General features: G+C 52.9%; 1 protein-coding gene and 2 long non-coding RNA genes across 11 annotated transcripts; 2 read left to right on the top strand and 1 right to left on the bottom strand.

Annotated features, from left to right (window-relative positions):
* Positions 1-3,737: 3,737 nt before the first annotated feature.
* DAB2I (DAB2 interacting protein) lies at positions 3,738-220,790 on the bottom strand. 9 transcript variants are annotated; one of them, XM_011750494.3, is made up of 17 exons: positions 220,464-220,790; positions 109,309-109,412; positions 88,705-88,838; positions 32,118-32,271; positions 30,291-30,389; positions 28,850-29,404; positions 25,630-25,774; positions 25,401-25,545; positions 22,535-22,771; positions 20,629-20,830; positions 18,528-18,706; positions 15,706-16,594; positions 14,773-14,925; positions 12,790-12,983; positions 7,737-7,824; positions 6,863-6,933; positions 3,738-5,731 (listed from the first exon to the last, which is right to left on the bottom strand). In XM_011750494.3, exons 1-17 carry the CDS (start codon positions 220,501-220,503, stop codon positions 5,722-5,724), a joined length of 3,399 nt encoding a protein of 1,132 aa, XP_011748796.2. In that variant the 5' UTR covers positions 220,504-220,790; the 3' UTR covers positions 3,738-5,721. The 9 variants fall into 9 exon arrangements, with proteins under 9 accessions (XP_011748796.2, XP_011748789.3, XP_011748788.2 ...); XM_011750487.3 differs by lacking the exon at positions 220,464-220,790 and adding an exon at positions 135,998-136,155; XM_011750486.3 differs by having other exon boundaries at positions 3,738-6,933; positions 220,464-220,789.
* Positions 88,833-90,795, top strand: LOC139358212 (uncharacterized). The gene is made up of 4 exons (XR_011612836.1): positions 88,833-89,537; positions 89,691-89,792; positions 90,051-90,238; positions 90,348-90,795. It is a non-coding gene; the product is annotated as an uncharacterized lncRNA (long non-coding RNA).
* Positions 141,094-142,330, top strand: LOC139358213 (uncharacterized). Its single transcript, XR_011612837.1, has 3 exons — positions 141,094-141,184; positions 141,882-142,007; positions 142,218-142,330. It is a non-coding gene; the product is annotated as an uncharacterized lncRNA (long non-coding RNA).
* Positions 220,791-243,793: the final 23,003 nt, after the last annotated feature.

Raw genomic sequence — 243,793 nt, 5'->3', positions numbered from 1 at the left:
GCTGGTCTCAAACTCTTGACCTTAGGTGATCCACCTGCCTCGGCCTCCCAAAGTGCTGGGATTACAGGCGGGAGCCACTGTGTCCTGCTAGTTGTGGATTATTTTTTTAAGGCTCATCTCTTCCCTGCATTGCCTCTGTTTCCTTTTACAGGCTGGTTGAGTTGGCCTCTTCTTTTTACGCTGCAAGCTTTCCTCAACGGTCTGGGGAGTCCTCAACTGTCTGTGTTCTTCGTGTGTGTGTGTGTGTGTGTGTGTGTGCAGGGCATGTTGACTGGTGGGTGCCACCATGGGATGCTCAGACGGTGACTCAGGTGGGGTATATACCTGGGAGCTGGTTTTTCCAAAGAATGTTCCAATCAGCTCCCTGAGGGCTGGACACATGGCCCTGGGCACTTTGGGAGCAGCGATGGGGCTGCGGGGGATGGAGAGGAACATTATTGCTGGCAGCCCCACCCTCACAGAGCCCTCTGCTTTGCCTTGAGTCCCCAGGTCCAGAGTATACCTGGCTCCATTTCTCCAGAGACTAAATGTCCAGTCCCTTACAAGGAGATGAGTGGGAAAGAGTAGTTTCCTGGCTGTGCAGAGGAGCGAGAGGAGGCTGGGCTCTGATCCCCATGTTTCTGGCCTAGTGTACCTCCCCCGACTCCTCCCCTGCCCCCCACCTGGAAACACACCGGGGGACCTCCCACTGCTGAGCCTCTGGGGGTTCCTTGGGACCTGATAAGCTCATTTCCGGTTGGTTTCTCCCTCTGCTCTGCTAAATTTGCCTTCACTCCTTCCTTCCTTCATCCCCTTCCATCTGCCAAAGTTTTCCAAATTCTCTTATCTCCCAAATTAATTTTGTCCTTACAGAGGATAACCCTTTTATTTCTTTTCTGTCAGTATAGTGGTTTGCGGAGGAAAGGAGAGAAATGCATGTGGTCAATGTACCAATACTTCTGGTTCAATTAGAAGACAAATTTCTTTTTGAATCTATTGATTCAATATATATTTTTTAAACTTATTGATGGTAGTTTTTAAAAATTCAACATTTATTACCAATCTCTGGGTTTTGGGATTTTTCTTTGTTTTTGCTTCAAGACACAGAATGTAGCCCGAATTTGTTCTTTGGGTAACTTTCTAAGGTTTTCTTCATACCTCAGTATACAGTCAGCTTCGGGTAGTGTTCCAAATTATAATTGAAAAAAGGGTGTGCTCTCTCTAGGATAAGAGCTTGATGCATCCCAGGTTACTAAACCTTATTAATTATTAAAATCCTCTTGGTTCTTATTTTTTTGCCTCCTTGATCTGTAATAAACTAATACTAGTAGTGTGTTAGTCTCAAATGCAATTGTTTCTGTCAATTTCTTCCTTTGCATTTCCAGCAGTTTGCTTTCTAGTTGATGCTGTTTTATCCACAAATAGAAGTTCATGCCTTTTGTGTCTTCATTATAAATTCCTGCTATCGGAAACAACTCAGAAAGTCAAATATGGCATTTTCTGTCTTATAAATGGAAGCAAAATAATGCGTACACATGGAGTGTGAAATGGTAAGCACTGGAGCCTCAGAAGGGTGGAGAGGTGGAAGGGGGGTGGGTAATGAGAAGTTACTTAATGGGCGAATGTACACTATTTGGGTGATGGATACACTAAAAGTCCAACTTCTGCCTCTATGCAATATATCCATGCAACAAAATTGCACCTGTACCCCTTACATTTATACAAGTATGAGAGTAAAATAAATGCCTCCTATCAACATCAAATGATTTCTTTGTCCCATTCATTGCTGTCTCCTTGAGTTCTGTGTCCTTTATGAGCATCTCCCCAGCAAAGGGATGGCGGTCCCTGAGCCCAGGGACGGGACAGCAGTGCAGAAGCAATGGGGCGGTGGAGGAGCGGGAGGTCAAAGTCAGGTTTTGACGGGCGAGGGGAGAATAAGGGTTGAGGCTGTGGAGATGGCAGGCCGCTGCAGGCAGTATACATTTAAGAAGCTTGGCTGAAGGAGAGAAAAGCAGACAGCCTGGAGCAAGTGGAGACCTAGCACTTTAAAATGCTGTGGGAGAGCAGGGTGTGGGCGGGGCAGGCTGGAGGTTGAGGCCACGGAGGCAGCAAAAGGCAGGGATGCAGGAACTGGCTAGGGGCGGCTTGGGAAGAAACAGGTTGCCTCCTCTCCTGCCGCTGCTGAGGGGTGGGGTAGCTATGCTGGTGGTCGGCCTGGGGAGACGGGGTGGCGGAGGGTCTCCCAGTGTGGGAGGAGGCAGGGCTCAGAGAAGGGCCAGTTGGCTGGCTAGGAGATCTGAAAAGAGGTAGAAGTTTGGATTAATTGGGGTGGAGAATGAGAGGGAGGCCTAGCTGAGAATGGAGATGGGAACGGACCCACAGGGCAGTCAGAACTGGGGTGTTTTTCAGTTTTCTCCTGCAGTGCTTGGTGGCCTGGAGATTGTGGCTGTTGGGTGGACCCAGGGCCGAAGTGGTCAAGGAATATTGTCAAGAGAGGGACTGAGGAGGGAGCCCACAGGGTCTAGGCTTGGTGGGGGAAGGCAGAGAGAACACACGGATTGGCGAGAAAAGGGGCCGGTCTACAGACCGGTGCTGATGTGGGGGATGAGCAGAGGCGGCTTGGCAGCTGTGCCCACTGTGAGCAGCATGGATGACACTTTCCTAGGAGGTCAGAGGTGACAGCAGCCCAGGGTGGGCCCAGGAGTGGCTGGCTCAAGCGGAGGGAAGGGGTCCTCACAGGAGACTAGAGATGGACAGCCTGAGAAGCCAGGGTGCTGGAGGGTGGGAGGTGAGACACAGGGGCCACTGGCGAGGGTGACGGTACAGCCCTGCTCCAGTGTGTGGCTCTGCTCTACTTGCTTCCAGCTGGCTGCAGGGGCAAGAACAGGGACAGCCCGAGGCTTCTCTCTGGGGCCCAATCCCTGAATAGAGCCAGAGGCACCTGTCTAGGTGACAGACCCGGAGCTCCATCTGACTTTTTGACCAGAGGTATCCTTGCCCCCAGCAGAAGTTCGGCCCAGGCAGTGTCTGGTTCTGAGGGGTTTGGGCTAGGGCTGGGACTAGGACCTGTCCCTTGGAGCATCTGGAGTTACCGTGTGAAAGACCAGATCCTGGTATGCTGAAGACGCAGGGCAGGACCCAGGGCTGTAAGGTTCTCTGCACAGGTGCAGCTGAAGGGGCTTGGGGGCTCGTTACTTCCCAACAAGGGCCTGGGTTCAGCCTTTCAGGTGGGCCGTGTTGGGAGAGCCTGAGTCTGACTTTCAAGGTGTTGAAAGCTTGGAAATGTTTAGTTCAGCCCTGCCACGACTTGCTGGGACCTGGGCCAACCTCTTCTCCCTGGTCTCTTCCCTCCCAGAGCCAGATGTCAGTGGATGCGAAAGCACTTAAATGCAGCGCCTGCCAAGAGCCAGTGTGTGCTGCAGTGAAGGTGCTGGGGCCGCCCTATCTCCCAGGAGGTGGTGGGGCCAGCGAAGACTTCTCTTCCAAACATGTCAGAGTCAAGGGAGAGCCTTTAAGAGGACAACTGCTCTACTCCCTGGTGCAGAGACCCCCCAACTCAGAGGAGGAGGGGCGATCCCAGATCACCCAGTGAGCCAAGCTGGCCAGACCACCACCACTGGCTTTAGGGGTATCCCTTGCCCATGACTGCCACCAGAGTGAACCAGATGCTGGGGTCCCCTTGATAAAGGCCAGCGTCCACTCCGGACTCAGGGTCACCCCTGTAACATCACACAGCTGAATGGAGACACGAGTCAGGCTTAAAATAGCTAAATAAATCTTTAATATTTCTAATTGCAAATGTACAGAAATTGCACAGCCACACAGAGTCTTAGAACACCAACAGCTTCCTCTGTACATTATTACATAGTTAAAAGTCGCAGCTGGAGGGAGGAGCTCCAGCCCAAACTCCAATGTTTGCATTTTTTCCTTTTCACATACTTACAAAAGAGGGGAGCTGGGACGCGGTGTGGGGGCTGGGGGGCTTTGTGGCTGAGTGTGTAGAAAAGAGGGGCTGTTTCCCTGGAGAGTCTGGCTCCCGCAGTTGTGCGGGGCGCAACGGGAGGTGTACTTGGGGCAGATGCTCTGGGGGACCGGGGCGTGTGGAGCTGTAGCCTCGGTCCTCCACCCCCACTCTCTGGGCAGTTGGAAAGAGTCCTCACTGACAGGAGGTTTGGCAGTTTCCATCACCCAGAACATGGAAGTTAAGCAAAAAAGTCAGTCAGGCCTCTGTGCTAGCGGGGAGGGCGTGGCTTTTTCCAGCAGAGGCTGAGTCTCAGTGACCAGGGGGCCCCAGGGCTGTGTTTTTCCCCAGCGGGGACTGTCCTTCCCTCCAGGGCCTCTGGCAATCCCATCCCTGGCTGCAGGCAGGGCCCAGCTCCTGGGAACTCAGGTTCTCTGTGGCCCGGGCAGGAGCCCCTGTTGACTGGCCCAGTGAAAGCACCCCAGCAGCCGCTACCCAGACAGCAGCTGCAAAGCCAACACATAAATGCCACAGGTAGGGAAAACAACCCCTGCAGACCTCAAGCCTCTTCCTCCTGCCCAATACTGTTCTCTAGATTCAGAAATAAAATAAAACCCTTGGGAGAGCAGCAGTCCCGGCCAGCCCTCGGCAGCACCAGGACCAAAGGATATGTACAAACATTAGGTGAGATAGTTACATTACAGTCAAACACCAAGAACATTTACAAAATCGGCAGACTTGCAATTAAGATAAAAATCTGTGAAGAGTCTGTACACTTTTACAGTTTTTGCACTAGGTAAATAAGGCTCTCGGCCTGAGAGCTCACCCACCCCTGCAAGGGCAGCTGGCACCGGCCACAGCGGGTGGCCTCCGAGCCCACCTGTCCAGGCCCTGGGAGCCTCCCCATATTGCTAAGGAGGCTCTGTCCGAGGTCACTCTACGAGGCAGCGGTGGGAGGGGGCTGGGGAGAGGAGGGCAGGGCTCGCTGGGCAGTGGGAGGATGAGATCGGAGCCAGGCCCTGCCTGTGTGGTCACCCTGGTCTCAGGCACGAAGGCGCATGGGTGGGGACAAGACAGGAGTGGGGCAGGAAGGGGTGGGGGCAGGGCCTCTGCTCCTGCCTCCCATCTTCCTGTGGTCTGTGACCCCTGGTGGCCCAGCCCTCCCTCCACCAGCATCTGTCTCTAGCCTAACTGAATTGTAGGTTACATCTAAGAGCCCCTTCCCAGAGCAGCTGCTGTCACCTGTCCCTGAGCTCAGGGTGGATGCAGTATGGCTCTGGGCCACCCCTCCAGCACATCCACCCTTCCGGTGGGGCCTCTGTGGCACATTCCAGCTGCAGGGGCAGTGGGGTGGTTCCTGCAGCTCACCCTGCCTTGGTTCTGCTGGCAAAGGCCCCACTTCCACCCTTGTTACCCAGGGCCCTTGCTCGGAATCTGCAGGGGCTGGGAACAGACAGGGGCCGAGAGAGACCCAAGCTCCTGCTCATCTGTCTTGAAAGTGGGGGAGGGGCAGATAAGCTACGGAACAGCCTAGAGCTGAGGAAAACCTGCCCCAGCTGTGGGGTGCGCCCCTCCCCTGTATGCAGCGCCTGGGTCCTTGGCCGGGGGCCGGGAAGGGTGAGGAGGAGGCCGGCTGCACACACGGGGCTGGGTGCAGGCTGCTGCTGTCTTGGAGAGGGAGCAAGTCTAACATCCTCCAGGGCCGCTATTTCCCATGCAGTGCGCACGCTCAACTTAAAAGGCCCCTGTGTTCCAGCAAGCGAGCAAGCGGGCTTTTGTTTCTAATGCATACTGTGAAAGGAAAAAAAATCACAGTTATCCACCTTCTCAGGGCCTGCAGGCGTTAGAATCTTTTTTTAAACCATCACTCAGAGGAAGGATCACCTTTTCTCTCAGGGTGAGCACCAGGTGGCACTCCCTACAGGGCCACTGTGCCCTGGGTGTGCTGGGCCCCAGGAGAAGGCAGATACAGTGCTCAGAGCCATCTGGCCAGATCCACCCAGATCTTTGGCTTCTGGGAGCCCTAGAGCATCAGCCTGGGCCTGTGTGGGAAGTGTGGGAAGCTGTGGGTCCTCCCCACAGGGATAAGAGCTCACAAGAAAAAGCCATGGCCCTCACTGGGTCTATCTGGCAATACAACTAAGGCAGGGAAGAAGGTGGCAGGTGGCGCTCTGGGGACAGGTTCAGAGGGGGTGGGTGGGTAGGAATCCTCAGTTCCTCACAGCCAGGAAGGTCCCAATAGGCCGCATGCAGTGACAGGTGCTTCGGATGGAGACAGGCAGGGGACACTGACCTCCTGCCCTGTGTCCTCCTATCTTCCTGCCTGCCAACCAATCCACCAAGTGCCAGGTCCCGCAGGACAGGGCTTGGCTGCCAGGGAGTCCTGGGCCCCCCAAGGAGGTGAGGGGAAGCCACAGGTATAGGCCCCTAGTCCTTGAATCCCCCCTCCAAGAAGCCCCCTCCCTGGCACGGATGTGGGGAACATGCACTCGGCCAGATCCAGGAGGACAAGGACACGCCACATTCAGGAACCAACAGACATGTTTTTGGCAGGCCCTCTGCCTCACCAGGCTGTCCCCACTCCCCAGCGTGCAGTCTCTTCTGCCCGCACCCCACAGGGAGCGGCTGGTGACCTCGCCTCACGCTGCTTCAGTCTCTGGCGGCTCCCTCTGCGGCCACCTCCTGGACAGCGGCGGGGAGGGGAGGCTCGGCCTCCTGACACCTGCGCTGGGGCTGCAACCGTGGGTGCCTCCCCAGGCCGAGACCCTGCCCTTGGCCACCACAGTCCCCCTCTCCTTGGGTAGCTTCCTCCCTCCTCAGGCAGGTTAACAATTGCTGCTGTTTCTGAACTCGCCGTTCTCAGTAATCTGCAATTTGGTGGGGTTGGTGGGGGAGATGCCGTTACGGGCTTGCATGCTGTACCTCTCTTTCAGCTGGGTCAGGGCACTCATGAGGCGGGCATTGGCGGCATCCAGCGAGGCAATGCGCTTCTCCTGTGGACAATGGGGGTGTGAGCGGGGGTCATGGGACAGGCTCCTTAGGGGCCTCCTTAGGGCCTTGTGTACCTACGACAAGCACTGGGATAGTAAGGAATGGGGTGGCCTAGAGATGAGGGGGGCAGGCAGGCTCCAGGCTGCGAGCAGTTGGCAAGAGAAGGCGGGCAGAGGCCTCTGCAGCATCATGGATGCAGCCTCGCTGCCTGCTTACCATCCCAAATGGAGCAGCTCTGGTGCTATCTATGGGCTGCCTGAGGCCCCTGGAGCCGGCACCCTTGCTCACATGTGTCTGCGTGACACACTAGAGGTCACCGCTCCTGGTCTATGCAGTTTACAGTCTGAGCAAGGCCCAGCCTACTCCTGGGCGAGTAAAGGAAAGCAGTGCAGCCCTGAGTAAAGGAGGCTGGAGCCAGAGAGCCTTTCATGTCTCCCCTCAATGCAGCCTGGATGCCACAGCTGTGAACAAGAGTCCCTCTGCTCCCTCTGACCAGTCTGCCATCACTCCTAACCCCACCTCCCTCCTGGTAGCTTCCACTCTTTGGTCAGCAGTCCTGGTGAAAGACAATACCCACCAACAGCCCCGGCAGGGGAGGAGCTGACTCCCTCCTTTCACAGCCTGTCCCAGTGAGCTTATGGCCCACTAAGACCACAGGTCTGACTTCTCAGGGCAGAGATTCTGGTTTCTTATTCCCCTCAGTGTCTGCAGTGAGGTATGACTGAGGATGGAGAGGCTCAAGTCACCCCCTCCTAATCCCAGGCCCTTTAACTCTTGTGGCTGACCAAAGGGCCAGAGCCCCCACCTGGGCATCAATGATCTTCTGTTTGGAGTCCACAGCTGCTTGCATCTCTGCATGGTCCTTCTTCAGTTCTTCCTCCACAGACATCAACCTATAGCCAGAGACAGGGACAGTCAGGCTGGCCCTGGAGGCAACAGAGGTGGGGAGGGTGTGGGAACAAGCCCATCAACCCCACGCAGAGCAGGGACACACTAGGAGACCCCCTCCTTGGGTCACAGACTTGCCTCCCATACTTGCCTGGGACAGAGGCCTTCCAGCCGACTCCCAGCAACTGACACTGCTGGGCCTCCTTCCTTACCTCCACATCCCACACTTGCTGCTCCTAAAGCCCCAGAGGCCCCTGGGCTGCCCCCTTCCCGATGTTCTTCTAGGAGCCAAGATGGGTGGGAATGGGTGTTAGATCTTCAAAACCCCTAGAGCTAGGCAGGTGCTGGAACGATGAAGGCCCTGAAAGGCTCTAGAACTTTTTCCGCCCTGCCCCTGCCATCTTCACAAAGTTGTGCAGACTCTGCACTGGGCACTCGAGGTACCAAGATGAATGAACTCTAGTCCTTTCCCTCAAGGAATTCACAGGGCAGGAGGCACGAGTAACTAACTACACCCTGCATGGAGCAGCTGCTCTAGTGGAAAGCTCAGGTCCCTGGAACAAAGAGCAGAAAGCAGTGACTTTTCCTGGAGGGTGGGCTGGGAGGTGGCACATCGGTAGGAGACATCTGAAGGACCGGTGTGCAGGTAGGACAATGAGCAGAGGCTGGGGGACACCATCTGCAGAAGCTCAGTGGGCAGGAGGCTGGCTCTGTCCTGCTGCTCCCTCCCTGGGAGCCCCCCCGGCCCCACCTGGCTGGCTCCTGAGACACTCTCACTGCTGGGCACTCCCACCTTCCCACTCTCCTTTGGCTTTGGGATTCCACACTCTCTGGGTCTGCCTGTCTCAGATGCCTTGTCCTGTCTGCCCCTGGACATGGGGGTTCCACAGGGCTTTGGCCTCAGCATCCATTCTCCTTGTTCCGCACACTCTTCTCAGATGAGCCCTCCACTCCCAAGGCTTCTCTCCATCCCTGCCCTCTTGACTCCTCCAGCCCAGAGTAGCCACCGCACCCTGGGCAAGCCCTTGGCCCACTCACAGCAGACACACAGGGAGCCACAGTGCCGGGCATGGGACTGTAATGGGGGCAGCAGGGCAGCAGTTCAGGGAGCACTAACCAGGAGGAGTGGTGGCAGGGGGGGACCCTCGGGGCAGGTTCCCCAATATAGGAAGGTACCACTCTGAGGAAAGCTTGTGCTGGGTGTGGGGTGTGGGGAGGGTATTAGTTTTGTTAAGGAAAATTAGATTGGAAGGAGACTGTATTTACCCTCATCTTAAAAACAAATAGGGCCAGGCACATTGGCTCACGCCTATAATCTCAGCACTTTGGGAGGCCAAGGAGGGTGGATCACTTGAGGCTAGGAATTCAAGACCAGCCTGGGTAACATGGCGAGACCCCATCTCTTTATTAAAAACCAAACAAACAAACCAGAAATCTGGACATAATATAGGCAATGCAGTACAATAATTTCTAGGAGAACGGAAACCAACAAGGTGAGCCCAGTGAACGGCCTGGAAGCAGAGGGAAGGCAGAGTCAGCAGCCTCACTGAGCTGAGGAGACAGGCAGGTCAGGAAGGTCAAAGTGTGGGACTTGCAGGGCAGACAGCTAGAGAGGAGCAAGAGGCAGAGATAAACTCCACACAGCTCCCAAGTGGGGGTTCCCCTTGTGTCTCTGACTGAATAATATCTGCACGCAGATGAGAAAATTACCAGGCTAGGCAAGAACCATCAGAAAGGAGAACACAAAACAATCCCAGAAGCAGTTCATGTTGTACCAGCAAGAGTGGAGTGACGCACTAACACTGGGAATCACAGAGGACCGTGGAAGGAAACCCCCTCAGCAGCAGGGCCACGTTAGGCCAAGACTAAAGGCTCTGCAGGACGCAGCCTAACAAAACTTAAAAGGAAACCCCGAGAGGATTGAACAGATTCCAAGTAACCTCACTGTCTCCCAGAACAAAGCCCCTAGAAAGGATTTAAAGGGACACAAAAACATTCAGCACCTAACTGTAAGATTCACAATGCCTGGCATCCAACCAAAAATTACTAAGTATACAGAGAGAAGTAGAAAAACTCGTAAGCAGGTGGAAAATAAATCAGTAAAAACAGACTCAGATGTCACAGATGATAGAATTAGACAAGGACATGAAAACAACAAGGTATTATAAATACATTCTACATGTTTCAGAAAATAGAAGTAAAAGCACAATGAGAATTAAAACTGATGGAATTTAAAGCAAAATGGAAATTCTAAGAGGTGAAAAATATAATTATCTGCAGTGAAAAAATACTGGATCAGATTAATAGCAGGTTACACACTGAAGAAGAAATAATTAGCAAACTTGAAGACATAGTCATAGAAACTATCAAAGACAAAAAACAGAAGAAAAATGAAGAAGATAACACAGCATCAGTGATATACAGGACAATATGAGTCAGCCTAATGCACGTGTGCTAGGAATCCCAGAGAAAGAAATGCGGGGAGGTGGGACTGCAGACATACAACCCAAGACCCAAGAAACTAGAAGAAAACCACACCAATGAACATCACAATCAAACTACTGACAACCAGTGATTTAAAAAAAAAGAAAAAAGTATCTTACAAACAGCCAGGGAAAACAGATACATAAAGTACAGAGGAACAAAGACAATGACAGACTCCCTGTCATTACAGCCTCAGGGTGAGGGCCAAATCTGGACCATTGCCTGTTTTTGTAAACAGCCATCTCACACAGATAGTTCTGCTACAACAGCAGAGCTGAACAGTTGCAATAGAGCCATATGGCCTACAAAGCCTAAAATACTTTTGATCTGCTCCTTTGTAGAAAGTTTGCCAATCCCTGCCCTAGAGCAAAAAAGAGATAGAGCTAATAAGTCAATAGGAGACAAAATGGAATCATAAAAAAATGCTCAGTCCAAAAGAAGGCAGGAAAAAAAGAATAGATGGTACAAATAGGAAACAAGGCAACAGATTTAAATATATCAGTAATTACAATAAATGTAAATGGTCAAAACAATCCAATTAAAAGGCAGAAACATTTAGACAAAAGCAAGACCCAACAGTATGGTGCCTGTAAAACAAACTCACTTCATATATAGATGAGTGTTATGCTCTGAATGTTTGTGTCACCCTCTAAATTCATACGTTGACACCTAACCCCCAAGGTGATTATCTTAATAGGTAGGGTTTTTGAGAGGTGATTACATCATATGGGCTTTGCCTTCAAAAATGGGATTAGTGCTTTTATATTATACAAGAAGCCCAAGGGAGCTTGTTCACACCCCCGACAATGTGAGAACACAGCAACAGGGCACTATAATATGAAGCAGAGAGTCCTCATTATACCCTGAATCTGCTGGCATTTTGATGTTAGACTTCAGAACTGGGGACAATACATTTTCTGTTGTTTATAAATTACCCAGTCTAAGGTATCTTGTTATAGCAGCCTGAATGAACTAAGACAATGAGTTAAAGGCACGAGGATGAAAAAAGCTATACCATACTAACACAAATCAAAAGGAAGTTGGGGTGGCTACATTAATAGCAGACAAGGCAGATTTCATAGCAAAGAATATTCCAAGGGATAAAGAAGGTGATTTTATAATGACAGAGGTTAATTCAACAATAGTACATAAATAGCCTAAATGTGTATGCACCTAAGAATAGTTTCAGTGTATATAAAGCAAACACCAGTTGGAATGAAGGGAGAAATAGAAAAGCCAGTAAGGATATGGAATACTTGAACACTATCTACCTAATTGGCACTTACATTAAGGAGGAAATATTCCAGGACTGGTTAGTAGAAACGAACGTGTTAAGCAAGTCTCTGAATTCAGAACATGCAAGTATCAGAGAATACAAACAATGTGGAGAAGGCAGTTAAATTGAAAAGCATTTCCATTCTTGGAAACACACACAAGGTGAGCCAAGAGCAGAGCTGGAGATCAAGTGAACAGCAGGTTTCTAATCACCCTGGTTTCACTCATGTTAACTATTTTATAATGAACAAAACTACAAGTAAATGAAACAAACAACAGTCAGGAACAGAGAAACAGGTCGTCTAAATAGGAGGAATCCGGGAAGGCCTTATGCCATGGACAAAGCATGGAGTGGAGGCCTTCCTGGCTCTTGCACACCTGCTTGGTCTGTCCAGCTGATGGGGTCTTAGACCAGGCCAATGCAAACAAGACACACTGTCTGTCCTCCCATGCTTGGTATTAGAAGGAAGTAAACTCCACAACTGGGACCCTGGGGTTGACTGCACTCCCTGCCTGACACCAAGGTAGACATGCCCTACCCACAGGCAGAGACAGAGATGGAGGCGTCACCATGGAGCCTGACATAAGCCTTCAAAAAGATGAGAGTCAGCATTAAAACTTGCTGTTCCTCTGAAGCCCTTTCCCAGATAACCCAGGCTTAAAACTCAGGATATCAGACTGGTACCATCCCCCTCTCCCTCCCCACCCAAACCACTCCTCTTAACAGTTCCCAGCTCAGTAACTGGCACCCTGATACGCCCACACCCAGACACTCTTGGTAGGAATCTGGGGGCTATGCTGTGTCTTCCACCTTCACCTACTGTACGTAACTGATGCTCATTCCCACTTTTCTTACCCTGTATTTGGTTCTCACTGTCTTTCCTGGCACCCCCCAATCCAGCTTCTCAACGTCCCTGAGAGCGCTAAGATGGCATGGCTCCTTGTAGGGGCTCAGGCCCATCGGGAGCCAGCTGTCACTGGTCCAGCCTCATCCCCAGCTTTGTATTCTGCGTGGGCTGCCCACCTTCTAGGCCACCTTCTGCCTCCAGGCCTGTGCTCACGCTGTTCCCACTGTCCAGCCACTCTCTTCCCTCCTCCTCTCCACACTCAGCTCATCCTTTGAGGAGGCTCTCCCACCAGGGGCCTCCTTGAAGGCAGCGATGGCTGCCCTGCCTGTGCCTGTGGCCGGGCCAGACAGGTGTGGGCCCCACCTGCTGATGATGCCCTTCATCTGGATGTCCTTGTCCTCCTGCTGCCGCCGTAGCCGCTCCTCTCCCTCCTCCAGCCGTGCCTGGTACTCCAGCACCAGCTTCTGCGTCGTCTCCTCCTGGCACTTGAACAGGGTCTCATACTCCTCCAGCTTCTTGGTGGAGATTCGCAGCTTGTCCTGCAGTACCGCCAGGTCCTACCAGGAGAGCAGCATCCACGGGCACAGCACCCAGGACACAGAGAGCACAGCTTCGTCAGCCCGAGTGGGAGGAAGGGTAGGAGGAGCCCCACTTGGAAGGCCCCAGTGGCTGTGACCTGCCCACTTCACATAGCAAAGAGATGCCCAAGGAGCCCAGCTGGTGGGGGCTGCAGCCAGACGTGTGCCTGTTCCCCACCAGGGGGTCTCCACTCCAAGCTCCCAGCCTGACCTGTATGGCTATGGCGGGGATGAAGACTCAAACCCAAATCCCAGGGGTAAGGGTGTAACTAGGGCTTTGAACTTTTTATGACAAAGGTTAAAGAACCCTTGGATATATGAAGGACGTGTGACAGCACCCTGAGAGGTGGGAGCTCTGCAGGAGGGGAAACTGAGGCCCAGACAAGGAGACCATGTCACATGAAGAGCGACTGACTAGCAGGGTAAGATCCCAGCTTCCCAGCCTCTGTTTGAATCTAAAGCCAGAGGGTGGCAGTGGCATGAGGAAATGGAGAGAGAGAGAATTGAAAGGCAGGTGGTCCAGGCTCTGGATCTGCCTCAGTCCAGCACAGACCCCAAGCATCAGGGAGGAACAGGGATGTGGACGAGGCTGGGAAGCGGCGTGGCTGCACAGAGGAGCCAGGTGCTCTGTGCTGGGCAAGGAAAGGCCAACGCCGGGATCGAGAGGGGCCAGACGCCATGAGGACACAGGGATGCAAAGAGCCTGGAGTGAGGCCAGGCCTCCTCGCTCCCCAGCCAAACTCTGGCTCTGGGAGCACTGTGTCCCCTGTCCTCTGGTCCCCTTCACGTAACTATGGTGAAAGCAGGTGGATGTAGTGGACCAGGGATGGTGGTGGCGGCAGGATGCAGCATGGAGATGGGCCTCGCCTGAGGCCAGGGAGAAGTTCTGCCATTCTGACCCCAATACCCTTGCTCGAGAGGCTGCCACAGGCTTTCCTGGGGCCCGGAGGGGCGAGAGCATCCAGAGGGGAGTGGAGAAGCGCCTGCCGATCTGGGGCCTGCGCTGGTTCCTCCGTCTACATGGACTGAAGCTGGCAGTAGGAGACAAAAACTACCCCCCGATCCAGAGCAGCTGCCACAGCCGGAAGGCTTGGGAGACCAACAAAGCATCCCCCTGCCCCAGCAGATGCTAGATGTGTGTGGCAGAGTGAGATTTTGATTTTCAGAATAGGTTCTTTTCCCAGGAGTGAGGAAGAAAACATCTCAATGGTAGCCTGACCCCACCCCTAATGCTGGTAACTGCTGTTTCTTTCCCAGGCCCTGGTGGAGACCAGAGTGGTGAAGAGCCAGGCCGTGGGCAGGCACAAGCCCCGGAGGCCAGGCTGGGGTGGCTCTCCCAGTCATCCTGGGGACCCATGCCTCTGCCTCCTCAGGTACTAGGCTCCCTCAGGGGGGCTCTATATGTCTCTTGGGCACCCTCAGCCCCTCAGCCCCTCAACCCCCAGGTCCTCAGGAAGCTCAGCTGCCTCAGTTGCCCCAGGCTAAGGAGCCTTCCCAGAGGTCCCAGGAGTCTGTATCTAAGACAATTCCCTTGTGATTCCAATCTGTAGATGGGAAGCCTCAGGTCTAAGCTGCTAATCCATCCCTCTTGTTACTTTTCTTCCAGACCCTACTGACTGCTATCCTCACAGGGAACAGGGGCTCAGAGGGGACAAGCCCTTCACAAGGACACAAGCACCCACTGCTGGGGGACCTGGGGGAGAGACTCCTACCAGCTGCTCCAGGAGGCAGCCCCGCCCTGCCCCGAGCTGCCAGGGTCCAGCTTTACCTTTTCTGCTTGGCTGAGCTCGTCCTTACTCCTTAGCCTATCCCTGTGGGGGGGGTCTGGGCCCAGGCCCTCGTCTTCTAACAACTGCGCGTTCATGGTCAAGAGCCAAGCAGCTGTGCGGTCCAGGGCATTGGGGCTCACGGGTGAAGGGCCCTACAATGAAACACAGCTGTGAGGGGCTGGAGGGAGGAGGAGGGCAAGCAGGAAGGGCATTAGTGGCCCAGGTGAGCCACAAGGACAAGCAGCTCTGGGACATGGTGGGGAGGGAAGGGTCCTCCAGCTGACTGAGCGCCTACAGAGGCAGTCCCCACCCAGGAACTCTGTCTCTCAGACGGTAGCTGAAGGCAGAGCCGATAGGTGCCAGGTGGCCTCCTGAGCAGCACCCTCTGCTGCCAAGGGGACAGAGAGTGACCCTGCCACTGGGGGCACCAGGGCAGGCTGAGCTGAGAGGAGGACAGGGCCAGGCTGGGCTGTCAGCCCAAGGCACCTCCACTCCAGACACCGCCTGCAGCCTTTGGGTGACAGGGCCATCCATGCTCCAGGTGGTTGTGCCTGGAGGTCTGTCCAGCCTGTGAAAACATTTTGGGAGGGGAGTGTGGGGCCAGAGTAGGGCAGGATGACTCCTACTTTGGGTGAGGGCTTCGACAGGCTTGGAACTGAAGATGAATGCACTCTTTCTCTCTGACCCCAGCCTGCCCCTAGGGGCACTGACAGAAAGGCCTGGAGTTCCCCAAGGCTACAGTGTCCCTGGTTCACAGGATTCAGGAAGAAGCCAGGGGGAGGGGGTGGTGGTGCATGTGGCAGGCTGGTGGGATGGGATGGCAGCTGGGTGAGGGAGGAGGTGAAATGACTGAGAGGAGGAGGATGGTATGGGGTATGACAGCCCAGCTGGGCCCAAGTGCCCAGCCCTGCCCTCTGACTAGTGGCACTGACCTGCTTGTGCACTGACCGTGGCTTCAGTTCTGGGCTGTCCCCCTTGGAGGAAGAGGACTGTTGCCTCAGGCGGGTACTGGGGCCTGCCCAATCAGGTGAGGCCGATGCCAGGGTTCCGCTTGAGGGTCTTGGGTACTGCAGGGTGCCCAGCAGGTTGGGGGGCGTCCGGCCGCGGGGGGCAGGAGGTGGCGGCGGGGGTGGGGGCGGAGGCTGGTCGATCCTCCTCTGGGGGCCAACGCTGTTCTGCCGTGGCACCGTGGGCTGCCCGCCTTTTTCAGTCAGTGACATCTGTCGCCGTGCCAGCTCACCGGGCCGCCGAGCCAGCTCCTCCGCGGCAGTGCTGAAACTTCCCAGCTTGGCAGCGGCCGCCAATTCCTCGCTGTTGCTGTGTGAGCTCAGGGAGCTGTGGCCCTCAGAGCCTGAGTCGCCAAGGCCGCGGGGTGACAGCGGCAGGCCAGCCGCCATCTGGTACACAGGGTTCTGGAAGGAGAGCGGTGCCAACAGCTGGGGCCGGCCTGGCGCGCCCTCGGAGGTGCCTGGTGTGGTTGGTGTCTGGCCTGCCCGCCGCACCGTGGCCAGCCCTGCCAGGCTCACTGGGGTTGCCCGGGCTGGCCACCCAGCCACCAGCTGAGCTGCAGGGGCCTGCCCATCTGTGGGGAGGACATCGGGGCCCGCTGGGGAGCCTGCCTCCCCATCCAGCGCACGGGCATCCTGGAGGTCCACCATGGAGAGGCTCTTGCCACCGTTGGCCATCTGAAGATCAGGCTCGTTGGCTTCCGAGTAACTCGAGCTGCGGGCAGGTGAGGGCTGGACCCCGGAGGACCTTGTGACAAAAAACAAGTCCTTGTTTTCGGGGGTTGGAGACGGTAACCGGGTGAAATCTATCAGACTGCAGGGAGACAAGCACACACAGGGAAAGAAGGGGAAAAGAAGAACTGTGAGTGCAGCCAAGGCGGGTCCAAACCGACAGCACCCACCAACCTGCCGGGGCCTGGCAGCCCAAGCCAGCGCTGGGGAGATGGATGCGCTCGGGTAACAGGAGTGGGAGAATCCGGGGACCAGAGGCTGAGGCGGCTGCTCCTGCACAGAACCTCTTCTTTAGGGGCCAGCACTGCACATTTCAGGCCGCGCTGCCTGGAAGACCCCTTCCCTGTTCAGCTGCATCTTGGGACAATGGGTACTGGGGCCTGGCTTGCTCTGGAAAACTCCTCCTTAGCTAAGCCCTAAGCCACAACTCAGTGGCTCTCTGCTATCCACGGATCCTGCATTGAGAACTCCAACTTCAGAGTCACTGGGTTCCCTCTGCCTCTTCCCTCTTGTTCCTAATCAGACTGGTAACTGAAGTGGGGGCCCGGTGAAACCTCCTCTTGCCCAGCCTCCTGCTGCCGCTCCCTTGTTTGACTGGCAGGCGGGGGCTGGAGTTCCTGGCAAAAACAAGGAATGAGAGCAGGCTCCATGGAGAGCATGACTCGGTGGGAGGGCTGCACTTGCCCTGGCCTCCTCCTCACTCTACGCTTTTCTCTGGCCTCTCCCTGGCCCCTCCCCAGAAGCTAGCTCCTTTGGAAGAAAGCATAACTGTGGTGGGGGCCGGGGGGGCTTTGGAGAGAAGAACGTGGGTGGGGGGAACTGAAGGCAGCAAGGACTTGGGGGGGTTGATATGGCTTGGAATGCGGAATGGGTTGGCTTAGCCTCAGATGGCAAGGAAGCGCCACTCCCTGAGATGGGCAGCAGCAGCCACTCGGGGCTGCAATGCTCATGGGCCTGGGAGAGCTGGCTAGAGCAGCAGATGAGCCAGGAAAGATGGAGAGCAGTGGGAACCTGGCTGCCCAGGCCACACGCCAGGTCAGTCTTTTCAGAACTCACGGGCCCGGCTGCCTCTCAGCCGCTCAAGGGCTGTCCACCGCACCCCCCACTTCAAACTCTTGGCCTGGGACTCTGCTTGGCTTCGCTTGGCACATTCACCGAACAGATCCAATGCAAGACTCAGCAGACCTGCATCTCTGGCCCCTCCTAGGCTCCCCTAACCCCAGGTTCTTGATCTCAGCAGGTTCTTGATCTCAGCACCCTCCTCTGCTTAAAAGCCTGCCTTGCCACTGCCTCAGGGAGACCATACTCCCAACTCTGCTGCTGCAGCCACGGCCTCACATGCTGGGATAAGAGGGATCCCCGGTGGGAGAGGGGAGAGTAGGGGTGGAGCAGAAATGCTTCACCATGAACTGAAAGAAATGTCCCTATTTTGACTTAAACAAGAACGTTTTGCCTTCCAATCTGCCTTGTGTGTGTCTTACTTAGGCAAAGCAGACCCCAGGACTGGGTCTCAGCAACACTTTATGTTTTCTGGGGTTCCCAGCCTCCAAGCCTGGCAGAGTCACCGAACTCCTATTGAAAACACCTCCAGGTAAACACCACTTCTGAAGATTCTGACTCAGGCTCAGGAAATACCAGGAACATGTGTATTTTTAACAAATATCAGGGGATCTGGAAATGCTGGGGGTTATTTGAGACAATTATTCTTTGACACATCATGTCTTTGTCCCTCTACCTAGAATGCCTTTTCCACCAATGGAAATGATACTTTTCTTAAAACATTAAAAAAGAAAAGAAAAGAAAAGAAAAAAACTATAGCATCATCTCCTCTAGGAAGGCTTCCCTGATTATTCCCAAATGGAGGTTCACCACTTAGGACCTGTACAACTCAAGTCTTGCCAGGTTTGTTTTATAAACACTAGGCAGGCATTCTCTTTCCTCATCTGAGATTACAGGTGGGCTGTGCCTAGTCTGCACACGCACCCACCACACCCAACATGCCTGGCAGCTCTTACCCGGAAAGATCGTTCTCGATCACCATCTTCTGCAGCCCAGCTGAGATGCTGCTGCTGCCAGAGCCTGGTGTGGAGGCCAGGTCGTTGGTCCCTGGCAGCTGCCCACTACCTGGGGTGCTCAGCGCTGTGTGGACGTCCCTCAGGATCCGAGGCAGGGGTCCCAGTTTGGACACTATGCTCTGCAAAGGCACAGCAAGAGGCAGGTGTGACCTCCTGGGACCACACAGGTAGGCTATATGTGCTGCAGCCACTGTGGCTGAAAACCACCGCGGAGCCTGTCAGAAGTGCAGATCCCCACCTGCCGAGGGGTCTGCGAGGGGGGTGAGCCCAGGAATCGGTAAATCTACGTTTTTAACCAGCTCCCAGATATTTCTGGGGCAGGAGTAGGAGGCCCACAGGGGGAGATGCTGACCTAGTGCAAGCCTCTCCTTCAGTTTGCCCTGCCCTGGTGCCTCCGCAGAGAGGAAAGCACACATGGAATCCCAGCATTTCCACACCTCCACCTCTCCATCCAGAGGCTTCTGTGACAGCCCCTCTCACATCACCTACTCCATGGGATGGGCTGGGGCCTGACCCACTTTGGCACCTGAGCACCAGTGGAGATGGTCCAGGCACCCCCAGGTGCTGGTCAGGCAGAAGGCAGAGCCTGAACCCATCTGAACCTTGCTGGCACGCTTTAGAGGACTTGAGGGGCAGAGGATTCTAGGCTATGGGGACACTGCCTTCACCTGTTTATGCACAAGCTTCCACAGAGGTCTCTGTGAGAAAACAAAGTGTGAAAACTCATGCAGGCAATAGAGCACACAATTGAGAGGCAAACAGTTGTGTTTCAAATCCCTGTTGCACCCTATCACCAGTGTGACAATACCAATCACCTTCCATTCTTCCCGCCTGGTTGTGCAGATACGTGGACAGCACAGGGGGAAGGTAAGTGGTGGCAGTGACAGTGACTGGTGTTGGCTGCAGTGCAGGGACCGGAACCAGTGGAAAGGAGGGTCTCGGCCCTCATTTCCATTTCTCCCTCCTGTGTCTCTCACAGCCAAAGGCAAGTGGATACAAATGAGCAAAAATGATGGCCTTTGATTGCAACAGCACCTATTTCTAGTGAAAAGTCAGGACTAACCTAAGTGTCCATCAACAGGGGACTGGTGAAATAAACAGCATTCATATGATGCAGTCATTAAAAAGCCCCTGGCGATGGTGCAGATTGCACTGACAAGCAAAGAGGCCCACAATAGAGTGGTAAGAAACGCACACAGCAGCATACACAGTACGTTCTCGCTTTAAAACAAACAGAAAAAGGGAAAGAGCTCTATGTGTGCGCGCCTGCATGTTTGTGCGTGCTTACACATGCACAGATCGCGTCCAGGAGGCTGCATACCAGTGCTCTGAGCGGTCACCTCTAGGGAATGGGACCAGGAGGCATGAAGGGCCTTCCAGGCCAGTTTCAGCACCTTACAAAAGTAAGGTGGTCCCTTGGAGCCCTAGAAAGCAACAGATATTTGGGAAGAAGTTCCTGGTAGACCCAGCCCTTAAGTCCAAGAACTAATTGCTCACTATGTGGGCTGAGGCTGGGGGTCAGTGAAGTCTCAGGCTAGGGAGGGCTCACTTCAGGTGACTGCAGCAGTGTCAGAGGTGTCTAGGGAGTAACCTTGTCAACAGATGGTCAAGGGCAATCCTAGAAAGGTTTCCAACTTCCTGGTGGACAAGTGGAGGTACAGGGTCTTGAGTCATCTTCTTCATACAGGTGAATTCACGATCCAATTTTATTTCTCACATGCTCTGGCAGGCAGCACAGTGGCACTTGTCCACTAAAGCCTGAGTGCATGCGGAACACCCCAGCCCTAGTACCCAGAGTGGGGCTGCCTTGGCAGATACTGCCGAGTGAACACAGCATTTGCCCACAGAGAAAATGGGGCCCACAGATCCCCAGTGTGTTCTGGCAGGACCTGGCCTGGAGCCCTGGGCTCCTGGTACGCAGTTAGCTCCTGATCATGCCACACGGGCAAATTCTCTGCCCTCCATAGTTACTCTGGAAGGGGGAACACTAAAAGACCGATGGTAGCTTTTGGCCCCACCTCCGCCCCACAGCCACAGGCACCTGCTCCAGCTGGCTGATGGCCTCCCAGAGCAGTGAGTGCAGGCTGGAGAGCTCGCGGCCCAAGTCGATGTAGCCCTCGAAGCCAGCTGTGTTGGAGAGGGTCTCGGGGTTGGAGATCTCCAACAGGAAGCGCTGCATGTTGGTCCACTCATGCTCTAGGAACTGGTTCATGAAGGACATGTACTCCTCCTTGCTGCCGAATCTGGAGAGAGGGTAGCTGGGTGAGCACTCTGGGCCCAGGCAGGCCCCGCCCAGGAACTCCCTCCACTGGGACACCACCACCCGCTTTCCCCACTGTGGCCGGCTTCCACCCCACTCACTCCCCAAGTCAGCTGAATATGCTCTGACTGAGGTCACCAGGGCCCTCCTTGCTCATGGTAACAGTGACCCTTTTCTGAACCTTTTATCTCAGGACCTGGAATGTTCTGTGTCCCCCATACACCGCCTGTTAACAGTGTCCTTCTGCTTTTCCTCCAAGTTTCACTGTCCTGGTATACAGATGATGCTCAATCCATGCTCAACCCAGGTCTCCCAATGAGCTTTCAGACATGTATTAATATATGCGCAGGCACCTCCCCTGGGAGTCCCTCCTACTTAGCCTGGCCACGCGTGAAGTCATCACCATCACCCAAACCCATGCCCTCCTCCTGAGTTCCCTACCCTAAGTGGAGACCCCACTACCCATACAGATAACTGAGCCAGAACCTCTGGCAGTTGTCAAGTCCTCCCTCTTCCTCGTTCCCAAATGGCATGGCCCGCTGATTTTGCCTACTAATAACCCCTAACCTTGTCCCTTGTAGCCACTGCCTCCTGAACCCCTCCCCTCCCTGCCAATTTTCTGCTATTGTTGCTAGAACCACAGCTATGCTCTCCTTTCAGGTCTTCTGGCTACCATCCTGCTCCCTGCAACCCATCTGCCCACTGCTGTCAGGGTGAGCTTTTCAGGGTCCAGAACAGAGGAAGGCCATCCTCTCTCTTGTTTAAAACTCTCTGGTGGCTCCCACAGCCCTGTCTGGCCTTCAGGTCCTTGCTGTCCTCTTAGGTCTCATTGCCAGCTTCTCCTGACCTGGCATAGCACATGGCCCTCCTTGGGATGTCCGGCCTCTGCTCCTCTTCCTTGAGATAATGAACGCCTCACCCTGACATGCAGTTGGGGGATCTTGTCACCCTGGAGGCTTTCCTGTCTCCTCTCCCAACAAGCTGAGGGCCCTTCTAAGAGGCTCATGTGTGTCTGTCACTGCTCCCCTGCTTATTCCACACATCTCCCTGGCTGAAGTACTGAGCGCTACCAGGGCTGATTCATCTTGATACCGTCAGAGCCCAGTACATAGAGAGCCCCAGGATGGGGCTCAATCCATGCTTTGAGAATGAACAGCAGTGAGATGACCCAGCCCTTCTACTTCTGCCCGCGTGCTCTAAGGATGCAGCCGAAAACACCAATAGTGCTTTATCAGCAAAGAAAGACATCCTGAGAGCATGACACCAGGATAGTGGTGCCCAACCCGAGTGTCCAAGCACAGGGAATGGGTTAAGGAAATACGGGCCAGTTCCCCTTGGAGGAATATTAGTCATTTATTTCAAAACAGGGCTTAATGAATGCTAAGGGATATGTGAGAATCCTTATAATAATACATTAATTCAAAAAAGCAAAAGGAAAAAAAAAAGTCTCATGTTGCCACCTTTAAAAATCAAGAAACATATCAAAATGACATATACCTTGAGTAGAAGGATAGAGTGTGGAGATTTTATTTTTTAAAAAGTGGGAAGGAGAAGGACTGAGGATGACAGGGACAAAACCAGGGCCTGTTTATGGTCTCTGCCCAGCTTGGGGGCAGAAACACCCCCAGGGCTTGCCCTGTGGATGCCAGCCCCACCCACTCTGCCTGGTGAGGGAGGAGGCACTCACTTGGCAAAGTTGGCCAGGTTCTGGGTGACCTTGGCGATGAGGGTGAGGGTGCGGGCAGTGCGGTCATCGGGGTACTCCTGCAGCAGGTTGAAGAGTGAGGGCGACATGATGGCTGGGCAGAGGAAGCGCAGGAAGAGGGAGGCGCTGATGAGCCGCTCACTGATGTCCGGCCGGCCGCGGCTGCTGCACTCCTGCCTCCACGAGGCAAACACCTCTTTCAACTCCCGTGGGAAGACGCTGTGCAGGGACAGACAAGGGTGGGCTTGGCCATCAAGCAGGGGCCCAGGACAGGAGTGCACACAGCAGGAACCTGCATTCCAGCCTTGGCTCTACCCCACCAGCTGCATGAGGTCAGCCCCACTGTCTGAGCTCTGAGGACACAGCTGTCTGGGGAGAGCAGTCAGTACAGGGCGGCTGAAACAAGTGCCCAGGCAGTAGGAGGAGTGGGGAGACCAGGTTCCCATCGGGCAGTGGGTTCTCAGCGAAGGGCCAGGCCGGTGGGATGGGAGGAGGCCTGAGGAGCTGGCTCTCCATCCTAACCGGAATTAACTGCCAAGGGCCAGTGCTGAACTGCCTATCCAGCTTCTGGTCTGGGCCCTCCCCACCTCTCCCCCAGTCTCTACTTCATTTTTCAACCCTAACAGCAGGCATCTGGGTCTAGGGGGAAGTGAGGAAAACAGGAATAGACCACTATTCCTTGGGTTCCCATCACTGGCTTTGAGACTCATTTCCTTTGCTTGAATGATGTCATAGGAATCTGGGATTTCCTACAAGCTCAGAAAGATCAACAAGATGGGACTACCCCTGAACACAGTGGGAGAACACAGCTCTCCATTCTCTAGATGGTGAGGGAAAGGGAGGTAGTGACTGCCCCAGGGTAATGGAGCAAGTGGGCAGAGATGGCCCTAGACAATGGGGCTCCTGGTTCTACTGGGCATCTTGGCCTGCTATGGTCAGGCCCACCTGGCCAACCTTTAAGTGGTTTTCCTATTTTTTTTCCCTAAAAGATACATCTCCCAGCCTGGGGCAGGCCAGGCCCCAGTGGTCCCTGAACTCAGTTTACACTTGGCTCTGCCATGACCTCAGGGTGATGTGACCAAGGCCCTAACCCTCCTGGAAGAATTCGGTTTTCTCTCCCTTAAACTGAGAAAAAGACCTGCCCTGCCAAGCTCACAGAGCCATCGTAAGGCTAAAACCCCAAGGCTACAATAGGCTTGAAGAACTTGAAATTTCTTCCCCCACAGGCCCAGCAGCCTGCTCAGCAGGCTCTCCCACAATGCATGCTGGCTGACCCATCAAGGGCACGCCTAGCGGGGAATGAAGGTGAGCCACCTTTAGCCGTGGCTCTCACAGTGCCTGGCACAGAACTGGACAGGGGGCAGGTGTTGAGTGGTGACATCTATCAATGGCCTTGTCCAGAATGGAGAGGTGTCTCTGACAAATGCCAGAAAGAGGAAATGGAAAATCACTGTCCACAAATGTTTTCCCTGAGTCACATGCCCAGCCCCCATGGGAAGAGGGGGGAGCGGGGAGGGGGAAAGCATGGCCCAGCTGGGAATGGGAAGTGTGTTCCCAGAGTTCAAGGCCCTATAGTTGCTCTCCACCCCAAGCCCAAGGGTGTGGAAAGCTGCGCATTTGTGGCCCATCTTGAGGTGCCCATTTGGCCCAGGTAAGCACCTTGTATAGCCCATGGGCTAAGGCCCTGGGTGCCCACCCTCCTGGCCTTGCCCATTCACCCCACCTTTTCTTGTCCTTGGGGAGCAGCAAACACGTCCCTGGCCCTCCTGTGTGCCCAGTCCTGAGCTGGTGGGCTCACCTGCCCCCAGGGTGCCCCAGCATTTGGAGGAAATGTTTCAGGCACAGGCACAACCCTATCCTGATGGGATCAGGGCTGCGACGGAGGGTACCCAGGTGTGTGGCCTTGGAGCAGGAAAGGCAGGAGTGTATGCAGGTCAAGGTGCAGGTGAGTGAGAGGCACACCTAACAAGGAGTGGGGTACGGCCAGGGAGGGAGCGGTGTCAGAAGAGGCTGCGGACAGAGGCTTGGGTGGGTGGGGGCTGTAAGCCCTGAGCTGGAGGGGAACACAGGTTAAACCTGGGCAGCTCCTCTGGGGTGAAAATGACCCCACTGCTTGGAATGACAGCAAGGCCCTCCCGGACAGTCCCGTGTGCCACCACAGGAGGAGGCTGTACTCCACAGGAGGAGCCAGCACCAGGCTGGCTGGCCACTACACACATATACCACAGGAGCAAGCCGGTGGCTGTGAAGTCGGCCTTACCATAAGTTTCTCCGGGACTGATTCTGGCCCTGCTGAGGGGCCTGTCTGAGTAGCCCACCACTGCATGCCCTGCTGCTTTCTGGGGATGGCAGAGCCTGCAGACCCCGCTGTACTTCAGTCTAGTCCTTTCTCTTTATTCTCCAGTCCCAGCAAAAGGCCTGCCTGGGGTGCTCAGGCCCCCGGTGTGGCGCTGCTGGACCCCATCACAAGACTGTGACATGAGCACCTTAGCTCCCAGGGACAGGTGAGGAGCCTCAGATGAAGCCATCCACCCACCCCAACTGGGGGCCCGTACAGGGCCTGTCAGTCTCACTCCCGCTGCAGCCCAAGCACCTACAACAGCCCCCAGCACATGAAGGGTGCTCCCTTATCACCAGAAACGGCGGACTGGTATGTCCAGGTTCTTTTCACCACAAAGCCACAGCAATGTGCTAAATGCTGCCTCACCTGAGAGCTCAAAAGGGACTAGGCCAGGGGACTGGCAAGTCAGTACAACTCAGGGGCCAGGCAACACCGGGCACACTGTGGGTGCCAGACACTGAAGGATGGGGAAGGTGACAGGGTGGGAGGCCTGGGCGCTGCACTGACCAGTAGGAGTTGATGATCTTGCAGAAGGCCAGCTCGCAGCACATCTTGAGGTTGCCCTGGTGCTCTGGGAGGTCAGCGGCCGAGCACTTGCTGGGATCCACCTCGCAGTTCTCATCTGACTCGTACAGTGCTTTGATGAACTCACCTATGGCCAAGTGGGCAGGGAGTGGGGAGTGAGGACCTGGCGGGCCCTGCCCACCCTCTGCCCCGCTGCTGGCCCACTTCCTACCTAGGGCGTCCTGCAGGTACTTCTGGCCCACTAGCTTGAGGTACTCCTCGATGGCCTTGGTGGCCAGTGTGTTCTCCCGGAAGATGAGGTGCTCGTTGTCCCCACAGCGGTCCACCTCTGACATCATCAGGTCTGTCAGGAAGTCCTGAGGAGGCAGGAGGTGGGGAGAGCAGGACCTGAGCTGGCCTGGCATGGAGGGTCCTAGGATTCCAGACCTAGCCAGAGAAGCCCTGGCATTTTGAGGCCGCTCCATCACCAAGCTGCAGGGGTCCCCAGGAGGAACAGTGTGCCCACCTTTAGGGGCTGCTGGGGAGTGTGGGCAGGGCAGGGGCCCCCAGCCAAGGTAGGAGCCTAGAACTGGTGACAGTAGAGCCGGGTCTACGGATGGAGGCAGCCTGAACAAGTGCATGCCACATGGAGCCACAATCCCCCACAAAATGAGAACAGACTCATTTCCACGTATAGCCCTAATCAGGCCTGGCCTGGTGACCACAGCAGGACTCACCTCTCCCCCCAGCATCAGTGCAAAGAGGACAAATGAGGCTGCCCTGTCTCATGGTCAAAATGGTCACCAGTATCCACCTGTGACTCGGGTGGGGGCTCCCACACCGGACACAGATGCCTTCTGTGCAGTCCCACTGCCCGGGGAGGTCATGAGCCACCATGCTCAGGCAGGTGAGAGCAGGAACTGATGTGCAACTGGCTGGAGAGGGAAGGTGGAGGCGCCACTGCCCACCTGGCAATCCGGGGTAGCAGCCCCTGGCCCATCAGGTCCCACACAAAGTGTTGTGGGAAAACTCCAGCATAGGAGCCCGAACCCACACCTTCCCCCGACTCTAGCAACCATGCGGATACCAACTATCTCCCGCAGGAGTCCCTACCTCCTTGTACTTACAACCAACCTGTGGCTTGGGGGAGGGGAAGAAGATAGGAAAAACTGTCAGAGTTTCAAGGGAGGGTGACAGTCAGGGCAGGGGGCCACCTAGCACAGAGCCTGCAAGGCGCTCAGCGGGGGTGGACCCAGGCATCTGTGCTCAAGAAATACCTCACTCTGACATGCACGAGTGGGGTCCTTTAAAACAGAACTGAGATCTAGACACAGGAACCCAGGCTGCACAGCAGAGGCACAGAGAGACAGCAGGGGCCAAGGGGAAGCTGTCGTTGGCTTCCTGGGGATCATGTGGCCTGAGGACCCCTTCCTGACCAACAGGCGACCTCCAGGGTCGCATTCTCTGAATACACTGAAGCAGGGGTCAGAGCTGCATCTCCCCTGGGGCTCCCACTCAGGACCACAGCTTTCCTGAACTCCTGCAATGAGAGTCGGGCCCCAGTGCTGGGATGAGAACCTCCTGAGAGCCAGGACCCAGTAAGGGGGAAACCAGTGCACACACAGCAGGAAAATGACTTGTCCATAGCCACACAGCCACCTGGGGCCAGATTTGGTCCAAGTCCCTTGCTTTCCAGACCCCATTACTCCTCTAGTCATGGAGAGGGAAGAGGGGCTAGTTCCCAAGTATTCCAGAGCTGGGGGCTCAGGTGCCTGTCACCCCAGGAGCACAAGTTGCTTTCCATCTTTCTATCTACTCCTCCGCAACCCCACTGAGGGCCTCTGGGGTTGGCTGCGGCCCTGGCTTCATCTCCCTCCACAATGAGCACCTGGACGCACCTATCATCTCAGGCTGCTTCAGGGAGGAATCCGCTTCCCAGAACAGGCCAGCCCCAGCCCAGCCCTGGGGACCAGGTACTGAAACATCAGACACAACTGCAGAAAAGGCTCCAGCCTCTGCAGCTGTCCTCACTCCCTCTCTGGTGCCCATGGGTCCTTGATTCATTCCATTTCCCAGCATACGTCTCCTGTGTTGACCAGCACATTAAGGACGGGGCAGCCAGAGCTGGCCCAACGTGCAGCCTAGCCAGTCAAGTCTGAAGGCTGGAGGAGAAGGTGAGGGAGGAGGTAGTCGAGCACTATAGAGGAAAACTGCTCCCTATCGCAGGTCCATGGGGAGGAGGTCCCCGCCCCAGCCCTGCACTTGCAGCATACAGCAAGTCCAAGAGGGAGGGGTGCTGCAGAGGGTTCCCACTGCAGAGGCTGCTGAGGCTTCCAGCCATGGCCTCCCCTTCCAGAACCTCTAGGAACAGGTGAGAGGGTGAGGGACCTCCACGAGTCTTGTGCCCTGGACTCTGCCCTGGGGTACCTGGGGCATGGCTCCCAACTGTGCCTCCCCGACCCAGGGCTAAGAGCCTAGGACTTTGACACAGGGCGCCCCTCAGCCACCTGTCACTTGGCTTACAACACGCCACTGTCCAGAGGGCAGAGGCCCTAGTCCTTAGCCCAGCACCAGAGTCCATCCACGCTGCAGAGGCCTCAAGTCCAGCCCGTTTCCCACCCTCTCTGGGCAGCTTCCTGAATGGCAGGTGGCAAATGTAAAGAAAGAAGGTTGCCTTCGAGGCCCACAGACCATGCTCTACTGCCTTCCTAGGGGCATCCTGGTCCAGGAGCCCATTTGTCCCCAAACCAGGTAGGTGGGGCTGAGGCATGGCTTGCATGGTGGGCTGCTGGGCCCATCTTTGAGAGCAAAAGGTGAAAGGAGTTATGGGGATGGACACTGGGCACCTCTGGCCCTGAACTATGGCTTGCCTGGGTGGGTCTCAGATTCCCGCTTCTGTGAGGTTCTGGGGTGGGGCTGGCTAACCCTGAAATGGTACAATTTTGACTGCGTCTATCTGTGTGAGAATCTGTGTGTCTGGATGAGAGTGTGGGGTGAGGTGGAGCTGTGATGGAGACTCATCTGTGCATCCTGCTGGGGAGGTCTGCCGAACTCCATACCTCACAGGGGATGTGTGTTTGGCTCACTGGGGCTGGTGGCATTGTGGGACCTGTATGCTGGGACAGCCAGCCACCCGGCCTGTTCCCCTGGAGCCTCAGGGGGTCAGTCCTCTGCAGTAGTGGTAGAAGGCACCTCAACCCAAGCCCACTACCTCACTACCAGCTGCAATCCCATCCGCTGGTTCCACACAGGCCTCAGTGATCAGCTCCAGCCACAGACAGGAGTACAAAACACCCAGCCCAAAACAGAACTCCTGGGTTTAGGGAACCCATCTGGTAGTGACTGGTGCCTCCAAGGCCTTCGTTAGGCCTGAAATGTACGGATGTGGGGAAGGGCAGGTAACCCAGCACTGTCGCCCAGCCTGTGTCAGGAGCTGAGGGGCCTGCACGCACCTTCACCTTGCCCGTGCTCTGCAGGATGTGCACCAGGGCAGATGCCATCTCCTCCTTGGTCTTGGCACTGAGGATGGGCTCGAGGGCTGCACACAGCCCCAGGTAGTGGTTGGTGATGTGCTCAGCGAACTCTTTGTACATCTCCATGGGCAGGATGGTGATGGTTTGGTAGCGCGCCTTGATGCGGATCATGGGCCCAGGACCCTTGCCGCCCTTGGGGTTGGGCGTCACCACCGGGTACCACTTCTCCACGAACTGCCGCCCGGCCACCGAGGCAGCGGGCAGGCTCACCAAGCCCAAGTAACTGTTGCGCTCCTTCTTCTTCTTCTTGTCGGTCTCCCGGTACAGGTGGACAGTGACTGTGCGCAGGGGTGGCAGGTTGTGGAACTCGAAGTGCTCGCCCCAGAAAACATTGTCCGTCTTGAGCTTGCCCGTGGTGCGGGCGTAGAGCACATCATCCAGGCACAGCTCACACAGGTACTTCTTCTTGGCCGGCAGGTCCTTGGCCTCAATCACCCACAGCTTCAGGATGTGTTCCACACGCCGGCTGTTGTCCTGTATGTGCACGGGAGTCCGGGGTGGTCAGCTGGGGGTGCCACATGTAACCCCCAACCAGCCCAGAGCCTGAGAGAGCCTCAGACCCAGGAGGAGCTCTGAAGGTGGAGGCGGCAGTGGGCGCCTAGACCCTGAGTCAGGATGAGGCGGGGCTGATGGACAAGGGCTGGATCTCTGGTCGACCTCACATAAGCTCACTCACCTTGGGCAAGTGACTTAACTGGAGCCTTGGGTTGCTTGTGTATAAAACAGGACTAAGGTAAACCCTCATCTCATAGAGGGCGAGACTGAGAGAGGCCAGCACAACGCCTGGCACAACACAGGCTACGCCATTATTAACTCTTCCTTAATTTGCTGGTCTGTACTGTAACTTAAGAGATGGCTATGGTGACCAGGACTTGGTCAGGCCCTCAAGTCGGCTAGGAAGACAGATACAGAAGCAGGGATTACAGTGGGGGCTCCCAGGACCTCACGGGGGAGCCCAGGGGCAGTGGGAACACAGACGACACCAGCCTGGTAGAGGGGTCCTCACCTGGAGGTGGGGCAGACACCTAAGCTGGAATGGGAAGATGAGCAGAAGTCGGCCAGGGGCTGGGGAGTAGGGACAAGGGATCCCAGCACAAGGACCCCAGGGTCCAGCACTCACTTCCCCAGCCCAGACTCAATGTGTAGTTTAGAAAACAGAGGCACACAGCACCTGTCTCAACCTGGCAAACTCAAACATCTCTTTCAGAGTCCACCAATATTGTCCACTCGGGTCCTGCCTCCATGCAGGCTGACCGCCCCCAATCCCAGCCCACGTCACAGAGATTGTCTCTCTCTTGCTTCCTCATATCTGAGCCTACCTTCAATCCCCCATGCTTTGGTGAGAGGGGTGCAGGCTTACCTTGTTGGGGTGCACTGCTCGCCGCAGGTTCTCCATCCACTTATCCCGCTCAGCTGCAGAACGGCAGGAAAAGCACTTGCTTCCTGATGACGTCGTCACCTGTGGGGAGCAGGCAAGACAGTGTTACGAGGGAAGGGACCACAGCAAGGGCAGGCAGTGATGGAAGAAGACCTTGGAGGCTCAGGGGACTCTGGCCATCAGGTCTGCATCACAGCTACAGGAAGCAGCCAGGACAAGGCTCACATGACCCTTCTACTTCATGTTTTGCAGGTGGTACACTGAGACCCACTGTCCCAGGGCAAGTCAGCAGCCATAGAGTGGCCCTGTCCTGCACCAGTGGGCTCCTCACTCATCCCTCAGTGCCCTCTGTCCAATAGGAAAACATCTTCCTAACTCTGACCTCCCTCTCCCTGAGATGGAAAGAGGGAAGGAACGAAGACCTCGCCCAGGTCAGAGGGCAATGCTTAACACGAGCGCACTTTCCCTAAAGGTGGAACCACAAGAACCAAGGAGACAACCAAAGATAGGTACCAGAATCCCCTCAGTCCTCAGCTGACAACTCTGAGGGTTCTCTTCCATCAAGCAACAGTGACAACAATGGTAATATAAATCTGGTATTTTTCATGCCAGACCAGAGAAATGAGATTTGGACTGTTTGGATGTGCCAGGCCCTAGGGTCCCCGGTCCCTGACCCTTCTCCTCCCCTCCCTGTCTGACTCTCACTCCTCCTCTGGTCCAGCTTAGACATCTATTCCAGGTAAGGGAGCCAGTACGGGCAATTCCTGCTATGTGTTCCCACTGCGCCCAGCAGCAGACCCAGGGCTCCGCAGGGGAAGCACGCTCTTCACTCGGCATTTGAGGGCCTGCACCTTCCGCAGCACCCCCTGCTGTGAACCAGCAGACAGGGCCATCTTCACCCTATCCCTGGCAAGGATGTCAGAGCCCAGATCAAGCCCGGCTTGGCCAGGAGTCCTGAACCAGAAATGGGCCCTAGTGGGCACAGGGTATGGGGCAGGTGCCAGGCACCACTCTGTTTTTTCCCCCAGGCTGGGGGTGCCAGGAGATTGTCACATTAGTCCCCAAGTGGCTGCTTTTCATTACCAGGCTCATCCGTCTACCAGAGAGCTCTCCTAGTTATACATGATTATTGGAGGTAGGAATCTTCCCAGAAACTGGTAGGAAGCAATATGAATAACTGGAGAAGTAATTAGGAACTCCCAGGAACACCTGCAACAATAGTAACCCTGCTCCCGGCTTGGTCTCAGTCTTGCTGTGTGACCTCTGATGTCTTCATGCCTCCTCTGGGCCTCAGATCCCCCATTTCCTATGAGGGACTAGACAGGTCATCCCCAGGTAGGTCACTGCCTCTCTGCATTGAAACCTCAGGTCGCAGAATGCCAGGGCAGGAAAGATTTGGGCTCTCATTGTTCACAAGCGGGAAACAGGCCCATACAAGAGGAGACTCTCTGCTATCCACACTGCATTTGGGATGTGAGCAGGCTCTAAGACATGGGCTCTGGTGCTTAAGAAATTCAGGCTTTTCCCCTACTCCCTGTCACCCACTAGGGGCCCCAGCAGCTTCATGCTAGCATGGAGAACAGGTGCTGGCCCATTTCCAGAGAGCTCAGAGAGCAGGAAGGACAGCCCCTGCCCCAGCTCCACCTGGTCTCTTAGGAGCTGAAAGCTATCGGTAAATACAAGCCACTCTCCCCAAGACCCTGGCCCCTGCTGAGGCCACAGCAGACTGGACTCTAGGAGGATGTAGAGGAGACCAGACAGGCCAGGAGAGGATGGGGTGTCCAACCCAAGCCCTGCGATGGGACCCACCTCGAAGCAGTAGTCCTGGCCAAGGATGCTGCTGTGCACGGGTTTGATGACCACCTCTTCCTCCATGCTGAGGTCCAGCGCCTCCACCGCACTGCTGGGGCTGAGCAGGGACTCGTGGGAGCGAGACTCCTTCAGCCTTGGCATCAGATGGGACCTGGGGTGGCAGTAGGTGTGTCAGGCTGGGCCCCCGCAGCCCGGGTCAAGCTGGTTGCCACGTCCCGCCCATCTGCCCCGGCCCTGCCCCTTCCAGCAGGCAGCCACTCCTCTCCACTCTCTCTCCTTTCTGTCTTAAGACAGATTTGGGGGCAGGGCTGTCACAGAGACCGGTGGGAACCTCCTCCCCACTGCAGGAGTCTGGCTGGGGGCTCAGCCTCTCAGAGAGCAAGAAGGTGAGATCAAGGGGCCACTCCGGGGTTAATATTAGCAAGTGAGCCTGCGGGGTAAGGGCCAGCTTGGCTCCTGAGCAGTCTCAGAGACCAAGGAAAGCCCACCTGATCCAGGCAGCTGTTTGCAGTTCTGGGCCCTTTCCCGTTTCCCCTCTCTTTTGCACTGGTCCCTGTCCAAGACTGAGCAGTCACTCTGTGCCAACATTTATCCAGTATACCACTGCCAACAGCCCTTCCTCATAAACTGTCCCACACCACCAGCCCCACACAAGCGAGAGCCACAGGGACCCTGCTGCTCCCATATTACAGATGAGGAGAGCAAGGCGAGGCGAGTCTTGAAGCAGAAGAGATGCAGTACTCTCTGCACAGTACCCAAGACACACACTCCATTGGGGTCCACATACTCAGGGCCCGGGTCAGTAGCTCCGACAGGCACAAAGAGCACAGGACTGATGCCACCTGGCACCCAAATGCAGACCAGACCTGGGCCCACTACTCCCCTGCTGTGTGGCCCTGGGGAAATCGTTCCCCTGCGCCTGTTTCCTCAGTGCATCACATGGAAAGCACCACAGACGATACCTGCTCCAGGGTTAGGTAAAATCTCTCCAAAGTCAGCAGCACAGAGCAGTGTCCTCCTACAGCCCCCAACCCCCACAGTGGGGCAGAGGAAAAGCGGGAGGATAGGCTGGGCCTGCTAAGACCACCTCCGGTGCAGAAGCTGAACCCTGCTTGTGTCCAGGGCTCAAACCCTGGGGTTGGTGAAAAACCTACTCCAGGCTTAGCCCACACAGACCTCCTACCCCCAACGCCCTATGCCCTTTGGCTCCTGGCTCCAATGGTCCAAGTGCTCAGTCCATCATTCTCTCCCTGCCTCACCAAACCAAGACCCCTACGTTGGGACATGCTGAGACTTGGCCCCTGACCTTGAGGGGCTCACAACTGGGCAGAGCCATGAGACACTTCCCTGTAGGGTATATACCCTGTATACTCATTTCTGCAACTGCCCTGGGTCAGTGGGCTGAGCCTACTCCATGGGCACTTGAGAACCCAGAGGTGAGCAGGAAGAGCCCTGCTCAGAGGGACTCAGGCTGACAGTGGCCACCCTCCCACCCCAAGCTCCACACCTCCATGGCAACAGCCCTCTGAGCATAAGAGCCCTCCCCAACATGGAGTCCCATGCTAGATGCCATAAGGAGTCAGAGTTGAGGGAATCCTAATCCTCAGATTCCCCCACAGAGGCCAGCCCAGGAGCCCCAGTCAACCGGCTCCCTTTGACTCTTCACGCCCAGCATGAAGCTGGCCTCTGAAAGCAGAGGGAATGGGCAGAGCCAGAGGAAAACTGTGAGACAAGTTCAAGACAGGGGGAGCCCTCCCCAATTCCTACGACGACTCCCACCTGGGGCTTTCCTGTTGTGGCCTAAGCCCGTGGGCAAGCCCAGCATGTGCCTCTACTCCTCTGAGGCGCTCTCCCTGCGAGGCCCAGTTCACAAAGGGGCACTGTGGCCTACCTGCCACGCCACACCGCCACACCACTGTGTTGGAACAGGCCTCTTCTCCTGATAATCCCTCAAGGCCTTGCTCAAGCAGCCTGGCCTCCTCCCCATCATGGCAACGACCAATGCCGTGGGTGGGCCTGCCCTCCCTGGGCTGAGATTCCACCTGAGTCACCCACCTCCGAGGGCGAACTCCAGGCCTCCCTCCCACATGGGGCTTCATACCTCAGTGGAAGAGATGCTCTGCCTGATAGTAGGGAAGTCACCCTGGCTGGGAACGGCTGGGACCCATAGCCCCATAGGCCTGACGTCTGGAACCCAAAACCCAGCCCACAGGTTGGGATTGGGCTGCTTTCTGGCCCAGATTGGAAAATCTCTGCCAGGTAAGGATGCTGGAAGCTAGGGAGGGTGAGGTAGGGACCAAGGAAGTACAGAGCGGGGAGCTGGTGAGCTGAAGCCGCCTCCTGCCTGGGGCGCATGGATGAGCTGGCTGTGAAGAGGAAAGGCGAGGCATGCTTCAGCAGGCTGGACCTGCCCAGGGAAACCCAAGGAGACCCTGGTCCTGTAACCCCAGGAGCCCAGCAGGCCCAGGCCAGACCCCAAAACAGCCAGATCCTGGAGTCTGTGGTTGCAGAGCCCTCCTCTTCCTTCCCCACCATCCTGTCCCACAAGCATGCTCTGGCTGACGTGGAAAGGATCCTGGCAGAAGAGAGGGCTGGGGGGAAGCTCAAGGCCCTTAAGACACCTTGGACTGGCCCAGCCTACCTGGGCAGCCCTGACCCTCCCCACTTCCCTGGGGGCTTCTCCACGAGGTGGGATGTAGAGCAGAGGCTGCATCCATCCCTGCAGCCCAAGCTCTCTGGGGGGAAGAGGAATAGGGGCAGGGTAGGCCCAGGGAGGCCCAAGTGGTTCCCACAAGGTCTCCCAGGCTACTCTTTCCTGGATAGTACAGCAAGCGGGTGGTGGAGGCAGGGCCAGTGGACCTGTACCTCTCTCACTCACGTTCCTATGTATTTCCTTCCTGACCAGCTTAGAGTCTACAGGCCCTGACACACAGTATCCTCGGTCCCTCCCTCATCTGGGCCCAGAGGGAGCTGGTCTGCTGTGACCCTGCCAGGGTGTGCCCATGGTGGTAGCTGATAAGATGAGGGGGCTCAGGAAGGAAAAATGGCCATTTGGTCACTTCCTGAACCCAGCAGGACCAATTCAAGGCCCAAGAACCGCCTCTCTGCGAAGCCAGCCCTGTCCTGTGTCTGCAGCAGTGCCTGGCCACTTCACGGCCCCATCAGCCACCCAAGGCAGGCTTTTCCCCTCCCCTGGCTTCATCCCATGCTGGCATTGTTGGGCCACTTCCTTTTTCACCTCCAGCCTCTGCCCTGCCAGGCTCGGGAAGCAGCACATCAGAGACAGGCAGAAGATGGGTAGTAAAGACTGCCCAGGCTCCAAAGGGGCAGGGGTAGGCGCAGCCTCCCTACCTGGGATGCTCAGGTGAAAGGAGGTGAGCAGGCACTGGTCTCTACCTTGCTCCCATTCTACTCCCAGGAAGGGATGCTTGTAGGCACCCACCTCTAGTCAGCACACGGTGAGCGCCCTGGCTGGTCACCTGCACATCCCTTTTTTCATATTTCAACTACGCACAGCTCTGCCAGGAGTATTCATCTACCCATTTTACAGAAAGGTATGACAGGGTCAGAGAGGAGCAGTTACTTGAGCCGCCCAAGGCCCCCTGCTGGGATGGGAACCAGGTCAGTCCAGGAGTCATGCCCACAGCTGCCCTATGTGGTGTGGTATCTGGGGGCTGATGCCCCTGTATTCAGGGCTGGGTCCCCCAGCCCTGGGTCCAGTCCCTCTCTGCTGCTCAAGGCTGGGGGTGGAAGAGAAAGTGGCCCAATTGCATGGCCCATGGCATCCTTCCGACCCTGTGCCCAGCTCATTCTCATGATGTCTTTCCCCTCTGACCTCCTGTGGTCCTTGGAGGCTAGAGCTTTGGTCCCGTAGGCGAGGTGGCACCAAGGAAGGCAAAAGGCCTTCACATGGGGATTCCACCCCTGCAAATCACTTCCATGGCCCAGGTCTGAGCTACTTCTTACAACAACCCTGCCAGGATGTTGCATGTCCACTACATACAGAAGCAGGTCTCAAACGAGGGCGTGGGCTGCACACTGCCTGCCTCTCACCAGGGCAGAGCTGGCATCCCCAGGCCAGGCTTACTCTGGGCCATGCGTCACATGAACCACCGTACAAGTCACCTCACAGAATCTCCACGAGCCCAAGAGGCAGATGTTGACCTCACCCTGCTTTACAGGGGAGAAACTGAGGGCTGCCATGGAGGGCAAGAGATGTGCCCAGCATCCCATCTTTGCTCTAGTGTTGCTGCCACACCCAAACCTTTTGGGTCCATTTCCTCATCTGAAAAAGGAGGAAGGAGGCTTGCTTCACCCAGAAAACACTGGCAGCCAGCACACACTGAAAGTGCTGTGAAGACAGCGCCTTCAGGGGGAGGTATTTCCCAGTCCTTTGAGTTGAGGGGGTGAAGGGATCCCCTCTTGAGACCACACGGGATTCAATGCCAGCCCCAGAACTTGGCACTCTGAGCCACTGGCTGGCATCTACCTGCCTGCCCCACCTGACCAGGCCCACTCTTGCAAGCGGCCTGCCTGCTGGGACCCTCCATTCCAGGAAGCGGGAGTTTCAGGCAGGGCCCCAGGCATATGCTGTCCTTCCCCTTTTCTATCCAACCTTCAACACCTAGCTTCAGTGCCCCTTCTTCCCTGAAGCCTTCCTGGACTCCCTGGGCAGACAGCCATATCCAGGCTGTGCTGGGAAGGTCTGTCACAGAACCATCTCCTTGTCAGGCAGTGGGTTCCTGGTGGGTAGGGTTGGGTCTGGCTGGCTCCAAGGTCCAGAGCCTTAGAGTTCCTGGACCAAAACCCCAATACGCCAGTAGCCAAGGTCAGCTAAGCTCAGAGGGAACGGGAGGTCAGCGGGGATAAGGACAGTCCTCCCTCAGCCTGCAAACCCTGGTGACGTGGTTGTTCCCTTGGAGGAGGGACAAAGAAGGCCTGAGGGTGGGTCGTCAGGGCAGCTGCCTGTCCAAGGCCAAGTCCCAAGAGCAGCATTCCAATGTTCATTCCAGAGTCTCCAGGAAATGCCCCTGCCCTCGCTCTGTCCAATTATGGGCCGCTTCCCCCATCCCTCTCAAGGTTAGGAGGCTCATCCTACCCTCTGTGGCTACACCCTGCCCCCTACGGCTCCAGCCCTGAGACCCTTCTAAACATAGCAGATCACTAGCCCCATGATAGCGCTCCAGGGACCAGAAGCCCTTTACCTGTCCTCCATGGTGTGGAATCCTTACTGCTCCCAGGAAGGAGGTAGCACCATGACACCCAGGTCACACACGGGATAGCCAAGGCCATGGCTAGGGTGACCTGCCCTGGACTCCACTGCTACAGAGGAGCTTGGCCAGGGCATGGGAGGGCAGAGGGGAATGGGAGTTCCACTGGCTTTCTCCTGTGACCACAGCAGCACCCACCACTGGACAAGCCACTCCACCTGGCAGGGCCTCACGCCTGTCCCTCCTCTCTCGCCTCATGACCTGTAAGATAATCAAGTCCCAGATGCTTCAAGCTGGTGTCCCAGCCCTCCTGAAAGGCCCCTTGCACTACACCTTGGCCAAGTGACCTGAACTCTCCCCCACTCAGCTACTTCCTGACAAAGCTGCATACTCTTACCCTCCAGGCGTCCATGTCCAAGCAGTCTCCTGAGCCTGTCCATTCTGCCTCTCCCTCCACTTCTTTGCCAAACAAAGTCCTTCCTCAGTTTTCAAGGGACAGCCCAATGTCACCACCACAAAGCGGTCTCTGGTCTCTCCAGACAGCTCATACTATGCTACCTAAGCCCGCTCAGGGCCACAATCTCCCACCTGTCCCACTTAATTCTCGTGACAATCCTGTCAGGACTAAAAAGGTGCACCTAGAAAGTTGAGGTGACCTGCCCAAGATCACATGCATAGCAAGTGGCCAAGTCAAAAGCGAAACCAGTTCAGCGGAGTCCAAGACCAACTGCACCAGCCTTGGCCTGGCCTTTCCATCGTCCAGGGGTGGCCCACAGCAGCTGGGCAGCGGGGAAGGTCCACAGCAGCCAGGCAGCGGGGAAAGGCCCACAGCAGCCGGGCAGGGGGGAAAGGCCCACAGCAGCTGGGCACGGGGGAAAGGCCCACAGCAGCCGGGCACAGGGGAAAGGTCCACAGCAGCTAACCCACTAGCTGTGACCCACTCACTTCAGGTCGGGAAGGAAGAACCGGGGGATACAGGGATGGGGGCAGACCTTGCCCAGGGCCCAGGAAACGTGGGCACAAGGCACAGGGAGCTGCTGTGGGAGACAGCGCCAGGGCCCAACAGCAGCTCATTGTGAGGGCTGGCAGCAGAACAACAGGGACACTGTCTTGGCTCCTGGGGCCTAGGCTTATCTGATAGCCTTCCAGCCAACCCACAAGCTGTTTTTCAACTCTGATCCTTTTTTCTCTTAAAAGGTCGGTGACACAGAAGCTCAGCAAACTCATTCCAAGGAGGAAAAGGACCCCAAACCAAAACTTACAGTAATTAAAAATCCCTACTTGGTACAGCAAGGGTGTTCCCAGCTGTTGGGTGGGGGGAACTGAGAGTGGGATTGTTTGGCCGGAAAAGTAAGGGGCTCAGGATCACCCTCCAAATCTCGAAAGCTCAGAGGGAGCTGCCCTGTGTGGCCCCAAAGGGCAAGACTGGGACCAGGAGAGGCCACTTCCAGCTCAGTCACAACTGTCCTTGAATGGGCCAGGCTCGTCTGGTTTTAGAGAGAGTGGGATCCCTGTCTCTGAAAGTGTGCAAGCAGGAGCTGGGAGGCCCCTTTAAGACATGTTGCATGGTTAGGGCTGCCAGGGTAATGGGCTAGGCAGTACACACAGGCAGGCAGTGAAGTGGGCCGTGGGATTAAACACACACACACACACACACACACACACACACACACACACGTACACAAGTGAATGCTACAAAACTGCACCTGTAGCTGCAAGCAGGCAGGAGGACAGAGAGCCTAGTGTCAAGGGTGCCTGGCTGTAGAGTAAACCTAGTCTCTATTCCTTATGAAACATACAACCTTGAACACTTTAAGTCATTTGACTCTCTAGGACTCAGTTTCCCCATCCATAGTGAGGATAATGACACACCTTCCTCATGGGTTGCTCTAAGGATCAAATGAGACCATGCAGGTGAGAGGCTCAGGAGGGCAGGGGTGTCAGTGACTCCCATCCATTGCTCGTAACTGTTCATGCCTCCTTGGTCTGTTCCATTCGCCCACCTCATTGCCAGCCACAATGTCAGGAGCTGGAGACACAGCCATGAACAACACTGGTGAACAATGCACACGCTGCTATCAAGGCTGACACTTCTGGGATAGGTCATACATTTGACAATTTGGAGTGACAAGATATGGACTTCCCAGGCTGTTTCCTGTTCCCATCCCCTGACGACTCAAACTCTTTACGTTCTCCATGTCTCAGTTTTCCCCATCTGCAAAGTGGGGATCAATTGCATCTGCCCAAATGCTCTGGGATGCCTCAAATTTCTTTAAAAGCCCTTACTTTCCTGAGGCGAAATGAAAGGAGAAGAAAGTGTGCCTAGCAGTGGGCAGTAGACCCCCATGAGGGGGCCCTTTTGGCCCCTCTGCCTGTGACTCCCAAGCACAGCCATCCCCAGACCCAGTCTCTAGCCCACCAGCCTGTGTGGTCCCAAGCCACTGTCCACTACCCCAGCCAGGTCTGGAAGGAAGAGAAATCCCAGACAAGGTTTGTCTCCACAGAGTGGGTGCCCAACTGAAGGCTGGCAGGACCTGATGGTTCTGCAGTCAGGACTTCAGCAGACTCTCTAGGTCAGAACATGCCAATTATGCTTCTGCCTGTCACAGCCAGGCAGGTCCAGGGGCTGTGCTAGAAATCTCTGCCCACACTGGAAGGAGAGAGAGTCTGGACATGGTCAGAATGAATGCACTGACCTGCTGGGAATCAAGCGGTAGGACCTAAACAGGGCAGCGCCCTGCCTGGCATGTCCAGCAGAGCTCTCTCCCCAAGCCCAGCTTTGCCCTGCTGGTGTGGGAACTGGCTGCTCAGAAGGCCAGTGCTCACTCCTGACCCAGCTAGGATCCCAGGGGAGAGGAGAGGAATGTAGCCGCCTGGTGGCTCCCAGGCCCCTGGGGAGACAGAGCCTGTCCTAAAAAGGCAGAGAGGTTGGCTGCCCTGCCTGGGAAGTCTTCCAGGGATGACAGGGACCAGAGGCACGGTCCCTCTCAGCCCAGGGTTCCCTCAGGTCAAGGTAAGGGGCAGGTCCTAGCAGTCACCAAGACCTAGCTGTGACACCCCCATACACACAGAGAGACCTGGGCTGGGAGACAGGGAGGCACCTGGGAGCCTGTGCTTTCCCCCCACATCACAGGGCTGAGCTGGCAGAGGAGGGTCCACACTCTGCAACCAAAACAGGAGGACGGGGCAGCTCATTGCTTGCTGTGAGGCCTGATGTCCTGTGGTGCCCAATACAGGCTGACTGAATGAATGACACTGTGGCAGCCTGGACCTAACAGCTACTTACTAAGCACCTACTCTGTGCCAGCTGCAGGTGTTCTTACCAAAGTACACACATCATCTCATGGCCTTCTCCCAACAACTCTGCACAAAAGGCAGCACTGACCCAGAAGAAAGGGAGAACAGGTATTCAAGCTCAGGTCCCATGAGCCCTGGCTCATGGGGCAACTTTTCCTGTACACAGAGTTAATCCAAAAGGTTCACTGGAAGCTTTAGGATGTTCTCTTAAGAGGAAACTGAGGCTTGGAGAGAGGGAGTGGCTTGGCTAGGTCACATGGTCCAGAAGTGACAGCTGGGGTTCTAACGGCCTGGTCAGCCTCTGTGGGACACTCCTGGCACCGACCGCACAGTGGGTCAGGCCTGGAGGCCAGGCCTCCAATCAGCCCAGCACCCCAGCAAGGGCCTGTTCCTCTCCCTGCAGGAGTCTTTGGTCTCTATCCCAGCTGTATCTAAGGTCTATCACAGACCCTAAACAAGTTTCCTCCCCTTTCTAGGTGCCATTTCCTCACATGCTGACCTACTTCAGAGAAAGCCACAAAAACCCTATGTCAACTGCCTAGAACATAAGGGACCATAAAGTATCACAACTGCTACCAACACCGCCACCATCACCTGCAGTAACAGTAACATCTCACTGCTGCCTGGGGTGACTTGGGCCAAAGTTCAGGAGACCAGGGATTCCAGAGGGCGCTGGTACTGGCTCCTGAATGAGAGGCAGCCTTCAGCATTCTCTCCCCGTATAAACTGTGCAGTCCTAAAAAAACATTCAGGAACACATTTACCTTTCCACGTCTTCTTTTTTTATTTTTTTGCAGGGCGGCGGGGCGGCGGGTGGGGGGGCGGTGCAGAGAGAGAAGAAACAAAAAACTTTCTATCTAATCCCCCAAGTCATCCTGCAGCCTGAATAATTTCGGGTTTTTAATCAATAGCTGTCAGACTTGTCAAATTACTTTGGGGACTGCGAAGCAGTTTTTAAACATTCATAAACCTCAGTAGAACAGCGAAGTGCCCTGAATTTTAAAAGAAGAGCATCCAAGGAACACTCATTGACGAGGGTGAGTGGTGGGCAAATTGAAAGTGAGCTGCGGGCTAGCTGCCCCTGCCCCTCTTGCTTCTGAGCAGGGACAACCCTCCAGCCCTCCTTGGCCTGTAGGAAAAACTACCAGGCTTGGCCTGGCCGCTCAGAAAGTTTAGGGAGGGTGACGGTCCCCCTACCCCCAGCATCAGGAAAAAAGCCCAACTCCCCTGCACAGCACCTGGGGCTCCAAGCCCAGGCACAACTGCAGCAATCCTGAAGCTCCCAAGCTGTAGAGCCCACCACAAAAGTGCTAGCCCGCTGGCCTCCCCCAGTCTCTCCGCTGGGGGCCACTCCTGAGAATGTTTCAAGGCCCTGACCCTGGCGTTCCCTCTCCTTGAGCTCAGTCTGTGTCTGGCTCCTCCTCACACGTGAACACACCCATGCATCACGGCCTGAGTAGGACTGGTTTCTAACTGGTCCCTGAACCCCACCCGGGACCATAAATACTTACAACAGCCACTCAGGGCCCTGGGGATGCAAGACTCAAGTGGAAAATGATCATGAAACAGAAGAATAAATGAGCTGAAAAGTGAAGATTTCCATTCTCCAGGAAGTGCTTCCCCTCTGGCTTATCTAATTCCTCCCAGCTCTCCACATCCAGGAAGTCCTCCTTAGCTCATGCTGGGCCCCCCCACAGAATGCGGGGGCAGAGGCAGCATCTTCTTCCGTCTCATTTCCTCCACCCAAGACCTGGGCGCCATGCCACGTTACTTCCTGGGACCATGTGGGCCATTCATGTTGGGGTGATCTAGGGATGGCCTCCTTCCCTCATCCTTGAGGGCCAGGTTTCCTGCCTCAACCAAGGACCAGCCATTTGTCCGCAGAGCCCCAGCTCCTGGCATTATGCTGGTTGAAGGTGGTAAGCAGGCATGGTTCCTTAAAAACACACACACAAGACTCTGTGACTTTGGTCAAATTAATTAACCTGTGTGCCTCAGTTTTCTCATCTGGAACACAGGGACACCACCACCTTTGGCTGTAGGGCTCACCTGACCTGCAGCGAGCTCTCCATACACAGCCCCAGTAATCAGCCCTGGCTGCCCCCATGGCCATCCAGGCTGGGCTGAGACTGCCTTCCGGGGGCATTCTGTCCCTTTCTGCACGCCCTTCCTGCCAGCACTTCTCTGGATGCTCCTGGTTTCTTCCCGGGCCCAGGACATTTCCAAGATCTGTCTCTCATTCTGCCCAGCAGATCCTTCCTGACTCTCCCCACAGCTGAGCTCTCAAAAAGCCTCTCTGCCAACTGACCCCAGACCACCTCACTTGCTCCACCCCCTCACCTTGAGAGCAAGCTCTAGAGTACAGGCAGTTTTAAGCACGAATCTGAAAGACCCCCATTTAAGAAGAGATGGACAAATCTATGAACAAATGCTGGCACCCTAGACTCCAGCCCCAGTGGTCACTCCAGCACAGCTATTTCTTCAATTCCAGCCACCATTTGGGACAGAGGCTCCCTCCTTCTTAGCAGCCTGAGCTCAGAGAGACACAAGAGGTGAAGATCTGAAAGGAAGGAGCACTGGGCCAAAGGAGTGTGCACCTCGGGTGGGCCTCTCCTGCACCTTAGCTTCCTCCCATGTCAAGTGGGTTGCCCCTGCCTCCTGGCAGAGTTTGGGAAGATACATCATACTAAGGCACCCCACCCCATCCCAATCCTGGGCAGAGTTGATCCAGCCACCAGCACAGCCACTGAGCACCTCCACTACATCAGCAGGAGCATATGAGGCTATGGGCCTAGGGATGTCAGCTGCCCATTCCTCCCAAAGCCTGAGGTCTGGAAGTCTGCATGGGGCACCAGAGCAGCTGCTTCTCAGACTGTAACTAGCAGGAGACAGCCAGGAGTGTTCAGCAGCAGCAAGACAGCAGGAAAGCGGCTGTCAGTAAGCCACAGGGTTCCAGGCCACTGGCACGGGCAGAAACTCAGAGAAACCATGTCAAAGAAAACCAGGAGTGTGGCTGCTGAGTTCCTCCTGCTGCTAGTGACCATGCACCAAAGCCACCTGTGGCTCTCAAGTACCTGCTCAACCACCACACCACAGTGAGCCCACACACCTGGGAAGGGCACAAAGGGCACTGGCTCTGCACCTCTGACCCTCACACAGCTAACTGCAGCAAAGTGTGAGGCTCTGACACCTCCAGGGGCTTCCCAAGGCCAGTGTGTCAGACTTCATGTTCTGCCCCTTTCCCCCACATTCCACACTGGCTGACTCCAGGCTAAGCTAGCCCTGTCATTTGCCACCTGACCCACAGGATTCCAACTGATAAAGCAACATATTTAAAATCCAGCTTTCCAAGGTACGTTTCCAGGTCCCAATCCAGTCATGCCAGCCCTGCTTGGCCCTATCTGGCTCATCATGCTAAACTGCATGCCTCTGCTCAAGGGGTTGCACTACAGCAGCCTATGCCCAGCTCAAAGGCCACCACCTCCACGAAGCCTCCCCCAGAAATGACAACTCCCTCCAGGGTTTGCGCCTATGCACGCGCCCTCTGCTCTGAAGCAGAGGCTCAGAGAGGTCAAGCAGTTTGCCTAAGGTCATGATTCACAGGCACAAGGGAGGAGCAGGACACCTGGCACTCGGGCTCTAACTCCAAATTCTCTTCACTGCCCGTCAATGCCTCAGGTTTTCACCAAACCTACAAAAATCCTATGACCAAATGCACCAACTTTTAAGGAACTACAGGAACCCTGGGTCACCAGAAATATACTGAGCCCTGCCTTTGTCACCTCCTGGGTGGCTGTCTGTAAAACAGTGAGGACACCTACTGGCAGGCAGTCTCATCTGCCCCCAGCTGTGGTAATAAAGGTGGTTCAGACCAACCTGCACTGAGACTTGGCTGTAACAAGCCCAATCCTTCCCCTGACTTTTCCAGAAATGGGTACTTGCCCAGTAAAGATGCTACCACACCAAAGTGATCTGGCTTCTGACAACTGTTTCAAATATTCAAGCAGAGCCAAAACACACTCCTGGCCCAGACACAGTCTTCCCAGTCTCCCACCCGCCTCCACCCCACCCAGCAGGCCTGGGCCCCATGGACTAGGGAGTGGAAGCAGGAAGGGAGAAGAAAAAAGAAAGTTCTGCTGAGGAGCTGGGGCGGAGATACCATGGCCCCCAAGCCCCAGTGCAGCCCCACCCAGCCAGCCAAGGGTTCGGCCACTCAGAGCAAAGGCCAAGCTCCTCAGCTCAGAAAACTTGTCAGCAGTCCCTGGCATTTCCCGGTTCTCAACGGAGCACACCATAGGGGCCACTGCGCCTGGCGGACGGAGCGACTCACACTGGGCTTCCTCTCATTTTAAAAACTAAAAACAGCAACAGTGCTCTTCTTGGTGTACCGCTTTTTCGCAGGGCCATCCTAACTGCTTCTACATTCTGGGCCGGCAGTGGATGTCTGCGTAGAGGGGCAGAGACGGCATCCCAGGGTGCTCCAGAGACCCTCCTGGGACCAGCTCCCGTGACAGTCGCTCACTGAAGGTGTCTGCTGCCACCCAGCTCATTCAGGTCTCCCTGGGCCCTGAGACTGCCTCCCTCCTGGCTTTCCCAGCTCCACTCAAGCCACTCACCATCCCTCAGCACGGCCACCAGGCTCGGGAAGCTGAGTGGCCGGGTGAGCCTTCCCGCTGTCTGCTGCTCCTGGCTGGCCCCAGCCAGCCCAGCCCCGCCCAGCTCCCAGACACGCCACTCCAGCCCTGTCCGCTGGGACTAATCATGGCCAGTTCAACAAAGGCTATGTTCCAACTCTCTGTAATGTGCTTTTAAAGGGCCAGTGTACTACTTGGGCCTGCTGGGGTCTTAAAGGTACAGGTCCCCTTTTCCTGTACAGGAAACAGGAAAGCAGAAAAAAAAAAAAATCCAAAACTCATGATCAGGTTAGAGGCCCTCGGCTTCTGAGGAAGATTTTAGACACAATAAACAACAGAAAAAATTCAAATTCCAAGAAAGTCCTAAAGAGCTCAAAAACAAAACAAGGAAGCTAAACCTCAAGAATAAGAGACAGGATAGTGGCCCTCTTTGGGCACTATGTGCTGGGCACAGCACTGGGTACTTTATGGCCCAGTCTCATTTATTCCTCACCACTCCACAGACAGGCATTACCATTGCCCCATCTTTCAGATGAGGAAGCTGAGGGTGCAGGGACTCCCCAGCTCGCCAGAACTTCACGCAAGTCAGTGGCAAAGCTGGGCCACACCCCGTGAGGTCCATCATAGCCAGAGTATTCCTCCCACCTGCTCCCTCCACGAGGCCCTGACTGCTCCCTCCCACCTGGACCACAGGCCCCAGCTGCTCCACATCCTCCAGTGTCTCTCCTTCATGAGGAAGAAAGAAGGGGGCAAGATGAGGAGTCTCACCTGTCACAGGTGCCCCACCACCAGGCTTTCAGTTTGAGCCTCAGAACCCTGTGAGGTCGGGTCTATCTTTTCCTCCATCTTCCAGATGAGAAGACTGGAAATCATGGCTTCTGACACAACACGAAAGAAGAAGAACACTAGGGGAAGGTGAAAGCAGAGAAAAGCGGGGAGTCAGAGGGAGCACGCGGGGAAGAAAAGGCAGGTGCAGGGAACCAAGGCAGATGGGGGCAACCGTCCTTCCAAGCCCAGGACTCAGGCAAGCTGGCTGAGGCCCTTCCACTGTCCACAGGAGTGGGGCTTCTCCTGGGGCAAGGGTGGGCAGGGCCTGCCTAGTTACTGGAATAGGAGTGGGCTGGGGAGAGGAAGGGAAGAGAGACTTGACTGTCTGGGTCTCAGCACCTGGTCTATGGTACCCTCAGAGAAGCATGGGCCATTCTGGCACCTGGAGTGGCTGGGCCCACAGTAGGTTCTGTGTGGCTATCTTCTTTTTTTGAGACGGAGTTTCACACTTGTTGCCCAGGCTGGAGTGTAACTGCAATCTCGGCTCACTGCAACCTCTGCCTCCCGGTTTCAAGTGATTCTCCTGCCTCAGCCCCCCAAGTAGCTGGGATTACAGGCATGGGCCACCACACCTGGCTAATTTTGTATATTTTTTTAGTAGAGACGGATCACCATGTTGGTCAGGCTGGTTTCGAACTCCTGACCTCAGGTGATCCACCCACCTTGGCCTCCCCCAAAGTGCTGGGATTAAAGGTGTGAGCCACCATGCCCTGCCCAGTGTGGCTATCTTCGGTCAGAAAAGCCAAGGCCAGGAGGCTGCTTTAGGCCTAACTCCACAGGGGCCAAGTCATTCAAAGATGTAGTGCCCTCACTCTGTTTCTATGATGCCTGGAAGTCAAATAAGTTTCAGGACGTGCAGCCTGATGGTAAAGAAGATGAGCTCTGAAGCCATGCTGTGTTCAAACCTGGACTCTGCCACTTGTAACCTGTGTGGTATTGGACAGGTTAAGTCACCTCTCTGGGCTCTCTCAGTTTCCTCCTCTGGAAAATGGACATAATAGCATTTACCTCATAGGATTGCTGAGAGGATACAGAGCAAAGCCTGGCTGAGAGTGAGTGCGTAACAAACGCCTGCTTTCAGCTGGCGTGAAGGAAGCAGCCCCAGGATAGGTGAAGGCACAAATAGGAAACTAGCCTCTTGGGCAGTAACTGTGGCTGAGTCATTTCTTTCTCTCAGCCTGTTTCTGACCCTCAGTGATTTCCAGGCAGGACCCCCCATCTGCTACCTCCCAGATCCCTGCTCCTTCCCACAAGAAGACAAGGACAGAAGGTGAGAAATACTGAGAAAGGCTGGGCTGTGGCCCAAATCCTTTGAGGCCTGAAAACAGCCTGCCTTGGCTGCCCAGGCCCAGGCTAAGCAAGTCTGCTGGGTAGGAGGGGCAGAGCAAGAGGGAAGCGAGAACCCAAAGCCACACAGGCTGTCAGGAGGTAGCATAAGCACAAGGCTTCGCCTCTCCAGTGGGGCCCCGCCTCCAGACCTCTCTGGGTTTGTCTTCCACTGCTCACATGTGGTCATGGCATGTGATCCTGCTGAGCTCACCTTACCTATGGGGAGTTCTGCATCAGCCATAGGGCCACCCTACATGCCTGCTGCAGAAACAGCCTCCACAGAAGCTAGAGGCTTTGCCGAAAGCATCCCCAAGACTTGACAAGGTTCAAGGCTCATCCTATCTTCCTGGAGCCAAATGCATCTGGTGTGCATGTGGGGAGAGGAGTAGGTGTCCAGCATCAGAGGAAATGGGTGGGTGGGAGGCAGGAGGAATGCCTTGGAGCCCTGGCAGAACATCTGGCCACTATTCCTGAGAGGCAGTAGGAGACCTGGGTGCCTTAACCTCCCTGCTTACGGTGTACCTCACCCCCAGGATTAGTCAGTAAGGAGAGGCCCGATTTGGGTATTTGGCAGGCCCAGGCTGCAATTCTGGTCGTGTCATTTAGCAACTGTGGAACCCTGGACAAGTCCTTTTACTTTCCTGAGTCTCAGTTTCCTCATGTATAAAATGAGGTAATACACTATTCCCTGCAGATAACAGATGTAAAAACATTGGTTAACCAGGAAAAGCATTTAACAAAGCAATTGGGAACCCAAAACTCAAATATCTGCGTGCCATTCATTCAACAGACACTGAAACCCACCAGGGGTCCAGCAGACATTAGGTTATCTCCAGCTATGTGTGCCAACCTTGCACCCTCAAGCCGATGCATTCTAAACCCTCCCCAGAGCCAGCAAAGTCCTGGGGCAGGGTTGTTGGGGGTGAGAGTTAGTGTTCCTGGCCACCAAAATATTGTGAAAAAAATCTCAAACTTCTCCAGAAGCCAAACACATAAAGAAGCCTTCCAGAGAAATGCCCTTGGTGTAAAGGAAGTCTAGCTCTGCTCTGGGAAAGACACTTGAGGTAAGGCAGGTTCCAGGATACTCTGCGTGGACCCACAGAGACTGGGGTAAGGAAAGGGGTTGACAGGGGAACCAGGGTCAACAGACTCAGTGTTGAGTCCAAAAATGTGACACGGCACAGTCAGCGAGCTTTCCAGAGTAGGTGGAGAGGGCTGAGGGAGCTGGGAAAGATCACTGGGGGGAGCCTATCAGTGCTCCGGAATCAGAATCACCAGGCTGAGATGCCCTGGGTCAGCTGCTGGTAAACCCACGCCGTGGACAGAGAACACTCGGGCCCCTCTCCAGCCCTCCCCTCCTCAGCATCCTGGGCTGGCTGGGTCCTCACGCACTTCTCTGCTCACTGCTGCCCCCGCCACCTTCTCAACTCCTTTTCCTACTCAACACACCTGTCTGTTCCGACACCACTGGGTCTCCTTGAGGACACCAAAGGCCTCCAGGTTGCCAAAGTTAACCAGTTTCTGTGCCTTACTATCCCCTGAACCCAGGCCACCGTGCTCCAGGTTTCCTCTGTTCTCACAGTCTAGCACCTCACCTCCTTTCCTCCGGGTGCTGGAGTTCCTCAGGCCTGTTTCGGAGACACTCTTCCTTAGCACAACACTTTCCTTTGGTGATTGTATCCACTCCCATAGCTCTAAATACCTCCAGCATGCTCATGACTCCGAAGTGTATTCCCAGCCCTCCCCTCCTGAGCTCCGGACCCATGCATCTCCATGCCGGCCTGACAGCACCTCCAGGGCATCTCACGGAATCTCACATCTGAAATGTCCAGCGTGGAGCCTCAGTAGCAAAGCCAGGAGCCCTTCCTTTCCCTGGCCTTCAGAATCCAATCCAACACAAATCCTCCTGCTACCTCCTCTGAAATCCCACATCCCTGTTTACTCCTCTCCATCTTCCCCAGGCAGCCTGTTGTCCAGGCAGCCTCCCAAACCACTGGGCTTCCCCCTACCCCTACCAGGGGTCAGAGGGACCTTTCAGAAATGCAAATCAGATTACTGAACTCCTCACCTTAAAAGCCTTCAATTATTCCCCACTGCACTGAATAAATGTGAACTGCTCCCCAGGTGAAAGACGTTGGCAATCGTGACCTACCTACTTTCTGACCTCATCCAGCAACACCCAACGCCCCCCACCACACACACCAAAGTCTGTTTCCTGCTCAAGGGCTGTACTTCCTGCTCCCTAGGCTAGGAGTTCTTGCCCCAACACACTCAAACAGCAAATTGGCGGGCTTCTGGCATCTTCTGCAACTCAATCCTTCCCTGACTGCTCCATCTACACAGGTCCTGCCCTGCCACCGTTACTCCCCGGTGGAACACTTGGTTTGTTTCCTTCATAGCATCTTGCTCATGAGGCTAGCAAATATTTAAGTGCAAACGATGTGCCAAGCACTATTTAGGCACTGGGAAGACAGGTGCTGAACAAAGCAGACAGAAATCCCTGACTCACATTTCAGTAGGGAAACTTCACTCAATCGGGAATCACTTTTTTTCTCCGCTTATTTATTATCTGCCTCTCCTGTCACAAGGTAAGCTGTGTGTAGCCAAGCTCTATGTGTTGTATTTCTGTGTCTTAAGAGAGGGTCTGACACGGTGCAAAAGCTCAGTAAGTCCTGATGAAATCAAGATGCAAAAACAAAGACCAGGGCAGCCAAAGAACCAAACTCCAAACCCTGAGAGACATACATGAAATCAAGAGCCTGGTCCTGAATGCCTCCCATGGCGTCTCTCCCTACCCCTGGGGGCCTCAGGTGGGAAGGAAAGCTTCTGTGACACCCCAGCCTTCTGGGGTCAGACAGAGGCACATGTGGCAGTTTCGTTTAACTGCTGGGGAACAGGTGGATGACTGCAGGCCTGAGGAGTTAGGGAGGCTTCTTGAAGAGGCTAGATCTGAACAAGGCCAACCTACACCTCCCTCCCAGATCTAGGGAGGAGGAAAACAAATTTGTCTTTTAGGGCTCTGATATTCTTTGCTCTAGCAGAAAAGAAGAAAAAAAAAAAACCTTTACTTTTTATTAGTGTCTGGATCAATAAAAGTTTCAGAAGTAAAGCTTCTCTCCTGCAATACTAACTGCGAGAGAGAGAGAGAGAGACAGACAGACGTGGATTGTTAAATCTGTCTTGGAGAGGCAGGGCTGGGAGAGTGCGAGGGCACAGGGGCACCGGCAGTTTCCCCCTCACCTGTGCTGGCAGCTTCTGGCTAAAGGCCCTCATTAGCCCCGCAGCCTAGGGTCAAGGCCCATTCCTCATAGCCCACCTAACCAAATGCTGGTTCCCTGAGCCTAGGTCAACAGCCAGGCTGCTGGACGCCCACCATTCAGGTGCCCCACAACCTTGCCTGCTTGGCCTTCTCTGAGCTGCACCCTAAAGCTTCTCCCCAGCCCACCTCCCCACCTAAAGGCTGGAAGCTCCAGGAGGGCAGGGCTTGCTTCCCTGGAGGAGCCAGTTTAGCAACCCCAGTCCCCACCTTCACTCTTCTTCCCATGTCCGAGGGAGTCCCCCATTCAGTCCCCCAAGCCTTGCACTTGCACAGCACACCAACAAGCCCTGTCCACTGAGGACTCAGTTCTGGGACCAGGCCTTGTTGGAGAAACAGCTCCTCACCCTCCAGCCCAACCCACCCCCATCCAAAGCCTGTCTGACCCCATACCAGGCTGGAGACCCACCTACCCGGGAGGAAGTTTCCTTGTGGTGTCTGTCCTCCCTCCCACAGAACTTCAAACAGACCTTTGTGGTGGGAGCGCAGGCCTCTCTGCTGACCTGGTTCTGGGCACTTGCAACCCCTGAGGCTCTGGAGCCAGATCTGGCTTCCGAAGATGGCCAGGTCTCCAGTGAGCAGGCCCTCCGGCCCGGCCCAGGATCTTACCGAAGTTGTCACTAAGAAGTCCAAGGCCACAGAGGCCCATTCCCAAGGGTGGTGCTCACCCAGGCACCTATTCTAGACAGATTAGGAGGACTCTCGGCCGGGCCGGCATCTAAGAGGTGAGCCTAGGAGGGCTTGCCCTTCCCGAAAGGCACGTGCTGAATCTGTGTCTTCCAAGCTGAACTTTCAAAAATGACTTAAATAAACACAGTGATGACAACATCTAAAGGTTTCCGTGTCCTTCAGGAAACAAAGTGGAAAATTACAGTCTTCCATACAGGTAACCACACGGCACAACCTCCAGGTCCAAGAAGACGAGAAACACTCCGGAAAGCAAACTATGGCTTCCAGCCACGGCAAGTCTCCCTCCAAGGGCCTCTGGGCAGGGTGCAGGCCTGAGCACAGAGCTCTGGGTCAGGAAAGAGGGAGGAGCCGTCCCGACAGGCTCCTCCCCTAAAATGCTGACTCCGCCCAAGGTCATCTCCTGCCCCAAGCCCCGCCTCTGGGCCTTTGTATTTGCCATTCCCTGGGCAACGCTGGTTCCTCCTTTTGGTCTCAGACCCAAAGTCCCGTCCCAGGAAGAGGCCTTCCCTGATCTCTTAACTAAAGGGGCAACTACCATCTCCCAAGTTACCACCCTGCTTCATTTTCTCCACAGAACTAGCCTTAAGTCATCTTGTTTGTTTCTGTCTTTTACCCACCATGAAAATGTCCGGTCCACGAGAACAGGGACCTGCACGCCCAGGTAAGCCCAGCACACCTCGAACCAGAGCCTGGCACAAAGTAGGCACCTGACAGATGTACTGAATGAATGCATTTTTCAAGCTGGTCTGAGCCAGGTCAGCCAGAGCGGTGGAAGGCAGGAGCAGGGGAACCAAAAGATTTGGGGGCGCGCCAAGGTAACCTCACCCGAGCACCGCTCGAAGAGCATTCCGGACTAATGTCGGGCTGCGCCACGCCCCAAACCCTGTCCAGCCCGGAAGCGGCCGGCCCCGGCCCCAGCCCCAGCCCCAGCCCCAGCCCCAGCCCCAGCCCAGGCCCGCCCACCCACCCCGCAGCAGCAGGCCCAGCCCTTCCCAGCATTCCGCGGCCAGCTGCCCCCAGCTGCAGAAACTTCCCGCTAGCGACCTGCCGCTGCGCATTGGGCACGCGGCGGGGGGAGGCGGATGCGCAGGCCCCGGTGCGGGGATTCGCGGGCCTCTGCCTTGCAACCCCTTCCCCACCTTCGTGCGAGTCTGGGTCCCCACCGGCCCCGCCAGTCCCTCACTCACCCGCGGCCTGGCTCCGGCGGCGCATTCCAATTCGGTCCCGCTGGCCCTACCCTGGATTCGCTGGGCTTAGACCAGCACAGCCCAGAGACCCAAACAAGGCAAAGGCTCTCCCTTCCCCACATTTCCATTCAAACATTTTAACAAGTGAACACAACTGAGGTCCAGACAAGGCCAGGGGTTTGCCTACCATGATCCCCTAACCCGACTCCCCACCCCGACTTGGGACTAGACAGCCTAAGATGGGAAGGGCACTGGGTTCCCAGGAAGCAGTCCCGGGTTTTCTCTTCTGGAAAGCACCCGGCTAGTCCAGCAGGACAGAAGGGAAAGGTCGAGTGCAGCGAAGGAGATGACAGGCTGGTGAGCTGTGTAAGCTGCCCAGGTTCCTGAGTGCGCCCAGAAGCCTGTGGGCAGACAAACCCCTGCCCCACCTGCTGGCCTGGAGATTCATCCTTGGGTCACTTACCAGGCCCTCACCGAAACAAAAACCCCTAGGGGAAGGGCACACCCAGCCAACCAGGTATTTTTGCCTGGGGTGACCCTTTTTCCCACCCCACTAGAGAAGCCACTGCAATGGTATCCACTTACTGAGTCTCTACCACAAGCAGGGTATCATACCGTCACACCTCCTTCACTTACAGCCACCAGCTAGAAGTGCTAATCCAGCTGAGGCCAGGAACCCAAGGCTGCACAGCCTCCTGATGTAAATATGAACAGAAGCCAGTGGAAGAACAAGAGCCACCCCTTGGTGTCCTACCTAGGTCCTGCCCAGCTCCTCCCATCCTCCACCCTAAGGCATCACAGACCCCAGGCCAGTCCTTGGCAGTTGCAACCTGCTCCGGTGTTTCAGCAAACAACTACCCAGCTCCTACTAAGCTGCAGGCTGTGTCAGGCACCTACTGTGTACAGGCAGGCAGGATACCATCTGGGGTTATTGCAGGACTGGTGAAGAGGTTTTACTGTGACCCCATCAGCAGCCTCCAGCCTGAAAGGTCCCTGACTCATTCCATCCCCTGCTGGGCCCTAGGCTCCAGGCTCAGCTCTGCTGTGCACACAGGCCAGGCGATCCAACACCACCAGTCTGCCCATATTTGCATCTGTCCACACCTCCAAAGCCAAAAGAGCTATCCAGCTCCCCCTACTGCCTAAAAGCCTCCCAGCCAGAAGAGCACTTACAGTGTCCTGTCCCCTTCCTTCTGAGTTTTCCCTCAGAGCTGTCATCTGTTTATCCAATGTCTTAATAAAATTTCCTAGCAGGGGAAAGGTGAAGATAGAGTCTCAGAGAGGTCCTGCGGCCAGAGAAGCCCACTTTGGCTCCAGAGCAGCCAAGCCAACAAGGAAGGCAAAAGCAGAGTGCATCCTCTGAGCATCACCTCCCTCCAGGGTGCAGGCTCCAAGCCAGGTCTGCTCCCACTGATTTCATAATCATGGCAACAAACAGGCAAGGCAGATACTGCGACCACTTTATAGATGAAATCAAGTCTGGAATAGCTAAGTCATTTGCTCAAGTTCACCCAACTACATCTGAAAGTGTGCCTCACGCCTAGACAACTGTTTTTGCACTTTTTACTAGTCCCCTCTTGTTTCCCTCCTTAATCTGAATACTCTTTCCTCCTGGAAGCCCTCCTAGATTTCCCTCAGGCAAGAAGCCATCCCCTGATGATTCATCCACACTGTTAAAACATCTTGTTATAAGAAAACAGGGCCCTGTAACAGGGCCTTTGCCTCTGCATGACAGCTCTCACAGGAAGAAGTCACGCGCTAACAAGAAATGAGCCTGCATCTGAGGGTCAGGATATGTCCATCTCCAGTGGGTCTCCTACCCTCACCAGCTGTCTGCCATCACTTCCTCTGTGCCCTCCTTCCTAGCCCCTGCTCAGAGGTCTGCATAACCGCTTGCAGGCTCCTTTCAGCAACATCTTGAGTAACACATAAAAGTACAGAGTACACAGTGACCATTCCTGGCCATGTGTAGTTGGGGGAATTTCAGAGGCTGCCCTGATCCAGTCACTCCTGGTTTCAGCATCTCCCGCGGCCACAGAAGAAGCCCAGAGCCTTGGGCCTCGCCCGTCAGTAGGTCCTACCTGTCCCTGCACACTCCTCACCTTTATACCTGAAGCTTATCACAGGGAATAGTCACAAGGCCTGCCTCCTTTTTTAACCCTTCCCCGTGCATGCCCTGCCTTTCTCACAGTCACACCCTTGCTTCCACGAGGTTCCCCTCTTGCCCCCATTTCTAATTTTCATTCACCTTTCAAGGCCCAGCTCAACTGCCCCCACCTGAGGGAAGCCTGCCCAGTGGCCCCAGGCACAGGAAAGTGCACAATCTCTCCCTCTCTCTGCCTGAATTCCTGGTCTGACTCCCCTCTCCTGGCTACTACTGCCTACCCTGCCAGGCCTTCCTTGGGGTCTGTTCATCTCTGGTTCTCAGGGCCTAGGGGACTCCATACATGAGTGATGGAGACACACACACTGCAGGCAGTCTTCTCTAAAGAGCTCAGGATGCTCCTGTCTTACCTTCTTTCAGATCTGAAGATGTCCTCAGCAACTGGGCTAGGCTCTCTGGGGAAGTCTGGAACCCTTACCCCTCAAAAAGCTTTCCATTTCTTTGAGTGACAAGAGTTTGGGCCACGACTGTCAAAGAATACCTCCAGGCAATGCCTGTACGTCCCGTGGGGAGAGATGTATAAATCCTGGGAGAGGAAACATCTTTTCTTTCTAGAGGCTGAGCAGACGACAGAGGCTCTTTCTGAAGGAGGGTGCTGCTAAAACCCACCAACTGCCTCAGGATCCGTCTGTAGGACAGAAACAGGTACAAGGCCGGAGAGGGATGCCCGCCCTGTAGCAAAGTCAGCCCAGGGCCTGGCTGTTCATGAACAAGGGCTTTTGAAGAGACCACAGTTGTACCACAAAGTACAAGAGACCACAAGGGCTTCTGAAGGGACCAGTTGTACTTAGCTGAATGTGAGAAAACAAACTTGGTATTAGATTGAGGGCCAACTCAGGAAGTAGTTTCAGTACACCAGCTGTTAATTTATGTGAGCACATCTATACTTGCGTGGCTTTATCATCACTAACAAAGAGCAAATGTGTCCTGGCACCTGCTATGTGTTTTATAGACATTATCTCCTTTAATTCTCCAAAGAGCCATAAGCTGTGGGTATCCATGCTACCTTTTGGTAAAAATGAAGCAGAAGCACAGAAAGCTTGGAAAAATTGCCCAAGCTCACACCGCTAATTACTGGTGGGAGCTGGGATTCTAGGACCCTCAACAATCTGGCCCCAGACTGTCCCTCGGGTCTGAGTTACCAGTGTTCAACACTTCAGAGCCTCTGCTCGCTGTTCCTGCCCCTCAAGCTCCCCATTCACCTAGTTTTGAGCTGTGTGGGTGGTTAATTTACATCGTCAGCCCACAGCCTCCCCACTCCCTTCCTCCTCACCACCTATTCAGTTCCCCTAGCTCAGACCCCCTTCTCCCTCCAGACCAGCCAGCTGGACTCCCGCCGTCTGGCTACCTCTGCCCCACTACCAGCCCGGTCACATCATCTCCACCTGCCAGGCCCCCAACCAGTGTCTTATGGCGATGACTCCGGCTGGCAGAGAATCCTGGAACCTTTTCCCCACAGTGATGTTGACACATGTTCACTCCAAAAATGTAATGTTTCCATCAAAACATTTAGTGGGAGTAAATTCCCACCCATGCAACATCTCTAAAAAATATAGAGTAAATTTACTCGAACAAGCAGTGAGACATGGTCAGCATTTTTCTTTCTTGGTTGTCACAGTGCCAAGTGCTAGGCAACACCCAGCACAGTGTGCCAGGGGTTGAATGCTACCAAGAGGCAACGGAAAGAGGACGGTTACAGTTTATGAGCCTGTGACTGCTGGTTCTACTGTACAAGACGCCGGGATCAACCTGGGCAGTGCCCTCAGCCCTGGCCCCCAGAGAGTCCAGTGCCACTAGCTGGGCTCCCACCAGAGCCATTTCTGTGTCTGTGGCTAGGTCATTTGCTGCTTAGTCCCCAAGTCCTGCTCCCACCCCACCAGAGTAGGGCCCAGCCATCACCACACCATGTCTACACCAGGTCCAATGCCTATGTTCACATGCATGCTTCCTGAAAGGTCAGGGAACTCAAGTCTCCCTAAACACTCCCCAACCCTGAGACCAGCAATAATATTGTGGGGTAATGCAGGGAGATCCTGCTGTACACCCAGACCCCATGGCTGCCAAAAGAAGAGATCTAATGCCAGGTACTGCAATCCAGGTGCCTGGAGGTCAGTGGTTGTGGGTAGGTTCCAACCAGCCCCAGCCCCAGCAATCTGAGATTACTGTGAAGCCAGAACAGTCCATTCTTGGGGCAAGTCCAGCCCTCTACAGCAAGAAGCTGGAGAAGACAAGGAGAGGCCCATTGGCCACCACTCTGTTCCCACTTCCCCATGTAACCAGACAGCAATTCTGTAACAAGACAGCATTTATAACCATTATGCCCCACTCCCTTAGATATTCCCTACTTCAAGGATGGCAGAGGGGCAGCCTCTGCTTTGGTTTCCTCCCAATGTTTCTCTCGACTCCATTCCGTACAGCCATCTGGCACAATACTGCCACGTGTGGTATTAACCTCCTCACCATGACATGTGCCAGAGGGAGAGATCAATGTTCCCATTTTACAGATGTGAAAACATGCGCACCAGGGTTAAACAACCAGTCCAAGGCCACCCAGCTGGGAAGGGAGTGTCACCAGGAACCAAACAGGTGAACAAGGTCTGTCCTCAGGAAACTGGTAGTTTAGTAGAGAAGGGAAGGTACACAAATATTAAGACCAAACAAAAATCATATATAACAGGCTGTGGGCCCAGAAGACGTGGTGAAACGTGTCCAGGGCAGGGCCTGGCCCAACAGGGGGCCTAGAGAGACTGCAGGAGCATTTCCAGTTTGGGAGCAGGGAATCAGGAAAGGTATCTGGAGAGGAGGATGTCCAAGCATATCCTTCTTCAGAGATCTGTGTCCCCACCAACTTCTGTGCCTGGCACATCGTGCATACTTCTCATTGCCAGGAGGGTTAACCCTGGGCAGGCTGCTGGCATATACACTGCAACCCATCTACAACCGGACAGCCCGGCCCTGTGAGGTATGTCAAATTATGCCTCCTTTACACAGGTGGGATCAGAGGAGCAAGGCAGTCAGGTTCTTTGCTCCCAGTCACACAGCTAGAAAGGCAATTGTGTCTGACTCTAAGGTCTGCCTCTCCAACAAGCACTTCATTTCTCTAAGCCTTAGTTTCCTCATCTGCAGAAACTCTGCTGCAGACGTACCTCCCCTACAGACGGGTGTTGGACATTAAATGTCTAATACCTGAAGCCTAGGTCCCTGGAGGTGGTGACCAGAGCCTGGACCTACATTGGCCCAGGGACCCTGCTCCTGCAGCCTGTTGGGTGAAAAAGGAGAGGGTGATAGGTTCCATTCACTGGCTCCTCTCTTCCTAAGCCAAGGTTGCCAAGGAATGGCTACCAATATGGAGCTATAATTGGTGAGCCTAGCAGTGCAGGGCCCAGCAACAGACCCGGTGGGTGATGCTGTTGCAGGAAAACAGCTGAGCACAGCAAATATAGCCGCTGACCCAATTCAGTTCTGTTCTGTCTTTGAGAAAATAATTGAGTTTAAATGAATAGGTTTCCCATGTCCCCTCCGGCCTCAGGAAGGGTGGAAAGGGAGAGCAGGGAGATAGGAACAGTTCTTCAGGCTTACTGTTGTTTATTTTTGAGTCATTAGGCCTGTGAAAAGTTTTTCTTTCTTTCTTTGGTGGCCGTGGGGGTTGGACATGGCTGGGAGGCAGCAAGGTGGAGTGAGAACCACACAGCGTGGAGATGAGGATGGAGGTTCAAGTCCTGACCTTACCAACAGCTTTTTGGAGTGGCCCAGCCGGTCTCCTCTGGGCCCCAGGCTCCTTATCTGTAGAAGGGGAACACTACAACCCCACACACACCCACACACCTCCCAGGGTTGCTGGGAGGAGACTTCCAGGGAGAAAAGGAGTCTGAGGTGAACTGAAGAAACCAATTCTTTGCCCTATAGGAATGTAGGCCCACTGAGGCCACATCTGTTTTAAAAGAAGCCAGAAATCTAGATTTTCAGGTGAATATTTAAGGTAAATGTTTTAGTGTTGGTAACTGATTTTAAACCAACAAAACAATAGAATCTTTCCACCCCATCGGGTCAAATGAAACCTGTCTGTGGGATACATCTGGCCACCAGCCATCCACATACTACCTCTGATTTAATGACAACGTATGTAAAGCAATTAATGACATGCTAGAGTCCTCCCACCTGTTTACTGACTTATAATTTCTTTGATGGAGAGGCCAGGCCTACCCCACTTGATAGCAGAGGTGAGGGGCACCCTCCTCCTCAAGGCTGGACTCCTTCAAAACTTCAGAGGAGAACGTGGAGGGGCTGCTGCCCCCACATCCCTTACTGCAGGAAGGCAGGTGGGTATGCTGGGGCTGGTTTTGTCCTAAAAGTTAAGGGGACCTGGGCTCACCTCCTGCCCAGCCCCAAATTCTCCCCTAGGGTCTCAGCTTCCTCTTCAGCAAAATGGGGATTTCTGAGAGGACCAAATGAGAAAGAGAAGACTTAGAGATAAAGGGTGAGAACACACGTCAAGTGTCCCCAGAGAAGTAGTGCCACCCGGTGGAAAGAGCCTGTGAGCTGGCATTTCCTCCTTGGCTCTTGGCTGTGTGAGCCCAGGAAGGTTACCTAACCTCTCTGTACTTCAGTTTCATCCTCTGTACACAAGAGATAAGAATCTTTGGGATACAGAGGTGTTGTGAAGATTAAATGAGCTGATGACTGTCAAGTACCTGGGAGGAAGCCTGGCACAGAGCAAAGGACTAAAAAATGACAGGCATTGTTACTATTGTTGTTGTTATCTTTAGTGAAAAGCATGCCAGAGAATTATGATTGGGTGATTACAATAATGTAACACAACCAGGCAAACTTGTTGTTAACAGATGAGGCCACCTATAATTAGCACAATTATTACATATGCAAATGCTGCTGCTTAAATACTGGAATAGGGTGTTCTTTGAAGTGTGTTTAAATAACCCTTTCCTCTGGCTGTCCCCACTCCCCAAATCTCATTTACACTATCAATATCATTAACAAACATTTTCTTCATAAAGCAAGAGAGAATTCCACACTAGTGCATGTTGAAATCAAGGAGCCCCTTCCCAGCCCATCTAGAGTCATTCTAGAGCTCCAGCTGCAGTCCTCCCCACCCTCACTGGCTCCTCTGAAGTTGGGCACTAATGCCCCTCTCTGATACAAGGAGCTCTGGAGGGTTGGAGATGTGTTCTTGGCATGGAGCAGGCCCTGTATCTAAGAGGATCTCAGTAACACTAATATGACCCGTGAGTTCCCTATTTGTCGGCATATCACAATGCCTACCTCACATCTGAGGAAACCCAGTCTTTGAGTTAAGGAACAGGCCCAAATTCACACAACTAGCAAGCTGCAGTGGAATGGGACTCAAACTTCGATCAGACTCCTCCCTCTGGGGTCTGCTGTTCTCACTACGGCCTGAAACTGGAGTTCGCAGAGACCTCTCTAACTGATGAGCCCACAGGGTAAGTTACTCCAAAACTTATCACAGCATGCGTCTTAGAACCAGGGGCATCAACAGACTGACCTGGGTTTTGAGTTGAAGAAACTGAGATTCAGAGAGGTACCATAAATTGTCCAAGGTCCCACGGGAAGAAAGGAGAACAAGGGCCTAGAACCCAGGGCCTCGTGCCCTGGGATCGCTGCTTTTGCACTCAGATCTTTCAAAACAATTCCCTAATATTCTCCCCTGTGATAGTTGGGTTGATACTTTAACCATCCCCTGTATGCCCTGAGCCCAAAAAAGACCCAGGCAGACAACAGGTGCTTATGAAATGTTTGCTGAACTGGACTGTTTTCTTACAAAAAAAGACAACACTGAGCAGCTGGAACAGTTAAAGCATGCAAAGGATGATGGGTGGTGGCTCAGGGACAAGGGAGAAGGCAGACAGCCCTGTGTGGGAGAAGGAGATGGAGGTGGGAGAGCCTGGCTACCCTCAGCTTGGGAAGGCTCCCTTCAAAGCATTTCCCTGCTGGATGCCTGCCCAAGAGCAGCTGATTCTCAGCTGTGAGGGAAAAGGAAATACACAAGTGTTAACAGATACATTAGCTCCTCACCTGCCCCTGCAATGGGGGCCCCCAACATTCCTTTTCTCGCCATTTCTTTGGGCCCAGAAAGATGAGGTCATAAAGTGGTGGAGAGGAGGGCCCAGTCTCTTTCTTGCTCCGCCAATCAAGCTCTTCTGCTGGGCCCCCCATCACACCTCCTCACTCCCCTGATCCCTGGCTTTTTGAATCCTAAGGGAGCCTTGGCAATTATGGTGAAGACAGTTGCCCTCACCCTTGCCACACCCCCACTGCCATGCTAAGGCATGCTGGCACCTCTATGTGTAGGCACTCTGCTAAGCCTCCCTCTTAAAACACGTTAATCCTCACAAGTATCCTAGGAAATGGTTACACTTTTTGTCCCCATCTGACAGAAAGGGAAACTAAAATTCATGACAGAGCAAGTCACCTGCTAGAGGCCACAACGCTGGGAAGCAGATGCACCGCAGCCAGAGCAGCTCAGGAGCCTGAACTGTTACATCAGTGTCTCTGTTCCAAGGTGGGTCCCGAGGGATCCCCAGATGGGGAATGGAGGTGAGGGGATAATGAGCATCCAGGCCAAGAGCAGGACACAAGTTACCACCCCTCAGAGCGCTTTATCCTGCTGGCACTCATTCAACTGTCCCCCTGCCTCCAGGCAAAGCTATACATAAGCCTGCAGTTTAAGTGCAGCAAAATATTTTTGAGACCACCCCACATCCCTACTCCTCTCCACCTCCTGTCCCCAGCCCACCAGCATTCCAGGGTGGGGACCTGAGCTCCTAGCAGTTGGTTGAGCTTGGCTGGCCTTGGCACCAGTTCCTGAAGTACAGTATGACGGAGTAGGGTGGGGAAAGAGATCCTTCCCCTTGAAGATAAAGGGGAATACAGGGCTGAGCCCTCAGTCGCCAGCTTCTTCCTCCAGTCCCAGATACGTTCTGTAGAAAAAACCCAACTAAGTTTCTCCTCGCTCCTTTCACACTCTCACAAAGCAGAACACTTCCAACATCAGATGTGGTGCGGGCAGGAGGGGTGGTCCCCACACACCAAGCAGGCGATCAGTTGAGCAGCAGACACCAGCCAGATGTCTTCTAATTTTGTTCCATTCTGACACCATCTACCTGGAGATAGTATCAGATCCACAGGTTGAGGACTCAGTCCCCAAGACTATCCCTCCATCTTTCAGATGCCAATTGCAAGCCCAGCGTTGGTTTACCAGTGCTTCCCATCGACTGGCTGTAAACTGGGTTTCCCATAACCCTCTCTTTGGGTTTGATCAATTTGTTGCAACAGCTTACAGAACTCAGGGAAACATTTACTTCTGTTTGCCAGTTTATTATAAAGGGATACAGATGAAAAGGTGCACAGGTAGAGGTCCGTGGGCAGGGGCGTGGAGCTTCCAAGCCCTCCCTAGGCACCCTCCAGGAACCTCCAAGCATTCAGCTATCTGAAAGCTCCCCAAGTCTTGTCCTTTTGGGTTTTTATAAATCTTCGTTTCATAGGCATGATTGATTAAAGCACTGGCCATTGGCGACTAACTTACCCTTCAGCCTCTCTCCCTGTCCCAGGGGCTATGGGGCGGGCTGAAAGTTCCAACCCTTCAATCCTGCCTTGGTCTTTTCTGTGACCCCTTTCTGAAGCCACCTAGGGGCTGCCAGCTATCAGTCAACTCATTAGCATATAAGTAGACGTCACTTTAGAGAATCTAAGGATTTCAGGAGTTGTGTGCCAAGAAATCAAATACTGTACATATTTCCCAATGTCATACCCTTCCATATTTACCCTTACACATGGCCAAGGACTTGCTTCTAAAATCACTGATCTATCTAGGTCCCATCTCTTCTTAAAATCCTTCCCAGCTATCTTCAGGATCAAGTCCACACCCTGCTGCCTTCCTGCTACCTTCCCCTCTATTCCTTGTACTCTCCAGGCCCAACACACAGCCGCCCCATGCCCGCGCCCAGTGATACCCAACTATCTGGCGTGCCCACAGCCCTTTCCCTCCCTCAAGGGAAACTTCACCTTCACCCTGTGGCGCAACCAACTCAGTGGTGCCTTCCTTGAGCCCTGGTGGAGTCCTCACTCCCTTCTCTGTTCAAGCACAGACCCTCTAAGGTGAGGTCTGTTGACCCATCTGTATTCTCAGCCAGCAGGAGCCCCTGAAAGCAGGGATTGGTATGACTGTCCCCTGCTCCCTGCCCACAGCAGAGCATACACAGAGGAAGCACACAGGAAACAATGGCTGGAATCTGCTGCATTGGGTACCCCAGGGTCAGAGGCCAAATCTAAGGGTGACCCTGGGCAGTGGAGTCTCCTGGAGACAGACCTGACCATAAGCCCCCGAGCCAGGTCAGACCAGGACCCGCCAACTGGCTCTCCTAACCTGGCTCGTTAGGGGAATATGGACACTGCCAGGCCCAATCTTTCCATGGATGCCTGACAATGGCTGTGTCGAGAATCACAGGAGATGAAGTCATCGCTCCCAGAAATAGGCTGATTAAGAAGACGTGACGGCAACGCAAACAGCAAGGCTGGACACACACACACACATACACACATGCACACACACATACTCACTCACCATGTGTTTCTCCACCCTGGGAAGCTGGGCCAGGCCTGAGCTCCTCTGGGAAACAGAAATCGTGCCAGGAACCAGAGCCAGCACAAGAAGCCTGGAGGCAGCTGGTCTTTGGGAGTGGCTGGTGCCGGAGGTGCTCTCCTCAGAGACTGTCTTGCAAGGGTTCCCCGTCCTGACCCTCACTGAAGTCCCTGACCTGCCCCTCGCCCTCTCAGACCCCCATGGTTCATCCCCTCCTTGGCCTCACCCCTCAACTCCAGGGTAAAATCCTACCCACCTTTTTGGGCCCCCTCCCATTCCTGTCCATCCTAGATTCTGGGACGGTGGGACCGTCTAACTGGCTGAGACAGGGCTCAGAAGCCACAGACACTGGGTTAAAATCCTGGTTCTGTCCCGCTGCAGCTGTATGACCTTGGGCTAGTAAATCCACATCTTCTCTGAGCCTAGTTTCCCCATCTGTAAAATGTAGACGGCAATGTGTCCACATTATGGGGTACGATTAAATGTTTGTTTGTTTACCAACTTTCTGTCAGGCCCTATTCTAGGTGCCAGAGACACATCAGGGTACAAGACATAAATGTTCTACTCGCATGTGGCGTGCAGTCTAGTGTGGGAAAAGTACACGATGTATGTAATAACATCAAATGAATTCAAGAGCTGGGGACAAATGCAGAGCCGGGTCCAGACTGGAGGGTGGGAGGGGGCTGTGTCTGACCGGGTGGTTGGATTAACACTTGAATGAAGTGGGGGAGCAAGCCACACAGGTATCTGGACAAAGTGTTCCAGGAAGACAGGAAGAGGGAACAAGGACACAGATGTGTGCTGGAGCTCTCCTGGGGCAGGGAATGGGGAGGGGTGCGGGAAGTGCAACTGGAAAGGTAGTCAGGTGCTGCCCACTCAGGGTCCACAGGAAGGAACCTGAGTCATAACAAGTGAGTCCTGGGCAGAGAACAGACTGAAAGGGGAGCAAGGGTGAATACGGAGAGACAAGTCTAGGGCTCAGTGCAGGGTCCAGTAAGGAGCCGTGAAGGCAGGACACAAAGCACATAGCAAGGGTGTGTCATCTCAAGCGCCAGCACAAGGGAATCCTCAGTAAACAATCCCCCGTGTTGTCCCTGTCACTATCCTCGTTACCATCAACATCCTCATCATCCCCAACATGGGCCCAGGCTCTGCTGCTCCCAAGGCAGAAAGACTGTCAGGCAGACCTGCAGAGAAGCCCTGGGAAGTGGGCAGGGCTCCCTGCCCCATTTGACTGATGATGAAGTACCTTGATCAAGGTCCCCCAGCCACAATGGGCAGGGCCAAAGTGCCTTAAGCCAGTGCTCCACCTCGAGTGGGCTCCCCAGCCTAAGCAGACAGATCTTCACCATGCGCCCTCCTCTCCGCCCTGCCCCCGGGCCCAATCCTCAACCAGCTCTGTGTCTTCATCCACACAGGGCCTCTATGGGGAAAACACTGTACTCTAAATGAAACAACAGCTCCAAGTGTCTGCACTGCACAGGTGTCAGTTCTTTCCCACCCAGTTCCTTGCTTGCTGAGCAGGAGGTGCTGCAAGCCCCATCAGGTGAAACCAGGGTGGGGAGACTTCCTCCCAATCTTAGCTTACAACCCGCTTCCTCCAGGGCTCCCCTGAGCCCAGGCCACACTCCTCCTTGGACCTGGCTCCTGGCTGTCCCCTGTTCTGAGCAGCAGGGAGAACCGTAGGTAGAGACAGTCTCATCAGGGGTGGCAGGCACCTCTCCCACCCCTGACTGGGAGCTCCTCCAGGGAGGCAGGGACTGCAGCTGATTCCTGTCTCTGTCCCCAGGGCCAGGCACGGGTGAGCAAGAACAGAAATAACTCAATCCCGAGGGTCCCTTGGGGGAGCCCTGTATGCACTCGAAGCCCTCAGCCAGCCAGCCTGCTTGTTGCCTCCCCCTCTGCTGGCTGAGGCAGCCCATGGCCTGAGTCTGTGTGGCACTGCTGGGAAAAGACCATGCCCTCTTCCTTTCACAGCCACAGACTCAGTCTATGGAGGGCCACCCAGCCCCACTGCTATGGGACTAAAGGCTGTGGGTGCTGGGAGAGAGGGCTCTGGGCCGTGGCAGCTAGGCTCCCTCAGCCCTTCTGCTGGCCAAGGAAGCAGGAGTATGCTGGGTGGCCTGTTCCAGGCACAGGGACATAGATAAGATCATTTCATTGGCCACAGAAAAGTCTGTAGAAAAAGTCCCCTACAAACAGTCCACCGTGGCTTTTGGTGGGGTAAGAGATTCCATGGTGGCAGTGGCACAGAAGTTTTGTTACTTTTTGCTTACTTAGTGCCTGGAATTTGGTATTCTATACTTGCAATTTTTTTAACTTATCTTTTTTTGAGACATAGTCTCATTATATTGCCCAGGCTAGACTTGAACTCCTGGGCTCAAAAGATCCTCCTGCCTCAGTCTCCCAGGTAGGCCTATAGTCATAACTTCCCTTTTTCTGTTTCTTCCCCCTGTCTGCCACTCCCCCCATGATTCACACGAGTTTCTTCTTCAGACCTACCGGCTGTCTGTGTGGCTGTCTACTCCACCAGTCGGTGGGAGCCCTGGGCTTCAGTCACCTCTCTGGCCCAAGACCCTACGTACAGCAGGGGCTCAATGAAAGTTTCCTGGACAAATCTCTGGGACAATCTGAAGGACCATTTCTGCAGGTGATCATTTAGAAGAAACTCAAAGGTGGATCAAGGGGGGAGTGGCAGATAGGGGGAGAAACTGAGAAAAAGGGAGAAGTCATAACTGCAGGCCCCGAACAGGAAGACACCCAGACAGGCTTTGGCCAGAGCCATTCAAACCCTCTGAAGAATGCAAGACCCCTGCAGGGGAGGAACAGGAAGAGGAGGAGGAGGGAAGAACCCCTTTCAAGGGTTTAGGTGTTCCTGCGAAGGCCCTCCTGGCCCAGCCCAGAACCTGAAGGAGCTGCTGGCCGGCAGGAGAGCAAACGCAAATGGCAGGGGAGGTCACATGCACGTGTGGACACTGGAGAGATCGACAGCCCCCATTCCATAGCTTTCCTAGAGATCAGGATCATGTGTCCTGGAGGTTTCTCTTAAATACTCATGACCCTTCTTCCCTGAGCTCTTGCCTGGCCAAAGCCTCATTTATGTGACGTTGGGTAAACACTGCTGGAGGGGTGGACACAGCTGGAGGCTCTCAGGGCAGCCTGGGTCAGGCCTGCAGCATATCTGCATGTCCAGGGCGTGCAAGGCTTTCATGACTGGGCGGGGCCCCATCAGTTCCGCCCATGGCTTCCCAGTCCCCAACTGCCCTGAAAATGCTCAGGCAGATTCCCACCACCACTCCTCTGTCCAGGTGCCCCCTCCCCAGGAAGGCCTTGCCTATTGCCCTCTGCCCATCTGGGTTTTATCCAACCTTTAAGATAAAGGTCTTTAACTAAAGAGTATGAGCTGTATTTGGTCAACATTCATGTTTTGTTTAGCCCACACAGTGTTGACATTTTTAAGTTTTGAATCAAATGCCAACATTTAAAGATGTGAAATTTTAAAATGTCACAAAAAAACCTCTAGATTTTTGGCTTCTCTTATAAATCCAAAGGCCTGCCACCAAATGCCCAGTGCCATGGTGCAATGGCTGCTGCCCCCCTTAGCAGAACGTGTACTCTCTAGATGGCCACAGGTGCCACTACAGTGGTGGACTGTCACAGCAGGCAGGACATGGCAGGACCCACAACACATCAGACCTCCTCCCAGGATCCCACTCAGTGGCTGGCACACAGCAGGGACTTGCTTATTGTTTGTGGAATAAAGAATAAATACACAGTCCTTCACAGTGCCCAGGATTTCCTGAGCGCTATGCTGCTTCCCTGAGAGACTCCCACAGCAGAGATGGAACAATGCCCTTCACTCCCGGGGTCTTGGTCCCACAGCTGGGCACACCTGCAGCAAGACACTGGGGTGAGCCTTCAGGCTGCATCCAGATCTCCCCATTGTTATTTCATCTTTACATCAAAAGTTGTGCCACCTAGAGCCCAGTCAAAGTAAGAGCAGTGATCCTGGCACCTTCCTGCCTTCTAAAAAAGGTGGCCGGATTTCTCCCCAGCCCGTGGACAGTGATCCCCAGGACTTTTGTTAAACTGAAAAGCAGAAATTTGGCAGCAATAACTCACAAAGCCAAGGTTTCCTCAATGCCCGCCTGCAGGAGGTCTGCCCCTCTTTGAAGCTAGTAACCAACTCTTCCCTTTTTCTTTCGAGTAAATGAAACCCCACAGGGTTTTCAAGGTCAGAGTCACATTGGCAGGAAGGGTTCTCTTTGTTCTCCTGCCTCTGACTTACCCCAGACACAGACAATTGTCCCCAACCACCAGGTCCTTGGTAGTGGAAGAGGAGGCCCCTGCTCCTGCAGGGTGGAGCCCTGAGGATGAGCCAGGTGCCTACTGCAGCCCCCAGGAGCCCTGCTTCCTGGGATATGGATTCTCTATTGGCCTGGCTTCCCTGCCAGCCAGGGTGCTCTCTCTCTCACTCACAGGGGTTGGAAAGAAATAGCTGTCAGCCTCCAGGGTGTGCTTATGGCCCAGGGAGCAGGAAGTGGGCAGTGGCTGGGCCTGGTTCTGCCCCTCCCTGTCTGACAGATGTGACCTGAGGCTACAGCCCTCCTCTCCCTGAGCTTCAGTTTCCTGGTTTGGAAAATGGGGAAATAAATACCTGATCTGAGACAATCAGACTCCTGAGGGGACTGGGAGGAGCTTTGTGCATCATAAAGTGCCATGCCAAAGTTAATTATTCCAGGGCCTGGTACAGTACCTGGCATGCAGTAGGTGCTCAATGTATCGTTCATGGTACAAACATCTACGGGGCACCTGTGCTGGGCCAGGCTGTATGCTAGGTGCCAGAGGCGCCTGCGCCGGGTCCACAGGAGATCTGCCATTCAACGAGGCACACAGACAACTGCCACACCCTGAGAACTGCAAGGAAGTAAGGACCGAAATGCTATGGGACCCAGACACGGGGGCGAGGCGCTCAGGTCTTACAAGAGCCCCACCTTTTGCCTTCTGGGCAACAGAGGCCAGAGTTGGAGCTGCCTAGCTGTAGGCTGCCTGGCATTCTACCCATTTTACGACAGGGCCTAGTTGGAGAGAGTTGCCAGGCTTGGTGAACAATCAGGTTCACTGAAGGTATCCATGTGCACCTGGACACATACCCAGGACCTAACAATGAACCTGTTTTGAGACATAGTCTTATTATATTGCCCAGGCTATACACTCTCTTAATGGCCCCCACACCTGCTTGGCGAGTAGACTACAGGGTCCCTGCCCTGAGAGGAGCTGCCACCCCATCCCAAACAGGTGGTGGCCACCAGAGGACTTGAGAATTATGTTGCTGGTGGTTCATATTCTGTCTCTGCCTCTTACTAGCCCATGAGACCTTGGTCAAGCTACCAAACCTCTCTGCATCTGGTTTTCCCATCTCTAAAACAAGCACACCTCTCAGGTCACTGTAAGCACTAAGACACGAAGCACCTGGCACAGAGGGATGCTTATCCTTGGGCCTTCCCTCCCCTACTCCAATCTGGCACACACACGGGTCTGGGTCAAGCCTCTGACCAGCTCACCTTCTCTATCTCTGCCTCTCCTTAGTGCTGGCTCCTGCCCTTCCCAATGATTCCTCACCTTCCCAATGCTCCAGGCCCTTTCCCACCTCTCACTGTAGTCTCAATAACTGTTCCAGGAAGAGAGTAAGGTTTTCATCCTCTGAGCACTAGACTCATGGGGTTCCCTCTGCCTAAATGCCCTTCCCTGCCTTGGTTATGTGATGAACCCATGCTCGTTCAAGTCTCAACTCCTGTCACTTCTTCTATGAAGTCCTCCTGGATTCCTTGAGAGATGGCCTGACTCCTCCCCCAACCCCCAGCAGAGAGGCACAGAAGCAGCAGGCCAGGGTCTCCAACTCCTTACATGTCCTTGGGTACGTCCCCTCCTCATTCCTGGCCTCAGTTGCCCATCTGTAAAGGGATCACTATGACTTCTCATCCTAAGGCCCTGGGAATGGGCTTGGTCATGTGGTCTACTTTTGGGGGAGTAAGAGGACCACAGCCAGGTTTGCCCGGAGGTTCTGGGGAGGTAGGAAGGAGCTGGATTCTTGCTTTGTTCTATCAGTGAGGGCAGGACATGTATATATCAAGAGATCCCATCCAGTGTCCTCATGAAGCCCCCCCTTGCTACCAGGTGGAGAGAACCCAAAAGTGAAGCACAGAAATCAGGCACAAAAGATGGGGAGCAAAGTGAAGGCCTTGAAGTCTGCCTGGGACTGGGGGAGGGGGAGCAGAGCCAGCTTTAAGGCTTTAAGCAGAAGAAGCTAGGATCTGAAAGATAGGTATGATCAAAGTAGGAATCACAGGGGAAAGAGAAGGCGGCATGCCAGAGAGGACACAACACGAGCCAGGGAACTCCATGACACAATCCTGGCTAACTCATCTCCTGCACTTGCTCTTCACCAGGTGCTGCTAAGCATTTAGCTGCAGATCCCATTTACTCCTCTTGACAATGCTATGAACTGATACTCTCCCCCATTTTGCAGAGTTAGCTAAGTTCTCTAAAGTCACAGCTGACAAGTGGCAGAGCTGGAATTTCAACCCAGCATTTGCCTGCAGTGTTCTGTGGGTCAACAGAGGAGACCAAGGCCTGGTGGCTCAGGGTGACGCAGGGTAAGGACTCAAGTCTGGAGACTCCCAAGGGACTTGTTAAGTCCTCGAAGTCGGGTTTTGTTGTCCCTGCAGATAGATCTTGAATGGCACCCAGCCCATCCCAGCGTATGTTGATGACATCCCTTGGGGGTGACCTCACCCACACATGGGGATATGCAAGCAGAGTCCAAGGACCCCCACCCACGCCTCCTTTGCACCATCTGCCTGAGTGCTGCCTGAGCTGCTGCGAGCAGCCAGCGAGTGAGTGAGTGAGCAAGCACCTTGGAGGGCGTGAGGGAGCTGGGAGAAGGCAGCCAGTCAGGAGCCGCGGCTGCCGGCAGCCACACAGACGGGCTGACGCAGAGCTGTTGCCAGGGCAGGCAGGAGAGTCTGCCTTCACAGGGAGAGGGACTGAGGATAGGTCACTCTCTCCTGGGCCACCAGCATGTCCATCCAGGGCCTCCCCACCAAGAGCCTGGCCATTCTGAAACCTCAACACATAAGGACAGCGGCCCTGCAGGGAGACCACCAGCAAGGAAAGCCATTGAGACAGAAGGCATGGTCACACCTGACATGCCAGAAACAAGAATGTCACAATGCGGCCCAAACAGGGACCCTGGCTGGGGGCTAGAGGCTTCTGGGCCAGGAGTTTCAACAACCCAGGCTCAGCTTGCAGGACACCCATCACTGTGTGGTACCTGCCCTCCCCCTGTACCAGGAACAGCAGGGAGTCCAGGACTGGAGAGGGAGGGGAAGAGAAAAAGAAGGGAGAGGTGGTGCTCAAAGGAGAATGGTCCCAAGAAGGCAGGACCCTGACTGGACTCTCACCTGGGCCTCTTCTCAGTGCCCGGCACGTGGCTGCCATGTGGCAGGGTGGGGCACGGAAGCCAGAACTGTGGGTAACGAGGAGTAAACATGCCAGGAGGGGCAAGGGGGGCAGGTCAGGATGCCCAGGGCACTGCTAAGTGGTGTGCTGTCCATTTTGCACACGTACTAAGGTCAATTACACACGGTATGATAAACACACGTGTGTGACCCAAGTGAATCTACCCAGGGGTGGATTATCAGGATCCACATGCCAGGGGTAGCTACAGCAAGCCCATTAAATCGTTTTCTGTAAAACTGCACCAAAAAGTATGCAGTGTTTCCTTTCATGTGTAGAAATGTGCTTCTGCTAGTACAATGACTGGCTTTTAGCTAGCTGGATAAAAAGGCCTTGTGAGCACCACCATCCTGTCTGTACCTGCCCTAAGATTCAGGCTAAGCAGCAGGCCAACTCTTAGGAAGTCACTCAGAGTCCAGAATTCTGCTTGCCCCAAAGTCCCACCACTTAGAAGATCCTGGCCCTTGAGTCGATGTGGAAGTTGGTAATTCGTACCATGAGGACTGTGTAGCATCACCTAGGGATGAATCCATGGTGCAAAGTGCTTCTCTGAGGAGTTCTCTGAGGGCAAGATCCCCCCAGGGCTGCCCCAGGCTCACAAGAGACCCCGGCCCATCTTCATGAGTGCTTGCTATGACACATACATGCACAAGGCCCAGCTCCGTATGAGACTTGCCTTCACTGAAACAGTCTTCCTGATAGATGCTAGGAGCAAAAGAGACAGAGTTCCAACTCACCACTCATCATTAGAGGCTACAGAAATTCACCAAATAACCTGACAACAGCAAAGCTGCCCCTTTGACTTAGCGGGGAGAGAGACTACAGGGTTGACCATGGGAAACATGTGGCACTGAATTACCACACCTACCTTGGCCCCATGGCTCCCATCTTGGTCTTTGGCCAACCTGGGAAACTTGTTTCCCCATCACATTCCTGGGCCTCAGGAATGTGGCTCCTGGCCTCCTAACAGAAGAAAGCAGAGCTCTGGGTACCACCCACAGGATGCCCACTGGTGTCTCCTGAGAGCACACTGGGGTGCTGGGATGGGGATGGATCCCCTCTATACTCTCAGGGCCAGTCCCTCAGGGCTCTGCTGTTTATGTGAAGAACTAAGCAGAATTATTTTGGAAATGGAATCTGAGCAGGATAAAGAGTTGGGCTCTGCAACCAGCCCACATAAACACTTAGCCTCTCGCCAGGAAGGGCTGCAGTTCATATTTCGCAAGGGACAGGGCACAGCCAGTCAGACCTGAGTTTGGGATGAAACTCAGCTTCCGGCCAGTAGCAGCAGCGAAGCATCCCAGGCAGTTCCTGCCTCACCTGGGGTTCAGCTGAGCACCAGGCTCTGCCCTACAAGTGGCCCTAGGGGCACAGTGTGGCCTGGCTCCCCAAGCTGGCAGCAGGCAGTGTTACATCCAGCCCAGGAAGATAAAAGCATTCCCCACTACCACCATCCCTTGGAGGCCTATGACCCTCTCAGAGAGGGGAGAATCCAGAGCTGCTAACTGGGGATCTCAATACTTGAGTGGGTCTCAGAATCACCTGGGGCTTATCAGGAATACAGATTCCAGAGCCCCCCTTAGACCTGTGACCCTGACCCTCCCAGGGTGGGGCTCCGGAATCTTTTTACCAGGTTCTCATGGCACTGTGATGCTCAGCTACAACCAGGCAAAGTGGGATGCCTCTGGTGCTCCTTCACAATGCCCACAGGAAATGCCTGGACTCTTCTTATCTGCTGCTGCCATTCCTGAAACCTTGGGAAGTTTACAAGGACTCACAAGCACTGTCCTTACAAGCACCTTCAGGTGACCATACCTCCACCCACCTCTGCAGACAACTGATAGGCCCCGCCTGATGACAGGCCAGCTGGGATTAGAGGCAGAGAATAAACCGACCCATTTCATGGGGAGAGAAGTGTGTTATTTACAGAGCCTTTTGAAAGAGGAGTCATTAGTTGACTTGGCATTTTGATCATCAGAAAACTACCCGAGTCACATTGTCATTAAAAGGAAGCAAAGACCTGAGAAAGCAAAGAGGCCTGGCTGTGGCTGTTGAGGGTGCCCCCTTTCTAGAGTCCTATAACCCTCTCGCTCAGAAGGCTCTCAGGCAACCACCATGCAGCCCCCTGCCCTGCAGGAGCAAGGTCCTCAACCCTAGCTAAAGAGACACTCTCAGGGCAGCAAGTGCCAAGGCCAGCTCCCTGGAGCGGGGGGGGGGCATGCCCCTTGGCATGGGTTCCCCACGTTCAAATCTGGACTCCGCCATTTAAGGGTTCTATGACCTCCCGCAAGTCTCTTAACCATCTTCAATCCTGGTTTCCTCGCTTGTGAAATGAGAAATATCCATTTCTTAGGATGGTCGGAGGGTTAGGGCCATAGAAGTCCACTGGCAGCCCCTCCTAGAAGACCCACTGGGTCTGCACGAGTTCTCCCACTGCCCAGAAGGTTCTTCCCTGAGAGCTCAGCTTACTCCTTTTGTCGTTGGGGAGGCCACTGCCACCACCTCCACCAGATGAAACCCTTCAGATCTGGGCTCTCACTGCCTTCAGGACACACATCTTAATTGCAATTACACAGTTACCTGTAAGACAATTGCACTTCAGCCTGTGTCCTCCACTAGGGGAGGAGCTGGGGCTGGTTTTGCTCATTTGCATCCCCCAGCTTAGCACTATGCCTGGCACGTAACGGGCTCTAACTGAAGAGTATCCTCTCCTTTGAGACCAGGCTGTCAGAGCGCCTATCCCACTGTTGGCTCCTGACTTCATCACTCAGCAACTCCTGAGTCCAGCCTCTATAATACTTGAATTGGTGCCCCACCCTAAAAGGGAGGCTCACAGCACCAATAGCTGCCTGCCTGTCTCCCTGCTGCTTGGGACTCGGCCTTGCGTGGCTCTCCAGATTTCACGTAGTAACACCTTCTCAGAGTTTCGGAAGCAAACCAAAGTCATTTGTCAACTATTTTCTCCCATTAATCTCACAATGCATTTGCTATTTTCCCTCCATAATGACTCATTTAGCAGCAACAGAGCAATTAGGCAGACCACAGAATATTGATTTTCTAAGTAGGAGAAATGTCAGCACAAACATCACTTCATGTCTGCCTTTGGCCATCTCTTGCTTATATGATGAGGTGGACCCTGGGAAGACTGGGTTGGATGTGCTGACAGGTTGTGGGATCTCAAACAGAAAAGCAAAAGCACGGTGTGTGAGAATGTGAGTATGTGTGTGTGACGACAGAATGACATGATCAAATTACCACGTAACACGATCCCACATAGACCTCAAAACCCTGGGAGTTAGGCGCCACAATCTTGGTGCCCATTTGAAAATGAGGAGACAGAGGGTCAGAGATTAGGTGACTCGTCCCAGATCACGGAGGAAGTTGGGGCATCGGATCTGGACTGGGTACATGTGTCAGCAGAGCAGGATTCTGTTCATCAGAGAGCCCCCATGTGGCTTGCTTTAGGACCAGAATGGAACTGTTGGGTGTGGCAATGCAGTACCTTTCATGGTGTATGGTATAACCCAAGGAGATTTTTGAGATATAAAACAGTTGGCCCGAGTCCTGAAGTCACATCTTAGCCCTGGTGCAGCTTCTAAGCCCAGCTGCTGTGAACAAGTTCACCCCAGGCTCCCCTAGTCATCCACCAGCCTTGTCCAAGAACTCTCAGAAAGGCCTGGAGAAAGACAAGCCAGCTGGACCCCCCTGTCCCACTCCATCACCCCTGCACCACCACTACTGGCCCAAGTCGAGTGCATACCCAGTTCCTGGGGTACCTCAAATATCCTCACCCTATAACAAGAGGGCAGGAGAAGGAAAAGGGTGAGAGTTGGAAGTGGTGTGATAAGCAGGCATCTGGCGGTTTTAGGCCCCTATCTATGAATGGCTCTAAAGCCAGGCCCCACAGCTTGGAAACCCTGAAGGAAGGCTTCGCTCACTCCTGCCTCCACCCCCCAGACACTCCAAGCAAGCTAGGAAGGGTGCTTTCAGAGCAACAGGTCCGAAGGCCCCACCCCAGCCAATATACTGACATTTATCCAGGGAGCAAATGGTTTCTTGGTGGCCAAGAGGAAAGAGCTGAAAGCCCAGCTGGCAGATGTGGGTTTAAATATCAACTCTATGTGCCTGTGGGTGAGACAATTACCCTCTCTGGGCCTCAGTTACCATATCTATAAAATGGAATAATCCCTGCCCTGCCACCTTCCCAGCTGGTGTGAGGGCCATGTGGGGAATGACAGGGTGACCCATAAATGCTGGCTGGGGAAGCTCCTCAAAGGGGGACATTTCCAAGAGTTGGCACTGTCCTCCAAGGGAAGGGGCCGCTCCAGATGGAAAGAGCTCCCCATTGCTGGAGATGTGCCAACACTGGAGTGCCGGTGTGGATGGGAAGCAGAGCATCCTGTACCCCCTCCCATGGGCTCAGACACACACTGGCACATTAAAGCCTCTAAGGAACCATGCATCAAAGAAACTGACTGACTTGGTTCACTGGACGTTGCCCTGACCTGTTTGGACTGTGGAATTCCCTCATTCCAAGCACCCATTAACATCTGTAAGAATATGTTCAGTGGAACCCATTTAAGAAATACTCCTATAGAAGGTTTGGAGCAAGGCCTTTCAACAGTACTCGTGGTGTGGTGAGACTCTAGGACTTTCCCCAATATCAACTACATGGTGGGGGCAGGCCTACCCCTTACTCTCCTTTCTAGCATGATAGGGAGACAAGGCCATGTGTCAGAGGGAAAACCCACATCAATGAAACACCATCAAAAGGGATTTAGAAATCTCAAATAGGAATCACTCCCAGGCTACCTCCGACTTTAACAAGCCCAGAAACTGGGAGGGATTGAAGAAGGCCCCCAAACAGAAATACCTTCCCCGCCCCTACTTGTCTGAAAATTGGCCCTCATTGCTCTTACCCACTGCATAAGCAGTGATCCCTTTGGGCTGCCAGAAAAGAGGGCTAAGTCCCCAAAACAGCTGATCACGCTTCAGAGAAAAAGGGTTAGTGGGACCACAGAAAGCAGAAAGAATAAGAATACTAAACCATCTGTGTGCTAGAAAACCCATGTGTGGATCGTGGAAGAAAGCACGCACTACCCCCACCTGCCCTTTATCATGCTATGGGAGCCATATGGACACACCAGAGCTGGCCCCCAACCCAGGGCCCTCTCCTCTCTCTGGAGGCTCCATGCCAGGAAAGGCAGAGGAGTCCGGGAACCATCGGCTCCCCTGGAAGAGCTCCGGCAAACCCATCCATGGCAAACCCATCCATAATGGTGCAGACTTTGCTCCCAGCAAGGGCAGAGCTTTATTAATTATTCAGGGGACATTGCAATTATGCAAATCTGTGGGCAGCCTCTGCCCGACCACTGCCTTCTGCAGAGGGAGTCTAGAGGGGAATGGGGAGGCCCAGAGCTCAAGCTGCCAGGTACACGGGAGCCACCCAGCCTGCAAAAAGGGGAATAAACCCCCACACCCTAGGCCTAGGCTCGTCCCAGACAAACCACCTCCCCACAGAGGGCTCTCTGACCAGAGCCAGGCTCCATCCCACACACAGGAGGGCTGGTAGCTGCTTTGAGGAATGATATTGAGAACCTGGGATGCCTTTTTCCAAATACATATGACCCACTACCTGTTGCTGAGCCAGCAATGCCATCATTCAGGGCTTATTCCTGCAGATATGGCAGGGAACACTTCCAGAGTTTCCTCCAAAACATGCTTCTGAGGAGACATAACACCTCAAAAGAATGTTTACCAAATAATGTTCTGCAAAATACAACTGCTCCACAGATGTTAACAGCTGCTCCTGGGGTTGGGGGACAGGAAACCCTGGATTAAACAAAGCAAAACTGACTTGTTTATTGTAGGACCTCTCAGGGCCTTTAATCTCCTGGGTCACAAATGATTTCCCAAGAATGAGGAAGCAAAATTTGAGGACGGAAAATGCATTTGAGCACACAATCACCCCACTGGAGTCTCACCTCCAAGAACCTCTGGAACTGAGTTTGAGAAACTCTGGACAGACTGCTCCCCAGTCCTATTTGGACTATGGAATTCTTTCATCCCAAACACCCATTAACATCTCTAAGAACAGGTGTTCCATGGAACCCAGCTCGGGAAAACACTCGTGTGGGTGCTCTGAATAATAAGCAGCAGAGGTACGAAAGGCAACAAGGCCTTTCAAGTGCACCCCTGGCTTGCAGAGACTCTCAGACTTACTAAGTTCTCTGCCAGCTCCATTATTCCTTAATTCTGAAATTCTCTGGAGTAGGTTTTCCCTATCCTCAAACAACCATCAAATTCGTGGACTTTATGATCGTAGGGCAACTGAACAAGACCACCTCAGGCAGGCTGGATGGGCTCCAGGCAGAATATCTGGCCCTAGCACTACCACCTCCCCACGTCACGTTCAGTCCACAGAAGGCAGTTGACACCAGGGCAGTGTGGCCTGCAGCACAATAGGCAACCCCCTTGGTGAGTCTGCTGTAGTACTGCCTGGGGTGGCTGGGGGTTTCGGCACCAGCTTCACCCGTCTTCCCACAGATCCTGAGCAGAGGCTGGTGGGGGAGTCGCTGGCCACGATCATCATCACCCTGTTTGCCTTCACCCTCCTGGGTAGTGATGAAAGCCACCTCCATGTTCTGACCTTGGAGGAAGAGAAGTGCTATGGAAGGTCACTTAGCCTAGCCACAATCCCTTCTTCTACCTGCCCCACCTCACCCGGCATTGTAAGTCAACAGATCCAAATGCAGCCATAGCTCATCAGCTCTGCCCAGATGAAAAGAGGTATGGGAGCCCAGAACCCTAAGGGAGCCACAGAAAAAGATGCTTAAGAATAAGTGATAAGTTGCAAATAGGAGGGGAAGTCACTGATCCAAGCCTGCCCTTGCATCCTGATGACCCCATCTTAAGGCCTGCCTCCACCGCCACCCCTACCACCTCAGGACTTGGGCACCCACAGCAGCCCCCTGCAGAGCCCCTGGTGCCCTTGGGACACACTTCCAAACCGCCTGGCAGCAGCCACATTCTCTCACCTGTGGGAGACAGAAAAACATTCTAGAAAGAACTGGATGCAAATCCTGTCTATGCCACTCACCTGCTGTCCGACTCAGGGCAAGTGACTTTTACTTCTCAGAACCTCAAATTCCTCACCTATAAGATAGGGAGAGGGCAGTACTGTGGGGTGGTTAAAAACACTGATGTGGGAGCCAGACAGCTTGGGTTTAATCCCAGCTCTGCCATTTCCGGCCACACAACTCACGCCTCTTTGGCTGTGAACCAGGGACGGCAACAGTATATATCTCATGGGCTGCTGTGAGGGTGAAGCGAGTTCAACTCAGTGAAGTGCAGGGAGCAGGGCCTGGCACATAAGATGTGCTCAGCCATGTCAGCTAATACACTATAGAGGGCCCTGGCTGTGGATACAAAGAGATCTAGATTCTAAAGGCAACCTGAGACTAATCCTGGCTACATGATTTTATACTCTGAGGCCAGTTTCCTCACCTATAAAATGGGGGGAGGATAAAATGAGGGTAGTCAAGAAAATCAGAGACGATGCATATACAATGCATAATGCCTACCACACAGGTGCTTCTTAAGTGACCAAGTGGTTTATCAATCTGATCATTGACAGAACATGTAATGTGAAACAGAGCACACGAGCACAGGCCACGTAGAATGCTGCCTGATAGAGGCCTTACATAATGAAGCCAACCGCCTGGGTTTGAAACCCAGCTCTGCCACTTATGAGCTGTAGGACTTGAACAAGCTGCTCAGTCTCTCTGTGACTCTATTTTCTTCTCTGTAAAATGGGGATAGTAATAGCACCTACCCTTCAAAGTGCTACAGTAAGAATGAGCTGAACAAATGCACAAGTAAGCACCAGGCACAGAGCCTGGCGCATCCTGAGTGGCCACTCAAGGGCAGTGGGTGGGGCTATCACAGTGTCAGAAGCAGTTTGCCATGAACGGAGCAGGATGAAAGGCATCTCCGTCCCGCCCCACTACGATGGCTCCATTCTCCAACAGCTCCAGGGGCTTCATGACCTGAATGCAGTAAACCAAAGCCCAGGAAAGACTGGGCCAGCCCTGTGCCAGGAATCCTGGGCCCCGAGACATTAGTTTCCATTTTTGTTTTTGCTTTACTGAAATAGAGAATCTGAAGCTCAGAGGGAAGCAGTTGGTGGAGCTGAGCCTTGGGCCAGCTCTGGGAGACTGACTCAGGCACGCCTGCTATTAACCTCCACGGCAACTGGCGGTGTGGGGGACAGGATTTCAGAGTAAGGCAGCCCTAGGTTCAGATTCCAGCTGCCCGCCTCACAGGCCCAGATTCCCCATCACCTCCCACAACCCTAGCAGGTGCCGGGCCTCCTTAGTTGGGAGTGCAGCCCACCCCACCTGGCCTAGTCTCTCCAAAGACAGTTATTCTCTTCCCTGAGCCGAGATCTTCCAAGGGGTCTAGAAGACTTCCACTCTCAGGTGGGAGCTAAGGGTATCTGGTCCAGTCCTAAAATGCTGACTAGTCCTGTCCTGTGGAATTTGACTTGGCGGACCTTGAATTGCATTACTGCGGCTCGCTTGATCCTAAGCAAGTGGGTACACTTCCCTGAACCTCAGTTTCCCCACCTGCAACCAGGAAGTTAGTGAGAAGAGCGGGCCTTGGTGGCAAAGGTGGGATGAGCACTGGACCTAGAGTTAGGAGACAAGTTCCAGCTCCCCTTGCCTCTGCCCCTTCACCTCTCTGAGCCTCACCTACCTCAGGTGCAAAATGCAGATCAGTCACAAATGCCCTGACTGTTCCAAGCACCCTCAGGAGACCCAGGGCACTGGTGTGGAGGAGCTTTTCATAATGGGAGCCCAGTGCAAGCACCGAAGGGGGCTACTGATACTCCTGTGAGGAGGCAGAGGGTTTATTTCAAAAGGCGTCACAGCCTTAAGGAGAAAGGATATGACATGCTACTGGTGGGATCTTGACATCAACCAGGGAATGGACTTGCCTGGTTACTGGGTTTCCTCCAATGTGTGATTCTGGGCCACTCACACATCAGGTTTCAGTTTCTACAACTGTGAAATGGGAAACAAAAAGCCCTCTTGCTATGAGAAATCACTAAGAGTACAGCATAGGAAGTGCTTAGGCAAGTCACCAGCACACAGCTGGGGCACAATGCCTGCCCCTCTGCAAAAGGAGCAAACTTTGGGGAAGCAAGACCACCCCACCCAGAGAGTCTAATTCAGAAGATCCGGGGTAGTGTCCAAGAATCTGCATTTTATCAGGTGTCCTAAGCAATTCCTCGTCATACAGGTCCTCCTCTGCCCTGGGTTTCCAGTACAAGAGTAGGGATTTAGTCATAGCCACTTAGTTTACTGATGAAATGTGGCGAAGTTGGAAAGAGGGAAAGAAAGCACAGAGGAGAGTAAGGAGCAGAGGGGGTGGGGCTGAGAACAATCTATTAATCAATCTCCTCCCCAGCCAGAAATGGTAATTGTTGAGGCTCACACATCCTTCACCTGCTAACAATCTGCAGCTGCAATACCACGTTCTGATTATGAATGTCAAAAAGGCAGAGCATGAAATTAACTTCCCCTTAGTCAGTGGGCACAGGGAGACACTACACTAATTCACTGCCCTCGGTATGAAAACTCCCCATGACAACGTCGAATCAAATTAGGGCCCATGCTACCCTGGTGCCATCTCTATCTCTCCCCAGTGCACTCTTTTACAATCAGGCCCAGCCTGAAAACAAGGGCCCTGGTTTGTTCCAGAAAGGTCAGGGCGACAGGCAGGAGGTGATGGTTACCTGGGACAGTAGGGAGAAGGGCTCCTCTGCTCCCCCATGGGGGCTGCCCACTGAAAAGTGGAGATGGGATATCATTGTGCCAAGGAGTAACTCACTCCGCAGAGCATCTGATGCAGTAGTGTACCACTAGCCCCACCTGAGAGATGGGAAAACTGAGGGGGGCGGCAGAAGGGTGGAGGTGGCAAAAACCTGCTCAGGCTGCCTTTTGGGGAACCCCTAAAAAGTACAGTCTGAGGCTACCCACTGGTCCGTCTCTCTTAAAAAATTTAAGCACATTCAGTTATTCACTGGCCAACTCTAAATGCCTCCGGCACAGGGCACAAAGTGCTCTGTTAGTGCTTCCAAGCAGCCTATCGCCAAGGCAGTCATCAGCTGAGGTCTACAAGGGGATGACCCTACAGGTCTGCAGAACGAGGGCCTCCTAAGCCGACACAGGGAGGGGGGAAGGGAGGACTTATTCCTTGGCCTGCCCTCAAGATGGGGCCTGACCTCCAGCCTTGGAGTCACTTCTTACCCCTCCCCCAAGGAATTCTCAGGCAGGGTGCCAGGAACCTTTGTGGGTGGGGATGGACGTTGTTTCCCTCTCCCTCCCATAGGTTTTCACCCCATCGCCCATGTGGCCCACAGGAGACATCTGCTGCACGCTGGTGGCTTCCACAAGGACATGCATGTGTGCCAGGTGGCAGGTGGCATGGCCTGTATACACAAGGGAGGACAGCCATATGCCCACAGAGGCCAGAGATGCCCTCTATCTCAGGAGGGGATGGTAACACAGGCACACCCCAGCTGGGAGGGGAAACTTCCCTACCATTTCCATCACTATAATCTCCTGTGAGTTTCCAACCAGTCCTTTGAGATAGGTGGGTGGGCACAATCACTCCTCTTGATGGATGAGTGGAAGGAGGGGCAGAGAGGAACCATGGCTTGCCCATAGTCACACATAGGCAGGGCCTGACCAAGAGCCCAAGGAAGGGGTATGCAAGCAATCTCTCACGTCACACATGGGCCACAGAGAGCTCAGAGAGAAGCAGAGGGGAGGGAGCTGGGGCCTTGGTGGAGATTTGGCTGTGGGAAGCTGCCTCAGGTTCCCAGGCTCTGACTTGGGGGCAGCTTCCCTGCAGCGGTAGCCCAGAGGCCCCTGGAGGGGTGGGAAAGCAGAGTGGCTAGTGACTGTCCCTCCCATAGCCCAGGCCTTGGGCATGTCACCTGGCTGCTCCGAGGTTGGTACAGCCCCACCTCAGCCCAGGCTTGCTATCCACACCTTCTCACCCCATCCCCAGGCAGATGCTGCCCTGGACACAACTCACAGATGGATGCACTGATGGCCAAGAGACTAGAACCACCAGAGGTTCTTCGTGCAAACGGAGCTTTCACTCACCTACAGCCAATCACCACAAGGGAGCAGGCTGGCTGCTCAGAGCAGAGAGAAGCTAAGCACACCCTGCTACCCTGGAAGGAGTCACCAAGCCGACTGGGGGAGCTGGATGCTTTTCCCTCTTGCCTCTTTGGTCTCTTACGATCTCCTCCAGTTTTGTTATGTGGCCTTCTAAAACAGCCATCAATTAGAGCCTGGTAATTAACTTTCTGGTTCAAGTAATATTTTGCAAAGGAATTGCATTAAAGAGTCCATTTGCATATTCTAATACAGGGCCTGGAAATAGGCAGGGCTACCTGGAGGAGAATGGAAGCGGTCCCAAAGCACCCCTCAGGCCTGGCACCTGGGCCTGAGCTCTGCCTGGTAACTGAAGGTGAAAGTGGAGGCAAAGAGTTGCTGTCCGAGAAATTCTCCCCAAGAAGGTGGGGTGCTTATTCACACAACGGCCGGCTCAGTGTCCATGCATCCAGACAGAAAGTGCACACATGCACACAGGGATGCACGCAAGTGCTCAGAGAATATACTATACACACAGATACAACAGGGTATACGTACACAGACATGTACAAACAACTGGTAGATGTATACCCAAGAAGAAAACACACGATAATAACAATAGTAGACAACACTTATAATGAACACACAGATTGAATCGTATATGCAATTGCCTGTATTTGGCCTCCAAAAACAGCTACTTTACACAGTCTCACCCCATATGATGTGACCCAGGCACTGTTCCAAATACTTCACCTGTATTAACTCAATTAAATGCACAGACATGTACAAGGACATTAACATATAATATACACACCACTTCATGAGGACAGGTGCACACTTGCAACACATACAAAAAACGTACACATACATTTGCTTGTGCAGAGAAAGGCTTCTCCAGCCTTTCTTTGAGGTTTTGAAACCTCAGCCTTGCTGATCCCACTCTCACTAGCTAATTTCCACCGTTCCTAAAAATATTGCCCAGCTCGGATCTTGGGAAGGTACACAAGGGAGCTGCAGATCTAAAAGGAAGGCTATAAAAATGAGAAAGCAAAAAATAAATTGATTCTTCTATACGTCCAGGTCGTATTCTGTGGCTTTCCCCTTCCTCTCTAGAGATGAGACTCAGAATCATGTGCTCCTGTGCTGGTCAGCCCTGCCCCCAAAGGTGCCCATGGGGCTCAAGTACAATGCTGCAGTAGAGAGGGGATCTGGTTCCAATGCCTGGCTTCTGCATAGGCCCCACCTCCATGCCTTTGACTGTATGCCTCAGTTTTCCTGGCCATAGAACAACCCTTTCACTGCTTACCTACCCTACAGGGCAGAAGACCTCTTAAAGTGCTGTGTAAATACAGGGCCTCCTTATGAATGATGGGATTAGGAATTAAACCTGATTTACTTATGGAGCGGAGAGGAGGGGAGGAGAGGATGAAAGAAAAAGGGAGAGGGAGGAGGAGGGGAGAGCCAGGTGAGCCTTCCTTGCAGGTAATTAATGAGTTCCCTGTCATATCTCTTGGAAGGCAGAGGCTCATTTAACATACAGGATCCACCTACATGGGACCTCTCCAAGCTGAGGAAGACCAAACAGGGCAACCAAGAATCCTGCAAGAGGCTTGTCAGAACACTCAGGCAAAGGACAGGAACAGACAAGTCTCAAAAGAAGCACTGCCACTGGCCATGAAACTCAGGAAAGCACTATTCAATCACCAACAAGCAAATGAATGCAAATAATTAAATTAAAAAAATGCCCTTTTTCTGCCTATCCAAATGACAAAGACTTTTATTGATGACATCCAACATTTTGAAGGGTGTGAGGAAACAGGTAAATACTCTCAAAAATCACTGGGGAGGGGTATGAATTATTACAGGTTTTCGGTGGGTGACATTTTTCTAAGAAAAACCTCTAACTATTCATATTTTTTGACCTAGTAATTCTGTTTCCTAAGACTTTATCCTTTGGGAAAAATCGGAAACATAGGCAAAGATATTCAAGGATTTAAATCCCAGTGTCATTTTTAATCAAGAAAAACTAGACATAACCTAAATGCCTAAGTGATTAAAAACAAGTATGACCCAAACAGAAGATGGAACAATGAACTTTTAAAACTGATTATTAAAACACACGAGGGCTTTGCTTTCCCAGGTGTAGGCAGCAATCCCTAGGAAAATGTCTTGTGCCCTAGGTAATAATGGCTGTTTCTTATGTTTAAGGCAATAGCGATCCTTCTTACAGCTCGATTCACCTTACCAGGCACAGCAACATCTATTATCTCTTGAACCTCAGGATGAGGCCACATGATTGCTGATTATTCCCACACTGTGGATGAGAAAACTGAGGCTTACCAAGATGAGGTGACTTAAACTTACCAATATTAACTGAAAACCTATGACATATTAATCTAACCTCTTTCACGCATTAATTAAATTTTAGAAACATTTAAGAAATGTGCAAGACCCAGTGTTAAATGCTAAGGAAACAGCACTGAACCGGACAATTTCTATGAAAAGTATGCTAAATTTATTAATGTTAATGTCTTCAACGACATGATTATCATCATGCCCATTCTGCAGATGAGCAAACTGAGGCTTCGAAAGGTTACGTGACTTGCCCCAGGAATGCCTGGCTTCAAATCCAAAGATCACATGCATCCCATTACTCCTGGAAATTGTCTAAACTGCACTATCATCTTGACATCACCACATTAGACAGACTAGTCCCCAGAAAAAGGACCAGGCCCTCCCTGTCTATAGTAGGGGAGGGAACAAGGGCAAGAAACACCAGACATGGATGCCCAGCCCTGCCTGCACCTCCTGTCAGCAACCAAAGCAGGAAAATAGACCCTAACTTCCATTTCCCCTGTTTCTCATCAACCTTCTTCACGCTCCCTCCTCCAGGGACTGTCTCACCACAAGGGGCAGAATTGATTCCTGCCTACTCAGGTCCAGGTGAGGGTCCCTGGAAGCTGCCATCCCCAACATCCAAGTACTGTATCTCCCTCCCTAGTCCCATATCATTTGGAATTCCACCATTAGCAACTTTCAGGTGTGGGAACGCCAGCCAGCACACACATACTCTGGAAGGGGGAATCGATCCCTAACTCCACACAGAGCAGCCTTGCCTTCCTGCACCAAAGCTGCCTGCGTTTATGAGCTAAGCCCTGCACCAGGATGACTGGGAAGAGTTTGATGGGGGTACAGATGATTTAGAGTAACTACTGTGTAAGTTTAGACAGGTAGCATGCCAAAGGAGACACATTCCCAGCAGGTGTGGAGGGCTAGAGTCACCCAGAAACAGCGTCAGGAAAGACAAGGAATGAGGAAAGCATAATATTGCCAGCTGACCCTCCTAGATCCTCAGTAACATTAATAAATAAATGAATGACTTGGAAATTATCCTCTGGGCTGGCAGAACCACATCCTCTATATCACTTTTACCAACATTAAAACAGCCCCGTAAATGAAGCGGCAGCATTTCCAGTCTGCAAAATGAAGATGCTTTTGCCAGCGCACCTTTCACCTGGAAAGCGCTCCAAGAAGCATGTATTTCTGTTATCCAGGAGAAATGATCACCTGTCCTTGGTGCTTATTGCCAAAGCCTCTGAAGAAGAAATGAGTGTCTGAGGGACCCAGAGACTGTGGAGACCAGCTGGCAACCACCCCTGAGGCTGTTTCAGAAGAGTAAGTCCGAAGGCTTAAGCTTGTCCTACAGCCCCCAACCCCCAGAGCCCAGCTGTGCCCACCAAGCCCTGCCTGGCCTGACCCCAGCCTCACAACCAGATAGCAACCCTTAATCCCAACCAGCCAGGTTTGGCATCCCCACCCCTGAAACCAACTCCTTTTCCAGGGAGCCAAAAAAATCCCAGCACAGAACCAACTGGTTTCCAACCTCCAGATGAGAGAATTCCAGCGCAAAAAAACCACCTCCCCAACACAGCAGCTTTCGGAGCACACAGACAGCATTCAACAAAGCCTCTTCAGCAGCCATATAAACCAGATTCATCCAAAGTCAGAACTCAAGTGGCCACCCCAGAGTGCCCCGTGCCACTCATCTACATGGGAAGGCCATGGGGACCAGGGCTCCGGCTTGACCACCTAGAAGCCTGCACCCTCCCTCCCACTCCTGTCCCCACCCATTCACTGAGGCTAGCGTCTTGGCACTTACCCTCTCCCCAACCAGAGGCATGGCAGCCAGTGGGGGTCCCATGGAGCCAGGACACAACCCTTCCTCGCTGCTAAGCCAAGCCAGAGGCAGCCTGTCCTGCCCTCCCAGCCTTCAACAGCACAACCACACCACATCAGAGCAGGGAGAGGTACCGCTCCACTCATCCAGGTTTGGCCATGAGCTGGAGGGGCGGGCGGGGTCACCATAGCTGTTTTTACTCACTGAACTCCAAATAGGATGACTCCAGGGACAGCCCCAGAGAAATTTCTGCCCATCCATCCCAGCAGCAGCCGACGAATCTATTCCTAAGCAAAGCAGCAAATCAGGAGACCCCAGTCCTGGGAAAGCCTATTTCAGCTCCAAGGCTGGGTAGAGGGATTTCAAACCCAGTCTTTCTGCCTGTCCGTGGGAAATCTAGGCTCCCTTCCTGTGCCAGAGAAGCCACCAAGCCAGATTTTGTTTATAGAAAATTAAAAAGACAATTCCACACCGCTGCCAGTGACATTCTGCTCCAACCGCTACTGTTTCCTACCGTTTCCAGAAACAGGCTTGTAGTTTCACTCCCAACCCCCACTCTGCGCCCCTTCAGCATGTGGCAAGGCTGACCTGAGGCCAAGCAGGGCAGGACCTGCAGGAGGTCGTCTCGACCATGCCCTGACCTCTGGCTAGGGTGGCCAGCCAGCACTTGGCGGGGTACAGGCTTCCCGCTGTAAGGAGGTAAACATGACATGCATGCCGCCTGCTCCCGGGAGAGCAGACACTCTGAGGCCGGACTGCCTGCTGTCTCTCCTGTTCCCCGGACAACCACGACATGCACACAAAAGGGGGTACGTACACAAGCCCCCGCATGCGGGTGCAGAGGGTCCTGACCCCCGCCAAGGAAAGCGCGGAGAAGGGCATGTTCCTGGGGAAGAGAGCCGAAGGCAGGGGCCGGGCGGAGGGAGGAAGGCAGCAAACCGGGTGGCCTGCCGCCCAGACAATAACAAAGATGGGAAGCGAGATTTTCAAAGACGCAGTGACTGCACCCAGCGTTGAGCTCTGGCCTGGCTGCATCTTCCTGCCAGGGCACGCCTGGTCCCCTGGGGCACCAGAGCCATCAGAGAAAGGCTGAGGGTCCCGCCTCAGGCTGGGCTTGGCAGCTGGGGTAGGAAATCAGCTGCAGGCAGTGGTGAGGATGCACTGGAGAGCGCTGCTCTGGGCCGATGGAAATTAAAGGTCTAGCCATTCTACCGGGAGGTGGGAGTGTTACTCTCCAGGAAGATGCTAGGGGTCAGTTAAACAGTCACTCAACCTTGGGCAGGAGTTGGGCTATAACTTGTACTCCTCTGCCTGCTAGAACCAAGGAGGAGGGGAGAGATATTTTCATGCTACCTATGCCTCCCCTACAGGGAGTGCCAACACGGATACAGCCCTACGAAGGCAGATGCCAGTGGTCTGAGATGTTCGGGCTAAATGCTGAAAAGACTCCTCGGTGCTTGCCCGTACTTTCACCTCCACAGGCTGGGCAGGGACACGTTCTAACTGGCACCAGAATCCATCACCATGCCTGTGCCTAAGTGGAAAGGTGCCTGTGGCTGGCACCGCTCGAGGAGGACCTGGGCCCTGAGAGGCTGTGTCCGCCCAGTGCCCCCTGGAGGACAGGATGGCTTGCCCTTGCGAGCTGAAGCCCGCTCCATTGCCAGCGTCTCCCCGGCAGGTTGAACCACCTCCTCCTCCTCCCTCTCCCCTTCTGCCCCATCAGCCACCTCCCCGCGGAATTTCCACACCTGCTCCCGGCTGGCCCAGGAGAAGGAAACAGAAAGCAGGAGACACCCCTGAGAGCGGAGAGGTGAGGAAGGGAGGGAAGAAGCTGCCTAGGCTGGAGAGGAGGCGGCCCTGGCTCCCCAGCCTCAGGCTGTGCCCCCAGCTCAGGGCCTGGGCACTGCCCGCTCTGCTAGCCCCGGCCCCCAGCGGACGGAGCACGCGCCCTACTTAGAGCAGATGTGCCCCCTAAGTGGCCCAGCCCCCTGCTCCTCCCCTCCAGATGTTCACCCTTCCCCTCACCACGAGCAGCGCCCGGTCTCGGCCAAACCTGGCTGAAAATGCCTTTTGTATCTGAAACCCAGAGGCTCCTGAGGCAGGGGGATGGGTCCTGGGGGCGGAGGCGCCACTTCCGTCCCCGGTTCGGGCACCGCACGGCCCGGGAAACAATGCCCACCTCGGACAGGCGAGGCAGGACTTCTCCGCGAGGGCACTTCGCGCCCGGGCACCCTCTGCTCTCCTCTCTTCACCCCGGAGGGAGGCGCAGGGTCCTCCCCTCGGGCCCCCCAGTCCGGCCCAGGTGGCCCCACAAGTTCCCAGCAGGCGGCGTGGGGTCCCCTCCCCCATGTGGCTCGTCCCGGGCCGGGCTCGCGCTTTGTCCCCGCGCCCTCAGGGGCGCAGCCCGGGGCGGCGGCGCGGGGGGACCCGGCGGCGGCGGCGGGCTCACCTCTCATTGTCCGCGGCGGCGGCGGCGGCGCTCCGGAACCCCGGCAGGATGTGGCGGAAGCTGTGGTTGCGGTCCAGCTTGGGCTGGCTCTTGGTGCGCTTGATGGAGCCCTTGAGGCGGCGGCTGAGGAAGCCCTGCGCACGGGGCGACAAGAAGGGGAAGGGGAGGCGGGGTTAGCGCGGCGGCGGCGGGCCGGGACCCGCGCGGGACCCGCACCCTTGCTGGGCGGCCGCGCGGCCGAGGGCGGGCCGGGCTCGGGCTCGGCCCCAGCAGCTCGCGGCCCGCGCCGCCCGCCCGCCCGCCGACCGAGCGCCGACGGCCCGGCCCGCGCAGCGCGGCCCAGCCCACCCCGCCCGCCACGTCGCCCCCGCCCCCTAAGCCGCTGTTGCCATGGCGACGCCGAGCCGAGCCGCGCCGACCGCTGCCGAGGCTGCCCGAGCCCCCCGGGCGTCCCGGCGAGGGGGAGTACCGGGACGAGGGGGCGGGGCTGCGGAGGGGCGGAGACCCCCGGGGAACGCCAGGGCCGGCCGCCCCACTCACCTCCCCGCCGCCTCCAAGCTCGTCCTCCCTGAGCGAGGTCACACCCCCCACCACCCACCAGGAGGAATCCACGCCCCCTACCCCGTCGGGGATTGACAAAGCACCTTCCTCCGCTGCGAGGTCGCTGCTCTCAGCCCCCGGTGGTACCGATGAGAGCGGGCGCGTGGTCGGCTGAGGCGCCGGCTGGCCTGCGCCTGGCAGTGCCCTGGCCACCTAGACCCCGATCCCGGGCGACATTCCCTCCCAGAGCGGCAGTCGCTTGATGTCAGTGTGGGGCCCCTGCCCGGAACGTTGTATGTACCCCAGCAAGGACAACCATCTTGGGGAAAGGATCCTTAGCGCCCAGCTCAGGGAGGGGCCCGATGAGCTGAAGGGTTTGCTGAGTATCCCCATTAAAAGCTTCAAGATTTGGGGAACCTTATTCAGGCCATTTATCCACCTACCAGGTTGCACCGACTGAGAACAGAGCTTAATCCCCCACCTCCCCCATCCCAAGAGCTCCTGGTCTGATGGAAGAGACAGAGGAGACAGGCGTTCAATACACACAGGTCGAACCAATCTTCCCTTTACAGGTGACGGGAGAGATGTGGGGGCCCCAGGGGACACAGCCTGGGTCCTGCCAGGCTTGGAACCTACAGGAAGCTTGAGGGAGAGGAAAACTGGAGGAGGGGGAGCCCTCTAAGGAGGGGGGGGTTCTGGGGGCCACCCACCTCAGTCTCAACTCCAGGTTGCAAGTGGGATATTAATTTAATTTGAGGTTAATGTATATAATCCAAATACCACATTCCATCCATCCCAAAATAAAGTGTCAGTTTGGCAGCCCTCTCTGTGTCCAAGAGGAGCAGTGGATGTTTGCCACAGGCCCTGGGCTGCATCTGTCCATCTTCAACATGAGAAGGTCAAACATGTGCTGTACAAGTCATCTCATGTCACCCGCACAGAGAGAAAATGACAGAAAAACATTCTCTGCAAATGAAGAGGCTTGCTCAGACAGGTAAAATGACTCATCCAAGGACACCCAGCTTCTGGGCCTGGCTAATTCGAGAGCTTTCAAGATTTCCCTTTTCCTATCTTTCTCCCTCTGCCTTTTCCTTCTTCCTCAGCCTTTCGTATCCACAGGAGAACTACCCCTGTGGCCACCTGTTGGGATTCTGCATGTCCTTAAAGGCCCAGCTGAAATACTACCTCACCAGAAGGCCATCCCAGGCAGTGGAGTCCAAATGCCCCTGACCTCTGCAGCCTGGAATTATCGATCAGGGTATTCTAATCAGCTGCCACAAATATCTCTTAGGTATTAGGGGCTGCAGGAGGGATCCTTCTCCAGAGGTGTGACCCATAGACAAGGCAAGGCTTAATGCAGAGGGACCGCAAATGGTGGCAGGTCAGGGGAGCACTAGGCTCTCTGGGACACACGGCATGGAGGCAGAGGCCTGCACCTCTTCGTGAGCTCTGAGCTCTCCCAACCTCCACCTCTTGCCAGGTATAGGGGAGGGGGCTGCACCTGGTTAATTTGGATGGGTTCTCTTCTCCCAGGGGTTGTGGTCAAGCAAGTTATACCAATGGGCTTGTACTTTTTCTTGGTTTTTATTTTCTACACTGATGAAAATTTCATAGTTTTTGCAATCTTGAGGTACGAAGAACAAAGAAGCATGTTTCACAATTTATGTAGCTCATTCTAGAGCAATATTGATGGCTTTATCCTATTTCTGAGTTAAAAAAAAAAGTTTTCCCCCCTCTAGGAGGTTTGAGGCACATGTGCTACTTCCTCTTCCCCACTCCACCCCCTGTGACTCTACTTAATGTTCCTCTGACAAGCAGCCTCCTCCTTAAAGCCTACTCAGAATGGTACCTCCCCCACCCAAACTGACAATGACCTTGGGGACTCCTAATACCCTGTCATATTCACTCTTTCACCTTAATGAGAGCCATTATGTGCTAGACACAGTAGCAAAGATAGCCATGAACATTATGGAGTGAGCAGTGTATGGATATTCAAGAGGTCAGGGAGCTCAGATCATGAGAAAAGAGATTCTTCCAGGGAACAGAGAGTGTTCCCATTGACCCACCCACCCATCATATCACACATCCACCTAGAGACCTGTGTCCCTCAGATAACTCAGCTCAGGACCCTGCATATGACAGGCTTAACAAATACTCATCATCTTGGAAAGCCACTACCAAAAGGGGACTCAGATGCAAAGGCTGCATTACAGGGTGACTGGGGACCAGAGTAGGGAAGGGACTTCCCCAAGGTCACAAAGCAAGGTTAATCAAGGACCACGGACTCCAGTCCTCTGCTCTGCCCAGCCAGACAGCTTGTTGCTCTCCTTCATGGGGGTGGAGGGCCAAGGGCGTCCTCTCCCTCATCGCCAGATGAAGGGAGGCAAACCTTTTCTGCTGTCCCTTCAGAGGCAGCTCCTGGGACTTGATTTCTGGAGGCAGCTATAGCCCCGAACTTGGGAAGAGGGGTTGACTGGTCTTCAGGTCAGAAACTCTTATTCTAGACTCAAGACAACCTTTAATTGAGGGGCAGTTGGCAAATCATTCAGTCAAACAGGGTTCTTGATACCCACTTTCCGGGACCGCAGTGGAGCCCGCTGACAGCCCAGTGGCTAAGAACCAAGTCAAACCCAGCTCCACACACCCCTCACTGCAACAGAAGACAGTTAAGGCCCCTTGCCTCTCTGTGAAATGGATGGGGGGCTGCAGTGAGGATTAAACTGGCAGATAAAAGCTGATAAAGCTGCCAGGCACAGTGGCTCACGCCTGTCATCCCAGCACTTTGGGAGGCAGAGGCAGGTAGATCACCTGAGGTCAGGAGTTCAAGACCAGCCTGGCCAAAATGGCAAAACCCCATCTCTACTAAAAATACAAAAATTTGCCAGGTGTGGTGGCACGAGCGTGTATCCCAGCAACTCGGGAGGCTGAGGCAGGAGAATCGCGTGAACCCGGGAGGTGGAGGTTGTAGTGAGCCAAGATTGCGTCACTGCATTTCAGCCTGGGTGACAAAACAAGATTCCATCTTGGGAAAAAAAAAAAAAAATGATAAAGCTGTAGGCTCAGAGTGTAGCAGACAGTAAGTGCTCAACAAAAGCTACGTGGAATTCCCATATACATGTACAGGACTATTAAAACACTCCATTTGTAGTGACATGTATTGGGCCTAGCTCATCTGCAAGGATTATAGGTGGTCCCCATGATCACTCCCTTGCCCACTGACAGACTCTGACCCCCTAGCCACACCCCCTAAGGCCTGGCTGTATCCCACTTCTCCTGCAGATGGCCCTGGACCACAGGAGCCCATCCTTGCTGACCATTCTCACTGGACAGCTCTAGCCCTCTCACATCGCTTGGCCTCAAATCTTCATTCAGACAAGCTGTGGGCCGATTACTGGCCCTCTCTGAGCCTCAGTGTCCCTATGTGTAAAATCAACTGATGATGATACCTACTTTATGAGACCCTGGGAAGGATGAAGTACGATGTCACCAGAAAGACAGTAACTATTAAGCAACTACACACAGTAGTAGGTTTATTGCAACCAATACTGATGTTGGCTGAGCACCATCACCTCTTTTTGCCCCAATGGGTAAATGACCACCAAGGGTGGGAGTCTGTCTGGGCTTTCCAGACAGGAGCCTGCGGGCTGTCCAGCAGGGGGGATGGAGACATGAATGAACATGCTTGCAAAATGATTCTGGAGCCACAGAATGTCATCCAGTTTGGTAGTTTTGAACTCTTTTAAACAAGAACTTTTTTTTGTTTTCCTAAAGCAACCTCACAGAGACTCCCGATGTCCAAAGTGCACAGGCAGGCAGGGCTGCTCAGGTGGAGGCCTCAGCTTTCATTCACTGGAGCAAGGACTGATGTCTAAAGCTCAGCAAGCAGCCTACACAGTCCGCGGGGACCCGAGGCTCCCTCCCCAGATGCGGCACTCTGCCTCTATTAAGGCAGCCCATGTCCCCGTCTACTTGTCAGGCAGCTGTGCCATGGTGCTGAGGTCAACTAAGGCCTCAGGGCTTTTGCACAAGGCTGCTGCCTGGTGCCACCTCCCCAGCTCATTCCCTGATGGCTGGGCATGGATAGCTATGTAGCCCTCACCCCTCTCTGTGGATGGCCCACTGCCCATCTGGACATCCTTCCTATGCCAGCTGATCCTTTAGGCCCTAGGCTTCCATCATATCACTGACCAAAGCACAGGGCAGTTTGAGTGGGGGTCAGAGGCCTGGGGGTCTCTGGCTGGAAGGACCCAAGTTCTTAAGCCACTCTCCTACCCCAGTTCCTGCCACTTCACCACCATCCTGACATCTGGCCCACAACCCTGTTCCTTCTCCAGAAGGTCCTGAACGACTTTTTCAAAGCCCTTTCAGAATTCAAGATACGTGATTTCTTCATTTACTCATTTCAATGAATTCCACGTGATGATGATGATATATTACCAGCAATCAAGCTTCTGTTCTGACGAGTCACTCCCACCCTAGGAGAGGACGCCTAGGAGCTCCCAACGCCTCTTATCAGGAATCCCTGGGAGAATAAGGGCTTCAGAATTCAGGATGTTTTGGATTTCCGGGTGGGGAAATGGAAGCTCAGAGAAGTTAAGTCACCTGCTGAAAGTGGCAGAGCTGGGACTATAACCAAGAGAGTTCTGGCCCCTGGGATGGGCAGCGTGGGGACTCCTCCATAGAGGGAAACAGAATGGACAGCTCTGATCATCCTCCCCACACTCAGCCCCAGGCACTGTACTAGGCCTCAGGGACCAAAGCCAAGGTGGGAGGGAAGAAAGGGAGGCCCGCTCACTCCCTGAGTGCAGAGCTGTCACACAGGGGCTCCCAGTGAATACCTGGAGGCTCCCCACCCCCAGGGAGGAGAACCTTGCCCAGTGCTGTCCTTGTCTGTGCCTCACTCCCAGCCGAGGAGGCAGTCCCTAGGGAACCAGGGATCTGCATTTCAGCGCCGTCACCTAGACACCCGGGAGCCCCTTGTCACCAATGGTCTCAAAGAAACTGCTTCTCACCTGAATACCAAGCACTGACTGAGCAACATGCCTAGCACAAAGTAGGTGCTCAATCAAAGGCGGGTTCCTTCCCCCAAGCCCAACATCTATTTGTCCTTGCATTCTTCCTCCAGGCCTGTCTTCATCACTCTCTCCCCTTTCAACAGACAGACCTGGGCTGCTGCAGATGGGTAGGTGGGCCTGGCAGAATTTTGTCGCCCGTTGAGCCCTCAGCTGCCCACTGGGGAACCCCAAGACAGTACTCAGGATGGAGGCAGAACCCTGTGGATCCTCCCTCCGCCCAGGCCCGGCTCCTCCCATAGCTGTTTCTAAGGCCCATCCCCAAAGAGAGAGCCTTGGAGAAGGGAGACTATTTTGACAGGCATGTCTCTCAGTATCTTTCTGGGGCTTTGCCCGAATGCCAAAAGCACATCTAAATAAACAGGAAGGGGAGAAGATCCCATCCAGATCCTGCCACCTCTCTTAGCTCCAGGAGGGGAGAAATGCTGAGTGCACGGGCTGGCGGGCTGACCCGACACTGCAGCAGGCTGGTGGGGGCACTAGAAAAGGGCTGGGGTGGTGGGGGTCCTGCTTCCAGAGTCACAGGGTGAGAGCCAGGAGGGCCCACAGAGGGCAGCCAGGCTGGTGATACTGAGGAGAAATCTGAGGCCCAGAGGGCAGTGGGACCTGCCCAGCATCACCAGTCGGGGCCATTAGAACCTGGGTCCCCTGCTCCTTGCCCAGTGCTCTTTGTATCTTCAGCATCCACGCTTCAAGAACCTCACAGGCTGCCCTCACTTCCTCTTTCTGGGCCACAGTCTTCCCATCTGCAACACGAGGGGCTGGACTGGGTGATCACCAAGCTCCTTTCCAGTGCTGATATTTGATGATCCTATAAAGTCAGAGCAGCTGCCAGGGCCAGGCTGCCTGGCCCGCCCCAGGCTTGGCACCAACGGCATCAGGGAATTCTCTGGCTTTGCCCGAATCCTTCAGATGTGCCATTCCTCCTGCCCTCGCCTTCCCTGTTCCCGGGTCTCTACCCACGGCAGGCTGCCCAGCTTCTCTGGCCTCCTCCCCTCAAGGGTATGCACCATCAAAGAGGGTCCCAGCTGGAGAATGACTCACTAATGGTGGAATGTCAGACACTGTGACAGGCAAAAGACGGGAGGCATCTTAAACTGGGATTAGGTTAGTGCCTTCCTGGTGGCCACCTATTCACAGGCCACCCTATGCCCACAGACTCCTCCACAATCTCATACCAGTGAGATCGCCACATATTCCGCCTGGAGAAGGTAGCCAGACTACTTAAGTCATACAAAGAAAACCAATTCATAGGCCCTGAGAGCCTTCGGGGAAGCCCCAGGAAGGGGCTGGACCCTGACACTCCAGGGTCACTGTTGTGTTAAAATACTGCCTGGAAAAACACACTTAAACATGTTCACTTAGAGAAATATACAGGGCCAGAAACATACGCAAGTGCTAGGACAGGCATGCATACAAATACACACAAGAAAGGCATCCCACAAAGAAATGCATGTGTAAGCGTACAAGTACCCCGGTACCACTACACATACAGACACACACAAACACAAACACATTGATCAGCACACACACGAATACACACATACACAGCCATGAAACATACAAGCCAAAATACAAATACACTGAAACAAGCCCATAAATATACATATGTACTCAGCTTTCATCAGGCACCCGCAGAATTGTGCAGACACACAAAACTAAACACACTGGCCCACATGTGCTCAAATTCACAACCAGGAAAGGAAGGGCAAGTGGCCCAGGAAGCTCCAGAGTTGGGAGCCCAGATCTCAGGACCAAGGCAAGAAAACAGCTCTTAACGGCTTCCAAGATAACCCCCTCTGCTTTTCTCGCAGGGCTTCACTTTCTGGCAGTCTTTGAGGACAACTTGTTTGCTCCTCTCACACTCAAAAAGCTTGTCTTTACAGCTCCCTGAACATGTGGCTTTTGCAGTTCTGTTCCCTGGCAAGAGCTGAAGGTCCCTGCCCTAAACATTTCTCCTTCTGCCCATTAGCACAGCTAAAACTCCACCGTTTGACACACCTCTTTAGGTCCTAAGGGTAATTCAATCTCTAGGAATCCCCAGGTAAAATGTAAATAATTTTCATACTTCCCCTGGAAGAGGGTGAAAGCAGGGGATTCCACCACTTAATGGCTACGGGGCTTTGGGCTCATGACTTAACCTTCTATGCCTGTGTCCTCTTCAGTAAAATGAGGACAAAGTGGTTGTGGAGATGCAATGAGATCATGCATGGAAGAAACTTAGCCCATTTCCCTGCATACAATAAATACGAACTGCTGGCATTGCTGTCACGATCACTTTCATTTATCACTTCCTTTGACCACCAGAGACCAGCCCAGCCATTAGCCAGAAGGGCCTGGGCTGTTCCTCCTGCCTGGGAAGGAAGACCCTCCACACCCTTAAGGTACCTCCTCAGTCTTTCCCTTAGAGGCGTCCCCCGATGTCCCCACCCTAGGCCAGGTCTCCCTGTAGACTTACGACAGTTGTAATTATAAGTGTGTTTATTTAGTGCCTCCCCACCCATACTGGACTGTAAAGCCTCCAGAGCAGGGGCCATGGCAACCTGGGTCTCCAGTGCTGGACACCTGGCAGCTATTCTCTCAATATTTCCTGAATGAATTCACAAATATTTAATGACATAAAAGGAAACAAAGAAAGTGCTCTGCGGGGCTTTTTGAAAGGATTTCACTTGGAAGCAATCTGGGCAGACTTGCTAGAGGAGGCAGCTTTTGACAGCATTTTGGATACACTGAAGGTGGGACAGCAGGTGGGCTTGCGGAGATTAGCTGGGACAGGATAGCCACATACAGGCATTCTAGGCAGACTCACAGCATAAGCAGAGGTGTAGAGGTAGGACAGTGGGGAGTCTGGCTGTCCAGGGAGGCCCCTAGAGTTATCACAGGTCCCTCCAGCCTCCCAGTTACACACCACCACCTGAGCCTGGGCTTATAATCCCCTCCCCAGTGCAGAGGACACCCAAGTAAAGGGGAACCCTAAGGAACACTGAGAGTCTAGTGGAGGAAAAAGAGGGGAGCCCAGATTTGAAGAGGGTGAAGGTGAAGTTGGGAGGGGAGCTGAGGATGTCGGCAGGGCCCTCCTGGTATCTGCCAGTGCCCAGGATTGGGCAGGCATCAGTGAACAGAAACCAGTTACGCATTCCCAAGATCTCAGCTTGGGATGTGACAACCCAGAGCAGCCAGGGAGTGACTCATTGTCCCATAAATCCTCCAGCTGGCACCTGCCTTAGCATAATAAGCCTGTCCCAGAGGTCTGGATGGCTACAAACACCTCATCACCTCTTTAAGCTCTCAGTCAGCCCTGGCCGTGGGATGGGGTGGGGAGTTGGACACCCAGGGCCACGTGGCTGCAAGGAAGCCAATTCCACCAGGCGGTTACACCCCTGCAGCAGGGTCTATACTTTCTCCGCCTGCCCCCACGCCCTATCACTGAGGTCCCAGCCAGTCCTCCCGGGGCCACTTGCTGACTTTAGTGCTCATTCCCCAGCAAAACTCCCCTATCCTGTGCTCTGTGCACTGCATGAGTGGCAAGAAAACCACATTTGGAGTCTACAACTCTGGGGTCAAAACCCAGCTCTGCTATTAATACTAATGAAGGCTCTTCCAACATGCTGCTGAGAATTAGTCAGATGTATTTAGTAAGCCCTGACTAAGCTTCAGGCACTGTATTAGAGCTTCCCATGACTTCTCTTGTTTAATTCTCACAACCTAGTGTGCAGATGGGAGAACAGAAGTTCAGAAAGGGCAACTAATTTGCACAGCACCGCACAGCCAGGAAGCGGTAGAGCTGGGTTCAACACAGACAGGCTGCTCCAGAGCTAAAGCTCTCATGTAATCCCATTTTCGGACTGAGGCGCTGAGCCAGCACCTAAGCCGCTCTGTGACTCAGTTTCCCTGCTGTACAATGCAGGGATTAGTCTAGCTGATCTCTAAATTCTTTCCAGCTTGGGTGTGCCTCCCTGGTGACCCATTTGCAGGTGACAACACACGGGGGGGAATCTTCTGGGGACAAAGGGGCACTAATGGTGGGACTTACAGACTTGCGCTGGGCCACAGGGAGCTTCAGTTGGATAGGATTCCCCTGCACTTCCAGGCACCCAGCTGGCCTGGGTGGCCCCAGGGCAGCAAGGCAGGAAAGAGGTGCTATCTTGTTTCTCTCCCTGGACCAAGAACCACCAAGGAAACAACCGGACCCCAGGGAGCTCCAGGCCTGAGGACCAGTAACCACTAGTGGGAGGGAGGGGCGGGGGAAACTCCATAAATCCACCCGAGTAAGCAGTGCTCTGAAAAGCCCTTTTCACTACAGAATACAAAATGCACCGTTTTGGGAGAGGATTTTATAGGCTATATCTCCTCCTGGGTGATTTACCATCTGCGGGCCAAGGTTCACCTGGGAGTCCTGGCCTCAGAAGGCCCTTGGGTATGGGATAGAGTATGGGGTGGAGTCAAGGTCAGTTTCTTTTTTTCTTTAAAGGTCAGTTACTTTTTTTTTTTTTTTTTGGACGGAGTTTCACTCTGCCACCCAGGCTGCAGTGCACTGGTGTGATCTCGGCTCGCTGCAACCTCCAGCCTCCCGGGTTCAAGCTATTCTCCTGCCTCAGCCTCCATAGTAGCTGGGGTTACAGGCATGCGCCACCACGCCTGGCTAATTTTTTGTGTTTTTAATAGAGATGTGGTTTCACCATGTTGACCATGCTGGTCTAGAACTCCTGACTTCAGGTGATCCACCTGCCTCAACCTCCCAAAGTGCTGGGATTACAGGCATGAGCCACCACGCCTGGCACTTTTCAAGGCAAGGGCTGGTGTCCTTGCTGGCCTCTGGTGGCCTGGGTCACTTGTCTTGACCTGTCCTCCCATGGCAGGGGGCCACTCTGACCTCAGACACACAGTGCAGGGGCTGGCAGAAGTGGAGAGATCACTGCTCACCTTCCCTGCTCGCCCTGCAATTACTCCATTTAATTTGTTTACTCCCTGTCTCTTTCTGTCTCGTGCAGCTTCATTCCACAAGCCCCTCATGAATCTGCCACGGGTGAGTCCTTGCTCCAGTGCTGGGAGTTCAGACAAATCAGAAACAGTCCCTGTCCTTGAGAAAGTGACCACCGTCTGGTGGGAGAGACAGAAGTGATGGATCATGAAGTCACAGAGTCTGTGAGGGAGCGTGGACAGGTCGGGTGTTCTACAGCCTGGACACAGCCCTCGATGGCACCAGTGAGCTCTGGAGACAGAGAAATGGGGAGGAATTCTGGGTAGAAGGACCTGCCCACACAAAGGCATGGAAGCTGGGACAGCCTGGGGGACTTGAAGGCCAGGCTGGGGAGCTGGATCCCCCACCCTGCTGGGAGCCATCTAAGGTGCTGGAGCAGGGGAGTAACAAGCTCAGCTCGTTTTAGACGTTCTTTAAGCAATTCCACAGGAGAAGTTACTCATCTCGATGCAGAGCCTTGTGTTGGAAACAGATGTCACTACTGCCACCTCCACAGAGGGCCTCCTGGCTTTGGAAACAATTCCCGCCTGACAACTCAGATATAATTATGTCTGCAATCCCACCAAAATGCCACTTGATCGTTTCATTTTCGTAGCATGAGGAGGTGGGAAAATGAAGGCATCTGAGCCTGGCCCCTGACATGCAGCCCACCCCACCACCTCCCAGGAGAGGGGTGGACCTGCAGGGCCACAGAGCAGGATGGCAAGAGGAGAACAGTTCTCTCCTATCCCAGGGGTGTCTGACTCCTGGGGCCAGGCCTGCTCAAAGCAGGGGCAGGACAAGATAAGGCAGAGAGATGGGGAGGCCTGGGTCCAAATCTCAGCTCTGTCCCTGCAAGCTGTGTGGCCCAGGACAATGCACCTCCCCTCTCTGGGCTTCAACATCCTCAACTGTAAGATGGAGAGAAAAACAGCACTGGCTAGCAAAGACTGGGCTGCGTGCTGTGGGCCGGGCGCTGTGAGAACTTCAAGATCCAGGCCCGTGAGCGGAGCCATCCTAGCTAGCTCTTCACTCCCCATCTGCCTTGATTTTGTCACCTTCTGAGAGTGAGATTTGTGTTATCTGAGCCTCGGGTTGTAAGGATTAAATGAGATAATACTTAGAAAGTGCTCAGCACAGGGCCTGACCCAGAGTACTGTGCAGAACAGGATTCAAAATCCCCCATCGTAAAGATAGCAGAGGTGGTAGAGCTGGGATTCGAACTCAGGCCAATGGGACTTGGAGTGCAAGCTCTGACCACCACCATGCCTCTCCCACAATGCCTGCCTTACCTCCTCTCAAAGCAGTGGTAGGTGGAACAGGTGCCTATAACCCATCAAAGGGTGGCAGTGACTGGTGTCTGTCAGTCCCAGCCTGGTGACCAGTGCAGCAGCCCTGCCTGACAGATCACATACTGGTCCACCTCACCCTGTGCCCTTCCTCTTGGTGGACAGCTGTCTCGGCCCCAGACCTTGTTCCATCCAGTGTCCCTGACCAGGGTCCCCTTTCAGAACCCCTGGCTTTCTGATCGACCCAGGCCCAGCTGGCACAGCCAGTCATGCCAGGCCCGGCCACTGACAGGTGCTCCCAGATCTAAGCTGCTCCCAGCCCCCAGCAGTGGGCTCTACAGCTTATTTAGCACAGTGGGCTGCCTCCCTGTGGCCCTGGACACACAAACCCCTGGGAGTTCAACACTCACTGGGAGGAGCCACCCAGAAGTCCACTTGCTACCCTCTGCTGCCCCCAACTGGCGGGAAACTGCCCTGCGCAGACACCTCCATCTCTATCTGAATTCACCACCTGACAACTTGGTCTCTGGTCCCCGAGGAACCCCTCCAGCCCCTCTCCACCTTCTACTGCCAGGGCTGAGCCCTAGAAGTTCAGTCAGGGGTGATGTTGCTTTGGGGCCGTGATGGAGGGGTATGGAAGGGGGAGGGGTCTGCCCAGTTACCTGGGGCTCTGGAGGAAATGTGGGGTGGAAGGGCACCCCACACACAAGCAAGGGGAACAGGTGTGAACACTGGGGAATGTTCCCTTGTGCCAGGCACTGAGCCCGCACAGCCACCCTGTGGGGAGGGGTTCCTGCCCGTTTACAGACAGGGAAAGAGAGTGGGGCAACTTGCCTGAGCCATCCCACAGAAGGGAGCAGTGGCCAAGATTTTAATCCCACTCCATCCCTGGGTTTGGGGGACTATCCCTGGGAGAGGCCAGCACTGTACCCCCAGGACCCTGAGTGGGTGTGAAGAGAGGAAGAAAGGCCCCCACAAAGCATTCCACCTGCCAGTTACTGAACCTGGCAGGAATTGGGGTGGTGGCCTTTACACCTTAATGGGAACCAGTTCATCTGATTCTGTGCTGCCCAACAGGCTTAAGTGCAGGGCTGGGGAAATGAAGTTTGCAGGGATGGCCTACGGATGCATTTGGAAGACCCCAGGGCAGGGAGAGGAGGGGGTACTAAGGCTGGCTTGTTCCCTTCACTTCCATCCTTCCCACTCACACTGCCCAAGCCAAGCTGCCACTTGCCAAGGTAAGGCAGGGGATTCCAGGGATCCTTGAAATGGGCTCTTCCCTCTACTCCTGCACAAGGGCATTCTGAGCACAGATGTTTGGGGGTTGGAACAGGCTCCTGAGAACCTACTTAAGCAATTTGCTTGTCCCCCCCAACCCCATGCTGGATCCCCACCCAGTCTTGCTCTCTGCCCACTGAAGGAGCTCCAGACTCTCCTAGCCTATTCAAGTATGCTGCACTCCATGTCTGCTCTGGCCTACTCTGGCCCACCTCACCTCCCTTGATGAGGACCTCATACTCCTGTTAATATGGCCTTAGATCCCATCTGCTCTGTTCACTGCCATGGATCTCTTGTCACTTCCATTCCAGCCACTTCCTCACATTTCAGCCCCCAAACTGCTCTCATTTCCTGCTGTCATTTGCCCATGCTGTTTCCCATGTCCTGGCCTTTGCCTGGAATGTCCTTTCCCCTTCACCTGCCTGGAAATTACTTCACCAAGTCCCGGCTGACCCTTCTGTATTTCTGCAGGTAGCAACTACGTTTTCATCCTCTTTGTGTCCTCAGTGACTGGCATAGGCCCTGACACATAATTGGTAGTGATGACAAATGTATTGCAAGAAAGAATAAAGAAAGGCAAAAGGAGAGAAGAAAGTAAGTTCGTTCACACCACGGCAAGACTCACAGACCAGAGCTGGGCTCCCACCCCTGCCACCCACCAGCTGTAGACCTGCTGAGGCCAGGCCCTTCTCCTCCCTGAGCCTGGGTTCCTCAACTGCAAAACGGAGCTAATGAAACCGCCTTCCTGTGTATTAATGGGGTGGGGAGACAGCCTCCCAACCCTACCAATACTGCAGCACTCCCACCTCTGTCCCAGGCCTCAGTCTGGCCTGGTATTGGACTCAGGAGGCTCCAAGACCCCCTGTCCCTAGACTCCTGCCCTGAAGACCATCCCTGCCCCACCCTGGCCACCCTGGACAACTCCTGAGTCCCACCTTCCAACACTCCCTCTGCAGAAAAGGGGGACGCCCCCCGCGGAAGGCAGACACAGACCAAAATGACAGTAATACCTTTTGGGTTTGAATAGCTTAATACCAATCAGGCTCCATGAAGGTCAGGGATGGAGGGGGTGAAGGTGGAGGGGGTGGAGGGGGCAGGGTTTGCTCTCCCACCACCCCGCCCATCTGCTGAATACACGCCAGGTGCTGGGTCAGGAGACTGACTCACAGAGCGGAACTAAGCAAATTCCTCATAATTCAAGGAGAAAACTGGGGAGTCCATGGTGGGACCCCACCCAGGAGTCCAGCACTACCGCCCTGTTACAGCCAGGGCTGCATGGCTGACATCCCTCCGCTGGTTGATGGGCCACAAACATAAACATGTCCCAAGTGAATGACCATCTGAGATGGACCCGCAGCAGCCTGGGCCAGTGGAGGGAGCCCCAGCAAGTATCCTGGGCAAGCCGCTCTTCTGCAGGCCTCAGTTTCCCCATATACCCTGGGACAGATCTGGATCGTCTCATCTGTGAGCCTGGCTGGCTTTTCTGTTCCCCACCCCAACAGCCACTCGGAGCCTCCGTAGCTTGGAAGGGGCACAAATGGGGGGTAGCGAGGCCAACTCTGCAGGGAGCAGAGAATGCCCCCTCCTGGACCTTAAGTCATGCATTCCTCCTTCAGGCAGCCCCCAGCCCAAACTTCAGGTGCCTCTGCAGTTGGGGCTGGGGCCTGGCGGCCAGGAGGGGGCAGTGTGTAGATGAGCAGGAGGGAGCTGTCGGGGGCTCCAAAGGCAGTTGGACCAAAGAACACCCATTCCCCCCAGGAAATGTGATGGGGGCTGGGAGAAGGGCTCAGCTCAGATGGGGTGGCTGATGTCCAGGTGCTGGGAGGAAAGGACGGGAAGGAGTAAGGGGTGAGGACTACTGGATGTGGGGGAGAAGGACAGAGACCTGGGCTCAACTCCAGGCCCTACCCTAGACATGCTGTGTGACCTCAGGAAAGGACCCTCCCTTCTATGATTCTCAGTCCCTCCTCTGTATAGGGAAGGGTTGAACCAGTTAATTTCCAGTAGCCTTTCCATGGTGACATAGGCGGGAGGGTCACCCACTAGCTTGCATGTTTGTGTTCACATGCCTGTTTCTTGTGTTTGTGTGACAGAAAGACAGTTGAAACACGGCAAGGATGCGGGGAGGCTACAGGAGTGGGAAGAGGGGTGAGCAGCTGGGAAACCTGAGGTCCACAGCCCAGAGGTCTACTGCTACCTCCACTCACGGCCATCATCCACTGTGGTTCTTGTGTCCTGCAGGAGAAAGTCCAAAGGCTTTAGCTCACCCACCAAGGTCTCTCACTCTTCTCTCCAGGCCCTGAACTCATCCAGCACTCTAATCACACAGGGTCATTAGTTTGTTTCTATTCACTTCACTAACTGAAATACTCTTCTCCCTTGGTTCCTGATGAACTCCTATACACCCCTCAAAGCCCAGCCCCAAAAGTCCCTCCTCTAAGAATTCCCTGTCCTTCCTGGCCAGAGATAACTGCTCCTTGTTCTGTCACAGGGTGTGCACAACCAAGCACCCAATAAAAGTGAGTTGTTGAAAGAAACCAAAGACCTGCTCCTAGAAGCATCCGCAATCAACCCAATATTGAGTCTATCTGCAGTTTGTGCCAGCCCCCTGGGCCTTCCCCTCCCTGACACTTCTCCTTCTCCATCTCGCAAAAAATATCCCTGAGACCTAATTTCAGCTAAACCTTCAAACACGAGTCTCCACTTTCAACTTCTCAAGGAGGAATCAATTGGCTGTCAAGTTTCCCAGAGCCTCTGCCACCTCCCACACCCTGGGTCTGCCAGCCATCCTCAAGGTTGATGGGAGGGGTGGGGGCAGAGGAAGGAGGGAGGGAGGAAGGAGAGAGGGAGGAAGGACCCAGCCCGCAACAGGGAAGGTTGGGGCTGGGGAAGGGGTCAGGCTGAGGAGCTAGTGGGGAGACCAGGAAGAGTCATCAGTTCTTTGCCTCCCAAATCAAACCACAGCTCCTCTGCCATGGAGTGGCAGGAGAGACAGAACAGCACACTGTTGCTGCTAAGGAGCCCAGGGCCTGGGGAAGCTGGGTGGGCACATGCAAAGCCCCCAGACCCAGCCTGACCATTGGTCTATGTGGATCCAGCGCCCCAGCATGCTGCCTGCCACCCTTCCCTCCTTCCCTTCCAGGAGATGCTACTGGCACAGAGCAGACAGATCTGGGTTTGAATCTCAGGAATCTGAGAGCTGATGGCCACAGACGCACAGGAAGCCTCTCTAGTCATCTACTCCCAGGCCCCTTCTCCCATCCTCATTCAAGGGCCCCTATAACCTGCAGAGCACATGCCAGCCTTGTAGCACTGTGTCATCCTGGAGAGTCACTCCCCTACCCTCCAACTCTCCCTAAAGGAGGGAGGGAGTTGTCACAGGTGGGCAGAAAAGTTCCATTCCTGGCCAAGCCACAAAGCTGGTATGAGGCTGTGCAGGGCCTGAAACCCGGGCCAGGGAACTCTCTAGAGCCCATTATCTTAGCTACTGCACCAGAACATTTAAGCACCTATTTATGCCCAAACTGTACGCTACCTTACAAAGTCCATCCCCCACATTTCACAAAAGGGGAAACTGAGGCTCTCCCAGGGTCACAAGGTCTCCAAGAGCCATGGGCGGGACTAGCACTGAGCCTTCAATGTCCTGCAGAGTGGCTGCAGGTCCTTGGCTGACTCACAAAATGAGGAGGCGTGGCATGTGAGGGTGTAAACAATCCAGGCTCCTGAACCGCTGTCAGCTGCGTGGTGACCTCTGACAAGCCCTTCCCAGGCCTCAGTTTCCATGGAGAAAGTGGACAGGATGAGCCTTGTAGACTTTACATACACCCTGACTCATTGATTCTCCCAAAGAAGCACCCCTGTAAGAAATGCTGACATCCTACCATCTGGGTTTGAAATGGCAGTGAAGGTGGCAGTTATTCCAGTACATCCTGTAGCATCTCCCCTGCCTCCCCGAGGCAAAACCATGTTTCCCGGGTTCCCTCGAGGGTCTACACAGAGCAAAAGTCAGCTGAGCACGTGAGGACGTAGCTTTTGGGAGCCTGTAAGTGAACAAGTGTGTGCTACGGGCTAGGGGAGGGAGGCGGGTGCTTCTGGCCCTGCACAGGGTCTGTGTGAGGGTCTGTCTCCAAGGCCCAGGCCAGGCTCACCTTTGACCTTCCCCCAAACACCTTGTCCTCTGCCTGTACTCCAACCCTCCTAGATCTTTACTGATGTTTTACAGCCAAAAATGGAAACCCGATTCAGATGGTAATGATGGATTTCATCCATGAAGCACCCACCATGGATCAGACCTGGGCGACCACATTCACCAAGTCCACAGTCCAAGCAAAGTCTGTCATTCCACATTTTACTGTCAAGAACACGAGGCTCGGAGAGGCTGAGTGGCTACTGAGATCACATGGATCATGGAAGAGCTGGGATTTGAACCCAGATCCCCACCTCTGAGTTCTCCAGTCCCCCCGCCAGCTCCCAGCACCCAGCCCAGAAGAGAATCTCGAATCACACCCCTTAAAGACCAACGTGCCCAGAAAAGGACACAAAACATAAATGTCTGGCAGTCCTGACTCAGCAGCTGAGTGACACCAGCTAAAGAATTTCACCTCTGAACCTCAGTTTCCTCACCTGTGAAATGGGCACACTAATAGTGCCTCCCCTAGAGGGTTGCCATGAGAAGTGGGCAAAGTGACCACCTTGAACATGCTCTTCATACTGCAGACCCTAACAGGGCAGGTGGGACTGTGAGTTGAGTCCCAGGTAGCTCGAGGTTCCCCAGGCTGGCTCTGACTCTGACTCTGACTCTGACTGAAGGTGGTTTCTACCCTGAGAGACAGAGCAGAGACACCACTACAGGGAAAATACCAGTCCTAGCTGTCAACTGGAGCTGCAAATTATAACAACTTTAAGGTGTGATCATACCCCTATTAGAGCAACTCAGGAAAGGGAAACAGGTGGAAAAATGATGCTGATGGGGTTGTGGGAGGGTGTGGGGCAATGGATCCTCCTCCTAGCCTGAGGATGGGTGTGCTTCATGCCCTGGGGTTAGAGAGACCTGGGTTCGAATCTTGGTTCCGCCACTTAGTAGCAGTTGGAGCTTGGGCAGCAAGTGACTTTCTCTCTCGGAACCTGTTTCCTCACCTGGGAAATGGGGTAACCAATGTTTCCGCTGTACGTCTGTCTCCTGGATGAAGAGAGATCAGGTAGGCTGGGAGTGGTGGCTCACACCTGTAATCCCAGCACTTTGGGAGGCCAAGGTGGGAGGATCACCTGAGGTCAGAAGTTCGAGACCAGCCTGGCCAACACGGGGAAACCCCATCTCTACTAAAAAATACAAAAATAGATGGGTGTGGTGGCGTACTCCTGTAATCCCAGCTACTCGGGGGCTGAGGTAGGAGAACAGCTTGAACCTGGGAGGCAGAGGTTGCAGCGAGCCAAGATCACACCACTGCACTCCAGCCTAGGCGACAGAGCAAGATTCTGTCTCAAAAAAAACCAAAAACAAACAAACAAAAACAAAACAAAACAAAACAAACAGATCAGGGATGTAGGACAGTGAGCCCAGTGCCTGGCACACAGTAGGCACTTCATCAATGGAGGCAGCTACTATTACTAATTATTATTAGTCATCGTTCCCTAGGCCCCCCTTGAAGGCCCACCCTGCCTGCTGTGGCCCCAGGGATCCACAGAGATCAGAACTTGGCCTTCGCTCTAGCTGATAGGAGTGGGGGTCACCCTGGCCCCAGCATCCAGGCGCTCCCTGCAGGCTGGAGACCAGCTTCCTGGGAACCCCTGGCCAAACCCAGGGCCACGACCCTCACTCCTCTCAGTGCAGGCTTCCTCCTCATTGCCCACAGGGTCAACCCCCAGCTGGGGACTCAGAATCACCTCCTGGGGGAAGCTTGTCAAAATGCAGATTGCCAGGCCCTGCCCTGGCCCAATGGACTGAAATCTTAAAGAAGGACAATAAGCTAGTTTTTAAGGCATTGTTATAACATATCGACAGTGGGGAGAATCAATGGCCCTGGGGAAAGCCCCATCCTTTTGGCCTGGTACTGGAGGTTCCATGTGACCTCCACTCAGCCAGGCTTCCCAGTCTCACCCACCCTGTCCTCCAGATCCCCTCAACTCCAGCTCCGCCAAGCATTTCTGCATGCCACAAACACATCAGCCCTCGACCTTATGAGCTCACATTCTCACGCTGACATTAAGTACTAGGAAAGAGAAGAGCAGGCTGCTGTGATGGGGAAAACCAAGAGGGCTTCCTGGAGGTGTGTGGTCAGGAGCTGATATCTAAGCTGATGCCCAAGGGATGAGGCGCCAGACCTATGGCAAGCAGAGGAAATTTCTAGGGTGCCTCCATACCTTTGCAACTGCTGTTCCCCCTCTCTGGAAGTCTCTCTCCCTCTCTGTCCTTGCCTAGCCATTTTCTATGGATCCTTCAAGATGCAGCTCAAAAGCCAGCTCCCGTGGGACCCCCTCGGGAACTGCCAGTCATTTCCAGCTCCCCTGGAGCCCCTATATGATGCTATCCGGTGACAGCCAGGCCTGCACACTCCCTGTTCTCGCCACCGAGAACCCTCTTTCCTCTGCTCGCACACAGCAGGCATGACAGAAAAACTAATGAGCGAATGAATGGATGAACAACCCATCCAACGTCCACCTGCCCTACAGACCTGAGCTCCCTGGAGAAAGGAATGTGTCTATGTCATCGCTGCGTTTCTGGTGCCTGGGACAGCCTTAGAGAGAAGTACACACAGTAATGCTCCTGAATGAGGGAGCGGAGGGACCCAAAACTCTGGGGGGGTGGTGTGTGTGTGTGTGTGTGTGTGTGTGTACACACAGCAATGCAGAAGGGCGTGAACAGTCAGCCGTTGAGGGTCACTGGGGTCTGTTTCCATAAAGCTGTTTAGATTTGTAATTTTTTAAAAGTCTGTGTGCTGGTGGGGAGGACTCAGTTCAATAGCTACGATATACAGTCTGTGTGTTGTCGGTTCTAAGCCATCGTCAATTGTAAGATACAGCATCATTTTATGTACCGCCAAGAAAGATTTACATTATGGTATGCCATGAGAGGTGTTAAAATACATGGAAACAAAAACAGTGTATCTTTTCAGGGTTGCAGAAGCACAGTGTGTGTGCGCCCTCAAGGGTACATTTATCCAAACTAACAAGAGCCTCTTCTCTTCCTGGGCCAGCTCAGCGCTGGGCCCCATAGCTTTCAGTGCTGTCTGTCCTCCACCTGCCCCCTCCCTCTCAGGATGGGACCCCCCATGTGGCCCCTGGGGCCAGGGCTGAGCCACGGAGATGGGAGCAGCTGAGGGATCGGATACCTAGAGCAAGGGAGGCCGGATGCTCTCCGGGTCCATGAGGCTCCAGGAAGGGGGGGCCGTGGGGTCGCAGAGCAGCACCCCGGGCGAGGTGGTGATGGTGGTGGCAGTGGCGGTGGTGGTGACGCAGAGATAGTTACCGTGACCCGGAACGGCGTGGCGGCCGAGGGCTCCATGCTGGGGCTCTTCTCGGAGAGGCTGCCGGGCAGGCTGCGCCGAGAGCCCGGCCTTTCTTGAGGCGACTCTGCCAACAGAGGAGAAGAGAGAGGTTGAACAAGAACAGCCAAGGCCACACAGCTAGGACCTCCTGCCACTCCCATCGCAGCCAGGACAACAGACAAACTGACCCCTAGAAAATGATCCAGGCACTATGGAAAAGTCTGGCAGTTTCTCCAAAAAATTAAAAATACAAGTGCCACATGACCCAGCAATTCCACTCCTGGGTATAACCCAAAATAACTGAAAACAAGTACTCAAATACCTGTATGCAAATGTTCATAGCAGCCAAATGATGGAAACCCAAGTGTCCATCAGCAGAAGAATGAACACACACACAGTATTGACATGCAAGGGAACACCATTCTGCTCTAAAAAGGAACGAAGTTCTGATGCAAGCTGTAACATGATGGGACCTTGAAAACATTACGCTGAGAAACCCAAGAGGACATATTTTGTATTATCCCATTTATATGAAATATCTAGAAGAGGCCAATTCGTAGAGACAGAAAGTAGATTTGAAGTTAGCAGAGGCTGAAGAGAGAGGGGATCAGGAGTTATGGCTTAATGGTACAGAGTTTCTGTGAAGGGTGATGAAGAGTTTTAGGAATTGGATAGTGGTGATGGTTGCAGAACATTACAAATGGATTTCATGCCACTGACTTGTACACTTAAAACTAGTTAAAATGATAACTTTTATGTTTTATATATTTTATCATACCTTTTTAAAAAGGGGGAAAAAAGGCCTAGCGCTGTGGCTCACTCCTATAATCCCAGCACTTTGGGAGGTTGAGACGGGAGGATCACCTGAGGTCAGGAGTTTGAGACCAGCCTGGCCAACATGGTGAAACCCTGTCTCTACTAAAAATACAAAAATTAGCCAGGTGTGGTGTCATGCACCTGTAATCCCAGCTACTAAGGAGGCTGAGGTGGGAGAATCACTTGAATCTGGGAGGCGAAAGTTGCAGTGACCCGAAATCATACCACTGCACTCCAGCCTGGGCAACAGAGTGAGACTCTGTCTCAAAAAAAAAAAAAAAGCGGGGGAAAGATTCCCCTAAACCCCTACTCCTTGTAATGTGGTGGGCTCCCTGTCACTGGAGGCATACAAGCAGACAGATAACAGCCATTTCCTGGGATGCCACACTTGGGGAGCTTGATGACTTCTCAAGTTTTCTGTTTGTTTTACAGACAAGGTCTCACTCTTTCACTCAGGCTGGAGCGCAGTGATGCAATCATAGCTCACCCAGCCTAGAACTCCTAGGCTCAAGCAATCCTACTGCCTCAGCCTCCTACCAAGTAGCTGGGACCACAGGTGCACCCCACCACACCTACCTAATTTTTTTAAAAAAATTGTAGAGATGGGGTCTTCCTTTGTTGCCCAAGCTGGTCTCAAACTCCTGGCCTCAAGCACTCCTCCCACCTTGGCCTCCCAAAGTGCTGGGATTACAGGGCTCAGTCACTGTGTCAGCCCCCATGTTTTTTCAAACATGAGAATCTGTGACTTCTGGCTTCCAGTTCAGACCTTATTTTCCAGAGGCTGTAAACTTCGGAGGCCTACAGAGGCCAGCAGGAAATCCAGAATCCAGGAAAGCAGCCAGCCACTCAGCACTAACTGGTTAACTGCTACATCACAAGGAGGGGCTCAGGGTAGCCATCGCTTCCATGGTTCAACAGAGGCTGATAATCTGGGTTTTTCAAACTATGAAGTATTCTGATTCTTAAATGGTGACAGCTCATTGAAAACTTTTAGCCACGGCCTGCGCACACCTACATAAAACCTCCTGAGTCTGTCCAACCTGCCAACATGGCCACTTTCCTCACTGGTTCCCCCACAACAGTGTGGCACCAGCTGCCTCTTTGCCATTGCTCCAGAGGTGGCCCCCAACAGAGGACTCTCTTCCTACTACCCTTCCCCAGCCTGGTCCATCCTGCAGTCCCTGGAGGAGGTGCTGAGTGACCCCCTCTACCTCCAGCTCTTGCCTCCCTTTTGGCTCCTATAGCAATAACTAGATCTGAGTCTCCTATCAACGCTCTCATTTGCAGTATGTGTGCGTGTGTGAGTGTGTGTGTATGTGTGTGTCTGCAGAACTCCTAACGCCCACGCCTAAGCTGGCTGCCTCTCCACCTCCCAGCACCCTGCATGGAGCCTGGTGCGTGGGGGGTGCCTGGGAAAGACCTGTTGACTCACAAGGGAAAAAAAGGACAGGGCAGAGGTTTCCCTGGTAGGTGTGAACACACAGGGGTGTGGAATGAGACAGGAATGCCCAGACAAACACACTTGCATGTTTATATTCATGCAGATTCTCCAATGTGTACACTCCCAGACCCACCCCAGGTACACATTGAGCAGGGGATGTGTGCACACACACAGGCCAGGTGACGTGGGGTTCACACAAGGAGCAGACTTTCCAGAAGGCAGAACAGGATGCTGGGGCTCTGTGTGCTTTCCAGGTCATTCCCTCCACACAGTCACATGGACAGGAGTCCACAAAAGCACAGGCTCCATCCTGAGCCTTGGCCCATGGCCAAGAAGGCAAAGCCATCCTGAGACTGGTTCAGGCCCACTGACCTCCAGGCAGGCCTGGGGCAGGCATTGACACCAGGTCCAGACCATCCAGCCCCAGGCGCCTCTTCCAGAAAAGCTCCCTTCCCACATGGCTTATCCTCAGCCTGGCGCCATCCGTCTCTTAAGGCCCTTGCTCTTCCCGCACGGTGCTTCCTACTTAGAACTTTCCTTGGACCTCCTCCTCCACAATCTCTCTAGTCACACTCAAGGGTTAACCACTCTTTCTGGAGGTTTTGCTAGGAAAATTCTTCCCATGCTTTCCTGTGTGCCTTCATCTCTCACCCCTTCGCACCACCCACCTGGAGCACCCTCCTGTGCTCTGTGACAGCACATGCCACCTCCCTCTGGGAGGCTGTCACCCATAACCTATGTCCTACCTGCTACACTCAGCCAAGCTGCCAATGACTAGAGCAGAAGCTAGGCTCAGGGTGCAGTCACCAGCCCAAGGTCACAGGGCTACTGAGCACTAGAGCAAGAATGAGGGTCTAGTGTGTCTGGACGGAGTCCATGGCTCCTTCAGCCCTGAGTCCCATGGGTCCCAACACCCAGCCAAGGGGCCAACACATAGGAGGTACTCAGGACTTAGTCTCGGGATGCAAACCTTAGCCAGAGGCAGACCCCTGGGTTCAGCAACCTCTCCTAGGGAAAGTGGTAGAAGCGGGAGATGGGCAGTGCCAGGCACAGTCAGGACCCTGAGCCCGAGTGCTTCTAATGCCCTCAACACCCTCAGAAAGAAGGGACTCCTCACCCTGGTACCCAAGGTCATTCTACCTTACACAACTCTCTGGCTTTTCTTGCTAACCCTCTTCGCTGTACCTGCCACGATGTAGGAATGTCCCACCTCCACACCTTTGCCCATGCTCTCCCCTCTCCCTAGCATTCTCTTCCCTGGAATGGCTTCCTGTGGGAACTGTCATCCTTTGAGCTCTGGGGCAATGCTGGGGGCGCCCAGATCACTTTAGGCAGAATGACTCACAACCCCGCACATCAGTCAGCCTTGCAGACTTGCTCCTTGGCGTCTCGGCAGGAAGATGGGTTGTCTGTTTCCCACCCCCACCCAGAGCCAGGCACCCTGCAGTGCTCAAAGTTCCTCCATCAAACCAACAAACACGGGGTACCCACTGCAGTTATGGAACCTGGCTGGCAGAGTCAGGCTGCCCCACAGGGGTCTTGGGATCACCAGGACAACAGGAGCTGGAGCTTCCAGGAACTACCCTCCCTCACCTGACACACACACACACACACACACACACACCCCACACCCCTGGCCACAGCTTTACACTTTCCTGGGTAGGTGGGCCCTCACCACTATAGGCAAGAGGCACATGGAGTCCCCTGGTAGAACGCTGGGTGCCCAGTGAGGATGTCTTTCCACTGAGACCAACACCGATGCCCAGAATCCTGCCTCTTGCCTCCTGGGTCTGAGCAGGAAGCTCTCAGAGGCTGCTTGGTCCAACCTCCCATCTGATAGATGATGAAGCTAAGACCAGAAGGAAAGAAACATGTGCATGATCCCCTCAACAACAGGTCTATAGAAAAGAGTGCTTTCGGCCAGGTGCAGTGGCTCACGCCTGATATCCCAGCACTTTGGGAGGCCGAGGCGGGCGGATCACGAGGTCAGGAGATCGAGACCATCCTGGCTAACACGGTGAAACCCCGTCTCTACTAAAAATACAAAAAAATTAGCCGGGCGAGGTGGCGGGCGCCTGTAGTCCCAGCTACTCGGGAGGCTGAGGCAGGAGAATGGCGTGAACCTGGGAGGTGGAGCTTGCAGTGAGCCGAGATCTGGCCACTGCACTCCAGCCTGGGAGACAGAGCGAGACTCTGTCTCAAAAAAAAAAAAAAAAGAAAAAAGAAACGAAAAGAGTGCTCCCAAAATAGTCTAAAACGTCCATTCAGAAGCCCTGGCTACACCCCTCCACCTGAGAAGATAGGAAGGCAAGCAAGGAGCCCAGGGGGGCGGAGGATAGGCACCCACTCTCCCTCCTGCACAGGGTGGCTGGCTCTCCCCCCTGACCTCCCCACTCTCCCAGCCCACACCAGGGCAAGGCCTGCACTCCATACAAAGCTGGAGGGGAACCTGGGGCACCTTCCCAGGTGTCTCCTGTGTGGCCCCTAGTTCCATTCTCCACCTCTCTGCACACTGCCTTCTGCTCCAGGGCACTGGCCTGTACAGACTCTATTATCTGAGCTTCTAGACCCTCAGCTTCCATGTGGTTTGGCCAAAGAGGAGCCCTGGCAAGAGATGAGGGGAGGGAGGAGAGTCGTCTGGGCTGCCTGCCTCCTCCACGGAAGGTCCAGCCACCATCAGGATGACCTTCTCTTCTGGACCTTTTCTTCCCAGCAACCACGCTCTCCCCTCCTCCGCAGGGCCTCAGGGAAGCAGCCCCTGCTGTCCCTAGCTTTGGGGTCCTGTACTGCCCCTGTGTTCCCGAGGCCTGCCCACACCTTCGTAAGCAGCCCCTCTATTAAACGCTCCTCTAATCACCATAGTCTGAGGCACCACCTGCTTTTCTCCAAACCCCGAACTGATCCGCCAGGTGGGAGCTCAACTGCCTGGGAGTCACCCATGGAGCTGATGGGACCTCCTTTATCCACAGATGGGGAAATCAGGCCCTGAGAGGAGCTGTGGTGTGCCCGTGGTCACACTGAACATCAAGGGCAGAGTCTGGGCCAGGCCAGGCTCTCTCCTGACCCGACACCCCAAACACCTTCCCCAAGGAGCCAGCCGCCTGCCGTAAGCTCTAAACACAAAGTTAACAAACACATGGATCGCTGGGTTTCTCAATGTTTTTTCATTGTCGCTCTCCCTTAAAAGTCTTCTTAGACACTTTTTTCCTAATTTCCCCTCCATAAAATTTTAATATCACAGACATACAGCATCTTTTATGCGCTAAATGTATATACTGGGCTTTGTACAGAAAGGTTTTTTTTTTTCATCTTCCAGTCCAAGAACCAACTTTTTGCCCACTTGGGGGCAATCTCACCTCCGCTGAGAATGCATGTTCTGGACCCTTTCAGATGTAATCCCACAGGACAACCTGGGCAGCTCTGTAGTGAGTCCACTTTCCAGATGGGGAAACTAAGTTCCTAGAAGCAAAAGTGACTTCCTCTAAAAGTCCTCCAGGGAAGAAGCAAGAGTATATGCTGAGAGTCCCTTAAACGGCCCCCAAACCCCCACTTCCAGCCCCAGAGAAGGTGGAGGAGACATGGAGCATGGGGTCGGATGAGGGGCCAAGCTGACACCAGGAGCGGGGATTCAACCCTCACTCTGCTGTGTGACTCCATGGCTGCCCCTTTCCCTCTCTGAGCTGATTTCATCAATCTAATGGTCAGGGAGTAAGAGCAATGGTCATCTCCAGTCCTTGGCACCAAGTAAAAACACACACACCCTCTATTTTAAACAGGAAAAGAAGGCAGGGAACCGACCCTGAGTCCTAATTCTGGACCCTGGGAGTTCAGCCTTGGGGTCCTAGGCCCCAGCATGCTGCCTTTGGCCTTTGATTTTGTAGAAAATCTTTTCTAATTTGGGCAAACAGACACTGGGAGGCCTGGCCTCATGGTCCCATAGGTCTAGCACCACAGCTGGTGCCAGTAGAAACCCAGAGAGGTTAAGTGAATCTGTTAAGATCACACAGTATGAAGGTGGCATTCCTAGGGCTAGATCATGGGAAGGGAGACCCAGCCGATCTCTTAAGAGCCCGCCCCAGACCTCTGAGCTTGATCCAGGAGTCTTTCCTCCTCGGCCCAGACTCATTGTGTGACTTCTGTCACACAATGTGACCTCTCAGTCACCTAGTCTGCAAAATTAGGCATGGGACCAGCTGATCCTGGATCCCCTTTCCACTAGGAGGCTGTCCTCCTATTGGAGGACATTTACCAGGCTGTCTTCCTATTTACCAGGCTGTCTTCCTATTCTTGGAAGCCACAGCCGGAGAAATGCATTTTAACCTTCATATGTTTGCAAAAAATAAATAAAATCAGTTTCATTCAAATGCTGCTGGCTTGGTTACCATGGATACCACCTAATCATGAAGGATGACTGTTACTTGTTCCCATGGAAACATGGCGGCCTGAGGAACATCCTGTAATTTCAGACAAGACACCAAATTTCAGTTGTCGGGTTGCACTGCCCAGATCTTAATGCTTAAAAGCAGGTAGAGGCAGCAACCTCTAACGCTAGTGTCAGGAGAAAAGAAGTTGGCAAGGGTGTAGAACGAGGAGGTGTTGGACAGGGGTGTCCCTGTGTCCTCGGCAGTGATCGGGAAAATGCAAATTAAAACTCTCAGATGCTATTTCATACCTTTTGGAAAGGTCCTAGGCCAGTCCATAATTTAAAAGAAATTAATTAAAAGAAATGAAAAAGAAACCAGTCTAGAAATTAAAAAGAACTGACTCCAAATGTTGGCAGAGATGCACATTACACTTTCATCACTGCTGGTGGAGTGAAAAGGGCTTGAAGAACAATTACACAATAGCCAGTAGAAACCGACAACACATATGTGCTAGGGCCAGAACCTTCCTTCCTACACATCCAGTCTAGAAAACTGCTTCATCCTGCACACGTGGAGATCTGCACAAAGATACTGACCGCAGCACTCTTTGTAGCAGAGAAAAGTTAGAAGTAACCTAAATGTCCACCAATAGGGGAACAGTCATTCAGTAGAACATCACACAGCAAGCAAGGGGGGGATAGTATTCACATGGAACACAATGGCACTACAAAGGGCCTAGAGCTATAGAGATCAACATGAATAAAACTCAGAAATATGACGTTCAGTAAAAAAAATCAGTTGCAAAAGGAAACACTGTGCAATCCACTTATACACCTTTTTTTTAACAAGAATGTTCATAGCAGCTTTATTTTTAATAGCCCCAAAACTGGAAACAACCAAACCTCCTTCTACAGGTGAATGGTTAAACTGTGCTGCATCCAGGATGAGTAAGGCAGAATGACGGTACCCCAAAGAAGTCCACACTCTAATTCCCAGAACCTGTGAATGTTGCCTTACGTGGCAAAAGGACCTTGGCAGATGTGGCTGAGGTTAAGGATTTTGAGATGGGAGATTATCCTGAATTATCGAGGTGAGAATAATCTAATGATATGAGTTTGTTGTTGTTGTTGTTTTGAGATGTATTCTAGGTCGGTCACCCAGGCTAGAGTGCAGTGCTGCAATCTCAGCTCACTGCAACCTTCACCTCCCGGGTTCAAGGAATTCTCTTGCCTCAGTCTCCTGAACAGCTGGGATTACAGGCATGCACCACCATGCCTGGCTAATTTTTGTATTTTTGGTTTCTTTTTTTTTTTTTTTTTTTGAGACGGAGTTTCGCTCTGTTGCCAGGCTGGAGTGGAGTGGCATGATCTCGGCTCACTGCAACCACCACCTCCTGGGTTCAAGTGATTCTCCTGCCTCAGCATCCCATGTAGCTGGGACTACAGGTGTCCGCCACCATGCCCAGCTAATTTTTGTATTTTTAGTAGAGACGGGGTTTCATCATGTTGGCCAGGATGGTCTCGATCTCTTGACCTCGTGATCCTCCCACCTCAGCCTCCCAAAGTGCTTGGATTACAGGCCTGAGCCACTGCGCCCGGCCTAATTTCTGTATTTTTAGTAGAGACAGGGTTTCACCATATTGGCTAGGCTGGCCCCGAACTCCTGATGTCAAGTGATCCACCAGCCTGGGTCTACCAAAGTGCTTGGATTACAGGCGTGACCCACTGTGCCTGGCCAAATGATATGCATTCTTAAATGTGGAAGAGGGAAGCAAGAAGGTGAGTCAGAGAAATGTGATTAGGAAAGAGGCAGGAGAAACTCTAAGCCTGAGAGGAATTCCATCTGCTGTTGCCAGCTTTGACATAGACAGAGGTGGTCACAAGCCAAGGAATGTGGGTGGCCTCGATCTAGAAACTGGGAACAGCCCTCAGCTGATAGCCAGCAAGAAAACAGAAACCTTAGTCTTACAACCACTTGGAATTGAATTCCCCTAGCAAGGAATTAGCAATAAAATGGGTTTTTCCCTACAGCCTTTGGAAAAGAACGCAGCCTACTGACACCTTGATTTTGGTCTGGCAAGATCCATGCCAGAGTTCTGACTTACAGAGCTGTAAGATTAAAAACCTGTGTTGTTTAAGCCACTAAGTTTTAACTCGTTACAGCAGTCATAGAAAACGAATACACACACTATGGAACACTACTTAGCCCTAAAAAAGAAACACACTATTGATACACAGGACATCTTGGATGGATCTCCTGGGCATTATGCTGAGCAAGGAAAGTCAGTATCAAAAGGTTACATAGTGTATGATTCCGTGTACACGGCATTTTCAAAGGAATAAAGCAATAGAGATGGAAAACGGATTAGTGGTTGCCAGGCGTTAGGGATGGTGGGGTTAGGGTAGGCAGGTGGATATGATGTTAAAGGGGCCGCACGAGCGAAGTCTTCGTGGTGGATGATGACTGCAGTGGTAGTTACTCAAATCTACATACATGATGAAATGGCAGAGAACTATACGTATGCATGGTACCAATGTCCATGAAAGATCAGAAATAAAAGCCCCTGACATCGGGAAGCTGGCTTGGCATGCACAGCTATGCCATGTTATTCTCCATTTAGACATAATCACACAAGATACAACCTCAGACAAGGTTACTCTGAGGCTATGATAAAGTGAGACAAAACAAGGTCACTTCATAATTTTTAAGTAACCCATAAAGACAAGGTCACGGTGCCACCCACAAAATACCGACCATCACCCTCTCTTGGCTGAAATCAGTGACTGCTGCTGCTTCACCAATCATAGCTTTAGCCCCCAACGCTAGTCTCCTCTTCCTAGTGATAGGACTCAAGCTGCGCAATTACAGACTTGCTTCTGCCTTCTGACAGCAGACGCAATTCATCTAGTGTGAAACCTACTCCCTTCAACCTCCCCCAAATCACCCAACCAAAACCCAAATTCTACACTAGGTTCTTCCTAACACACTCCTAACACCTAACACATCTCTTACCGAGATGCCCCATGGTGTGTGCTCTCCCTCACTGCAGTGAGTAATAAATGCAATTTACTCAGCTAGAGGTGCGTTCTCGGTGGGTCTTTGGCTAGAAGGAACTGCAGCTGGAGGATCTCTCCTATAGTTATGTAAGATGCAACCATCAGAGAAAACTGGGTTCTTGGGACTTCTCCATACTGGTTTTGCAATTGCTTGTAAATCTATAATTATTTCAAAATAAAAAGTAAGGCTGGCTGGGCGCGGTAGCTCACGTCTGTAATCCCAGCACTTTGGGAGGCCAAGGCGGGCAGATTGCTTGAGGACAGGAGTTCGAGATCAGCCTAGCCAACACTCAGCCTGGCCAACATGGCAAAACCACGTCTCTACTAAAAATACAAAAATTAGCTGGGCCTGGTGGTGGATGCCTGTAAACCTAGCTACTTGGGAGGCTGAGGCATGAGAATTGCTTGAACCCAGGAGGTGGAGGTTGCAGTGAGCCAAGATCACACCACTGAACTCCAGCCTGGGTGACAAAGCAAGACTCTGTCTCCAAAAAAAAAAAAAGTAAGGCTTTCTATGTGATTAATATGATGTTTTACTTTGTTTACATGTGCATGCACTTACATAGAAAAATATCATATTACACAGTAGCCAGAAACTTGTTATCAGACGTTCTCTTTGGAGAAGGGGATGGGCTATGAATGGAAACAGATGACTGTACCATTTCCTGAATGAAAAATAATTAAGACTTCCAAAAACTAATAGTAAAATTAAAATACAAATAGGTGATATGACTCAGCACAAACTGCACTCGCTGAATACATCTGAAGAGAAAAGAATAGAAGGAAGAGAAAAAACAAAATCAGAAAACAAAACAAATTAAAATCAACAACAGCCTGGGCGTGGTGGCTCACACCTGTAATCCCAGCACTTTGGGAGGCCGAGGCAGGAAGGCTGCTTGAGGCCAGGAGTTCAAAACCAGCCCGGGTAGCACAGCGAGACCACCATCTCTAAGAAAAGTTAAAAATTTAGCCAAGTGTGGTAATACATGCATGTCATCCTAACTGCTTGGGAGGCTGAGGCAGGAGAATCGCTTGAACCCGGGAGGCGGGGGGTTGTAGTGAGCCGAGATCGCACCATTGCACTACAGCCTGGAGACAGAGCAAGACACTGTCTCAAAAAATAATAATAATAAAAAATAAAATAAAAATCAACAACAGCTCAAATGGTGATATGATTTGGCTCTGTGTCCCCACTCAAATGTCATCTTGAATTATACTCCCATAATTCCCACATGTTGTGGGAGGAACCCAGTGAGAGATAATTTAGATCATGGGGGCGGTTTCCCCATACTGTTCTGGAGGTGGTGAATAAGTCTCATGAGTTCTGATGGGTTTATCAGGGGTTTCCGGTTTTGCATCTTTCTCATTTTCTCTTGCCACCACCATGTAAGAAGTACCTTTCACCTCCTGCCATGATTCTGAGTCCTCTCCAGCCATGTGGAACTGTAAATCCAATTACACCTCTTTTTCTTCCCAGTCTCAGGTATGTCTTTATCAGCAGCGTGAAAACATACTAATACAAATGGCCAGTTAGAAAAAAGTGGATCTGGCCGGGCATGGTGGCTCACGCCTGTAATCCCAACACTTTGAGAGGCTGAGGCGGGCGGATCACTTGAGGTCAGGAGTTCAAGACCAGCCTCGCCAACATGGCGAAACTGAATCTGTATTAAAACAACAACAACAACAACAAAACGAAAAATTAGCTGGGTGTGGTGACATACACCTGTAATCCCAACTACTCAGAAGGCTGAGGCAGGAGAATCATTTGAACCTGGGAAGCAGAGGTTGCAGTAAGTCGAGACCCCGTCACTGCTCTCCAGCCTGGGCAACAAGAGTGAAACTCCATCCAAATAAAAGAAAAAGAAAAAAAAAAAAAAGGAAGAAAGAAAAAGTGGATCAGAGAAGTCCAAAGATCAGGAATCAGAAACATACCTGTGGGTGGGGAAACAGCTCGCAAGTGGAAAGTGAACTGGCTAGTGCTCCCCGAGGGAGGAGCCAGGTGAACTGAGCAGGAAGCCAAAGGTAAAAAACACCATGCAGGCCGGGCGTGGTGGCTCACGCCTATAATCCCAGCACTTTGGGAGGCCGAGGTAGGTGGATCATTTGAGGTCAGGAGTTGGAGACCAGCCTGGCCAACACGGTCTCTACTAAAAAGACAAAAAGTTAGTTGGGCATGGTGGCGCACACCTGTAATCCCAGGTACTCAGGAGGCTGAGGCAGGAAAATCGCTTGAACCAGGGAGGCAGAGGTTGCGGTGAGCCAAGATGGCACCACTACACTCCAGCCTGGGTGACAGAGCGAGACTCTGTCTCAAAAACAAACAAAAAACACCATGCAACAAGTCATGGAATCTTGAGATTGTTGGAACTTTCCAGACGAAGAGCTGTCCAGCTTATGCCTCTGCGTACGTCTCTTTTGAGAGTGCGTGTGTGTGTGTGTGTGTGTGTGTGTGTGTGTGTGTGTGTGTGTTTTGGAGCTTGGGATGGGGGATGAAGCCAGATAAAGAATTTGCTGAAATAATGCACTGATAAATTGGCAGCTCTCCTGGCTCCCACTGCACACTTTTTCTTTCTTTTTTTTTTAATTTTACTTTTAGTTCTGGGACACATGTGCAGTACGTGCAGGTTTGTTACATAGGTATACATGTGCCATGGTGGTTTGCTGCACCCATCAACCTGTCATCTAGGTTTTAAGCCCTGCATGCATTAGGTATCGGTCCTCATGCTCTCCCTCCCCTTAGCCCCCTACCCCCGACAGGCCCTGGTGTGTGATGTTCCCCTCCCTGTGTCCATGTGTTCTCATTGTTCAACTCCCACTTATGATTGAGAACATGTCACTGCACACTTTTTCTAGCTCAGTCTTTAGGCACCCCTCTCTGGGACAGGGAGGAAAGGTGTTGCTTGGAGGTTACTAAACCTTACCCACCTGTGCTACGCAGAATAATGGCCCTCAAAGAACCATGTGTCCTAATCCCTAGAACCTGTGATATGTCACCATATATGGCAAAAGGGACTTTGCAGATATGATTCAATTAAGGAGATGAGGAGATTATCTTAGATTACCTGGGTGGGCCTAAAATAATCACAGGGGTCTTTACAAGAAGAAGATAGGCAGGTCAGAGAAAGCGATGTGATGATGGAAGCAGAGGTGGGAGTGACACGGGGCTATGAGACAAGGAACCAGGCAACTTCCAGAGGCTGGCAAAAGCAAGGAAATGGATTCTTCCCCAGAGCCTCAAGGAGTGCAGCCCTGCTGACACCTTGCTTTTAGCCCAGCTAAAATGATTTCAGACTTCTGTCCCCCAGAACTGTAAGATAATAACTTCCTGCTGCTTCAAGTTACAAGTTTCTGGTAATTTGTTACAGCAGTCACAGGCACTAATACATCCATGGATCGAGGCGCAACATATTCTAGTTACATTAAAGTAAAGATAGAGGGATAGAGGTTCAGATCATCAGCTGATTCAGGACTGTGGACTTTCAAGGGCTCCCATCTCTCCTCCTTCAAATCTGCAACTGCCTTAATGAAAGAGAAGAGCTTCCTTTTAGAAATATCACACTTATTCCCATGTAAGGTAAGCTTTATTCTTTCTCCATAATGCACTTGTTATCAAAAGACATATGTGATAGAGCTTGAAAACCACAAAAATATAGGGTACCTTGGTTGCTTATTTCATAATATAGCTTGGAGATGTTTTCACATCTGTATACATGTTATCCTTTCATACAGTCACTCCACACTCTGTGTATTTTACCTTTAGTATAGGTACTAATTACATCAATAATACTTCTTTAGGGTATATAAGTTCTAATTATAGCACTCCAGAGGGAACCATGATTATCAAAACCTAAATATCCACATGTATTATTAAATTCATCTTATTTTTCATTTCATTCATTAACTGTAAACTATTTTCCCCAAAAATTTCCACCTTAGTAATGTTCTGCACTTTTGTTCTTTTCTTTATTTATTTTCATTAGAGATGGGGGTCTCACTCTGTTGGCCAGGGTGGCCTCCGACTCCTGGCCTCTGGCAATCCTCCCTCCGGCCTTGGCCTCCCAAAGTGCTGGGATTACAAGCATGAGCCACCATGTCCAACCCATGTTTATTTGAAATCTATATTATTAAATTAGGACAACATGACTATATGAAATAATAGGCTTATTTTTTCTAACAAATATAAACAGGCATAAAGTTTTAAGTATGTACGTGTTGGTTTTTCCACATAATTTTGAAACTTTCTTTACCTTTCTGTATATGGCAACTTGGAAGTCAATTTTTAACTTATCTCCAAGGTTCTAATTTAATGACTTGATACTAAAACAAAACTGAATTTCAGTCTTTTGTGTAATTTTTAGCCTCCAGAACAGTTGACTCAGACTGTGTATCAGATCCTGTAAGGGACATGAGGTTATAATTTGGGAAAGCTACAGAGAAGATCATTTTATGTTCTAGAATAGATCATGATTTTATGTTCTAGCATAGATGATTTTATGTTCTACAACAGCCCTAGGAAGTTAGCAGGAAAGGGAACTGATATAAACCTGAAGCTTATGCTGCCTGCTACGCCATGAATCATAGAGTCCTTTGTCTCTGACCCAGGTGTCTCATATCTTCCGCCGGCACTCATGAAACTACCTGTTTAACTTGTTAGCTGCAAGTAGAGTAAAATCTCAGCTGCTTCAGTGATTAGCCAAGAGCACCAAAATCTACTTAATAAATTTAACACATAACAGGCTAATAACTCAGAAACTCCGCTGAGAGACACTAAGGATCTAAATAAAGAGACATACTACATTCAAGGGTTGGAAGACTCACTACTGCTTAGTTGGCATTTCTCCGCAAACTGATCCATAGAGTCAACGTAATCCTAATCAAAATCCAAAATAAAAATTTTGAGGACACTGACAAGATGAATTTTAAGTTTAGATGGCAAACCAAAGGACCTAGACAGCCAAACAAACTTGAGAAAGAAGAAACAGGTTGGGGGACTATATTACCCGGTCTCAAGAAGTACTTTGGTCTTGAAATATAGCTAATTTACAAAACAGTGTAGTATTAGCATAAGGGTAGACATACAGATCAATGGAACAGAATAGAGTCTAGAAATAGACCCATACATACATGGGGCAATTGATTTTCAAAAACAGTGCTGAGGTAAATTGATGCTGGAAAAGATATGTTTTTCAACAAATAGTTCTAAAACAACTAGCTCTCTAAGTAATATAAATGGATCACCAGGAAATGTGGGGAAACAGATCTAAGAGAGATAATAACTGTGCCATGTATTTGTATTTTTATCCTAAAACTGACTCCTGAATTAAGAAACATCAGCTCCCCTTTAATCTGAGGAAACTAAAGTTCAAAACATGACCTTACAGCTAGGAAACATTGAAAACAGGATTCAAGCCTGGATATCTCTGAATCTAAGGGTTTCCCTAATGTGGGGAAGGAATGGCACTATGCAGAGATGAGTGAGAAGACAGCGTTCCCAAGTCACTCGGGAAGCTGAGTTCGCGCCCAGCCCTTGGCCTCTCTCTACATCCCCAGGGCCCAGCTCAGTCCCAGCTACCCGGCAGAAAAAGATGAGGGATGTTGATTTCACATTTTGTTTTCAAGATGTTGAGTTTGGAGGTGGTACAGGTACAGTGTCCCAAGGCCATGGAACTGTGATACCCTGCTGTCTCCTTAAGGGAGCTGGGATCCGAGTTCCAATGGTCCCTAAGCTCAGGAGGTGGTTCAGAGTCAGAGGATGTTGCCCACTGTTGCTGGGGGATGCCGTCTGGTGGGAGAGGGACATGGGGACAACTGTGGAGGGCTCAGCATCCAGGCCACCGTTCAAGCCCAGAGGATCCTCAACATAGAGCACTCAGGGGCAGGGCACAGCAGCTCCTCAGAGGGGACCTGTTTGTCTTGGAGCTGGTACTCCAGAAGTGGGGCAGAGGAGCTAATGAGACGCGTCCTTCCCAGTTACATCCCAGGATGCTGGGTAGGGCCCTTCCGCAAGGACAGTGCAAGGGTTTGCGCGCTCATTGGCCTCTGGTTGGCCGCGTTAAGAGTCTAGTATAGCCTAGCATAAATCCTACAAGGTTTTCAGCATCTGTCAACCTCCCCAGCTTTTCCTTTTGCTTCTCTACTTGAGCCCCCTAACAATTGCTTTTGACAGTCCATGCTTCCTATTCCTTATCTCCAGACACGCCTCACTTCCAAAGAATTCTCAGCCTTCCAAAAATCTCTGGATTTCCTGAACACTCCAAGGATGAATTCATCGGCCCAAAGTCTTCTCTCAACCTTGAGTTTCTTTTTCCTTCTTTACTTTCTGAGGATTTCTAGTAATTTGAGTCAGCAGTGTCACTTTCCCCATTTTTTATTCTGGAGTTTTCTTCCCACGATTCTTTTCTCTGCAGCTGCAGGGCCTATTCCAGGGCTGGCAGAGAGCTGGCATTTATTCCGTGCTGCTGGAGTTCAGGAAACTAACGAGGTCTCAGGGTGTCCATATGTGTTTGCTCCTCTCTGCCACGTGCAATTTCACCATATCCATTTTTAAACACACAATGCAATTCGACACACTTGGAAGCATACACATAGGCTTCAATGTAAAAGCAGAAAGCACATGTAGTCAGGATACCCACCACCTTTAGGTGACCAGTTATCCCTGGAGAGAGAGTAGGTGGCTTTAGCTATATCTCGGGCATCATCAAACTTTCCATAAAAGGCCAGATAGCAAATATTTCAGGCTTACAAGTCCATATGGTCTCTGTCTCAGCTATTCAACTCTGCCATTGTAGCGTGAAAGCAGCTATAGACAATACATAAATGAATGAACATGGCTGTGTTCCAATAAAACTTTATTTATGGGCATTGAAATTTGAATTTCATATAATTCCCTACGTTCTTCTTCTTCTGACTTTTTGTTCCAACCTTTAAAAATGTAAAAACTATTCTTGGCTTCACAAGTCATACAGAAACAGATGAGGGGCTGGGTTTGGCCAGTAGACCACACTGTGCTGATTCCTGGACCTGAATCATTTCTATTTCTAAGAAAGACAAAAAAGAGAAGAGAGGCAGGTATGGCTATGTTAAGGTTTGTTCAACCTGAGAGGTGACTGTCTGCAATATTATTTTCTATGCTTTTCTCTACTACTTTCAAATATTTTAGAATTTTTTAAAACTTAGAGAAAAGAAGGGGAAGGGATGGAAATAACCCCTCAATGATCCCAGAGCTTATTGGTGGGTGCCAGATTAAAGGTGATTTTTATTTTTCTTCTGTTCTGTAATAGATATTTACTGTTTTTTGTAATCTTAGGAGTTGGGTGTTTTGGTTTTTTTTTTTTTTTTTTTTTCCCGAAACAGGGTCTCACTCTGTTGCCCAGGGTGGAGTGCAGTGGTGCAATCATAGATCATCACAGCTTGGAATTCCCAGGCCCAGGCAATCTTCCAACCTCAACCTTTTAAGTAGATAACATCACAGGCCCGTGCCACCGCAACTGGCTAATTTTAACATTTTTTGTAGAGATGGGGTCTCACTATGTTGCCCAGGCTGGTTTCAAACTTCTGGCCTCAAGTGATCCTCCCGCCTTGGCCTCCCAAAGTGCTGGGATTACAGGCATAAACCATGGTTCCTGGCCATAAACATTATTGTTGTTGTTGTTGTTGTTGTTTAATGTAGATGGAGGGGTTTGGCCCAAACTGGTGGTCTGTCTCCTGGGGACCTTCCATAACTTAGGAGCCTCTTCCAGAATGTTCCCCGACACACAGGAGCCGGAGCACTCCCTGTGCTAGTAAAACCGGCCCGTGCCACTGCAGACGGCATTGCCAAAGTTGGGGGAGGGGAGGAGGACCACAGCCTGGGTTCTCTGAAGCTCAGGGTCCCAGGAGAGTTCAGAGGCTGCTACTGATGGGGAGAGACACTCATCCCACCCTGTTTGCTGCTAAACCTACAATTGTGAACAGGTTTCTAGATACCAGGTGGAACCATGACTGTATCGACAGTTAATGGGAAATCCAAGCTTTTCTTGCACCTCCATTTTCACCAAACTTCTCCAATGCTTTCCTATTCTGCACCCCACACCTGCTCTCCCCCAAATAATCGATCCCCTGCAGCCTCCAGCACCTTTCTCGCCTTCTCCTGAAGCTGCTCCCTAAAGACCCCCCTTGCCCAGTCTGATGCCACGACCCCCGCAGCATCAGCATCCAAGGCAGGCCCATCAGCCATGTCCACAGCCTGCCGGGCCCCCACCCCACCCCAGCCCTCATTGACCCTCATCCTCCCCCTTCTTAACACCTTTCCAAGGGGCTTATCTCACCACCATCTCCCACTCTTCTCGCTGTAAGGACAACGCCTGGACTTCTCCTTTGTGGGTGTCAGCCTACCATCCTGTGGGAATTCCAGGAACTAGTTCAATGTTTACAAATGAAACCTATGAAGTAACATAATACAAGGGTGGGCCACATAGAACCACTGACTTCTTTTCTTGCCAAATACAGATGTTTTTAAAAAATGAACACAATTTAGTATGGTGCATACTAGACATTTATGCATTACATAAAAGGAATGTTCTAACCTCAAAGAATCCAAAGACCATCATCTCAGAAAAAAAAGAGGCACCAAAATGGGTTACTGAAGTGAAATGGATGTTATGGGAAACTCGCTGTAATGCCCTTACAGTCCTCATTTCACCGCAGGCCAGGGGGAGATCACGGCAGGAGGCCAGCACTGGCCCTCGGATGGCGGCAGCCTCTCTCCTGTGTCAGCCCTTCCAAACTTCCCAGCTCCTCTCCACCAGCCCTCTGCCTTCCCCCATCCTGCACCTGCTGGCCTCCTTCAAGACTCCCCAGGAAGCGGACTGGCCTCCCTGCTCCCTCTTCCCACTTTCTTCTCCCTGCACCATACCAGTCTAGCTTGTGGGTCGCTAAGAGTTCTTTTCCTAAATCACAGCTCTGGTAAGTATAGTGAGGGTTAAACATCCTGGACTCTGCCACTCAGTAGCTAGGTGATGCTGAGCAGGTCACTTAATCAGTCTGAGCCTCAGTTTTCTCATCTACAAAATGGAGCTGATAACGCTACCTGGGAGAATGACGATTTAAGGCAGGATGCATGTAAAGGACTTAGGAGAACCCCTGGCACTGTGTAAGTGCTCAAGACATGGAGATCACTGTTACCATTCCTGCTATTTTCAAAATACTTCCTTTGATTCCCAGTAGCCTGCCAGGGGCTGTTCTCCCCTCTTTGCTCATCGCTCAAGGCCCTGCCTACCTTTCTAGTCACACCATCTGCTAACCTTATGCTAAGACTACCTTCCCCTTGGCCTCTGAGCTCCCAAGGGCGGGGGCCGGCTATATCTGCCATGGCAGCCCCTGGCACACAGGTTGCACATACTAGGTGGTGCGCTAAAGCTCTGCTGCTCTGAACAAGTACCAGTGAGACCCATGGCAGCCTCTTAGGGGAGGGATGCCAAGAAACCACCAAGGTGGGTCCAATCCCCACTGGCATCACGTTTTCTTTCTAGATCAGCCCTAACTGATTTGCAAGCAACCCCTCAGACTTTGGATGAACAGCTAATAATGACAATTCTCCCAGCCTATAATGACATCCTATGCTGTGTCATATCTATCTGTTACATGTGCTTCTGAGTCCAGAGATGTTCAGTGACTTGTCTGCAGTCACACAGCATTTATGACCTAGTCAGGACTCTGTACACACTCCCAGGCCAAACTCTGTGTCCCCAGAATAGAGGTATACATGGATAGAAAACCAAGCTTATTCCAGATTGCCAATTTTTTGGTTTCCAATCTCCAAACCAAAGTCCACAAATCCCCATGCCAACCAGGAAGGAGTCATCTCCAACTGCCCAGCACCCTTGGGCCCCACTCTCTCCTCTTCTCCCCTCTCTGCCTCATCAGCCAGGGGCTTGGGCGAGGGAGACAGAGCCTCATGGCTCCCACATCTCCCTCCCTGTGCTCTGCCTTGTTCATTTCACAGCTATGTTGGCACATTGCCTCCAAAGGCCAAGGAAAAAGAAACAGCACAGCCCAGATGCCGACAGTACTCTCCTATCTGTCACAGAGAAGAGAAGAGGGAAATAAAAGCTAACAAGACTTCCAAAAGCAAAATCCCCAAACCACCTCTCAGGTACCCAGCAGCTGTCAAAGTCAACACAGGAACCTGGCGAAGGGAGGAAAACCCATCCCCAATAAAACCCAGGCAGTTGTGGATCTGAGATTCGGAGACTGAGCACTGCCGCATTTCCAAGGGCGTGATGGGCATCCTCGGTGGCACTTCTCTGCTAACATACAGGTGGTCTGTCTAGACCGATGAACCAAGCCTGTCTTTGCTGAGTACCGAGTCTACCTTTTTTTTCCATTATTATTATTTGGAGGGCTATTGAGATTCCCCTAGCTTCCTTATTTATGCAACTGGGAAATCACAGCACAGAGAGCTGCTTCCAAACTGAAGGCCACATGGGCCAATTTCAGATGGATAATTAAATATTGAACAAACGCTGAAATGCCTCTACTGAATCGGGATGGCTAAAAATAGCCACCCCGCCACTCCTAGAGCGGGCACACGATACATGGGCATCTCGGCTGCTCATTCTCAAACCCCTCCTCCCTGCAACTGTCAAGCGCAACCTTCCCGGGAAACAGCAGTGGAGGCGGAGGGAAATAGACTCCCTGAATACCTACTTAATGGAAAACAAAACTTCAGCTCCCAGCAAGCTCTGAATGTTCCTGACCAGGAAATACTCTCCCTTTCCTGACATTTAACCAAGTGGCCCCGAGAGGGAGGTGCAGGGGAAATATCACAGCCATTGCCTTTCTCTTTAAAATAGTCACAAGGCTTCATGTCATTTCTAAAGCAAAACACGTATGCAACCTGGTATGTGAACGTGTGTGTGTCAAGTTCAACAGTACACGGGAGTTGAATCACCATTCTCTCCCCCAAGAAGACCCAGTGAGGAGCCCGGGCACTTCAGTTTCCCTATCTGGACTCATCTTAGGGAAAGCAACCAACTATGCCAACACCAAAACAGGACACAAAGGGATCTGAGCTCCAGGTCTGGATTTCTCATGAACGTCTTTAGGTAACCACGGGCAAGTGGTCTTGGCTCTGTGGGCCTCAGTTTCCCCAGTTGTCAAGGGGAACAGTTGGCTCCTGGTACTGGAACCACAAGTACCCATCTCTCCAACCTCCCCATTCAGTAGCTGGGCAAATAGGCTCCAAGCCCCCCACCCCGTGCCCCCAGGTCTTAGTAAGTATGGAATTAAACAGAAGGATGGAGATAGAAGAACCAAAACCTGAACCACTGAGATGAGGAGCATGACCTGGGTCCATTCCAGCGCTCTCTGAGTTGCAGCAACCAAGAAAGTTAGAGGGAGCCCTGGGGCTTCTGAGCATGAGCTTTTGAGTCCAGTGGCCTGGGTTCAAACCAGTTATTTCACCACCCTGAGAGGAAAATGCAGGGGAAATATCACACCCAGAGCTTGGTTTCCTCAGTTTCCTCACCTGGCAAAGGAAAGTAACAACAATAACCCCTACCAGCTAGGAGGACTAGAGAGCTGAGATGCGACATGAGGTAATCAGGGGAAGCTCTTGGCATGGGGCTGGGCACACATTCAGCTTGGTGAAAGGGAGCTATTCTCTTCCTGATTATTAAAGGTGATGAGGGTGGGTCAGGAAGGACAAAGGCAAGAGGCTGACATTCCAGCAGATTCACTGGGGCCTGTGGCTTCCTTCAAGGACCTAGAAAGCTCTGGGGATTAGACCTCAGCTATCTCCCCAGACTCCAGGGAACTCACACCAGGGGACTCTGAACCCTCAGCACTAAGGGCTTTGGTGGAGAAACATGGCTGAGGCCCTGAGACCTGTCACATGCCCTAGGAAAGGGCATGGTTGGCAGCACATGAGTGACAGCAGGATCCAGGGGGCAGGGGCAGGCCAGGGAGGTCCCACCTGAGCTATCCCAGGCAGGTGGAGGAGGCAACCAGATGCCAGCAGGGCCACTCCCCTGCCTCCCTCCCAAGCTTTGACCAAGATTGTGAGAGACGATTGCCATGAACACCCAGTGGAGTCACTAGCTGTGAAGGGAGGTGGCCTTCTCAAAGTCAGGGCCTGACCTCAGAAAGGTCTGCCTGCCCATGGATATCGCAAGGTGAATCTGAGGACCTGGAGGTGGGCAGAGCTGGGCTCCACCATTTCTGAGCTGTGTGGCTTTGAGCAAGGCTTTCATTCTCTGGGCTACAGTTTCCTCACCTATGAAATGAGGGTATTATCAGTATCCATCTCACAGTGTTGTTCTGAACACTGCATAAGACAAGGCAAGTTCAGAGTTGAGCTCATTGCCAGGCACAGAGCAGGCATGCGGCACACAGGAGTCATAACAAAAAGGAGCCATTTTTACCCACATTACACGACCTGAGAGGGAGTGAGCTCCCCAATCCTTGAGGTATGTAAGGAAGAGGAGGTACTGGAAAGGCTAGGGCCAAGCCCCAAATGAGAGATTGTGTCTCAGCAGAAAAAGAAGAAGAAACAAGGCAGAAAAGGGCATAATGATGATTTCACAGGTCTCATCCAAGGTGCAGGCAGAGAGCCAGGCCTAGGGCCCTTTCAGGGAACATCTGAAAACTGGGGAACCACAAAACACAACATCTGAAAACTGGGAAACCACAAACCCCCCACCTCAGGGCTGTTCTCAGGCTCGCCCCACTCATGGAGTCCAAGCTGTTGCCCCAGAGGCCTCTTGCAGACCTTATCAAAGCCAGGGTCCCGGCCAGGCGCCGTGGCTCATGCCTGAAATTCCAGCACTTTGGGAGGCCAAGGCAGGTGGATCACCTGAGGCTGGGAGTTCAAGACCAGCCTGACCAACATGGAGAAACCCCATCTCTCCTGAAAATACAAAATTAGCCAGGCGTGGTGGCGCATGCCTGTAATCCCAGCTACTCAGGAGGCTGAGGCAGGAGAATCGTTTGAACCCAGGAGGCGGAGGTTGTGGTGAGCCAAGATCACACCATTGCACTCCAGCCTGGGCAACAAGAGCGAAACTCCGTCTCGTTAAAAAAAAAAAAAAGCCAGGGTCCTCCGAGAAGTTACCCACCCCCCATGGTGGCACACAGGTCCTTACCTAACTGTTCTCTTGGTTAGGAACCAGCTGTGTGAAACCATCCTCCTCTACCATGCAGGCAAGATACAGAGGCATGCAAGAGGGTTGCCTACAGGCACGGAGGAGGACCTGACCATCTCAAGAAAAAAACATCTGCAAAATCCCCAGCTCCCAACCAGGGCCTGGCAGGTGGCTGGACCCCTAGAAAAACTCAGATGAAAATATGAATAACATAATCAAAACCCCTCATGGCTATGGGTATAGGCATTCCAAGGGGCAGCAGAGCAGGATTAACCCCCCTCGACAGATGGGGAAACTGAGGTCCTATGATGTGTCCAGTCATACAACCAGTCCGAGGCTGAGCTGGAAATAGAGCCCCTGCCTCCCACTAACCACTGCTCTGTCCCCTAGAAAGAGCCCTGTGCCCTCGTGCACCCCAACAAGCTGGCCTCCCCTACAGACTGGGGGCTTGGCGAGGGCTGGGAGCACATGTGATTCATCTCCATGTGCCCCTGCACCCAAGCTGAAGACCAGCACATAGTAAGTGCTTAAGAGCTGCTGGCTGGCTGAATGAAAGGATCAGAACTTTATCCAGGGCTACAGGAAAATTTCTGTTTCTCCTAGCAGCCCTGGGGAAACATGGGTCAGAGACAAAACTTTTCTTGATGTGACTAGGTGGGGAGGCACCTTGCTTATGACACCCTTTGGGGGACAGGATCCCCCCAGATCCATAGGGCATGCCCAGCCTTCAGGTGGAGTCAGGGATACAGTGGGAAATGGCAAATGGCCCTCGCCCTCTGAAGGTCAGTGTTTCTAACCCACTTCCAGCTACCCTCCAGCTTCGTGCTCTACCCCCTACCACAGCAGGTCTCACTCTGCCTGTTCTTCAGACGGGGAAACGGAAGCCCAGAAAAGGGTAGAGCCTAAGCCCCTTATTGGGTCAAACTAGGGAGACTGCAGACACTGTCCCTCACTCACAGCCCTACCAGGGACAAAGCCCTGGTCCCTTCCCCCAACCTGGCCAGTTGCAGAACCTGGCAGCTACCAACTCTTCCTTGCACTTTTCTGTTTCTGAACAAATACGCAGCCTGAGTTCTTGGTCATTTTCCTTCCATACTAGTGCCAGAGGCCAGAAAGGGTGTGGGGGCAAGAGTCTGATCCAAGCTGAGATGCTAGGCACCACCCATTCCTCTGAGGTCTGATGCTACCATACGATGGGACCAAGTCCCCAGATGGATAGGGAGACTGAAGTTCAAGGTCAGAAGGGACTGGCTCAAAGGCCACGGGGTAGCTTCCTCAGCCTGAGTTTCTCCCTGGGTGGGGCCCTGCCCTCAGCAGGTGGTTGTGGCTCTGGGGCAGAGTCAGGTGTCTGAGGCTTTAGTGGAGAGAGGGCAATGGCTGCCCCAGCTGCCTCCCACCAAGGAGGACAGGGTGCCTCCAGCCTCCACCCCACACCCTGGCTGCAGCTCTAACTCACTCCTCATCACTCAATGCCTTTATTAAAAAAAAACAAAAACAAAAACAAAAATATTGAGACCGGGTCTTGCTATGTTGCCCAGCCTGGTCTTGAACTCCTGCACTCAGGGATTCCTCCTGCCTTGGCCTCCCAAAGTTCAAAGCCCTTTATCAAATCCAAACTACTGTTGCCTGCCCTTCCCCACCCACCGACCCAGCCCCTTTCCCAATCCACCCTCCTCCCCAACCCCGGTAGGAACTCTATCCTCAACACCCAAGTCGTTTTCCTTCTCCCTGACTGCACAGTCTGTTCATTCTGTCCAGAGAGAGGACAGTAGCTCACCCTCAGCTTCAGCCTTAGTCCCGGGCACTGGCTTCTGGCCCTCACATGACCCTGTCACTGCTAGCCCCACTGACAACACGAGGTCACTGAGGCTTGGAGAGGTAACTGGCTGAAGAATAGTTGTGTGCACAGCTGAGGCTTGAACTCAGATCTGACTCAATGACTCCCTCTGCCAAGGGAAATCCTATCCATTTTGTGAGATCCCATCCAAACGTCACCTCCTCTGTGAAGCTCTCCCTGGTTTCCCCAGATATAACTTCTGTTCAGAGACAGTCTCCTCCCCACTCTCTGCAGGCTGTGAGCTCCTTTAAGGCGGGGACACAAAGCAGTGATCCTGTGCATGTGGGGTCTGGGAGCTGGGGCTCAGGTGACAGCCCCTGACACATTGATTATCCCCTGCCCGGTCAGCTGAGCAGGAGTGGGACTCCTGTTACAGTCAGGGATGGAACTGGGCTGAGCTGAGAAGAGGGAAAGGTCATGCAGGGCACTTCTGAGGCAAGGGGGGGCGGGCGGAGGGGGTGAGGTGACGTGAGGTGGGTGCAGAAGGAGAGGCCCCAGGATGGTCTAAACAGTACTGGGCATTTTCACAGCTCCCATTTCTCAGTTTCTTCACTGAATCCTCCGCATATGGCAGGTCCATTTCACAACCAGGAAAACTAAGCTCAGAAAGGGGTGAAATGACTTGCCCAAAGTCACAAAGCTTGAGCTCAGATTCCCAGTCTCCCAGACCAAGTCCAGGGGGAGGTAGTAAGTACAGAATTGATAGTACAAGCCTTTCCCCAGGTCTTAGAAAGTACAGAATTAAATTGAAGGACAGAGATAGAAGAATCAAAACCTGAACCTCTGAGACAAAGCCTTTCCCCAGGTCTTTAGTACTCCCTCCAGGGGGAGGGAGTACTAAAGGCTTAGTACTGTTAATTCTGTACTTACTAAGACTTCAGGAAAGGCAGGAGCTGGGGGATCACAGGCTTTGAGAGACCCTTGAGGACTGAACTACCAGCACACACCTGTGCATACCCTTAACCTCAGCTTGAACCCTTCTGTGCACGGGGAACTCACCACTTTCTGAGGAAGCCCTGGACTGCTGCTCAGTCCTGACTGTGGGAATGGGGAAGCAAACGAACACTGCCTGCCTGCTTCATTTACCCTCACACTGACAAGAAAACTGAAGTTCTGAGGCAGCTCAGCCCAGGTCACACATCGGCAGCGTGCAGGGTGGGAATGCGGCCCCTGCATGGCATTTGTTGGCACAGGGCCCGGCTTCCCACTTTCAAGATGACCTGATGGTGTCAACTCGGCCCAGGTCCTGGCTAAGGCGCCGTCTTTTCTCCTCCCTTCCACCCCACGGGCACCCTCGGTGGGCCTGAACCTCTGCCCAGGACTCCAGCCTCCCCAGAGCCCCTTTGAAGGCCTCCTCCTCCCAGGGGGCTTCCCTCCCTCCCACTCCGCCAGGGAAGGAAGTCCCGGCCCCCACCCGCCCAAACGCAGCCCCCTGGATCACACGCATTTCCAGCCGAGGATCCTGTTACTGGAAAAAGAAAATGCTGCTCGCACCTCCCCCTCCGTCTCGTCCTGCCTCATGAGCTTGATGGAGAGAAACTTTGCAAAGGAGTTGGCGCCCACCCGCTCGAGGGGTCCCGGTTCCTTCCCTGAGGTCCACCCACTTGTCCAAGCACCCAAGAGTGGGGAGCCCCTTAAGTTCCTGGAAATGGAAGAAAGAAGTCCGCGGCCAGGGCTGGGAAGGCAAGGTGTGGGAAAGCCAAGATCCACCCTAGGTTACTTTATTGCCCGGCTGCTGAGTCAACTGAGGCACAGTGGGGTAGGAGGTCTCATCTGAGGTGCGGAGAAAGATTCCAGGCTCCCCTCTCCCTGCCCGTGGCTTAAAAGAAGACCCTAGAGCCTCAGGTTCCCCCGGAGAGAGGAGGACTAGGCAGAAGCGGGAGGAGTGGGGGGTCCGGAGACTCAGGAAGGGGCGGATGAGAAAAACCCCCGGCAAATGGCTGGAAGGAAGATGCCGGTCCCTAGCATCCCAGGGCATCAGGTGGCTTAGTGGCCTTGGGAGGGTCTAGGGGTCAGGGGTCGGGGTGGCGCCTACCCCTGGCAGGCCGGGTCCGGCTGCGGGAGCGGCTCCTCTGTCGCTGCAGCCGGGGCCGCCTCAGCAGCCGGTAGTAGTAGGAGGACCTCCCGGTGCTCTTCCTGGCGCTGCCGCCCGCGGACATGCTGCCGCCCGCCGGGCACCGGGCCGGGCCTGGGCGCGCTCACACGGGCCCCATCGGCCGCTCCGGACCGCCCGGCGGGCGCCCCCGCGTTCTCCCGCGCTCGCCCGAGCGGCCGCCAAGGCCCAGGCTGCCCCACAAAGTCGCTCAAACTCCTCCTCCGCCTCCTGCCCACTCCCGCTCCTAGAGCAGCCGGCCCCGCGGCGGGGGCTGGGGACCGGGAGGCCGGGCTGGCACCGGCCCGGAAAGTCAGTGCGGGAGAAATCCCGGCCTGGAGTTAGCGGGACGAGGCGGCCCGGAGTTTCCCCGGGACCCCAGATGGGTTCCCCCGAGGGTCCTGGCTCCTACCCCCGCGCCCGAGGGTTCGACCGTCGACCTGAGGGCGCACCAGGCACCCAATCCCGCCAGCGCGGGTAGACGGTGCACACCTGCTTGTGCGCCCTCCGGAGCCCAGGGCAGGATGCACGCGTGGGGACCGTCACCTTCAATTAGTGTGCGTTCCTGCCCCAGGCTCGCTGGGCTGAGAAAGGACCCTGACTGCTCCGCAGGCCCGGGCCCAGCCAGGTTGAAAGACTTCCCTGTGATGCAGGATACTTGCCTCTTCTTTACATTTTAAAGGTTGCCCCGTCTGATACACATGTCATTTTTATATAATTAAAATTATGGTGTGTGTTTCAAGCACTCAAAGCACTGAAGGCGGGGCAGAATAATCCCTACCCTACTGTAGGGACCAGAAACTCAGGGTGGCATAAGGAAAGGTGCCAACTCCCTCCATTGGATTGGCTGAAAAGCTTTCTCCAAGTCACTCCTCAGCTGAAGAACCTTCCATGGCTCCCCAGAGCACAATGGCAATACGTCTAAACATCCTTCCTTGTTATTTGGACCCCAAATAATCTTGCCCCAACCAAAGTCCCCTCCAGCCTCACCTCCGCTCTCCCTAATTCTCACTTCTCTTTGCTGTGCTGCCAGCAGGGACTGCCTTCTTGGCTATTTTCTCCACCTGATCAAAGTCCACCCTTTCAGGGCCCAGCTCCTCCACCCTTCCCTGACCATGGCCCACAGTGATCTCTCCCTCTCCCCGCCCCTTATCCCTTTAGCAACATTCGTCGTTTAAATTATTAAGACACCTGCCTGAGCTGCACCCTTTGAAGTACAGAGGGGGAAACTGAGGCCTTGGCAAGGAGGTCTTGCCTCAGCCACATGGAAAGTGGCAGAGGCAAGTGGTCTTAGCCTGGGGCTCTCAACATTCAAACTTAGGGGTGGGGGTGAGTGTGAGTCACCGCAGGTGCTTGAAGCCGTCTTGGGGGTCTTCTTCCAGAACAGTGGGAGAAAGGTGGGTCCCTGGAGGGCGCCGGGCCGTCTCGGCAGAAATCCAGGCCGGGTTTTGCACGTCACAGAGGAAGCCCCCTCCCTAGCTCTCTCAGCCAGCGGGGAGGGCCCCTAGTCCGGAGGAGCCCGTCTCACAGCTGGAAGCCAGGCGCCTTCCCTGACCAGGGGGGAGGGGCAGGAGGGGTGTTACTCCACCAAATCCAGTCTGGGAAGTCCGGAGCCGTCAGCTGCCCTGGTCCCCTCTTCCAATCCCACGGGGAAGATGGAAAACCAGGGTGCCCAAGAGGACACCCTTAGCTTCCTTCAGGTTAGGCCAGGGGTGCCCAATCTTTTGGCTTCCCTGGGCCACATTGGAAGAAGAATTGTCAGGCCACATATAAAATACACTCACACTAACCACAGCTGATGATAAAACAAAAACAAAAACAAAAAAACCTCATAATGTTTTAAGAACATGTATGAATCTGTGTTGGGCAGCACTGAAAGCCATCTTGGGCCACATGCAGCCTGTAGAGGTTGCAGGTTGGATAAGCTTGGAGGCATTGCCCTATCTCCTTTCCACAGCAGACATGGTGCAGGAACGTCTTTAAAAAGAAGCCCATGGACAGAGCCCACACGCAGTCACTCAGTCCCCAGGCAAGCTGGGGGGACCTTCTTAGCATGCATCCTCCTCTGGCCAAACCACCAGAACCCAGTTCAGCGCCTCTTCACACAGGTGGGGCTCCGAGCGCCACCTGTCCACACCGTGGCACTTCCAGGGATGACTAACCTCCACAGCCAGGTCCACGGGTTCTGGGGGTGAGGGACTCCCACCCAGGAAGTCCTGCTTAGGGCCGGGGCAACGCTCCTGCTCCCAGGGCCTGAGTTCATCTGGCCCATTTTGTTTCCCAAAGCAGGAACCCTCTGATCAGCCAGGTACTAGTCCCCCCTGGAGGGGACAGGAGGCTCACAGTCAACTCACTGTTATCAGTGGTGTGGGCAAGTGGTCTTGGCCTGGGCCCTCAGATGTCTGAGGAGTATGTGTGGAGGGGAGAGGGAGCAGTGACTTGGAACTCAGGACCTCATCTGTAAACACAGTTGGGCTCCAAAGGTCTGGCATGGTCTCCCCGTTTCAGCTTTTCAAGTTCTTCTCTGTGCCTTAGTTTCCCTACCTACAGGGAGAAGCTATGGACCCCCAATCCATCTGCCTTGTGGAGGAAGGAGGGTCAGCTAGTGAAATGGAGGAAGCTTGTGCATTTCTGCCCTTGGGACGGGAATGGGCATCGCCAACCAGCCCAGCCGAGCATCTCCACGGGCCTGGGGCAGGTACTCGCCAGGTACTGAGTGGGAAGGGGGCAGGGCCAGAGCTAGAAGAGAAAGGGCCCAAGCTCCGTGTCCCTCCTCCTGGCCCAAGACCAGAGCAGATAAAGGCTGCTCCCTGCACAGCCCAGCAGGGGACCTGGAATCAATCTTGCTCAGGAACTAGCTCCCCATCTGCTGCTCCCACCTCCCGCCAGCGCCCCTGTGGTTTCCTCCCTCTGATCAGGAGAAGCCCACTTCCAGTGCCCATCACCACCATTACTACCACTGCTTCCTGTGACAGACCAACAGATCGGGCTTTCCAGCCCTGCCGATGTGAGAGCCTCAGTACCTACAAGGCTAAATGTCTGTCTGGTCTTATTCTGCCACTCCAGAGGGGCTCCTGAATAGGCCCAGCTCCCACCTCTCCCATGTGCTGCTTTATGGGGGACAGGGCTACAGCCCCCAAATCACCCTCGCTCAGTGAACAGACATATTTCTAGGTTTCCCTCAAGACACTCAGTTCAGTGGGTCTGGATGGGGCCTGGAAACATGCGTGTTTAGTGAGTAGGGGCGTGGGTACTGGGGCTGGCTAAATCAGATCTGATGCAACCCCACCAACAGCACCTTCACCCTCCCCTCAAAAGCCTCCCCAGGCAAACTCTCAGAGACCAAGCTGTGCCACAAAGCGACCATCTCCCGCTTGTACCCCAACCCATTCCAGAGCCCTTGGTCATCCTCCAAACACTCTTTCCCACTACCAGTCTTCGCCCTGTTGGTGGGACCTGGACGGCTGCCACCAAGCTCTTCCCTCTGCACCCACCTGGTGAATTCCTGCTTACCCTTCAGGACCCAGCTCAAGCATCCCCTCCTTTATTTTTATTTTTATTTTTTAAATTTTTTATTTCCATAGGTTTTTGGGGAACAGTTGGTATTTGGTTACGTGAGTAAGTTCTTTAGTGGTGATTTGTGAGATTTTGGTGCACCCATATCCCAAGCAGTATACACTAAACCCAATTTGTAGTCTTTTATCCCTCACCCCCTTTCCACCTATTCCCCAAGTTCCTAAAGTCCACTGTGTCATTTTTCTGCCTTTGCATCCTCATAACTTAGCTCCCACTTATGAGTGAAAATATACAATGTTTGGTGTTCCTTTCCTGAGTTACTTCACTTAGAGTAATATTCTCCAATTCTCATCCAGGTTGCTGGGAATGCCATTAATTCACTCCTTTTTATGGCAGAGTAGTATTCCATCATATATATATGCACATACATATATATGTCTGTATATACATATATATGTGTATATATATACATGATGGAATAAATAAAGGTCTGGTCTTATTCTGCCACCTCCAGAGGGGCTCCTCAATAGGCCCAGCTCCCACCCCTCCCATGTGCTTCTTTAGGGGGGACAGGGCTGCAGTCCCCAAATCACCCTCACTCAGTACCCTATAGGTATTGAGGCTTTCACATCAGCAGGGCTGGAAAGCTCAATCTGTATGTATATGTGTGTGTATATATATATTTTATATATATTTCATATATATCTCTCTCTCACAGTTTCTTTATCCACTCATTGATTGATGGGCATTTGACTTGGTTCCACATTTTTGCAATTGCAAATTGAAGCACCCCCTCCTTTAAAAAGTCTACTCTGACTCCAAGGACAGACACCCTCCTCCTGGCTCCTGGTATACCCCACTAGTCAGTTTGAATAATGGGGACACAGGAGGCTACTTGTGACGACCAGGGAGGGATGGACCCAAAAAATTCCCCTCTGGGCAGAAAACCATCAGCATCCCTGCTGGAAAAGCAGCAGTGGGTGGCATCAGGGCTGGGCTGAAAGTCCAGGTACATCATGGGCCAGGCCAGGGCTGGGTCAGCAGGGTCACCAGATGCAGGGGAGGGAGGCTAGCCCAAGGCAGTCTTGAATCCCTCTGGGGTGTCAGGGTTGACTGAGGTCAATGAGAAAAGATAAAAAGATTTTTAAAAAGCGTATTGCCAAAATTACCTTTGAAAAGCCTTAAACTGCCCATAAAGCATAGTTTTTCCTCCAGTCTTAAGACAGATCACCCATTTCTGCAGCTGAGCATAAAACAGAAGAGCACAGCCTTCATCGACAGGCCATTCTGTACAGAGGGGATGATAACAGCAACCACAACCAGTTATCTTCAAACACCAGCCTCCCCCAGGGGAAGAGAGATGGTCATGCATGGGGCACTACAGAAACCCAAGGCTTCTTAACAGAGGAGGGTTACAAGTTTGACCTCGAGAGGTTTGAGGGTGGAGTTTAGGTTTAATCCTAATCATGGTAGCTGAGCTGCATCTAGCATGCACTATGTCCCAGGTCCTATTCTCGGCATTTTACCCACATCATCTCATTTAATTTCAGAATAATCCTAAGAAGCAGATGGTTATTTCTTTCTCCAAAAGAAATGTCAAGAGGCAGAACGAGGGTAGGTGAGTTCCCTAAAGTCACAGGGCTTGCACTAGGAGGCAAGATTTGAACCCAGGGGGCTGAAAGGAGCAAAGATCATAAGGTTGAGCAGTACTGAATGCAGAGACAGGGAGTGGAAACAGTCTGGAACTTTCTTTAACAGCTAGCTTTGTCAAGGGACAGGAGGAGGCTAGGGGCGACAGGAGTCCTGACAGGGGAAGCATCGGAGCCCACACCAGTCCCCACACAATGGGTGTCTGGAAGGCTCAGAGCTGTCAGGTTTCCTGTTGGGACGAGGGTGGGTGGTGGTGACCGGTGAAGTCCCCAGCCAGGCAGTCCTGCACACATCCGCCTCCAAGGACAGTGTCAACCTTTCAGTCTCTGGATCTCTGGGCAGGGGTGGGGGTGGGGGAACAGGGGACACTCATGGTTAAGGTCATGGCCTCTGCCCCAGGAGGTGGCCTGTCTGGCAGGCAATGACGACTTCCTGCATCCACTGTTCCTCCAGGAATAAGGCTGGACCAGGAGCAGGATCTTCACTAGGAAGAAGGGGGAGACTGGGGCCAGGTCACCCCATTCGGGGAAAAGCATAGACAAGCTCCGTGAGGTCACGCTAAAGCACTCCAGGCTGGCCAGGCGACCACCGCTGCCACCGCCCCCCGCAGACTTCCTCCCAAAGGCCACCGATATATTTAATGACATGACATCCTTTGCAGAAAACGGTGCAGTCAGGGACAAGATGACCCCAGGCTTGGATGGCTCTGCCCCTCTCAACACAGGCGGAAGCTGGGGACCAGTCAAGCGTGGACATCTGAACACACACAGACAGCGCCTCAGGGAGTGTGAGTGCTTTTCCAATCAAGTCACCCAGGGCTGGGCCGAGGGCAGAGCCCTCGGGAGAGGCCAGGGCTCTAAGAGGGGGTCACCATGTGATATCTCTGGGTCTCAGGTTTCCACGTGTTAAATGGAGATGTGACAGCTCTGCTCAGCTCACCTCCAGATATTCCATCAGGATCTAAAAATCTCCCCATTCCCCAAACCACCACCTACAGGTCCCCTCCAGTCCTCCGGAAGCCCAGAGAAGAGGACACGCACATCTCCCTCGTACATGTCGGCAGCCTGTCATAAAGCCCCGGAATGTCCGAGGTAGAAGGAACCTTGAGAGAAACTGATGAACTGGGGAAGCTGAGGCCCTCAAAATCAGCTGCTTGCCCAGAGGACCCTCCCTAACCCATGGCAAAGCAGAATCTGGCATCAACTCTGCAACCAACGAGGGTCTGGCTGACTCTCTCACCCCAGCACAGAGCAGTCAGGGTGGGGCAGCATCTCTCCCTGAAGATGGGAAAGTGAGGCCAAGGGAAGGAGCGACTCACCCAGGGTCACACATGGGGCTGGGGATTAGGGTGGGCTCCACCTTGGAACCTAAATACAGCTGCCAAGACCACCTCTCCCAGAATGCCTGCTGCCTTCTGCCCACAGGAGCCCTGGGCTTCCACTCCACACTGGCTGCCCTGAAGTTGAGGGCTCCAATCCTGTGGCCCAGGGGAGACTAATCCACTCTCCAGGCCCCAGCCCCAGCCCTCTTTCCTCACCCCAACCCTAGCAGCCAGCATTTCAGCCCAGATGGCCAAGCCTGGAGCCACTCTCTCTGTGTACTTCCTCTCCCTGCCCTGACCCAGAAACGCTGCCAAGCTCCAGGTGGGCCCCGGGCCCCAGTGAGGCCCACACTCCCTCCTTTCTCCCTGGCCCAGGCCTGGGGCTGAGGTTCCAGGTCTCTGGGCTTCCTCCTCCCCCTTCAGTATGGGCCCAGACAGCTCCGCACCCACTGGGAAACCAGAGGGGGTGGCATATGATCCCAGTGTGAGGTCACTGAGCCCCCTCCCTTCTCAAGCAGGCCTGCCTGGTCATCTGTGAACCATTTCGTAGCTGGCACTGGCCTAGGTTCCAGGGGAGGGCCTTACTCAACTCCTGCAGAGCCCACAGAGGAGGATAGCTGAATGGGCCACCGTAGTCAGCTCTTAGGAAGCCCCCATCCAGGTGCGGCATTTGGAGTGATGAGCCTTGCCCTCTTTGCTGTGTGACCCCATATCAGTGCCTCACCTCTCTGTGCCTCCATTTCCTAAGGTGTAAAGGGGTATACAAATGTTTTGTGAGGTTGTGGAAGAGTCAAATAACATAGTGGATCAAAGCCTTGTGTATAAACTGACAAGCTTCCCCTCCTGGCTCTTTTCTTTTCTTTTCTCTTTCTCTCTCTTTTTTTTTTTTTTTTTTTTTTTTTTGAGACAGAGTCTTGCTCTTGTTGCCCAGGCTGAAGTGCAATGGCGCGATCGTGGCTCACTGCAACCTCCACCTCCCAGGTTCAAACAATTCTCCTGCCTCAGCCTCCTGAGTAACTGCGATTACAGGCATGTGCCACCATGCCCGGCTAATTTTTGTAGAGACAGGGTTTCGCCATATTGGCCAGACTGGTCTGGAACGCCTGACCTCAGGTGATCCACCTGCCTCAGCCTCCCAAAGTGCTGGGATTACAGGTGTGAGCCACTGCGCCCAGCCTTTCTTTACTTCTTTCTCTTTCTTTCCTTCCCTTCTTTCTTCTTCCTTCCTTCTTTGCTTCCTCTTTTTTTTCTTTTTTTTTTTTTTGACAAGGCCTCTCTCTGTTGCCCAGGCTGAAATGCAGTGGTGGGATTATAGCTCACTGCGACCTCGAGTGCCTGGGCTCATGTGACCCTCCTGCCTCAGCCTACCGAGCAGCTAGGACTATAGACGTGTGTGCCACCATGCCTGGCTAATTTTTTAACTTTTTGGTAGATACAGGGTCTTGCCATGATGCTGAGACTGGTCTTGAACTCCTGGCCTTAAGTGATTCTCCCACCTTATTGTCCCAAAGCACTGGGATTATAGGTTTGAGCCACCACGCCTAGCCTTGGCTATTTCTTTTCTCACTAATTTGTGGATTCATTGAGAGGACAGTTCAGAGCTGATCAGTATAGCTCCCAGTCCAGAGCAGGCTCTTAGCAACACTGGGAGAGATGATGGCAACGTTCGAAAAAAGTGGTTGGGCCTATCTGACCTGGAGTCAGCACTGAGAGAATCTGGAAGAGGGAGAAGTCCTGGAAGACTGCCTGGAGGAGGAGACACTGGCATGGAGCTAGACGACCGAGTAGGAGTTGACTGGGTAGAGAGCAGAAGAGTATATTCTTGGAGGGAGAGACAGCATGAGAAAAGCCCCAGAGATGGAAATGAGCAAAGCATGTACTGGAGACAGTGGGTAAAATGGTGAGGCTGGAGCAGAGGATACAGTGGGGACTGGGGAGCAGGCTATGTGAGGGGTGAGATCAGGGAGAAGAGACAGGGAGATAGATCCAAGTTGGGGTGAGGCCCAGGCAGCTTCTCCAGAAGGCAAGAAGAGATGTGGTAAGGACAGAACTCTGGTGGGAGATCTGGGCTTGAGGCTTAGATTTGTCACTGTGTGGCTGTGCAACCTTGAATAAGTCACAGTGCCTCTCTGATCCTCCCTCTGCAACCATGAAAGAAGGGGCTGGCTCTTTATGGCAGGCTTACAGGTGTGAGGCTGGACTGCATGCCATTAACTACATTGGGAGCATTCAGAAACAGATTCCAGGGCGCCCCTCCCAGCATGCCTGAATCCAGATTTTGATGGGTAGGACCAAGGAATCTGTATTCTTAAAAGAGCTTTCTAGTGGCTTTCTTGGGGAGCCACTGGCTAAGATAGTTCTAGACTCAGCTTGATACCTTTTCAATCTCTGAATGTGCCAAACGTGGTCCCTCCTCAGGGCCTTTGCATCTCTGGTTCCTGCTACCTCATTCCCACAAACCCTAGATCTTCAGATGGGCAGCCCCTTCCTGTCATTCAGGCCTCAGCTCAAATGTCACACCCTCAGAGACCTTCCCTAGACATCTTATCTCAAGTGCCTTTGCCCCAGTCTCTCCATGATATCCCACGGCCCTGTTTTATTTTCTTCCACTTATCGCTTCCTGAAACTATCTAATCTGTGTATTCAGATGTTCATTAATTTGTCTCCCCAAACGTTAATGAGGACAGGATCCCTGTGAGTCCAGTTCACAGCCATATGCCCAGTGCATAGAATAGCACTCAATAAATGTGTGATGAACGAGGTGAATGAAGGAAGCTGGGCTCAAAGTTCCTGATCTTTTTTTTTTTTTTTTTTTTAAGAAAACAAGCTGTGGTTCCAGCACTTTGGAAGGCCAAGAGAGGAAGATCACTTGAGCCCAGGAGTTTGAGACCAGCCCTGGCAACATAGTGAGACCCCTGTCTGTACAAAAAAAAAAAAAGCCAGGTGCGGTGGATCACGCCTATAATCGCAGCACTTTGGGAGGCCGAGGCAGGCAGATCACCTGAGGTCAGGAGTTCAAGACCAGCCTGGCCAGCAATGGTGAAATCCCATCTGGAAGCTGAGGCACGAGAATTGTTTGAGCCCAGGAAGCAGAGGTTGCAGTGAGCTGAGACTGCACCACTGCACTCCAGCCTGGGCGACAGAGTGAGACTGTCTCAATAATAATAATTTTAAAAATTAGCCAGGCATGGTGGTGTGTGCCTGTAGTCCCAGTTACTAGGGAGGCTGAGGTGAGAGGATTGCTTGAGCCAGGGAGGTTGAGGCTACAGTGAGCTATGATCGTGTCACTCTACTCCAGCCTGGGCATCAAAGGAAGACCCTGTCAAAAAAAAAGAAAGAGAAAGAAAGAAAGAGAGAGGGGAAGGAAGGAAGGAAGGGAGGGAGGGAGGGAGGGAGGGAGGGAGGGAGGGAGGAAGGAAGGAAGGAAGGAAGGAAGGAAGGAAGGAAGGAAGGAAGGAAGGAAGGAAGGAAGGAAGGAAGGAAGGCTGGCTGGTTGTGGGACCAGGAACAACTGATCTACCTCATGGAGCCTGGTGTGACACATGGATGGCAGGCTGGAAAGTTTATTTTTGAGTGGCAGCTGAGGATGGTCAGGAGGCCAGGGTGCAAATCCTGACCATGAAGGAGCTGGCACAGAGTTTGCACTCGGTGAATAAATGAATGGATGAATAAATGCCTTCACTTTGCTATGTGCTTTTGAACAAGGCTCCTCTGGCTCACAGCCCCAGCCTCCCCTCCTACAAAATGGGGTTGGCCTGGGTGGCTGTTCAAGGCCATTGGGTATTGACACTCAGAGCCTCTGTGTCCAGTCTGGAACATAAATGGGAGCCATAGCTGGTGTTAGAGGAGAGGCAAGCACTGCCGGAGCCACGGTTCTCACCTTTACTGGCCCTTCCTGAGGATCCCACCTGGCCCATAGCTGGCATCCTAAGGCCGTGTAGGTGGGAATTACATGGACCTTCTGCCATCCTCATTCCTCAAATCCCCTTGGGAGTGAGAACAGTCCTGCTCCCATCCTGGGAAGAGCATTTTGTCTGAAAATTCCACCAGGGAAACGAGGAAGGGTTGGGCCCCTATAATTTATGCACCTGCTCAAACAGGAAGTAGCAGAAAGTTTGGGGCCAAGAAAAACAAGCTCAATGTCATCCTGGAAATCAGCATCCCCCATAGCTAGGGACTCACCCCATCCCAGGAGGAGCTCTCTTGGCAATTAACGATTAACATAGACAGATGGAGTATAAAGAGGGGATGGCCCAGGACCCACCCTTTAGCCTGTCACCAAAGGCTTAAGAGGAAGCAAAATTCATCTAGTCTTGTCTGGCATACCTTTGGTGACAGGGAGCTCACTACCAAACCAGCCCCCCATTGCCCTGAGACAGTATGAAAGTGAAGCTGCCTTCCCACAACTGGGACCTGCAGAAGGGCCTCAAGAGAGCTAGTGGTCAGCCCACTCTCAAGTCAGAGGCCAAGAGGCTCAGGACGGGCCCCACCCCACACCGTAGGCCTGCCCACAGGTTCCCAGCAACTGAGGAAGCTGTAGCAGGCAAAGTAAGGAAGGGCCAATTGGAGAGTTGGGGTTGGAGTTTAGCCTGCAGCCCAACCCCTAGTCCCTCCTGACTCTGATGCTGGACTTGGGGAGGGGCCGACCTCTGACTGATCCTTATTTAAAAGCCCAGAGGACATGGTGTGGGGGGAGGCGGGGAGGCCTGAATTCACCCTAATCCCACTGAGAGTCCTGGGGAGGCAGCCTGGGTGACAGAGCCTTCTGTCCTCTTCCCCTGCAGCCTCTGCCCCTGGGAAGCCGTAAGGAAGTTTCACAATGTTCTGGGCCTGCTTTCTCTGACATCGCATTTCTTGTGTCCTCCTGGTGCTCCCTCTCTCATTGTCGCCCCCCTGACACAGGCTCCCATGCACGAACAGGCTCGCCTTCCCACCCAAGCCCACACCTGCCTCTCCCCAACGGTGGGCTCTTTGTAGATCCCCGCTGCCCCGCCCAGGCCCACACAGCAGCGGAGAGCCCTCAGCAGATGCTGATCCGCACTGCTCCCTGCTGGGCTATGGAGCCCTAGGATAAAGTCCCCCTTGCCCCAGGCATCACCCAGGACTCCCAGGGATCCTGGGACTATGTCCAGGGTAGACCCCTGAGTGGTATGGCATAGGGTTCCAGTCTCCTAGGCAACGTGGGCCAGCCTACCCCATGCCCTCTGGGCCCCTGTTCTCCTGGTACAAAGAAGGGGATGCCCAGAACCTCAGATCTCGGACTTTAAGACGCTTCAGTCCCCTGGGATGTGGGTCAAAGTGCAGACACTTGGGCCCACCCGGCAGAGTCTAGGTTAGCCAGTCTGCGGAACAGCCCAGGAGTCTGCATTTTTCATCAGCGGGCAGTGGGCCCACAGGTGATTCCGAAGCAAGTCATCTGTGGGCCGCACTGAGCCTCACTCGCCCACCTGTTGCTCTCTCTCAGGCTTTGAGACCACAGCCCCCAATAAAGACCTGAATCTGCTTTGTCCAAACTGCAGCCTGTTCCTTTTTTTCAGCACCCCATGTCCTGCAGGCAGGGAGGGGTTATTAACCTCATGGTACAGATGGGCAAACTGAGGCCCAAAATGGAGAACACCCAGTTTGCACAGTCCCTGACCCACAGTGAAGCCCCTAGCTTCTACCTCCCTCTGCAGGCTCCCCATGTGGTCTGGATTCTGGGGCCCAGCAGGTCATCTAGGGCCAGGCAGCAGCCGTGACTGGCACCCTTTGTCCTGGTCCCTGTGTCCTCTGACCTCAGCAGGTCCTGGGCTGATTAAAATATCCCCTTACAGCTCTGATAGGCATGGTATCCCCTTACAGGGCAGAGAGGGACACGGTCCCATCTGAGGCAATACAGCTAGCTTGCTGCTGTGCTCTGACCACCCTCCGGAGCTGCACACTGCTAGCACAGGGAGATTAGAGGACTTTGGCCTGAAGGGTTTGCAGAGACCTGCTAGGAGAAAGCAAAGCTCAGAGAGGGGAGAGTTGCCCAAGGTCACTCAGTGCATACTTATTAATCCCAATTCAGTGCTTCCCCTTTGTCAGACAGTGTCAATTCAGTGAGTCCTTCTAATGACCCAAAGCAGTGAATCCTGTTACTCTCCCATTTTACAGGCACAAGAGTTGATTAGCGGCAGAGACAGGATTCAATCCCACACAGCCTTGACTCTAGTCCTAGCCTAGAGTAGTGGTCGGTGGATATGGCCCCAGCCCTACTCCTATCTCCCCTCTTACCACACCCTACTCCTGTCCCTTCCCCAGTCACCCTGGCCCCCAGCCCTCCACTGCTTCTTTCCTTTGTGTCTTTGCTCCCGTGATTTCCACCTCCTAGGATACAGGACACGGGGCTGACTTTGTAGACTCGGAGCCTGCTCTGTGAAATGGGCTCTTTTGAGCTCCAAATTCCAGCATGAGGCTGTCCACCTCATCACCTTCACTGACATCTCCCAGAACCAGGGCATCGCCATTTCTACCTTTGGGGACCTCCATCCCCCCAAACTGTCCCCCCAAATCCTCCGCTGCCTCTTCAGTGTAGTTCTCCATAAAACAGCCAGAGTGAAATCTGAAACACAGCCCCTGCCCTGGCTGCCCTGGCCCTGCTGGCCTTTGGCCACTCTTTCTGGCTCACCTCCCCTGCCACAGCTCTCTTGAGCCACCTGGCTGACTCCCATTCACTCTTCCTTTCCAGAAAAACCACCACTCCCCTCTCCCAATTCACCGCCTCCTCCACAGCCCTCCTGCAACACTCTCCCTGAACTCCGTGCGCCTTTCCTCCAGGGAGTCCACTGCTTTGTGCAATGCCATACAGGCTTCCCTCAGTATCCCAGGGGTATTGGATCCAGGATACCAAAATCCAGTCAGATACCAAAATCCAAGCATGCACAAGTCCCTGACAGTAAAATATAGCATATGCATACCCTCTTGTATATTTTAAATCATCTCTAGATTACTTATAGCTAATACCATGTAAATGCTATGGAGATCATTGCATTGTTTAGGTAATGATGACACGAAAGAGTCTCTACATGTCCAGTACAGGTGCAATTTTTTCTATCTTCAATCCTCGGTTGGTTGAATCCACAGATGCAGAACCCGTAGATTCTGAGGGCCTACTGCATATTTTTTGATGATTCATCTCACATCTGTCTCTCCTGGCGTACTGCTCTCCCTGAGGGTCATAACCCAGTGCCCAGCTTGGCACTGTCACACAGCAGCTGCCAATGGGGGAGGGGGGGTGTCACCATTGAGTACATAGGAAGTGTGCACATCAGAGCCCCTCGGACCCCTGGGCCTCGTGCATCGTGAACCTGCCAGGCTCACAGCAAAACATGGTCAAATGCCTTCCGCCCCCACCCCAAACAAGTCACTGCTCAGGACTTCTTAATTTTCCTCCCCACAGGTTGCAGGGCTTCTCATTCTGTGATTTATAGCCCATCAAATAAATTCCCCTATTATCTTCACATGCAGCGCTCGGCCTCTCTGCCATTTAATAATACATTTGGCTCGCTGGGCCTCTCCCGGGAGAAATCTAAGGCTTGGCTGCAATTCCGGGGCAGGCAACGTGGAATTCCAAGGGCTCATTTCAGAACCAAACCTTCAGCAGGTCTGAGCCTCCTACTCAGGGGCTAACTGGGCAGGGTCCCAATCCCTCTCCCCTCCCTTCCTCCAACAGAGAGACCATTGGCGGAGTGAGACGTCTCAATGTCCACTGGAGCTGTAGTGCCCTGTTTTAGAGCAGGAGAGACCCTGCTTCTTCCCCCACTAGACTCGGTGGTTTACTCCACAGCCATGATCTCAATCTGCCTTTCCAATTCCCCGAGCAAGGCAGGAACCCATCGGAACCGTTTCACAGACGAAGTAGCTTCTCTGAAATACAGGGAGGTTGCCCCAGCCCTGCACATTCCACAGGTGCATGCTAGGTTCAGATGCAGCCAGCAGAGAGTTCAAGGGTATCCTCTATGCCAGGCACTGCACCCAGCACTTGACTTGAATCGTCTCATTGCATCCTCACAAAAGCCTTCAGAGAGAAAAGGTGCTATTATGCCCATTTTACAGATGGGGAAATTAAGCCTCAGAGACAACAAATTTCCCTAGGCTCCTCCAGGAAGCAAAGAGCAGCTCCCTGGGGGAAAGTCTTACTGAAATGAAGCGTGAGAAGGGAGAAGGGGCTGGAGGTTACAGAGAACTCATGGCTTCATGCAGAGCCCTGCATTACAAAACAAAGTGTCTAGAAGGAAAGGAGAGCTCAAGGCTTTAGGATCTGACAGTCCAGGGCATAAATCCTACCCCTGGGGGTTCTCAGTTCTGTGACCTAGGGCAAGTTCCCTAATCTCTCTGCGTCTAAACTCCCCACTCTGTAGAATCTGAATACTATCCTCCCAGAACTGTCACAAGACTTGAATGAGACTGCACTCAGGAAGCTGCCTGGTAAACTGCCCGGTCCTGCACCGTGTCATTTTGGCTTGTTAGAACAGAGGAATCAAGACATGGTGTAAAGACATGCAAAGACTCCTCCAGACAGACATGGGACTGGCGGCTCAGAACCATGTGGGGATCTGGGCAGAAGACAAGGGCTCCTCCTCAGCCCCATGTACCCACAGGCCAAGCTGCTTACCTCACTCTGGTACCAGCCACCTCCTGCCCAGGCTGGGGAGAAACAAGACGGCCCTCCTGCTCCCGAGAGCACAGGTCCCAGCGTTGCTCAGCTGGGGAGGGCGGCGAGGACTGGGCGTAGGGGCATTCCAGGCTAGCCCAGGCCAGGCCTCCCGCCTCTCCTCCCACCCAGCCACCAGGTCTGCTTCCCTCCTCCCTCCTGCTCCTGAAAGTTTCTGCTTCCACTTTATAGTTTCCGTGGCAACCACTTCTCTTCCTTTGATTGTTTCCTCCTTCTCAGTCACTTTGCCATCTTATGCTAAAAGGAGAATAAAAGCAGGCCAGAGCAGGAGGTCTGGCCAGGAGGAAGAGGATGGAGAGTGACAGGGCCAGGGGTGGGGGGTGACCTCTGCAGTGCAGCCCTGGTTCCACCCTCAAAAGACATCTGAGGCTGGGCGCTGTGGCTCACGCCTGTAATCCTAGCACTTTAGGAGGCCGAGGCAGGTGGATTGCCTGAGCTCAGGAGCTCAAAACCAGCCTGGGCAACATGGCGAAACCTCTTCTCTACTAAAAAAAAAATACAAAAAATTAGGTGGGCACAGTGGCACATACCTGTAGTCCCAGCTACTCAGGAGGCTGAGACACAAGAATCGCTTGAACCTGGGAGGCAGAGGTTGCAGTGAGCCAAGATCATGCGACTGCACTCCAGCCTGGGAGGACAGAGCAAGACTCCGTCCCCCCATCACCCCCCAAAAAAAGACATCTGAACAGGAGACTGTCCCTTGGGAAGGTCCTCCACAGCAGGGTCCCTCAAATGTGACTCTCCTGGGCGGACTGCCTGCCAGGCCCTGCAGGGGATGCCCACGGCTGCATCTTTAAGGCTCTGCGTGGGGCTGGGCCTAAGTCTGCTTACCACTGTCTTGTATTCACCCAGCGTGCTTTGTGTTTGAATGGCCTCCACCCTCAAGCCCCACCCTCTCTAGCTCTGGATATCCTTTACTACCCACGGCCTCGCTCCCATCTCAGTTCCCCTCCTTCCTGTGGTTGCCCTGGTGCGTCCTAACCTCTCTTTCTCAGGTGGCCTTCTTCCCTGCAGACAGGCCATGCTGGCAGCAAAGCCAGTGCCTCCTTCACTCCGTTTCCATGCCCAGGCCCCTGCATGGGGCTAAGCACACAGTAGGTCCATAGGAGGTGGCCCTGAACCTACAGCCAGAGAGACCAGGGTTCCAATTTCAGCTCTACCACTAGCTAACTGTGAGCCCTTCACAGATTTACTCTAGAACTTGGTGCTCCTGGTGGTAAAATAAGGATGGAATTAATGTCCTCACAGGACGTTGGAGATTGAAATGAGTTTGGGAGGGTCTGAAAGAGCCTGGAAATTTTCGAAGTGCTGTACGAAGTCCGAGGTTATTTTTAGGCACTGAATTAGTGCTGTCCACTGAACGGCCCCAGGGTCTCCTTGACCCCACACATGGCTCTCTTTCTCCACCTGCTGACCTCCTGAGGCATTGACCGGTCACACAGAGGCCTGGCCTCTCCAGCCCCGTCCATGCCATAGTCACCCTCTGCCAAGCTTCCCCTTCGCACACACACGTACACACACATACACGCGTGCACACACACACACATATGCAGGTCTGAGGCTGGGTGGGCCGCACTGACACACAGGGCCCCATGGCATCAGGCATCAAACCTGCCTGGTGTTGGCTGTTCTGGCTGAGGGGGCTGGGGGTACACACTCACAAGTCAGCAGGGAGCAGCCAAGCCCATGGGGTGAGGGTGGGAGTAGAAGAGCAGCTTCCTCCCAGCCTAGCCACAGGTAGTGGCTGGGGCACTTGCAGGACCGATGGGGCAGTTCACTGCCTTCTCCTATTGCCACCATCTGCTTCCTTTAGAGGCTGGACCACCAAGGCCGGGGGTCTGGGTAGGCTACCCAGTTACATCTCCTGGAAGTGCTCTCCCCAGAGAAAGGTGTTCCTCTTCCATACTCTCACGAGGGCCTCCCCGCTTCCTCTTTGGCGCTGACAGTGAACTCCACCCCCACTGCCCACCCATTCTCAGACCTGCGCATCACCCCTTCCAAACTGCGCACCGAGGCTGCACCTGCCCAGGCTTGTACTGGAGTGAGGCTGCTTTCTAGGCACAAGGGGACGCCTGGGGCCACACTGGCTCAGGGTGGGGCTCCTGTGTACACTGGGGGTGGCCATTTCACCCTGCTCCAAAGACCTGCAGGATTGAAGGACTTTGAGCAGATTCAGAAAAAAATGAAGACTTGTGAAATGTCAGAACCAAGAGAGTAAAGGGAGGGCCCACTGTGGCGGGCTGGGGCCTCTGCCTCCTCCACCTCTCCTCTTTCTGGCCCTACTCCTGTCTTAAAAGCACAGGATTCCCACATTGTCACTGGGAAGCCAGGCCATTCAGCTTCCACCCCGGGGTGCATAGGGGACCCTTCCTAGGAGTTGGCATGTGAAAACCAATGCAAGCCATGGCATGGTCCCTGGAGGACCCTTCAAGAACTGTGTCCCTCTGTGTCCTAAGAGGGTTCTGACACAGTCCCTGTCCTCAGAGAGCTGACAGTCTGGTGGGACACATAGGCTTCCACAGAGACTCTCAAGGGCCCAAGGCAGAGGAAGCACAAGGGAGGAAGCAACTAATTTTGACTGACAGGGCAGGGAGAAATCAAGGAAAGCTTCACAGAGGAGGTGGCATCTGGGCCAAGCCTTTGAATAGGACTCCAAGAGGCTGAGGGTGTTGAGGAAGGGAGCAGCAGCCCCAGACCCATGGCAGAGACCTAACTTGACCTCCCTTATCCAAATGCCATGTACTTAGACCATGGTGAGGGTTTGGGCCTGGAGGATGCTGTCCTGACATCCCCTTAACTGAGCCTTAAATCTCCCACCATGGTCCAGAATGAGGCACATCCAGGCTAGCTCCTGTGGCCAAACCCTGGGGCAATGTCTGTCCTGGTCACTGTTGTCTCTGGGCAATGGCCTGAGAGCACCAAGGGGGACAGAGCCTGCCAGGTCTTAAAAGCCTAATGAAAAGAGTCTCCTCGAGTTCCCAGAGCAGCCCATTCCAGGATTTCACACCGCCCCACAGTCGGCCAGGAAGTTCTTCCCCTATCTAACCTACATCTCCCTTGCCGAAACGTACACCCACCTTGCTTTGGAGACACAGGAATAACAAAGCACAGACGCTGAACGGCCTCACCAGGCGCTCTGTTTGCAGCAGAGGTGGTTTGCTGGGGGGGGTCAGTGGGCAAAGACACAATCCCCTGCTCTGACAAGAGAGAACAAGGCCCTCTTTGTGCACATGATTAATTTATAGGCCTGGGGAGGGTCAAGCGGGAATGTCCTCTCTCTGGGCCTCGAAGGCTTCCCTGACCCAATTTAGAAGCTGCGTTTATTGTATTGTTCATGTCAAACCTTGCCGATGAGGTCTCTATTCCCAGCGTGCTCATGAATTGTCTGGGAGTTTAATAGTGTACAATCTGAGAACAATTTATTAAGAAGATTAAATCCCCCAAATATGCCTCCACATGTCTACAAAACAGCAAATTTATTCTCCAGCATCAGTGGGCTCCCACTGCCCGGAGCAGCTGGAACCCCTCCACCTGGGAGAGAGGGAAGCTGAGCAGGGGTGGGGAGCCCCCCGAAAGGGTCTGGGGGAAATGCATGTGGCATTCCAGGACCCCAGGTATCAGCCCCAGAATGAGCAGGGCCCAGAGGTGAAGCTAGTCCTGCAAAATCCCACGTTCGAAGACCCCACCTTTGTCACGCCATCTCGCCCACGGCATCCCTCTTCAGGGAGGCTCCAGCGCTCACTCACAGCGGGACGCTGGTCTAGACACTTCCTGCTCTGAGACTTGGAAACCAAGTGGAGCTCCCAGCATCACTCTCTGAGGCCTGTCTCATTCACTGCACCTTCCTGACCCTGGGAACTCCTGGAGGAAAAGAACAGGGTTAGACAGCACGAGGTGTTGGAATGAGATGGAGCTTCTATTTGACCCTTCCTGGGGGGTGGGAGTCTATACTGGAGGGATCAGAGGAGGCCTTGCTAAGGGAAAGCTGGGTAGAAGAGGTGAGGGCAGGGGAGGAGGTGTCCCTGCCCCAGCCCTTAGGGTCAGCAGGGAAGAGAGCACCTGGAGACCTAGTCTGTGCTCAGATACCAGCTGCAGAGACCCAGGCTTTGGTGCTGATCTGAAACTTCAGGCTTGGCCTCATTTGTCCCTGCATCTCCTCCAGTCCACTGGGTCACCAGGACCCATCTGTTTTATCACTGGTAATAAACACAACCATAGCCATGGCGTGTCCAGGGCTTACTTTGTGCCAGGCACTGTGCTGAGCTTCAAATGCCTTGTCACATTTTAAGCTCGCAGCAACTCTGAGAGACAGGTGCTGCTATCACCGTGCATCTTATATGAGCAAATAAATTCACAAGCGTAACAAACATGCCTGAGGCCTCGCAGCTAGTAACCCGCAGAGGCCAGGATTCAAACCCAGGCGGTCAGTCCCAGCCTCAGACATCTGAGCCTCCTGACCTTCCACCTCATTCCGTAGCTGGGATGGCCCCTGTCTGTCCCCACGAGGACCCTGGGCTCAGTTCAGCCCTCCACATTCCCCATCAGACGACTGCAAGGTCTCAACAATGGCCACCCTCCTACCCATCCTCTCCCATCGTCTCTCCACACGACAACCAGGGGGTCTGTCCTCAAACCCAAACCTGCCCTGCTCCCTGCTGAAAGCCCTGCCACAGCTCCCTGGGCCAACAGCAGAGTGCAAGCTTCTTTCTTTCTTTTTTTTTTTTTTTTTTGAGATGGAGTCTCACTCTGTCACCAGGCTGGAGTGCAGTGGCACGATCTTGGCTCACTGCAACTTCCACCTCCCGGGTTCAAGACATTCTCCTGCCTCAGCCTCCCAACTAGCTGGGGCTATAGGCACGCGCCACCACGCCCAGCTGATTGTTGTATTCTTAGTAGAGACGGGGTTTCACCATGTTGGCCAGGATGGTCTCGATCTCTTGACCTCGTGATCTACCTGCCTCAGCCTCCTAAAGTGCTAGGATTACAGGCGTGAGCCCCCGTGTCCGGCCGCAAACTTCTTTGCCTTGCATTCAGGACTTCCATTCCCACCTCCCTGTGGTCTCTCTCCCATACCCTCTAGTTGAACCCTGCTCTTCCCTGGGCACCACTCATGCCCCAGCCTTCTGGTCTCCATTTCTTTGCTTAGTCTGGTCCCTCTTGGCCTGACCTGCTTTCCCCCATCTCTTACATCAAAATTTTCAAGGCCCAAATCCAATGCCACCTCCTCCACGAAGCCTTCCCAGGATGGCCAGTCAGGTCCCAGTAGTGGAAGTGACTTCTCTCTCCTCCGAACTCCTGACAGTGCAGAGAACTGTTCAGCTGTTTGTGTGCCTTGCCCCCTCCCGCAACCAGGCCAGGAGCTCCTGGAGGGCAAGGTCCTCTCTCACCAGAAGCTGCTGTCCCCCAAAGGCCAGCACAGAGCTGGGTACAAAGAGTAGCCTTGCCCAGTGCAGACTTCAGTCCATTAGACGGTCAGACACCTCATCCGTGTCAGTGTGGGGTAGCCCCCAGACTGTGAGGGCCCCTCCCTGGGCCTCAGCAGGAGTCCTTTACCTTTCTTTAGTGCCATGGGCCCTTTGGGCTCTGGTAAGGTCTAAGGACCCCCTCTCAGAAAAGTGTTTTTAAATACATAAAACAGGCCAGGTGCGGTGGCTCATGCTTGTAATCCCAGCACTTTGGGAGGCCAAGCCGAGTGGATCACCCGAGGTCAGGAGCTCAAGACCAGCCGGGCCAACATGGTGAAACCCTGTCTCTACTAAAAATACCAAAATTAGCTGGGTGTAGTGGTGCACACCTGTAATCCCAGCGACTTGGGAGGTTGAGGCAGGAGAATTGCTTGAACCCGGAAGGCGGAGGTTGTAGTGAGCCAAGATCACATCACTGCACTCCAGCCTGGGCAACAGAGCAAGACTCCATTCAAAAATATATATAAAAATTAAAAATTAATAAATAAAAGTACAAAAATAAGCTGGGTGTGGTGGCGCATGCCTGGTTATCAAAAAAAAAAAATTTTTTTTTTTGAGATAGAGTCTCGCTCTGTTGGCCAGGCTGGAGTGCAGTGGCACAGTCTTGGCTCACTATAACCTCCACCTCCCAGGTTCAAGCAATTCTCCTGCAGGTGCCTGCCACCACCCCTGGCTAATTTTTTGTGTTTTTAGTAGAGACAGGGTTTCACCATGTTGGCCATGCCGGTCTCGAACTCCTGACCTCGTGATCTGCCTGCCTCCACATATTTTTAATGCTATAGCAATATAGGTGCTTCTTTATTAATGCCTTAGAGAACAAGATCTGGGGCTAATAACTACTGTAATTTTGAAGTATGGTGAACAAAAATGTTATTTTAGGATAACCATGTCAGCTGGGGATCTCATGTCCTATTATCATGTCCACGATAATAGGACATGAGAATTTCTGCAATTCCTATGATTTCCGCAACATCATAGAATGGCTAATGCCAGTGTGGTTGATCATCTACATTTATAATTGCAGGAATTATCATTTGTCATTGTAATTAGTGGTTATTGAAAATAACACTGGGATTCTTTTTTTCCTATTCCAGTTCTTGGACACTCTGCTTTCCATCCTGAGACTCACTGGGTCCTGGAAGCCCTGGTAAAGAAGCCCTGGCTGAGACGGGGGCGTTTAAGGGAAAAGAGAAGGATTTGTCTCGGAACCCAAGTTCTGGCCTCTAGCTGACTGCCAAGGCCTTGACCTTCTCCAGTCCTGCATCTCCATCCGCCTGCCTCAGTCACATCACAGAGGAACCCAGCCTGTGCCCACAGCCTGGTTGTCCCAGCTTATCTGAAGCCCCTCAGTGGGGTGAGCTTAGCAGAAGCCTCCAGAGAATGACTCCCTGGAGCCAGTGTGCCCCAGACAGCCCAGCTTGGGGCTTCAAGGGCTCTGGCCGCCTCCCAGGCACTTATTTTATGTCCTGAAAGAGCAAAGCTGACAGGTAATAAATGGCTGAGGAGGGCTGGAGTGGGCTCTGACTGCCTGCCTGGCGCCTGCCCAGCCAGCCCGCCATACCCAGCACCGCCCTCTCAGGGGGATGAGAGGACCATTAATTACCCAGGAAGAAAGGGCGCCATGAGGACGCACCCAATGCTGCTTGGGGACATCATCTCTGGACACATTTTCTGAGAGAAGCACCAGGCCTGAAGCTTAGCTGTCGCCCCTACCGCCCTCTGCCATCAGCCAGCCAGGCTTTCCTCCTCCCCGGGTACCCCAGGGTGCCTTCCAACCTGGGTCCTGCCTTCAAAGCCTCTTCACCTGTCCAGTGTCCCTGAGGGATTGCTCTTTGCAGATGGGGCCCCGAGGTGGGCCCCTGGGGTGGGACCCAAGGGCGGAAGGGAGTCTATCCCATCATTTCTGTCGCATTTGCCAGCACTTTGGGTCCATCACTGAGTCCGGGGGGTTCTACTAGGGAAGTAGCTCTGTCCTCGCCCAGACACCATGGCCAGTTCTAGCCATCACTCCAGGCCCAAGTGATTGGGTCACCTTCAGGTGTGACCACACCTGTCACCTTTTGCAGATCGGTGCCAACCATTCTTCAAACAGGAGCTCAAGCAACCATCCCACTTGCCCTGTGAAGAAGGAACTGTTATCATCACATTTTACAGACCAGGTAACTGAGGCTCAGAGAGGGTAAGTGACTGGCACAGCTGGTAACAACAGAGGCAGGGTTTGAGCCCAGTCTGCCCAGCTCCAAAGCTCCCCTTTAGTAGCTTTCTCGACATCAAGTGGTCATCCTGCAACCACAGGTAGCCACAGAGTCCCTCTAAAGAAAGTTCACCAGGTCCTCTGCATGCCCCTTTCCCTCCCTGCCCCTGTGCAGGGGCTCCCTTGGAGCCCAGAGACCCTGCCTCTTCATTCTAAAACCCTCACTGGGCCCAGTCCCACCTCTTCCGGGAAGCCTTCCCTGATTGCCCACACTCTGCAGATTCAAAAGTCTTCCAGTGCCTCCCACCCTTAGCAGAAGCTGTCAGCACTGGCCACCAGCAGCACCTAAGTTCTTTCCTTATCACCTCCAACCACCACACCCATAGCCAGGTCCAAGTGCCCTACAGGGTCTCTTTTAGGCCTGGAGGAAGATCTTGCTAGAATAAGATAAATAGGTGACCCCATGGCTTGTGCCAACCTTCCACCAGAGGCAGAGTCTGTTCACACCTGGGCAGGGGGCATCTGCCTCAGAATCACTAGGAAGGGGGGGGCCCACCTAATCCAGTCTGATAGGATGACTAAGGGGGGCTAGGAATCACATCACAGCCACTCTCTGAGCTAGAAGAAGCCCTGAGCCAGCATCTCCACCCAGCTCCAGGAACAAAGTCAGCAGATTCACTGCATCCTCATGGAGCTTGAGAAAACTCAGAGAAGGGCCAGGGCCAGGGCCAAGGTCAAGGCCAAGGCAAGAACCACAACCTCTGCTCCAGGTGCATGGCAGGAATAACATCAGTGTCGTTTACAGCAATGACCACTTTCCTAATAAATGTGCTTCCTACAGACAGAGGGATGCTGGCACCCGAGCCTGATGAGGCCCACAGAGGATGTTCCCTGAAGCAGAACCTTCACAGAGGGGTGGCTGAGTCAACCTCATACTGCAGATAATTCCATGCAGCAGATAGAAACAGTGAGACGGAATTCCACAGCTGAACTAGAAAAATGGCTCCAAATATCTTACTGAACGAAAAAGCAAGTTGCAGAACGATATGTGACTTCAAAAAAGAAATTTAAACAGAATCATATTATGCTATGGATATATACATGTGCATGAAAGTGCAAGGCAGCACTGAGAAAAACACCCTCCAAATGCCTCCCACGCATTGGCTAGGCTTTGCTGCCAGGGGCCCACCCCAACTCTGCCCCAGCCCTAGCCCAGCCCCACTCTTGATACGCAGGAAGATCATGACCCACCGATTCTCACATCCTGCTGCCAGGAGAGTACACAGCCACAATCTTTGCAGAGGGTGAGTGGGCAACATGGATCAAAAGTTAAAAATCCATAAACGTGCATTTTAAACTCATACATTCTCCTTCTACATGCTATCCCTCAGATAAATTCTCACAAGCGTGTAAGAACAGATGTACAAGGATGTTTATGCACTCCTGTTTAAAGCAGGAAAAAAAAAAAAAAACACGCACCAAAACTGTAAACAATGTCTGTGTCCATCACCGGGGACCTGGTTGAATAAATTATAGTATCTCCTGAAAATGGAATCCTGTGTGACCGTTCTGCAGCACGAGCTGGAAATGTGTGTACTGACACCGTGGACCTCGAGGTGAAGACGCACGGGATACTTCAGGATATGTGGGATGATCTCCTGGGTGGATAGACTCTTTTTTTTTTTTTTTTTTTTTTTTTTTTGAGACAGAGTCTCGCTCTGTCGCCCAGGCTGGAGTGCAGTGGTGCTATCTCGGCTCACTGCAAGCTCCGCCTCCCGGGTTCATGCCATTCTCCTGCCTCAGCCTCCTGAGTAGCTGGGACTACAGGTGCCCACCACCACGCCCCGCTAATTTTTTGTATTTTTAGTAGAGACGGGGTTTCACCGTGTTCGCCAGGATGGTCTCGATCTCCTGACCTTGTGATCCGCTTGCCTCGGCCTCCCAAAGTGCTGGGATTACAGGCGTGAGCCACCGTGCCCGGCCAGTAGATTCTTACATATACTTCTGTGTGTGTGTGTGTGTGTGTGTGTGTGTGTGTGTGTGTGTGTGTGTGTTGAGTGGGGGTCAAGAAAAAAGGCTTAGTTTTCAGTCTATAATGTTTGATTTTCTTTTTAGTAAACAAAATCATGACATGCCATTTCTATAGACTAAGAAGCAGATTTTGGTGCAGAATGTTAATGGTGGAGGAGACTGTGCTTGTGCAGGGGCAGAGAGTAGATGGGATCTCGTACTTTCTGCTCAATTTTGCTGTGAACCTAAAACTGATCTAAAAAATAAAGACTATTTTTTAAAAAATAGATCAAAAGTCTTTAGAGGCCGGGCGCGGTGGCTCAAGCCTGTAATCCCAGCACTTTGGGAGGCCGAGGCGGGTGGATCACGAGGTCAGGAGATCGAGACTATCCTGGCTAACACGGTGAAACCCTGTCTCTACTAAAAATACAAAAAACTAGCCGGGCGTGGTGGCGGGCGCCTGTAGTCTCAGCTACTCGGGAGGCTGAGGCGGGAGAATGGCATGAACCCGGGAGGCGGAGCTTGCAGTGAGCCGAGATCACGCCACTGCACTCCAGCCTGGGAGACACAGCGAGACTCCGTCTCAAAAAAAAAAAAAAAGTCTTTAGAAATTCAAAACACAGGAGAACTTTTCCTCCAAGTCAGTGCTTCTCCAGGTTGAATCTCCCTGTGCCTTCATCATTCTTGAGCAAGTGCCACTCTCCGAAAGCTCAAACCAGGGTGTGCTGTCAAGGTTTCTCTTCTGGCCGGGCACAGTGGCTCACACCTGTAATCTCAGCACTTTGGGAGGCTAAGGCAGGCAGATCACCTGAGATCAGGAGTTTGAGACCAGCCTAGCCAACATGGTGAAACCCTGTCTCTACTAAAACTCAAAAATTAGCTGGGCGTGGTGGCAGGTGCCTGTAATCCCAGCTACTCAGGAGGCTGAGGCAAGAGAATCACTTGAACCCAGGAGGTGGAGGTTGCAGTGAGCCGAGATCCCACCACTGAACTCCAGGCTGGGCAACAGAGTGAAACCCCATCTCAAAAAAAAAAAAAAAAAGGTTTCCCTTCTGAAGTTTTGCCTATACCATCTCGTCTGCCCAGAGTGCCTCACATCTTCATTTTTACCAATACAAATATCCTTCTCCATGAAAGCCCATTTTGGATGCCCTAGCCCCCTGAAACACAGGCTCTCTGAGGACAGTCTGTGTCCTGAATATATCTCTGCAGCCTCCAGGGATGCCCAGTGCCAGGCACAAGGCAAGAGCTCATTAAATGTGTGCCAAGTCACTGGATGCCCTCCTCTGAACACATTAACATTTCTGAAAGCCCCAAGCACTGTCTAGACATCTCTCTGGGGCCACTCATCTTGCCTTGAATCATAATTCTGCCTGCCCTTGTTAACAGGGAGCTTCTCAGAGAGGGCTCCCAGGACCCACATCGCACGTGTGCCCCAGCCCTATAGCTCACTCGGCTCAGGAATCACAAACGCAAATGCCAGTGTGAGCCAGGAGGGAAAGGAAAGGAGAGAAGCAGGACTGGCCAGGCTAAATGGGGAACACAATCCAGCCCACATTGTCCTATTAGAATGTGGGCCCACGATGGCCAGAGGATCAAGTTTACAAGAAGCTACCAGATTTGGATATAAAATCCTGACTGTTCAATGGAGACAACTAGATCACATATTAAAATAAACACACACCATACAAGTCATAGCAAAATACAAGTCATCACAGACTGGCCCAGACTCCCTGCCTGTGGTGCCTCAGGAAGCAACAGTTCAGAATTGGCATCATTGGGAAAAAAAAAAAAAAAGCAAAAAGCCCTCCTGATCCTGCCATCCCATCAGCCCAAACTCCAAAACCTACTCACTGCAGAGCCCAAACCTCACTGCCAAAGGGAGATTCGAAGCCCAACTATTGACCAGGCATGGTGGCTTACGCCTATAATCCCAGCACTCTGGGAGGCCGGGGCATGCAGATCACTTGAGGTCGGAGGTTTGAGACCAGCCTGGCTAACATAGCAAAACCCCGTCCCTACTAAAAAAATTTAAATTTAAAAAAAGAGTTCACCAGGTATGATGGTGCGCACCTGTAGTCTCAGCTACTCGGGAGGCTGAGGCACAAGAATCGCTTAAACCTAGGAGGTGGAGGCGCAGTGAGACGAGATCACACCACTGCACTCCAGCCTGGGCAACAGAGTGACTCTGTCTCAAAAAAAAAAAAAAAAAAAAAAAAGCCCAGTCACTTTGGTAGCATCTGTGTTGGCTCTGCAGCTCCCAGTTGTGTGACAGGGGTGAATGACTTCACCTCTCTGAGCCTCTCTCTCCTCTGAGCCTCTACTTCCTCCTCTGTAAAATATGGGGGAAAAACAATAACTTCCTATGGATGTTATATGGACTCATCACGGAGGAGCTGACTGCCAAAGCAGGACCCCTCCCTCCCCAGCTCAGCCCCTCATCCATGTCCTGGATGGGGCAGGGAATGCCAGTGCTTAGCCTCCGAGATCCTGGCCCAGGAAGGCCTGTTTATAGCAGCATGCTCCTCTTGCAGCCCCCTAAATCCTCACAACAGAAATGAATACTTATTGAGACTTACGTGCATGGCACCGTGTTAAATGCTTCACGTAAGTTCCTGTCTTTTAACTTTCTCAGTAATTCCAGAAGGTAGATACAGTTGTGTGTGTGTTGCATAATGATGGAGATATGTTCTGAGAAATGCATCGTTAGGTGATTTTGTTGTTGTGTGAACATCATAGAGTATACTTGCCCAAACCTAGATGGTGTAGCCTACTACATGCCTAGGCTATATGGTGGGTTGCCTGCTGCTCCCAGGATACAAACCTGTGCAGAATGTTACTGTACTGAATACTGTAGGTGATTGTAATACAATCGTAAATATTCATGTATGTAAACGTAGAAAAATACAGTAAAAATATGGTATTAAATCTTATGGGACCACGAACATATATGCAGTCTGTCCTTGACTGAAATATCATTAAGTGGCACATCACTGTATTTTTACCTCCCCGTTTTACAGATGAGCAAACTGAGCCTCAGAGAAGTGATCTGACTTGTCCAAGGCTGGTTTGTAAGTGGCACAGGCTGGATTTGGCCGTACACTATTTCAGCAATCTCAGTCACCACTCCAGCCTGCTCCTCAGGTGCCTGCCTTCCTCCTTGCCACACACCTCTGTGATTCCTACAAGCTGCCAGGTGCTAACCTGGTCAGCCTGGGGACACCAGGAATAACACCAACTCCTGCCTCTGGGCAGCCCCGCTGGGTCCGTGGCACAGACAACCATAGACTCTGCCTGGAAAAGTTGCTTCATGGAGAAGTTGACACCTGAGCCAGGGCCAACAGGTGCACAGGTAGGTTGTGAGCTGGTGGCACCAGGAGTGAACCCAAGGTACCTCCAAGCCTGAGGGCTGAAGGGTGGGAACTGCAGTCCAGACAGAACCAACCTGGCTGGGCCCAAGGCAAGTGAGAGAACAAATGGATGGTTTCTCTCTTGAGAAAATGTACAAACGTGGAGGCAAAGGAAGGAGAGAAGCAGATCACTGATGTGAAGGAAACTCAAAACTTTAACCCGCCTGGCCAATATGGCAAAATTCCATCTCTACTAAAAACACAAAAATTAGCCAGGCATGGTGGCGTGCACCTGTAATCCCAGCTACTAAAATGCTGAGGCAGGAGAATCACTTGAACCCAAGAGGTGGAGGTGGCAGTGAGCCAAGATCACACCACTGCACTCCAGCCTGGGCAACACAGCAAGACTCCATCTCAAAAACAAAACAAAACAACCTTAACCCTGGCCAGGCATGGTGGCTCAAGCTTGTAATCCCAGTACTTTGGGAGGCCAGGTGGGTAGACCACTTGAGGCCCAGCAGTTCAAGACCAGCCTGGGCAACATAGCCAGACCCCTATCTGCACAAAAAATACCAAAATTAGCCAGGTGTGATGGTGCATGCTTGCAGTCCCAGCTACTCTGGAGGCTGAGGTGGGAGGATCACTTGAACCCAGGAGGTCAAGGTTGCAGTGAGCAGTGAACATGCCATTGCACTCCAGCCTGGGCAAAAGGGCAAGACCCTATTCCCCCCACCAAAAGAACAACAACAACAACAAAACTGAACTCTTAAACCTGAAAGCTTAAAAGCCCTGCCTCAAAGAGGAGGCCTCTCAAGCTAGGTAAAGTTCCCACTGGCCCTGCACCACCCCTGGATGTTAAATCTGGTGGGGCTGCCACCTGGGTCTAGGGTAGGGACTGGCCATACGGTGTCACAGTGAGGACCCTGGCTTGGCAATCTGGGGCTGACCTCAGGCATGTCAAGCCAATGTCATCTGCAAAACTGAGGTGAGAAAGAGAGCAAAATTACTCTCCTAAGCAAGCATCTCACTTGCTTAAGAGAGATGGTGCGACTGGGCGCGGTGGCTCACGCCTGTAATCCCAACACTTTGAGAGGCCGAGGTGGGTGGATCACGAGGTCAGGAGATTGAAACCATCCCGGCTAACACGGTGAAACCCTGTCTCTGTTTAAAAAAAAAATACAAAAAATTAGCCAGGCATGGCAGCGGGCGCCTATAGTCCCAGCTACTCAGGAGGCTGAGGCAGGAGAATGGCGTGAATCCGGGAGGTGGAGCTTGCAGTGAGCCAAGATTGTGCCACTGCACTCCAGCTTGGGCGACAGAGCGAGACTCCGTCTCAAAAAAAAAAAAAAAAAAAAGAGAGAGAGAGATGGCGCAAGGCTCAGATTCGGCAGATAGGACCCAGGGTGCCTCATGTGCACAGCCCCAGGCACCCACATGCTCATTCTCAGGAATGCCTCCGCCCTTGACTCTTAAGGCGATGGGCATTAAACAAGGGAATCGAAGTAAGTCAAAGCCCGGTGGCCCTGGCAATGGCACTATTCCCATCCCCCTTGCCCATATACCCCACAGTACTTGTCACTCCCTCGGCCAAACCTGCCCCAAGCTGGCTGTGAAATGATCTCCTCCAAGGGGTCAGGTGATCATTTGCTCTCCTCCCTCCTGGGGGTAGGGGGTAGGGTGATGGTGGTATTTTTCAGCTATTAACAATTGACATCTGTTAATTTTTAGTTTGTGTACTTCTGTTTTGCTTTTACGCACACCATTGCTCAATCCACCCGGCAGCCCCAGCCCTGAGAAGTGGAAATCTTACCTCCTGACAGAGAGATAGGGACGCAGAGCCCCGACACGAGGGCAGTGGAGGGCTCCCGGCCATGGAGGCCAGCGTATCTGACAAAACCCACATAACCTCCGAGACAGTGAGTCACAAGGAATAGAGTTCTGCCCTGTGTCAGGTATCAGAGGTTCCCATCCTGGCCTCCTCAAAGCCCACACTTCTGGAGGCAGCCATCTTGCCCCTGAGAGGTGGTTTTCCTAGAAGGCAAGATCCCTCTCTTGTAGACCCCAGAGATTTCCAGGCTGCAAAGAGCATTGCTTCTATGGAAGGAGCCAAAGGGAGGGTAACAAACATGAACAGGGCTGGGCATGGTGGCTCACGCCTGTAATCTCAACACTTTGGGAGGCCGAGGCAGGCAGATCATGAGGTCAGGAGATCGAGACCATCCTCGCCAACATGGTGAAACTCTGTCTCTACTAAAAATACAAAAAATAGCCAGGTGTGGTGGCGGGTGCCTATAGTCCCAGCTACTCGGGAGGCTGAGGCAGGAGAATCGTTTGAGCCCGGGAGGCGGAGGTTGCAGTGAGCTGAGATTGCACCACTGCACTCCAGCTTGGGTGACAGAGCAAGACTTGGTCTCAGAAAAAAAAAAGAAGAAAAAAATAAAAGAAACACAAACAGGGCCGAGCATGGTGGCTCACATCTGTAATCCCAACACTTTGAGAGGCCAAGGCAGGCAGATCACTTGAGGTCAGGAGTTCAAGACCAACCTGACCAGTATGGTGAAACCGCATGTCTACTAAAAATACCAAAAAAAAAAAAAAATAGCCAGGCGTAGTGGCGGGTGCCTGTAGTCCCAGCTACTTGGGAGGCTGAGGCAGGAGAATTACTTAAACCTGGGAGGTGTAGGTTGCAGTGAGCTAAGATTGTGCCATTGCTCTCCAGCCTGGGTAACGGAATGAGATTGGTCTCAAAAAAAAAAAAAAAAAAAAAAAAACTGCCGTGCTATTCTGATGGGAAACAGGGGACTGGGCTGCATGAGAACCTGCGTCCCTTGCAGGCTTTGTGAATGTGATCAGATCCACAGGCAGGCACAGGGCTGAGGGGAAGGCACACCAGGCAGGGGAACTTTGAGAAACACAGGCAAGGCAGTCGAACAGGTAGAGGCCATGGCGAGGGCTGTTCAGCCAGCTGAGCTCCTGGGCACATAGGAAGGAACTGTTGGCAAGGAGGCTCCTACTGAAATTTGGTAGAAGGGCCCTGAAAACTGAGCTGAGAAGTCTGGATTATACCTCAGGGAAAACAGGGAGTCCCTCAAGGTCCTTGAGCAGGGGAGGGACCCCTCAGACCAAGGTCCAGAGGCTCTCCCTGGGGGCAGCGTGGAGGAAACAGGAAGCCGCACCAGAAGGGGCTGTGGCTGGGCTGTCCCCTAATGGGTAGTGAGGGCAGGGATGGGGTGCGGGAGATGGTGCCCAAGGGGAACCACCAGTCTTGCAGGTAGGAAAAAGGGAAGAGAAGGAGGGAAACACCTGGGTGTGGTTCCCTGTCCCAGGGGCTGGCCAGTGTGGTCTTCTCCTCAAAGAGGAAAGTTGGGGCCTAGGGCAGCAGGTGAACGCGAGAGAGTAAGTGGTTGTTAGGGGAAAGGAAGGGCCTTTCATGTTGGACCGGTTGGTGTGCTTTTAGAGCAGCCAGTGAAAAGCACTTCTCTCCATCTGGAGCTCAGGAGAGGTTTACAGTCTGGGTTGGGAGTATCCCAGGTTCAGGGGTTGTTAATGCCCTGGGCTTGTGTGGGGCTCCCAGATGAGAGCTGGTAAGTGAGAAGAGGGGGGTACCCAGGGTAGGACCTCAGAGGGTCAGGCGGTGTCAACAGCGAAGTCTCAGTAGAGAAACATCTGAGACACCGGAAGAGCACAGTGTCTGGGAAGGCAAGAGAGGGCAGCTGGAGGGGCAGGACCGCCCCCAGGGTGGCTGGCCAAGGCTCCAAGCAATAACATAACATCAAAGTTTACATATATTGAGCTCCTTTTACATACAAGGTCTTTAACCAGGGACCTGATAGGTATTAGCTACCTCACTGATACTTCCAAGAACCTACTGGGGTTAGCACTGTTATCCCATTTGACAGATGGGAATGTCAGCAAAGAGCAGCTCAGTTACTCAGCAAGTCAAGCCTCATCCTAAATCCATTCAGACTCCAGAGCTCACACACATCTTTAACTACTGTATGTGGAGCAGGGGGATGGTCGGCGTTTGTAGACCAGTCAGTGGCTGGCATTTTCAGTGCGGAAGGAGCTGCTAGAAGCCAGAAGGTAAACAGGTGGAAACAGACAGCCACACCTCTAGCTGGGAAGGGTGGGAGGGCAGGGAGGCCTGGCCAGGGCTCCAGCAACTTCCTCCAGCAGCTGGCCCAGGCAGCAGGAGTTGGAGCCGCCCATTTGAGCGGCTGGATCCGGAAGGCTGCAGCAGGGGGTCAGAGCCGGGAAGAACCTTTAGTTCTTGTTCTGCCTTCAGGATCCAAACTTGGAAAACAATGACCACTAAAAGTGATTCCATGATGACAATTTTTGACTGTTGCTAAGTTTAGCACTCTGGGTGGGGCAGCCACCACGTCTTACAATGCACATACTTTGGCTTCCACCACCAACCCAATGTTGTATCCCAGTTTAACTCCATTTCTACTTCCACCCAAATGGGGTTCTCTTCTTAGGGCCCTGTCATAGGAGAGAAAACAAAGAATAACTTCCTACCCAAGGAGGTCTTAGCGATGAATGAGATCCCTATTTAGTATCCCATTAGTACCTAATACCTAAGCTATTAATAGAAACAGCAATACTTACCCCAAAGGAATGAATCACTAATGGTGGAATTTCAGACACCAGAGGTGGTTTACAAGAGCTCCCGGAAATCATTACTGGGATCACAACATACTCCACCCAAGTGTAAGGACATTTTCAAGTCTTACCAAGGCCCTGCTAGAAAAAAATCTTAAGAGCTACCTCCTTTTCCAACGTCTCCTCTTTCAGAAGTTTGACATATAATCCGGGATAGATTTCTCTCAATCTGCCCCAAAACTGTGCCTGATATATGGTAGGCACTGAATAAATACATGTTGACACCGTTAGCACAGGCAGGGGCCATGCAGCTCACTCTTGTCACAGTTAAAGGATATGAAGGCCAGGCGTAGTAGATCATGCCTGTAATCCTAGTACTTTGGGAGGCAGAGACGGGAGGATCACTCAAGGCCAGGAGTTCAAGACCAGCCTAGGCAACATGGTAAAACCCCATCTCTACAAAAATTACAAAAATTAGCAGGGCGTGGTGGCACGTACCTGTAGTCCCAGCTACTCAGGAGGCTGAGGCATGATAATTGCTTGAACCTGGGAGACTGAGGTTGCAGTGAGCTGAGATCGCGCCACTGCACTCCAGCCTGGGCGACAGAGTGAGACCTTGTCTCAAAACAAAGAACATGAAGCTCTCCCTGGAGCCATCAGAGTGCCCAGAGCCACAGCTTCCAACAATCACCCTTCATCATGGCCTCCACATTATAATTTATCTGTCGGTCCTTAGGATGGAATCACAGCCGGTCAGAAAGGGCTCCCAACCACATATATTTGGCTCTTTAAAGTTTGGGGAAATCTTGCAACATTATTTAGGTTCAATCCAATTGTTTTCAACTCTTAAAAGTACTTCTATAACACCAAAATTGGGACCAGATTAGGGATGCCATACACACAGCCCCTGCCCCACCACCCCCACCACCAAGGCAAAGGCACAAATCATTAAACCGATTATGATGCTCTTTTTTGCTGAACCAAGAGGTGGTTTCAGAATCTTTCTCAATGCACAGGGCTTGCTCTGTTTAGTTATAGGAGCTGATGTGCACCTGGATGTCACGCTTCCAGTGTGAATTCCTTTTGGGAGGAAAAAAAAATGTTTCTACAAAAATCCATTGAATTTGGCCAAACACGGTGACTCAGCCTGTAATCCCAGCACCCTGGAAGGACCGCCTGAGGTCAGGAGTTCGAGACCAGCATGGCCAACATGGCGAAACCCCGTCTCTACCAAAAATACAAAAATTAGCCGGACATTATGATGGATGCCTGTAATCCCAGCTACTCAGGAGGCTGAGGCAGGAGAATTGCTTAAACCTGGGAGGTGGAGGTTGCAGTGAGCTGAGATTGTGCCACCGTGCTCCAGCCTGGACAACAGAGTGAGACTCTGTCTCAAAAAAAAAAATCCATTGAATTTACCATTCATGATATACACTTTGTGTGTTTGTGAGGCTTTTGTTGTTTTTGCCTCTGTCTGCTCCCTCCTCCTTCTGGGGCCAACACCCCAGTTTCCCTTGGGGACTCCCCTTTCCCCATTCCCAGCTCAGTGGAGAAACTGAACCCAGAACTTGGGGGAAATGGGAAGAGAGAGACAGACAGACAGATAATCCCATCCTAATTCATTTGGGCCTCCTTGGGTTTTTAGATAGGTGAGCCCATAAAATCGCTTTCACTCTGGCCAGCTTGAGGGTGGCCTTCTGTCTTATACCTAAAGCGCCCTGGCTGACCTCATGCAAGCACTGAGTTGGCCACAAAAGGTGATCCCAATGTGACAAAGGGTCCCTGTCCTTCAGGGGCTTCTCGGTCTAGCAGGCGATTAAACATAGACTCAAGTAACCAGTCATGGAGCTGAGAATCCAGCTAAGAGCTACGATGGAACCAGAGAAACCAGCTTCCCTCCCACGTGAGTATGCACCCCACTCCTCCACTGGGCATCTGATGAGCTCCCGACCCTCCATTCAGGCTCACAGGAATCCTGGACCAGCTATCAGGAGACTGGGTATGAGGCCTTGCCCCACTGTTAACTCACGGTGTGAACCAATCACCCTGGGCCTCGATTTCCTTATCTATAAAATAGGAATGAAAACACCAGGTAACACCAGGCCGAAGGCCATGAAATAGAGCTGCAGTGTCCAGACCTCATGGGGAGGGTGGTCACTATGACAAAGGACAGGCTGCCTCTGGGACTGGACCCAAACCAGTGCCCCACAGGTTCCTTTCCCTTGGGTGAGATGCAGAGAAGAAAGAGGGACTCCACGGAAACCGCTGTATTGGGCTGTCCTTCCCACAGAACCCTTGAGATGAGAGAGCCTGAGGAAGCTTCTAGTCCAAGCTCTTCCTCCCACATCCAGAATATTCACTCATTTGAAATTGGGGCATTAGCTAGGAGGGCATTCCTAGGAGGAAATTTACCCGCTACTTCTTCCCACCCTTTTTTTTTTTTTTTTTTTTGAGATGGAGTCTTGCTCTGTTGCTCAGGCTGGAGTGCAGTGGCCCAATCTTGGCTCACTGCAACCTCCACCTCCTGGGTTCAAGCCATTCTCCCACCTCAGCTTCCTGAGTAGCTGGGACTACAGGTGTGCGCCACCATGCCCGGCTAATTTTTGTACTTTTAATAGAGATGGGGTTTTGCCATGTTGGCCAGACTGGTCTCGACCTCCTGACCTCAGGTGATCCACTTACCTCGGCCTCCCAAAGTGCTGGGATTACAGGCATGAGCCACCATGCCTGGCCCCCCTACTCCCTTTTTATTCACTGAGCAGATAAACCTCTCCAGTCACCCAGGCCCCTCACACTGAGGTCCACCCTTCATGATCTTCTCTGCCCCCCATTAAGCCAGGTGCCCTGGTCAGCGCCCTCCTCCCAGGGGACAGCAGTGCCTGGGGCAGCAGGGCCAGGAGCCAGTACCTCAGTCTGCCCAGCAGAAAGGTCAAGCCAATTGGGAGCCACTGCTCTCTTTAAAGGCTCTCCAAGGAGTTTCTGCCACCTCCCAAGGCCCCTGGCAGACCAAAGGGTGAGGGTCAGGGCCAGGGTCGGGCCAAGGCTGGTACTTAGGACTGACCTGCCTGTGGCGAAGGGTGACCAAGCCCATCAGACCTGACAACTTGCCTTTCAACTCCTTACTTCCCTTCAGCAAACCTGCCCCAGTTCCACAGTCAGGAGCACTCCCATGCAACCCACACACCTTCCATATAAGTGGGGAAAAATTCAAAGCTAAAAAATACATTTTCTTTAGTCACTGTTCCATCCCTGTCACCAACCACCACCAGCAGAGCCGCTAGCCGCCAACGCCTTTAAAAACGCCTTTGTGGGTATCCCCCTGCCTCGGCACCCACACCCTCTCCTAAGAAACGTTCAGAAGCTCTGAATTACCAAAATCAATTACTCCAAGAGGGAGCTCAGGCAGACAGGCACTAGAATAAAGACAGCAGATAATTCCCATCGTCAGGTAATTGCTCCCCAGAGAATTTCAGATAAAAAAGAGAACTCCAAAAGGAGCATTTTCCCCCAGAAAGGCAAGAAAAGGCTGTGCCTCGATAAACAGCAGGCTCTTCTCTTCCCTGCAGCCTTCCCGCCCCTCCCTCGCCTACATCCTGCAGGAGGCATCCACAGTAGGGCCACAGGAATCCCCAGGGATCAGGGTGGGAGGCAAGTGGGGTCAAATTCTGGGGTCCCAGGCCCAGAAACAGGGCTGGGATCTCAAAGGACATTTGACTCTCGTGTCCCTCCTTGGGCAGGGACACAACAGGGTCCCAGGGCTCCTGTTACATGTGGGCCCAGGGACACAAAATTAGCAGTTAATCTGTCTCTATTCCATATGCCCATCTCGCCACCTCAACAAGACCAAAAGTTCTTTAAGGCCAGGCACAGTGGCTCACACCTGTAATCCCAGCACTTTGGGAGGCCAAAGGAGGTGGATCACTTGAGACCAGGAGTTCGAGACCAGCCTGGCCAATGTGGTGAGACCCTGTCTCTACGAAAAATATAAAATTAGCTGGGCATGGTGTTGAGCACCTGTAATCCAGCTACTTGGGAGGCTGAGGCAGGAGAATTGCTTGAACCAGGGAGGCCAAGGTTACAGTGAGCTGAGATTGTGCCATTGCACTCTAGCCTGGGCAACAAGACTCTGTCTCAAAAAAAAAAAAAGAGAAAGTTATTTGAGAGCAGGTCCTTGGCTGCCGTGTCCTACACTAAGGCAGTTAAGGTTGAGGGGCCATAGGAAACTTCACGGACAGCACAGTGCTTGAGATAAGTTCTGAAAGGAAAAGAGGCCAGGCACGGTGGCTCACGCCTGTAATCCCAGCACTTTGGGAGGCCGAGGCTCGTGGATCACCTGAGGTCAAGAGTTCAAGACCATCCTGGCCAACATGACGAAACCCCGTCTCTACTGAAAATACAAAAATTAGCTGGGCGCGGTGGCACACCCCTATAGTCCCAGCTACTCAGAAGGCTGAGGCAGGAGAACCACTTGAACCCGGGAGGCAGAGGTTGCAGTGAGCCAAGATCACACCACTGCACTCCAGCCTGGACAATAGAGCAAGACTCCATCTCAAAAAAAAAGAAAGAAAAAGAAAGGATTCTATGGGCAGAGACCAAGTAGGGGATGTTCCAAATAGTAGAAACTGCGTAACAGAAGTGCAGAGGTGGGGCCAGATGTGGTGGCTCACGCCTGTAATCCCAGTACTTTGGGAAGGCGAGACAGGTGGATCACGAGATCAAGAGTTTGAGACCAGCATGGCCAACACAGTGAAACCCCATCTCTACTGAAAATACAAAAATTAGGCCGGGCGCGGTGGCTCAAGCCTGTAATCCCAGCACTTTGGGAGGCCGAGGTGGGCGGATCACAAGGTCAGGAGATCGAGACCACAGTGAAACCCCGTCTCTACTAAAAATACAAAAAATTAGCCGGGCACAGTGGCGGGCGTCTGTAGTCCCAGCTACTCAGGAGGCTGAGGCAGGAGAATGGCGTGAACCCAGGAGGCGGAGCTTGCAGTGAGCCGAGATCGCGCCACTGCACTCCAGCCTGGGCAACAGCGTGAGACTCCGTCTCAAAAAAAAAAAAAAGAAAAAAAGAAAATACAAAAATTAGCCGGGCGTGGTGGCACATGCCTGTAATCCCAGCTACTTGGGAGGCTGAGGCAGGAGAACTGCTTGAACCTAAGAGGCAGAGGTTGCAGTGAGCGGAGACCATGCCATTGCACTCCAGTCTGGGCAACAGAGTGAGACTCCATCTCAAAAAAAAAAGAAAGAAAGAAAGAAAAAAAAGAAGTGCAGAGGTGGCAGAGTCCTGGACACATTGAGTCCTGGTTATCATCTTGCAAGAAGGAGGTCAAGGCTAGAAAGGTAGGATGGGAAGGGTCTTTGGGTAAAGAACATGATGAGGATCCGTGAGTTAAAAGTAATGGCTTACTTACCAGTGCTTATCATGTGCCAGGCATTGTGTGAAGCAAAACTCTTACAACATAGACCTATGAAACCAGTTATCTTGTATCCCTTGTTTTAGAACCCAGGGAAAGTTAAGTGGCCGCAATTAATTCCCGTAGCTACTAAGTGGCAGGGCAGGGATCTGAAGTCCCCCAACACATCAGTTTCAACCCCATATCTTTATCCAATCTGCTTCACCACCCTGGAGCCACAAGGGACAGGGCAAAAGCCAACACTTATCAATACTGTCAAGGTGTGGAGAAGAGCCACTGATTTCTTGCCATCTGAAGCCTTCTCCCTGTGCCTTGATTTTTAATTTGTATGCCATTGGACAGCACTTCTCCAATAAGCACATAGGTCATTTGTTCTGAATATTTAAAGGGAGTCCGACTATCCCTCCGCGAGTTTTCGAGTTGCCCAAACACCAAAAACCACACGTGGTCAAAGCATCAACATCCTCAACAAGATTTATGTTCCAAGCACATGGCTGCTACTTGATTTATGGGGCCAGTGGAGCTGATCTAAGAGGAAGCGACCCTTTCAAGGGAAGGAGACATCATTATCATCAAATATCTCAATAATCATCTCAATCACAGTAAAAAAGGCACCGGGCCACTTCCTGCCCTAGCACTGGAAAGGAAGCGAAATTATTTGCTGTAATTTAATTTGGTAATTAACTAAACAATGCGAAGAGAAATTCCAGCAAGGATATAAATACTTTAAAAATCCCTGCATTAGTTGGTGAGGAGGATGTCAAAAACAAACAGGAACTCCGGGGAAGGCAAGAGGAGAGGGCGGTCAGGTCGGGGTGAGGTGGGTCCCAAGCTAAAAACAACAGTGGCCAAGGTGGTTTCTAATTACAGGCACTACCTCAGGCCAGCTCTGTGCTAAGCACTTTACACACGTTACCTCACTGAAGCCTCAAAACACTGAGGAGCGGAGGCAGCTGGAGAAGGAAGGACCTGCCTGAGGGCACACAGTGGGAAGTGACACACTCAACTCTTATCCCAAACCCGCATCTTCTCCTTCCACATCTCTCTGATTCCTGTCCAAAAGCATGACCTAGATAAACGGGGCTCTAGGAATAGCCAGGACAAATGGGGAAACTGAGGCAGGATTTGACATCCTCCCCTCCCCCACCTCCCCAAGTGTCCTAACTGCCAAGCTTGGGGGCTCCCAGCTGACCTGCCTGCAAGACTCCGATGGAGAACCGGGTAAGCTCGTGAAAAGTGATTTTGCAATCCTGTTTGCAGAAACCTGAGCAGTTGTCCTCCTGGGCCTGGCTCTAGCCTTTCTTCCTCTGGGAAACCCCCTAGACCTCTCACCTCCCCCAACAACACATACACACAACACACAAACACACACACACTGCTGTCTACACCAACTTCACCAATTTGTGGCTTCCCCAAAGGCTGAGCAGGCTGTCTCTCTAAGGGGGACCTTGGCGGTTCTCGGGAGGGAGGGAGGGAGGAGCAGCAGCTGAGACTTGTTGGAGTTCCGCCCTGCCCCACCTTAACCCAGCATGCCTGCTTCAACAAACACTCACCCCGTGACTTACACAGCAGAAACAGGCTCACAGGGGAAAATACCGTGCAAAAGATACATTTTAAGCACCTTAAAGAAATCTTTTTCTCTATTATCCCCTTTCTCTATTCATCAAAGCAGCTTCCTTAAAAACCCATGTTCAGACACCTTTTTTTCTGGCTGATATGAGACCCTGTGTATCTCCAAGAGAAAAATCATTCACATTAAAAATAATAATTTTTTTTCAAGGCAGGGTCTCATTCTGTCACCAAAGTGGGAGTGCAGTGGCACGATCATGGCTCCAACTCACTGCAGCCTCAACCTCCCGGACTTAAGCAATCCTCCCACCTCGGCCTCAAGAGTAGCTGGGACTACAAGCACACACCACCAGTCCCAGGTATTTATTATTATTTTTTTTTTTTGTAGAGATAGGGTTTTCCTATGTTTCCTAGACTGACTCTTTAATTCAGACCTTCCCCTACTCAGAACTACCTTCACCAAAGGCAGTAAGTTCTGGAAAGGGGTATGGCCAGAGGATCCCAAGACTGCTGCAAAGTGCATTAAGAAGACCATCAGTAGTAATAATGCAAATAATAAGTAAAAGCAAAACTGTAGCATTTATTAAATGTTTATGATGTGCAGACACTGTACTGTGTTCTTTCTCTGCATGTATAATTTTAATCTAGGCCGGGCGCGGTGGCTCATGCCTATAATCCCAGCAATTTGGGAGGCCAAGGAAGGTGGATCACTTGAGGCCAGGAGTTCGAGACCACCCTGGCAAACATGGTGAAATCCCGTGTCTACTAAAAATACAAAAATCAGATGGGTGTGGTGACACACACCTGTAATCGCAACTACTCGGGAGGTTGAGGCAGGAGAATTTCTTGAACCAGGAGGCAGAGGTTACAGTGAGCCGAGATCGCACCACTGCTCTCCAGCCTGGCCAACAGAGTGAGACCCTGTCTCAAAAAAAATTTTTTTTTAATTAATCTAATAACAGCCCTAAAAATAGGCATTATTATCCCCAATTTATAGTTAAGAATACTGAGGATCAGAGAAATAAGATAACTTTGTCCAAGGTCAAACAGCTGGTAGGTAGAGCAGCCAGAACTCAAAGCCAGGTCTGTTTGATGAACCTTAGACCACACACACCTCCTTACCCTGTCTGCTGTACTTAGCTTCCTTGGGATGGGAACGAGTTACTTGGTGCTTTCCCTAGCTCCTACCCCAAGCCCAGGATTCAGTGGCCATCAACAGATTTCTGTTCCAAATCTGAATCAAAACGCTATGGTCAAGGCCGGGCACGATGGCTCACACCTGTAATCCCAACACATTGGGAGGCTGAGGCAGGCCTCAGGAGTTGAGGTCAGGAGTTCGAGACCAGCCTGGCCAACATGGCAAAATCTAGTCTCTACCAAAAATTACAATAATTAGCCAGGCGTGGTGGCAGGCGCCCATAATCCCAGCTACTCGGGAGGCTCAGGCAGGAGAATTGCTTGAACTCAGGAAGCAGAGGTTCCAGCGAGCCAAGATTGCACCACTCATTCCAGCATGGGTGATGGAGTGAGACTGTCTCAAAAACAAACAAACAAACAAACAAACAAACAACCTTATGGTTACTCTGCTCAAAATGAAGTCCCTTAGCAAGCCCCTGCCTTGAAGGTACCTTCTAGGGGAGGATGGGAAAGGAATTACAATCAACATCCAAAAAGCCAGTGACCTATAGGGGGTGGAAAGAGATAGGCCCAGGACTGGCAGTCCATGAAATCATGTCTTCAAATGTGCCCTTCCTCTCATGGAGCCTGGATACCGCTGTACCTGCTCTCTTCTGTGCCCACCTCTGACTATTCTTGGACAGTGGGAAGATGGAGAATGATATCAGTGTAGAAGACCCTTCATTCATCACCTTCCCACCCCTCACCTGCTTAATTACACCTGCTTTCTCCATACTTCCACAATCCCTCAGGAGGTAGCCCTGCAGCTAGAGGGCAGGGCAGCAGAGTGCCTGACACCATAGGCTTTGGAGTTGGGAAGACCTGTATTCAAACCCTGGCTCTGCCCTTCCCAGCTGGGTGACCTTAGGCAAGTCACTCCTCCTCTCTGGAACTCAGTTTCCTCATCTGCAAAACAGAGATGAAAACAGGACTTCACGGGTCTACTGTGAGAACTAAATGGGCTGATGCTTGGAAAGCCTTAAGCCGAGTGACTGACCCATGGAAAGCACTCAGAAAGTGTGAGCTGCTAGATATTATCATTACAGCCCAGAGAGGTCATGCACCATGCTCAGGGTCACACAGCCAATGTGAGGCAGAGCAAATGCTAACACCAGGTTCTGGGCCTGGGCCAGGCTCCTTCCTGACACAGAGCTACTGTCCGGGGAAGCTGTGAGATGGCATAGTACAAGTGCTTATCATGCCCCAGCAGCTTCCCCAAGCCCACAGTTCATGAGCCAAGTACAAAGTCCCAACCAACAGGTTTGTTTTTCTTACACACACACACACAAAATCAAGTGCATCAGAGTGAAAGTTCCTAAACCTTGGCATCCTCCCCTATCCAGAGGTGAGTAGTGATCTCATCCCTGTGACTAAGCCACACCGACGCCAGGAGCCCTCTCTGGGAACCTGCAGGCTTGGCGTTGCTGGCTCCCAGGCCTAGGAGGAGCCAAGGCTGCAAAACTGTGATTCTTGCAGAGCTGGGAATTCTTGGTTCTTGGGGCTGAGAAGCAGGGTGGCTCTGAGAAGTGGGTGATGTTGCAGCCAAGGACCAAGATAGCCCTGGAGATCCAGGTTTGAATCCCAGCTCTGCCAGGAACTTGTCAGGAAGTTTTAGGCAAACCCAGGCCTCTATCTCCCTAATTCTAAAATGGATGGATTACACCAGAAGATTTCCAATGGTCTGTCCAGCTCAGATCTTTCTTAGCTCCTGTCCTGCCCACCAGGGGCCTTGGCCTAGCTAGGGAAGGAGCAAAGAAGGTACAAGTTAGCGGGCCATGGGCACTAAAACGTGCAGAAAAGGCCAGTGTTGCTGAAACAATTGGTGCGGCTCCCTGGAGAAGTTGGGAGCCGAATGGGGGTCCCAAAGCAGGAGGGGTGGAACTGGGAAGAAGAGAAAAATGATCCTGGTGGTCTGGGAGCTTGTCAGTAGCAGGGGGTCAGATGCACCAGACATCCTATAAAAGTTTCAATGAGTCAGGTCAGGAGAGAGGAAAAGCCTTCCTCCAGTACTTCAGCCACTACCTCCTCCCTCTCACTTAATTCCTCCCACCATGGGAAAGACAGACAGACGGACAACCAGGAGCACCTAGATTAAAAACTAGAAGACTGGGCGCAGTGGCTCACACCTGTAATCGCAGCACTTTGGGAGGTCAAGGCGGACGGATCACCTGGGGTCAGGAGTTCAAGACCAGCCCGGCCAACATGGCAAAACCCCATCTCTACTAAAAATACAAAGAAATTAGCCAGGCGTAGTGGCACACACCTGTAGTCCCAGCTACCGGGGAGGCTAAGACAGGGGAATCGCTTGAACTCGGGAGGCAGAGGTTACAGTGAGCTGAGATCACGCCACTGCACTCTAGCCTGGGCGACAGAGTGAGATGCCATCTCAAAAACAAACAAACAAACAAACAAAAACTAGAAAAAGCCAAGAAACCTAGTTACAGACTTTGCCCCAGAGTGGGCTCCTCCCAAAACCAAAAGGCAGCAGAAAATGGGGTGCTCCCCACAGCATGATGCAAGGTTCCATAAGGAGAGGTCAGGATGGACAGGTGTCTTCTGAGAGTTTAAAAAATATATATTCTGTCAAACACCATAAAGTAATACCTATAGCAAAGTCACCGCGTCATTGCAATGCATGGTTGTTACAGCAGGAAGCTACTGTGCTCTGTAATCCTCAATGGCTCCCTATTGCCTACATCTTTACGTTCACTCTGCTTATCATGGCATTCTAGGTCCTCGATTTGGGGTCCTGATGGTACTTTTCTGCTTTATTCCCATCACTACCTTACCCGCCCCCCAACTCCTGCTTCAACTCAATTACAGTCCTTAGCTGCTCCCCAAGCCCATCCTGAGCCTTTGCTCCCTGGGACTTCGATTCATTCTTAGTCTCCCTGCCATCCTTGCTGCTTTGCTTAAAAATCTACACCTATTGTTTCCACCAACCCGCTTCCCTCCTGGAGCCTGTTGACTCTCATCTGGCTTCTCCTAAGAATATAAAACACAGACCCCAGGGGCTGGGGATCAGACAGGTTCTGCCACTGAATTTGGGGTACAGTCTCAAGTGAGAAATTGGGTGCACACCTCCACACGCTCGTTTATAAAGCGGGCAGCGCAACCTCTCCCCACGTCAAAGGCTGCCGAGCCACTCAAGTGAGATAATGGAGCCATAGGGCTCTGCACAGCGTCAAGTGTGACACGAACTCAAGGGATTAGGGTGTCTATTTTTAACTCCCCACATCCTGGCTGAAAAACAAATCTCTCACACACCCTGCAGATCCCTATCAGAGGGGCTGACAGAGCCTTTTGGGAATTCTCTCCTCCCGGAAGCAGCACCAGCTTTGACGGCGTTCCCTCTGCCGGGAAAGGCTCTGAGGTCCTTGCTCCGGCCAGCGCCTGCTTCCATTATGTCTGGCTGGGTCCTGCTGCCCCTGGCAAATAGCCATTGTCTGGTGGACTCAGTTGTCACACATTCTACAGCCAGTGATAGTCAGACAAGGTCACCAAAGATGCTGAGAAGAGTCCCTCATTCATCTGCTTATTTATTTACTTATTCACATTCCCTCCCCTCCCCTCTTAAGAGGTGAGTCTTGCTCTAGGGTCACCCAGAGGGGAAAACCATGAGGCACCTGTGCTAGGATGCTCTGTCTAGGGACAGGGGTAGGGGCAGAGACAGATAAACTGATAAGGCAACAGTAAGTAGGACAGGAAGTAACAAAGGAACGATGAAGTGGTGACTCATGTCTGTAATCTCAGCACTTTGGGAGGCCGAAGTGGGAGGATTGCTTAAGTGGGAGGATTGCTTGAGGCCAGGAGTTCACTAGCCTGGACAGTACAGCAAGACCCCATCTCTACAAAAAAATTTTTAAAAAAATAGCTGGCCATGGTGGTGCTTGCCTGCAGTACCAGCTACTTGGGAGGCTGAGATGGGAGGATTGGTTCAGCCCAGGAGTTCAAGCTACAGTGAGCCATGATTGTGGCACTGCACTTCAGCCTAGGTGACAGAGCAAGACCCCATCTCAAAAAAATAAGAAAAACCCAAAGGAATGATAGGAGTATCTGAACATAAAACCAGCCTATCATCAATCTCTCTCCTCTCCCTCCAGTATCCTAGCATCCATCAGACCTCACTCCAAGATGAGTCTTTACTAGGTATCAGCCACTGTCACCTACAAGGAGAGAGGGCTTCCTACTTCAGGACAGAGATCTCTGACCTGGTCACCTGGCCCATCTGCACAGGCGTTCGCTACATTCTTAAGAACACTGCCGGCCAGGCGTGGTGGCTCATGCCTGTAATCCCAGCACTTTGGAAGGCCCAGGCAGGTGGATCACTTAAGGTCAGGAGTTTGAGACCAGCCTGACCAATATGGTGAAACCCCGTTTCTACTAAAAATATGAAAATCAGCCAGGCGTGGTGGCATGCACCTGTAGTCCCAACTACTCAGGAGGCTGAGACAGGAGAACTGCTTGAACCCAGGAGGCAGAGGTTGCAGTGAGCTGAGATCGTGTTACTGCACTCCAGCCTGGGCAACAGAGCGACACTCCATCTCAAGAAAAAAAAAAAAGAAGGATGCTGCCATTCTCCCTGGTCCCACCCCCCTCACCCCCTACTGCCTGAGTTCACGCTTATCCAATGATAGTAACAGGGAAAGTGATTCCAACACAAGAATGTCAAAGAAAAAAAAAATCCTTACTCTGAATTGGGAGCCGTCAATAAGGACACCCTGCTTCCAGCACCCACTCTGAGCCCTGCCCGTGAGCACTGGACCTGGAGTGAGGGGAGTCAGGGAAGTCCTGAGCTGGGTCCCTCCAGCCACGGGAGCTGAGCTGTGTTTCCTCAGAGCCTTGGTTTCCTCAGCAGAAAGTTACAGGGGGACTGGGAGGGGACCCTCTGAAGAAAGCACCTTGCACACCAGAAAGTGTGGTATAAATGCTTTGTGTTTTAGCATACTTTTTTTTTTTTTTTTTTGAGACAGAGTTTCACTCTGTCACCCAGGCTGGAGTGCAGTGGTGCCATCTCAGCTTACTGCAGCCTCCGCCTCCTGGGTTCAAGCAATTCTCCTGCCTCAGCCTCCTGAGTAGCTGGGATTACAGGCATGCACCACCACACCTGGCTAATTTCTTTTTTGTTTGTTTGTTTTCCTTTTTTGTATTTTTATTAAAGACGGGGTTTCACAATGTTGGCCAGGCTGGTCTTGAACTCCTGACCTCAGGTGACCTGCTGCCTTGGCTTCCTAAAGTGCTGGGATCACAGGCATGAGCTAGCACACCCAGCGTTCATATGTATTCTTGGTCCTCATTTTTTTCTCTCCCTTTTGGCCTCTGAGGCTCAACAGTCCCCTCTGAACTCAGGGACAGATGTTTCTGTGAACTTTCTGGCCACAAATAATGGTGCAACCCTAGAAAAGCCATGTGACTCCTCGATGTCCATGTCTGTGGGGACCATGTCTGTGGGCCCCCCACACAATCCCAATGACCCCCACAGGCCCTTCACAAGTACTTTATAAACACTCTTTTTTTTTTTTTTTTTTTTTTTTTTGAGACGGAGTCTCGCTCTGTGCCCAGGCTGGAGTGCAATGGCCGGATCTCAGCTCACTACAAGCTCCGCCTCCCGGGTTTACGCCATTCTCCTGCCTCAGCCTCCCGAGTAGCTGGGACTACAGGCGCTCGCCACCTCGCCCGGCTAGTTTTTTGTATTTTTTAGTAGAGAGGGGGTTTCACCGTGTTAGCCAGGATGGTCTCGATCTCCTGACCTCGTGATCCGCCCGTCTCGGCCTCCCAAAATGCTGGGATTACAGGCTTAAGCCACCGCGCCCGGCCCTAAACACTCTTAAGAATTCTAAAGAAGCCGGGTGCGGTGGCTCATGCATACAATCCCAGCACTTTGGGAGGTCAAGGTGGGAGGATTGCTTGAGCCTAGGAGTTCAAGACCAGCCTGGGTAATATAGTGAGACCTCATCTCTACAAGAAGAACAATTTTTAAATTAGCCAGGCATGACGGCACGCGCCTGTAGTCCCAGATACTCTAGGGAGGCTAAGATGGGAGGATCACTTGAGCCCAGGAGGTGGAGGTTGCAGTCAGCCAAGATCACGCCACTGCACTCCAGCCTGAGTGACAGAGTGAGATCCTGTCTCAAAAAAACCAATAATAATTCTAAAGAACAGGTGAATTTGGCTATTCTCATTTGAGACCTGAAATTCAGCCCGTAGCTGGGGACGGACACTGACAGGTGGCTTTCCCCAACCTGCTTCTAGGCCCGTCCCACTTGATGCCACACAGCCAGAATAAAGTTTTTTTTTAAGAAGCAGGTCAATAACAATCCAAATGATGGGGCCGGGCATGGTAGCTCATGCCTGTAATCCTAACACTTTGGGAGCCTGAGGTGGGTAGATCACTTAAGCTCAGGAGTTCGAGACCAGCTTGGGCAACATGGGGAAACCCTGTCTCTACAAAAAATACAAAAATTAGCTGGGCATGGTGGCGAGCACCTGTAGTCCAAACTACTCGAGAGGCTGAGGTGGGAGGATCGTTTGAGCCTGGGAGGCGGAGGTTGCAGTGAGTCAAGATCATGCCACTGCACTCCAGCCTGGGCAACAGAAGGAGACCCTGTCTCAAAAAAAAGAAAGAAAAGAAAAGAAAAGAAAGAACAATCCAAACGAAGCAGATAAGTCCTCTGCAAACCATAGGCATCTCTCCATCTGTTACTTGTCGCTTGCTAGAGCCAGCCCTGCCCAGAGCTGACTGCGAGGCTCCCCCACTTGACTGTGTTGAGGAGCAGGGTGCAGGCACAGCAGTTGGAGCAGGAGTGGAAAAATCATGCCTGATTCAAAGCTAGTCCAACTCTACAAAGCTTTCCAAGCATTCACTAGGGCATTTACTAGAGCAATTTCTAGAGCCCAGAGCCCATCACAGGGGACAGGCAAGCAGACAATGCCAGTCAAAGCAGGGCAGTTAGTAAGAAAGAGCTGCAAGCCAGGACCTCAGTGGGGAACGGCTCACCCTTAGAGGGGCAATGAGACCAAATGGAGGTGAAATTGGTGCTACACCCAGAGGGGCAGGAAGAATTTGGGCAGTAAGCAGTGGCAGAGAGAAAAGGGCATTCTGGAAGTCACAGGCAAAGTCCAGGCAACATAAAACCTGAAGAGCAGAGAAAGAAGAGGCAGGGAGGAAAACTGGAGCCAGCCATGGGGCTGTGTTTGCCAGGCTAGGGAGCTTGGCTTTGATCTCGTGGTTAACAGGAAGCCACTCACATGACAGTAAGTGGCCAGCAGAGGCTGCGGTTACCAAGGGTTACTTCAGGAAGCTGTGCTGCTGGAGGCTCACCTGGGATGGGAAACGGGCAGCTGGACCCCCTCAGCCAGCTGCTCGCTCCAGGGAGAGGTTAGAATCATTCAGGTCAGATTCAGGAAAGGCTGAGGAAGCCCAGAGGAGAGATATATGATGGCTTGGAAGGGAGACAAGGTCCTTATGTGTCCCCCTTGTCTCCTGGTCAAGACTACCCAGGGCTGAGAGAGGCTGCAGTGGGGTAGGCCCTAGTGCCCCCACACTCCCCCTTGGCTCCTGCCCTTGACCCCCCGTCATTCCCACCGTCACCTTCTTGCAAGGATCAGGGTGCAAAATACTGTGTAATTCTAAGGTAAGTGATCTCCCCCTCCCCTGGGCTTCCTCCACTACCTGTCCCCCACTGGACTGCCCCTAGGTGTCCCGGCCCCACTGGCCACCATTCCCATAAGAGCCTTTCTGGCCCCTTTCATAGTAATTCCCATGGAGCACTCTGCCCTCCAGCCCAACTCAACCCTTCACCCATGCCCTGAGCCCATAACCTCTCCCTAGAAATGCAGAGAGGAAATGCAGACAGAGTCCAACTTGTGAACGTCAAGGTGGGAAAGAACCTCAGAGATCTGGCCAAAAAGCCCCACCTCCAGCCCCTTTACAGAAGAGAAACCTAACATTGTAAGAGATGACCAGCCCTGCCCAGGATCACACAGCCCGATCATGGCCCAGGTCTTCAAGCTTCCAGGTGAGGGCTCTGGCACCAAAGCCACAACCAGGTAGGGCAGAAAAATAGTAAGGCATAAAATAGACTGCAAAAAAGGCCATTGTCAAGGCACCTGGATTCAGGTCCTGACTTTTATCACCATGCCATCCCCTGCCCACATACACACACTGGGGCTTTGGAAATGTCACTGTAGTTTCCTGGACTCCAGTGACCTCTTTCATAAAATGAGGTGTTTAATAATTTTGTGCTTTCAGCAGGATCAAACAGGTCCAAGGCAGAACAAGCACCCTGTCTACAGCACAGCTGGTAGGCCAGAATTGTGACACAGTGGGGGTCTATGTGATTCCTTACCCTGTATCTCCTGAGTCAGCCCAGGCCAGGCAACCTCACATTTTCCCCAGACATTTCTCCAGAGCTGCCCAATGGCCCACAGAGCAATCCTCCAAGGGAAAGGATGGCGATAAAAAACACAGATGGGCACACAACAGAACCACCCCACTCCTCTCCCCCCGAGATGAAGGCCCAACACCTTCTCCTAGAGGGCCAGAGGCCACCATAGGAGGATGGAGGAAGAAGGTGTAGAGGCGAGGGAGAGGTTTCCGCCAGCCTCTCCAGGGTCCCCACCACTGCGGGTGAAAAACCTGAGCAGAGGCTGGGTACGGTGGCTCACACCTACAATCCCAGCACTTTGGGAGGCTGAGGCAGGAGCATCAGGAACTCAGGAGATCGAGACCATCCTGAGCAACATAGCAAGACTTCATCTCTACTAAAAATTTAAAAATTAGCAAAGCATGGTGGCATGTGCCTGTAGTCCCAGCTACTAAGGAGGCTGAGGTGGGAGGATCACTGGAGCACAGGAGTTTGAGAGACCTCAGTGAGCTATGATAGTACCACTACACTCCAGCCTGGGCGACAGAGTGAGTCCCTGTCTCCAAAATAAAATAACCTGAGCACGAGGGCCTCATCTAAGGCACACCAATCCTAGAAAGCAGAGGCCAGTGATCTTGGGGGTGCCACGGGTCTGCCCGCAAGCACATCCACTTGTGGCAGGAGAAGCTTTGCCAGGGCTCCCATCAGCCAAGGGCCTGCTCCATTCCACCCACCAGTGGATGGAAGAGCATGCCCATCTTAACTTGGGAGAAAGCCCTAGAAAGGAAAAGTGATCAGCTCCAGAGAGTGAAGCCAAGACTAAATTCAGATCTGTTGAAACCTATATTCCACATCCTCTTCCTAAGAGTACCTTAGTGCTATGGCCCTCAAACTGTGACCTGCAGGGAAATGGCCTGGGCTGGGTGGGGGTGGGGGTGGGGGGTGGTTTAAAGTGCAGATCCGAGGGCCTGGAGTAGAGATGAGGAATCTGCATTTTAACAGGTGATCCAGGTGCTTGTGATAAAAGCATTGCTGTCACACACTAGTCCCAGGCACACAGTCATGCACGTGCACACGCACGCGGGCACACACATACACACACACACAGAGGCATGTATGCAAGCAAAGGTCAAAAGCGAAGCATGTGCTCTAAAGACAGATACAGAGGCTGAGTTTGGTGCACAGCCCAGCCAGCCTCTTGCCAGTTGTAGGATCTTGGGTAAGTCCCTTAACCTCTCTAAACCAGTTTCTTTATGCAAAATGAAGGTAAGAAAATAATCAACCTCATGGGTTTGTTTTATGGGTGCAAGAAAATAATATGTGTAAAGTCCTCAGGGCAGGGTCTGACATATAATAAACACTCAATAAACAGTGCTATGATCATTACCAACCTCAGTGCCTGTGTGTTGAATACTGAAGGGACGGAACAGAATGCCAGGCACCAGGGGACCACAGTGAATAATTGAGACAGTAAGAGATGCCCCAAGGGTTGTTCCAGAGCCAGTGGATAGAAGTCATAGAGACACAGATTTCTGTCCCAAACAGGAAGAATGTTGCTCAATCATGAAACCAAGAGTTTCCCAATCATGAAACCAACTCTCTAGTGAATTCACTGTTACTATAGGACCCTAGCAAAAAAAGACTAGATGTTCACCAAGTAGGGACACAGCACCAGGGAAGGAAGAATGGGGGGATAGGGGGGCAAGGTGATCTTGAAGGTGACTTTGGGCCAGGTTCTGCAGGTCAGCCCTTTTCCCCATCATGCTGGTTATTTAGTTCATTTGCTCTTCCTTGCCATTTACAATAGTTACCTCCAGGTGTCTAAAAGGGGGTGGGGAAAGGGGGAGAGATCAGGATAGACAGAAGCCTTGTACATTCTGAATAGTTCATTGCAGGGATAAGAACATGTGAGGCTGTTTAAATCCAAGCCTACAAACCCACTGAAATTGTGGGTGTGTGCACTGTGCACTTTTCTCAAAAGGACTGATTAAGAGGGGCTGGTCCTTACCAACTTTCTAGAAGAGGGGAAACTGAGGCACGAGGATGCTGGCTCTCTCAGACAGCAAGAGGGCACAAGCTCCAGGGTATAGATTGGCTGCACAAGACGGCTGTCCTATGAGCCAGGCGCCTTCAACGCCTCACCTTGAAAAAGCCTCCCTATATCCCCCTTGGACGGGACCCTTGAGCTCTGAGAGGTTAGGAAACCTGCCCACAGATACACAGCTAGTGAGCCGCAGGGCTCGATGTTGGAACCCAGGTTCCCTGGGCTCAAGAGGTAGGTGTTTGGTTCCATTTTTTTACTCTTAGGTGTTCTGTCCTGGGTCAATAAAACACGGAAAGGAGTTAACATTAAGAAGGAATAATGTTAAAGATTGGTCCTTATTGGTGACAAGCTACCTACTCACCCACTCACTATCAAAATTAAAGTAAAATTTCCCTCCTTAACAGCAGAAGGGGCCAGAGCGAGAGGAGTTTCCATATGGCTCACACTAGATAGCTCAAGAGTGGACCATCCTGAGACCAGAACACCCTGCAGTCATTCCCACCAGGCTGAGCATTGGAACCAGGTGGCGTTGGTCCCTGTTCCCACTCTGCTGAGCCCAAGCTGTTTTCACGGAAGATGGGGTCCAGAGCAGCCCAGGAAAAGGAAAAGAGACCTCACTTCAACGACCCAGCCCTGTCGCCTCCCTGATAATTTAGGATTGGCTAGGATTGAACAAAAACACCCAAAACTTGGGTGCCCCAGGGGGTGCCTGGCTCTGGGTGGAGAGGTTTGGTTGGCTGCCCCATCACCAATCCCCAGGGTGAGCTGAGGAAGGTCTGAAGTTTGGCAGAGCGCTGGAAGCCTTGGGGATCGGTAGGCTGGCACCCCCCATCCCCAACTCCCGCCGCCCGCGGGCCCCAGCTGGGGACGCCTTCCTCGTGATCCCCTATGTTGTACTCTCCCGAGAAAACAGCGCCAGCCCTGGGTCCCAGCGGTCGAGATCTGGGCAGGGCACACAGGAAAGTTTAAAGGGTCAATGTATCGCGCAGATTTCCCTACGGGAGAGGGGACTGTAGGGTAACAGCGGGGTAAATAAAGCAAAGTCGCCGCCCATTCCTCAGTCCCCTACCCCAACACCTCGCATCGGACCCCCGGATCCTCCCGAACCCGGGATGCTGCTCGGTTCCCGGCAACCACCCAGGCCCCCTCCACCTGAGCCGCGGCCACCAGCTTTTACCTCTACGCGCGGGCCGGGCCGCTGGGCGCTGCCATCCCAAAGGCTCCGGAGCCCGAACGGCCCAGGGCCAGGGTTGCGAAGCGGCGGAGTCGCGGAGTCGCCGGGTGGCTGCAGGAAAGTTTCCGTCGCGCCAGCTGAGCCGAGTGGAGCTGGGCGGGCGGAGTAGGCGGCTGGCCAGGCAGGAGCGCGCTCCGGCGGGCTCCGCGCCTCCCCCGGCGCCGCCGCTCTCTGGCTCCCGGGCTCCCGCGGCCACCCGGCCTGCCCAGCCCTGCCAATCGCAGGCCCAGCCCCCCACGGCTCCGCCCGCAGGCCGGGGACCCAGCGAGGGCGGGGAGCGGAGGGGCGGGGGCGCACCTGTTTGGTCAATCGACCTCCCCACCACCGCCCCGCCCAGGCCGGACTGGGCAGAGCCCAGGCCCTCAGCTCAGAGCACACACTCCCCAGCCTAGTGCTGGCCCAAGATGCCGGCGGGACCACACGCCCCCTCCCCTCCCGGAGTCCGCAGGCCTTCAGGAGTCCAGAGATAAGCTCTGCTTCCGTTTCGGTGCTATGAGGGTACGGGACCCGGGAGAGGGCCGCGACTTTGCTTTACTTATCCCTCTTCCACCCTACAGCTCCCCTTCCCGCTAGAATCTTCCCGCATCCGCTGACCCCTTAAACTTTTCTGTGCGCCCTGCGTGGATCTCCAACCTCAGGAGCCGAGGACTGATGGGGGAACTAGAGCTTTGGAAGGGGACAGTGCGGGATGTCACAGGGAAGGCACCCTAGCACTCCCACCAACAGAAACTCCCGAGGACTCTGGCTGGCTGGAGGGAACTTCCCGCGAACGTCTGCGACCCGCTTCAGCAAGCCCCCAAACTTCTCTTCGGGCCACAACAAATATTAAAACGTGACTATAATATTGACCCATTTCCCAGATAGGCACACTGAGGCCAGAGCAGGGCAAACACTTTTCGGACCGTGGTGGCGAGGGACAGCGACGTTTTCCAGCTAAAGGTGGGTTTGCTGAGAGCTCCTGCCTCCTTTTCCCAGCCCTATGCGGATGCCTGTGTTCATCCTCACCTTGCCCCCAGCCGCGGATCTGGGGCCGAGGAGGAGAAACAGGCCCCGGGCAAGTGCATGGATAGGGCGAGGGCGCGCCCGCAGGCGCCCGGCCTTACCTCCGCAGCAGAGCGTGTCGTCGCAGAGCGCGCAGGCCGGAGGCCCCAGCAGGGGCAGGGAGGCCCAGGCTAGGGGGCGGAAGGAGGCACCGCCGGCTCCCATCCCTGACGGCCTCGGCAGTGCCTCGGCCAGGGGGCCTGCCACCCTCCGCGGCACCTGTAGGGCCAGCGCGGTGCCCGCGGCCTCCGCCTCCGGGGTCGGTCCCCGGCCAGGCCCGGGGTGAGGGGTGCGCAGGGCTCCCGGGCTCCTCAAGCTGTCCCGGCTCGGAATCTCACGGCGGCGCGCAGGTCGAGCTGGGCAGGGCGCTATTTTTAGCGAGAGCTGCTCTCCCAGTCGGACAGACCGAACAAGTTAATTCGGCCGCTGGGGACGGGCCTGCACGGTGAACTCCCCGAACGGCAGCCGCAGCTCTACTGAAAGCTGATCCTTCGCATTCCTGCCTCTCGAGGCGGGAGGGCGGGAGGACGCCTGTAATTCCAGGGGGAAGCCAGCGTCCTCTCCGAAGACAGCGCCTGGGCCCAACTGCACGCCAAAAATGGGGCTCTTTAAATTGGCTCTGAAACCTGGCGGGACTTGATGCTGATCCCAAGCCGCAGACGATGTCCCATAAAAAGTCCATCTACTGTCTCACCCTTCTCACCGGTCTCCAGTACTGGGAAGAGCCTCCTAGAAATGGGGTCTCAGCCCCAGCACCCGACAGAAGCTGGCGCAGTCATCACTCAGGAGCTACTTGTTGAATGAAGGCAGGAAGCAGTGAAATCCGATACCAGGGTCAGTAGAAGTCTTCAGAGCATATGCGATGGATGCACAGGATGGCTTTGAAATCTGATAGAACCCCTAATCCAACACTTTCTAGCTGTGCGACCTTGGCAAATCATCTCACCTCTGTGCCTCAGTTTTATCTTCTGCAAAAAGGGAGTTTTAGAACTCCAAGAGACAGTATGCAAGAAATCCTTTTGTAAACAAAAGGGTTATGTGAATGTTCGTGCAAAACGTGATGAGAGAGCCGCAAAGGTGAACACAAGTTTCTACTCTCAGGAAGTCACTAGCACTCTTCTAATTCGAGAGAGGAGGTGCTAAGGACCCCAAAATGTACAATCACAGCATCTGGTATTAGCCTAAGGATAGATAAATTGGTCAGTGGACTAGAATAGAGGCTGCAAAAATAGACCCATACAGGTATGGAAACTTGATATGTAGCGGAGATGGCCCCGCAGGTCAGTGGGAGAAGGGTAGACTTTTCTATAAAGGGTGCTAGAGCGATCTAATGTCCGTATTAGAAAAAGATTAGCTGAATCCCTACATCACACCATGCATAAAATTTCAGTTCCAGGTGTACTGAAAACTTACACACACACAAAACTCATAATAGTCAAGGATGTCTTAAAGAAGATCTCAAAAGCATAAATCATCAAGAAAAACATCAATACATTTAATTAAAATTCAAAACTTCTGTTTATAAAAAGATACTTGCAACATGATATCCAAAATATGCAAAGGCTTTCTACAAACCAATTTGCAAAAGAAACAATGGGAGATTGGGCAAAATATATGAACAGGCAGTCCACAGAAAAAGAAACGTGAATGGCCAATAAACATAGGCAAAGATGGTCAGTCTCACTAGTAATCAGAAAAATAGTAAACAAAACCACAGTAAAGTGCCACTTCACACCTGTCAGATGGGCGCAAAAACAAAGAAGTGGGACAGCAGGAGTCTGGAGAACTGTCCCATGCTGCAGGCAGGAGGGGAAATGGGTACAGCCACTCTGGGAAACAATTTGGCAGCATCTAGAATTGTTGAAGTGCACATACCCCAGTGACTCAGAGTCTTGACATGGAGACCCTCTTGCTCATTGCTCATTTTTTTTGAGATAGCATCTCACTCTTTCAACCAGGCTGGAGTGCAGTAGCATGATGTGATAATACCTCACTGCAACCTCAACCTCCCAGGATCAAGGGATTGTCCCACCTTAGCATCCTGAGTAGCTGGGACTACAGGCACACACCACCATGACGGGCTAATTTTGTTTGTTTGTTGTAGAGATAAGGTCTCACTATTTTGTCCAGACTGGTCTCAAACTCCTGGGCGCAAGCGATCCTCCTGCTTTGGCCTCCTAAAGTGCTGGGACTACAGGTGTGAGCCACTGTGCTCATCCTAGGTTTTATTTCTTGACCAGGATAGGAGACACACAGTGTTTGTCTTATTCTTCATCACTTTTTTTTTTCAGGTGCAGAGCAGCATGGTGGGGGGCCACATAAAACCCGGTCCTACTCTGAACTTCAGTTTCCTTATGTTAATAACATGGTCATCCTTTCTGGGAAAAACCTAGCACAAAGCCTGGCTCATGAGGAAGTGCTCAGCAAATCTTAAGAACATGAATAGCCCAGTCTGCAGTCTTCACTGGGGTCCTTCACACCCTAGTCCTAGTCAGCTGAGACTGCCCCCACCCAACCACCAGCAAACAACCAGGTCTCCCAAGTCCCCCAAGCTCTACCATGCCCCAGGAATTTGCACACACTGTTTACTCTTCCTAGAATGCCTGTCCTCCCTATCTCTACCCAGTCAGTGCCTACTTCTCCTATTACAATGCAGCTCAGGCATTCCAGCCCATGGGAAGCAGAGGGTTCCCACCATACCCACCCACTCCACCATCTATATTTATCACATTGTAGATTGTTGCGCCTAGCTATGGGTCTCTCTCCTGGAGCAGACTGTGAGCTCTTCCAAGTCACAAACCTTGCAGCCCCACCACCTGCATGGGGCCTGGCCTCAGGAAAGTTTATTGAATGAAGAAAAGGACTGAGTGACCCAAAGACTCAGAAACCAAAAGGGATCATTCCAAACTGTCAAAAGGAAAAAGCAACCCCACCACCTGCTGGACTGACTGACTGGTCTTCATTGAGTGTTCTTGATGGGAATGTGAACTTCAAAGTCAAAGAGTGCCTATAATCCCAGCACTTTGGGAGGCCGGGGCAGGTAGATCACCTGAGGTCAGGAGTTCGAGACCAGCCTGGCCAACATGGTGAAACCCCATCTCTACTAAAATACAAAAATTAGCTGGACATGGTGGTGCACACCTGTAATCCCAGCTACTAGGGAGACAGACAGGAGAACTGCTTGAACCTGGGAGGGGAATGTTGCAGTGAGCCAAGATTGCACCATTTGCACTCCAGCCTGGGTGACAGAGCAAGACTCCATCTCCAAAAAAAAAGAGTGCTGCATTCATATCCAGGCTGACCCGCTTGTCAGTTGTGTGACCTAGACTATGCTACTACATCGCTGTGAGCCTGTTGCTGGGTTTACACAGCCAACATTGACTAGAGATTATCACAAGGGGTTATTACAAAGATTCAGTGAGATCATAGTGGCAAAATGTGTGGCTCCGTTCTCGGTACAGGTAGCAATTATATGACTATGGTCAAGAGGAAAATGTTTGCAGGGGAGGATGGAAGGAACTTGATCAGATTACTGTGAAAGTGGGAGGGCCGGGCATGGCGGCTCACATCTGTAAATCCAGCACTTTGAGAGGCTGAGGCGGGCAGATCACCTGAGGTCAGGAGTTTAAGACCAGCCTGGTCAAAATAGTGAAACCCCATCTCTACTAAATATACAAAAATTAGCTGGTGTGGTGGTGCATGCCTGTAGTCCCAGCTACTCGGGAGGCTGAGGCAGGAGAATCGCTTGAACCTGGAAGGTGGAGGTTGCAGTGAGCCGAGATTACGTCTCTGCACTCCAGCCTGGGCAACAGAGTAAGACTCTGTCTCAAAAAAAAAAAAAAAAAAAGAAAAGAAAAGAAAAGAAAAGAAAAGAAAACTAATAAAGAAAGAAAGAAAGCGGGCAGCAGATCAAAAATTCCAGGGGGCCGAGCACAGTGGCTCATGTCTGTAATCCCAGCACTTTGGGAGGCCAAGACAGGAGGATCGCTTGAGCCCAAGAGTTCAAGACCAGCCTGGGCAACATGGCAAGACCCCATACCTACAAAAAAAATGAAAAGACAATTAACCGGGCATGTTGGCATGCATCTGTGATCCCAGCTTCTTGGGAGGCTGAGTTGGGAGAATCACCTGAGCCCAGGAGGTCAAGGTTATAGTGAGCCATGTTCACGCCATTGCACTCTAGCCTGGACAACAAAGAGAGACTCTGTCTCAAAAAATACAACAACAACAACAACAACAACAACAAAATTCCAAGAGGAGCCAAGCACAGTGGTGAGCATGCCTACAGTCCCAACTACTTGGAAGGCTGAGGCAGGACGATCCCTTGAGCCCAGGAGTTTGATGCTGCAATAAGCTACAATCACGCCACTGCACCCCAGCCTGGGCAGCAGATGAGACTCTGTCTCAATTATTTAAAAAATTCAGGGGTGTTCTCCAGTTCTGAACAAAAACACACCCATGGAGGCTGGCCCAGGAGATGAGAAGGTCAAAAACATGCGTGAAGTTAGTGCTTCTGGTGCTCTTTCCTCCTGTCCTTTGTCCCACCCCCTGGGTGAGGCGCTGTACAACACTTCAGAACTATAGACCCTCTTCTCTGTCTCCCCATCCGCTCTGGCTCCCTGCAGTCTGTTCTCACATGTAGCCCGGGGATTCCAATCTGGACCCGTCTTTGCCTTGCCAGCTTCCATCTGTAGGGGCGACAGAGCCTGCAGCACCTTCCCCAAGGGATGCCTCTGAAGTGATTTACCAAACACATCGTCTGCACTATATCTGCAAAATCCACATGTGTCCACTTGTCAAGTTCTTCCATCAAGGCAACATACAGGATAGCAAATTGCTTATGGTTCAGGCTCTAGATGATGAATTGGCTAATGTTACATGTTGTACAAGCAAACAAATGTATAAAGTTGACAGGGCTATATGGTCACTGGAAAAGAACAACGTGTACTTCAAGGAGCTAATGTGCCAATCCTCTTTGGTTCAGATCTCTCTGAACAATGTAATATTATCCTGGTGACATGGACATTAGCCACTGGGGCACTTTGTCCCATGCAAACGGCCATGCCAGGCAGGAAGCTGACCCAGTTTAAGATCTGCCATCTTTCTCTCTTTTTTTTTTTTTTTTTTTTTTTGAGACAGAGTCTTGCTCTGTCACCTAGGCTAGAGTGCAGTGGTGCAATCTTGGCTCACTGCAGCCTCCACCTCCTGAGTTCAAGTGATTCTCCTGCCTCAGCTTCCCAAGTAACTGGGGCTACAGGTACACACCACCATGCCCAGATAATTTTTGTATTCAGTAGAGACGGGGTTTCACCATGTTGGCCATGCTGGTCTCAAACTCCTGATCTCAAGTGATCTGCCTACCTCAGCCTCCCAAAGTGCTAGGATTATAGACGTGAGCCACTGGCACCTGGCCAGATCTGCAATCTTTCCTAATGGCTCTCAGGAAGGTCACCAATTACCTCCTTGTTGGTAATGCCATAGGATACATTTCCAACTCCATCTCACCTGATCTCTTTCTTGGCAATACTTAACCCCACAGAAACTTCTGTTCCCTTCCATCTTACCATACTCTCCCAGTTTGTCCCCTAGTTCCTTGGTCACTTCTCCTCCTTGGCTACCTCATCTGACTCCACTGGGCTGTAAAAGTTGGAGTTGGACACGGTCTGAGTCCCTCTTATTTTTCGAGACTCTCTCCACAGGCAAACTGAACTACACCCAGGCCGTGGCTTCAACCACTGTCCTTATGCAGATGATTCCCAAATGTTTATCTCCAGCCCAGTCCAGACACTGTGGTCTCCTGCCTGGACTTCACTAAGAACTGAGCCAGTTCCCTGCATCCACCTGGCCCCTCTCCATGTGGGTCCCCATCTACTAGCTCTCTTCATCAGGTTTTCAAAGCACAGATCTGGTCATATTACCCTCACTTCTGTTCAAAGCTTTCAATGATTTATTGTTGCCATCATGTGGCCTCCCAGATCCTGGCTGGTCAGGTCCTACCCACCTCCCCAGCCTCATTTCTTTTTTGGGTGTGGGGGAACAGAGTCTCACTATGTTGCCCAAGGCTGGAATGCGGTGGCACGATCTCAGATCACTGCAACCTCCACCTCCTGGCTTTAAGTGACTCTTGTGCCTGGCCTCCTGAGTAGCTGGAATTACAGACACGCATCACCGCAACCAACTAATTTTTATATTTTGGGTAAAGACAGGGTTTCACTATGTTGGCCAGGCTGGTATTGAACTCCTGGCCTCAAGTGATCCACCTGCCTCAGCCTCTCAGAGTGCTGGTATTACAGGTGTGAGCTACCATGCCTGGCCCCAGCCTCATTTCTTGCCATCTGCCCCCTCCCTCTCTGCCTTTAGCCACTCCAGCCAACTTCCAGATCCTCAAATATGCAACCCTTCCTCCCACGACACAGCCTTTGCATACCAGGTTCCCCTCTTCAGAACACGTTTTTCCCTTCCTTGGCCCAGTTAACTTCTCCCAGTGGAAGCCTAATGTCATTTCCTCAGGTAAGGCTTCCCTGGCCTCCCACATGACACACCCATGGCTCAAGTCACTTTCCTTCATGGTGTTCGTTGCAGTTGGTGATGGCACCTTCATCGTGTGGTCACTGAGTGGATGTGTCATGCTCCCGGGCTGGCATGCCTGGCTTTCCTCATTGTTATATCTCCTCCTACCCTCAGCAAGGGCATGTAGTAGGTGCTCAATGAATGTTTGTTGAATATTGATGGAGGTGGGCAAGGACGTCTGCTTGCCCACCTCCATCAATAGGCTCTGTTTATCTTTGTTGGACATTTCTGCCCATTGCTGTGAATGTAAGTTTGAATGTTTTGCCAGATGCTCTCTCATTTAATTCTTACGACTGCCTCTGAAAAGGCTCTAGTATCTATTCCTATTTGACAGATGAGGAAACTAAGGCTCAGAGTTTAAGCAATTTGCACAAGATCACACAGCATGTAGATGACAGAGCCTGTTCTCAAACCCCATCTATTTGATTCCAGATCATGGGTTTTGTAACCACAACACCCTTTTCACAGATAAGCTAGGGGTGGTGGGTCCTTACCTGATGATGGAAGTGAAACTCAAAACCACAGTGACTGAAGCATCATAGGATGAAGACCCAGGCCCACAAGACCCTGGAGCAGGGATGGCGTGAATGACAGGGGAGGAGTGGGAAGGAGGGGCCAGGAGGAGAGAGCATCTCCGATTTGTGTTGTGGGGGGGCATGACGGTCACGGAGCATAAACAGTAGAAATGCACAGACCTCACTTCTGCCTCTGAGGCATTGAGAATTCAATACCCAGAGAGAATGAGATGATGTCAGATACCATGCATGGAGGAAGGAACGGGTGATACTGAACAGGAAAACAGCTGTTTCCAGGGAAGACCTGTTCTGAGGGGGCACATCCCTGTCTGAGTCTAATCATTCTCAAATGCTTCGATTCCAACTCCACAGTTTCTCTCATACCCCAGGAAGGGAAGGGAAGGGAAGGGAGCAGGACTGGGCAGAAGGAGGAACTGAGCTTCCACGCAGTCAGTGCAAGCCTCAGCCCACCCTATACCTGGAGCTGGGATGGCCCTTCAGAGTCATCCTGAGCAGTGCCAAGCTTTTATGACCCTGAGTTGGTGAGTCATTGGATGTAGGACACCCCAGGAAGGAGGTGTCACCTCTGGGGAGGTGGTTGTCCATGGATTCTCCACATGCCTAAGTCAATGTCATTGGGCTCCTTTTGTGCCAGGCTCTGGGCTAGGTGCTGGAGACACAGATGCAGGGGGAAAAGACAGGTAACAATGTCATCAGGTTGTCCCCAAGCAGGACACTCCCATATGCTACTGAGCACTGCTGGTAATGGCTGAAACAGAGGTGGCAGCTATGGGGCTCTGCTACCAGCCTTGGGAGCGGGGCAGGAATGGCTCTAGGAAAGGCTTCCAAGGAGATGACCTGAGTGTGTCTTTAAGGAAGCAAGAAAGAAAAGTTAGCCAGGCAAAGAGGAAACAGCCCATGAAAAAGCATGGCACCATGAAACAGCCAGCATGCTCGGGGAATTGCAGTCAAGTATTATTGGAGCCTCAAGTGAGGGGAGCAGCCCTGAGAGGGGGCAGGAGAAGAGGCAGGGCTGCTCCATGAGGGGCCCTACATGCCATGCACAGGAGCTTGGCCTTTAGGAGGCTACTGAGAGACCTTAAGGGAGCTATTGGGTGACCTTACTGGCCCCCTCCATGTGGATCCCCATCTACCAGTTCTCCTCATCAGGTTTTCAAAGCACAGACTCGATCATATCACCCCAGGGGAGGGATAGAGCCAACTCTTGAGTTTTACAAAAATCTGAGGAGTGAGTAGGAGGCAGGGAAGGGAGGACAGGAAGGGTTAGGTCAGAAGGAAGATAAGAGATTGGATGGTTGCTGGAGGGGAATGCCTTGGGTTTGGTGCAGGGTAGGGGGTGTGATGTGCCCCCGGGATCTCCTCTTCAGGAGTGAAGGTCTCACTCCCCTAGGTATGGGGAGGCTGCTAGAAGTAGTGCTTCAGTGCTTAGCTCTTTGGAGGTTGCCTCTGCTGAAGACAGCCACCTCCCCGGAGGCAACACCTCCTTCCTGGGGTGTCCTACATCCAGTGACTAACCAACCCAGGGTCATAAAAGCTTGGCACTGCTCAGGATGACTCTGAAGGGCCATCCCAGCTCCAGGTGTAGGGTGGGCTGAGGCTTGCACTGACTGCGTGGAAGCTCAATTCCTTCTTCTGCCCAGTCCTGCTCCCTTCCCTCCCCTTTCCCTCCCTCCCCTCCCCTCCCCTCCCCTCCCCTCCCTTTCCCTCCCCTCCCCTCACCCTCCCCTCCCCTCCCCTCCCTTCCCCTCCCTTCCCCTCCCTTCCCCTCCCTTTCCTTCCCTTTCCCTCCCCTCCCCTCCCCTCCCCTCCCCTCCCCTCACCCTCCCCTCCCCTCCCCTCCCTTCCCCTCCCTTCCCCTCCCCTCCCCTCCCTTTCCCTCCCCTCCCCTCCCTTTCCCTCCCCTCCCCTCCCCTCCCCTCCCCTTCCCTTCCCTTCCCTTCCCTTCCCTTCTCTTCCACAGGTGTTGAGCCTGAGAGCAGTCCCTGATGGATCTCCTATGCATGAATACCTCTCAGAGTCTGCTCCTGGGGAACCCCACTGGGGATAAGGAGGACCGGAAACACTTGCTAGGTGCCCAGCTGATGGGAATGACCCAGCAGAATGTCTGATTTGGGGGCTGCCAGGGAGAGACGTGTACAGTACTCAAGGGATCACGCAAGGTCGCAGGAGGGATGGACAGGCCGTCTCGTCTTGAGACAGAAGCAGAAGCTGAAAGCAACTTGGGGTGGCGAGGAGGTCAGGAAATGGAGGGACTCACAGTCTTGACATTATTTCCCCTGTGCAGCCAGAAGTAAGGTTGGCTGCTGAGGGGATGGGTAGATAGTAAAACAATCACCTATGAAAGTAATCACCGTAGTGCATGATAATTATTGCCACAGCAGTGGTAAGGCGTGCAGGGCTTCAATGCATGGATAGGAGTTTACCAGGCTGTGTGCCCACAGGGGAAAGTCATCATGGGCAGAGAATCCAGCTGGGCACTGATGTGAGGAGATGGGGGTAGAATTGCCAGATGAAATACAAGATGGCAGGTGAACATAAATCATATATAAACAATCAATTTTTTCTTTTTAGTATAAGTATATCCTGTGCAATATTTGGGACACACTTATACTGAAAAAACTATCCATTTTTTATCCCCTTCTGGCCCCGTCCCTGCAAGGAGCCTTATCTACCAGTGGGTCCCCCACACTTCCGCCCAGGTATTCTCAGGTTCCATCTTATTCCTCCTTTACTCAGCCACCTCTGGTGGCTCCCCATCGTCCAAACCCTCAATTAGTCATTTGAGGCCCTCTGTTTCCGGACCTTCAGCTACCTTCTCAACCCCATTCTTTTTTTTTTTTTTTTTTTTTTTTTTCCTTTTTGAGACAGGATCTCACTTTGGTTGCCCAGACTGGAGTACAGTGGTGAGATCTCAGCGCACTACAACCTCAACCTCCCAGGCTCAAGTGATTCTCTCACTTCAGCCTCCCAAATAGCTGGGACTATAGGCATGCGCCACAACGCCTGGCTAATTTCTGTCTTTTCAGTAGAGTCAGGATTTCATCATGTTGGTCAGGCTGGTCTTGAACTCCTGGGCTCAAGCAATCTGCCCGCCTCGGCCTCCCAGAGTGCTGGGATTACAGGCATGAGCGACCGTGCCTGGCCTCAACCCCATTCTTGAACCTCTACTTTAATCCCCTGCCTCCGGGTTTTTTCCTCAAGCTGTTTCCTCTGCCTACTCTGCACTCTCCCAAATCCACTCTTTCAGGAAGTCTCCTAGATCTAGATTCCCTGTGGGTGGATAGAAGTAGTCATTTCCACTGATTAGCAGCAGTAGCACTATTTCGCTTCTCTGAGCCTTCATTTCCTTGTCTCTAAAATGGGCACAATACTGTCTCTCTCATCAGGTTACTGAGGGGACAAGAGACTGTTTAGAAAGCATCAAGTACACTCTTGAAAGCTGGCACCCTCCCTGACTGTGCCTAGATCACTGCCTGGCACACAGTGGGCACAGAGGCATGTTTGCTGAATCAAATCAACTCAGAGGTCCCAAGCTTTTACAGTTTTTTTTTTTTTTTTTTTTTTTTGAGACAGAGTCTCGCTCTGTCGCCCAGGCTGGAGTGCAGTGGCCGGATCTCAGCTCACTGCAAGCTCCGCCGCCCGAGTTTACGCCATTCTCCTGCCTCAGCCTCCCAAGTAGCTGGGACTACAGGTGCCCGCCACCTCGCCCGGCTAGTTTTTTGTATTTCTTAGTAGAGACGGGGTTTCACCGTGTTAGCCAGGATGGTCTTGATCTCCTGACCTCGTGATCCTCCCGTCTCGGCCTCCCAAAGTGCTGGGATTACAGGCTTGAGCCACCGCGCCCGGCCTGCTTTTACAGTTTTTAACTTGCTTCTTGGAATTACCATACCCAACAGTGGAACTTGGAAAAACTCAGTTTCCTGTATTAAGATGATCTTAAAAGGGACGCTTAATGAGGCCACCGTAATTTTTTGTTTGTTTGTTTTTGCTTTGTCACCCAGGCTGGAGTGCAGTGGTGCAATCGTGGCTCACTACAGCCTCCACCTCAAGCAATCCTCCCACCTCAGCCTCCCAAGTAGCTGGGACTGAAGGTATACACTACCTTGCCTGGCTAAATTTTGTATTTTTTTTGTAAAGAAGGGAGTCTTGCTATGCTGCCCAAGCTGGTCTCGAACTCCTGGGCTCAAGTAATCTGCCTGCCTCAGCCTCCCGAAGTGCCAGGCCACTGCAATTCAGGCTGCATAACAGATTTCTCCCCTGTAGACAGGGGCCAAACCAGCTCCCTGCAAGGGCCCATTTAGGACCCAAACATGGCGCCCAGTCTCTCCAGCTCGAAGCAGGTAATATCTGCCACTCACGTGTCTGTCTCAAGCCCTCCCGATCCCAGACCACAAAGGATGTTTTCTTATAACTATTACCACAATTACCCAACTGCAACACTATAGAGAAGCGATTCGATGAGCCTGTGATTTTCGCAGTTACTTGTCTCAAATAAGTCACCTGAAGTTCATCTGCCATCAGGATTCATGGCTGTATTCGGTAATCATAGGGAATTATTTTGCTAGTAACAGAGGTATCTTGATCTAATTTAGTTTTAATGCCAGGAGGTGCCCTCCCAAAATAATCAGCTTCAGGGCAATTCCAATTTCCAGGTTTGTTACACGTTCTGGATAGAAGATTCAATTCAAGGAGGCTGAAGTTACTTCTTTATCACTCAAAGTCATCTAGAGGTGACATGGTATCCTACCTCTACGTGTGTGTAGAAGAATGCAGGGAGAGGCCCAGCGACAGCAAGCCAGGGTGGGCTCCCAGCCAGAGGAATGACTGGAAGACACTGATGGGTTAGGACCATGTCAAGTTAGATCCATAACTAGGGTTCCTGGAAGAACCTTAATTTTTCTTACACCCATTCATTAACCCGTTCTATTAAAAAACAAAACAAAACAAAAACAAAAAAAAAACACTAACCCTCACCCAGGCTGGAGTCCAGTGGCATGATCTCAGCTCACTGCAACCTGTTTCCTGGGTCCATGCGATCCTCCAGCCTCAGTTTCCTGAGTAGCTGAGACATCAGGTATGCACCATGTGCCTGGCTAATTTTTGTATTTTTTGTAGAGACGGGGAGCTTGCTGCCCTGGCTGGTCTCGAACTCCTGAGCTCAAAGCAATCTGTCTGCCTTGGCCTCCCAAAGTGCTGGGATTATAGGCGTGAGTCACTGCTCCCAGCCAATTATCTGCATTATTTTATTCCATTTTGACCATCTCTCCTTGGCAAGACCTAATCTTTGCAGTTATTAATAGAGTCTAAATAATGATAACAAACCCTCGTGCAGCTCTGTTTTAAGCGCTTTAATCCATATCAACTCATTACATCCTGTGAGGGAGGTGAATGCTACTATTATCCTCATTTTGCAGATGAGGTTAGGAAACTTGCCTCAAATCACATGTCTAGTAAGGGGCAGAACTGGGATTTGAACCTTCCCCAAGTTCCTATGCAAGGAAGAATCCTGAACCCACGAGGAATTGTTCAGCCTTGACTCTGTGCTCTCACTGACCCCTCGACACTCTGGGATAGAGGTGTTGTTAGCCGCATTTTACTGAGGAAGAAACTGATTCTCAAGAGGTCATTGATTTGGCCAAGGTCAATGCAGTGAGTAGATAAATGCAGGAGTTGGGACTTGAACTCTGAGATTCTGATTCTAAACCTAGTGCTGCTGGGCACAGTGGCACGCGCCTGTAGTCCAAGCTACTCAGCAGGCTGAGGCAGGAGGACAGTTTGAGGCCAGGAGTCGAAGGCTGCAGTTGGCTAGGATGGCACCTATGAATAGCTACTGCACTCCAGCTGGGGAAATGCAGAAAGACCCCACCTCTAAAAATAAGTAAAAATAAATAAAAATAAACCTACGGCTGCCTTGTCCAAAGCTGGGAAATTTATGACGTGTTTTTGAATGGCTTTGCCAGCAGGCTAGCTATCATTAATTAACTAAGTGCACGGTGATCGTCCTCCCACAAACCCCTCTCCAGCCACTCTGTGCCCCACTTCCCACTTTGGTCCTCTTTTCTACTTCCCACCCCTTGCTCCAGAAACCAAGTGTCCTTTGTTGCTATTCCCTGTTACCCAACAAAACCTACTTTCAGATTCCTGATCTTTCCCTCATATGTTTATACTTTCAACAGAGGGCTGTGTGGTCCAGCAGGAGAGGCCAGGAGCTAGAGGTAGCTCTGTCACTCTATCCTCCCTGGGCACTTAGGATGAAACCTATTTGTCTCTAGGCCTTGTCTTCCAATCTTTACAAGGGGAAGAGGTTAGACCAGTGTTCTTTAAACTACTTAAGCCATGGAGCTCTCATTTTATTTATTTATTTATTTATTTTTTAGAGACAGGGTCTTGCTCTATTGCCCTGTCTAGAGTGCAGTGGTGTGATCACATTATAATTCACTGCAGCCTCAAATTCCTGGGTTCAAGTGACCCAGAACCCTCATTTAAATGAAAATGTTCAGGCAAGCCCAACATTTGTATTACTATTATTATTATTATTGTTATTGTTATTGTTATTATTTTGAGGCTGGGCATGGTGGCTTACACCTGTAATCTATCTCAAAAAAGAATTCATTTATTTGTTTGTTTTGAAGCAGAGTCTCACTCTGTCGCCCAGGCTGGAGTGCAGTGGCAGGATCTCAGCTCACTGCAACCTCTGCAGGACCAGGTTCAAGCGATTCTGCTGCCTCAGCCTCCCCAGTAGCTGGGATTACAGGCATGCACCACTAGGCCTGGCTATTTTTTGTATTTTTAGTAGAGACGGGGTTTCACCATGTTGGCCAGGCTGGTCTCAAACTCTTGACCTTGTGATCCGCCCGCCTTGGCCTCCCAAAGTGCTGGGATTACAGGCATGAACCACCAGGCCCAGCATCAATGTTTATATTGTATCAGATGCCAGTGAGCTGCTCTAGTCCAAGTTGGGTTCAAGGAAGAAAGTGTCTCCTACATGCCAACTTCTGAGCTTCTCCTTGGACATGACAGGAAAACCACTGGCCTAGACAGAGCCTATAGGCTCTTGGGGCTCTTAGAGACAGGAATCTAGGATCCACGGATGGCAGGTGATGCCCAAAGTGCTATGTGGGCAGCTAAATGCCCACCTGGGACCCCCCCACCATCCCCCCAACACCTGTCCTGCCTTGTTGGCTAAACTGTAGAGGGGCCTGCCAGCAAAGCCAGCCTGTGCCCAGGACCCTGCCTCTGGGGCACTGAGCTGTCCAGGGGTCTTGCCACAGAGAAATGGTATCTGCTCTGATGCTCAGGGTGTGCCGTCTGTTTGTTCTGGCATGTTCCTCAGTGGCCAGAAGAGTTGGCTACTCCCCTACCCCTGTTACCCTTTTGTTTTCTCTTTCTTGGCCTCTCCCTTTTCCTTTTTGTTTTTTAAACAGAGTCTCACTCAGTTGCCCAGGCTGGAGTGCAGCAGTGTGATCTCAGCTCACTGCAAACTCCACCTCCCAGGTCCAAGCAATTCTCTTGCCTCAGCCTCCCAAGTCGCTGGGACACTACAGACACCTGCCACCATGCTTAACTAATTTTTTTTTATTTTGTGTAAAGACGGAGTTTCGCCATGTTGGCCAGGCTAGTCTTGAACTGCTGACCTCAAGTGATCCACCCACCTTGGCCTCCCAAAGTGTTGGGATAAGGGATGAGCCACTGCAGCTGGCCAGCTTCTCCCTTTTCTAAAAATACGTGTTTTGTTTTGTTCTGTTTTCATTGCTCCTTCCCCTTCCCCTTCATCTTTCAACAAATGCTGGCTGGTTGCTGGTCTCAAGCTTTCTGTCCCAAACCTCAGGCTACAGGGGAATGAGATAAACATGAGGGCTGCCCCCAGGGCAGAGCCTTCACCTGGAGACAGCTGCATCCTGCAGTGACTGTGGCCACCACTGCACTAAGAACTCAGTCACAGGGGCTGGGAAGGCTTCTGGAGGCAGTGGTGAGCAAAGGGGCACCAGCAGGTGAATAGGAGTTTGTCCCGTTTGTGGGGTGGGAATGAATGCAGGTAGGGAGGAGTTAGGTGTTTCCGGCTCAGAAGAGAGGCATGGAAACCGCGGAGGCTTAGCCAGCCCAAGCGTTTGAGGAGCTGTCAACTGCTAGATTTGGCTGAAGCATAAAGTGGTCATTGGGGGGCTCTCAGGAGTGGGACATGGTAAGTTGCCCAGGGGACCGGTGGCCAGGGGTCTGGAGAGGCTATTCCAGAGCTGGGAATAGATCCTGAGGGTCGCGGGGGCGCCAGTGGAGGTTTGCAGCAGGGCATGTGGGGCCAGAACTGTATTGTAGAAGTGCACCTGGCTGCCCACAGTTGGGGGTGGGGAGACAGTGAAAATGGGGCTTCCCTTCCCTTCTCACCCCCCACAGCCTGCACCCTCCTCTGAATGCTCTGAGCAGCCCTGGTTCCCTCTGAGACTCAGCATGGGGATAGAAGGAAGGGGGCTTTGGGCTGCCGGCTGCTCATCCTACCCTGGCCTGGCCCCCACCTCAAGGCAGTCCCTAAGCTCTTCACCCCCAGGACCATGAGTCAGGAAAAGTTCAAAGCTTGCTCTCCCCCAGCTGGGATGTTTTGATTTCTGGGCCCTCTGAAAATGGCCCGTTTGTGCTGAGATGCTCAGGCAGATTAGCTTCCAACCCCTTTTCAGCCCTTTCTATCTGAATCCTGGCTCTGACAAGCCCCTTCCCCAGCCCTGCAGCCCCTCTTGGCCCCAGATGACTGTCCTCACTTCCCCCCACAGCCCCCCACTGTGGTGAAGGAGGGGGAGGTCCTATCCCCAAACACAAGCTCTTTTGTTCCAACTGGCAGCTTGGCCCTCAGCCCTGCACCCGCTGCTGGTGGGGTTTCCTAGCACTTAATGAGCCCGGGGTCAGCTGAAGGATGGGGAGTTGGCATTGAGGGGCTGGGGACGGGGGCTGGAGCACAGGCGATTTCTGGCTGCAGCTTTGGACCTGTCCCTCCTCTGCTCAAATCTCTCCCATGGTTCCTGCCTACTCTACTGGGACTGCTGAGGTGAGCAGAGACCCCAGGCTCCTTGCAGCTCTCACACAGCCTCGTCTGCCTCTCCCTGGAGCAGGACTAGGCACTTGGGCTGCTCAGTGCAGACTCAGAGCAGGGATGCACACAGTGGGAAGCATGCAGGCTTTGAAGCCAGCAGGACCAGAGTTCAAATCCTGACTCTGCCACTTCCTGGTAGTACGACCAGGGGCAAATCACAAATCTCTGTGTGCCTCAGTTTCCTCCCCGTAAAATGGGGCTACATTTTCCAACCAGAGTTCTATGAGCTCCAGCACAAAATGCTCATGCACTTTCCCTTCCCTTTCTCTTGTTCCTTAAGAGTCTGGCTGGCTCCCCTCCTGAAGGTACAAGGTACAAAGAAGATAGTCAGAGCTGTCTTCCTCCTCCTCCCCCACAAGTTGAGCGTGCACTGGGCTGCCAAGGACAGTGGGGCATGGAGACCTTTAATGCCACTAGATAGAGAACTGGAGGCTGAGCAGGCCTGGGGTCGGGGGTAGCCAGTCCAGGAACCCACTGCCCCCTTGGCTCTGGGTCTTCTTGGCCTCCCTCCTTGGGCTAGGCTTCTCCTGCTGGGATTGTGAGCTCCCAGAGGTAGGCAGCCACCCAGCCTCACCTGAGCTGGCTCAGGGGTGGTTTGGGTCTTAGGAATTCCAGGGAGACGCAGCACAACCCTGTTCCTCCCTGCCTGAAACTATTCAGGGCTCCTCCAGGTGCAAGATAAAGCCCAATCTCCTGATCCCAGTATTTGAGGCCACTACCCCAGCCCGGCCGACCTCTCCAGCCCTGCCCACCTGGATTTTGGGGGGCAGCCTCACTGAATCACTCAAAGTTCTTAGATGGGCTGCCGGACGCGGTAGCTCACGCCTGTAATTCCAGCACTTTGGGAGGCCGAGGCGGGCGGATCACGAGGTCAGGAGATCGAGACCACCCTGGCTAGCACGGTGAAACTCCGTCTCTACTAAAAATACAAAAAAATTAGCTGGGCGTGGTGGCGGGCGCCTGTAGTCCCAGCTACTCGGGAGGTTAAGGCAGGAGAATGGTGTGAACTCGGGAGGCAGAGCTTGCAGTGAGCCGAGATCCCGCCACGGGACTCCAGCCTGGGCGACAGAGCGAGACTGTCTCAAAATAAATAAATAAATAAATAAATAAATAAATAAATAAATAAATAAAAGTTCTTAGATGGGCTACTCTGTAGTTCTCAACTCCAGGCCTTTCCTCTGTGGTTCCCTCTGCCTGTTCACTACCTCCATCCACCAAGCCAAACTCTGGAGTTTTGTTTTGCTTTGTTTTTAGAGATGGGCTCTCCCTATGTTGCCCAGGCTGGTCTCCTAGCCTCAAGCGATCCTCCTCCTTTGGCCTCTCAAAAGTGCTAGAATAGCAGGCACGAGCCACTGTACCTGGCCTTAGGTCTCTGGTTATCTTAAAGGTCAGCATCTTCTCCTTCCCACCTACCCCCAGAGGCCTCCCCACCATGGGATGTCACTGTAGCCTTGAGTGCCTATTCTAAGCGATTCCTTAAGGCAGAGACCCAGCCTCATGCTTTCCTGGGTGCATGCTTCCCCTCTAGCACCCAGCATGGAGCTGGCACAGAGAAGGCACAAATTAAAAGAAGTGAACCTGGGCAGTGAACAAAGACCAGGGCTCCAACAGTCCTCCTCCAATTCCAGCAGCTGCCCCTTAGAGTCACCTGGTGGGGCAAGGGAGAAGGCAAAAAAGAAGGAGGGTTGTAGACATTCCAATATCCAGGCCCCTTCTAGACTAAACTGAATCCAAATCTCTAGGGTAAGGCTGGGCATTGTTCCTACCCAGAATGATCCTGAGGCATATCAAGGATTAGAACTTTCTGGAAGATTCAGGTCTCCCTCCCCCCACCCAGGTGCAGTGGGCAAGGTGAGGCCAAGTCCTGCGGGAGGCTTTGAGTGCTCCTTAATACGCCACTGTGTGTTGCATTGATTGGAGAAGCGCTTTATAGCTTGCAAAGTACTTTCACTTGCATCGAGTCATTCATTCATTCATTATTCATTGAACAAATATGCAGCAGAAAGTGCTGGGGCCACAAAGATGAAGCTCCAAGGTGTGTGGCAGAGACAGGTTCGTGGACTGACAGATTGATGAACAAGGCCATAAGGTGTAACAGGGCTGCCCCCAGAGCCCTTAGCAGAACCGGTCAGGGGCACAGAGGAGGAGGGTATTGAGCCTATGTTAGGGAGGCCCCCTGGTCTGGGTGGTACTGGCAAGGCAGAAGGTCCAGGTAGGGGCTGGCAAAGGTGCAGGTGGCAGAGGTGGACTTGGTCCTGCCATGGGCAGGGGTATGAGGACACACAGATGTGAGGAGGGACGGTGGGGACTGCAGAGGGCCTGGCCTGGGTACCTGGTGGCTTAGCTGGGAGCCTGCAGGAAAGACCGAGAAGGGATGAAGAGAGAGGCGAGAGGAATGCCAGGAGAGGAGACGGTGGGGTCCTCGTTGCGGGGGTGGGTTGGTGAGAGATTCAAGCAATGGTAAACACAAATGATTATAACAACAGCCAGGATCAACTGAGGCCTCATTCTCTGCTAGAACAGTTCTCATAATTTTTAAAATAAGCATGAACACTGTTACTCCTCTCAGTAACCTGTGAGAGGAGTACCAGGGTAACCATCCCATCTCACACGTGGGAAAACCGAGATTCAGAGAACATCATTTCCGCTGGTGAGGGGCAGAGATCTGATGGTGTGGGGTTCCAGGCACCCTGCCCTGACCTACCCCCCATCAGAGCCTCCGCAGAGAGGACTGTAAGATGACTCTCCGAGAGAAAACCCTGGATTCTGCAGCTGGTATTCCATTGGTGGGCCCGGTCAGAGCAGCTTTGAGGCAGGGAGTGGTGTCGAGTTGCACGATGCCAGTGGGGAAGCAGAGATCAGGAGAACATGGGCTGGTAATCCCAGCTACTCGAGAGGCTGAGGCAGGAGAATAGCTTGAACCTGGGAGGCGGAGGTTGCAGTGAGCCAAGATCGTGCCTCTGCACTCCACCCTGGGTGACAGAGCAAGACTTCGTCTCAGAAAAAAAAAAAAAAAAAAAAAAAAAAAAGAAAGAAGAAGGACATGGGCCAGAGAGGATGAGGCAGTGAGGATGGGATGGGATGGGAGAGACTTGGGCTCTTTGCAGGGCTGGAGAAAGAGCCAGCAAGGGGGTCCTCATATAGGCAGGAGGGTGGGCAGGAGATGCAGAGCCCAGGGAGCAAGGTTGGCCTCAGCTGGGGAATTGACGGAGGGAGAGGAGAACTGAAGCAAAAATCCCATGGAGCTTGGCAGGGCCCCGGAGAAGCTGTCGGGGGCTTGAGCCTCACTTCTCTCTTGCTGCCGGGCACAGTAGGCCCTCGGCTAAGTCTTTGTGGACCCCATTCTGCTGGGGAGGGGGAGGTTTGCAGGAGTCACTAGCGGGAGAGGAGGGGAAGCGGGGAGCAGGGAGAACCCAGCAGGAGGGAGAAAGAGAGAGAGAGGCAGAGAGAGAGAGAGAGAGATATAGAGATGATTGAGACAGAAAGACAGAGAGATAGGAACAGAGACGGAGAAACAGAAAGACAGAGACAAAACGAGACAGAGATAGACCTAGAGAGAGTCTCTGAAAGGACTGCCCAACCCCTCCCTGCTGTCAGGGACCAAGTCTGAAAGAAGAGGCTCAGAAGGGGTTGGGGGACAGCCACCCCTACCCCACCCACCACAGAACTGGCAAATGAGAGACTAAAGGGTCTTCTGAGCAGGGAACCCACCCCCCAGATTCCCTGGTGCCTTGGCTTCAGGGCCATAGAGAGCTTAGCTTCTTAGCCAAGGACAGGCCTTCCCAGGAGGGAGGGATCTCCACCTCTACCCCCGCCTGGGGGCAGGAGAATCCCGACCTGGGACAGTCCCTGAGGACCCCTGAGTGACGCTCTGACCTCGGGCTGCAGGGCCTAGAGTCCGGTGCCTGCTCCCTCTGCTGAACCACCTGCCCTATTGACCTCTGGCTGCCGTCTGGCTCCCTCGGGCTGTGGTTTGAGGACCCTGCCCTCCACCACCACCTAAGAGCTGTGTCCTCCATTTTCCATGCCTAACACCCCACCATCAGCAAAGGGCAGTGTGAGGCCATTTGTCACAGAGACAGCATGGGAGGAGAGAAAGAGGGTCTTGGGCAGGGCTGCAGGTGGCACAGGCACCCCTAGCCATGTCTGTTCTTGCAGTCCCTGGCGCTGGCTTTTCTGGGGCACGGACCGACTCTTTCTGGTGCAGTGTCTGTGGAACCCCAGAGCGGGAGTGTGGGCCCCACGCTCTCACGTGCTCACTCACGGGCTCCTGAGGAGACAGCCTGCCGAGACAGAGGCCCACTGGCAGGCACACCGTGGAGCTCCTGCACTCACGCACGCCTGCCCGTGTGGGCAACACAGAGGCGCCCTGGGAATGTAGGTCACCGGCTGGAATGCTTCGAGCCTGGGGTGCTGGTGATCCGGCCATCCAGCACATGCTTCCAGATTGGACAGAAATCCACCCCCCTTCCACCCGCCTCTTTCCCCGCTCTCCCGAGACAATCTGACCCAAAGCTCCTCAGGCTTGTGTTTTCTCTCCTCGGGAATCCCACTGGCTGGGGCTCTGTCCAGGGGAGGGGGCGGGGCTCCTTGTCCATGCAGCTTCTTCTCTGTGTCTGTCCCTGTGCTGGGCGATGCGGAGTCTACAAGACATAGAGGGATGTGGCTCCCACTTTGAAGAGGACATCTCTGAGGCAGAGTCCAAGAGATGTCCTCAGACCAGAGGCAAGTAATGGTCAAGGGGAGAACAGAGCACTGCTTTGTCAGGGCCAGGCTGGCTTCCTGGGGGAGGTGACAGGACCCTGTTTGGGCAGTTGAATAAGGGCTTCTGCAAGCCTAGGAAAGGGAGTGGTTCTGACACACACCGGGAAGGCCCCAGCAGCTTCTCTCCCTCCCCTCTGGAATCCAGGCCTCTCTCAAAGGTGACTGTCACCAACTCCTCTAGAGATAGCCACTGGAGGGCCCTGCAGGCCCTTCAGACACAGCAAGCCCAGAACATCGATCCCCCTTCCACCCCAGAATCTGCCCTTCCACCCAGGTTCCCCTGTCAGTGTGGACACCAACATCTCCTGCCACACAGGCCAGAGATCAGGGTTATCCTGACTTCTTTCTTTATCCACCCAGCCTCCCCTCCAGGTTTTCACTGTGGCTCACCAAGCAGCTCACAGCTCAGAGATGCAAATGGACTTTAGTCATCAAAGTGCAGTGGGGTAGCAGAAAACCCAGGGAGCCTAGTCAGCTCAAATAAGCTAGTCAGGGAAGGCTTCCTGGAGGAGGTGACCTGAGCTGAGACTTCAGGATGGGCAGGATTGACCAGGTTGGAGGGGTAGTAGGGAAGGCTAAGATGAAAGAGTGTTTTAGGCAGGGGTAACAGCAAGTACAAAGGTGAGGGAGAGAGAGAGGCATATTCAAGGCAGAAATTAATTCATGATGGTAAGAGTGGCAAGAAAGAGGGGTGTGGCTTGGAGATGAGAGCAGAAATGTATCTGCAGGGTCAGACCATGAACTGCGTTAAGCCCTGTTAATGAGTTTGGATTTTATCCTGCTGCAGTGGTGGGCCTTGTGAAGTTTTTTGAATGCCTATGTGTGGCCCCTTCTGGCTACACATGAAGGATGAGTTGGGGGGACAGGTAGAGATGGAGAGCCCCAGGAAGAGGCAAAGCAGCTGTGCAGGTGTCCAAGGTGAAGCCTGGCCTGAAGTGAGGGCTGGGAGATGGAGAGTCGGAGTGGATCTCTGGACCTCTTAGGAGGTAGCATGGACTGTAAGCAGGCCTGGTTTCATCTTCTCTGACCTCCATCTTCCCATGATGTAACAGGGAATGGACACGAGGACCTCAGGAGAACCTTCCCCTGGGGTCTCCCCACACCTTGGCCATTTGCTATTTGTTCCAGCTTCCCTGGGCTTCCAGAGGTGAGACCTTGGGAGGAATCCCAGCTGGGAGGACCACAGCTCTGGCTTTGGAAGACCCAGGGTGGGCTCAGTGGCCCAGGGCATTCCACCCAGCAGAAGGAATGGACTGGACAGTGGGAGCAGAGGGCTGGACTCTGGATATCCTGCAGTCAGCCTTGGGAGGCCAGTGAGGGGAAGCTGGGGACACACTGGGCCTGATGCGTGGGGTCCACCTGCCTCTTTGGAATAGGGAGGGCTGCGGCAGCCATCCAGCAACCTGAGCATGAGTCAGGCCCTGTTACTTGAAGGACTGATACTCAAGCGAGTGTGTCAGTTTCTTCCTCTATAAAATGGGAATTGAACAATATGCCAAGAAACACATTCGGTGGTAGGAAAGCTTAGGGGACACGGATCATGCTACTGATTGACTTAAAGATCTGCGACACTGCACCAGGTCCCATGGCGGAGGAGCCAGCCTGAGGCAGTGGCTGTCCAGGACCACAGAAGAAGGAAGGATCTATCCTGCTTAGTCCTCAAGAGAGGAGCCCTGCGCGATAGCTGCTGTGGTCCCCATCCCTCTGAGGCTCTGAGAATCAACGGGCCTGGCTCACAGGTCACATGGAGGCACAGTAGATAGAAGCCCAGGCCTGGGGGTGTTAAGTGCAGTTCAGGAGGGGCTCTCCAGGAGCCTATGGGAAGTGAAATGTCCGCGACCTATGCACACAGGCACTCCCTCCCTTTCCCTGTCCCTCTCTCTGGGGACACCAACTCTTCTCTCTTGAGCTTTATCCTGGCTCTTCCCCGCCCAGCTCCAGGCACAGGGGCTCCCTCCTCACCTGCCACCCCTCACTGCAGCCTCAGCCCCTTACCTTGTTATGAGGCCAGCTGCTCAGGCTTGTGTGCAGAAATGACCGGAGCCTCTCCTGAGCTGGCCTCTTTGTTCTTTATTGTCTGTTCTTCCTGATTGAGCCTCTTCCCAGAGTCTCAGGGCAAGGGGAGGGGGCATGTGGCTCTACCACTCATCCACCTGCCCAGCTGGGCAAGTTCAGAAGCCCCCCGCATGGCTGGCCAGCAGAACTGAGGCTCCCCTGGGCATGGGAAAGGGCCCTGGATTGGGGACCAGGAGACCCAGGGGGGTGGTGGGAGCAGCCCAAAGTGGAGAAAGCGCACAGGAGTCTGGGAGTCCTGGGTTTGAATCACAAGTGTTCCTCAGTCGCTGTGTGGCAGGGCCCTTCTAAGCCTGGATTGTCTCATTTGAGCTGTGGGGTTGTTCCTTCCTCTGTGAGGAGTCAATGGAGAATATTTAGCAGGGAGCCAGGCACACAGTAAATGCTCATAAACGGGACCCCAGCTCTGCCTCCTTGGCCTAATTTTTTCACTTATAGAAGGGCTCCAGGTATGAATGTGGCATCTCTTCCTTGATTTTTCTGAGACCCAGGCAGCCTGGTCTAGGACAGAGCCCTTGAACAAGATGGAAGGAATCTAGATTCTGGCATCCCTTCCCCATTCCAGACAGGCTAGGCTGGTGTCAGTTTCACAGATGGGGTAACGGAGGCTCAACAAGAGCCCAGGTCTTTGGCTGGCACCTGTTGAGTGAGACGAGTGGCAGAGCCAGGAGGAGGCCTCAGAGGAAGGGCAGGCCTAAGCAGGAGAAGCGAGATGATGAATGGGAGGCCAGTGGCCAGACACATAGCTATTACTTTTTACGATTATTATCTGTCACCAGTTGAAGCTAATCCCTTTGCCTCTCAAAGGAAGGCCCAAGGAGTCATGACGTCAGGCCCCCTGATGACATCAGGCTATTGTGGCCTCAAATTGTCCTCTCTTTAGACCATCACAGGCCCACAGCTGAGTCTGCCTCTCGCCTTGCCCAGCCAAGCTGACATGGCTCCTGCCACATCTGAGCTGCTTCAGTGAACGCTCCCCAGGAGAGAGGATTTTCCACCGGCACAGAGAGGGGCCTCCAGGTGCCAGCTTTGGCACACAATGGCTCTCAGGACTGCAGCAAAATAAAGATATCAGGCTTTGTAGCTGGAGCGAGCTGAGTTCAAATCAGTGCCCTCACTATGTGATCAGGGCCAGTCATGTAACCTCCCTGGGCCTCAATTTTCTCATCTGGAAAATGAGGCTAACGGCAACCCACCAAGTGTATCACAAGGATTCAGAAGACAATGTAGGCCAGATGTGGTGGCTCACACCTGTAATCCCAGCACTTCGGGAGGCCGAGGTGGGCAGATCACCTGAGGTCAGGAGTTCGAGACCAGCCTGGCTCACACGGCAAAACCCCATCTCTACAAAAATAGAAAAATTAGCTGTGCATGGTGTTGCATGCCTGTAGTCCCAGCTACTCAGGAGGCTGAGGCAGGAGAACCTCTTGAATCCAGGAGGTGGAGGTTGCAGTGAGCTGAGATCATGCCACAGTACTCTAACCTGGGTGACAGAGTGAGACTCTATCTCAAAAATAAAACAAAACAAAACAAAACAATGCTGGGCACGGTGGCTCACTCCTGTAATCCTAGCACTTTGGGAGGCCAAGGCGGGTGGATCACCTGAGGTCAGGAGTTTGAGACCAGCCTGACGAACATGGCAAAACCCTACCTCTACCAAAAAAATCAAAATTAGCTGGGCTTGGTGACACATGCCTGTAATCCCAGCTACCTGGGAGGCTGAGGCAGGAGAATCGCTTAAACCTAGGAGGTAGAGGTTGCAGTAAGCCGAGATTGTGACATTGCACTCCAGCCTGGGCAACAAGAGCGAAACTCTGTCTCTAAAACAAACAAACAAACAAACAAAAACAGAAGACAGTGTAGATAAAGTGCCTTCGGATCCTGGCATGGAGCAGGTGCTTACCGAATGATACTGGTTATTACAGCAGCAGCACTTGGAAGTTTACAAGCTCACATCCACCTGCTTCTCTGCTGGGATCTCCCAACAACCCTGGGGTAGATGCCCATGCTGGTTGTCATCAGGAAGAAATGGAAAGTTCTGAGCTGTTGAGCTGCCTGCTCCACCTCCATGATATCCAAAGCAACCATCCCCTTCTGGAGGGTTTATCCCAGCAGGCTATCTGAGCCCAATCCCCTCCTGTAAGAGTCACAGACTCCCCTGACAGGTGTCCAACCTCACACTCTTTTGTCTCCTTACCCCTCCAGAGCTCCAAGACCACCAGGAAAACAGGCAAGACAGGGCTGAGTCTGCCCATTTGTCAGATGAGGAAGCTGAGGCTAAGTCAGGGCAGGGACTTTGTCCAGGCCACCCAATAACAGAGAGAACTGGGACGAGATGCAGGCCTGCTCTCTTGGGGCATGGGGCCCAGTGCCCTCAGCTGACAGCTAAGGAACCAGAAGTCCAGAGTCGGGGAGGATGCCTAAGGTTGCGGAGCAAGTTAAGGGCAGGATCCAGCTCATGCTACTCATTAATTCACTCACTCTCGCTCACTTATTCATTCATTCATTCACTCATCCACTGAGTATGTATTGAGCGCCTTCTCAGGACCAGTGCTGTGCAACACCCTGGGAACCCAGTGGCGGACAAGATACAGCTCCTGTCCTCAAGGGCCTTATAGCCTCCTGTGGGAGTCAGGCCGGTGAGCAGGCAATGAAAATACACCCTGGCAGAGGAAGCACCAGGAGCTGTCGGCAGGGTACAGGTAGGAGGTGGTACCCATGAAGTGGGAGAAATAGCAGGACTCCAACAGAACCTGAAGAAAGTATATTTTGCAGGGCAGAGCCTTTTCTTTTATGCTGGCCACTGCCAGGCCTCCCTTTTGCCCCCTTCTTTGGAAATCACAAGGCAGACAGAAAGGACATGCTTCTCTGAGCTGGACTTTTCACACAGCTCCAAGGGGCTGGCACCAGAGGGGAACAGTCACATCTTGTCTGGCCGTTACCCCAATTTACACCTGGGGAAACTAAGGCCAATCACAAGGGCTCTGCAGGGGTTAGTGCTGAGTTTCCAAGCTCTCTTCTTCTCCTCACCTTCCTGCCTCTGACTGTCCTGTAAAACAAACCTCTGCACCTGTGTCTGCTCCTCTCTGCAGCCGTGTCTGAGCCCTTCTTGGCCTTGCTCTAAGGGGCTCCCACTGCCAGACCACCCAATAGGGCTCTGCTCAGTCCTGCCTGCTAAGAGGCTTAGGCCTCTGGAACTTCAGTGCCAGTGGCTGCGGATTCCCCACCATGCCATGGCCAAACCCTTTCGGCCTCTGAACACCTGATAGATGCAATCGGAGCTGGGATCTTCACCAGAAGGGTGCTTTGCTCAGCTTGAAGCAAGGAGAGGTGTCCAGAGCCTCACCCCCAGATTTGCAGCTCCCAACCCTTCCCCATCCCCATCAATGTTCCCTAGCTCCCTAAAGGAGCTCAACTTGCCAACCCCTGGCTGAGATTGTAAGTATCAGAGAATGCGCTAAAGCATCACCAGTCTCCATGCCTTTTCACCCGCTGTTCCTTCTGCCCTGGATTGCCTTTCCTCGCCTCCTTGCCTGAACCAACTGCATTTGTTCACTCACTCTTTCAACAAGCATTTGTTGGATGCTTACTCCTGACAGGTGGAGAACTATGCTCTGGGGATCCAGAGAGCTTAGAGACTCGTGGGAGACGCAGGTGAAACATATCAGCATGCAATAATGTGTAGCGCACACATGAACACGTCCGTAAAGGAAAAGTAGGGCAGTAGGGCTGTGAAAGTGAGTCTCATTTGATGCATTGGGGGAACACGGTTTAAGGAGGGCTTCTCTGAGGAGGTGACTTTTCAGTTGATACTGGGAAGAGGAGGAGGAGTTAGCTTAGGGAAGAGAAAGAGGAAGGGTGCCCAAAGGCCCTGAGGGGAGACTCAGCTTGGGGACATGAGGAAGGTCAGATCCAATGGCTGGAAGCGAGGGAGTGAGCGGTGAGGGAGGAATAGTTCAATCATGAAGGAGCAGAGGAGGCAGGCCCTGGCGAAGAGACCCTGTGGGCAGCAGCGGGAAAGAGAGCCCCAGGAGAAGGGGCCAGCCAGAGAGAATGGGAGGAAACTTCGAGAGCACCCTGTCCCAGAAGCCAGGCCAGCACTGTGGCTCATGCCTGTAATCCCAGCACTTTGGGAGGCTGACGTGGGCAGATTGCGAGATCCCAGGAGTTTGAGACCAGCCTGGGCAACATGGGCAAACCCTGTCTCTACAAAGACTACAAAAATTAGCCAGGCATGGTGGTACACGCCTGTAGTCCAGCTACTCTGAAGGCTGAAGCAGGAGGATTGCTTACACCCAGGAGGTTGAAGCTGCAGTAAGCTGTGATCATGCCACTGCACTCCAGCCTGGGTGACAGAGAGAGACCCTGTCTCAATAAAAAAAGGAGAGTGTGGTGGACTGAACATGTGTATCCCTCCTACCCTCAAGTCATATGTTGAACTCCCAATGTGGCTCTGTTTGGAAATGGGGCCTCTAATGAGTAATTAAGGTTAAATGAGGTCATAAGGATGGGTCCCTAGTAGGATTAGTGTCCTTATAAGAAGAGACAAAAGGATCACAGCACTTTGGGAGGCTGAGGCAGGTGGATCACTTGAGCTCAGGAGTTTGAGACCAGCCTGGGCAACATGGCGAAAACCTGTCTCTACCAAAAATACAAAAAATTAGCTGGGCATGGTGATGTGCACCTGTGGCCCCAGCTACTCGGAAGGCTGAGGTGGGAGGATGGATTGAGCCTGGGAAGTGGAGGTTGCAGCTGAGCCGAGATTGCACCACTGCACTCCAGCCTGGGTGACAGAATAAGACCCCATTTCAAAAAGAAAAGAAAAAGAGAGAGAGAGAGAGAGAGAGAGAGAGAGAGAAAAGGGCTGACTGCTTTGGCTCACGCCTATAATCCCAGCACTTGGGACCCTGAGGCATTGGGATTGCTTGAGCCCAACAGTTCTAGACCAGCCTGGGCAACATATCAAGACCCCATCTCCACACAAAAAAATTAATTAGTGGGGTGTGGTGGCATGCATCTGTAGTCACAGCTACTCAGGAGGCTAAGACAGAAGGATCCCTTGAGCCTAGGAGTTCAAGGCTACAGTGACATTTGATCACATCATTGCAAAATGTTGTTATTATTTTTGAGACCGAGTCTTGCTCTCTGTCGTCCAGGCTGGAGTGCTGCGGCATGATCTTGGCTCACTGTAGCTTCTGCCTCTCGAGCTCAAGTGGTTCTCATGCCTCAGCCTCCCGAGTAGCTGAGATTACAGGCATGCACCACCACGCCTGGTTAATTTTTTGTATTTTTAGTAGAGATGGGGTTTCACCGTATTGGCCAGGCTGGCCTCACGCTCCTGACTTCAAGTGATCCACCTTCCTCAGCCTCCCAAAGTGCTGGGATTTCAGGCGTGAGCCACTGCGCCCAGGCTCCTGCTTTAATTTCTGTTTCTGAAAACTTTGTTGTGTGAGTCACTTTGTCTATTTTGTTACAGCAGCCTGAGCTGACCAATATAGAGGGAATCATTGACTTCTTCAGTGGCGGAGTCACCTCTGCCAGGAAGTCTTTCTGGAATCCAAGTATGGGGTTAGGACTTCCACGTGCCTTGACTTCCCCCATCAGAGCACCTGCCTCTCTCTCAGATTAGCCTAGGAATGTCACAAGGTTTGATTTGTTCTTGAACCCCAAAGCCCAGTCCAGAACCTGAAAGTAATTGTTAAATGAACGAATGTAGAACCAGGGCTCAGACTGGGGAGGTGACTCACTAAGACCACAGTTTTCCTGTGCTGCCCTGACCCAGGATGGCCTCCTTCAGCCCTGGACCCCTGAGACTGGCTGGGTGGGAGACCTTGGCTGGAAAAGCCGGACTCCTCTCCAGCTGGGCCTGGGATTGCTCCCAGAGAGAGCCTGGGCTCCACTCCATGCCTGCTGGTCCCTTTCCTAAGGCCCCCTCTGTCCCTTTCCTCTTCCTCTTGAATCCCTTACCTCCCTGCCTGGCTAGCTTCCAGGAGATCAGCAACCGGCCTCGTGACAGGCCACGACAAGGAGTTGATTGTGCACAGGGTCTTTCTGTGAGGGTGGAGGCAGCCTCAGTTTCCAGCCTTGCCCAGCCCAGAGGCTGCTACTAGCAAATCTGGAGGACAGCAAGTGGGGGCTGTGGGCTCCTGAGATATCCCTGGCTGGGGCTGGTCTTCCCCACCCCCTCGCCTGCCTCTTCAAAGGTCAATGCCCTCCCTAGGGGAGCATCCATACATCCAATGAGCCAATACCCATCCCTATGCCATGCTTCCAGTGAATAGCTCTGGAGGCAGGCAGGCCTGTCCCACACCCTCAGGCTGTCTGCCCCTCGCCTCCCCAAGGACCGCATCACTCTGAATTTAGTCTGGGATTGTTTGTCTGTCTCCCATTCCATACTGGGAGCTCTTCCAGGCCAAGGGCTGCTCTCCCTATTTTTTCCCACTCTCCTCCCTTTCTCTTCTCCTCCTTCCATTCACTAAGCACCAATTATTTGTTAGGACTGAGTTCCTCATTCCTACACACCCCTGACCCTGACACGGGGTTTGGCGCACGGAGGTCACTCTGCATGCATCAACTGCCCCCCACCACCGAGTGCCCAAAGATGCCAGGTCTGTGGGCTAGGCCTTGCCAAGCTTCCCTGAGGGCTGCAGCTCCAAACGTGGCAAAGGGCCCCTCTCCTTGGAAAGGGCTGAGCTCCTGCAGGAGGAAGGAAATTTGGCCTTGGATCTGTGCCAGGCAGCCAGGCCTGGAGGTGGTCGGGGAATGTCCAGAGAAACAAGAGCTTGGTTTTCTTAGTAGAACTGTGGTCTCAGGAGGACCTGAGCCCCTGGAAGGCTGACCTGACCCAAGCTGGGATGAGGTCGCCCTGCAATTACCACCTCTTCCGAGGCCAACAGGCCTTCTCCCCGCTGAGTCCTAAAACCTGCTGCCCCACCCCCCTCCCCATGCCCAGCCTTGGTCCCTCGGCCACACTTTTGCACTCCTGCATCCCTCCTTGATTGTCCAGAGACAGCCAGGCTGTGCTGGGCATCCCAGCCAAAAGTGAGCTCTCTGGCCAGGCTGAGCAGTGCAGGAGCTGAGTTACTGCATCCCTGGAGCCCCAGGCCCGCAGAAACCGCCACGAAGGAACCCTTCCAAGTCTTATAAATCCCTGTTCCATACTCTGCATGGTCTCTGTCCCAAGCAACTTTTCCCCAATAATGCATGCAGGGCTTCCAGTGGCCTGGGCAGCTGCACAGGGGCAGCTCCCCGGTGGCAGCCACTGGGGCCCTGTCACACGGGGAGTGCTTTCAGCATGAGCCCCGGCCTTTAATTACAAGGTATGTTCCTGTTGCCTCTTCCATCTATATTTATCTGTAGGATCGCACTAATTGAATTCCCCACAGCACAGGGCAGGCCTGGCGAACAGCGAGGCAGGCAGACAGGCAGGGGGGCTGCAAAACTTCCTTCGTTTCCTTCTTGGCCAAGAGCAAAACAGAAGCAGCTGAGAAACTCTCTCTCCCTCCCCTGGACCTTGTCAATGCCTGGAGTCTGAGGGGCTGCCCACTCCAGGGACCCTCCAGCCCTGAGCCTCATAACCCAAGGCACCCATGCCCACCCATGGGTCCCAAGACCAGACAGTGCCCAGATGCCTGACTGCCTCCCTGCTTCAACTCAGATTCCTATAGCAGAGAACAGTCCGTTGAGCAGAGAGGCTGAAACCCCCAACTCTGCACTTTGCCGGCACCGTCTTACCGTAGGAGTCGTCTTGGTCCAGGAGGGAGTCGGGCTCCATGGCATGTGGGCCCCCAGCCCCTGGCCCCACCTGATTTATGAACCGAGGCTGTCTCCATGAGCGTCTGGGTTCCTCCTTTTGTATTCCATCTGGCGGCTTTTCCAACTAGATGACTGGGTATTCCTGCAAGCAGGCCCCTTTCCAGCCCTCGCCTTCGTACAGTACATTTAAAGTAGCAGTAACCTCTTTTTCCTCCCCCCGCAGCCTGACTGGAAACATTAGAAGGGACTGAGGCAGTGAGATGTCTAAAATAGGAAGACGCCGGGACGGTTGGCCTGGCTGCCCGTGATGCTGGCTGCGGGGATCTGGCCCGGCTGTGCAGATGGAAAAGCTAAGAGGTGAGGCTGAGATGGGCTTAGCATCTGGAAGCCGCCTCTGGGGCCCAGGGGGTTTGCAGGACGCGGGGAGCCCAGCCCTCCAGGGGAGGGGTTGGGGGGTCTGCTCTGTTTACCCCCAGTGCCCAAACCCCAGGGGCTTCTCCCAGGCCCTGCTGGAACCTCCCACTCAAATCTGTTCTACAGACATTTCCCGCAGTGTGGGGGATGCAGAAATTGACTCATCCATCCATTCAGTTAGTCACTAAATATTTTTTGAGCATCTAGTCGGCACCAGACACCGTGCCCGGTGCTGAGTTTGCAGCAGGGAGCGAGGCACAGTGCCTGGCTTCTTGGAGCTCACAGGAAAACAGGTCATTGCAGCACAGTGTGTGATGCAAGAGCTGCAGGAACACACAGAAGGGGCACCTCACCAGGATGGACGAGGTGGTCAGGGAAGGCTTCCTGGAGGAATGGGCACGTAAGCTGGGGCCTAAAGGATGAGCAGGAGTTAGCCAGGTACAGAAGGAGAGAGTGACCTGTGTAATAGCCCTGAGGTGAAAGGGTGCATGGGGCGTTCAGTGCCCCCCTAATAAGTTCCAGGTGGTTGGTGAGAGATGGGATCGGAGAGCCAGGGAGAGAGTCAGGAATGGGTTGGACAGGGCCTTTGGGAATGGCTCCAGGCCTGCCCAGAGGAGGGTCCATGAGAATGACATGATCCGGACTGTCCTCTGGGAAGGCCTCCCTGGTGACCTTGTAAAAGAGGGGAAGCCGCCAAGCCACCAGGGCAGAGGGAGATGCAGGCTCCACAGCCACAGCTGTAGGATCCCTGGGTGCTATTTATTAAGCAGACGCCAGAGGTGGGCACGGTTTCGAGTACTGCCCACATTGTCTCATACACTCCTTACTCTGGTCCCGTCCAGGAGAAACTGTGGTTCTCCTATTTTACAGATGGGGACAATGCAGTTTAGAGAGGTGATGTGACTTGACCAAGGCCACAGTTGTGAGTGACCTCCAGGGCAGGCATGGACCCCAGAGAGGGCGTAGCCTTGGTGCTGGGATGGTAGAGAGGACAAAGATGCATCTCAATCAGTCTGCATTCAATCTGCATCTCCTGGCTGGGCACGGTGGCTCACACCTGTAATCCCGGCACTTCGGGAGGCCAAGGCAGGTGGATCACCTGAGGTCAGGAGTTCGAGACCAGCCTGGCCAACATGGAGAAACCCCCGTCTCTACTAAAAATACAAAACATTAGCCTAGGGTGGTGGTGTGTGCCTGTAATTCCAGCCACTTAGGAGGCTGAGGCTGGAGAATCACTTGAATCTGGGAGGTGGAGGTTGCAGTGAGCAGAGATCAGGCCACTGCACTCCAACCTGGGCGACAGAGTGAGACTCCATCTCAAAAAAAGTCTTTATCTGCCTCTCCCACAAGCCCACCCAGACCACAGGGCAGTACCGTGGGCTTATGGGAGACAGCTTCATTTGGGCTCAATCAGGGAAGGCTGCTGAGAGGAGGAGGTGTTTGAACTGGGCAGACAAAGAAGAGCAGAATTTGATGGGCCAAGCGGGGTAAAATGAGTGTCCCAGTTAGAAGGAATGGCACAAGCAAAGGCATGGAGGCAGGAAGGTAACACACAATGGAAATGACAGGTGACTGGGAGGACGTCAGGGTTGATAAGCAGGTTTGGGCTAGATCAAGAAAGGGCCTGGAGTGCCAGCCTGGGGGTGTGGGCGGGTTCCAGAGGGTGATACACAGCCCCAGCAGGCATTTGTTCCAGGGAAATGACCTCCTTCTCAATGGCTGCCTGGGAGCTCCTGTAAGCAGCTCCTTGCAGCCTTCTTAACGCTCTGCTCTGAAAGCAGGAGAAATCCTCTGTCCCCACAGCATGGCTGGAACACTAGAAGCCAAACCTTGGTGACCTGGTTTTTGGAGACATGGCTCTGGTGCTGGGGTGGAGGAGACATTTAGAGAAGGGAGATACAGGGAGACAGGGAGTCAAGGCAGGAGGCTAACAGGAGGGTCCAGGCCAGGGATGGCAAGGAGGTAAGAACCCACCGGGCTTGCTGCCGGCCACCCACTGCTGCCCAGCGGCTCCCAGAGCAGCCAGTGGCTGCTGACGTAGTTGGCCTGGTGACCGGGAGGCTCCTTCTGTCACTCGTCACCCCTCCTCCCCCACCTCGGATGACAGGGATCCCAGCTCCCAACTTCCTGCTGCCTTAATTATGGGGAGACTGGCCCTACCCAGGCTAGCTGCAGGCACCAGGCTCCCCGGCTCTAATCAGTGGGTAGGGCAGGCTGGGGGTTGAGGAGGCAGAAGGGGGAAATCAGGTCCTTGAACCACTAGCCAATAGATGGATTCAGGTACAGCTCTCCCTAGTCCTCCAAGGCCCCAGGGGATCTGCGTGCCCATTTGTACATATGCACACGCGGTCTCTTTTCAGATAGATTGTGGTGGTTAGCAGGATGGGGCTGAAATTGACAACCTGGATTTATATCCAGGCTCTGCCACCAACTAGCTGGGTGCCACTGGGTGAGTTACTCAACTCTTGTGAGTCGTGTTGGCAGAATGGGGCTACTCAAGCCCTTACTTCAGAGGGTTATTGTGCCGACAAAAGGGGTAATGTGCATCAAAGCCTTAGGGCAGGTCTGGGTGTGTCTCAAGCATTCAGTAAAGGGCAATGCTCATCCTCATGCAAATTTTATCATCTCCACAACCTAGTAAAGGAAGCGTGGGAGAACATGGGCCCATTTTACAGATGAGGAAACTGAGGCTCCAAAAGAAAGGACTCAACTTGAGGGTCTACGTGGAGGCTCAGGATGTACCCTTCACTTGGCTGGCTGTAACCCCAGAACCTGCTGAGAGCAGAAGTAGGTCTTAGTGGGAAGAAGATGTGGACCCCAGCTCTGGCGGTGCCTCCAGGCAGTGGTGTGACCTAGGGAGAGGGTCTTGCTTCCCTGGGCCTCACTTTCTTCACCAGTCAAGGTATGGACTTAGATGACCCTGGCAGTTCCCACCTCCGAATCCATTTCCCTCTTGTAATGAATTAGACATGTTTAAGTGCAACCAGAACTCCTACCCTCCAGGAATTAATTGTATTGAACATCCGGCTCTAGACTCTGCTTCCCTCCCTTTGTGATAAGAGACACGTCTATTTAGTGGCTGTATAACATACCACCCTTTGGCTATGCCACAGCTGCTTTGAGCCAATCCCCTATTGATGGACACCTAGGTTGCTGCCAGTTGTCTGATGACAAGCAACACTGCAAGGACTATCTTGACTGTACTGTGCCCATTTGTCTACTGATCTTAGGGGAAAACCCTAGACACCAAATTGCTGGGTCAAAAGGTGCCTGTGTTTGCAAAATTCCCAGCATGGTGGCAAAGGGCCTGCAAGTCCCCTCTGTTCTTTTATTCATCCCACCAGCCATTGTTGAGTCTGATTTTGTGCCTGGACCTGTAGAAGGCCTGGGATGATGGGTGTCCCTGCTCCTTTGAATTTCTACTCTAGCTGGGGGAGACACACACTGTCTGGTAGAAAGGAGTGCTGTTCAGAGAATTAAATGGGGGCCGCACAACAGAGGGGGTGACATCCAAGCAGCAACCTGCCAGGCAAGCAGGAGCCAGCCATGCAGAGTTCAGGGGCCGAGCACCCAGGAGTGGGCAGAGCTGCTGCAAAGCCGGGATGAGAGTGAGCTGGCTGAGCAGGAGGGTAGGAATGGTGGCCAGCATGGCCAGGGCTGGGAACAGCTGGAAGAGTAGTCCAGGAGAAGAGGGGAAGATCATAGAGCCCACCTCTCCAAGGACCTTGTGGGCCAGGGAATATGGGAGCCATTGCAGGTGGAAGCAGGACAGTGACATGGGAGGTTCCCTGGCTACAAAGGGAAAGTGACTGGAGGAGTGGCCAGAGAGGATGCAGGAGGCCAGTGGGACACTGCTGTCGTCTCTAAGGAGAAAGACCTCAGCTGGGGTGTTGGTAGCAAAGGTGGGGCAAAGTAAACAGATTCAGGATACACATGGGGGCCGGGTGCAGTGGCTCACGCTTGTAATCCCAGCACTTGGGAAGGCCGAGGCGGGCGGATCACCTGAGGTCAGGAGTTCAAGACCAGCCTGGCCAACATGGTGAAACCCCATCTCTACTAAAAATACAAAAATTAGCTGGGTGTGGTGGTGGGCATCTGTAATCCCAGCTACTCGGGAGGCTGAGGCAAGAGAATCACTTGAACCCAGGAAGCAGAGGTTGCAGTGAGCTGAGATTGCACCAATGCACTCCAACCTGGGTGACAGAGCGAGACGCCGTCTCAAAAAAAAAAAAACAAAAAAAACGGCACAACCTGACAGATGTGGAGGAAGGCAAAAGCAACATGTCTAGGCAGACTCTGAGGCTCTTGGCCTGAGCAATTGGATTGGTCCATGGAGCTGGGAGAGGCTAGAAGGAAAGGGGTAGGGCTGGGCAGAGAGAGCTCTGCTGTGGTGATGTTGAGTTTGAGAAATGTAGACAGATATGTGGCGATGTCCGGCAAGTCATTACTGGCTGCGAGATCAGGGCTCAGCGGAGTGGTGGGGACAGAGGGCATAGATCTGGGAGCCATAGCTCCACCAACCCACTGCATGATTTTGCTCCAGCAGCAGCAGCAGGAATTCCCAGGTTCCAGACATGACCTGTCACTCCATGTAAAGGAAGGAGCTGAGGAGTCACTGGTGGCAGCTGGCCCCCCGAGTCTGGCTGTGTGGAGGGATGTCAGCAGGAGGGAGTGGGTATACCAGGGTCCCTCAGTGGGCATCGGGGAGAGACAGCAGCACCTGGTGGTCAGCTTGTTCGTTGGTTGCCCTGTTGGGGAGGATGCGGCCAGTGAGGCTGGCACAGCGAGATGTGGCATTTGCCCCACTCACCCCCTCTGCCCCTGACAAGCCCTGGGCTGGGTGGAGATGGGGGAGCCAGACACAAAGGAATGATTGAAACCAAAACCCAGGGGCCTAAAAGCTGTAAGAAGACAGCAGCATGAGAGAGGAGTGATCTGCTCAGCCGGATCCAGAAAGCCTTTGCAGAGGAAGGGCCAGCCCAGTTGGACTATGAGGGATGAAGAGGAGCTCATCAGGCAGACTGGAGGAGGATGGGCATGTGGCACTACTATGTATCAAGGCATGCAAATGTGTGACAGCCTGGCTGTGTATGCTTTCAGGTTATTTTCCTGCCGTGAGTTCTGATTTTTGTTTTGTTTTGTTTTGTTGAGACAGAGTGTTGCTCTGTGCCCCAGGCTGGAGTGCAGTGGCGCAATTTCAGCTCACTGCAACCTTCGCCTCCCAGGCTCAAGCAATTCTCATTTCTCAGCCTCCCAAGTAGCTGGGATTACAGGCACACGCCTCCGCACCTGGCTATTTTGTGGAGATGGGGTTTCACCATGTTGGCCAGGTTGATCTTGAACTCCTGGCCTCAAGGGATCTGCCTGCCTCAGCCTCCCAGAGTGCTGGGATTACAGATGTAAGCCAATGAGTAAACCACTGATTTTCTAGCTACATCCTGCTATTGAAGGCCAAATGGAGCCCATAGGGGGCCCAGAATGTCTTATTCTTCCTGAGATTCTTAGCCAGGGTGGGGACTGACCTAAGGCTGGGGCACTTTCCTTGACCCAGCACCACCCATCTCCAGGACACAGACTCCAGCCATTTAGCCAGACCCACATGGGCTGGAATCCAGTGTCAGCTCTGGCTCCAGTGCCTCCCGGCTGGTTTTCTCACCCGGAGGACAGGTAGCAGAGCTTAGTGATTTGGAGCTCAGGAGCTCACATCAGCCTGCCTGGGTCCAAATCCCAGCTTCCCATTTTCCAGCTGGATGACCCTGGGCAAGTGATTTCACTCCTTAGTGCCTCAGTTTCCTCATGTGTAATCGAGGATAAAAATAGGCCATGCCTGGAGGGCCATTAGGAGAACTAATGAGTTAATTCAGGTAGAACTTAAATAGAACTTGGGGCCAGGAGCAGTGGCTTATGCCTATAATCCCAGCACTTTGGGAGGCTGAGGAGGCAGATCACCTGAGGTCGGGAGTGGTTTATGCCTGTAATCCCAGCTACTCGGGAGGCTGAGGCAGGAGAACCACCTGAACCCAGGAGGCCGAGGTTGCGGTGAGCTGAGATCACGCCATTGCACTCCAGCCTGGGTGACAAGAGTGAAACTACATCTCAAAAAAAAAAAAAAAAAAAAACAGAACTTGGACCAGAGGAGGTGCTCAGTGAATCTAAAATCCATAGCCCGTAGCACAGCCTGCCAGGCCTTGCAAAATCTGCCCACCACCTCATCTCCCCCTCCTTCCATCTCTCTCCCCTCTGTCGTTGTCTGCCTCCCTCTTTCCTCCTTTGCACTCTCTCCTTTTCCTTTCTCCCTCTCCCTCTCCCCCATCCCCCAACCACACTGGCCTCCTGGTTTTTCTTTGCACTGCATCTCACCTCAGGGCTTCCCTATTTCTTCTTCTTCTTCTTCTTTTTTTTCTTTTTGATAGAGTGTTGCTCTGTCACGCAGGCTGGAGTGGTGCAGTGGCGCCATCTCAGCTCACTGCAACATCCACCTCCCAAGTTCAAGCGATTCTCCTGCCTCAGCTTCTTGAGTAGTTGGGATTACAGGTGTGTGCCGCCATGCCTGGCTAATTTTTGTATTTTTAGTAGAGACGGGTTTCACCATTTTAGCCAGGCTGGTCTGGAACTCCTGACCTCAGGTGATCTGCTCAACTTGGCCTCTCAAAATGCTGGGATTACAGGACCCTATTTCTTCTGCTTGGAATAAGACCCCTCTCCCCCACGTTCAGGTCCTGGCCATATGCTGCCTCCTTTAGAGGTTCCCCTGATCACCCTCCCTAAGATATCATGAGCCCTGCATCCCTGCCCCTCCCATTGCTCTATCTGCCCCTGTCCCAGCTTTAGTTTTCTTCCTGGCCCTTCGGATCCCACTTGACATTATTTATATATTTATTTGCATATCATTCTCCAGCCCCTGCCTTCATGGAAGCTCCAGGCTGTATCCCCAGCACCTAGAACAGTGCCTAGCACAGTGGACTCTCAATAAACATGTTTTGAATAAAATATTTGAACATTTGCCTGAGCGTGGTGGCTCATACCTGTAACCCTAACACGTTGGGAGGCTGAGGCAGGTGGATCGCTTGAACCCAGGAGCTCAAGACTAGCCTGGGCAACATAGCAAAACCCCATCTCTACAAAAAATACAAAAATTTGCCAGGCTTAGTGGTACACGCCTGCTGTCCCAGCTACTCAGGAAGCTGAGGTGGAAGGATCACTTGAGCCTGGGGTGTTGAGGCTGTAGTGAGCCATGACTGCACCATTGCACTCTCGCCTGGGTGACAGAGCAAGACCCTGTCTCAAAAGAAAAAAAAAAGTATTTGTGGAATGACTAAGTGTTGGCTGAATTATTATTTTTTCTCCCCACCCCCTCCTGCCTTGTATGCACTCCATCCAGGAGCCCTTATTGAGGTACCAGATTCCCTCTCTATCGCCCAGGCTGGAGTGCAGTCTCGTGGTGGAGTGGCACAGTTTCAGCTCACTGCAACCTTCGCCTCCCAGGTTCAAGTGATTCTCTTGCCCCAGCCTCCCAAGTAGTTGGGATTATAGGTGCGGGCCACCACACCCAGCTAATTTTTGTATTTTTAGTAGAGACAAGGTTTCACCATGTTGGCCAAGCTGGTCTCAAACTCCTGACCTCAAGTGATCTGCCCTCCTTGGCCTCCCAAGTGCTGGGATTACAGGTGTGAGCCACCACGCCTGACTGTCCCTGCATCTTAATGCTTTTCTGGTTGGACTGGGTCCCTCCCCCTTCTCATTCAGGGCTGGTACCCAGGGACCAGAATGGGAGGAGGGAGACCAGAGGGTCTTGTACTCAGAGAGGCCTGGTACTCTCCGTGCACCTCATATATCAACCTTTTAAAAAGGTTTTCTGAGCCCCATTTCACAGATGGGAAAACTGAGAGGCGTTCAAGTGGCCGAGAAGCAGCAGAGCTGGGGTTTGAATCCAAGTCTGCCGGACAGGAAGTCATTATTCGCCCCACATAAACACCCAGTTCCTCTTAGCCAAGGAGGGCAGAAGTATGTCTGGGTGGGGGTGACAGGGAGGCGCGGAGGTGGGAAGGGACCTTCAAAGAGAAATGTCTGAGCCAGGCTTTGGTTTGCTCGCTGGCGGTCTCGCCTTACATCCCGGGCCCCTCCCACAGCTGTCCTTCTCCACCCCCCCCATTTAGGGAGGGGGAGGGCTCTGCTTTATTATTATTTTTTTAAACTTTTATTTTAGGTTTAGGTGTACACATGCAGATTTGTTATTTAGGGAAACTCATGTCACAGGGGTTTGTTGTACAGAGGCTTTCTTGACTCATCTAAAGGCCTTGAACCAAAGACTGGCACCACCTTAGGAGTTCTGAGCCAGCCCCAGGGGACGAGGGTGCATTGCTGGCGGCCCTGTCATCGGCTCCCCAGGGCCGGCGGGGGCCACAGCCAGCCAGCTGCCCCGTGTGTGCCTGCCGAGGGTCCTCGTGAGTTCCCACGTCCTCTCAGGGAATCCCAGCCGTCCCAAGGAAACCCAGGCTCAGAGGAGGAAATGGCTAATCAGCCTCACAGAGGGAGGATGTGACAGGCACCACGCTTCTGGGGCTGGGTTAGAAATTCCAGTCCTCCCGCGGTGGTGCGGCTGGGGAAGTTATATAACTTGGCACCTCCTCCCCCATCACACAGCTGATTCCAGGACCCAGACTCTCAGCCACAATGCCCTGTGGCCTCCTCCTAGCGCCGCGCAAATGTGAGGTGGAATTATCATTAAACAACCTCAAACCTTTCCAGGAAAGGAGGCAAGCTATAAATAAATGCCTGGAGTGAGGGGATTTCCCGGGCTGAGTGGACGGAGATGATGGTCTGGGGTCCTCAAAATTCCTGGAAATCATCAGTTTCATGATGGACTATGGGGCTGGACTTGAGACGTCTCGGCTGCTGGGTCCCACGGCCCTGCCTTGTGTTCCAGGAAGCTATCCCCAGGATTCCCGTAGCAGGCGCATAATTGTAGGAGGTCAGGGCAGGGATGAGACACAGGCTTGTGTGGATGGAGTGGGATCTTCAGCAGCTGTCAGGAATGGGGCTCTCCGTCCCCTTTCCCAGCCCCCAGAGCTTGGCCTTGGTGAGGCACAAGGGCCTGGCCATCATCCAAGAGAACCCCAGGCTTCCTGAGCTCTGGGTTGGAAGCAACTGGAGATCTCATCCAGTAAACCCTCCAACAGAGCAGCAATCTCCTCCGTGACATCCTTGATCTAAACTCTGCTTGCTTACCTCTCAAAATGGGGAACTCCCTACCTCCAGGCAATCCTGGTCCTAGGTTTTCCTTTTTCACTTTTTCTTTCTTTTTTTTTTTTTTTGAGACGGAGTCTTGCTCTGTTGCCAAGGCTGGAGTGCAGTGGCACGACCTCGGCTGACTTCAACCCCCATCTCCTGGGTTCAAGCGATTCTCCTGCCTCAGCCTCCTGAGTAGCTGGGACTATAGGCACACACCACCAAGCCTGGCTCATTTTTGTATTTTTAGTAGAGACGGGTTTCACCATGTTGGCCAGGCTGGTCTTGAACTCCTGACATCAAGTGATCCACCTGCCTTGGCCTCCCAAAGTGCTGGGATTACAGGCGTGAGCCACCGCACCCTGCCCTAGCTTTTCTTTTTTGTTTCCATTTGTACAAATGTATGAGGTACATGTGCAATTTTGTTATATGCATAGATTGCATAGTGGTCAAGTCAGGGATACTTACAGGGTAGTGGTCAAGTCAGGGATACTTACAGGGTATCCATCATGTGAATAACACCCATTTTACTCAGTAACTAATCTGTCATCCTAGTTTTATTCTTTGTGGTCACAGGGAGTGATTTTGCCCCGGGGAAGCCCCTGAGGTCATCAGAACTCCCCACATGAGCTCAGCTCTCTGCATTCCACCTGACCCCCCTCCCCAGCCACCCTTCCCCATGCTTCTTGGATAGTTTTCAGGTTTTGTGGTGAGTCAGGATAAACCTCAAGAAGCCTGGAAGCATTTCACCAACCCAGCAATGACAGCAGTTCATGCAATTCAGCAAACTTTCACCAGGGACTATGCCAAGTGCTGGAGACACAGAGATGAATCAGTCAGTTACTGCCTATGAGGCTCTCCACTCAGATGGGGATCGGGAGGGTGGGGAGGGACCAGAGGCATCAGCCAGGAGGGGACTGGATCAGCAAAGTGAGCCCACCTGGTGGAGGGGAGGGTTTGAAAGGATCCTTTAGGGTGGCTAATTTCCCAGTGACAGAGAGGGCATTTAGGCTAGGTGGATACAAGAGAAAAAAAGCCAGACAGGCCACAGAGCTACTGTTTGACCCCAAGCAAGATATTACATGTCGGGGTTGGCAAACTTACTCTGTAAAGGGCCCAGTGGTATTTTAGATGCTGCAGGCCACGTAGTCACAGATGCAACTGCTCAACTCTGCTACTGTAGCTTAAAAGCAGCCATAGACAATGTGTCAATGAATGAGCATGGCTGTTTACCAATAAAACTTTGTTGACACTGAAATTTGAATTTCCTGTCATTTTCTTGTGTCATAAAACAGTACAGTATTATTTTGACTTTTTTTCCCCCCAACCATTTAAAAATGTGAAAACAGGCCCTGTGTGTTGGTTCGTGCCTATAATCCCAGAGCTTTGGGAAGCTGAGGCAGGTGGATTGCTTGAGGCCAGGAGTTCAAGACCAGCCTAGATACAAAAATTAGCCGGGTGTGGTGATATGTATCTGTAGTTCCGGCTACTCGGAAGGCTGAGGCAGGAGAATCGCTTGAACCTGGGAGGCGGAGATTGCAGTGAGCCGAGATCACACCATTGCACTCTAGCCTGAGTTACAGAGCGAAACTCCATCTCCAAATAATGATAATAATACCAGCCTACGCAAATAGTGAGACCCCATCTGTACCAAAAATAAAAAAGTGAGCCTCAGGTGTGGTGTGTGCTAGCTGAGGCAGGAGGATCCCTTGAACCCAAGAGTTTGAGGTTACAGTAAGCTATGATTGTGCCACTGTATTCCAAGGCCTGGGTGACTCTGTCTCTTAAAAACAAAACAAACAAACAAACAAAAAAGCCAGCCTGGGCCATCTAATGAGACCCTGTCTCAACAAACAAAAAATTAGTTGGGTAGGTGTGGTGGCATGCACCTGTAGTCCCAGCTACTCAGGAGGCTGCTGAGGTGGGTGGATTTCTTTGGTCCGGGAGGTCAAGGCTGCAGTGAGCCATGATCACACCACCAAACTCCAGCCTGGGCAACAAAGTGAGCCACTGTATCAAGAAAAGAAAAAAAAAATGGCTAGGCGCTTATCTGAGCACCTTAGGAGGCCGAGGTGGGCAGATACATTGAATTCAAGAGGTTGAGACCAGCCTTGGCAACATAGCAAGACCCCTTCTCTACCAAAAATACAAAAATTAGTCGAGCAAAGTGGTGTGTACCTTTAGTCTCAGCTACTCAGGAGGCTGAGGTGCAGGGAGGATTGCTTGAGCCTGGGAGGTCAAGGCTGCAGTGAGCTGAGATCACATCACTGCACTCTAGCCTGAGTGACAAAGTGAAACCCTGTCTCAAAAAAGAAAGAAAGAGAGAAAGAAGGAAGGAAAGGGCCAGGCATGGTGGCTCACGCCTGTAATCCCAGCACTTTGGGAGACTGAGGCGGGCGGATCACCTGAGGTCAGGAGTTTGAGATCAGCCTGGCCAATGTGGTGAAATCCCATCTCTACTAAAAATACAAATATTAGCTGGGAGTGGTGGCGCACACTTGTGATCCCAGCTACTAGGGAGGCTGAGGCAGGAGAATCGCTTGAACCTGGGAGGCAGATGTTGCAGTGAGCTGAGAGTATGCCATTGCACTCTAGGCTGGGCGACAAGAGCGAAACTCCATCTCAAAAAAAAAAAAAAAAAGTATCTAGGCCAGTCAGTGGAAGTGTCCTTTCAAATCCTGCTCCCCAGCCAGGGGTGACCTGATTAGGAGGTGGGTGAGTGTGAGTCCAGCCCCTTTCCAATGCACACAGACATGTACACATGGGCACACACACACCCACAGGCTTCATTGTTCACACCACACATAGCTCATTCCACACGATGGTTCCATGACATGCTTCTGTCACTTAGCAACTCCACCTGTGTCTTCCCATCTCAGCACCTGGATCCATCCTCTTTGATCTTTGTATTGGCCACCAAGCACCACGTGGCAGGCTGTGCTACCCTGCACCCAGGCGGTCCCCTACGATTGGGCATCCAGGCTGCTCCCTTCTCTAGGTGATTACCAGCCATGCTGCTGTGACCCTCCAACATGCGGTTCTAACTCTGTGCACTGTTGCTAGCCTTTTAGTCAAAAAGATTCTCTGAAGCAAAAATGCTGTGTTAAAGGGCACGAGAACTGAAGTTTTGGATCAGTTTGGCATCCTGTGGCAGTTTCCTGTCTTGCTGCCAGGAACAAGCATTGCAAACCCTCTGGAACCTGGGGAAGTCCTATGGGGTGGTCAGGAGCTGAGACCTCATGTCTCAGTTGCCCCTAGGAGACTCTGGGGCTCAGGCATCGCCAGGGTGGACAGACCTGCCTCTTCCTGCAAAGTTGGGCCAGGTACCTGTCTGGGTAGCAACCCTTGGGGATAGTTTATCCATCTATCCATCCATCCATCCATCCATCCATCCATCCATCCATCCATCCATCCGCCTATGCATTCAACAAGTATTTCCTGAGCCCTGATTAGGCTCAAGTACTCGGGTTATGGTGGTGAGTACAATCATGGGTCTGCCATTTTAATCTTCACTGTCTGGTGAAGGAGGCACTTGTTCATTCATTCATTTATTTAGCAAATATTTATCTGGGTCTACTATATGCCAGGTGCCATTCTAGATACTAAAAATACAGCAGGTAACACAGGAGAAAGAAATTCCTCCTCTCACAGACTTATTTCTAGTGGAGGAGAAAGATAAGGAACATATAAACATATGTCTAAGATGGGAAGTACCGGAGACCTGATTTGCATGCAGATTGGCCAGGGGAGACCTCCCTGAGTAGAGATATGACAGCAAAAGGGAGGGCGCTGTGCAGATATGATGGGGGGAGTGTCAAAGGGAGAGGGAACAGACAGTGCAAAGGCTATGAGGCCAGCAGTGGTGGAAGAGCAGGTCAGCCCCCGAGGGTCTCGTAAGCAGGAAAGGGCTTGGCTGTTACTACAAGTGAGGTGGGGCCTGAGGGTGAACGTGGCCTCACTTCCAGGCCAGGCGCCAGTTAGACTGCAGGGGGCCAGGGCTGAAACAGTGATGGGGCCAGGAGGCCACTGCACTTGCCTTAACAAGAGATCTTGGACCAGGTGGTCCAGGCGAGGTGATGAGAAGGGGTGGAGTTCTGGTGTACGTTGAAGGTGGTCATTGGCTTTCCTGACAGATTGGACGTGGGGTGAGAAAAAGGACTGAAAGATGACACCAAGCTTTTTGGCTTCCTGAACAGAAGGATGAGGGTCCCAAAAGAGGAGTCAGTGGAGGAAGGGGTTCGAGCCAAGAGCTTGATGTGAATTTGCTGGGCTGGAGGCGTCCATTAGACATTGAGTGGAGAGGTGAGGAGCAACCGGAGGACAGGTTCAAGCTGAAGATAGAATTCAGGGGCTGTCGGCATGCAAATGGGATTGAAACCCGGGCATCTGAAGGCTGGCACAAAGGGAAGGAGAGTAGACAGAGGAGAGGAGAGTTCCCGGGGCCCAGTCCTGGGAGACACCAACATTAGGGGCAGGAGATGAGGAAGAACCAGCCAAGAGAACTGAGTAGCAGCAGCCAGCCAACAGGAGGAGACCTCAGAGACAGCAGTGACCTGGAAGTCATGGGAGGAGGGTGTTCATCAAGGAGGGCATGGCCGGCTGGGTCAGGCAAGGCTGAGCAGCTGTGTGTGCTGAGGACCAAACGCTGACCCCAGATTTGGCAACAAGGAGACAGATGACAGGCAACAACAACACAGTGTGATGAGAGCAAAGACCAGGAAAGCCCAGGTGACTACGGGATCCCCAAGGAGGGGCACCCAATCAGGGAGGACTTCCTGGAAGAAGGGATGTCTAAGCAGACACCTCAGGGGTGCATACACCTTCCCCAGATAAAAACGGGGAGGCCAGGCTGAGGGAACAGCCAGACAGGCCAGGAGCAGAAAGCAGGCTCAGCTCATTCGGGGAACTGAAAGTAGGTAAGCCCGGCTGTGATATGGGGCTCAGGAGGGCTCAGAGGTGGACAAAGGTGTTATTACCAGAACCCTGGAGAGATCAGCAAAGCAGATGGTGGGGTCCTCAATCAACGACCAGACTTTGGTGATGAGTGGGTGATGGTAGAGGGAGGAAAACGGGCTGGTGGCTTGAGAGATGGTGGAGCCATTCCTGAGATGGGGAACCAGAAAGGGAAGCAATTTGAGGAAGATGAGAATGCAGATGACTTTAGGATGCTGGAAGATGTTTGAGGCGATGTCCATCATCAGCTGGGCATGAAGGCTGGGCATCGAGTCTGGGAGGTGACCGTGTGCACAGGGAGGAGGCCAGACAGAGCTGGGTGAAGGGACACACACGCTCACCTCTTTCTGGTGCCGCTTGAGGTCAGTCTGTGTCCAGCCACCCTCTGGGTGCTGGGGATGGGCCTGGTAACCACCAGTCATTGTGGTTTGTCTCTCCAGAGAGCAGGAGTCCAAGGGAAGCCCAGTGGTTCCTTAGACAGGCTGTGGTAACCATGCTTCGTCCCTGCCACCTCCACCTACCCACAGGCCACAGAGCGTCTTTGCACACCCCTCAAGCACCTGCCACCAGGAGATGCATGTTTTCGAACATTCGCTCATGGCACAGCAATTTATGGAGCACCTGCTGAGTGCTGCATGGCCCTGGCCCTGAGAGAGCAGTAATGACTCAGGCAGACAGCCCCCTGCCCTCCTGAGGCCACCGTCCAATGAGGGAGGCAGGCAATAAACCTATCATTAGAATCAAGTGTGAAGCCTGGGCGTGGTGGCTCATGCCTGTCATCCCAACACTTTGGGAGGCCAAAGCAGAAGGATCACTTGAGGTCAGGAGTTCGAGACCAGCCTGGCCAACATGGTGAAACCTCGTCTCTATTAAAATACAAAAATTAGCCGGTGCGTCCCTGTAATCCCAGCTACTTGGGAGGCTGAGGCAGGAGAATCTCTTGAACCTGGGAGGCACAGGTTGCAGTGAGCAGAGATCATGCCACTGCACTCCAGCTTAGGTGACAGAGCAAGACTCCATGTGATGTTGAGAAAGGGAAGCCTGGGGACCTTTGAGGGGTGGGGGGGGGGGCTTCCGGGAGGAGGCAGCATTTAAACTATAGGTCTGAAGGATGAGTCAGAGTTAGCCAAGAAGAAAAAGGAGTGAAAAGGTGTTTGAGTGAATGGGAATGGCATGTGCGAAGCTCAGAGCTAAGAAAGTGCCTGATAGGTGGAAGGGAATGAAGGGATTAGGTGAGATGGAGCACTGGGTGTTGGGGGTGGTAAGGAACCTCAAGAGTCAGACTTAGGGACTTGGACCTTCTCCTGAGGGCAATAGGGAGCCATGGAGTGTCTTAGGCAGGGAGTGGCTTGCTCAGACTTGCATGTGGGAGCATTCAGAGACAGATCAGAAACACCTAACCTCAGCCCAGAGGGACCCAGGCAAGACCCCTCTCCCTCCTCTGTAGTTCCCTTGACGGGTGAGGTGGGTCAACACGGCTTGCACTCCCCCAGGGACCCGAACCTAAGGGCCTCTGGAGGCAGGCCCCAAGCCTGTCCTAACAAATGCCGTGAGAGCCCCCCAGGCCTGCTCTGGGAATCCAGTCTTGTCGCCGGAGACACGAGCCCATTTGACTCCGGGCGGCGATGTGGGCTGGACGGCACCACTGCGTGAATAACGGCCCGGCAGTTGGCGCTGAGTGCTCCGGAGCTACCCACTGGGGCGACTGACTTGCTGCGAGCGAGCGCTCCGGATGCCACCTGGTAAGGCTGTCGGCGGGAAGCCGAAGAAATCAATCAGTTCCCTAAGACGCGCCGCCCCCTCCCTGCCGCAACGGTCCCCAGCCCTCGGACCTGGAGAGTCTGGGCCGTCCCCGCAGCGCCACCATGTGGGCGAGACGGGTCACGACGGCAGGCTGTCGGGGCGCTCAGCTGGAGGTGCTGGCGCTGGGGAGAGCCGAGGACACCTCGGGATCGGCAGGCGTTGGGGAAAAAAATATTTAATACACATGCGGTATATGAATCAGGTTGAAGTGGGACACTGTGTGCCCACCATCCAATTTAAGAACATTTTAATTACCCTGAAGTTTCTTTTAAAAATATTTTTTTCCCTCCTTTCTCATCTTATTTTGAATTGATATGGGTTTTTTTGTTTGTTTGTTTTGGTGGTTTTTTTTTTTTTTTTTTTGACAGTCTTGCTCTGTCACCCAGACTAGAGTGCAGTGGTGCATTCTCGCTTACTGCAACCTCCGTCTCCCGGGTTCAGGCGATTCTCGTGCCTCAGCCTCCTGAGTAGCTGGGATTACAGGCACCCACCATCACGCCCAGCTAGTTTTTGTATTTTTAATAGAGACAGGGTTTCACTCTGTTGACCAGGCTGGTCTTGAACTTCTGACCTCAAGCGATCTGCCTGCCTCAGCCTCCCAAAGTGCTGGGATTACAGGCGTGAGCCACTGAGCCCAGACTGATATAGTACTTTTAATTAATCCATGTCATTGCTTTATTAATTTGTTAGTACTCCTTTCTTTTAGTGGTTGTCCTAAAGATTATAATGCGTATCCTTGACTTATTAAAGTCTGCTACAGACGAACTCTCACTGCTCATAGGAAAATTCAGGAAGCTTAGACCACTTAAAACTCCATTTACCCCCTCCTGACTTGGATGCTATAGTCATCTGTTACCATCTGCTATTTGAATCCTCTATATATTTCAAACTCCACAAGATCTAATTATTATTGTTTTACACAGACAATATTTGTTTAGATTAACCAAATATTTTCTCCTCCATTGGCCTTCATTTCCTCCCAAATCTCCAAGTTTCCACCTGGGATCCATTTTCTCCCACCTGAAAATCACCCTTTGCTAATTCTTTGATGGGGATGTGCTGATGACAAATTCTTTCCATTTTTATTTGTATGAAATGTCTCGGTTTCACTTGAATTAAAAAAATTTTTTTTTCTTCTTCTTTTTATAAAATCAGATCTTCTAGAAGAGGCCACCTTTGTTTTTGAAGAGTATTTTTTGCTGGGTACGTTGGTGTAGGTTGGCAAGAGAAGGCAAGAAAGGAGAAAAAAGTAACAGTGTAAGTGGGACAAATAGAAAACAAACAGTAAGATCAGCGGCCTAGACCAGGCGCAGTGGCTTACGCTTGTAATTTCAGCACTTTGAGAGGCCGAGGCGGGTGGATCCCCTGAGGTCATGAGTTCAAGACCAGAGTGGCCAACATGGCGAAACCCCATCTCTACTAAAAATACAAAAATTAGCTGGGCGTGGTGGGCACAAGCCTGTAGTCCCAGCTACTTGGGAGGCTGAGGCAGGAGAATTGCCAGAATCTGGGAGGCAGAGGTTGCAGTGAGCCCAGATCACGCCACTGCACTCCAGCTTGGGTGACAGAGCAAGACCCCATCCCAAAAACAAAAACAAAAACAAAGGCGCAAATCAGACCTGCCCCTCAAAGTTGCTGGAGGGACAGCATGGGGCCAGAGGTAGGGAAAAGCAGGTAGCGACTGGGGCAGAGAGGGGTGGGAATGGGTGTGGGCCTGTATGTGACAGGACACTCCCTGGAATCAGTTCTTCAGAGCTGGGGGCCCAGAGTTGAGGATGGGAGTGGAGAAGGGAGATGGGGGGCGGGAGTAAACTCTAGAGTTGGGCAGTCAGGGGAGCCTCAGCCATGGAGCTGAAGGAGCCCTGGAAGCCCTCCTTGCAGAGTATTGGGGGAGGAAAGCAGGAGGTTGCTAAGGAAACCATCCTACAACAACCCACTCCAATCAGAGCTCATTGAAGTTCCCGAATAAGAACTCTCCTCTCTTTCAGGGTGCAGCTTCCTACCCACATCTGCACCGCTGAGGGGGAGTGTGTATGTGCTGTTGTATTTGTGTGTTTGCTTTGTATGAGGGGTTTATGTGCTCTTGTGTGTCTGTGTGTGGCCCCTCTCACTGCATAACCACTTTACCCCACGGCCTTTCTCTGCTTGGGGCCTCGCATATGCCCATTCCTCTGCTGGAAAACCCTTTCCCTCCCCTCCCCGTTGCCTGGTGCTCTTCTGCCCATTCATCAAGAGGAGGTGGAGCCCACACCTGTAATCCCAACACTTTAAGAGGCCAAGGCAGAAGGATCCCTTGAGCTCAGGAATTTGAGACCAGCTTGGGCAACATTGTGAGACCCTGTCTCTTAAAAAAAAAAAAAAAAATTACATTAGCCAGGTGTGGTGGCGCTCACCTGTAATCTCAGCTACTCAGGAGTCTGAACTTGAGCCTGGGAGGTTGAGAATGCAGCGAGCAGTGATTGCTGGGTGACAGAGCGAGATCTTTTCTCAAAAATAAAAAACAAAGGAGGGGGAGGGGTCTTCTCCCCCAAAAGCCTTCCCTGACCTCCCCCCATGTCTAGTGAGGGGCTCCTCTGGTTTTCTCACGCCTCTGCCCTGGGCTTCTTTCCCCCACAGCACTGATCACGCGTTGGGTGCTAATCTCTGATTCTTGTGTCCATGAGTTCCTCAAGGGCAGGACAAGATCTTGTCTATTTCTATATCCCTGGCACCAGGCAGGGACCTGGCACAGAGAGAGGCTCAGAGGATGCTTGTTGAATGAATGAATGAGGGAATAAGTTAATGACCACATGAACAGCCACTTCTTCAGAAGGGTTTGGGACACAGACAGGTCTTCCTCATTCCACCCAAAAAACCAAATTGTCATCGAAGCTGGCAGGTCTCTTAGAGATGAATCCAGAGGCCAGGCGTGGTGGCTCACGCCTGTAATCTCAGCACTTTGGGAGGCTGAAGCAGGTGGGTCACCTGAAGTCAGGAATTCAAGACCAGCCTGACCAACATACTGAAATCCCATCTCTACTAAAAATACAAAAATTAGCTGGGCATGGTGGCAGGCGCCTGTAATAACAGCTACTCGGGAGGCTGAGGGAGGAGAATCACTTGAACCCTGGAGGTTGCAGTGAGCCGAGATCGTGCCACTGCACTGCAGCCTGGGCGACAGAGTGAAACTCCGTCTCAAAAAAAGAGAGAGAGAGAGAGATGAATCCAGAATCCAGCAGTATGGACCTCACCTGGGAGCTCATTAGAAATGCGGCTTCCCAGGCCCCACCCCAGACCCACTGCATCAGAATCTGCCTTTAAAAAAGATTCCCAGGTGATTCACATGTTCTTAAAATGTGAGCAGCTCTGCTCCCGAGGGCCCCACTTCCCATTTGTCTATAGACAAGGGAACTGAGGCCTGCGGAGGACCGGAGCCTGGGGAGGCCTGGGCAGGACCAGGACGTCAAGCTGGGCGGTCTCCCAGCAGCTCCGGTCCCCGCCCCGCGGGTCCACCTGCTTCCCGCCCCGCCTGACCTGTCCAGACCTTCCCCGCGGCCTCCTGAGGTCTTTGCAAGGAGCTCGCACTCCCCCTGGCGGGCGTAGAGAGGGACGGCCTGGGCTGAGCTGGCCGAGGAGGAGGGAGAGATGTGGCCTTAGGGACCGGGCAGGGGCAGGGGCAGGGGCAGGGGCAGGGGCGGAGGGGGCGGGCAGGCGGCCAGGGCGTCAGAGGTGGCTGGGGGAGCGCCCCTGCTTTGGAGAGGCTGCCTGAGCTCATCTTGGCTGCTCATCACGCTCCACCTGTGGAGTCCGGGGCCTCTGCTCGCCTCCCGCCAGGGGAGAGAGTAAGAATGGAGCCCACCTCACGGACCCCTCATGAGGATCCCATGAGGATGCGCCGACGTGAGGGGCCAGCGGGGTGGGAAAGTGGCCCGCCTGCAGAACACCCGGAGCGCCTCCGTCTCCATCCCAGGTGAGGGCGAAGCTGGCCTGGGCCGAGTCCAGCGCTGCGCTTCAGCCCCTCACCTCCCAACCATGGAAGAGGGGATTTCCAGAGCCCACAGCGGCCTTTCCCTCCCACTGGGGGTCGCAGGCCCACGGAGGAGGCTGTAGAAACGCCCACTCCTCGGCGGTGGTTGGGGGGAAGGTGCCCCCTCCTTGAGGCCCTGGGATCCCAGAGCCTCGATTCCGGAGGGGGGATGACTCTGGGGGGCAGGAAGTCGGAAAAAGCACGTGCTCTGAAGTCAGACAGACTAGGTTCAAGTCTGGCCCAGTCACAGACAGGCGAGTGACCTCGCGGCTCCTGCCTCAGTTTCCTCGCTTGTGAAGGACCTTCCAGTACTGTTGCGACACTTATGTGAGGGCCGTTGAGCACCCTGCACATAGCAGGCCCTGTGGTCACTGTTGTAACTCACAGGGTACAGTAGGGACCAGAGGATGGGGTCAGTCCGGTGGTCAGTGGAAGACGCCCCCTCACACCAGGGCACTGCCACGCCCAAGTACAGGGGCGGGGTCTCTGGGTCCTTTCTGGGCAAAGTTGTGATACCAGGGCAAAGGAGAGTGGGGGAAGGGACAGATAAACGAATTGGAGCAGTCTTTTTTTTTTTTTTTTTTTTTTGAGATGAGGTCTTGCTGTGTTGCCCAGGCTGGAGTGCAATGGCGCCATCTCGGTTCACTGTAACCTCTGCCTCCTGAGTTCAAGCAATTTTCCTGCCTCAGCCTCCCGAGTAGCTGGGATTACAGGCATCTGCCAACATGCTCAGCTAATTTTTGTGTTTTTAGTAGAGACAAGGTTTCGCCATGTTGGCCAGTCTGGTCTGGAACTCCTGGCCTCAAGCGATCTGCTGGCCTTGGCTTCCCAGTGCTGGGATTGCAGGTTCGTGAGCCACCACATCTGGCCTTTTTTTTTTTGACAGGCTCTTGCCCTGCCCCCCACACTGGAGTGTAGCAGCTCACCACAGTCCCAACCTCCTGGGATCCTATCATCCTCCCACCTCAGCCTCCCCAGTAGTAGGGAGTACAGGTGTGCACCACCATTCTCAGATAATTTTTACAAAAATTTTGTAGAGACGGGGTGTCCCCATGTTGCCCAGGCTGGTCTCCAACTGGCCTCAAGTGATCCTCCTGCCTCAGCCTCCAAAGTAGATGGGACCACAGTCAGGTGCCACCGTGTCTGGCTGAGGAACACAGGCTTGAGCCGGGCAGATTGAAAGCCTGAGGTCCCCCTGCTGTCACCACTGGGCTGCTTTCCAAAGTGCTGGCTTTGAGGTCAGTGGCCACCAACCTGCCCAGGTGGGGTCTTACCCTGAAACCATTCTGCTTCTGCTTCACCCACAGGCCGTTCAAAGTGCCCCCCCACCAAGTGACCCTACGCCTCCTACCAGGGATGAGCCCTGCCCCAAGGACACCCTTGCAGGTCTGTTAGTGACCTGAGTGGCTTGGCTAGGAAAAATGAGCTGAACCAAACCAATATCCTGCTGTGGAATTGGGAAACCAAGAGAATTGAGCAGCAGGCCAGGTGACCAAGCACTCCGCCTCGCCCAGGACTTTCCTGATTTTTAAACTGAAAGTCCTGCATCCCAGGAAATGGGGAGAGTTGGTCACCTGAACAGCAAGAGCAAATGCCAAAAGTATATAAGCAGAGCCATCAAAACTCATCACAGCTACTGTGCATAGCACTGCGGGTTCCACGTGCCAGCCTCTGTACTACATTCTCTTTTTTTAAAAGATGCTGTATACACACACACACACACACACACACACACACACACACACACATACATGTATGGTTAATATTAGATGTCAACTTGATTGGATTGAAGGATGCGTAGATAGCTGATAGAGTATTGTTTCTGGGTGTGTCTGTGAGGGTGTTGCCAGGAGACTGACATTTGAGTCAGGGGACTGGGAGAAGACGACCCACCTTCAATCTCAAAGCAGACGGAAGAAGGTGAGATATGCCGACTTGCTGAGTCTTCTGGCTTTCATCTTTCTCCCAGGCTGGCTGCTTCCTGCCCTTGGACATGAGACTACAGGTTCTTCCGCCTTTGGACTCTGGGTGGGGCTTATAACACCAGTGGTTTGCTGGGGATTCTCGGACCTTTGGCCACAGACCGAAGGCTGCACTGTCGGCTTCTCTACTTTTGAAGCTTTCGGACTCAGAGTGAGCCACTACTGGCTTCCTTACTCCTCGGCTTGCAGGTGACCTATCATGGGACTTCACCTTGTGATGGTGTGGCCAATTCTTTCCAATAAATTCATATATATATATATATATATATACACACACACACACACACACACACACACACACACACACATACACACACAGCCACACACACAGACACACATGTATCCTACTAGTTCTGTCTTTCTGGAGAACCCTGATGAATTTATATGTGTGTGGTGTGTGTGTGTGTGTGTGTGTGTGTGTGTGTATACATATATAGAAAGATAAGAGACTGGGTGGGCACAGTGGCTCATTCCTGTAATCCCAGCACTTTGGGAGGCCAAGGCAGGGGGATCACTTGAGGTCAGGAGCTCAAGACCAGCCTGGCCAATATGGTGAAACCCTGTCTGTACCAAAAATATAAAAAATTAGCCAGATGTGGTGGCAGGCGCCTGTAGTCTCCGCTACTCGGGAGGCTAAGGCAGGAGAATCTCTTGAACCCAGGAGGCGGAAGCTGCAGTGAGCCAAGATCGCACCACTGCACTCCAGCCTGGGTGACAGAACAAGACTCTGTCCCCAAAAAATAGGGCCAGGCTCAGTGGCTTACACCTGTAATCCCAGCACTTTGGGAGGCCGAGGTGAGCAGATCACAAAGTTAGGAGTTCAAGACAAGCCTGGCCAACATGGTGAAACCCTGTCTCTACTAAAAGTACAAAAATTAGCCAGGCATTGTGGTGTGTTTGTGCCAATAGTCCCGGCTGCTCAG

Source organism: Macaca nemestrina, chromosome 14 (genome assembly GCF_043159975.1).
Source record: "Macaca nemestrina isolate mMacNem1 chromosome 14, mMacNem.hap1, whole genome shotgun sequence".
Classification (NCBI taxonomy): Eukaryota; Metazoa; Chordata; class Mammalia; order Primates; family Cercopithecidae; genus Macaca; species Macaca nemestrina.
This window is presented reverse-complemented; position numbering and strand designations above follow the sequence as displayed.

Excerpts from the sequence above, each read along its gene's own strand:
- DAB2I (XM_011750484.3), bottom strand. The coding sequence starts at position 136,121 with ATGTCCGCGGGCGGCAGCGCCAGGAAGAGCACCGGGAGGTCCTCCTAC. Across the intron at positions 22,772-25,400 it reads AAGATCATCAACTCCTACTG|CGTCTTCCCACGGGAGTTGA; the intron begins GTCAGTGCAGCG and ends GTCCCTGCACAG. Across the intron at positions 7,825-12,789 it reads ATGAAGGGCATCATCAGCAG|GTTGATGTCTGTGGAGGAAG; the intron begins GTGGGGCCCACA and ends CTCTGGCTATAG.